This window comes from Quercus robur, chromosome 4 (genome assembly GCF_932294415.1).
Source record: "Quercus robur chromosome 4, dhQueRobu3.1, whole genome shotgun sequence".
In the NCBI taxonomy this organism is placed as follows: Eukaryota; Viridiplantae; Streptophyta; class Magnoliopsida; order Fagales; family Fagaceae; genus Quercus; species Quercus robur.
The window spans coordinates 78,152,612-78,422,106 of NC_065537.1; the positions used below are offsets into that span (position 1 = coordinate 78,152,612).

The 269,495-nt window shown below is 34.0% G+C and overlaps 14 protein-coding genes, 3 long non-coding RNA genes, 1 other non-coding gene and 4 pseudogenes across 18 annotated transcripts; 17 read left to right on the plus strand and 5 right to left on the minus strand.

The window, feature by feature from the left end:
- Positions 1-159: 159 nt before the first annotated feature.
- Positions 160-5,998, plus strand: LOC126723840 (50S ribosomal protein L1, chloroplastic). The gene is made up of 7 exons (XM_050427761.1): positions 160-660; positions 1,891-2,070; positions 2,184-2,238; positions 2,946-3,073; positions 4,205-4,288; positions 5,395-5,520; positions 5,616-5,998. Exons 1-7 carry the CDS (start codon positions 268-270, stop codon positions 5,751-5,753), a joined length of 1,104 nt encoding a protein of 367 aa, XP_050283718.1. The 5' UTR covers positions 160-267; the 3' UTR covers positions 5,754-5,998.
- Positions 5,999-20,824: 14,826 nt separating this feature from the next.
- Positions 20,825-21,068, minus strand: LOC126723842 (putative defensin-like protein 184). Its single transcript, XM_050427763.1, has one exon. The coding sequence runs from the start codon at positions 21,063-21,065 to the stop codon at positions 20,901-20,903; it is 165 nt and encodes a 54-aa protein (XP_050283720.1). The 5' UTR covers positions 21,066-21,068; the 3' UTR covers positions 20,825-20,900.
- Positions 21,069-23,341: 2,273 nt separating this feature from the next.
- On the minus strand, positions 23,342-42,930 carry LOC126723841 (structural maintenance of chromosomes protein 5). The gene is made up of 30 exons (XM_050427762.1): positions 42,645-42,930; positions 40,997-41,174; positions 40,757-40,910; positions 39,212-39,285; positions 37,766-37,915; positions 37,539-37,643; positions 37,313-37,458; positions 36,451-36,562; positions 36,188-36,343; positions 35,631-35,752; positions 35,414-35,558; positions 35,270-35,335; positions 31,694-31,822; positions 31,464-31,562; positions 31,167-31,332; positions 30,926-31,071; positions 30,702-30,765; positions 30,491-30,615; positions 30,246-30,323; positions 28,929-29,001; positions 27,713-27,816; positions 27,437-27,553; positions 27,278-27,355; positions 26,213-26,312; positions 25,956-26,010; positions 24,836-24,884; positions 24,667-24,754; positions 24,510-24,582; positions 23,706-23,809; positions 23,342-23,620 (listed from the first exon to the last, which is right to left on the minus strand). The coding sequence occupies exons 1-30, from the start codon at positions 42,680-42,682 to the stop codon at positions 23,559-23,561; spliced, it is 3,156 nt and encodes a 1,051-aa protein (XP_050283719.1). The 5' UTR covers positions 42,683-42,930; the 3' UTR covers positions 23,342-23,558.
- Positions 42,931-45,049: 2,119 nt separating this feature from the next.
- Positions 45,050-48,767, plus strand: LOC126723843 (RNA polymerase sigma factor sigD, chloroplastic). Its single transcript, XM_050427764.1, has 5 exons — positions 45,050-45,563; positions 45,894-46,124; positions 46,199-46,339; positions 47,361-47,561; positions 48,333-48,767. The coding sequence occupies exons 1-5, from the start codon at positions 45,120-45,122 to the stop codon at positions 48,612-48,614; spliced, it is 1,299 nt and encodes a 432-aa protein (XP_050283721.1). The 5' UTR covers positions 45,050-45,119; the 3' UTR covers positions 48,615-48,767.
- Positions 48,768-62,122: 13,355 nt separating this feature from the next.
- On the plus strand, positions 62,123-64,575 carry LOC126723844 (probable L-type lectin-domain containing receptor kinase S.5). Its single transcript, XM_050427765.1, has one exon. The coding sequence runs from the start codon at positions 62,188-62,190 to the stop codon at positions 64,150-64,152; it is 1,965 nt and encodes a 654-aa protein (XP_050283722.1). The 5' UTR covers positions 62,123-62,187; the 3' UTR covers positions 64,153-64,575.
- An 8,713-nt stretch (positions 64,576-73,288) lies between these two features.
- LOC126724563 (probable L-type lectin-domain containing receptor kinase S.5) lies at positions 73,289-75,360 on the plus strand (annotated as a pseudogene).
- Positions 75,361-97,272: 21,912 nt separating this feature from the next.
- On the plus strand, positions 97,273-106,722 carry LOC126722681 (alpha-glucosidase-like; annotated as a pseudogene).
- Positions 106,723-109,081: 2,359 nt separating this feature from the next.
- LOC126723845 (uncharacterized) lies at positions 109,082-112,766 on the plus strand. Its single transcript, XM_050427766.1, has 5 exons — positions 109,082-109,480; positions 110,358-110,435; positions 111,405-111,504; positions 111,795-111,937; positions 112,424-112,766. The coding sequence occupies exons 1-5, from the start codon at positions 109,145-109,147 to the stop codon at positions 112,631-112,633; spliced, it is 867 nt and encodes a 288-aa protein (XP_050283723.1). The 5' UTR covers positions 109,082-109,144; the 3' UTR covers positions 112,634-112,766.
- Positions 112,767-114,130: 1,364 nt separating this feature from the next.
- Positions 114,131-114,202, minus strand: TRNAG-UCC (transfer RNA glycine (anticodon UCC)). Its single transcript has one exon. It is a non-coding gene; the product is annotated as a tRNA-Gly (tRNA).
- Positions 114,203-118,100: 3,898 nt separating this feature from the next.
- LOC126723846 (receptor-like protein EIX2) lies at positions 118,101-121,379 on the plus strand. The gene has a single exon (XM_050427767.1). The coding sequence runs from the start codon at positions 118,155-118,157 to the stop codon at positions 121,284-121,286; it is 3,132 nt and encodes a 1,043-aa protein (XP_050283724.1). The 5' UTR covers positions 118,101-118,154; the 3' UTR covers positions 121,287-121,379.
- A 5,859-nt stretch (positions 121,380-127,238) lies between these two features.
- On the plus strand, positions 127,239-128,775 carry LOC126723848 (F-box protein At2g17690-like). The gene has a single exon (XM_050427768.1). It carries the CDS (start codon positions 127,250-127,252, stop codon positions 128,606-128,608), a length of 1,359 nt encoding a protein of 452 aa, XP_050283725.1. The 5' UTR covers positions 127,239-127,249; the 3' UTR covers positions 128,609-128,775.
- A 3,642-nt stretch (positions 128,776-132,417) lies between these two features.
- Positions 132,418-133,758, plus strand: LOC126722682 (putative F-box protein At5g55150). Its single transcript, XM_050425838.1, has one exon. The coding sequence runs from the start codon at positions 132,418-132,420 to the stop codon at positions 133,756-133,758; it is 1,341 nt and encodes a 446-aa protein (XP_050281795.1).
- Positions 133,759-142,292: 8,534 nt separating this feature from the next.
- LOC126723856 (uncharacterized) lies at positions 142,293-146,374 on the plus strand. The gene is made up of 2 exons (XR_007654497.1): positions 142,293-143,917; positions 145,434-146,374. It is a non-coding gene; the product is annotated as an uncharacterized LOC126723856 (long non-coding RNA).
- A 2,014-nt stretch (positions 146,375-148,388) lies between these two features.
- On the plus strand, positions 148,389-152,594 carry LOC126723854 (uncharacterized). The gene is made up of 2 exons (XR_007654495.1): positions 148,389-148,885; positions 151,638-152,594. It is a non-coding gene; the product is annotated as an uncharacterized LOC126723854 (long non-coding RNA).
- A 4,111-nt stretch (positions 152,595-156,705) lies between these two features.
- LOC126722683 (putative F-box protein At5g55150) lies at positions 156,706-157,558 on the minus strand. The gene is made up of 3 exons (XM_050425839.1): positions 157,295-157,558; positions 157,022-157,200; positions 156,706-156,913 (listed from the first exon to the last, which is right to left on the minus strand). The coding sequence occupies exons 1-3, from the start codon at positions 157,556-157,558 to the stop codon at positions 156,706-156,708; spliced, it is 651 nt and encodes a 216-aa protein (XP_050281796.1).
- Positions 157,559-161,251: 3,693 nt separating this feature from the next.
- LOC126723853 (phenylacetaldehyde reductase-like) lies at positions 161,252-234,000 on the plus strand (annotated as a pseudogene).
- On the plus strand, positions 172,562-178,441 carry LOC126723850 (phenylacetaldehyde reductase-like). Its single transcript, XM_050427770.1, has 6 exons — positions 172,562-172,896; positions 175,145-175,314; positions 176,039-176,230; positions 176,776-176,938; positions 177,701-177,887; positions 178,128-178,441. Exons 1-6 carry the CDS (start codon positions 172,779-172,781, stop codon positions 178,270-178,272), a joined length of 975 nt encoding a protein of 324 aa, XP_050283727.1. The 5' UTR covers positions 172,562-172,778; the 3' UTR covers positions 178,273-178,441.
- LOC126724663 (small nucleolar RNA Z102/R77) lies at positions 179,921-180,007 on the plus strand (annotated as a pseudogene).
- Positions 200,978-206,597, plus strand: LOC126723849 (phenylacetaldehyde reductase-like). Its single transcript, XM_050427769.1, has 6 exons — positions 200,978-201,236; positions 203,280-203,449; positions 204,184-204,375; positions 204,916-205,078; positions 205,842-206,028; positions 206,263-206,597. The coding sequence occupies exons 1-6, from the start codon at positions 201,119-201,121 to the stop codon at positions 206,405-206,407; spliced, it is 975 nt and encodes a 324-aa protein (XP_050283726.1). The 5' UTR covers positions 200,978-201,118; the 3' UTR covers positions 206,408-206,597.
- On the minus strand, positions 203,752-231,383 carry LOC126723855 (uncharacterized). Its single transcript, XR_007654496.1, has 2 exons — positions 231,248-231,383; positions 203,752-203,850 (listed from the first exon to the last, which is right to left on the minus strand). It is a non-coding gene; the product is annotated as an uncharacterized LOC126723855 (long non-coding RNA).
- A 4,627-nt stretch (positions 234,001-238,627) lies between the features above and the next one.
- Positions 238,628-243,347, plus strand: LOC126723851 (phenylacetaldehyde reductase-like). The gene is made up of 6 exons (XM_050427772.1): positions 238,628-238,825; positions 239,985-240,154; positions 240,928-241,119; positions 241,649-241,811; positions 242,567-242,753; positions 242,994-243,347. The coding sequence occupies exons 1-6, from the start codon at positions 238,708-238,710 to the stop codon at positions 243,136-243,138; spliced, it is 975 nt and encodes a 324-aa protein (XP_050283729.1). The 5' UTR covers positions 238,628-238,707; the 3' UTR covers positions 243,139-243,347.
- Positions 243,348-250,653: 7,306 nt separating this feature from the next.
- LOC126723852 (phenylacetaldehyde reductase-like) lies at positions 250,654-256,974 on the plus strand. The gene is made up of 6 exons (XM_050427773.1): positions 250,654-250,896; positions 252,054-252,223; positions 252,990-253,181; positions 253,706-253,868; positions 254,609-254,795; positions 256,631-256,974. Exons 1-6 carry the CDS (start codon positions 250,779-250,781, stop codon positions 256,773-256,775), a joined length of 975 nt encoding a protein of 324 aa, XP_050283730.1. The 5' UTR covers positions 250,654-250,778; the 3' UTR covers positions 256,776-256,974.
- The last annotated feature ends 12,521 nt before the right edge of the window (positions 256,975-269,495 follow it).

The window sequence follows — 269,495 nt, forward strand, 5'->3', positions numbered from 1 at the left end:
TTTACTGAGAATGTAACGGGCGTTACAAGCCGTTTGAGGATAAGGACTGATTGGTACTATTTCTCCAAACGGTCTAGAATCCACAAAGGAAAAGCTCTGCTACACACGCTGACACTACACAAGTGAACACCTCTTATCTTTCTCTCTCTCTCCATTTTTTTTTATATGGATAGATAGATAAGCACAGGCTTCTTTCATTCCCAGAACACAACAAACAGAACAGAGAGAGAGAGAGAGAGACAGAGAGCTCTCCAAAACCAAAACACCATGGCTACTACGTGTTCTACTGCGCCCTCATCTCTGATGCTAACACATGTTGCCTCATCAGTACACCCACAAGACCTCACTCCTTCCCTTCTCTCCTTCAAGCCCAAATCACTCTGCACCGCTTTTTGTGTCCACCCTCTGGTGTTGAGGCCTAGAGAGAGACGAACAAGTAGGTGGGTCAATGTGAATTTGAACAAGGAAGGTAAAACTGGTGGATTTTACCATCGTGTTGTGGTTGCTGCTGCTGCTGTGGCTGCAGAGGTGGCAGAGGTGGCTGAGGATGTGGAGGGGAAAGAAGGAGTGGAAGGGGTTGATGGGTCTTCTGCTGTTGGTACTGTTACTGTCACAAAGCCAAAGAAAGGGAAGGCTGCATTGCTTTTGAAGAGAGACAGGGTATGTGTAACAAAATAAAGTTGTGAGCTATTTGTGGTTTTGTTGGGTTTTGTGTGTGTGTGTGTGTGTGTGTGTGTTTTGATTGGTGGGTTTTGCTTGGTTTAGGTTTTTGTTACTGCAATGGGATTTTAATTTCAGAAATTATTGCCTCTTTATACAGACAGAGTATGCCTTATGTTTTATCTTTTTATTTTTGGAGAAGTGTTAGGTCTAATGATTTTGTTGTTGTTGTCATGAATTATGTGTTATTTGGTATTTTGATTGATGGGCTTTGCTTGATTAGACTCTGGCTTAACTTTTCTGAATAGAGGCATAGTTTTTTTATATTTTTTGTTACCATGTTGTTTGCTAGCTGATTTAGTTTTTAAAGTTATGAATTGATTGAGTGATTAGGGGGTGTATGAACGTCCTGAGGAAATTGGTGCTTATGTACAATAATCACTTGCAATTATGATATGTTGAAACATGGCAGCCATTAGTAGGATTTGTCATCAAAACGTGGCCATGATTGATGTGTGTTCCTATCAACCATCATTGTTGCCTATGAAATATGAAGAGAGACGAGGTTCCATAAGCTCATCCACTTCCCTTCTTATTCTTCATTTCATTTGTTTCCCATAAATTGTGTCTGTATTGAGTGATTTCATTGTTGAGTTTTTTTGTGTGGTTATATTAACTATTATTTAGCTTTTCAATTTAAATAGGTTTCCAGAGTTAAATGTTCAATTCATATATATTATACTTTCATGAGTCATATTACTCAATTTTGACAGTGATACTCTCGTTTGGGTTTTTTTAACTAATTTTTCCCTGCATAATATATATATATATATATATATATATTTGCACCTTCTGGTAAGTAAGTTTTGGTCCGACGGGGAAGGGAGATTGGAACTATTTTCCTCCACTTCATGAAGTGTGGTCCTCAATTGATTGTGTTTTCCCTTTGGAGTTTTTTCCCTGCTTCCTTTCAATCTACTTTGCTCATATAAGTTGTTACATTGTAAATTACGCTTCATTAGATCCAGCTTTGGTCTTAAATTCTAGTTGTTTTCTCTCTTTTTGGATTAGAAAACTCCACTTGCAAGGAAATCCCCTGATTGTTTCTACTAATACATAGTTTGATTGACGTGATCATATTTGTTGTTAGATGTAGTCTCCCAATGTCATATGCCTTTCCTACTTACCAGATTTTCCAAGAACTTAAACTTGTTTTGTTGTTAATGTCAGAGGAGGTCTAAGAGATTCTTGGAAATTCAAAAATTAAGGGAAAACAAAAAAGAATATGACCTGAAGACAGCAATATCTTTGCTAAAACAAATGGCCAGTACAAAGTTCGTGGAATCAGTTGAAGCTCATTTTCGCCTAAACATTGATCCAAAATATAATGACCAACAGCTGAGGGCAACTGTGAGTTTTCTGGCCTTATGTTGATTATGGGAAAGTAGGTTACTGGTCACATTAACTTGTGTTTTGGCACTTCATTTTCTCCTTTTCTTTCTTCTTTTTAAACTTTATTTTAGGTAAGCCTGCCCAAGGGAACTGGACAAACTGTTAAAGTTGCTGTACTTACTCAAGGTTGTTACTTTTCTCAATTTCCATTCTTATACCTATTTCTGCTGTATTGATGTTAAGTAGTTTATCGTTGTGATTTTCTCATTAGTACAATCTTTTTCTGATAAGTGAAAAAAAGGTTTTCCTGTTGTGGGGATATGTGTGAAAGGAAATGAATTGATTTGGGCACCACTAAGATAAACTTAGAGTTTTTGGGTTGCTAACTTTTGAAGTATTGAACATAGTAGTAGTGGACAATTACCTTGCAAAAAATTTCTGTCTTCGTGGCTGTCAACAGGTCATATCATGCCTCATATTGTGATTTACATTTTTCAAAGTCTACCAACTTAGGTTCTTCTCTCTCTCTCTCTCTCTCTTTTATTTTTTTGTGGAAAATTCTTGTTTCCTATACTTTTTACCATTCAGTTTTTCTTTCTTATCTATACATATCTTTTTTCTTCTAGGAGACAAATAGTGTGTTACTAGTCATTGGGAAATTAGTTTATAGAAAGAGATATTGGTTTAAGTCTGTTGAATATAATGAGAGAATTCGTTACTGGACAAGTAGCATGTTGAGAGAAATTCCTAATAGAGTTTTTTCCCTTTTAATAAACTAATAAAACTTTAGATTGTGCCAATTCTTGTTGCGGTATGGCTATTGATACCTATTGTTGTTGCTATTTCCTTTTTGTGTTATCTGGCTCTTCTTAAAGTACACTTAATATCTACAGGTGAGAAGTTCGATGAAGCAAAAAATGCGGGAGCTGATTTGGTTGGGGGAGAGGACCTGATAGAACAAATAAAAGGAGGATTTATGGAATTTGACAAATTAATTGCTTCTCCGGATATGATGCCTAAGGTGTAGCTCTGATTACATTGTTCTAGTTAGTTATGTTAACTGCTGTTTTACATTTGAAATATTCAGAAAACAAAATTTTCTTAATAATTTCGTTTTCAAAGTAATTAAGAGGAAATTTGTTTATCTTATTTAAATGAAAATCAGTAAATAGCCTGGTAATAATTTCACTTGTAAGTATTTATGGGGATTAGATGAGCATCATGATCCTTTTGATATGTGTATGCTTCTGTAACTTTTTGTAATTTAAGTTTTGTAACTCCCCCTAACTCTCTAACCTCTCTATGAGCCCCACCTTCCTCCCCCCCCCCCCCCCCCCCCAGGGCTTCTTTTGGTGGGTTCCTGTTACATTATACTGTCTCTTTTTCCAAAACTTTGCTATCGCAATTGTTAAAAAAGTCATATTCAATGCACAAAGCTCCCACATGTGCGGGGTTTGGGAAAGTTGAGTTGTAGACAGTCTTACCCCCATTTTTTTGGAAGATGCTTATTCCCGAACTTAAACTCTCAACCTAGCACTTTTGTTGGAAGGCACTTGCTATTGCATGAGGACTTGACCTCTTTTGCTATCACAGTTGTAACACCAATTTTTTTAATTACCTATTCTACAATAAAATGGGAATTCTATGGTTTTCTTCTCCAATACTAAATTGCCCCTGGCACATTACCACGTAGCAACTTTATAATTTCTTGTCCGGTGGTTATGGCATCCTTTGTGATGCCTCATGTCTGTGGTTCGAACCCCACTTCCTTATCCCCCACTATCTACCTATCTCAAAAATTTCTTGTCCTGTTCTTTTTTTGGTAAGTGTCTTGTTGTTAAGGCTAGGTAATGAATGCTTGTTAGGGTGGTAGATTATATGGTCATAGTAAGTACTAAGGTGTGCATTACTAATTATTAGCAATATAAAAAAAGAAAAAAAAATGTTAAACACCACCACCACCACCTTTCCCTTTTCTCTTTCTTTAGTTCAGTCAACTAGGTTCTTGCTTAATTCTTTATGATGATTGAATCTGAATTCTTTGTGAATTTGTTTTGGTATTATGTATGCATTTAATTTGAAATTCCTATTCTGGCTAGAGAACATAATGACACAGCAGATTTCACTTACATTGCCTTGCTGTTTATATCAGGTTGCAAGCCTAGGAAAGATTCTGGGACCCCGAGGGCTGATGCCAAATCCGAAAGCCGGTACTGTTACACCTAATATACCTCAGGTATGGTCTAAATATTTTTGCTTTCATTTTCTTTTGGGAAATTATAACCAGAGTCCTTGTTTGGTTGCTATTTACAAGAGGGTGCTCCTAATATTGGTTTTAGATAGATAGACAACATCGCTCTTTCCATCTAGTGACCTTATATGGCTAGCCATGATGATTAAAATTTGAAACCTCAATTTAGTAAATTAATCAGGTGGACTTTTGTGAGTGCTAGACCTTATATATATATATATATATATATATATATAAATTTAAAGAAATCCTTTTGATCATGCTTAATGAGCATAACTAATATTCCAAAAGAAAATAATTGAAGGGTGCAAATGTGCTGTTATGGATGATGATATTGATGGTCCGTGATGAAAGTTGTTGGTTGATCATGTCAATTTTGGTAGTTGTGGATGTGAGGCTGATGATAAAGGATTTGAATGGAGGCCATGGTTGATTGAAGATGGTTAAGTTTTCCAACTAAATGCTTGGTGCTAATAAAAATGGCTAACGTTCTGTGTTTTTGTTTATGAATTCCCAATGGCAAAAGGGTGCCCCTTTTGCCCCTTTTGAGTTTAAATGGTTCCCCAAATATGGGATGGTATTATCCCTGTATTCCAAAGTGCTTTTGCTATCATAAACCAAGCGACTATTTCTACTTACTGAACTTGCAACCAACATATGTTGAAAGTATAGAAACTTAGATAGGGAATTGAAATGTAATTTTCACATTTCTGTTTGCATTTGCATTTATTTTTTGATTTCGGACCTTTAACTGGTATTTAACAATTTTCTATAATGTCCTCATTAATGTATGTTTACATGCATATGGATGCAAGTCTCTGACAAAGTGAGAATAATGGAAAGGAAATTAGAATCATCTGCAATTTGCAAGACATAATAAAGTATGTGCGTGAATGGCATGATAAGAACAATGTATTTGTGCCAAAATGGAGAGTAAAAAGAAAAAAACAACCAAGTTGATCAAAATCTTTGACATTACAAATATTTTCTTGCTTGTGAAAAAGCAGCATCGCAAATGATATGGGTTGTTTTTTAGCTTACAATTATAAATTTAACTAAATGAAGGTAGTTCATTCTATTATCTATTTCAGGCTATATCAGAATTCAAGCAGGGGAAAGTTGAATACAGAGCAGACAAAACTGGGATTGTTCACTTACCTTTTGGAAAAGCTGACTTTCCTGAAGAAGACCTTACTGTTAACTTGCTTGCTGCAGTAGTATGTTCTTCCTCTTCTTCCCTGTACTCCATTGGTGTATGAAATGCATTTACTTATCATACACATCTCATTTATTTGTTTCCCTTATCTGACAGAAATCAGTAGAATCCAACAAGCCATCAGGTGCGAAAGGTGTATACTGGAAAAGTGCACATATTTGCTCATCAATGGGGCCTTCTATTCGGTTAAATATAAGGGAGATGCTTGATTATAAGCCTCCATCAATGGTTTAAAGAACACTATACTTTGTAAATGTTGTCTTCATTATTTAATCAGCCCCCTAGGTGACTGTCAGATCTTACCAATGTTTAGTAAAGTTGGTAGGAGAGTAACTAATATGAAAAGAGGGAGACTGATGGCTCGGAACTGTCACATTAATGTTCTCACACAATAGTCTTCTTCTACACTGACCTGGAAAGCCCTTGTATGGTCGTTGTGATCAATATTATCAAATTTACTGTCTTATTTTGTTTTGCAATCTGGAATTTTTATCAGCGTCGAACATCTACGAAAATTGTGTTTCTTATTTGGGGACTTCGGCATAGATTAGGAAGAACTTCAACCCAGAACAGCACAATTCACATGTTCTTCATGCTCTTAATTATCGCTCGGTTATGTTCCCTTCTCTTGCCAATCGGTGCCCACTGTGTTTGATTCAAAGAATCAAAGGACTTACTAGCTCAAGCTTCACATATTCTGAGTTTGAATGAAAGGATTGGTTAGCTATAGCTAAAGTATCCCAACATTACCTTGTCCAACATCAGAGTCAAACTTGGATTGGGTTGAATGTAGCTTGCCCAAGTCGCATCTTAAGGGAAGTGATATAATTTCTAGTATCATTGATTTGTTTTCTATAGCATTTGATCTTCTATTAGTTGAAGTTGTGATTTTACTGTGAAATGGGTAGTCGTACTCCTTTCAAGACTCCCACTAATTGGTGGTATATATAAGACTTGCCCACAAAAAAGGAAGGTGTACCCCACATGCTTGTGGAGCGCGCACACTATGTGAGGGGGAAGAATATGTATCTCCAATGCATGAGATAGATAATTATTGAGTTTGTGGACTAGCTGAGGAAAGTGAATGAATGGTAACTTGCTTTTGCGTTTAAAATAAAGAAGCATAATATAGGACACTTGTTGCACTCTGGAGAAAGAAAGTTATCATAATAAAATGTGTTAAATTGTTGATTTACATGTACATAAAATTGCATTTAACAGAATAATGCACATTATTCCAAACAATTTTTTTGAGCATGACATTCCCAATAGTCATTTTTCCCTCTTTCTTCTCAATATTCCCAAATGCATTTCACAAATCCAAAAAAAGCCAGTTTTTTCTTCTTCTTTTTTGGCGGGTTCCATATCCAAAACTCCACAGCTTTTCTCCATTCTTTTCTACAATCCTTTCAACAAATAATTTAAGTTCATTCAGTCTTTGTTTCTCACTAGTTTTAATAAGTGTTAGTCCTAATCTCTTCTTAAAATAATAAGACTTTTAAAATAATAAGATAATTTTCTAACAAAGTATAGTCAATACAATATTTAAATTTTCTAATTTAAACTATCTACATTTGTTATTTGAAAGTGTTTTAAATTTTGCAGGTTTTTTTTTCAAGGAAACATAATGTATTTTACAATAAATTAATTTATAAAGCGATTATTTTGTAAATAATGTTAATGTGGGGGATGAAATTTGTTTCTAGTATTTTTTATAAATGATTCATATTCTATATGTCTTGTATGACTTAAAGAGAAAGCAGATATAAGTAAATTTATCACTTATATAAGAAAACAAATACAAGACTTTAATAATACAGAAAAATGTAATTTTATCAAGAACCTACCAACATTAGGTTGAGATTGTAACATAATTATTAATGAAGCAACTCCTCTTTTTACAAAATCCTCTCCTCCCAAAGTATCACCAAAGTAGACTAAATGGACTAAACGGACTAAAGTGGACCAAAATAGACTACAGTAGACCAAAATGGACTAAGTTGACCAAATGTTATACTGATGTGACTCAACATGCGCGTAGTAATAATAAATAATACATTTTAGTTATTATATAAATAGAATAAATTTGTGGCAGGTTTCATTAGTCATTAACTCATGGATTTTCCCCCCTTTAAACCCTCTTTTTCCATCTCCATTAGTGGAATTTTACTCTAAAAATGTATAGAAAGTAATCCAAAAAGAAAAATAATTAAATTCTAAAAAGACTGGAGCTAAGAGCCTTAAAACTTAACTATTTGGCATTTTTTGGTGTTTTCAATGGAGACATTCAGGATTCAAATCCCTCAACTTTCCAACTATCGATTTATAAATAAAAAGATGAAAATGGTAAGTAAAAAGATAAAAAACAAAAAGGGGAAAAAAAAACATAATGGATGATCATTGTGTAAATAAAGACTATAACAAAAGGAATTGTTAATAGAAAATTGTAGAACATTTTGTTAAAAATTTCTTTTGGAGGGATTAAGCTATTTATTTTTGTTTTCTCTTGAGAGGAAACTGCCAATTTTTTTTCTAATCTTATTGGAGAGTAACTCAAATTGTTTTTTTTTGGGGGGGGCGGTAGGGGGGCATGGATCTCCATTGTTAATTCGAGACGGAATCTTATACACCAGACGCATACGAAACTTTCACGTTAATTTTACTGTTAATAGTTTTCACAAAAAATGTGTATTTCTCATTTGTTTTTGGTGGTTTTATGACCAAGCTGTGAAATACCAAAAAATGTTATCACAAAAGAATCACGTTGTTGAGTTTTTTTTTTTTTTTAATTAATTTTTAGATTTGTTGAAACTTTGATTGGTGGAGTACATTGTGAGACTTTTATTGTGTTTTTCTCACCAAAAAAAAGACTTCCAAGATATCTTTTTGCTAATGGATTTTTTGAAAGCACAGCTTTTGATCTCTCTCTCTCCACGACCTTTATATTTCATATAAATCACTGTTATCTTGAAGAAGAAGAAAAAGAAGAGAACTCATCTAAATCATTCTTAACCTTTGACATAAAACATCCATAACCATAACCATAGAGTTAAATTTATTTTAACACCAATATTTTCAGTACATGTCCCATAATCAACATGGGTATGCACAAAAGCACTTCTTAGGAACGTAAGGTGAAGTGCTTGTATCACACAATCCGTCACCCTTGTATTTCTTTTTACAGTCCTTCCGGCATCGGTCGTCACCCTGACAAGGCCAAGTTATGTCGCAATGGTTGGCACCCTCAACCTTGAATTGTTTTGCTTCTGTCATGAGAACCATTTCCTCACCTACAAAGTCACAAATAAACATTGAATTTATCATAAAGCAGCTCGATTAAGTTATGGCTTTGGTTTTTCACTACCAAAAAAAAAAAAAAAAAAAAAAAAAAAAAAACCCTAATATAGCATATTAGTAATAATTTAAAAAAAAATTAATATGACAGATATGCACTTGATTGATTTTATCAATATTAAGATTTCTTTTTTTTTTCTCTCTTTTGGGTGTGTGAGAATGGGGAGAAATGTAGGGCTTGGAATCATTTAAAAAGGGGAAATAAATCATAAAAGTTTAAATTTTAAAGTATTTACCACAGCTAATCACTAGGAGAAGAAGAACATAGCAAAAGGTAGAGAGTTTTGCCATCTCTGAGTTGAGGTACGAGGATTATGCAATTCCATACTCTTTTATAGGGCATTTGGGAACCGTACAATCCTTATTTCCACCAAGAAAACCATAATTCATGTTATGATGCAATTGTGAAGCAATAGTCCTTTCATTTATTGTTATTAATTATGAATTTATAGTCTATCCTTATATTATAATGAAAAATTAATCACAAAGTAACTGTCCTTCCTTATATTAGTTAGGTAATAATCTATTAATTAATGTAGGGCTTTACTTCCAAAAAAAAAAATAAATGAGCAATACTAGGGACACACCCCAACTCACACCCAAATTCACACCCGGTTTAGGTTTTAGCTCCTAACTGGATTTTAACACTTTCACATGAATCACATAAGTAAGGTGTAGATTTGGGTGTGGATTGGAGTGTATCCCCTAGCATTACTCTAAATAAAAAATTTTAAAAAGCCAAAAATACATGAGTGGTATTGATCCCTTAAAGGTCAAAATGAGTGGTATTGATCCTTATTAATTGTTTAATCTGCCCCTTAAGTGACTCTATCGTATGTTGCCAATGTATAGTAAAATGGTAGGAGAGTAACTAATATGAAAAGAGAGAGACTATGATGGTTTTGCCTTGGTTGAAAAATTTTCACATAAAAAAAAAGGTGTATCCCACATGGTTGCGGAGCACACACACTATGAGAGGGGAAGAATGTATATCTCCAATGTATGAGATAGTTTTTGGGTCTTTTTTTGGAGGGGGTAGTTTAGAGGGGGACTTCACAAGATATATGCGTCACCCCTTTATGTGCATACTCAATGGAGAATTATTATTAATTTTTAAATTAACGGAATGTTTAGCACTCTTCGAATACCTGACTATTCTGTAGGTGTGCATAATTTGTAGGACTTTATTTATGTGCAGGCTCACTCATAAATTCAGGTTGTTTGTGTCTTAGCTGTGGAAGGTTAATGAATAGTAACTTGTTTTTGCATTTAAATTAAAGAAGCATATGATAGGACACCCGTTGCACCGCGGAGAAAGAAATTTATCATACTGACTAGAGCGTATAAAATGTGTTAAATTGTTGATTTACATGTACATAACATAGCATTTAACAAAATAATGCACATTATTCTAAAGAATTTTTGAGCATAACATTTTCGGTAGTCATTTTTTCCTTCCTTAATATTCCCAAATGCATTTCACAAATAGAACAAAAAAGCCAGATTTTTCAGTTTTTCTGACGGGACTCATCTTCTATGTCTTGTATAACCTAGAGAGAAAGTAGATATAAGTAAATCTATCACCTATATTAGAAAACAAATACATTAATAAAATATAAGAAAAATGTAATTTTATCAAAAACCTACTAACATTAGGTTAAGATTGTAACATAATTATCAATGAAACCACTCCTCTTTTTACCAAAACCTCTCCTCCCAAAGTATCACCAAAGTGGACTAGATGGACTGAAGTGGACCAAGATAGACCAAAGGAGACCAAAATGGACCAAGTTGACCAAATGCTACACTAACGTGACTGAACATGAGCGTAGCAACCAAAAAATTCTACACTTTAGATTTATATAAGTAGAATAAATTCGTGGTCACTAGTCATTAACTCGTGGATTTTTTCCTCCTTAAACCCTCTTTTTTCATCTCCATAGTTAATTTCGAGACAGTATCTCATACGTCGGATGTATACAAAACATTCACGTTAATTACAGTGTTAACAATTATCACAAAAAATGTGCATTTCACTTCTTTTTTTTTTTGGGGTGGTTTTATGACTAAGCTGTGGAATACCAAAAAACGTGTTATCACAAAAGAATCACATTGTTGGTTTTTTGTTTTTGTTTTTTTTTTTTTTTTGGGTTTTTTAAAGATGTGTGGCAAACTTTGATTGATGGAGTACATTGTGAGGCTTTTATTGTGGTTTTCTCATGGAAAAAAAACAAAAGGACTTCCAAGATATCTTTTTGCTAATGGATTTTTTGAAAGCACATCTTTTGTTCTTTCTTACTTTTTTGGGGCAAACTAGATTCAGTGGAACAGAGCAGAAAACAAGATTTTTATTTCAATTCTCCCATCCCATAAAAACCAAATAATCACGACAAGATGCTTGGTAGATAGGAAGAGTCAAAATCCACGAGCTGCGGATATATCATATAAATCATTCTTATCTTGAGGAGGAAGAAGAAGATAACTCATATAAATCATTCTTAAACTTTGACATAAATAATCCATAACCATAACCATAGAGTTCAATTTATTTTAATACCAATTTTTTCAGTACATTTTCCATCATCAACATGGGTACACACAAAAGCACTGCTTAGGAACAGAAGGTGCAGTGACTAAGTCACACATTCCCGTACCCTTGAATTGGTTTTGACAATCAGCCAGGCATCGGCCTTCACCCTTACAATTCCAAGTTTTGTGGCATCGTTTTGCTTCTATCATGGGAACCAATTCCTCACCTACAAAGTCACAATAGACATTGAATGAATCACAAAGCAGCTTGATTAAGTTATGACTTTGGTTTTTCAATAAATATACTAATATAGCATATTAGTAATGATTTAAAAGAAAATTAATATGACACAAATCTGCACTTGATTGATTTTATCAATATTAAGATTTTTTTTCCCCTTTTGGGTGTGTGAGAATTGGTATAAATATAAGGCTTGAAATAACTGGAAAAGGAGAAATAAATAATAAAAGTTCAAATTTTGAAGTATTTACCACAGCTGATCACGAGGAGAAGAAGAACATAGCAAAAGGTAGAGAGTTTTGCCATCTCCGAGTTGAAGTAGGAGGATTATGCAATTCTACACTCTTCCATAGGGCATTTGGGAACTGTACCATTCTTATTTCCACCAAAACCATATTTCATGGTATGACTCAATTATGAAGCAATAGTCCTTCCATTTATTGTTATTAATTAATTATGAATTGATAGTCTACCCTTGTATTATAACGGAACTTTAATTATGAAGTAATAGTCCTTCCTTATATTAATTGTGAAGTAATAGTCTATTAATTAAGAGAGATGTTTTGTTTACAACATTTTCACAACAAATCACAGGTGATTAGTTGTTATTGGTTCAAATTTGAATCTAACACTAAGATTACTTTTTTACCCCAACAATAACAACCAATAACAAACTGTCATTTAGGATTTGTTGTAAAAATATTGTGAAAATGTTGTGGACATATCATTCCTCATTAATTAATGCAAGGCTTTACTTTCAAAAAATAAATAAGTAATGCTAGGGATACAATCCAACCCACACTTAAATTCACACCCTTATATTATAATGGAACATTAATTATGAAGTAATAGTCCTTCCTTATATTAATTGTGAAGCAATAGTCTATTAATTAATGCAAGGCTTTACTTCCAAAAAATAAATAAGTAATGCTAGCGACACAATCCAACCCACACTTAAATTCGCACCTTGCTTATATGTCAACTCCTTATTGGATTTTAATCGTTTCACATGGATCCACCGCTTGTACTTGAAAATGCTGAAATCTAATCAAGAGTTGACACATAAGTAAAGTGTAGATTTGGGTGTGATTTAGAGTGTATCCCTAGCATTACTCTAAATGGGGGGGGGGGGGGGGGGGGTAGCCAAGAATAAGTGAGTGATATTTATCTCTTTAGTTTCAAAATGAGTGTTTTGATCTTTATTAATTGTGAATATAGTTGGCAAAATTTGACACGACTCGTGAATCTAACACGACACGACATAAAATTAGCAGTTTATGGGTTGAGGCTTAATGAGTTTGTGTCATATTTGGGTTGACACGACTAACCTGTTTAAGAAACATGTCGGATTCATGTCCAACACATGGAACCCGTTTGACCCAATTGACTCTTTTAATTAAATGACATTTTGCCAATATACCCTTCAAACTCTAGATATATAAACTCATTAGTTGTTGTGGTCTATATTCTTTGACATATTGTGATTGAATATTTGAGATATTGAGATATACTTTTATTTTGAATGATTATTTGTGATACAGTTACTTGTTAGTTCTAAGTTTTATATTTTAAAAAAATTATTTGTTTGGTTTTTCATAGTTTAGATCAATTTGGTTAATACTAAAATTTATATATATATATATATATATATATATATATATATATATTCTTCTGCTTTGATAAAATATGATAAATGGGTCAACACAACTAACTCATTTAATAAACAAGTCATGATAAAATTGATGAACTTTAACCCATTTGATAAAAGTGTTAGATTATAGTCAAATACTCGTAAGTAAACATGACACAAACCTAACATGCACACACAAATTATCACCCCTAATTATGAAGTGATGGTCCTTTCTTATATTATTATTAATTATGAAGTAATAGTCTTTCTTTATATTGTTATTAATTAATGTAGGGCTTTACTCCCCCCCACCCCCATCCCCCCACCCCCCCCCCCCCCCAAAAAAAAAAAAAAAAAAAAAAAAAAAACACCAAGAAGTAAGTGTAACTTATTAATCTCTTTAAGTTTCAAACATTAGTGCTATTGATCCTTCTGTTTTTCCTTTTTCTTTTTTTGGGGTGGTTTTATGACAACAAAAATCTTCAAATGTATTTCTCTCTTTTTTCTTTTCTTTTTTTGGGTATATTATAACCAGTGATACACAAGACTACCATTTATTTTATATCTAATATAATTTTTAACGTAAGTAAAGCAAAGCCTCTTCTAAAACTCTACCATTTGTTATTCTTGGATCACTCACTACTACAACGTAATGTGACAAACAATTATTGGTGCATGTCCATATATTTGACATGTCTCAATAATTTATTCAAGATCCTCTGAAAATTAATACCTTTGTGGGGAAACTTATGCATGACAGATTGCCCACCCTTCTTAGCCTAAATAATAGAGGAATCACTACCCAGAGCTTGTGTCCTTTCTACAATGCAGAGGATGAGTCTACCACACACCTATTTCTGTTATGCCCCTTCACAAGAGCTTGCTGGCATGGTTCAGCTTTAGCCATTCACTCATCTGATTTCAACAACACAACAGTCCAGCAATGGCTGGCTTCTCTTCTCAACAGACAAAAAAATGAGAAGCAAACTCTATGGTATACCTGCAGGCTAGTTTTACAACTCTGTGGACAATTTGGAACCATAGGAATCGGGTGGCCCATGAAGGAATATTTGCTAATCCTATGGTTGTGATTCTAACAGCACAATCTCTGTCTTGCAGGTACAAAGAATCATTCAATGAGCAGCCAAACTAAAACAGCAGCCCAGGAAGACCAAAGGCAACACAGCAACCAGCAGCAAGTCAATGACAGTTAATCATAAAGATTGCAGGAGCAAGATGAAAAAAGCCAAAAAGATGTTCTTTTGCCTATGAATCAGTTAATATGCAGGGAGTTAGTATTTTCTTTGGAGTAGCTAGTAGTGCAGCCAGGTCAACATATGGGGCAATGTTTGAAGCTATGGTGGAAGCTGGCATCAGAGCAAGAAACCATGGATTCCAACAAATTTTGTTTTTAGGTGATAGCAGAAGAGTAGTCCAAGCCTTTAGGAAGAAAAAGACACCAGATTGACTAGATAATACTAGATTGGCTGATCTAAATTTTCTAACTCAAACAGGTCTTATCTGCAATATGTTTTTAGTTTCCCATTTCATTGTTAAACCTGTATGGTCTGTAGCTAAAAGGGAAACCCGAGTGCCTATGAACCTTTGCTGGTACAACCCAGCCTTTTTGTAACTTTTGTTTCTAACTCCCTTTGAATGGTATCAAAAAAAAAAAAAAAATTATTCAAGAAGTCAAAAAACAATAATATTGTACATGAGTTCAAATTTGATATGGATTGGGTTTTAGTAAAACTATATTTTACACCCACCAATAATAGAATGCCACATAAAATGTTTCAAACTTAAGTAATAGATTGGTTTACACCAAATTCTATACCTCTAGTTTTGGGGATATATACACACACAATATTAATAATAGAGTTCCCTGTTTGGGTTTCAACTTTTTACATACTAAAATACTCTTACACAAATTCTTAAATTCTCTAAAATACCACTATCTTTTAGTTAAATAATTTTAAATTAAAAAACACAAATTGGTTAAGAGAGTAATTTACTGTTTCTAAATTTTAGGCTGTTTCCTTTATCTTCTCCATTCGGCCTAAAATTTAAGACACTATCTCTATCTCATTTTTAAACATTATTCCTCGTTACTTTATCTCTTTCTTAAAAAAAAAAAAAAAAAAAAAAATACATACGTTTATTTATTATCACTATTAAACAATAAAACACTATACCAAAAAAACATATAAATAAAAAATAGCATTATTGAACTCACAAAGGATGAGTCTAGTATATATATAATTAGATTGATTAATAACTGTTAAAGGAAAGGAAAAAGATCACATTTACAATGGCAAAAAGGAGATATAATTACATGCCAAAAAAAAAAAGGATCATTTTATACACAACCATCTGGTATGGTACAAAAAACTGTTCCTTCGGATGGATACAATAGCTGCCCTAAATTTTCTTTAAACAAAAAATCCTTATGTGAGGGCATTTGAACTTGAGATTGTTATTTCAGCATTGAGTTCTTCCAACCGAACTTGTGACAAATCCCCAGCAATCGTACTGCTCCACACTGAATTAACAATACACAAAATTGTGCCAGTCAGTTGCTTATAAGCAAAATAAATAAATAGAGATTATCTGGTGATAACATTACCTTTTGAGGGCTGATCAATCCAAGGCCCATTCATTATATTCAGAAAGCTACATATCTCAGTGTACTCCAAATCAGGTAGCAACTTTGGGGTCAGTAGAAACTAATACTTCAGCCATCTTTGCATTTTTGAAAGAAAGTTTTGACCCTAATGGGGGTAGAAAGCAAAAAATTGAACTGGACTAGCTAGTACCTCCATGAGGCATGTTCCTCACCCAATTGTGCTACACCTGAGGTGAGATAAAGAAAAATAATATTAAAAGCTCTGGGTGTTTATGTGCTGTTTCAAACAAAAGTAATAGCCAACTACTACTACCAACACCAAACACCTAAACTACCATTTGAACATGATGAGACAGACATGCAATTGATGTCCACAAGCTTGCCAAATTAAATGAAGATAGAAATAATCAGGTTAAACAAGTGTTCTTACTGTGGTGTGTCCAGTTGGCTGGCAGCTCTCACTAGTTTCTGGAACATGTTTTATTCATTTATAGGGTTCATCCTTGCTGAATTTGGAGGCCAAAATAAATTCTATGAGCTGTATTAATGTAGTAAGAATTTGTAGAACACTTGATACAGTGACTAATCCTGATTTATCTCATCAACAACCCTAAATGGGCAGTTTGTAAGATCTTGGAGAGAAACAAGATAAAAAATGGTTGATACCGACCGTTCCTGGAAGAAGGAAATTTTACTCATCACCACTCACCAGTGGTCTATTTTTCATGCCACGGATTGTCCTTGATACTGTTAAGTATTATTAGTTGATATTTTAATTTAAATGATAAAAGGATTGATATGCAATTTACATTAAATAGTGATGGAGAATTTGAAGATTTGGATATTCAAAGAGTTCATGTTGTTGCTACTCTTAATTGGAAATATTACTATCAATTAACTTCTTTTTTTCATTAATTTCTTCAAGTTTTTTTGAATAGCTTCATGTGTTAAAATTGGTATTCGATGATAATTTAATAGGAAATTTTATTAAATAGTTGCACCATAGCTGTTGAGATTTGCATTAGCATAGTATGATAATTTAATTATCATGTGATCATTAACTAGGCACACAGTTCTATATATAATTTTTTATTCTAAAACTTAAAGTATTATTTGCGCATATCGTGCAAGCAATTTGCTAGTGTAATGAGTTGTTGGAGTTTGTTTCTATTGCTCTTTACAAACAATTCATCTTTTATTCGTCTTTAATAACCTAAAAAACGAGTAAATATAAGGAAATATATCACTTATATTATAAAACAAATACAAGACTTTAATAACATAAGAAAAATGTAATTTTATCAAGAACCTACGTAACAACATTATGTTAAGAATGTAGCATAATTATCAATGAAGCAACTCATCTTTCTACACAAACCTAAAAAATTATCACTAAAGGAGACCAAATGAACCAAAGTGGATTGAAATGGACCAACTGCTTCACTGATGTTGCTCAACAGAAGCATAATAACAATAACTACACTTTGTATATTATATAAATAGATTCATGGCGGTGTTTCCCTAGTCATTAACTCATAGATATTTTCCCCCTCAAACCCTCTTATGCCATCTCCATGGTTAATTTCAATGTTAACGGTTATCACAAAAAACGTGTATTTCACACTCTTTTTTTGGTTTTTTTTTTTTTTTTTTTTTTTTTTTTTGACTAAGCTATGAAATACCCAAAAACGTATTATCACAAAAGAATCACATTGTTGGTTATTTATTTTTTAAAGATTTTTTTTTTTTTTGAGAAAGACACGTACCATACTTTTATTAAGGTAAGCCTAATAAATCGGCTTGCACTACATCATGAAAATGTGAAGGAATATCCTCCATCCAAACTAACAAATCCGGAATGCCAGCGGCATGTCTAGCCAGATTATGAGCTAAACTATTACAATCCCTCTTAACATGAGAGTAATGTAATTCTTCAAAATGTCTAGATAAATGTTTGGCCTCCTCAATGATCAATCCCATTGGAGTTAGCAGCCTTCCTTCCCCCATTAATCCTTTGATAACAGACAGAGAATCACCCTCAAGTACTACCCTTTTCACCCCCACATCCAAAGCAAAAACCAGAGCCCATGCCGCAGCCTTTGCTTCAACATCCTCACTGCCTAGCTCCTGGTGCACCGGTTTTGAGCATGAGGCAATAACAGAGCCCTGGTGATCTCTTATAACGACTCCAATGCCAGACTTCTTATCTTGTTTGAAGACGGCGCCATCGAAATTTATTTTGAAAAGCTCCGATGGTGGAGGTCTCCAAAGAGGTCTGGTATTTCGGTTCTGCTGCACTGGAGTAGTCACAGGGAGTTGCCGAGCTTGATATTCGGCTAGCCAAGACTTTGAAATCTGAGGGATTTGGTGAAGTGAGTCTGCCGGTTGGTTGAGACGAACCCGGTTCCGCTGGTTCCAGATTGTCCAAACCGTTACAGCAAAGACCTCTGTTTGATGGTTGTTTGCAATTAACCATGACAGCAGCTCCTTGAAGGTCATGAACTGAACATCACACCTGAAATTCCAAAGCTCCAAGTCAGACCACACCGTGTCTAGTTCTGGGCAGGACCACAAAGCATGCAATGAATCTTCATCATGGCCGTGACATCTAACACAGTCTGAGTCCGTTGCAATAGTTCGACGGAATAAAGCCTTCTTTGTCGGCATAGCTTCACGGCATGCACGCCAAAGTAGTGTTTTCACCTTGGGGGGAACTCGGAGTGACCATATTCCATTCCACAGTTTCTTCTCTTCATTTACGGATTCTTGTGGTGCAGCAGGCAGCTCCTCCTCCATTTTTAAGAATTTATAACCGGTCTTGCAACTATAGTGACCATTGCTTGAGTGAGGCCAATATAGGATATCTTCGGAAGCTCCACTACTCAAGGGGATGGTCTTGATTAGCTCTGCCTCCTCTGCACTGAACAGCCCGTGTAGCATCTCTTCATCCCACCTCCTCGTACTTGGGTCTATAAGAATATCAACTCTAGAGTTTTCAAAATCTGTCAAGGGAGAAGAAAGTACCTGTGGTGGATGTTTTCTTGGCAGCCAATGATCTTGCCAAATTCGAATTTTTTTTCCATCACCGACTCTCCATCTAGCTCCCCTTCGAATGACATCCCTCCCTACAAGTATGCTCCTCCAAGCATAAGACCCCATCCTTGATTCCTTGGCCTCCATAATGGTTGAATTTGGAAAAAACCGCGCCTTGAACACTTTGTAGAAAAGGGAGTTATGATTATGCAAGAGCCTCCACGCTTGCTTTGCTAATAGAGAGTCATTGAATTTGGCTAAGTCTCTAAAGCCCATGCCACCCACTCCTTTGGCTTTAGTCAACTCATCCCACTTGACCCAATGTATCTTCCTTCGATCTCCACGTTGTCCCCACCAAAATTTTTTAATCATGGTCTCAATTTCATTGCATAGACCGATTGGAATTTTGAAACATCCCATGGTGTATGTGGGGATGGCTTGGATAACGGATTTTATCAATACCTCCCTACCGGCTTGTGAAAGTAACTTCCCCTCCCATCCTTGAAGCTTTCTCCACACACGTTCCTTAATGTAATTGAAACTTGCTTTTTTCCTTTTCCCCACAAAGGATGGTAGACCCAAGTACTTCTCATATTGCATAATTTCTGGTACACCCCATGCCTCTTTAATTTGCTCCTTTAGAACTTCATTGGTTGATTTGCTAAAAAACAATGCTGTCTTGCTTCTATTTAGTTTTTGGCCAGAAGCAACTTCATAGGCATTTAAAATTTCCAATACTTTGCCACACTCCTCCATTGTTGCCCTGCAAAAAAGAAGACTATCATCTGCAAAAAGCAAATGTGTTAGTTTTGGGCCTCTTCTACAGATTGAGAAACCATGAATATCCCCATTCCCTTCTGCTTTTTTGAGCAACCCATTCAACCCTTCAGTGCATAGCAAAAAGAGGAAAGGGGAAATGGGGTCGCCTTGCCTAATGCCCCTTGTAGGGTGAATCATTCCACAAGGTTCTCCATTCACCAACACCGAGTATGTAACAGTTTTAACACACAACATAATCAGATTTATCCAGCCTTCATTGAAACCCATCCGCCTCATTATACCCTCCAAAAAAGGCCATTCCACCCTATCATAGGCCTTACTCATGTCAAGTTTAACTGCCATATACCCATGCGATCCAGAATTATAACGTTGTAAACAATGCAAAGTCTCAAACGCCACCATTATATTATCAGAAATAAGTCTATCTTTGGTAAAGGCAGATTGGTGTTCTGTGATAATTGAAGGTAAGACTTTTTTTAAACGGTTGGCTAAAACTTTAGAAAAAATTTTATACAACACGTTACACAAACTAATAGGGCGAAATTGGTGGGCATATTCTGGGGAGTGTGTTTTGGGTATCAACGTGATAAAAGTATGGTTAATAGATTGGGGCAAGGTACCTGAATTTAGCCACATGAGGATGGAGGCAGTAACATCATGATTAACGGTTCCCCAAAAGTGTTGGTAGAAAAGAGGTGGCATTCCGTCTGGACCAGGGGCTTTGAGGGGAGCCATTTTTTAAAGATGTGTGGCAAACTTTGATTGTCGGAGTGCATTATGAGAATTTTATTGTAGTTTCTCATGAAAATGAAAAAAGAAAGGACTTCCAAGATTTCTTTTTGCTAATGGATTTTTCTGAAAGCACTTCCTTTGTTCTTCTCTATCTCTCTCTTCGTTTTTTTTTTTTTTTTTTTTTTTTTTTTTTTTTTTTTTTGGGTGAACTAGATTTAAAGGAACAAAAAGCAGGAAACAAGATTTTTATTTCAACTCTCTCATCCCATAAACACCAAATAATCATGAGGGTGATCCCAAAGGATTAACTGGGTGCTTCATGCTTGGTAGCTAGAAAGAGTCAAAATCCACAACTTGAAGAAGAAGAAGAAGAAGAAGAAGAAGAAGAAGAAGAAGATAACTCATCCAAATCATTCTTAAACTTTAACACCAATTTTTTTAGTACATGTTGCATAATCAACATGGGTATACACAAAAACACTGCTTCGGAACCAAAGGTGCGGTGTATGCGTCACATATTCCCTTACCCTTGAATTGGTTTTGACAGTCTGCCCGGCATCGGTCATCACCCTTACAAGTCCAAACTTTGTTGCAATCTTTTGCTTCTATCACGGGAACCATTCCTCACCTATAAAGTCACAATAAACATTGAATGAATCACAAAGCAGCTTGATTAAGTTATGACTTTGGTCTTTCACTCAAAAAATAAATATACTAATATAGCATATTAGTAATGATTTTAAAAAAAAAAAATTAATATGACAAATATGCACCTGGTTGATTTTATCAATATTTTTTTTTTTCCCTTTTGGGTTTGTGAGAAAGGGGAGAAATGTAGGGCTTGGAATCACTTAAAAATGAGAAATAAATCGTAAAAGTTTAAATTTGAAGTATTTACCACAAATGATCACTAGGAGAAAAAGAACATAGCAAAAGGTAGAGAGCTTTGCCATCTCTGAGTTGAAGTAGAGGATTATGCAATTATTTTTTTATTTTATTTTTTGTGAATAAGGGTTATGCAATTCTATACTTTTTTATAGGGCATTTGGGAACCGTACCATCCTTATTTCCACCAAAACCATATTTCTTGGTATACTGCCAAAAAAAAAAAAAAAAACCTTATGATTATGAAGCAATAGTCCTTCCATTTTTTGTTATTAATTATGAATTGATAATCTATCCATATATAATAATGGAAAATTAATTATGAAGTAACAGTTCTTCCTTATATTAATTATGAAATAATAGTCTATTGATTAATGCATGGCTTTACTTCCAAAAAATAAATGAGTAATCTTAAGGACACACCCCAACCCACACTCAAATTCACACCTTCCTTATGTGTCAACTCCTGATTGAATTATGACACTTTTATATGGATCTACCACATGTACTTGAAAATGTTGAAATCTAATTAAAATTTGACACAGGTGTAGATTTGGGTGTGAGCTGAAGTGTGTCCTTAACATTACTCTAAATAAATTTTTTTTTTTTTAATTTTAAAGCCAAGAATGAGCGAGTGATATTGATCCCTTAATTTTCAAATTGAGTGTTGTTGATCCTTATTAAGTATGAAGTGATGGTCCTTCCATATATTATTATTAATAATTATGAAGTAATAATCATTCCTTATATTAATTATGATGTATGTCTTTCTTTATAGAGAAATACTATGTCCACAACATTTTCACAACAAATCCTAAGTAGCAGGTTATTATGGATTGTAATTGGTTGCGTAAACAAATAATTTCAATGATAAATTCAAATTAGAATCAATAATAACTAACCACTTATGATTTGTTGTGAAAACATTGTGGCTTTCCAAATAAATAAAAAACCAAGAAGTGAGTTTTATTAATCTCTTAAGTTTCAAACAAGAGTTCTATTGATCATTAGTTTTTTTTTTTTTTTTTTTTTTTTTTTTTTTTTTTTTTGAGGTAATTTTATGACTAAAACAGTCTTCAGTGTATTTCACATTTCTTCTCTTTCTTTCCTTTTTTTTTTTTTTTTGTGGGTATATTATAACCAGCGATATACAAGACTACCATTTCTTACATATCTAATCTAATTTCTAACATAAGTAAAACAGAGCATCTTCTAAAACTCTACCATTTGTGATTCTTGGTCACTGTATTGTGACAACAATTATTGGCGCATGTCCATATATTTGCCATGTCTCAATAATTTATTCAAGAAGCCCAGAAAGTTGTGATTGAGATGACTTAAAATTCTACTCAGGCAAGATATATATATATATATATATATATATATATATATATATATATATATATATATATATATGTTTAGAGAAAAATTGCAGTATCATTAAGTTACAATAATTAATTCTTTTAAAAATGGTTACCTAAATAAGTTGTATTTTTTCCTTAAAATTGTGCTAGGTGTTTGGAGTAACTCAAAGACCTCAACTACCAAAAGATATAGCAGAAGTATAATTTTTTATTTTGGTGAGAGAATCCCAAAATAGAGTTTTTTTTTTTTTTTTTTTCCTTGAGAAATAAACACAGAAGGTTCTAACTCGATACACCACAAACTCTACTCAGAATTATGATAACTTTGAAGGAATAGTAAAATAAGTTATACCACACACAACCCATTCAAAGGCCCTTTTGAGATCAAAACTCCGTAGATGTTTTTAGGAGAATTTTTTTTTTCCACAAAAGCAAATAAACTTGCATATTTCTATGAAGTACAAAAGAATATTATATTGTAAATGAGTTCAAATTTGATACGGATTGGGTTTTAGTAAAACTATATTTTTACATCCACCAATAGTAGAATGCCACAAAATGCTTCGAACTTATGTAATAGATTGGTTCACACCCAATTCTATTCCTCCAGTTTTGGGGATCCATCTTTTGTGTATATATATATATATATATATATAATTAGATTGATTATTAACTATTAAAGGAAAGGATCATCTATACAATGGCAAAGGAGATATAATTACATGCCAAAACTATTATACATAACCATCTGATATGGTGCAAAAAATGGGCTACTTCAGATGAATACAATAGCTGCCCTAAATTTTCTTTAAACAAAAAATCCTAAAGTGAGGGCATTTGAACTAGAGAGTTTGATATTGTTATTTCAGCATTGAGTTTTTCCAACCAAACCTGTGACAGATCCCCAGCAATCTCCACTGCTCCACACTGAATAAACAGTACACAAAAGTCATGCCAGTCAGTTGCTTATAAGCAAAACAAATAGATAGAGATTATCTGGTGTTACCATTACCTTTTGAGGGCTGATCAATCCAAGGCCCATTCATTATATTCAGAATGCTACATGCCTCACTGTACTCCAAATCAGGTAGCAACTTTGGAGTCAGTAGAAAACACCTGCATATTGATGAAACTAATACTTCAGCCATCTTTGCATTTTTGGAAAGAAAGTTTAAGAGACCTATAACTTGTTTTTGTCAACTACAAGAAATGAAAAAACAATTTTGTTGCATTAAACAGTAATGGTTCAGTACATAAATATTTTATTTAAGCTCTCAATCTTATAATCCTCATGCTTTACGTTCAAAGAGAAGAATTGTCATTTCACCATAATCCAAGTGTAATTGTTTCTTTTGTAGGACAAAATGACGAGTGTTCCTCCAAGCAAATTTCAGCAGCCACTGCAGATTGCATGTGGGACACAGTAGGCTCATTAGCCCCACAAATTTGACATAGAGAAAAATAAAGTTTTTTTTTTAATATGCGGGTTTTGTCCCTAAGTGGGTAGAAAGCAAAGATTTGAACTAGACTAGTGCCTCATGGAGGCATGGTCCTGACCCAATTGTGCTACCCTTGAGGAGAGATAAATAATATTAAAGCTCTGGGTGTTTATGTGCTTTTTCAACAAAAGCAATAGCCAACTACTACTACCAACACCAGACACCTAAACCAAATTCCTTAACCATTTGTAGTTACAACCTCCTAAAAGCCTTTAATATAACCACCATTTGAACATGATCAGACAGACATGCAACTGATCACAAGCTTGCCAAATTATATGTAGACAGCAATTATCAGGTTAAACAAGTGTTCTTACTGTGGTGTGTTCAGTTGGCTGGCAGCTCTCACTAGTTGCTGGAACATCTTTCGTTCATTTATAGGGTCCATCCCTGCAGAATTTGGAGGCCAAAATAAATTCTATGAGCTGTATTAATGTAGTAAGAATTTGTAAAACACTTGATACGGTGACTAACCCTGATTTATCTCATCCACAACCCTAAATGGGCAGTTTGTAAGATCTTGGAGAGAAACAAGATAAAGAATGGTTGATACCGACCGTTCCTAGAAAAAGGAAATTTTAGGACACATCAAAAACAACTGTCACAAAAGCAATCAAGACATAAATACAAAAAGATTCGATACCCCTCCAGACTGATGATGAGCACTGAGAACTTGGAGCTGTCCTGCTTGCCTTAAATGCAAAAGGTTAAACCAAATGAAAGCGTGAGCCTAAGTGGTTCGATATGATTCAAAAGCAAATTTAAAGAGCACAAAACAAAGAAATTATAAATGAAAAGAATGTATATCGACATTATAAAGAATAAATTTATTTATTTTTTGATAAGTAATTTAATGAATAAATTTATCTCTAAATCACAATGGACCATAATATTTAAATCCTTGATATTCATATCACCAAAGGACCTTTAAGGACCCTGTTCAAACACCATTGGCAATCATAGAATACGGTCTTGACTCTTGAGGCTTTATCCACATTCATAGCTTTGAAAGCTCTACTTACATCATCTTCATCAAACAGTCTCAACCCAGATTTTCAGATGCCAAACATCTTGGGATGATGAATGATACTTCCTTAGTACTGTTTGTAAATCTTTTGACACATTTCTATCAGTATTATAGCATCATGCTAACTGTGTCTTTCTAACTGGATTGGTAATAGCACATCCAAAATGTTATAAAGAGATCTGATCCGCTGTTTTCCATGCTATTTAGTTGGTAAGCAGGAAGTAAAAATGTCAAGAGAGCTAATCCAAAATTTTTGACATATTGCAAGTCAACAATTTCAAAGTTTAGATGCTCGGCCTTCAAGGTAAAGTTGTAATTAAAGGCAGTAACTACTGAATATCTAAAATGCAAACTGGCTGACTACATGAGATAATATTCAGCTCATAATTATCTCTCTTTACTGCAATTGTTTTAAGTATATATTTTGATTAAACTAATTCTAGCTTAACAATCCAGATCCCTTGTTCAAAAGGCAGGTTTCTATTATAGAGAAGTTTAGCAATAACACCCAAATGAAACTGCCAGAACTCACACGTTAAAAAATAATATATACTTTTTATTCGTTTTGGCCCCCAAGGAGAGGGATAATGGGAGCTTCATAGTGACCTCCACTTCACAAGGTATGGTCCCCAACTAATGTGCTACCCCTTGGGGTGTACTTAAAGAAACAAAATGCCCAGTAGCATATGAAATGTGCTTTACTAAAAATATAAAACAAATCCAAAGCTGCAGTTACCTGAACTTGACTTTTATAAGTATTCCAAATTGATCAAAGTCCTTGTCATGCTCATCTGAGAAAAAGAAACATTAAATAAAATAATTGAGAAAGAATACTATAATGGATGGAGGGAGAGGGAGGGGGAAGTAGAAGAGAGTTGGCTGGCAATTGCCAATTTCTGGCCAACTCTACTCTACTTCCCTTTACTCCCCCTCCCTCTCCTTTCATCCAAACTGGCCATAAGGTACATTCTCTATAAGCAAAGCAATGAATACCCAATGAAACTTCTCCTGCGACAGCCATCTCTTGAAAGTTACGACTGAAAGTCTCATTTATCCGAGCAACAAGATTTCTCAATGTTGGAAGCCAATTTTCCTGCACCAATTTAAAATTAGGACATTGCATAGGAAAAATTAGACCACATAAATACATATCAATATCAAAACACATAAATTGAGGCAGCTGAGCAAATATGTGACATACAAGAAGGTAACAAGAGGAGATGGGGAAAAAACTAAAAGCATACAAGATTAATAATATGATATGATAGGATCAGATTATTCTTTTTATTCTTTTTGGCAAGAAAATTATTCAGTTTATTCATTCCCTAAAATTTTGACACAAAAGTGAGGAGCAATATTAGCTTGAGTTTGGGAACATGCTAGCTTCCCATCTAATAATTTCTAGCCATTCATGAGATTCATGTATACAATGAAAACAATATAAAAACCATACGATTATATCAATCAATTTAAAAGGAAACCAAACACCTGGATCTTCTTTTTTTTCAAAAACTAAACAACAGGACTTGTTTAGGTTTTAATTGAAACCAAAAGTTAACCAGATGAATTACCAAATAATTTAGCCAGCCAGATGCTATGATGATTAATATCAACATTTCAGAAAGAGATGCCAAATAATTTTACCCTGATTTTAGTCATCTAGGTAATATTCAATTGACTACTGTTACATGGAAATTCTAGATGAACTAAAACAATTTCAAAAGGAGGAATGATAGAAGAATAGATTGATTTTATGATTTGTGAATTCACTGGTAGGGAAGGTGAGAGAACAAGAAAGAGGGGGTGAGTTGTGCAATAGGTAATCTTTTTTAGCAACATGTGGCAATCCATGCACATTGCCTTCCCTGTCCTCTAATGATTAAAGTTATAGTCTTTAGCTTCAGTATTAAATTATGCAGAGAATATATGTTTTATTGGCTTATCCCATTTACATTGACTTTGATCACAAGATGATGACTATTGAGAAGGGATTGAAGGAGAGAAATAGTAACTTCACAGAAACCTGGCTATGTAATGAGGCAACTAAACTTCACTCACCTTCAAGTTATCTATTTCAGCTAAACACCTCCTCAGCTCCTTGTTATCTGCTTCAAGTTTTTTTGCAAGATCTTCTATCTGTGACATGGTTTTAATTACAGTTAAAATGAAATATCATAGAAACTAGTACAAATTATACTAAAGATGGCAGAACACTACCTGATTTTTACGGTGTTCATATTCTTCCAAAATATTGTTGTTTAAAAAAAGCATAGAATTAGCCTGTGATATATTATCTTGAATGGCAGCCTCCAATTCCTCAATAGTAGTAGGCATCTACATGTCAACACACAAGAAATTAGAATGTTTCTTGAATAAAGAGCCATGAAAATATGAAGCACTGAGAAAACAATGCATTCTTAAAGTGAAACTAGTCATGAGACTGGCATATTAAACAATGTTTGACCTGTTTCAACTTTAAGCCATAATACAAACCTCAAGAAATTCCTTTTCAAGTTCTGGAGTGATCGTAGCTATCGATTCTGCTTGCCTCTTGGCAGCTGACAGCTGCTGTCTAAAATTCTCTACCTCCTTCTTACCTTAACAAGAAGTAAAATGGTATATAGTCAGTTTCACAAGAAATATAGTTCACATAATTTGATATCATGGCTTCCAAAATATACAACTTGCAATCCTTTGAGGACAATATAATACGCGGGAATTCTTATTGAGAAGACATCATGGAAAAAATATTGTTAGTCTCAATCAGTTTCTTACACTCTTGATAGCTACTGCCAAGATGATAAATGATACCAGCTCACCAATACCTCACTAAGACATCAAAATTCCATCACTCAGAAGAATGAATCAAAACTTTGGTGGAACTTAATTGTAATATATATATTGGCAAGTTAATAGGCAAATTTTATTAAATTGGAAGCAAACTTTCAGCATAAAATATTATACAAAAGGTTGTGGACTAATCATGCCAAACTTCTTAAACTAATACTAAAAAGCCATTTGGCACACAATTTTACCTATAATTAATTTCTAGATTTGGCCCTATCTCATAAACAGGATAATATATTAAAAGACATAGGCTTCTCTTAATCACTTAAATACACATTATATATAAAAGTATTTCCAAGAACATTTTCGGTTTCTTGAGCCACTTTAATGATACTAGCTCTAGTGACAAAATCTTCACAAAGATCCCTAACTGGAATCACACAAGAAATTTTTTAACCAAGCCACAAACATATTAAACTATCTATGAAGCAATTATGATAATATGATCTCCTTCCAAAACTAGCATAACCATAATATTAACCGACCTTCAAAAATCGCAAGAGTAAGCTTTCTTTAAAGGAAAAAAAGCTCCTGAAAAGAAAGGACTACAAAGCAAAATTACTTTCAAGATCTGTTTATTTCTCAATATGTTGTCACCTGCTCACTCGGTGTATGTAAGCAATGCCAGTAAGGCCAGTTTAAAATTATACCTTTTATAAGAAAAACGAATAAAAAAATCATAATTTTTTTTATAAGTAATAAAATATGGCAAGGCCCTAGTTCATGGGAAGTATACCCAAGCTACACAACTAAACAATTTTTCAATAAAGGGTCACAATGAAAGTCCATGAATAGATGAAAAGATTTTTGAAAATTTTCTAGCCAAAGAAAAAAACAAAATTACATTTTAGTAGCAACTTACAATATTCGAAGTGCAGTGATCCTTGCATAGCAAACTTTTCATGCTGCTTAAGATCAACTTCCAAATCTCTAATCTAAAAGTCAGAAAACCAATACATACATATCAGGAAAGTGATCAGAAACTGAAGATATATTTAGTGGGGTCAGGTATGCCATGTCTTCAACAAAATAACAGAAAAAAATTGTGCATATAACATACAGAGATCCTACAGACAAAAGAAAACTTCATCAGGAGACTTGCAGGATGCTATGTGAATTGGTTACAAACATAAAAATGGAAGGCAAAGAGCATACATAATGGAGGGGGAATGGGAATTATTGTCATTGTATATGTTAGTTAAAACAGAAAGAAAAAGAAGAAATAATATTTTAACAGAATTATTAAATTTATAAATTTCTACGCGATTTTCATTTTTAAAAAATTCAAATCTCCAAGACAAATTCAAGAATTTAAGGACACCCTTTTTTAATAAGGGATTTTTGGTCCCAAGTGCAGGAAGATGGGAGATTCAAACTAGTGGCCTCCGCTTCATGAGATAGGGCCTTCTTGAAAGGACTCCACCTGATTTTAAAGTATGCCACATATAGAAAAGGAAGACAAAGAGCATACGTAATGGAGGCTGAAGGAAGGTCCACTTGTCTTGTTTAAAAATATACTCATTGAGAAAATTGATCATGTGAACAAAACTCCATGTTGAGGAGTAAAACACAATTGCAAAAAAAATTATTTTGTTACTGTTTCAAAAAATAAGCTAACTAAATCTGTCCATAATATATTTAAGAATAAGGGTATTTTTTTTATTCTTATAACTAATAGTATGAAGAAAAAGGTTTTTAAAAACACTATTAATTATCAAGTGTTAAAATTGTTAATTATACAATATAGAACAAAGTTGGCTCCTCAAACAGTTATAAGAATAACAAAATGATCTGTTCACTGAGATAAGGACATAATAAACAGAAACAATATAGATTTCAATTTTTTATCGTTAACTTTAAATATAAGAGGGTCAACTGTGTGAGCAAAAGTCTAGTAAAATAACAAATCATGGGATTCTGGAGGAAGACAGAAAACAACCATGTTAAATAAAGTTTTGGAGAGGTTCTTCAGTTGTTACAGAAATAAGACAAAAAAATAAAAAATAAAAAATGATTCACAAATACAAACATAATCTTTTTCAGCCTATAGAAATTAATTTTACACCCTCATACTAACAGATTTTTCGATTCATTAATAGTATAAGATGGGTATCTAATACATTTCAATAAAGCTTGTATGAACTTCTAGATCAGCTTGACAATTAATCAGAAAAAGTACCTTGGCGTCAAATTCAATGGATGCCATATGCACTTCTGCAAAACTCTGCTTGAAAGAAACAGCCTCAACAAGTAACTCCTGTAAAACAGGGGCAAAAAAGAATGAAGCAATTGAAATTTCAAAATATGTATCTCTATACTAGAGATAGCTTATTTCTTAATTCTGACATAAACCAGCAAATAAAGTCACAGCACAGCATAATAACTAAAAGGGGACAAAAAACCTGAGCCTGAAAGTGACTTCACCTTAACTTCCATTGCACAATGGAATCGCTGAATGTTATATTTTGCAGCTTGATCGATAAGCTTCGCCATAAGAGTATCCAAATCATCTTCCTTGTCCAAAGATTCTAATTTTCTTCTCCTTTGATCTAAGATCACCAAAGAATATATTTTTCTAGAGTAAATGTAAAGATTGAATGTGGCACTTTTCTATGTAGTAATATTTTATACTTACCAATTAGGCTTTCAATTTCACGCCGTTTTTTCTTCTCATGCTGTAAAATCTTGATAATATCCTCCTACAATTTATATCCAGAATGAAGTCCAAATGCAAATTTGTATTTTGATCAACTCCAATAAGTTATGAATCAAGAATTATATTTGGCAACACAAACATACAGCAGTCACAACAGTCAGGCATCAGTAAAAACTTTGGAAACTTGTATGTTTTCAGCATACCCGCTGTTTATGAAATTTCGCAGCTTCTTCCTCCAAGTATCTTAGATCATTCTTAAATGACCCAAGGCTTTCCTCAATCACAGAAACTGATTCTTCGAGCTCCATTTTCTTAGACCTCATAACTTCTATTTCCCCGACATCTAAACCTGGAAGCAGAGTACAGATGAGTATTGGCAGCATATGCAATTGTAAAGATTTAGATTAAACACTAATCAAGACTAAGGGTTTTCTAGAAACATACTACACAGAAGAAGACTTGAGCGACCCACAGCATCTACACTAGCTGAAAAATGGTTACCATATCTAGATTTAGACCATCTAAAATGATTTTCTGGAGTCCAACAGTCCAGAATATCCCACTTGAGAACCTCATCAGCCTTTTGATCGGTTTCCTTGGACCCTATGTACTGAGCAAAGTTGAAAAATAGATAAGCTCTGGATATCAAACATGATCATAAACCACATTTTCAAACTCCCCAACTTCATGAGGCTCAGTCAAATACATCACAAATTGAACAAGGAAGCTAAGGGAGCTTACTGAACGATCTAAACCAAATTGACTAGTCAAAACCTCCTTAACAGCATTAGGAGCATTAAAAACTTGGTCAAGCCGAGAATAAATACCAATCGAATGCATCTGCTTGTTATCAAAAAAACAAAATGATGATAAGATGGTTACTTATCAAAAAATAATAATAAAAAAAAAAATGATGATAAGATGGTTGGACTATTCAACTGCAGAACATATTTGGGGCCCAAGTCACATACCTCCTTAGTTAGTTGAAAGGGCAAGGGTGCACGACCTTCATCCCCCGTATAATTTAGGACCGGGACATCAAATGACTTCAAATTTTTTACTAAAAAGTCCCGATCCCTAGGATCTTGAGTGATGAAAGACTGCAAATCAAGCAAAAAAAAAAGAAAAAAGACTAGAAGTTTAGTGTCAAAAAAGAACTTTCCTCACCACCCAACAAAAATCATGTTCACATAACATGATTTTATTAAAAAAAAAAAAAAAAAACTTTATGCTTCATAAACGACATAGCATTCCTTAAAAGGAAAATTAAAAAGTACAAATAATTACACAAGCTTGGTTAATTCAACCCATACAAATATGGGGAAAGAGAGAATATACCATAAGTAAATAGAAAAAAAACAATAGGGTCTAGCTGAAATACTCATGCCTTGATTCCAAAAATAGGTAAGAATTATTCATATACCAAGCTAATGTAAAGGATCATAGTTTTAAGCACTCTAGGTCTCAATCCTACGTGCATCCATCCAAAAACATTGCAGAAAGACTAAGAGTAAAGCACCTGGGATGTGCAGGGGTCTTTCTGTTTTCTCTTGCATAATGTTCATATTAAGTATAATTTTGTTTCTAATAAACTGCCATTGATCTCAAAAGCTTAAGTGATAGGAAGAGGTGAATTTAAACATTTAATATTTATTCAAACACTCCCCATCACATGTGGGCCTAGAAATCCCCTGGAGGCCGAAGGTGGAATATTAATTTTTAAATGGGAGGTAAAGTGGTGACAAGTGATAACATCCAAACTTAGGACCACCAGCTATAATACCAAGACAAATTACCACTTATTACAAAACCTTATACTATTAAGAAATGATGAATTAATCATTTAACCATTATTCTAATGATTCATATAAGGGTCAAATATAGGAGAGAAACTGATACATAAATGTTCATATAATCCATTTGTCTGGGACATACTAGCATTTTTTTAATTTAATAAGTGACATACTATGACTAGCATTGTCCTGCATTTAACTAATTTAATGGTCCTTCACTTTGATGTCTTATTCAAGTTTATCAAAATCTTTTTTTTGATAAGTAATAAAAATTCATTGATATCAAAAAGAGAGAGACACCCAAGTACACCGGGGGTATACAGGGGAGAACAAATCAAAAACGAACATTACAAAAATCAAGAAAATCCAAAATAGAAGAAAAATGATGGTTTCTCCACACAAAGAACCAATCAAGTAAGGTTCTAAAGAAAAGAAGCTTGAGATCAGGCATGGAACACTCCTTGTCTTCAAAACACCTACTATTTCTCTCCTTCCAAATATACCACATCAAATAGTGAGGAACAACCATCCAAATATCTCCATTACGATGGCGGCCAAAACGACCTTGCCAGCAAGCCAAAAGCCCAACAATAGAGAATGACATAACCCAGCAAACTCCAAATAACCCAAAAACCATATCCCACAACTCCGAAGCAACCGGGCAATGAAGGAAAAGATGGTCAATAGTTTCACTATTACACTTGCACATAAAACACCAATCCAAAATGCAAACCTTTCTTTTCCTTAAGTTATCAATTGTCAGGCATTTCCCCAAGGCTACAGTCCATACAAAGAAAGCCACTCTAGAGGGAATCTTCTGCTTCCAAATGCTTTTCCAAGGGAAAAAGTGCTCACTATGGCCAACTAGAAGATGGTAATAAGCACTGACCGTGAAACCCTTACTCTTACAAGGCAGCCAACATCTCTTATCTTCCCCGTTCCCCCTTACAGGAGTGCAATAAATGGAAATGATGAAGCTTTTGAAAGCTTCCAATTCACGATTATGCACCTCCCTACAAAACTAAAAATCCCAATGGAGGACTCCGTTGGTGAACCTCATTAGATCCGCCACACTTGCCTCTTTGTTACAACAAATCCTAAATAAATCAGGATAGTGGTCTACGAGAGGGGAAGATCCACAACAACGATCTAGCCAAAACTGCACTTTTGATCCATCTCCAATTTCATACAGAATAAACCGAGATAAAGAGTGCCACCCCCTTCTAATATTTTTCCACAAACTAACTCAATAAGGACCAGAGAAAGAGCTAGAACACCAACCACCCCAATCACCACCGTACTTCACCTCTATCACTTGACGCCATAGAGCATCCCTCTCTTGCCCAAATCTCCATAACCACTTCCCAAATAAAGCTACATTGAAGGTTCTCATGTTCCTAATCCCCAACCCACCTGAAGAAAGCGGAGTACCCACAGTAGACCACTTAACCAAATGAAATTTGGGCTCGTCTCCTAGGCCACCCCATAAAAAGTCCTACTGAAGTCTAGCAATTCGGTTGGCCACAGAAACGGGAATAGGGAATAAAGAAAGAAAATAAGTAGGGAGATTAGAGAGAGTGCTTTTAATTAAAGTGACTACCTCCCTTGGATAAATATGATTTTTTCCAACTTGCTAATTTTCTTTCCATCTTCTCTAGAATAGGATTCCAAATAGACTTGTCCTTAAATTTTGCCCCAAAAGGAAGACCCAAATATTTCATTGGGAGAGACCCTTGCTTGCAGCCTAAGACAGCCACCAAAAGATCCATGTTATGAACTGCCCCCACAGCCACTAGTTCAAACTTATCCAAATTTACCTTCAGACCAGACACAGCCTCAAACCAAATGAGCACCATACGAAGAATCAGAATTTGATCAATATTAGCATCACGAAAAATCAGAGTATCATCAGCGAAAAGGAGATGGGAAACCATCAAAGATCTTCCAGAAGAAGCACCTACACTAAAACCTGACAAACAACCTTCATGGACAGCCTTATTCAACATTCTACCGATGGCTTCCATAACCAACACAAATAACAAGGGGGACAAAGGATCACCTTGCCGCAACCCCCTAGAACTTCCAAAAAACCCATGGGGAGTACCATTAATAAGGATAGAAAAACGAACGGTAGATAAACAAAAAGAAATCCATTGCCTCCACTTATTAGAAAAACCACAACGCTCAAGCAAGTTAGAAAGAAATCCCCAGTTCACATGATCAAAGGCTTTTTCAATATCCAATTTACATAACAACCCTGGCTGACTAGACTTCAATCTACTATCAAGACATTCGTTAGCAATAAGAACGGAATCAAAAATCTGCCTATTTAGAATAAAGGCGTTCTGGGGAGCTGAGATGATCTCTCCTAAAACCATGTGAAGACGAGTAACCAAAACTTTAGCAAGAATTTTATAAACCCCCCCAACAAGGCTGATAGGCCGGAAGTCCTTTACCTCCACTACTGTAGCTTTTTTTGGAATGAGAGCAAAAGTTTATCAAAATCTTATGGGACCTTATTCAAATCATAGCCTAACAAAATCTTTCTACCACCTTTGTCCCAATTTCCTTTTAAGTAACTGAGATCTCTAAAATAAAAACAAATAAAACCAACAAGAAGCTCAGGTACCTAATATGATCCTCATCCAAGTCTCAGCAAGTGCTGAACCCAAATGAAAAAAAAAAAAGTACAGAACTTTACTTTTTTTTTTTTTTTTTTTTTTTTAATTTTTGATATAGATGAAGGAAAAATACCTTCCAGATGTAATAGGGGACATGACCTTCTAAATAGTTTGCATGAACCCGATCAGAGACATTAACCTAAACACAAAATTATTAAAAAGTAAGTGAAAGAAGAATTAATTCATAAAGCAACAACCCGAATTATAAAATACATACCTCAAGCAAAACAGGACCATACACTTCTTTATTGAACTCATTGCGATGTTCTTGCACCCAATGATAAGCCTCAAATATCCTCTCAGTTCCAGATTTCACTAATGCCTGAAGACATTTATTGTGTGTATTCTCCATATCCTTCAACCTGTAAAAATCATCAGAAAGATATAAAAAAGGTAAAAAGCATATGAAACATTTAAATCTCATTCAAATTTACCTGTCCAGGCAATTCCTGAGGCTCATTTTCTTTTGACCTAGAAGTCTTTCCTTCTCTGACTTTTGATTCCTCTTATTATTAGCTGAAACTTCTAGTTCCAGGATTTGAGCCTTTAAATTTTCCTGGTGTAGAAATGTTTTCAGTAATAACAGTGAAGGTATCAACCAAATCAAAAGAATAGCAACCAAACAGTAATTATTGACTTTCATAAAAGTGATCAGGTAAATTATCATCAACAGAAAACACACAAGTTCAAACTAATCATTGTTTTCCAATTTACTTATAGGAAAACCATTACATAAAATTTTAGTAGATTATACTTGCACCAATACAACTGTTTCTTTTTCTTTCTTTTTTTTGATAGGTACACCAATACATTTGATGATAGCAAAATAAGAGAAACCATAACCTTTTCAAGATACTTCAAGACAGTTAACCACAAAATCAGTTCCATATATTGTAAGTGGTTGAAGTCTCCAGTGACCATATGTCAATAAACTCACATCATAACCCACACCACCAGAAAAAATCAATAATTGGCTAGAAAAGTTACTTACAAGTACATCTTTTGGAGCTTCATACGGAGGCAGATTTTCAAGTTCTGCTTCAGCAGCAGCAAGACCTTCTTTAGCTTTACTGATTTTTTGTTTACGATATTCTTCTTGCTTGCTCAATTCTTCCATTTCTTTATATTTTCCTCGTACTTGCACCCCCTGTAGAAAATGTAAATGAACATTGAAGGCAACAGAAGAAATACAATTGTCTGACAAAATATTAAAGAGACCAAACAACTAAAAGAAAGATAGCAAGCTGTAAGTACCAAATGGCTTTCATTTGACATAATTTCTGTAAGTCTTTTTGAATTTTCATTTATGAGACGGCCAGCTTTTTTACATTTAGCATCCAAGACTGCCTTCTCTTGCTTTTGTTTCCTGCAAACAATTGATTGATTAATGAGTAAACTAACACTTTAGAAGATGAAACATGATATATTGCAACAGTGATTGATCTCAAAAAGAAGAAAGGAAAAAATGCAAGCAGTAACATGCAACCCACACAATCAGTCACTCACTTTTCACAACAATTATATAGGTTTTCCTATGTCCATAGTATGGTATACCTTTGATAAAACCCTTCCTATATCACCCCACAAAACCATAAATGAAAAAGAATTGTTGAAGTTTAGCCAAGCTTAAACCCAGATAGCCAATGCATGGACCCCCAAGACCTCACATAGATCATAAGATTGGCCACATTGTGGAGATGTCCATTCAGTATAATATGAAATAATTGCAAAATGTCTCGGCAAACTTGGCATGTTAATTATCAAAAATCTACCTGGAGAAAATTCCATGAGTAGCTGTCTCTGGTACAAAGATAGCATATCTAAAGTCAACAGATAAAGAAATAAAGATGTGCCATAACCAGCACAGAGACATGCTACTGTGTCAGCATGTCACTGGCCACATGATAAAACATTGTCATAAGCATATTATGAAGTCAATATTTAATCAAACTCAGAGATAATGAATTCACATTAAGCACTACACAAGCTTCAAGTGCATTGAGTTTACTATTGTAAACGCGTTGTACTTTTTTCTTATCAATAAAACTTTTATTATCTATCAAAAAATTTATATTAAGCACTACATATCTGGTGAACCAAAGATAAGTCATCATACTCAATGGGTTCCTTAAGGTCATTTAAGGTTTTTGCAGCTTCATCCAACTTCTTCTTTGCATCCTTTTCCTGCTCCTTAGCTTCCATATATTCAGCCTTCTTCATGTCATACTTCAGCCAAGGTAATTTCTTTTTCATGGATTCAACCTGCAGCATGACAGAAAAATCAACATTTGAAATGTTATCAAGCATAGAAATGATCATGAACAAAACCTACAAAAGCTAACCTTTGTTAAAAGTTCTTCTCTTTGACGAACACGCTCAACATCTTTCTCTAATTCAGCATTCAATGCCCTCCATTGATTCAAAGTCTCTCCATTTCTCTCAACAGACTAAATCAGTAGAAATTGTTAATAATAATAACACCATAATATAAAGTGTTAAGTGTACGGTTCTGATCATTTTAAATCTTTAACACTATATTAAGGAAGAAGGTGAGCCTTTAGAAACTCACTAGCTGAATGTTCTTCAGCTCACGGCTTTTTTCTATGAGTGCACGATGTTGGATAGGAAGTTGAGGATCACCAACAGCCTTTTCAGTTTCTTCTAGAAGTTGCACAGGAGTTAATTTGGCAAACTCACAGACCCTGTCTTGTGGTAAAAACTACATCACCCACCCCCCACCCCCAAAAAAAAAAAAGAAGAGAGAAGAAAAAGTAAATTTAGTTGGCATGCCTCCTGCTGTGAAATCATAATCAGCTACATAACATATAAATAGTGTCACTGTAATATTATGAATATTAATTAACACTCATGTGATAGGTAAAGGAGATGGGAAGGGGAGGGGGCAAGCAGCAGCAGAAGAGGAGAAAAGAATCTATAGATGGAAAAAAAAAAGTAGATACAAGATCAAAGTGATCATATAAACTTACTAGAGACATGATTAAGACGTATTTATCAATATCCATAGTCATCCAAATCTAATTAGAGAAGAAGGGGGACATGTCCTCTGCAAATCAAGTATTTAAAAATCATGAAATACACAATTTCAGAATACAAGAGGCCTATGCATGGCTTAAGGCCCAAACATCCAAATGGACCAATCCAAGTAGCATCTTGAATGCTACACAAAGGATATGTTCACAAGAAAAGTTTACTCGTTTTTTTTCATTTGGGAAAGCATCTAATGGAAAGGGGGATGAAAAAAAATAGGAGTTTTACAATAAACCAGAAATTCATAATAAGAAAAAAAATAACAAAAAACACGTAGCTAAAACATATATCTAATAAAAGAAACAAAATATATTTGTTTCATATATGGTCACACAATCGTACCACTGTGCTGCAAAAGAGAAAGCACCAGCTTGAGGAGAAAAAGGAACTTCAACAGGATCCCAAATTGAAGAAAAGAAACTACTACCAGCAGATCACAAGGGTCATGATGGCACTCAATCAGAAAGACTGGTATATGAGGTTAAGGACGATGCATAGGTATTACCATATTAGATAAACATTTCTGAAGTGTTTCATACCAAATGCAAACAGACATGCAAAAGTGTGCTTTCAGGCAATGAGCTCAATTTCAATTACAGACTTCATGATAAGAAATTGAACATATATAAATATATATACACATGTAAAAAGAAGCAGAATTGCATTTATTAAATATATGTTTTAGGAGGACGTTTGAGGACATGGATAGTTCGGATGACCAGCTATTGGCCTGTTTCAGTGGCACTTTGTTTGACTGGTCTAGGGTGTGGGGACTCACCTCTAGTGATTCTCTCCCTATGTTCCTTAGCTCCCTCCTATGTACTTAGTATCTTTCATTTTCTTTATCTTTACACTCTTTCTTTTCCCTTTGTATTTTTCTCTCTGCCTTATGTTTTTTTGCATAAGGTAGTGTTTTTGAATATAATCTTTATTACCTATCAAAAAAAAAAAGATCCTTCAAACTTACTTGAGTCAAATTGTTGACTTGAATGTTGAACCTTTGAATGACTTGAAGTATATCTTTTTTAGGCACAGCCTTTCCTGAAACCAACAAACGATGGATAAGAAATGGCTAGACTGTTATGCTTTCTTTGTTCTTATTATAAAAGCTAAACCACTCTCCTTTATAAATGAATCATTAAAGAGAGAGAGAGACACTTGGCAAAAAGATAAAACTCAGGCTAGGTCATATATTTCTTGCACTTAACAGCTAAAATTTTCAAATTTTCAATCTAATGCAGGAGAAATGCAATTAAAAAGGGGTTTTCAGTATTTTTAATTATTTTTGTTTATGCCAAGTACGTACAGCTAGGATGAGATTAATTTAATGGCTAATATAGGTTGCTTGTAAGTTTTATGGGATTTTGTTTTATTATGGTGAAAACATTACAATGACTTGATATTAAATAAAATGCCCCCTCCCCTTTGGTTTTTAGCTCTTTTGGGGCGCTTATTACTTAAAATGGCACGTAAAGTGAGGTTTCCTCAATATCTTCATCTAAGAAAGGCTTCAAAGGAAAGTTTTAAGTATGCTTTCACATTACAAAAAAACCCTCATGAAATCAAAATCTAACAAAAAAAAGTAATATCTGGCAAAACTTGAACATACACATTTATAGCAGGTAATAGGGATGTCATTAATGAGAAACAACCCCTAATACTTACCGTTTGAATGCAAAAAAATATTTTAAAAAAAAATTTCCAGCAACTAAAATTGATTGAAAATATTAAGCACGCAAAAGAAAAAGATATAGTTCATTGGACAACCAGTCACTACATGCTGATAACATCCAGGTAATGAAATGTTCAACTGGTCATTCAGAAGATCCTTCTTTATGAGTGAGTGTGGATAAATTAAATTCCTGGTATCAGGAAAACCAAAATGACTCTTCATCTGGTAGTTAGGATTGGCTTTCAGCCAGGTGGCCCATGGAACCTGCCTAGTTCAAAATTTTGGGCTTGGGCCAAAAGTTTTGGCCTATAGAGTCTGATTTTAATATGTTATCCTCAACATGTATTAACTTTAAATGTGATCTGAACGTGGGATGTTTAATATGAATGCCTTGTATTTTAGCCATTTTAGCTCCAATGTTTTGTACTAACTCTGTCCCAAATTGTTGGTTCTCTATTCCATTTTGGGATGTCCCAACAAGTAGTCCTCTTTAAAAAGTTAATAAATAAATTTCCTAACTTACGCTTTAATTTATTTAAAAATAATGTCATTCTCTCACTTGAGTTTAAATCAACTAGGGTAGTTTTGAAATTTTGTACCTTTTTCACTAAAAGAGAAGGCATTGAATGATGTTCCCTTAAAAAATTGAATTTTCTAAACATGACATACAATATGGGATGGAGGTAGGAATTAAAAATAGGGGGAAATTAACAAATGAAGTAGAAATGATCTACACAAGCCAAGGCAGCTCTAGGCCAAGACCCAACCGCGGCTCTCTAGGATTGTCCAAAGCCCAGGCACACCAGGTTCAGTCAATACTTAAAGTACTAAATATCTTACCATTAAACAACCACTCAGACTTGTTACGTGTATCAATTTTACGTGTAATGTTAATCTGTTCATCTTTAGTGTCCCCTCTCAATGAAATTTTAATATGACCAGATTCCTCTCCACGCTTCACATATGCTCCAACACTCGTCGCCCTCCCAAGCAGCTGCATGAAACAAATTCCCCCATCATTATATAGTATGAAGAAACATAAGGTAGGGTATTCAAATAAGGCATCAGCCTTTAACTAACCTGAGGCTCACCACCTAGACCAAGTGCAATGGCACACACAAGAGAGCTCTTCCCAGATCCATTTGGCCCAATTACAAGGTTCAGGCGCGATCCCGGTTTGCATTTCAGGTGATTGAAGGTCATGAAATTTTGGAGCTCAATCTCTATTATATTTCCAGGCATATAATCATCTTCCCCTCTGAGAAAGAAAAGTTTAAAAAACATTGATCCTCCAATACAACTCTAACAAAGTAGAATAAATAATTGGACACAAAAATTTGGAAAACAGGTTCGTGTAAGCTTAATAGTAGTATTAATCTCAAATGAGAGGATTTGTTTGTTTCTACACGTCTCATTTAATGAAAAGGTTTAATACTTTTCGTTAGAATTGGAACCCAAAAGTTTAACACTATATGTATAAGAGCAGCAAGCATAACAGTGCACAAAGAAGCCTCCTTTTTAGCAAAAAAGAGTTATGAGAGAACCAAAAATGTGATAACAAGGATTTGACCAATAAAAGCTAAAATTAATTTGCTTTAAAATACTCCGAAAAACTTTTATTTAAAAAAAAAAAAAAAAAAAACTCTTCCATTTGAATGCTTATTGAAAATGAGTAAAAAACTTCTAATTCAGAGTAAGAATTCATCAATTCTATTTCATTTTCACTTCCCCTACATTTTCTCAGCAACCAGACAGTCCTTTAGCTAATAACCAACAAGAAAATTTCAAAAATTTAAAAAAACACAAAACCCTAACGCTGTGCAGTGTTACACCAAGGACAATGTCACCATCACAGAGCATCAAAAACCTCGAATTCAGAGTAAGAATCCATCAATTCTATATCTTTTTCACTTTCCCTACATTTTCTCAGCAACCAAACAGTCCTAAAACTAGAAACCAACAAGAAAATTTTCAAATATTTAAATAAATAAAAACAAACAAACAAAAACCCTAACGCTGTACAGTGTTACACCGAGCACAATGTCACCATCACAGAGCATCAAAAACCTTGAATTCAGAGAAAGAATTCATCAATTCTATTTCTTTTTCACTTCCCCTACATTTTCTCAGCAAGAAAACAGTCCTTTAATTAGAAACCAACAAAGAAAATTTCAAAAATTTAAAAAAAAAAAAAAAATCCTAACGCTGTACAGTGTTACACCAAGGACAACGTCACCATCACAAAGCATCAAAAACCTCGAATTCAGAGTAAGATTTCATCAATTTTCTACTTCTTTTTCACTTCCCCTACATTTTCTCAGCAAGCAAACAGTCCTTTAATTAAAAACCAACAAAGAAAATTTCAAAAATTTTAAAAAACAGAAAAATCCTAACGCTGTACAGTGTTACACCAAGGACAACGTCACCATCACAGAGCATCAAAAACCTCAAACTCAGAGTAAGAATTCATCGATTCTATATCTTTTTCACTTCCCCTACATTTTCTCAGCAACCAAACAGTCCTATAACTAAAAACCAACAAAGAAAATTTCAAAAATTCAAAAAAAAAAACCTAAAGCTGTACAGTGTTCACACCAAGTACAATGTCACCGTCACATAACATCAAAAAAACAAACACACCACAGACTAAATCGTGGACTTCAAAACGCTTACAAGAACTCAAACAGAGACATAAATATAGCTGAGAGAGTGAGAGAAGTGTACGGACCTTTCGATTCTTGCTCGCTTGGCGCGAGGCTCGGCCATTGAGGAAGATTGATCAGAATGTGTGTTGTGTTGGAAAATCGGAGACTTTGTGAAACCCTAGGCGGTTGATTTGGGGATTAAGGACAAATGGGAGTGAAAATTAGGGTTTGAGAGAGGAAGAAAGAGAGAGAGAGAAGCACTAGGTTCGAGAAGGTGAGAATTGGCGCCAAACGAGAAAACACATAATATATATTCAGGGGTTGTTGGAACCGGGTCCAGACTCGTCAAGACTTGAGAAGATTGACTTTCTAAAAGAATAAAATATCATAAGTGTTTTATATATATATATATATACTAGCCTCGATGCACGAGGCTCTTTCTTTTGGGTGTACTCTTTTAATTTTCTATTTATCACTATTTGAAATTTAAGCGTATATTTAATCGTATTATACATTTGAGGTGAAAAAAAAAAAAAAAAAGACAAAAACAAATTAAATGAATGAGAATAGGGAGCGAGGGAAATCGAAATTAAAAAGAAAGAGGGTCTTGATAAAACACAAAAAATAAAAGTTGAAAAGATGAGTGTGTGTGCATTTGACATGGACTTATAAAGCTAACTTTTTTTATTGTTTAATTTATTTTTACTACTATTCAGCTTATTTTTTGTATTATTTATGAGTTTCATTATACTTTTTGATACTATTCATTGGTCATACTGTATTATTTTTGTCAAAAAATCTACATTACTTTTGGCAAAGAAATTTATATTTTAATACTAAATAAATTGTTTTCAAATAAACACTAATTGAAGGAATATAGGAGAATTGAAGCATTTTTGAATATTGAGTTTGAAAACTAATAGAAGAGTTGTCCTATTTTGTAGGCTTTATTTTAGGTGAAAGCTAAAATTTAGGAGTTTTTAAATTAGCAATTTTACATATATAACCCTATTATTTAAACTTTATGAACTAATATTCTTAGGCATCCGTTAAATTTTCTTTTTTTGATAGAGTTGTAACTTATGGCATTCACTTCTAATGATTGTGCTATTTATCATCACACTAAGACATAAATTGGTTTTTTATGTAGGTGATAATTGAATCTCATATTTCTTATTCTGGACCATAGGGATTTTACTAGTTGAGCATACAAGAACCCACTATCCATTAACTTTTCTTGTATATCATTATGGGTAAAATAAAGTAAACTCCTTAGGTATAGACTAATGTCAGCTAATGTCTTGAACTAGGTTTGAGCTAATGTCAGTTTAGATATAAAACATTTCAAAACTTACCAATATGGTCCCTAATCACATTAACAATGCAAAAAAATGAGTAACGGTTTAGTTTTAATATCTTTAACGTAGTTAACATTAGTCAAAACTTTAAAGGTGTTAACTATAATTTATCCTTACATTATTTATTACTTATTTTTACAAATTTTTTTTAATAAAATATTTTTAATGAATAACAAAAGTGGTGAAAATTGCATGTAAAAGAAGGTGGTGTCAATAATAATATGCAAAAGTGATGCATCATAACTGACCATTTTAAATTCACTAAAAAATAGTCATGTATTCTACGAGTTCTAGACATTCTTATTAGGGAAAAAAAATACCAACTTCACAAGCAATATTAAGAAAATTACCTTTTTTTTTTTTCTTACCACAAGTGTGATGGGGTTATCCTGTTCCCATGAAGAGAAATACAAAATACTACTCTCCTTCACCCATAAGACTCTTAGCCAAAATAAAAATAAAATCTTTAGTATTTGAGAAATAAAAATAATATAACTTTTTTAATAAGAAAAATGGTGCATCTAAGTAAAGTTACCTTATAAAGTATCGGGCCCTCTTTATAATTATTTTATAAAATTGAGCATTATTGTTTTGGCTTGATTGTTCCGAGCAATTATCACGAAACATAAGATTATTATAAAAAATAAAAATAAAACACACATACATACATATATACATATATATATATATATATATATATAACTTGGACTAAGAGAGGAACCGGAAAGGAGATAAAAAGTGTTCCAAGAAGTTATTAGAATTTTATAAATAACTGGAGGTTTTAAATGTGTCTATATTCTATGCTTTTCTTAAAGAAAAATGTGAATGTTTTACATTTTTCAAAAGTGGCAATAAAATATTGTCATTGAATTACACATATGAATTGATATCAAGTGAGTTCTGTTTCTAAATGCAATATATATTTTTATATTTTAAACTACTTTAAATCCTAGAACTAAATGAACAACACCTACATGGCTACATAGCCAACTTAAGCCAATGAGTCGTATTATCAATGACATCCACACAAAGAGTGCCATCACTCCCTTTTATCTTATCTGCAACAATGAAACAAACAGCACATTTGTCCTGCATGGCAAGGAAAGAAATATCTCCCAAAAACATCTACAAACTCTAATGTGCTAATTTAAAGCCTAAGCTTCTACTCACTCACTCACTCACTCACTCAATCTATTCTTTATGGCCATCACCACCATATGCTCATCTCCAACTCACTCTCCAACTCTCCCAACCATTTCTTCACTCAAAACCCACCACCCTCTCCAACCCCAGTTGCATGTTTCTACATCTTCTACTAAATTTGGCTCTAACATAGTCTCCAACGATGCATTAGTCATTGCTGCAGCTGCAGAGGCAGTTGTACTGGCCCATGCAGCAGCTCAGGCTGCTAGAGATGCTGTGTTGGCTGCAGCTGAGATTGGTGAGGTGTGGAGTGACAGAGAGAGTGATAATGTATTGGTGAGGGATGGGAGTGGTGGCTTAGGAGTGAGGAGGAAGAGGAGGAGGAGAAGGAGAAAAGGGATGGAGGAAAAAATTGGAGAGAGTTGGAGAATTTCATCCGGGTCTGTTAAGTCTGGGAATTTGAGTCCAAGGGAGGAGGCAGAGCTTTGCTTATGCCTCAAGGTAGGTTTGCTAGTAAAATTGTAGAATGGCTGCTATTTACTTATGGTATTATTGAAGTGACTTTAGTATGTCTTGTGGGGTCTGAACTTTGAATTAGAATTAGAATTTGTTAATAACTTCCTTTACATAATTTGTTTACAACCTCCAGAATTTTAACTCTAATTGCTTCACTAGTATATTCCAATGGTTATGTTGTGAAATTTTCAAATGTTAAGGTAGTTTGTTCTAATAATAACAATCAATTAATCAATAAAAGTTTGAAATTTGAGAATGAAATTCAGTATTATCTCCATCAAAAGGGGAAAAAAATAAGTGTTTGCAAATTGACAGGAGGGAGCAAGGCTGGAAGGGATGAGAATAGGAGTCAGGGAAGCTCGAGGCTGTGAGCCAACCTCAAAACAGTTGGCCAAGGCCGTAGGGATGAAAAGGAGGAGTGTAGATAAGATTTTGTGTGATGGAAGAGAGTCAAGAGAGAAGATTGCTCGGAGCTACCGTAGACTGGTGGTTTCCATTGCCAAAGGTTATCAAGGCAGAGGACTAAGCTTCCAAGACCTCATTCAGGTTACTTATATTTTTCTCTTAAATGTTGGTTCCTACAGTGTGCTGATGTACAATGTGTTCTGCTGTGTTTACAGGAAGGGAGCATAGGCCTTCTTCGGGGGGTGGAGAAATTTGAGCCTGAAAGAGGACATAAGTTGGCAACATATGTTTACTGGTGGATTAAGCAGGCTATTATTAGAGCCATAGCAACTGACACTAGATTAGTGAGATTACCGGTGAGAAACTGCATATATTAACAGTATATTTACTTTCAATGCAACTTTTTAGTTCAGCCAATCTAACTGCTGACCATTCTCTTCTGCTCAAAATGACTTAAATATTTTGGGATTCTTCTTTGAGAATCTCTACTTGCTGCATGATAGTTCTTATAACTTTTTAGAGGGTTACTATGCTTGTTAGTTTTAATATGTGCACATTAGCCTGAATTGGACTCTAAGAACGAATGTTTTCCACCTTTATTGTTTAACATATCAATAGAGTGAGGTGTTTTAAATCCTAATGGTATGTCTGACTGGCAGAAGTATTTCAAGTAAATTCTTTGCATATGTAAAAATGGCTAATGAACTAAATTTTGGCCTTTATGATTCTTCCCTTGTATTGCTTCCTTATTTTTCTTTTTAATCAGGATGCTACTAACTCTAGGATGGTGTTAACATAGAACCCTGCCTAATTTATTAATTTTTATTGTTGTTCTATTTTTGTGGTTGTTGTAGATTGTATTTTTAAGAGTTAGTGTGGGTTTGGATTCAGTGTTTCCGCTGAATCCCGCATCACGTTTTCCTTTTTTTTTTTTTTGCTTTCACTCGTTTAAGGGAGAGACAAAATTCACAAATGTCACTGTTCACGCACTGTTCTGTCACTGTAGCAGCACTGTTCATACATTAAAAAATATTAAAAATGGTCTCACGGCACTATTCACACATTTAAAAATTATTTTACTACATTGTTTTCAGTTTTTAGTTTTCAGTTTCAGTAACAATAAGTTCAATCCAAATGGACCCTTAATCTCAGATATGTTGCCAATATTTGTGACAGTTAGTAATAGTATTGATGTTCATGTTGAGATGTTCTATTCCATTAGATTGTTTAGAATTTGTCAGAAAATTATTAAAAGTAAGACTTGATTGCAAGAAAATGGTGATTTCCTTTCTCTTCAAAATCTTTGCTTCACCCTATATGAGTTTTTGGGAGGTAAACTGTTAGTTAGTGAATGTATGGTTAGCTTGTTGTGTGTAGGGAAATGTGAGCAGGATGGTGGCGAAAATTGCAGAAGCAAGCAACATCTTGACTAAAAGATTAGGGCGGCAACCATCCTATGATGAAATTGCTGAAATGCTCAATGTGAATATTTTGACAGTGAAACTTGTTTCTGAGAGGAGCAGACCCCCAGGGTCATTGGATCGAGCAGTAACTGATCAAGGTCGCATGACTCTCCAGGTTCTTTTCTTGAACTTTATTCCCGACTTTAATGAATGATCAAGTTCTTTGATCAGAACGAAGTTTATTGTTCTTCAATAATGAATGTATATACTGTCCCGCAGTATTAATATTCAAACTCAAGCCAGTCCCCTTGTCATGTCAGTTATGGTTATGAGTCCTGCATTTCCTATATTTCTCACCTTTGAAGAACGTTCTTAAAAATCCAAATCTCCAGTTGGATTCTAATCCTACAAAGCATTGAATTTTTTTGCCACCTCATATCAAGGTTGCAGGATTAGATGAGATTGAAAGACTGGACGTGACAACAAGAGGCTATACGGCGCTTTTAAATCACAAGAATTCAAATATCTTCTTGATAGTTGAGACTAGAATTAGTTTCATACCTAGGTATCTCAAACAAGGTTCAGAATTAATATGATTGACTCAAAGACAGCCTGATGAGTTGATAATCCAACTTGGATAAACTTGTACAACAATAAAATATTACTGTTGTTCAAAAATAATTAGATCGGTGAACTTTTTTTTTCCATGAATAAATAGATTGAGAAACTTGAGAGTTGAGATGAGGAAATTCACAGTTAATGAAACTTTAATGTAAGAAGCCTAAACTGTTACCTGTAAACTAATTTATAGCGAGGTTAATTGCAGGCGCCTTAGATTTCTTCAATGTCTTGTGTTTATGCAATAAGAGCTTATTTAAAATATGAAATATCACTTAGGACATACCCATTGACTAAATCTAATACATAAGTTCAAAATCTGTTGCAGGAGATCATATCAGGACCGGATGAAACAGTGCCAGAAAAGATGGTCAAGAAACAGCTAATGAAGCAAGAGGTGGATAAACTTCTCAAGACACTTAACAAAAGAGAAGAACATATATTGAGATTACGCTTTGGACTCAATGGAGAGCCACCTAGGTCCTGTGAAGAGATAGGAAGACTATTAAAGCTGTCGAGGGAGAGGGTTCGCCAGATCTATGTTATTGCATTATCAAATTTACGACAGAGAAGTATGAAAGACAATCTAGTAGAATTTTATTTTGTATAGAAGTTCTTGATTTGATTAATAGAATTAGAAGATAGGAAACAAATTGAATATGTCAACTAAAATTTGTACATTTTACCATATCATATATTTTTTTTGAGCTGTCATAGACCATGACATAGGAATTTTACATTCCTATGCTCAATGCTTTGGTTATTCCCATTTCCATTAGAGATGAAGTGAGTAGAGATGATTTGTGCTAAGTACAATATGATGGTAAAGGAAGCACTCTATCATGCTTGTCATGTGCTTTGTTCCTTGTCATGCACCCAAACATTATATGTATGAGCTAGACACGTGACAACAATGCGCACCCAAAAAAAAAAACACCTTACAAGTGTGCAAGGCCCCGGTAAAGTTCAATAATTATTCTTTAAAAAGGATCTAGTAGCAAGTATAAATTATATGTGGCGATTTATAAAACTATTATGTAAATTATTTAAATAAGTCATAAAACTCGTTAAAAAATCATATAACTAAAACTGTATATGAATGGTTTTTTCAATCGTCATATAATGGGTTGAAGAAAAATGGATGCAAACCAATTTGTAGCTAAAGTTTTTCCCATCACAGCAGTACAAGTGTACAACTACAAACCACCATGGTTGCTACTTTTCCTTCGCTGAGCAGATAACAGCTGCTCAAGTACTAACCCTCCACCTTGTGAAGTTTCTTTGAATAATCCCATATTTTTCAATTTTCTCTCATGTACACAAATTCAAAACTGCCTCACCATCCTAAAACTCTTCCAACTACGGGTGCATGGGAATTTCTTCAGCCAGAAAGATTGAGGAGGTGTTTGGTTTGTGTTTTCAAACAACCATTTTCAGTTTTTAAATAATATTACACGTATTTGCACATATTTTTTCATTTACACGTATTTCTACAAATATTTTCAAATAACAATTTTCAATTTTTAAATACATATACCAAACAGACCCTTAATGATTTGTAATTGAGAGTTTGAATAATTTGTAATTGGCCAAATTCCAAAGGGAAAGAGAAGAATATGATCAAATTCCAATTGAATGATCTATTTCCAGGAAGGTTAACCATTAAAAGCATAATTGACTTTTGTTAGTGGCTGATCCATGTGTATACAATATACGTAATATTTTAGTGCTAGAAGTAGAACACAGGAAAAGATAACATATTTATTATATTTTGTTTATCTAGTTTTTTTTTTTTTAAAATGAATAAGCCATTTTCTTGAAAGTATAAAATCCACTTATGAATTAAAAGATTTTTAATAGTTATTGTGGGGCTAGTGAATTCGCGGCCCAGTCCCACTCTACATGGGGGCCCAGGGCCTAGGGCCCAAGCCGAGGAGAGTCATTGCCCAGGACGACCTCTTGCTCGGCACCTCATGAAATGCCTGAAGAAAGGGAGAAACTGAGTTCAGGGGCAGGGTAAGGGAAAAAGCTGCCAACGTCATAATACCAAGCCCTGTATCTGACAAGTCCATACTTTAAACCATACCCTTTAACTTTCCCAACGACCCCAAACCATACTGGGTATGGGTTGACAGGACAGGTCTGCACCCCAGAAAAGTGAAACTTACACGTGGACTCTAAAGGGGAAAACAGACATGAGTATAAAAGGGGGGAGAAAGGGAAGGATAGAAGAGGGGGGGGAGAGCGTCCGAGGACTGGGATCCTACAATCCGCACCAATGGAGGGTCTAGCTAGTCAAGCCAGACCCGCCCGTACAAGAATTTCCATAGACGCCACGATCAAACCGTCCACATGTGCCCAAGGTCATGCCTTTCAAGCCCACTCTCTACAAATTATATTGTTGGGGCCCTTTGCATATGAGCCCAACGTTAATCTTGGGCCGTTAAACAAATCGTGTCCCTACAGTTATATAGATATCAAATATTAATATACTACAATTTATGTTCTTATTTAATTATCCCTAATTTTTATTACTTATATGCAAACTTTAATGCTGAGGTTTTTTTTTTTTTTTTTTTTTTTTTAAGTAAAAAAATTTGCTAGGTAAATATGCTAGAGAACAAATTATTACCTAAAGAATTTAAAGTCCTCTTTTTTGGTAGCTATATATAAAGTAACAATAATGTTTTTTCTCCTTTTATTAAAACTTTAGTTTCCTTATTTTTATTTTTCTTCTCCTACATTCGTTTTTTCTTTCATCTGTTTTAAACTTAAAAAGATATTGATAAAATAGAAAAGATTGCCTCTTTATTATTTTTGGAATGAATTTTGACATAAAAATAATTAATAGTGTATTAATAATTAATTATAATTATGATATACAATAAATATAACAAGAAGAAATACAATAAAGAATTCATCAAAAAGAAAAAATTTAACCCAAAAAAAAAAAATCAATATATAAACCACAGGGGATGATTTCTTTCCCCCCCCTCCTCCCGCCCCGCTCCGCCTTTGCCCTTGATTCCCATAACGGGGGAGTTCAAACCTCTCTTTCCTAAACTCTAAACACTTTGTTTATGGGAGGTGTCAATTAAACTATAAATTTTTTTGACAAGATAGTAATAATTGATAATAACTATTAATTGACCTTAAAAAATTAATTAAAAACTATTTTGTTCAATTGGGGGAAGATGCAATCATGTACAAGAAAAATCTAGAGAGGGGGAAGGGGGAAGAAAGAAGAAGCATAGGGAAAAGATGTGACACAATGAAAGAAGCTAATAAGATAATTTTTGCATCGTAATCATTGTAATAAACTAGTGTGTAGTCCCATGTATATGCACAAATACAATTAAAAATAATCGCAATTATACGATTTAAATTATATTTTTTTTAGCAGACTTTTAAATTATACATGGTATTAATGGCTGTAATTCAGCTAGTGGTGAGTTAATCCAAGGGTCCCCCTGTGGGGCTCTTGTCCCACATCGTTTCGTTTCAATTGTGTGTGTGAGTTTAAAAGCCTTGCTTAAGCCTTCAAGAGTTAGACGTTTTTGAAGGTTTAAGTATTGTAAATCTTTATAACCAAAAAAAAAAAAAAAATTATACATGGTATTACTTTACACTTTGTTTAAACCGTACATTTCTAAAATATGAAATGATTTTTCATTATATATATATATATATATATATATATATATGATTTAGAATTTAATTGGTTTTAGACTATTCAATTTTTGCACCCAATAATTCACTTGTCACAAAAATTAAAAATTTAGATGGACACATGGCGAAAAATTGTACTCCAATTGAAATCCAATATAGAATCTAATTAGATTTGGACTCATTGATTTTTACACTCAATAATTCACTTGGTATAAAATTAAAAATTACATGAGACACGTGGCATAAAATTGAGAATCCAATGAAAATTTAATTGGATTTTTTCTAAGCATTGACTATATATATATACAGACACACAAGCACTTTTCCTTAGGTCGTTACATTAACATACAAACAAATAATCGACAATTTGATTTTTAAGAAATTTTAGAAAACAATCAATCAAGCAAATATTTATAATTCATATGCCTAACAAACATGAGAAAGTACACAATTCAGTACACTCTTAGCATGTATACAAGTCAGCAAAATTTATTTAAGGAACAATTTTTAGTACCTTTAGAATCTTGATATACCACCTTCTCAAAAAAAGAATCTTGATAGACCATTGCAATCACAAAAGTGTATTTTGCAATGTTCTTAATTACTTCATCTGTCACACAAGTAATTCCATTTTTGAAAGTTCCTTTGACTCTATCTCAAGCAACCATTCACATGTTAAATTATTAGCTGTTAACTTTTAATAGAATAGAAAATGACACAATAGCATTCATCAAGGAAAAAGAAAATGACATAATAACTAGCTAGGGATAATGGAGAGTGAGAGAGAGGGAGAGAGAACAGCCTAGAAAACTCTTTAACTCTTTTGAAACTCTTAACTCAATAAATCTGATTTTATATATTAATATTGGGCATTGTTTTAGTGAAGATTATCAAACAGACTAATTAAAAGGGACTTCTTCCTACATATAATATTATATCTTAGCTTATGAAATCTGATTCTAGAAGCATTTTTTTTCCCCTGATACGACTCAAGAATTGGACACAAACAGAAAGGTCTATTAATCGGAAAATATAGAATAGACAGGTTAATATACATAGATAAAACCTATCTTAAAGTCCACATATTATTATAAGACTAGTATTATGCCCGTACAATACATACCTGTAAGCACAAGATTTGCGTGGAACCGCAGTTGGATTGGGCTCGCACGTAAATAGGCCCATACAATATCATTTGTAGAGAGTGGGATCGAAAGACTAAGTCATGTTTACCCAGCTGTAGATTTCTTAAGATATTTACGCATGATTTCAGTATATTTGCCTCTGAAACCCTTCCTCCTTTCTTCTGGGACTGGCCGACCCCCTTCTTTAGGTTGCAAGTTTTCCTTTTATATTAGCATGCATTCAATTTCCTTCGTCCACGTGTAGGGTCGAACTTTCCTTGCCTGACACTTGTCCCATCAGTTTAAGACCTTAGCTGTTTAGGAGTGGTTGAGTAGGCTAAAGAGACACAACTCTGTGAGAGACAAAGCTCCGTTTAGGGCAGGTAGTTTGGGCAGACTGTTCTAGATATTTTACCTTTCTTACAAGATTATCCCTATGCCGCTTTTGCCCCTTTCCTTAGTGTAGCTCTGGGCTAGCCGAGGGCTGTACCTTCCTCGGCGGTTTCTATGGCCCATTGGGGCTTTGTGTTGATTGGGCTGGGACTACTATCCTCCTCGGCCTGGGCCTTGAGTATTCCTGTGAATGGGTGGATCTGGCCCATCTGTTGTCGGGCCCCACAATAGCCCCTCAAAACCCTGCTATCCAACTCCTCGATTGGAAAGGTGGGTTTTGATAATACTGAGACTTTATTGCGGTTCATTAAGTTCGGCCCTTAATCAACGTCGGCGACTTTTCACCTCCCCGAGGAATGCGCCGGTCTACGAGATATTTCCCTTGACTTACGCGCGTTGCGTTTATTCCGCTTGGTTAGCCGTTGTGCGCTTTTAATGTCTTCCTTTTACGAGGCCTCTTAACTTTATGCGGTTACGGATAGCTTGGAGAAACGAAACGGTTTTGCATTTACTAGCAGATTTCTTAGAGGATCGGAGCGTGTCACGTACCCTCGTCTTTTTCCCCCTATATAAAGAGAGAAGACAAGAAGGTGATTCTCTTATATGCGAATCCCTTAGACTTTTCTCAGAATCCGCCTCTTCCCTCTGGTTATTCTTCATTCGATAACACGTCCCCCATAGTGATCAACCATGAATGAATCTTTCCTTTCCCAAAAATACCATACCTTAATGAAACTTGAGATGGCTCGGTCGGGGCAAGGGTGGTGGAGACTCAAGGTTTGTCTCCCCATTCTTTTAGCCAAAATCCGAAGTAGGGGCTCGTCACCTCCTATTTCCGGTGTGACTGAGTCAAAAACCTCCCTTGTCATCTCCATCTGCTCTTTCATGAGCATACCTAATAAGGCTCCCCTTTTCCCTCTTTTGCTCCTCTTACTTTCTTTTCATTGCTTCCCTCTTCTTCTCCTCCTTCCCGCTCATGTCCTCCATCTTCTTTTTCCCTTGCTTTCTTCAGCAACAAGAGCTTGTTGAAGTGCTTCCATGTCTTCCAATTCTTCTTCCTTCTCCTTCATTATTTTTGTATAAGGATCTTCTCCTGACGTGAACAGTACTGAGGCATAGATTTCAGAGAGACTTGGAAGGCGTGTTCAGATGACACCTGATGGTTTATCTATTTGTATTACGAATGTTGTTACTGTTTTAGCAGTTCATTTTTTGTATAGGCTTGTGTAAGCCCTTCCTTGTACGTTGTAATAATAATTTTTCATATCAATAAAAGTTACTATTACTCTATTTCGTACGTGTTATTTATATATTCTAACAAATGCGAAAGCGCTGCTCGGCATGATAATATAGCATTTGAATCAATAATAACTAAGGCCAAAGTAATTGTCGATAAAAAGATGCCACGATAACTTTAACGAAATTAGTATTCAATATAACGGTCCGACCAGTAAGGAATGAGACTTATCTTAAAATTAGCAGTGATGGGTGTCAAATGCCCGATTAGGTGTGAGAAGCATTTATCCGAGGACGTGTTACCCACCGGATGAATGACCTCTTTAGGTTGACGATCATCACGTTGTTCTGCCATCTCCATGACACGCGAGCTTTAACCTTTTCCAGTATTTAAGCCGAGGAGTTTCTTCATTTGGGCAGTTGATTTCCCAAGCAACCTGGGTCCGAGGACCATGCAGTTGATTTCCCAAGCAACCTGAGTCCGAGGACTTTGCAAAACCTGGGTTCTGTCCAGGACTTATGCGTTTTATCCTATGTACTTGATTTTTCCTTTTAGTTCGAGTCCGAGGACCATGCGAGCCTTGGGTTCTGTCCAAGACCAATGTTTGCATTAGTACGTGGTTTTCCCTTTTAGCTTGAGTCCGGGGACCATGCAAGCTTTGGGTTCTGTCCGAGACCAATGTTTGCATTAGTACGTGGTTTTCCCTTTTAGCTTGAGTCCGGGGACCATGCAAGCTTTAGGTTCTGTCCAAGACTAATGTCTGCACTGGTATTTGGTTTCCCCTATCTTTGAGCATTTCCCGAGGTGCCCAACAGTGATTGTCCTCGGCCATGGCCGCTGCTCGGCGTCGGCCAAAGTGCCTGGGCCCTTAAACAAAGCGGCCCCGGGGCCACGATTCCACCTAGCCCATGAATTAAGAGATATTTCTTCAACTTCTGGCCACGTGGTATCCTTTGATGTCACGATGACCGAAGTGCGCCTTTACGAGGTTCTTTAATCCTGTGGTTGCAGTTGACGTTGGAAGTTGAGCCAAGACTGTTTTGTCTATAGCGTTTCTCGGGACGCCACATGAGTTGACTGCCATCACCTTGTCTTTTCCAATAAATGGGAAGCAGAGAAAGTTGCTTTATATACGCACAAATCCTTCAGATTTCCTCCCACATCAGAGCTTCCCTATCCAGAGTTCTCCCTTCTTGACATAACATGTTGAAAGTGAGGGTTGGGAAGAAAGAAACGTTTCTGCCACAGAAGCATCGTGTTTTCATGAGGCTTATAGTAGTAAGGTATGGGCACAGGAAGCACAAGTTTAGGAGAGTTTCCCATCTCCACCGAGGGAGAACGGCGTCTCTCCCTCTTTTAGCCAAAATCCGAAGCAGGCTCTGCTCATGCCAACACTTTGGTATAGCAGAAGAAGGGTTTTCCTCCATCAGCGCCTCTGCTTTGCGGCAGGTGTATATTTAGAGAAAGCCCCATCACCTTCAACTCCCTGCACCTTTTCTTCAACGGTGTCAGGTTCAAGTTGGGTCTCTTTGGCTGCCTGAGTTATGGGCACGTAAGGGTGCGGGGGAAGAATAAAGTCTCAGAGCTGTAGCCAACCTTTCCTCCGACATACCTCCTCGGCTTTCTCCAGCTTTCTTGTATTTTCTTTTCTTGCTTATGTAGTAAGCTTTGACGTGGGCTGATTCCAACTTTTCATTTGTACACTGTACTGTTTCTTCATCGTAATAAAAATGGGAATTGATCTACATGTTTTAAACGTTGATCTAATGGGCAACATGACTTTGTGAACGAATGTGCCCTATGTACGTGTTGCTTTGAGAATATTTGTGATAAAGCTACTTTGAAGCATAATTTAATCGAATCTTATCTGTCAGTACTATCAAGCATCATACCGATAACTTGTAATGAATCAAACTTAAGAAACTTACTGGGATATCAGTTGGACATTCTGTGATAGGCGCGTGAATGTCGTCCAATGCTGATGATTTATAAATAATCCATCCAAGCAGCTGACTAGGGGTTAGGGAGCTCCAATGGCACTTTTGTGTAGTTGGTTTCCCCAGAGGCTTGGGTCCGAGGACCATGCAAGGCCTTGGTTCTGTCCAAAACTTGAATGTTTCTTTTAAGTAGTTGGTTTCCCCAGAGGCTTGGGTCCGAGGACCATGCAAGGCCTTGGTTCTGTCCAAAACTTGTATGTTTCTTTTAAGTAGTTGGTTTCCCCAGAGGCTTGGGTCCGAGGACCATGCAAGGCCTTGGTTCTGTCCAAAACTTGAATGTTTCTTTTAAGTAGTTGGTTTCCCCAGAGGCTTGGGTCCGAGGACCATGCAAGGCCTTGGTTCTGTCCAAAACTTGTATGTTTCTTTTAAGTAGTTGGTTTCCCCAGAGGCTTGGGTCCGAGGACCATGCAAGGCCTTGGTTCTGTCCAAAACTTGAATGTTTCTTTTAAGTAGTTGGTTTCCCCAGAGGCTTGGGTCCGAGGACCATGCAAGGCCTTGGTTCTGTCCAAAACTTGTATGTTTCTTTTAAGTAGTTGGTTTCCCCAGAGGCTTGGGTCCGAGGACCATGCAAGGCCTTGGTTCTGTCCAAAACTTGTATGTTTCTTTTAAGTAGTTGGTTTCCCCAGAGGCTTGGGTCCGAGGACCATGCAAGGCCTTGGTTCTGTCCAAAACTTGTATGTTTCTTTTAAGTAGTTGGTTTCCCCAGAGGCTTGGGTCCGAGGACCATGCAAGGCCTTGGTTCTGTCCAAAACTTGTATGTTTCTTTTAAGTAGTTGGTTTCCCCAGAGGCTTGGGTCCGAGGACCATGCAAGGCCTTGGTTCTGTCCAAAACTTGAATGTTTCTTTTAAGTAGTTGGTTTCCCCAGAGGCTTGGGTCCGAGGACCATGCAAGGCCTTGGTTCTGTCCAAAACTTGTATGTTTCTTTTAAGTAGTTGGTTTCCCCAGAGGCTTGGGTCCGAGGACCATGCAAGGCCTTGGTTCTGTCCAAAACTTGAATGTTTCTTTTATTTGGCTGCCCATGTCGATGACACCGTGGAACGTAGCCCCTAGTGGGAGCCTGTGTGGGCATAGCGACAATGTGTCGCCGGTGATACAGGCACCCTCGTAGCCCCTTGTTCGTCAGAAGCTCAACCTCGCCACCGCTTGAGCTAACATGCAAGCCTCCCCACAGACGGCGCCAATTGTAAGCACAAGATTTGCGTGGAACCGCAGTTGGATTGGGCTCGCACGTAAATAGGCCCATACAATATCATTTGTAGAGAGTGGGATCGAAAGGCTAAGTCATGTTTACCCAGCTGTAGATTTCTTAAGATATTTACGCATGATTTCAGTATATTTGCCTCTGAAACCCTTCCTCCTTTCTTCTGGGACTGGCCGACCCCCTTCTTTAGGTTGCAAGTTTTCCTTTTATATTAGCATGCATTCAATTTCCTTCGTCCACGTGTAGGGTCGAACTTTCCTTGCCTGACACTTGTCCCATCAGTTTAAGACCTTAGCTGTTTAGGAGTGGTTGAGTAGGCTAAAGAGACACAACTCTGTGAGAGACAAAGCTCCGTTTAGGGCAGGTAGTTTGGGCAGACTGTTCTAGATATTTTACCTTTCTTACAAGATTATCCCTATGCCGCTTTTGCCCCTTTCCTTAGTGTAGCTCTGGGCTAGCCGAGGGCTGTACCTTCCTCGGCGGTTTCTATGGCCCATTGGGGCTTTGTGTTGATTGGGCTGGGACTACTATCCTCCTCGGCCTGGGCCTTGAGTATTCCTGTGAATGGGTGGATCTGGCCCATCTGTTGTCGGGCCCCACAATACCTTAATAAAAAAATTATATAAATAAAAAAATATTTTTTTAATATAATATAATTTAATAACAAATAAAATAGTAAATTTAAAAAATTATGGCAAGTTTTAAATTCTAGAAGCTCTTAGAAGTAAAATTGTAATTTTTTTTATATATATAGGGCACTTAAAAATCTTTCCATTATACTTGCTAACATGTAGAGTAGTAGAAGTGCTAACCATATATAAATTTCTTACATATATAACCAAAAAAAAAAATCCATAAGTTACAAAAATAAAGTATCTAGACTACAACGTAAATGTAAAAGTTTACCTATAAATTACTAGTCATGGCCATTTTAATGTTGCCATAAGTGAGGGAATAATCAGCACAATCAATTAAGAACACCAAATCAAAAAATAATATCAATGATTAAGATGAATTGCATTATCTAAATTTTTTAATTAAAAATCATAGAATTTAAGTAATAATTGAACTAAGTTAATAGGAAAATCAAAATACAATAAAATAAAATAAAAAAGATAGCTCTTCTCACATAAATCTCCTAATTTCATATTGTAGATGAGTTCCATCCCAAATAGATTCAGTGATAAAATTTCCTATATATATGACCAAACTAAATATTCCATAAATTACAAAAAAAAAAAAAAAAAGAGAGTATCTAGACCTTCTAGGGTACCACACTCAAAATAATTTCAAAAATAGATAAATTAAGGTACATAAAGAGAAAACAAATATTATATTGCAATGTAAATGTAAAAGTTTACATTTGAATTACTCGTGTCAAGCCATTTTGTTATTGACATTCGTGTCTAGCCATTTTGATATTGCCACTATTGAGGAAATAATCTGCCCAATCAATTATGAACACTAAATTAAAAAAATATATTAATAATTAAGATGAATTGTATTATCTAAAATACTTTAAAAAATCATAGAATTTAAGCAATAATTGAATTACGTCAATAGAAAAATAGAAAAGCAATGAATAAAAAATAAAAAGAAGATAGCTACTATGAATAGAGATGAATAAATTAGAGTAAACAAATACATAGTAGAAGAAGAGATGAATAGTGGATAAAAAAACCGTATGGTACTATGAAATATTTGATATATATATATATATATATATATGCACTCCACATAGAAGAAGTTGACATAAACAAAAAGTCTAATGTTAATTTAATTTGTAAAGGTGTGAAGTTAAAATCTAAATCTTGGAAGTCTCAAAAAAAGAAACCATTAAATATGTACCGTAACAAAAGCTAAGAAAATCTTAAGAGCCATATTCGAGCACGTCAATAATCAATGGATTCAACGCCTCAGAGAGAGAGAGAGAGAGAGAGAACCCCCACAATCCAAATTTGTGAGTTTTGTAGAGCCTAGACTTTCACATAAACTTCATTCTATTAAATTATAAACAAACATTACCGTAGCTTTTAGATTAAGGAAGATAGAAATTTACCTTGTAAATAAGGAAAAAATTGAAGAGAAGGACTGCCACATGCTGTGTATATAGAATGAAAGTGTATAATTTATACTTCCTTCTCGCAATTTAATTTATAAGCTAGATCTAAATGACTACATTTCCTTCTAGCAAAAAAAAAAAAAAAAAAAAGACTACATTCCCTTGTAGCAATGGAATTGATTTACGTATCATGATATCAAAATCCAATAACTGATCTACTTCAAATAGTGCTATATTCACATGTACTTTTAAGAGAAGTGGAGTTCCAGTTAAGCTCTATTATATAAAATCTCATTAGGAAGATGATATTTGATTAGAAGAAAGATAAGAACAAAAAAAAATTATAACTATTTTTTTTTTAAATCTATAATTTTTTTTTTGTAATTTAGTGAAGCCACTTAGCACAACAACAGCTTCTAAGCGCAACTTTTATATATATATATATATATATATATATATATATATATATATATATATATAAACACCGGTTGTTTTAACCTATACAATATGCTACCATATTGGCAATTTTGGCTAACATTCTAATTAAATAGTTTGTCTATCAATTTTTTTTTAGAAGAATTGATAAGTCACAAGACACATAAAAAAGAAGAAGTTATAATAACATCTATAATCTAAATGAATTATTATTAACTATTAAAATAGATATAAAAAATACAACTTAAAATAGAAATAAAAGTAATATAATTATATAACTTCAAGTAAGTTATATAATATAATATAATATTATCCAAGAATCTTGCCATTCTACTCGTGATCACTTCTTAGTATTTCCAAATATTGAATATTATAAAATATTTAAAGGGAGCCGTAATAGGAGGGTCCCACTCTTGTTTAGAAGATTTGGGTCAGACTTGCCATTTGACCAAAGAGTTTTCAATACATAAAAGTCCATATGATCGTATAGGACTCCCATCTTCTTGGTATATTAGTCATATTTACTGAGGATACGTGTTACTATTAAACTGCTCTTTTTTCAAGTTTTATTTTTATAATTATTTTTATTCATTTTTAGGTACACTTTTTTACAAACTGTCTCAATTTTAAAATTTTTTAAAAATAAGCTGTACCAAACGGAAAAATATACCCTATTTCAGGTATATATAATATATATCTTATTTCTCACAGTAAGTATGACTCACTTGCTATAAGTGAAAACATAAATATACCTGTAACAAGGTATGCCTTCATACTAAACAAGCTTGTTACTTTGGAGACATTGCTATCAACAACTCAATATAGTATCTAGTTGATTCTTCTAGAGGATTACAATACATGATTACTATCATGTTCTTAATTTTTTTTATTAAGATGTAATTGCAACAGACAGGATAAAGTGACACATTGACAGTTAAATAGTAAAAGTTCATATACTAAAAGCAAAGAACTAAACTCATTCAGTCTAGAATTTTGGAAAACCTGAACTATAATATATTCAGATTAGAGCCTAAGGAGATATTGTGGTTGTAGTAAACAACAAAGTGGTAGGAAACATTACAACCAATTAGGTCTCTTAGTTTGTGATTAAATCTGGGTCTCACTGCTTATAATTTATAACCATGCTTATACAGATGTCACAGCTGATCACACGCCAAAACATATATGTAGCAAAGGAAAATGTTAAATTTATTACCAATTTTACTATAAAATATTACAAACTAGTGTGACTATGAATATGATTGATGTCACAATAACAATAAAATAAATAATTTTCTTAATTACTTTCTCAAATATACTATTAATTTTTTTTAGAAAGTACTACGAATTGATGTAATAATGAATGTAATTGGTTTTATATCAACAATATAATAAACAAATTTCTTAGTTACTTTTTCGTTGTGTGTTTTAAGTTTAAAAGCCAATACATCTAAGACTAATGTAGTAAACTTTTTGATAGTTTTGTAATGTGTTTATAATTTGACATACCAAATTGTAAAACTTATGTAATTTGTAGTATTCCTAACATTGCTCATCTTTGAGAGTGAAACCTAAAAAGAAAAAAAAAATTATCCTCCAAAAAAAAAAAAAAAAACCACCAAGATGGCAAGATGTTACCACTTGGTCCACTTCATATTCGAACACTTCTATGATTCCATGTTATTTGACAAGTCATGATTTTCTAGCGTTGAACATTTAAAAAAGAAAAAAACAAATTGTAGAAAGTACAGGGTAATTTCTCTGTTTTAGAACTCAAATAAACTTAATACTTTTCCGTATACGCTATACAATATTGTCTTAAATTCCGAAACTTTGCCTTCGTTGAACATTTAAAAAAGAAAAAAACAAATTGTAGAAAGTACGGGGTAATTTCTCTGTTTTAGAACTCAAATAAACTCAATACTTTTCCGTATACGCTATACAATATTGTCTTAAATACCGAAACTTTGCCTTCATTTTTCTGAATCGGTGTTCTTAACCTTGCCAGAAAAAAATTGAAATCCTGATACCTATTAAAACCATTTTGTGTTTTCCATAGGGAGAATGTGCTTTTCACAGGTAATTAGGTCCCTTTTGTTAGCAGCCCTCTTGGGTGGAGCTCTTACTCAAGTAGGGTGCTTAGATTTTAATTTTTCACCCTTCAAAAATGAAGATATAGGTGTACTCACTCTGAGAGGTTCAGAAATTGAGGACGCAATCCGAGTTACACCAGATATTGGGTCGGAAAGTATTCAGAATCGTGCCGGACGTGTCTTTTACAAGAAGCCATTCAGATTGTGGAGCAAGAGAAAAAACATCACAGCATCTTTCAATACCACCGTTGGTCTTACAATCACTCCAAGGCCGACGTCTCCAGGAGGTGAAGGCATGGCCTTTATATTAGCTGCAGATGATACTCTTCCAGAGAACAGCCATGGAAAATGGCTTGGGATTGTAAATAATATCACCAATGGAACCTCTCAAGCTAATATAGTGGCAGTTGAATTTGACACAAGAAAGAGCTACCAAGAAGATATAGATGATAACCATGTTGGCTTGGATGTGAATAGCATCAACTCGATCGAACAAGTACCTTTAACCGGGTATGGGATCAATCTTTCTAGAACTGATAAGGTAACAATAATGGTAAGGATTCAGTATGATGGCAAAGAGATGAAAATGAATGTCTCTGCTAACACTAGCGAAACTGTGTACGTGCAAGTAATGTCTCGAAATCTTGTGCTCTCTAGCCATCTTCCAGAGAAGGTTTTTGTGGGAATCTCAGCTTCAACAGGCGTTGAAACTCAAGCAAACTGTTTAAGATCGTGGGAATTCCATGGTTCAGAAATTGCTGGTGAAGAGATGTTGTGGGTATGGATCACAGTTCCAGCAGTACTTATTGTATTTTGCATGATTGTGTTTTACTTGTATTGGCAGAGAAAACACAGAGAGCCGCCAGAGGATGCATATCCAAGGATAGAAGATCAGATTCAAGGGTCCTCTATGGCTCCACAAAAATTCAAATTGAAAGAGCTGAGAAAGGCAACTCGCAACTTCAACCCCAGAAACAAGCTTGGAAAAGGTGGCTTTGGAACAGTCTATAAGGGATTCTTAGCAAATAAGGAGGTAGCTGTCAAGAGAGTCTCAAAAGATTCAAGTCAAGGCAAACAAGAATTCATAGCAGAAGTCACAACAATTGGTAGCCTCCATCACAGGAATCTTGTGAGACTGATCGGCTGGTGTTATGAAAGGCATGAGCTTCTTCTTGTGTACGAGTTCATGCCAAATTGTAGCCTAGACAGGTTCATATATGGCAATGAGGAACTAGGCATGGAGGAACCAACACTCGGATGGGAAAGAAGGCACACCATAATTTATGGGGTGGCTCAGGCATTGGATTATCTTCATAATGGGTGTGAAAAGAGGGTGCTTCATCGAGACATAAAAGCCAGCAATATAATGTTAGACTCGGAGTTCAATGCAAAGTTGGGAGACTTTGGACTAGCTCGTACCCTTCAACAAAGCGAAAATACTCACCACACAACAAAAGTCATTGCAGGAACACCAGGTTATATGGCTCCAGAAACTTTTCTTACTGGTAGGGCAACTGTTGAAACAGATGTCTATGCATTTGGTGTTCTTGTATTGGAAGTTGTCAGTGGAAGGAGGCCTGGAAATCAGAATGAGCAAAGTGACTACAACAACAACATTGTGCATTGGCTATGGGATCTTCACAGGAAGGAAAGGATACTTGATGCCATTGATTCGAGATTGACCAAGGAATTTGACGAGGAAGGAATGCTGAGCATGCTTGTTTTGGCATTGGCTTGTTGCCATCCAAATCCACACCAGAGACCCTCCATGAGAACAGTTTTACAGGTACTTACAGGGGAAGTGCCTCCACCACTGGTGCCCACAGAAAGACCTGCTTTTGTGTGGCCAGCCATGCCTCCTTCATTCAAGGAGGATGCTGAAAAATTTTCCAGTGGAAGCCAACTTAGCCCATTCACAAAACTGACTGGGAGATGAATCATGCCAAGAGCTAGAATTGGAATGTTAAGGTATTATTTTGTTTAAAAAATGTCTTTGATTTTCTGTTAGTTTATGATGGAGATGTTACCTCTCAAGGTTTATCTTTGTTCAGTATGGAGATGCTATCTCTTAGGAATTTTCTTATCAAATAGGTGTTGTTATCTTTATCTTTGTAAGGTGTTTGGATTCCTACCTTTGGAAGAAACTGATTTATTCTGAATAAAATTATCATCTTAGTCTTTTGCAGTAATTCGATTTCTTTGAGGTCCGGTCCCCTTAAGAAAGAGACCAGAAACTTGCATGCATTACATGCACATTTCATGGAACAATGTCCACCCAGCGTATGATCTTGTTTTAATCAGCAGAGGTTGACATGTTTATACAACATTAGTTTCAGTTTGTTGAAAATTGTGACTGGAATAAAACACATGATAATGTTCACAAATATGTTAGAAGTTTAAAAACTGTACATGTAAGCATAAATTCTTACCATTTTATACTCTTAAGTTCCATTCCACTTTAATTTTGCAGGCATATTATTCAATTTTTATATCTAGAAGTTGGGTATCAATCTTGTCATTATTATTGAGTGATCCAATTAAAATGTTGAATTTTCCAATACATCTCAAATGTCTTGAAGAGTAGGATATATAGTAGAAAAAAGAATATAAAGATAAATAAACTAATTTAATTGTCAAAGTAACAAATGCATGATTAGATCTCAAAAATTAGTTCATTAGCAACATATCACAAAGATCAACCTACTCGAGGCCTACATTGAGAGAGAGAGAGAGACCAACTGGGAATGAAAAAAACAACGATTAAAGATGCAAGTAACAAAGAAAAATAACCCAACATAAAAGCAGCAGTTTGTAATATAGACAAATGTTTGCTCTTTAAATGGAAAAAAATAGATTGGTCAAAGACAACTTTGAAGAGAACTAGAGAGGTATATGGAAGATGGAGATTCTAGGCTTTTGCCTTTATTTTTTATAAATCTAGCAATATGTCCCTGTTTTGAAACTATTTAGGACCATGTCCCTATTTTGAAACTTGATTTTCTCAAAATCGAGTTTCAATGTAAAACTCGATTAGTTTAAAATCGAGTTATGCCAAATGAAACTTTAAAAAAAAAAAAATAAATTTTGTGGAACTTGAGTTCATGGAGCTTGAGTTCCATTCAAGGAACTCGGGTTACGTGAACTCGAGTTCCTTTAATGGAACTTGAACTCCATGAACTTGAGTTCCATAATTTTTATTTATTTTTATTTTTTTTAAGTTTGATCGCTTATACTTGATTTTCTACAAATCGAGTTGAAAAAAATATATTGCTAGATTTTTAAAAAAATAAGGACAAAATCCTAGATTTCTCTATGGAAGATAGCAAACAAATGAAGGTGAAGATGGCACTGGTCTAAGCTCTGTCTTGGCCAAGCTCCTACAGTACCTTTATATGAAGATTGAAAATAAGTACATTACACACAGACATAACATGCAGTTGAAAAAAATACATGTGGCCGATCCTAATTAGTTTGTTGAGGATCCAAGCCGACCCAAAAGAATTTGGTAGAAAGGCTTTATTATTATAGTTGTTATTGTTGTACTAAACCTGCAATAAGAACCTTGTAGTTGTACAAAGTGAGATTTTTTAATAAAAACAGAACATTCAGGAATTTTAACAAACAAGTTATGTGCATGTTACTAAATGTTTTTACCATTGAAGCAATCCTTGTAATGTGAACAATCAGAAATTGTAGTCCCAGTTGAGAATAAATATTCAAACATCTCAAGAGAGAGAGAGAGGTTACCAAACAACGTCGTTTTGGACGCTCTCCAAAAAAAGCAAATTAAATGTTGTTTTTTGATGACTTATTTGTGGCTTGTTTGGTTAGTCATTTAAAAAATCTGTTTTTTTTCACTCAAAACAAAATGTAGTCGGGCTCATTAGAGTGGAAAAAAAAATGTTAAGGTGAATTGTTTTCTAAAAACCAAACTTAAAAATGGCTATTAAATTTACTGTGTAAACATAATTCAAAATTGAATACATCATCTTTTTTTACCTGATTGAATACATGTTTTAGGTGTTTTTAAAATTGATTTTAGTTTTTTTAACAAACAACTTAAATTAAAATACATTTAGGAAACCATTTTAAAATTTATCTTTCCCAAAATCAGGTTTTTGGAAACTTATTTCAATATCAGCCCATTGGATATCTTTTTCTTTAAGTTGGGGAACCCAATTCATCTCTTTCATTTTTCAGAGGGTCTTTTGTACGAAAATTGATGGGCCGGCCCTCCCTGTTATTTCCACCCTCTAGGGCTTGGCCTCCCCCTCTGAATAATATTGTGAATTATCAACATAAAAAAGGTTTTTACTCTTTAAAGAAAACACATTTTAAATATGACGAACTAAATAGTTGTTTGTGATTTGGAGGAAGATTATGTCCATTAATGTTAATGTTATATTTTTTTGAGTTCAATAGTGTATGTAAAATCATTTCACTTTAAATTTTAATTGACATGATACTCGACTTTTAGATTTGTAATATTTAATTTGAATCATCAAAAAAATCATTTCAAATGAAGATTATCCAAATAAGGGAACAAGGTTTAAAAGAAGTGTAATAAAAAAATGGCTAAAAATATTAGCTAGACTATTTCAAGACAATGGCATATCTCTACAGATTATGAAAGAGGTTCAAAATCTGTTGCAGAAGATCATATCAGGATCGGATGAAACAATGCCTGAAAAGATGGTCAAGAAACAGCTAATGATGCAAGAGTTAGAGAAACTTCTAAAGACACTTAACAAAAGAGAAGAACATATATTGAGATTACGCTTTGGACCCAATGGAGAGCCACCTCGGTCCTGTGAAGAGACAGGAAGACTGTTAAAGCTGTTGAGGGAGAGGGTTAGCCAAGTCTATGTCATTGCATTATCAAATTTACGACAGAGAAGTGTGAAAGTCAATCTAGTAGAATTTTATGCTGTATAGATGTTCTTGATTTGATTAATAGAATTAGAAAATAGGAAACAAAATGAATATGGCAACTAAGATTTGTAAATTTTACCATATCAATTTTTTTTTTTGAGCTGTCATAAATCAAGAAATAGGAATTTGCATATTCCTTTGCTCAATGCTTTGGATTTCTCAAAAAAAAAAAAAAAAAATAAAAAGCTCAGTGCTTTGGTCGTTTCCCATTTTGATTAGGGAAACTTATTACATACATCGGGAGCATTGCTCCTTCCTCTCACATGAGGGGTGAGCCTTATGGTGGGACCCACATGTAGGGTCTATCTCTCATGTGAGACAAGGGAGCAATGCTCTCGGAGTATATAATAATTTTCCTTCCATTAGAGATGAAGTGAGTAGATATGATTTGTGCTAAGTACGATATGATGGTCAAGCCGGGCACTCTATTATGCTTGTCATGTGCTTTGCTCCTTGTCATGCACCCAAACCTCATAGATACATGAAAACAATGCGCACCAAAAAAAAAAAAAAAAAAAAAAATCACCATACAAGCGTGCAAGACCCCAATAAAGTTAAATTTAGTAAAAATTATAAACTATATTGAATATTCTCTTAAAAAAAAAAAACAAAAACTTACTGTTCGTCATTAGCTAATCTCCAATAAATCAATAATTAAAAGAAAGTTCATAGAAAATTAAAAATTGACAAAAAGGTTCACAAATTTCAAATCTTCAAACCGTCACTAAACAGTAGTGTCAAATTCTAATACACTTCTCACATTCTCCCCCTCAGTGATAGCCCAAATCTGAAATATAAAAATGAGGTTGAGCACTTGAGCTTGACAGCCCAACAAGGCAACAAGTAATCAAAATTCGCAAAAGTTGGATCAAGTATATATACAAGTAAAATGAATAACTATGTATAGGATAAAACTCATAGACTTAAAAATGATTTACACATCTGGTCAAATTTTCATATACTTAACAATTTTTAATTAGGACTATGGTCACAATGTATCCTCAAAACTTGGCCAAGAAACAGATATCGGTCCATGAAAAATGCTGAAAGTCCACAAATATATGTCACTTCATGCCTCCCCAAATATTTACCAACATAAAAGTCCCCTACCTTCAAATCCACCTCATTGTTTCACAAATCCAATCTTTATGTCTTCATATTTCTTCCTTTACGTAACATTGAATTGCTTGTCAAAGATTTGTATTTAGATTGTGACAATTATATATATATATATATATATATATATATATATATATATATATATATGAATGATTGACTTGGTATTTTGTTTTTATAAGGCAGTAGTTGAAACCAGGGGCATAGCTAGGATTTTTTAATTAAGGGGGGCTGAATTATAGTATTTTTATAATATTATGAACACTTATATATCCATAAACTGGCTAGTTCAGCGTAAACACACAAAAAAATCCAACAAAAAGAGAGAGAATATTTTGCATCAAAATTATGTCTACTGTGAGTCTTTCCTAGAATAAAATTAATTTATTATCATCAAATAATAAATTCTAATTTTTGTTATGAGTGTCTTAAATTCGTCCATTATCATCAAATCATTAAAGAAGAACATTTTGCATTAAAATATTTTTGATTGATATAGGTGTCTTAAATTCTGAATGACTAATATCAATTTTCTTAAAGAATACGTCAATTGCTTTTGGTTTGCTCATATTTCTTTTAGCTTTAATATGACTCAAGAATTAACCTAAAAATAACTTTTGTTTTTTACAAAAAAAATTGAATTATATAGATGTTACTCACATTCAAGAAAAAGAAATTCTCACTATTATTTTAAATAACATCCACCTCATGATTCATATATATATATATATATATATATATATTAATGAATTATCCACCCAACACAACCCCACATGCTCACACTTGCAAGTTCACTCTACCATTTTAGGAGCGAAGAGATTTAAAAAAAAGAAAAAGAAAAAAGAAAAAAGAACAAATTTTTTTACTAACGGTTAAGGTTTATAGCTTTGTTTGGTTGTGTTGAGATGAGCTCTTTTTTTTTTTTTTTTTTTTTTTTTGGGGTTAATAACAACTATACAATGGGGCTGGCAGCAATACTGAGGTGAAAAAGCAAAAGACAGTAGCTTGAGAATGAAAATGAAGAGAAAAATGTATGGGCTGACATTTATACTATTTAAAGAGAGTGAGTCACTATCCATTGGATTAAATACAAATCTTTGGACAATTGGAGGGCCTAATTATTATTTTATTTGTGAAGAAGCCTTACCTGTTAGACAAAGTTTATATCTTCTGACTAAATGGAGGGGCGGACCTGTATCTTTTTGCTATGTATGTTATGGAGAGGATTTAAAAATTTGGGGGGGGGGGGGGGGGGGGGTGGGGGTGTGTGGGGATGGCCCCCAACGAGCAAGGTGGCTCCGCCCATGGTTGAAACTAGTCAGTTCTCATCATCACTCTAAGTCTAATAAAAAGAAAACATAAATCACACTAATGGCAAGAATTAAGCACCTGAACACCCAAGAATAAAAGTCAAATTACAAATAAAATAAATAAATAACCTTAAAAAATAGAAGAAACTTCCTAAGGCTTATAGTGTAGCCAGGCAGTGAACAACTTCCGGTTCTCACAGATTTTCTTTCATTTATTATCATTGTCAATTAGATTTAATAGAAAAAGAAGAAAAAAAGAAAAGAAAAGATTTTTCAGGGTTCTTATCTCAAAAATCTCGAGGATTTTCAAGTCTCCTCTCCTAAAGTATGTAAATTACTAGCCCCAATGCCAAAACATACTAAGTTGCCCCTTCAATTTTTTGTTTTTTAAACCACGTATCACATGGTCACATTAATGTGCCATGTTCATTGTAGAAAGTAGAAACTATCCAGTGCATGTAGATTATTTGAATTTTGATTTGAAAAAATTTCCATCAATCATAAACCGGACTATGTTCAAATGTTACGGAAAAAAAAAGCAACCATGACTTTTAATACTCACTTGGAAATTAATCAACATTCTTAATGAAATTTGATTAATGGAGAGGTGCCAATTCAGATACAAGGCCTTTGGCTTTCTTCTCCTACATTTGTTTTCCTTTGATTGGTTTTTTTTTTTTTTTTTTTTTTTTTTTTTTTGAAGGCCCTTTGATTGGGTTTTAAATGTTAAAAGATATTGATAAAATAAAAAAGATTGCCTTTACTACTACTATTATTATTATTTTAGAGAGTTTCAACTTATGGGATCCGGTCCTGATATTAGCTCTTTATTGTCAATTATTTTGTAATGGATTTTGACATAAAAATAATTAATAGTGTATTAATTATAATTATGATATAAAATAAATATAACAAGAAGAAATGCAATAAAAAATACACCTAAAAGGAAAATTTAACCCCCCTCCAAAAAAAAAAAAAATCAAATATATAAAGAGTGGGGGGAGGTTGCAAGTCAACTATTGCCTTATGAATTCTTTGGCGGGCTAGGTCAATTACCCCCCAACTCTGCTTTTGCCATTGACTCCCGTAGTGGGGGAGTTTAAACCCCTCTCTCCTAAATTCCAAATACTTTTTACATTGGTGGTATTAATTGAACTATAAAGTTCTTAACAAGATTAATGGTTGGTAATGCCTATCAATTGATTTAAAAAATATTTTGTTTAATTGGGGGAAGATGCAATAGGGTACTATATTGATAATTTTGGCTAACATTTTAATTAAATAGTTTGTCTATCGAATATCGATTGATAAGTCACATGACACATAAAAAAAAATTTATAATAACATCTATAATCTAATTATTTGTTTTAAAACAGATCTAAAATACAACTTAAAATAGAGATTAAAAAAAACATTATTATCATTATTTAAAAAATATAGGAGGAACTTTGCTCGTTACAGAAGATTCATGTAACCCACTCTTGTTGAGAAGATTTGGGTCAGACTTACCATTTGACCAATGATTTTTAAATATATAGAAGTCCATATGATTATATCATACAAGAGCCTATCTTCTTGTGTGGTGTATTAGTCATATTATCTCTGTTACTGCATGTCGGCCTTAGTGGATAGGGTGTTATTATGGTCATGTCTAGGTGAAAGATCTCAACTCAGGTTACTTTGCTTCCCATTTTTCGTTCATTAAAAAAATAGTCATATTATTGTAATAGTTACTTAAGGCGACCTGTTATAAAACTGCACTTTCAAAAAAAAAAAATTTGAGAAAGATACAAATGCTGCTAACCTTCCAGCTTAAACCCTTTTACCTCTAGACCCCCAAATATTTTATGCATGTGGAAATGCCAATTAAGCTAGAAGACTCTTAGTAACTCAATTTTTTTTTAGGTACAAAATTTTCAAATTATCTCATTTTCAAAAATTCTAAAAATAAGTGGTACCAAACAAGTTTGTAACTCTGGTGACATTGCTTTCAACAATTCAATATAGTATCTTGTTGATTCTGCTAGAGGAGAGAGCTATGACCAAATTACTATGCACGATTAATTTCATGTTCTTAATTGTTTTTTAAGATGTAATTGCAACAGACAGAATAAAGTGTCAGGTTGATACTTAAATAGTAAAAGTTCATGTACTAAAAACACAGAAATAAACTCATTCTGTCTAGAATTTTGGAAAACCTGAACTATATTCTATTCAAAATAGAGCTTAGGAGATAATGTGATTGTAGTAAGCAACAAAGTAGTTGGAAACATTACCGCCAATTAGGTCTCTTAGTTTGTGATTAAATCTGGGTCTCACTGCTTGTAAGTTACAACCATGCCTATAAAGATCTCACACCTGAAAATACCTCAAAGTATATCTGTAGCAAAGGAAATTTTTTAAATTTATTACCAATTTTAGTATAAAAGATTTACAAATTAGTGTGACTATGAATTAATTGATGTCACAATAGCAATAAAATAAATAATTTTCTTAATTAATTTTTTAAGGATTGAGTTCAAGTTACACTTGGTGTAACTCTTAAGAAATATTATATCACTCAATATTTTTTAATTGAATGCAAATTTTGACAAATCCATCATTAAATTACATTATCTTCATATATTCTCTATATTTGCACATTTTCAATGTGATCAAAGATTAATAACCATGTCATTAATCAATTATTTAAATTTAAATTTTTGTAGTTTAAAATAATGCATAAAAGATGAGTTTATGGATCGAATAGTAAATACTCTCTCCATCTTAATTTGTTTGTCATGTTTGAAAAATCAAACTTTTTAAGGGAACACATTTATTGTCTTGTCTGCCTCATTAAAATATATAAGTTTACAAAATTACCCTTAAATTAATTTATCAGCTTTAAAAAAAAAAATTATTCTTAATGAGGCAACTAAAAAGGTGCCCAATTAGATTGATTTTGTTAGTTTTCTTTTCAAATAGTTTTGAAAATAAAGTAGGGGTATAATAGGAATATTAGTAAATTAATGATTTTTATTTTTAGAAATAGGACAATATTTTGGAACATCCCAAAATGGAATAAATGACAAACAAACTGGAACGGATGGAGTAACATCCAATTGACATGAAAATTGGTAAGAATGTTAAAAACATATAAAACATGTAATTTGATGGTAAGATTTTCAAAATATTAATTCTATAACAAGTTATTAAGTAGTGTAACATTGCGCAAAGTTACACTAGGTATAATTTGAACCGAACCGATTATTTATTTGCACTATAGATTTATTATAAATAAGTTTTACAAATTGGCATGACAATGATGGGTGTCATATCAATAGCATGATAAGTAAGTTTAAAATTTTATACATCAGTTTGTAGACCCATATAGTAAATTTTTCAATAGTTGAAACTTCACTATTTGACAAATCAAATTGTAAAATTTACGTAATTTGTAGTATTTCTAATGTCGTTCATCTTTGAGAGTGAAACATAAAGATTAAAAAAAGACCACCAAGATGGCAAGATGTCACGACTTCATATATGACTACTTCCATTCCATGATTCCATGCTACTCAAAAAAGTCATGATTTTCAAAATTTTCTAGCGTTGAACAACATTTAAAACAAATTGTAGAAAGTACAGGGTAATTGCTCTGTTTTAGAACTGTAACACCTTATATCTTCAGTAAACACTACACAATATTGTCTTAAACAAATTCTGAAACCTCGCCTTCATTTTTCTGAATCAGTGTTCTTAACCTTTACAGAAAAATTGAAATCCTGACACCTATTAAAACCATTTTTGTGTTTTCCATAGGGAGAATGTGCTTTTCACAGGTAGTTTGGTCCCTTTTGTTAGCAGTCCTCTTGGGTGGAGCTCTTACTCAAGTAGGATGCTTAGATTTTAATTTTTCAACCTTCAAAAAAGAAGATGACCATAATCTAATTATCACTGAGGGCACTACAATTTTATTGAATGCAATCCAAGTTACACCAGATGTTGCTAATGATCCTATCACAAATTATTCTGGACGTATCTTTTACAACAAGCCATTCAGATTGTGGAGCAAGAGCAAAAAGATCACAGCATCTTTCAATACCACCTTTGATCTTAAAATCACTCCAGATTTGTCTCCAAAGTAGTCTCCAGTAGGCGAAGGCATGGCATTTATATTAGCTGCAGATACCACTCTTCCACAGAAAAGCGAAGGACAATGGCTTGGGATTGTAAATGCAAGCACCAATGGATCCCATCAAGCAAAAATAGTGGCAGTAGAATTTGACACTAGAAAGAGCTACGAAGAAGATATCGATGATAACCATGTTGGCTTGGATGTAAATAGCATCCACTCAATCGAACAAGTATCTTTAACCAAGTATGGGATCAATCTTTCTAAACCATATTTGAATAGTTCAATAAAGGCAAGGGTTCAGTATGATGGCAAAGTGATGAATGTCTCTGCTAAGACTAATAAAACAAGTGAGTATAAGCTGATTTTTTCTCTGCCTCTTGAGCTCTCTAGCTATCTTCCAGAGAAGGTTTATGTGGGATTCTCAGCTTCAACCGGCAATGCCATTCAAACAAACTGCTTAAGATCGTGGGAATTCCATGGTTCAAAAATTGCTGATGAAGAGATGTTGTGGGTATGGATCACAGTTCCAGCAGTGCTTATTGTATTTAGCATGTTTGTATTTTACTTGTATTGGCAGAGGAAACACAGAGAGCAACCAGAGGATGCATATCCAAGGATAGAAGACCAAATTCAAGGGTCCTCTATGGCTCCACAAAAATTCAAATTGAAAGAGTTGAGAAAGGCAACTCGTAACTTCAACCCCAAAAACAAGCTTGGAAAAGGTGGCTTTGGAACAGTCTATAAGGGATTCTTAGCAAATAAGGAGGTAGCTGTCAAGAGAGTCTCAAAGGATTCAAGTCAAGGAAAACAAGAATTCATAGCAGAAGTCACAACAATTGGTAGCCTCCACCACAGGAATCTTGTGAGACTGATTGGCTGGTGTTATGAAAGGCGTGAGCTTCTTCTTGTGTACGAGTTCATGCCAAATTGTAGCCTAGACAGGTTCATATATGGCAATGAGGAACTAGGCATGGAGGAACCTACACTCGGATGGGAAAGAAGGCACACCATAATTTATGGGGTGGCTCAGGCATTGGATTATCGTCATGATGGGTGTGAAAAGAGGGTGCTTTATCGAGACATAAAAGCCAGCAACATCATGCTGGACTTAGAGTTCAATGCAAAGTTGGGAGACTTTGGACTAGCTCGTACCCTTCAACAAAGCGAAAATACTCACCACACAACAAAAGTCATTGCAGGAACACCGGGTTATATGGCTCCAGAAACTTTTCTTACTGGTAGGGCAACTGTTGAAACAGATGTCTATGCATTTGGTGTTCTTGTATTGGAAGTTGTCAGTGGAAGGAAGCCTGGAAATCAGAATGAGCAAAGTGACTACAACAACAACATTGTGCATTGGGTATGGGATCTTCACAGGCAGGAAAGGATACTTGATGCCATTGATTCGAGATTGACCAAGGAATTTGATGAGGAAGGAATGCTGAGCATGCTTGTTTTGGCATTGGCTTGTTGCCATCCAAATCCACACCAGAGACCCTCCATGAGAACAGTTTTACAGGTACTTACAGGGGAAGTACCTCCACCACTGGTGCCCACTGAAAGACCTGCCTTTGTGTGGCCAGCCATGCCTCCTTCATTCAATGAGTATGCTGAAAACTTTTCCAGTGGAAGCCAACTTAGTCCATTCACAAAACTGACTGGGAGATGATTCTTGCCAAGAGCTAGAATTGAAATTTATGTGCATTATTTTTTGAGAAAAATGTCAATGATTATCTACTAGTTAGTTTATTTATGGAGATGTTACCTCTCAAGGTTTATCTTAGGATTATCTTTGTTCAGTCTGGAGATGCTATCTCTTTGGATTTTTCTTCTCAAATAGGAGTTATTTTTATTGAAAATCTCAATCTCATAATTTTGAATTTATATTTCAAATTATTAATACTAACAAAGTTGTGGAATACACTAAATGCCTAGCACAAAAGAGAGCCAAAATTAAAGAAATTGTGCATGGATAGTACAAAGCAATATAATTAAACATAGGAGAATTGAAAAGCAAAGCAGAAGACAAGTGTTTTTATATATCTATAATTCTTTATATTATAACAAATATATATCTACAGAAGAGTACTGATTAAATCCCATTATATCATATTATATAATAAAAATTGTGCTTACAAGTTATGGTTGCCCCAAGTGTTTTCACAAATTGCAATTTTTTAAATAAAAACAAATAGCTTATTTGTTCTTATCAACAACTGCTTTATCACTTCATGCGAGTTAGACTTCCAAAATTGGGAGAAGAAAACAAGCAACGTGCATGCCAAACCATGGATGAGATAAGCTTGTTTAACTTGGATTAGTACTATCAAGTAACAAGTACTAGTATTTTAATAAAATTAGGCATATGTTTGAATTAACTTTATAAAAATAAAAATTTAAAAAGCGTATATTTTTTTTTTTGTTTGTTTGTTTGTTTTTGCTCATTATTCGCCCCAAAAACGCTATTTGACACCAATATTCACAGTTTCATACAAACGGACATACGTAGCCAATAAACCAAGTTCATGCACCCTATCAGTTGAATAGAGAGCAAGCAAAATCCAACACTTTAGGTTTATTCTTTGTATAAAAATCCATCATATTATTATAAAATTGAAAAATTAAAATATCTTTTTTCCTAAAATACTGTGGAGATGTATGCTTTCAATTTATTTCTACTGCTTATAAATTTGGATACCTTATGATTTGTTAATTTAGGGCTTTTTGTATGGTGATTGTTATAAGTTTGTTTATATATATAAAATTGAGTTAGCCTATTATATGTTGATACTAATTTGATGCTTAGATATTAATTCAGATAGATATCTTAGTATGCTCTTGGGAGAACTTGAAGGAAAATATAGTGCAAGGATTGTGTCAAATGAAATTATTGTCATTTATTTGGGGTAGTTGAAACGAGAACTTGATATATATATATATATATATATATATATATATAATCTCTCGAAATTTGTTATTTATAATTCATAGGTTATAATTTAGATCCTGACCTCCACTACCCACAATCTCCTGTGACAAGAGGACCATTGAAAGAAGACATTTTACCTTCCTTCAATATGGTTTGGACTTTGTGGACTTGGTACATTTGCAACTAAAAGAACAATGTATATTTATTATTATACTGTTAGTTTGATTTATTAACCTCACATAATATTAAAAATTTTTAATGAGAAATTGGAAGAAAAAAAAGGGCATTTTTTTTATCTTATGTTTTATGTCCTAAATCATATTATCTATTTTATACTCTTATTATTATTTTTTTTTGCATGATTTTGCATGGAGTTGATGTGTGTGCATGTGTTTTTTCTCGGGTTGGTTGAGCGAATTGTGAGGTTATGCTATTTTAAATGGACTGTTGTGAATGCTTTTACTATCTCAAGTGTTAAAATGCCACTTAGAGCATCAGCATCAAATAATGCTATCCTATTCTATTTTACCATCTCAAAAAGCTACTTTATTACTTATATTATACTATTTTACAATACCTCCCACATCCCAAAACTCTATTTTTATTATAATATTATTTTTTAATCTTTCTTTATTATTTTTTTCTAACCGTAATTTTGGTTTTCCTAGGCTTTTCCAAACCCATCACCACACACACACACACACAAACTCAAACCATCAAACAGAGCCACACACACACACAATTCATCAACCCAGAAAACTTCAATTTAATTATAATATTGAAATGCTTTGTTTAATATATATATATATATATATATATATATATATATATATATATTATATAAAAGCTGAAGTGTAACATTTATCATTACTACATTTTAGTTGAACTACATCAGTAGATACGTCATTATCATTTTTTCTTTTCAATTTTTCTTATATATATTTTTAAACATTTTCTCATTTAAGGTGACTTAAAAACTCCATTATTTAAAAATTAAAATATCTTTTAACCATTATTTTTGTTATTAATTTTCCAAAACTCTCCCTCTGTTTTACCTTTTCATCTCCCTACTACTTTTTACCTTAATATCATTCTTTCTCTACCCTTTTATCTTTCTTTATATTGACTCTTCTTATTCTCAACATCTTATTATAAATTTGATATTTATTTTTTCATTCTATACATAGTTTTCTCACATAAAAAATGTTACTTCTCTCTCTTTCTCAATTTTTTTTTTCAATTTTTTTGTTTGATTTTTTATTTATTTATTGCATCCATACTTTAGATTGATGAATTTTTGCGTTAATTAGAATTCTACTTTACTAATCCCAAAATTGAAGCATTGAAAAAAACTGTCTTGAACTTATACTAAATGCAGTTAATACAAATTTTGTAACATTTTCTAATTTTTTTTATAGCCAACCCACACAACTACGCTCATCTATATATAAATAATATACTAAATGTCTACTAAACCAATCAAATGTTTGAATAATTACTAACTTTACTATCTTTTTTCTTAAATCACTAACTTTATAACAAAAAGTTATTAAAACATGATAATAATAATAATACACACACACACACACACACACATATATATATATATATATATATGACTATATATCTACTAGACTCATCACACGTGCAATAATGCTATTTTTTATTTTATTTTTAGTTTAGTGTTATAATACTTAAAAGTGATATATATTTAACCAAGTGTATTGTTTTTAAGAATGAGGTAAGGTAGTATGGAATAATATTTAAAAATGAGATAGAGAATCGTAAAAAGCTGAATCCCAATGGGACATTTGAATTTATTGATTGAGATAAGAAATGTGATGATAAGTAAAAAAAAAAAAAAAATGAGATTTGAACAAAAGAAAAATGATATACATTAGTGTGGATGGATGGGGATTTGTGATAATGGTATAGAATTTGGATAACAAAAATTTTATAATGTTTGAAAGAATTTAAAAAAAAAAAAAACCATAGAAATTTTGTGATAAGAATGAGTAGTTTTTACTTCTTACATGAGGTAGATTATTTTTTTGGAAGAAGTAATTTTGTATTTTTTTATAAAGATAATTGAAGTATCTGAATTCAAATAGATAAGAATCAGATATTTAAATACAAATAGGTGATGAAAATAACGTTTTTTATTTTTTTTCTTTTGTACGTGAGATAGTATTACTATTTTAACATTTTTTGCTCTTTGTAGGAAAATAATTAAACTAAAAAGTATATTATTTCAATATTTTGTATGTACGCTAAAAATTGAAAACAAAATCAGAGAATCCTAGCATTGATAAATAAGACGTACGGTCAAAGCTTGGACCTGATTTTGTTTTATTTTTTAAATAATTCTATATGTTTACTCTGGTTACTTCGTGAAGCCCAACAGTGATATTGAGAGTTTGGGTCTCTACGGGCCTGCCCAACCTTATGGGTTAAAGTTGGAGTAAATATTTTTAAGTAGATCAAATCAAGTTGGACTTGTGCAACATTGGGCCTAATATAGCTTGCACCAAAGGGAACAGCCCAGGCTCAAAGCTTCGTGTAAGAAGTTTATGATCTGATTAGATGTTTTAGAGAGAGAGAAGGTGGAGTTGTTTTTGTTTATGGGGCTCTCCAAAAGAAGGGCCCTTGGATGTGTCACTGTGCACTTCTTGTGACACATCCAAGGGCCCTTTGTTTACAAGTTTTGGGCAAAAATGGCCCATTACCATCAATTTTGGAAATAATTTGTCCAGAAACACTGTTTCTGAAGTATATAGCAATGTACCACTTTTTCTGATACTCGAGCTTGGTGAGCTCGAGTACCATCTTTTCATTGGTCAAACATCTTCTCAAAAAAAAAAAACGCCGCTATAGGGCCCGAAAACGTCACTATAGGGCTTAAAAACACCACTATAGGGCCCTTTGAACCTGTAAATTTTGCAGGAAAACGCCGCTATAGGGCCCAAAAACGTCACTATAGGGATTAAAAACGCCGCTATAGGGCCCCTTGAACCTGTTATGGGGACTTATAAAAAATTTTTGCAGGAAAACGCCGCTATAGGGCCCGAAAATGTCACTATAGGGCTTAAAAACGCCACTATAGGGCTCCTTGAATATGGGGCGACAGTGGATTAAAAAAACATGGTACTCGAGCTCGCCAAGCTCGAGTACCAGAAAAAGTGGTACATTGCTATATAGTTTAGAAACAGTGTTTTTGGGCAAATTATTTCCAAAATTGATGGTAATGGGCCATTTTTGCCCAAGTTTTGTAACCTGTGACACAACTTATAGATCCACTTGGATGGAATAATGGACCAGCAAGTAAATAACACTTTTATCAGAGTGTTTGCATAAGTGCTTGTATAATTGAAAAATTAATATATTTTAGTGAACCAAAGTTAAAATTTACCTACATTAAGTTATGTAAAATTGGTTAAAAATACACAGTTACTATAGTAATCGTATAAATTTAAACTGATACTATTTATTTTACATTTAAATTTTTTTTTTCTCTATGTATCCTAACTCCGATGAAGGAAAAGAGTGAATAATAGTTGTTGTGTGTGAAAAAAAAACTATTAAAAAAATAAAGAAAATTTGATATTTTAATAAATTGCAGTGTAAAATAGATAATATGATATGTGATATTTTGAAAAGTGAATATATAAAATAGATAAAGTAAGTTCAAAATAGACAGAAATGTTTACATGAGCTTATTTAAATGTTTTTATTATTAATAACATATAAGGTTGTTTTGGATTCAAAAAAAAAAATATTTTAAAGAATATATTCTTAAAACCACCGTATACCCTTAGTGTGATAATTACTTCACAAATATAAGTACTTGTGGGATGTGGGGGGTAAAGGGCAGGATTCAAGTTTTCTGGAGAGAACTTCACACACATATACATTTAAATTAGGTTAGAATAAAATTTCAATCTTATATATATATATATATATATATATATATATATATATATATAAAGAATATCTTCCTTAAAAAAAAAAAAAAATTTTGTTTAATAATGATGAACTCTGGGATATCAGTGGACTGAAAATGCCGGGCCTTGGTAAACTTGCGATTGAATCCTGAGAAAACAAGTAAAAACTCAGAGGAGACCGGTGGTGGCCGGCCAAGAACCCTCCGATGGTGAAGTTAGTCTCTGACTGAAGAAATGTAAACTTAGTTTCTCAAGAACAGAATAGAATGCCTTACTCTTTCATTGGCGTGTGCTTATATAGTATACGGGAAGCGGTTACTTGCTTGGTAACCGCTCCTACAGTTGAGGAATCCAACAGGCTCGGAAATAACTGATTCAGAAGTTCGTACTTCGCAACGGTTGGGTTTGGCTGGTGACGGTTTGTTCTTCCACTCGGCGGAGACAGTAATCCTCCATTGTCTTTTATGGACGAAGAGATGCTGCCAAGCTCGTCCGTCCTCTACAGACGGACGAATGCTAAGAAGCCCGTCCGTCCTTGAGGACGGACGGATGATAGTAAGTTCGTTTGTCCGTCTGTGTTGAGCACAGACGGACGAGTAACTGATGAATAACCTCGTCTGTCCTTTGGACGACGCATATGGACAGGAGAGAGACTTAGCGGATTTTCGTTGCACATCAGTTGCCCCCTTGTTCATATGGGTCGTCTAAGGAGACGAACAACCAGGCGTTGTACCTAGAAAGCCCATACATCAAGATGCCACGTGTCACACTCTCATTGGTGACGAGTTTCGTCGATCCATTTTTCGAGACAAATGCCACGTGTCACTCCCCTATTGGTTGTGTCGTTTTGTATGCCCAGGTCAATTCCCTATAAATAGGGGAATTCCTCCGTTGCCCCCTACATTTCTAAAATTTTCGTTCTTTGACATTCCTCGTCTAGAGCCTCGTCTAGGATATTCCTCACGTCCGTAGCCTCCATTCGTCTTAGAGCCAGGTATTCCCTTTTCTCTCGTCTTTTAGGTTTCCTTTTTAAATCTTTTCTAAAATAAAATGTCGTCTAGCGACAGTCTAGAAAAGGTTATAGACGAGTATCAATCCATATCCAGTACTAGTTCTAGTCATTCTAGTAGTAGTGATGTAGGGAATTCTACGGACGAGGAATATGTTTCCGGTGTCCCTGGGTTTCCCTTAGAGGCTATTCAACAAGAAATTAGGAAAGCCTCAGGATCCCAGGCAGGTACCTCGTCCAGGGTTTCCTCGTCCGTCCCTCCGTCTGTCCCTTTGGACGAGGAGGAAGTAACTGTTTTTAGCTGTGCAATAGACATACCTTCTAAGACGGACGAGCAAAGGTTAGATAATATGAGGACATGGTTCCAGATCCCAGACGAGCTTAACCCTAGGTTACCCGTCCGTGGAGAATGGTGTTGTGATCCTCGTTTTGGGATAGGCGTCTATGAGGCCTATCTTCTGGGGGGTTTAAGGTTTCCTTTAAATGCTTTCATTAGGGAATTACTTGTTAGGTTAGGTTTGGGGGTATGTCAATTTAATCCTAACGCATGGAGATTGGTCATCTCTATGCAAGTCCTATGGAGAGAGGTGTTTGGGGGGGACCGTCCTCTTACAGTGGACGAGTTCCTCTACTGTTATAAACCCTCTGAAATTCATCAATCCCTTGGCTTTTACCAGTTTACTGCCAGGGGTAAAGATTGTAGAATGATTAGGTCCCTACCTTCGTCTGGCAGAAAGTGGAAGACGGAGTTTTTCTTCGTCTCCGGAAACTGGGCTGGAAACCCTTCAGACGTTGGACGGGACACTTTTGGTCGTTATACTGGGGACCTAGGGAACCTTCGTCCTCAGGGTAAGTTTAAGTTTTTTTTTATTTTTTTTTTATTTTTTTTTTATTTTTTTATTTTAAGTTATTATTATTTTTTGTATCCTAACTTATTCCTTTACAGCTGTTGGGCGTCCTTCCCTTAGCAAGTTTCACCGTGATCGCGTCCACAGAGCTCGTCTATACGCAGATAGGAGTTTCCACTCCCTAGTGACTCTTAGACGGCTTGCTAAGTGGGGACTTGGTCCTGATCCTTCTGACGAAGCACTAGCGCACGAAATAACCGTAAGGAGAAGTAAGCTTCTAACTCAGGACGTCTTTAACCTTTTTTTTTTTATGTTCGTTCTAAAAACTCTTTTTTAGGAATGGCGACAATGAAGGGTAACAAGGCAAAAGATGTAGCTGGTGAGGGAGATCGTCCTGAGGCTGGGGACGTCCGTCCTGAAGCTGTACCCCAAACTCGTCCGTCTGCTGGGGACAAAAGAAAGTCCTTACCGAAGAATTTGGACTTAGGGAGCCTTCCCAGCAGGCGGGACAAAAGAGTGAAGCATTCATCGTCTAAGGTGGCCAAGCCTATTTTGCCTCAGCCCAACCTCTCCGTCCAAACAATTGATGTGGACGTATCTCCACCTGTGGAGATGACCTCGTCCAAGACCCCTCCTAGGACGACTGCACCTACCTCGTCTCAGCTCCCGTCGAGAGTGTCTTCGAACATAGTTGAAAACGAAGATTTGGCTTGGCAACGTTTTCAAGAAGCTGTGAAGGACGAGGACATACAGGCATGTTATGACATGTCTTTAAAAGACTTTGAACATTCTGGTGTTCATGATCTTTTTAAGGTAAATTTCCTTTCGTCTTGACTTTATCGTTTCTCCATCTTTTGGGTGTCTTAACCAAACATATTCCTTTTGCAGGCCATGTCCAAGTTCATCGCAGCGTCTAGGCAAGCCACAGAGTTGGACAAGACGAGGATTTTGCTAGAGACGACCATAAAAAACGTGAGGGAGGAGAGCAAGAAATGGGCTGGGGTTGCTGCTGAGGCTAAGGAGAAGGAAGTGGAGCAGTTAAACTTGATCGCAGAGTTGAAGGCCGCTGTGGTGGAGAAAGATTCCCGTCTTGACCACCTTCAAGCGAAGAATGACGAGCTGAGTACTTCCCTCTCCAAGGCTAAGGACGATGCCATTGCGGAGTTCAAAGCGTCCAAGGATTTCACAGATTTGTTGGACCGCAACTATGCAGCGGGTTTTGAAGACTTTAGGATGGACGCTGTTGAAAACTTCCCTGAGGTGGACTTCAACTCTATCAAACTTAACCTGAATGCTGCTACCAGCTCTCTTCTCCAAACCAGCTCTGAGGACGTCAATATTGAAGACGATGCCTCTACCCAGCCACCCACTGCTCCTGCTTAAGAACATGTTTTTTTTTTTTTTTTTTTTCTCTGATCCTTTGTTTTTGGATCTTTTGATGTAATTCAAGTACACTAAACTCGTCCAAAGTTTTTAGGACGAGGTATTGAAACCCTTTTTTTTTTTTGTTACAAGGGTGTTTGGACGTTGTTTGTCCGCCCTTCAAACACTTGGTGAATTTTATTTCTTTTATGTATGGACGAGATTTTTCAAGTTTATGCATGCATTCATACTTTTCTCGTCCTTGTTCAGTGTGTTTAAACCATCTATTAAAGTTTGAAGGGTTATTTCTCGTCCTTAGACTGAAATTTCTTTCATGTACCCTGACCGTCCAGACTTTGGGACCTTGCTCGTCCATAGGCCTTACTATCTCGGGCCTGGATGCGTATTATGCCTCGTCCTTTGCCTAATTGTTTTAAGGCTTGGACGCCCATTTTGTCTTGTACAGATGAGTGTCAAGTTGGGTTTTCCCTCGTCCTTTGTCTAAGACGTGGGTATCTCATCTTTGTTCTGCCCTCATGGACGAACATTTTGGGCTTATTTCAGGGACTACCTCGTCCTTTGATTAGGATGGGGTGCCTTGATCTTGCTTTTCCTTAGGAAAGCTTTAGACGTTACATCTCCGCGTCCAGAGAATTTATTCGTCTCATTGACAATTAAAAAATATTTTGTTCTCAGCCACCCTGTAGGTTAGCTTTGAACGAGAATGCCATGGAAATCTGAAATGAACACAACATTTTGTACATTACATAAATATCGTTTACAGATAAGGCATACACACGCTAATGCCTTTTATTTAGTAAGCACTCCATAATTTCGTCCATAATCATGATAGATAACCACAACACAAATAACAAAGTGATAGTATCAAACACAGCATAAAACATAAGTAGAATATAAATAGGGTAGCAAGCTTCAAGCTCGTCCACAATGAACCTCATTTCGGCCCGCTTCTACTGGTAGTACCTCCTCAGGTGCTCCACGTTCCAAGGATGTTCTAGCTTTCTCCCGTCCAGGGCCTCCAGGTAATAGGATCCTTGTCTTTTGAAGTTGATGACTCTATAGGGTCCTTCCCAATTGGGGCCCAATTTCCCATGAGCTGAGTTCTTGGTTGCTAAAGAGACCTTCCTCAGGACAAGATCTCCTATCTTGAAACGTCTTGGTTTCACCCTTGCATCATATTGCCTAGCCATGAGGTTCTTGTACTTCGCTGCCCTGTGCTCTGCTTCTGTCCTTACTTCATCTATAAGATCGAGGTTCAAGCGGAGTTGCTCCTCGTTATCCTTCTCCTCATATGACATCACCCTATGGTTGGCCATGTGCACTTCCGCAGGTATAACTGCTTCACTTCCATAGGCTAGTTTAAAAGGGGTCTCCCCTGTAGGGGTCCTCACTGTCGTCCTGTATGCCCATAGGACACCGGGCAACTCATCTGGCCATACTCCCTTTGCATCAAACACAGCATAAAACATAAGTAGAATATAAATAGGGTAGCAAGCTTCAAGCTCGTCCACAGTGAACCTCATTTCGGCCCGCTTCTACTGGTAGTACCTCCTCAGGTGCTCCACGTTCCAAGGATGTTCTAGCTTTCTCCCGTCCAGGGCCTCCAGGTAATAGGATCCTTGTCTTTTGAAGTTGATGACTCTATAGGGTCCTTCCCAATTGGGGCCCAATTTCCCATGAGCTGAGTTCTTGGTTGCTAAAGAGACCTTCCTCAGGACAAGATCTCCTATCTTCAAACGTCTTGGTTTCACCCTTGCATCATATTGCCTAGCCATGAGGTTCTTGTACTTCGCTGCCCTGTGCTCTGCTTCTGTCCTTACTTCGTCTATAAGATCGAGGTTCAAGCGGAGTTGCTCCTCGTTATCCTTCTCCTCATATGACATCACCCTATGGTTGGCCATGTGCACTTCCGCAGGTATAACTGCTTCACTTCCATAGGCTAGTTTAAAAGGGGTCTCCCCTGTAGGGGTCCTCACTGTCGTCCTGTATGCCCATAGGACACCGGGCAACTCATCTGGCCATACTCCCTTTGCCCCCTCAAGACGAGTCTTGATGATCTTCAGCAAGGATCGGTTTGTAACCTCAGCCTGACCGTTTGCCTGTGGATGTGCGGGGGAGGAATAATGATTTTGGATTCCAAAGTGTAGACAGAAGTCCCTGAAAAGGGTGTTGTCAAACTGTCGCCCGTTATCGGAAACTAGTACCCTGGGCACTCCAAACCTGCACACTATATTCTTCCAGACGAAGTTCTTTACATTCTGCTGTGTAATGTGTGCCAATGGTTCTGCCTCCACCCACTTAGTGAAATAGTCAATCCCTACCACCAAGAATTTCATCTGTCTAGTTCCAAGTGGAAATGGACCCAGGATATCTAGGCCCCATTGAGCAAAGGGCCACGGGGCCATCATTGGGGTGAGGTATTCTGATGGTTGTCTGGGGACATTACTGAATCGCTGGCACTTGTCGCATGCCTTGACATAGGCTTTTGCATCCACTTGAACAGTTGGCCAATAGTACCCTGCACGGACGACTTTTTGGATAAGCGACCTGGCTCCTGAATGGTTTCCACAGGCTCCTTCATGAACTTCCCTCAGCACATAGTTCGCCTCTTCTGGGGCCAGACACCTAAGATAAGGTTGAGAAAAGCCCCTCCTATAGAGAACTTCGTCCATGAGGGCATATCTTGTTGCTTTTATCCTTAGTTTTTTAGCTTCGTCCCTTGCTTCCGGAAGTCTCCCGTCCTTCAGATACGAGACGATTGGGGCCATCCAATTTTCTTCATTCCCTATTTGCTGTACTTCCGGGAGATCTACACTCGGGACATACTGAATTTCATCATACTCTTCGATCGTTCCAGTTGCTGAGGCTTCCTTCGCTAAGGTGTCTGCTTCTGCATTCTCTTCCCTCGGGATTTGAATGAAGTTAGCTTTCCTGAATTTTTCCACAAGCTGTAATACCCTCTCCAAGTACTTTTTCATTCGTTCTTCTTTCGCCTCATATGTCCCGTTTATTTGGCCCATTACCAGCGAAGAGTCTCCCAGGACGAGGGCCGACTCCGCTTCTACAAACTTAGCCAATTCTAGCCCTTTAAGCAGAGCTTCATACTCCACCTCATTGTTAGTTGGTCGATATTGCAGACGGACTCTATGCTTCAACTTGTCTCCTTCAGGGGATTGCAAAACCACCCCTATTCCTCCTGCACACTGTGTGGACGAGCCATCTACATGGACCACCCAATTTTTATCCTCCTGCACTTCATCGTTGCATCTTGGAGTGAACTCTGCAATAAAGTCTGCCAGGCTCTGAGCCTTAATAGCATGTCTTGGTTGGTATCGGATATCAAACTCGCTAAGTTCGACCGCCCATTGGATTAGACGTCCTGCAGCTTCCAACTTGTTCATAGCTTTCTTAAGTGGGTGATCTGTCATAACATTGATTACATGGGCTTGGAAGTAGTGTCTTAACTTCCTGGAAGCCGTGATGAGCGCGAAGGCCAGCTTTTCTATTGGCGGATATCGTCCTTCCGCCCCCCGCAGTGCCCTACTGGTGTAATACACTGGCTTTTGCACTTTTGCTTCCTCCCTTATCAGCGCTGAGCTCACAGCATGCGGGGTCACCGCCAGGTACAAAAACAGTTCCTCTCCTACCACGGACGGACTTAGCAGCGGGGGCATGACAAGATACGTCTTCAAATCTTGGAAGGCTCTTTGACACTCGTCCGTCCATTCGAAAGCTTTCTTTAGAACCTTGAAAAATGGTAAACACATGTCAGTAGCTTTAGAGACAAACCTGTTGAGGGCGGCAACTCGCCCGGTGAGAGATTGAACTTCTTTAATATTCTGCGGAGGCTTCATTTCTTGGATTGCCTTGATCTTTTCTGGATTGGCCTCGATCCCCCTGTGTGAGACCATGAATCCAAGGAATTTTCCCGAAGCCACTCCGAAAGCACATTTACTGGGGTTCAACTTCATACTGTATCGCCTGAGTGTGTTGAAGGTTTCTTGCAAGTCGTCTAAATGCTTACCCTCTTCAAGACTTTTCACTAACATGTCATCCACATACACTTCGACATTTCGCCCAATCTGAGGACGGAACATGTGATTGACCAGTCGCTGATACGTTGCTCCCGCGTTCTTCAATCCGAAGGGCATTACTTCGTAACAGAACAAGCCCTGACTAGTAACAAATGAGGTCTTCTCCTGGTCAACCTTGTCCATCCGTATCTGGTTGTATCCTGAGAAAGCGTCCATAAAACTAAGCAGTTTATGGCCCGCGGTGGAGTCCACCAGCTGATCGATTCGTGGTAATGGATAGCTATCTTTGGGGCAAGCTTTATTCAGATCAGTAAAATCCACACACATCCTCCACTTGCCGTTCGCCTTTTTGACCATTACTACGTTGGCCAACCAATCCGGATAATACACCTCTCGGATAAACTTTGTTGCCATCAATTTTTGAACCTCGTCTTTAATAGCATTTTCTCTCTCAGGAGCAAACACCCTTTTCTTTTGTCGTATTGGCTTCGAGGATGGACATACGTTCAGGCGATGGGTGATGACATTAGGATCTATTCCAGGCATATCCTCATGACTCCATGCGAACACATCTACGTTCTTCCTCAAAAACTGGACAAGGTTTTCTTTAACTCCTCTTTCTAGATCTGCCCCCACCCTGGTACATCTCTCAGGGTTCCTTTCGTCTAAGGGAACATCTTCCAGCACTTCAATAGGTTCTACCACGACCCTTTTTTCTTCAATAGTCATTGTCTGTACTTGCTCGTCCGTGGCCAACATAGCCAAGTAACACTCTCTCGCTGCCAGTTGATCTCCTTGCACTTGTCCTACTCCATAGTCTGTCGGGAACTTGACTGATAGGTGGTAGGTGGACGTAACTGCTCTCCAACTATTCAAAGTTGGCCTCCCAATTATGGCATTATAAGAGGACGAGCAGTCTACTACCAGGAAACTTACGTCCTTGGTGACTTGTTGTGGATATGCCCCTACTACCACTGGTAATGTAACCGTACCCACGGGCTGCACCCTCGTCCCACCAAAACCTACTAACGGAGAATTCACCGGACGAAGACGGTCTCGTCCTAACTTCATCTGCTGAAAAGCTGGAAGATACAGGATATCTGCCGAACTTCCATTATCAACGAGTACCCTTCTGGTTGTGTAGTCAGCGATGAGCAAGGTTATGACAATAGCATCGTCATGAGGATGGTGGATTCTTTCAGCTTCTTCTTCGGTAAATGTGATTGCCTGTTCGTCCATATCCCTAGGTGGTCGTCCAGAGAGTTGGACGCTCTGCACCACCTTCAGGTATGTTTTCCTGGACCTGGACGATTGAACTGTTGAGCTTCCTCCGACGATAACCCTGATTTCTCCGAGAGGTGGCCGTGACGACTCTTCAGCTTTTCCCTTGAGTTTGTCGTCCTTATGGTCTCGTCCTAGGAAACTTCTTAGCTTCCCCTGCCTTATAAGATTCTCAATCTGCTGCTTTAGATCAAAACACTCGTCCGTATCATGCCCATGGTCTCTACGGAAGCGACAATACTTGTTTCTATTGCGCTTATTCGGATCTCCCTTCATTTTTTCTGGCCACTTCAAGGAAGGATCATCCTTGATTTGCATTAGGACTTGATCAAGTGGCATGTTCAATGGCGTATACTGCTGACTTCGTGCTGAGGGGCCTGCCTTCCTGTCACGATCCTTTTTGTCTTCCGTTCGTCCTTTCTTGAGACGAGGACCCTGCTCTGAGTGACGAGTGGGGTTAGCATCCATTTTCTCAATTCTCTTCCTCTTCTTGGCTATGATAGCATCCTCCGCATTCATAAAATTCTGGGCTGAGTGGACGAGTTCGGCCATGGTCTGAGGCTCTTGCTCATATAGCTTGTGGATGAACAAATCAGAGTGAACCCCATTGTGGAAAGCCGCCAGGAGCAGCTTGTCATCCATCTCGTCCACTGCTAAAGCTTCCCTATTGAACCGCGTAATGAACGACCACAAACTTTCATTCTCCCCTTGTTCTATGGTCAGCAAACTGGACGAGGAACGCTTGTGCCTCTGTCCTCCGATGAAGTTGTTAACAAACAACTTACTTAATTCTTCGAAGGACGTTACTGTGCTGGGAGGTATTTTGCTGAACCATACTCGTGCGGGTCCTTTAAGGGTAGTAGGGAAAGCTCTGCACATTATTTCATCCGGAACCCCTTGAAGATGCATAGTAGTTTTGAAGGTGGCAATGTGGTCAAATGGATCTCGTGTCCCATCGTACGAATCTAAGGAAGGCATCTTGAACTTCGGTGGCAAAGGGTGAGCATTGATGGGAGGCACAAATGGGGAGTCAGTCCTGTGAACCAAGTCCTCTACGGGGTTGGTCCTCTTCATATTTTCCTTCATTTCATCCATAGTTCTTCTCATTTGGTCCATCTCCCTCTCCAAGTGAGGCACCCTTCTTGAAGGGGTACCCCTTGACTGGCTCTCAAACTCGGCATTCCTCTCATCTTGGCTCTGGACCTGTCTTCCAACGTTCTCATCCCGATGCTGCCTCCTCATGTTAAGTTCTCTAACCAACTCTTGGTTCTGGCGGGTCAATTCTGCCATAGTAGCAGCCATGGATTGCACGTGTTGGACAGAAGGCGGTTGTACGGTAGGCACCGATTGACGGTCGCCTCTACTTTCTTGAAGGCCGGGGCTGGTAGCCCTTGACCTTGTCCGGACCATTTCAGCCCTTATGTCCAAGAAAGAAATCGCAGAATCCAACAATGGAAATCAAACGTTACTCTTTCCCACAGACGGCGCCAACTGATGAACTCTGGGATATCAGTGGACTGAAAATGCCGGGCCTTGGTAAACTTGCGATTGAATCCTGAGAAAACAAGTAAAAACTCAGAGGAGACCGGTGGTGGCCGGCCAAGAACCCTCCGATGGTGAAGTTAGTCTCTGACTGAAGAAATGTAAACTTAGTTTCTCAAGAACAGAATAGAATGCCTTACTCTTTCATTGGCGTGTGCTTATATAGTATACGGGAAGCGGTTACTTGCTTGGTAACCGCTCCTATAGTTGAGGAATCCAACAGGCTCGGAAATAACTGATTCAGAAGTTCGTACTTCGCAACGGTTGGGTTTGGCTGGTGACGGTTTGTTCTTCCACTCGGCGGAGACAGTAATCCTCCATTGTCTTTTATGGACGAAGAGATGCTGCCAAGCTCGTCCGTCCTCTACAGACGGACGAATGCTAAGAAGCCCGTCCGTCCTTGAGGACGGACGGATGATAGTAAGTTCGTTTGTCCGTCTGTGTTGAGCACAGACGGACGAGTAACTGATGAATAACCTCGTCTGTCCTTTGGACGACGCATATGGACAGGAGAGAGACTTAGCGGATTTTCGTTGCACATCAAATAATGTAAAAGTTTTCTTGATCCTAGACTCACCAATTCAAGTGAACCTCATCCAAAAAGGCTTGGGCATTGCGTCACCCCCAAGATGTTACATAACTTATATAAAATCCATATTTCTCAATGCTCAAACGAGTCAAACCTAGCTTTCTCTATTCTTCTCTACAATTATAGAAGAGTTTGCTTGCTTTTTGTTTGATCAGCCAAGTGGGTATCATAATTCATAAGGACCATTTTCTCATTCATGGTGAGGAGTATTTGTGGGGTTCATAAGTTTATATATATCTCATTCATCTCAAAGTTGGCCAATTCGGGCCTTGTCATGGTCGAGCACATTGAGGAAACATCTCACACAACCAAGCCGAAGCCCAAGAGCGAGGAGGAGGACGTTTTACATTGAAATCTTTTTACGAGACCAACCCCTGCAAAAACGGGTCTGTGCTATTGTTCTACATGAAAACTAGTGTGAACAAATTTTTTTCATGAATTTGTCTCTAACATTTGTCATAGTTTGCAAGGATGTCATCTAATTATAGGACAGAAGTATATTCAGACTTATGTTAGGAGTGTAGGACTATGTAGGATTTGACACACATATATATATATATATATATATATATATATATATTTTTTTTTTGTGTGTGTGTATACAAACATTATAGACATTTGTAATTATTCTTATGCAACAATATGTAATGCTTGGAAAAGTCGTTTATTAAAATACTTTATTTTAATTTTTTTATTAAGAAAATTAAAATATACTATAGTACAAAGCTAATAGAGGACGCTAATAATTAAGTGCAGGGCCGGCTGAATGGTGGAGCAAGAAATGCGGCCGCCTAAGGCCCCAAGTAAAAAAAAGGTCTCCAAATTTTAATCAATAGGGTTATTTATAATCAATAAATAAAATATTTTTTTTCTTACCAGATGAAAATCAAATAAAAAAATAGAGAAAAATACAACGTCCACAATGTTTTTCACAACACTTTTACAACTAATGCTAAGTAGCAGGTTGTTACAGCCTATTGTTGATGGCAAAAAAATAATTATAGTGATATTTTCAAATAGAAAACAAAAAGCAGTTTAAAATCTAGGATTTATTGTAAAAAATATTGTGAATGTTGCACTTCTAAAAAAAAAAAGAATAATAATAAGAGTTTAGTTAGCAAACTTTTACTAGGTTTCATCTAAGTCTACTACTAACACCACTGTTTTACTTGCCACTGTCAATCTACCACATCAACAAATATGAAAAATTTTGTCAAATTTTTTCTATCTATAAAATTTCTAAAAAAAGAAAAAATTCTACGTAGTTCATGTTAATTAGTAGTAATTTTGCATCTAAAACAAGATGATCAATTTTCGCCTTAGGCCCCTAAATGCATCAAGCCGCCCCTGATTAAGTGATTAGTTATAAGTGGTAAAAAAATAAAAGTCAGTCTATATAAAATGATTGTGTACCACTTACAGTCAACTACTTCGACAAGTTGGGACAAAAATTGCAATTAAAAACTTCACAAATTGAATTTTCGTGAATGGAAAAAAGAGAAGAAGACAGTGAATTTGTTTCTAAAAAAAACAACTAATATAGAAATATAAAATATAACTATAGATTCCAATGTCATTATATTAACATCCAACACTTGATGTACGTACCTATAATTTCATGTGCGAAGTAAACATGTAAAATGTGAAATGTACAATAAAGAGTATGTAAAATCAATGCCCTTAGTATTTAGAAGTGAGATTCCAAGTAAATCGTTTTTGCTTTCTATAAACACTGTTGTCAATTGCATATTTGGAAGCCCTTGCTAGATTGTTTTATCATATATCTTGAAGTATGGCTTCGAATTCTTATAAAAACAACTTAATCAACAAACAGAGAAGTAATGTGACCATTAAGTAATGAGCCTTCCAATCTCCTATCCTTAAACTAAATATAATATCAAAGTTCCTCAAAACATGTTAGCCAAACTTTATGGTTGCATAACAAATGGTTTTCTACACCAAGGGAGAAATCATCTTATGTATCATTCGCTAAAGAACTAGGAAAATAGAGCACGTAATAAGGCAAAAAAAAATCCACAATCACAAATCCACAATTCTTTTAATAATATATGTAGATAAGTATGGTGATTCGGGATTGATGGAGTACTTTGACTTTTGCATTTACTTAATTTGTATCTTTAAATTGTAGTTCTTAAATATAATGTTTTATACTATCTTATAATGCGTATATTGCAAGATAGGGTAATAGACAAATTATTTTTTAAAGAAAAAATCAACCTATTGCAACAAGGTTGTTTGTTGTAAGAAGCTGACATTTTTCACAAAACCTTTGAAGCAATAAGCTATTGCCACAAAGTTATTTGTTGTAATAAAGAAGTTATTGCATCAACTTGTTTGTTGCAATATTTAGGATTTATTGCATCAAGATTTTTTTGTTGTATAAACCTATTGCCTCGAAGTTTATTGCAATGGCTTGCAACAACTTTTTCGTCGTTGCAATAATACCTTATTGCAACGACTTTGTAGTTATTGCAACGATTTTTTCCGTTGTAATAGACCTTTTTTCTTGTAGTGGTAATACCATTAGAATATATGTACACGCCAGATACATGTTAATATCATCAAATATCGTCAAAGTATATGCTAATGATACTTTTTTTTTTTTGGATAAATACTAATGATACTTAATATGTACCAATACCTAATACATGTAATACCATCAGAATATATGTACAAATACCTCGTACTAATATCTAATATATGGTAATACCTTGTGGTAATACCAGTAGATATGGTAAAGTAAAACTAAGTAATGTACTAAAATCTGCAACTATAAAATGGTATATAAATGGTCTCCCAAAACATGATGGTATATGGACTCGTGGATATCAAAACCTGCAAAAGAAAAATGAGACAAAAAATAATAGTTAGATGATACTGGATGATAAACATAATGAATATACAAGCATAGATTACCGTTCCCAACATACTTTAATGATGATTTGAATGATGAACCGCAATAATGTTTTTACAAACCTTAACATGTTGAATCTTGTTTTCCTATTATCACTATATAAAATATGCTTATGCCATGTTTGGAACAATTTAGCATGCTCATGTGTTAGCACGAAATGGCAAACTTAGGTACTAATCAGACTCAACAATGTGTTTAGATTTTTTTTTTTTTTTTTTTTTTTTTTGAGAACCATGTGGAAATTGAGTTGGTAAAATAAAAAATTCATAAGACAATACTTTATTAGTTTACTAAATGGTATTTTATTTTGGATTTGATAGTGACTTTAAAAAGTAGAGCCTATAGTTTCAAAAGTAACAAATTAAATAAAATAAACATTGGAATTAAAAAAAAAAAAGTATAGCCTATATTTTCAAAAGTAACAAATTAAATAAATATTTGAGTTAGTGCAATGGTGCTCTTAAAAAAACATGTTTTACACCCTATAAGTTAAGAGGTATAACAAATTGAACCATTTATCTTATAACTATAAATTAAACATTGGAATTTAAAAAGAAACAAAGTATAGCCTATAGTTTCAAAAATAACAAATTAAATATATATATATATATATATATATATTTTGTGTTAGTGCAATGGTGCTCTTAAAAAAATGTTTTGCACCCTATAAGTTAAGAGGTATGAAAAATCGAACCATTTAATTTCATAACTAATAAATTAAACATTGGAATTAAAAAGAAAAAAGAAAAAAAAAGTATAGCCTATAGTTTCAAAAGTAACATGAGTTATAGAATTGTGCTCATAAAAAAAATATGTTTTGCACCATATAAGTTAAGAGGTATAACAAATTGAACCATGTAATTTCATAACTAATAAATTAAACATAAAAAATTTAAAAGAAACAAAGTATAGCCTATAGTTTCAAAAGTAACATAGTTAAAAAATTTAAAAGAAACAAAGTATAGCCTATAGTTTCAAAAGTAACATAGTTAAATAATGGTGCTCATAAAAAAAAAAAAGTTTTGAGCTCTCTGTCGTCGCTTTCGACTTCGAGCTCTTCATTGACACTTTTGACTTTGACGTCTCCGCCATTGTCTTCTTCTTCTTTGCACCATGCGTAGTCGCCTTGTGGAACTTCAAATCACAACGACACCAATACACCGTCTCGCACCATCGGCATTGCTTGGAGTCCTTGCAATGAAACCGACAGTTGTGGGACTCCATTTCCGAATCCTTGTTGAATTTCATCTCACTGCACCGGTAACATATGAGTAAATTGCCGTGGTGTGAATGGCCACTACGCTTCGTCGCCTTCAACCGCTTCGTTGCCTTCGACCGCTTTGTTGGTGGCGCCATGAGCAACTGAGTGAGAGCACAAAGTGAGTATGAGAGTAGTGGGTTGAGTTAGGTCTAAATTTGAAAATTGCAACGATTAAATAATCGGTGTTTCTCAATATATAATATGGCGGGAACTCGGTTCCTTCTAGATGATGACACATGTCGGCATATTTATGGATCTAGTTTTACATCAAGTCTATTGGCAACAAGGAATTAAGGCCATAATTTAATCAACAAACAATAAAAATCTCTTTTGCACTTTGAGGGTTAAAAACTCAAGATTCTTTGGAAAGAAAAAGGCATAATTTCTATATACTGAGAATGTGTGAGAATTATCTTGTTTTTATTTGGAATACTTGTCACTACTTTTATTAGGTCTAATTGCTGTTAAGATACTTCAATTTAAAAAAAAAAAAAAATTTATTATCAAATTGATCCCGTTACTTTTCTTGTGTGTAAAACGCGTTAATTTTATTAGTTTAATTTTAATGAGTGGATCATTGTTGCGTTCAAGTTTTCCTCCATTTTAAATGTTCTTACTTATCATCTCTATAATTTCTAAAAGTTGGAACATAATATTTATGGTTGATTACGCTCCCGCTAAGTCACATCAGAGTAGTATTTTGATCTAATTTGGTCCAATTAGTCCATTTGGTCCACATTGATCACTTTGACCCATTTTAGTCTATTTGGTCTATTCGGTCCAATCTGGTCCATTGGGTCAACTTGAACAAATATGGTAAAATATATACTAGTTTTGAGCCATAGCTACCCAATATATGCTTCTTACTCTAAACTCTTCATACTCTGTACCTAGCCAAACTCTCCAATCTCCATGCTATGTGCCCATGGGAGTTTTGTCAATTTTTGTGTAATTACAACCCAAACCCTCATCATCAATGAGAGCACTAAACTGAATGTTCTCACCCCAAGTAGGCCAGTGGTTTTGAAGTGATCCCCATTGCCCATGGAAAGAAACTGAGAAACGGCACTGTTTTCCCATACTTCTTGTACACAATTTGTTTTACACGGTTCAAAAATAATTGGGACCGTGACTTGATGAGGTCATGATTTTAGTTTTTTTTTTTTTTTTTTTTTGGATTGTGTAAAACTGTGTAAAACAGTTTGGTGTGTAATAAACACAGTTTGTCATAAAATGTGTCCTTTATTTGAATATTACAGATAAATATTTATATGAATTTTTTTTTCCTTTACTAAAAACGCATGTGTTAAAGGTTTTTATTTTTATTTTATTATTAAAAGTCTACGTTTTATTGTTATCTTTATACCAAAGTGGAATAAGATGTGAAAATTAATTATAGGATATTTTTTCATATAGAGTTTTTGAAAGAATATATAACTTATTGTCGAGGGAGTGTTCTAGATTTATCTTCATCAATAACTTAAATATATAGCAAATTAGTGTGAATTAGTGTTTTTTTTACTATTGTCATATGGCAAAAAGTAAAACCATGCATTTAAGTTTTAACAACAATTACATAGAATGAATGTATTACTTCATTTTCCTTTTTGAACAAAATATATTATTAATTTCCTTAGATTAGCAATACATTACCATTTTTCTATAAAAGAAAACACTTATGGAGCTATAAATATACACTGTAGTAAAGAACCATGCTCCAAAATCATCATCAAACAAAAGTAGAAATATGAAGGTACAACATGAATAGACCAAAAGCATCTCATCCTCATTATGAGTTTCAACTTTTTTTCTAATTACTTTGTTTTTTTATTTGTCACTTTGCACCATCAAATGCACAACACCAAAATCAAACAGTTGGTTTTGGCTATGACATTAGATCAGTTAAAATTGATCATTCTGGTAAGTCATTGACTGCTTCTCTAAGCCTCATTCACAGCTCCTCCATCTATATATGGACCTGATATTCAAAATCCCACCCTCACTGCCAGGTAAAGTTTATTTTAAACTGATTCTTCTACTAATAAGATTGCATTTTTGTCGTATGTAAACTTTTCAGGATAAATGGCGGTGAATAAAATGATATTGTAATACTTTAGTTTTGTCACAATAATACAATATACATTTCCAACATTACTGTGTTTCAACTTTTTTGTTTTTAATTAAAAAAAAAATCTTTATTTAGTGGAGGTTTCTTGTCCAGTGGCATTACTAATTAAATATCTTATATTCTAAAGTTAAAAAAATTGTATTTTTTTGAATTTATAAGATCTCCAAGTGCTGATTTTGATTATAATAGTTTTTTTTTTTTTTTAAACGCCCTATAATATAGATAATTTTTTTTTTTAAGTGTTACGTTAATAATTCTTAAAAATATAAGATATATGAGAATTTTTTTTTTTTTTTTTTTAATTTTGGATAGGAGATATATGAGAATTAATATATCATAAGGTTATGAATTCTCACATTCTACGAGAAATGTAATATTTGTGGTATTAACATTTGAATTCTATCAAAATCAAACAAATAGACATAAGTTGTTATGAATTCTCGAAAATTAACATTTGATCCCAAATTCATGCATATCAAAAGATACCCTAATCGGACTTTTTTATTGTTTGTGTACTAGCTAAGTTTTTCTTACGTTTAAGATCTTCCATAATTATTAGGAACAAGTCCTTTTCCAAAAAAAAAAAAAAAAAAAAAAAAAAAAAAAAAAAGAACAAGTCTATCGTGTAATTTCTAAAATCTTAATAATTCATTTTGAATTGAATGAATTGGATTTTACCATGATATTTTTTTTTTGAGATCCAAACAATAAAAATTTCATTAATGGCAATCAAACACGTACAAAAAATGGGCCCAGGGAGGTGCCCACATATGGGTTGGCTACAGTATATTATAGGAAATTACACATGCAAGCACAGTGAAGCAACGTAGAAAACTAGTTTTGTCCCTGTGTGTCCATGAGCCGCTGGTATTCTTCAAGCAGTCCACTCGCCATGTTTGCAATCACCTTTGGGTTAGTTTGGTAGTGTTGGAAGTAAAATTTGTTTCTCACCGTCCATATCGCCCATGCTGTGACAGCCCATTTCTCCAACTCCTGTTGACTGAGCTTTCTCTGCATTTGCCGAAATAAAATGAAGAAGTCGCTGGCCACGTTGTTGCACTTCTGAGTTCGGCCACTGAACAAAGCCCGCACATTTTGAGCGAATGGGCATTCCCATAGGATATGGTGCACAGTCTCAGTTTGTTGAAGGCAAAGTTCGCACCGTCACCGTGTATCCACATTCACTCGGCGTTGATGCAGCTTGTCCCTAGTTGGAAGGCAGTTCGAACAAGCTTTCCAGGGGAACATCCTGACCTTCGGCGGCACTTTCAAATCCCAGACTTTGTTCCAGGTTGGCCCATCATCCCAAGCAGCAGAGTGCTCCGCCCAAGTTTGCGTACTGGTGCGAAGAGTGACTCGGTATGCAGTTTTAACCAAGAATTTTTAGGCCGCATTTTCAGTCCATACTAGCGTGTATTGGGACTGCAAATGGTCGAGTGGTATTGTTAGGATCTCCTCCCTCGTCCTCTGGCTAAATATGGCTTCAAGCTTCCCTCGGTCCCACTGTTTGGTGTCTTCGTCTATGAGTTCGCAAACTCTCATGTCCAACGCTGCCTTTGTCAGTGGTATTGGCTTGTGTGTGAACCATTTATGAGTGTACACCCCAATTGTTTTGCCATTTCCCATCCGCCACCTTGAGCCTCTAAAGATTATGTCCCTTGCTACCAAAAGGCTTCTCCAAACAAAAGAAGGATTGCTCCCTACATCAGCCATCATGAAGGAGCTGTTTGGAAAATATTGAGCCTTGTATACCTTGTAAAATAGCGAGTTGGTGTCATGGATTAGTCTCCATGCTTGCTTGGAAAGCATTGCCAAATTAAAGGAATGGAGGTCACGAAAGCCCATTCCCCCCTTCTTTTTTTGTGTGCAAAGTTTTTTCCAATTTATCCAGTGGATCTTCCTTTCTTCTTTTGTTTGCCCCCACCAATACTTTGCCAACAAAGAGTTGATGTTATCACATGTGGATTTGGGCAATTTGAAAATGCTCATAGCATATGTGGGGATTGCTTGCGCCACCATTTTAATTAGAACCTCACGGCAAGCCTTTGAAATGAACTTCTCTTTCCACCCCATCACCCGTTTTGTAATATTCTCTTGTAGGTCTTTAAAAGTGGTCACTTTTGATTTTCCACTAGCCATAGGCAAAGCCAAGGTACTTGTCAGTTTGTGTCATTATTTTTCCTCCCAACATTTGCTGGATCAATGTTCTAACTTCCAGCTTTGTATTCTTAATAAAAAACAAGGCTGTCTTTTGGTGATTGATGGCTTGACCCGAGGCCGATTCATATTGGCCCAAAATATGTAATAGCTATTGCCATTCACCTACTGTGGCTTTACAGAAAAGGAGGCTGTCATCGGTGAATAGGAGATGGGATAAGCATACCCCATGTTGACTTGACAAGATTCCATGTAACACCCGAGTTTCAACAACTTTCCTTAACAATGCCGAGAGGCCTTCAGCACATAGAAGGAATAGGTATGGAGATAATGGGTTTCCTTGCCTAATACCCCTAGATTGAGTAATGAAGCCCCTTGATTCACCATTAATTAGGACGGAATGAGAGGCTGTTGTGGCAGTCTCCATGGCTACTTGCACCCATCTTTGGTCAAATCCTAGTTTGCACATAATATTCTGCAAAAAATTCCAATCCACTCAGTCATAGGCTTTGCTAATGTCAAGCTTGACCGCCATGTGCCCTTTCTTCTATTTCTCATTCTGTGTAGTAGCTCATATGCAACTGTTATGTTATTAGTAATAAGCTGGTTTGGCACAAATGCACTCTAAGATTCAGAAACAACGTTAGGCAAAATATATTTTAATCGATTTGCAATAACCTTGGAAATTATCCGCGAGACAACAATGGGTCTATAGTCCGCTAAGTGTGTGGGGTCCTTTTTTGGGATTAGGACAATGTGTGTATGGTTCATTTTCTTCAACATATGACCCGAGTGCAAAACTGATAAGACAGCTTCAGTGACATCATGACCTACAATATGCCAATATTTCTGAAAGAAGAAGAGCGACATACCATCTGGCCCCCGGCACTTTTGAAGGGTGCATTTGGAAAAGGGTAGTTCGGACTTCATTAGGAGTGTACCACTGGGTGAGTCTGTCATTCATTTGTGGGGTGACACGTCTTTCAACTGATTGTAAAACACCTTTAATATTGTCTTTTGGGGTTGCTACAAATAGGTCCTAGAAGTATGATTCAACCATCTTGGTAATACCATCCTCCGTAATGCACCACCTACCCTCGCTATCGAATACACCAGGGATATGGTTTTTGCGTCGACGTTGGTTGGCTCGATTATGGAAATACTTCGTGTTCTTGTCTCCGGTAGGTAGCCATATTGATCGAGACCTTTGTCGCTAGAATAGCTCATCTTGGTGAATTAGGTTGCTAATGTCGGCTTTGATTTCTTTGATCAAGCTGATACAGTTGGCATTATTTGCAAGCAAAGCTCCTCCAATAATTTTTGTTTTGCCTGCAATTGCATGTTAGAGGACCCAAAGACCTCACGGCCCCAATCAACTAGAGCAAACTTGCATTTTTTTATTTTTTCGAAAAGCCTCGCCATTGGGTTGCCAGGGGTCACCTCAGCCTCCTAAGCCATTTGGATGACATTCACACAGTCAGGGTGAGTGGCCCATCTCTCTTTAAAACGTTGTGGTTTTTTTTTTTTTTTTTTTTTTTTTTCTTTCTGGCCTGCCTCTGGGATTGTATGGTGATGAGTATTGGTATATGATTAGAATACGCTACTTGTAGGTGAGTGACATGGCTATGAGGGAACTTATCTCTCCATTCCATCGTGGCACATGCCCTATCCAATCTTTCCTGCACATAATCATCCCTCTCACGACCATTATTCCAAGTAAAGAGATTACCTTAGAAGCCCAGGTCCACCAATCTGCAATGTAGAAGCGCCGTTTGAAAGTGCTGCATTGGGGCCAGTGGCTTTGGTAGTCGACCTTGCTTCTCTTATGATTGCAGGATCTTGTTAAAATCCCCAAAGCAAAGCCAGGGTGCTAAGTGTCTAGAGTGGAGATGTTTCAAGAGTTTCCGTGAATCTTGTTTTCATTGCTCCTCAGGCCATCCGTAAAAACTTGTAAATCTCCATGGGTTTGCCGGGTCATCCATAATAAGTGCATCAATATGATTCAAGGTAAAAGTTTGGACATGCAACTCAATTTCCTCCATCCATAATAATGCCAACCCTCCACTTCGACGAATACTAGGTATCGTAAACATATATCGATATGGTAAACCAGCTTGAATCTGTTTCATCTCTGATACGGACTGTTTTGTTTCTATAAGAAACAAGATTTTGGGAGCTTTTTCCGTCGCAAGGTGAGAGAGCACATCCACTGCACGTTGGTTCCGAAACCCCCAACAGTTCTAACTCATGATTTTCATTGTTCTCGGCAGGGCTGTCCAGCAGCCTCCACCGTTTTGATAGTGATATTTTCTGGGTTACACTCCATGGCTTTACTTCTCTTCTCATTTTGTTTCAGTTCTTCTTCCAGAGGTAGGTGGTCCTCAGGTTGGTTTCTTTTCAAGTTGCGGCTTGTAGCTCCTCTAGGGTCTGTGTGGGTTTGGGTTGTTGTGTGGCGTATTATTTTATTCCCAGAAGTTTTATTCCTGAGGTACGTGGCTTGTGTTTCTTGCCCATGCTGGGTAGTCTCTCATGTGGCTGATTTAAGTGAGTTGAAAGTGGGTCACGTGCCATTTGTTCATCATACTTGACTGGCACATTGATGAGGCTTGGGTCCAACATATCGGATGTAATAACTCCCGACCCATTAATCTCCATTCCCATGATTTCAGGTTGCTTAGTTGTCTGCAAAACTGGTCTGTGGGATTCATTAATGCTTTTAATGCCATTGACGCCAGCAGTCTCCACGTGGGTTGTGGTTGTGCTCCAAGGACCGTTGTTCAGTACCCATGTCAGTTGGCTCTCTAGTTTGAATCTAAACTGAAACAGCCACTCTCCCACGTCCACAATCCGCAAATCATTCCCTAGTTTCCACACCGACCATAATAGTGCCTTTGCCGCTCTCTGGTTGTATGGACAAGTAGTAAGGAAACGGCCTAATAGGGTGAGGGAACAGTCTTCAATGGTTTACTCTCTACTGGTTGACCGAATGTGCACTACTTCGCCTTCTTCCTCCGTGAGTTGAATGTTTTGTAATCGCTCAATGAAATCTTGGTCCATGTTATGTTTTTGCAAGTCCACTGTTTTTACACATTGGAAAGGAAAGCTCCTACGTAGAGGAGAAGTGGATATCCTGTTTTAATGTATATAGAACAGGAGAAAGGAAAGCTCAACTAAGAGTGAGAGAGAGAGTTTTTCTTTACCATGATATTAACATCAAATAAAAAAGTTGACTTTTTTATATAAAAAGAGTTGATCATTACTATTTTGCTATCTGTTTAAATTATTGATGTTGTGGTGCTATTTAATATTTTCAAAATGAGTGAATAGAATTTTTGAGGATCCTATTATTCATAACTAGAAAGAAAGCCTTAACCAATTTCCACTGATCACTTGCTCTACTTCTATGCAGCTTTCAAACAAAAGATAGATTGAGAATCAGAATCACAGATTCTGACCGACAAAGATGGGAGATCCCACAAGACATCATTCCCTTGCCAAACCAAACTCAGCATTCACCTTTAGACCTTCTAAACCCACCACCCCAAAGCCTCAATATCTCTGACCCCAACTCTGACCTCATCTTCAACCTCCACAACATCACCCCTTTTGGCTTCACTATGGCCCGCCTGCTCCTCCGGCGATGTCCTCTTCGACACCTCACCCGACGTGTCCAACTCCAGCACTTTCTTGGTCTTCAAGGATCAATATCTTCAACTCTCTTCCTCACTTCCACTAAACAGGTCCTCCTTATATGGCTTGGGAGAACACACAAAGAGCACTTTCAAGTTGATTCCTAATCAGACTTTTACGTTGTGGAATGCTGACATTCCTAGCTCGAGAACCGATACCAACCTCTATGGTTCCCATCCCTTTTACATTGATGTCAGGTCGCCTACAGCGGATGGAAAGGTGAAAGCTGGAACTAGTCATGGAGTTTTACTGCCAAACAGCAATGGCATGGATGTAACATATGGTGGTGATTGAATTACATACAATGTCATTGGTGGGGTTCTTGATTTGTACATTTTTGCTGGGCCATTGCCTGAAACTATTGTCCAGCACTATAGAGAGCTCATTGGCCGCCCTGCACCAATGCCATATTGGTCATTTGGTAAGTTATTCAATTAAGACTTTCTTTTGTATCATTGTTCGTCACTAAGGTATCCTTTGAAAGTCTATGGACATAATTTTTGTGCCACAACTTTGATGTAATCGATTGTGAGTGGTAAAAGAAAAAACATGAACCCATGTACAAGTGATTGTCTACTACTCACAATTGACCACATCATAATTGTGACAAAAATTATAACATAAAGTTGTGATAGTAGAACTATTACAGTTATTGAGGTATTTCTTATTTTTAAGTATACTTTAGATATCCTTAGGCTCTTTGTTGTAATTTTTCATGTGCATGCTTTATTGACGTGGCCTTAATTTTGGCTTTGGTTTCCTTTCCTAACAATTTGTTTGTGAGCTTAGACTTGAAGATTTTCTCTTTGGTGTGTCATTCTTATTACTAATATATAATTATCTTGATTTTAGTTCTTAATTCAAGCTTACTTATGTTATGTTATGTAAAGGTTTTCATCAATATCGATATGGCTACAAGAATGTTTCTGAACTTGGAGTGGTTGCTGGGTATGCGAATGCTAGTATACCTCTAGAAGTAAGGTGGACGGACATAGATTACATGGATGAGTAAAAGCTTTTCACACTTGATCCTGTCAACTTTCCAGTTGACCAATTGAAAATTTTTCTTGACACACTTCACCAAAATGGTTAAAAATATGTTCTCATTGTTGATTCTGGTATGTGGTAGTAATTAAACACAATCTTTATTTTCATCAGCAAGAACTTCTACACCTTTGTCCTTCTAGCTTCTTTGGTTGTTGTCACTTATTAAAATATTATTTGCGGTACCATTTTAATTAACTGTATTTTGAAAGTACCTAATAATTACTCATCGTTCATAAGTATTTAGGTAGATCTTACTCATATGTATGGAGCATACGAGAGAGGTTTAGAAACTGATATCTATCTAAGATGTGATGGTTCACCCTACGAAGGAAAAGTTTGGCCCGGGCCAGTTTACTTCCCTGATTTTCTAAATCCATTGACTAAATATTTTTGGGGTGGTGAGATCATATGATTCCGAGATGTTGTTCCTGTTGATGGTAATTGGCTGGACATGAATGAGATAGCTAATTTTGATGCTGCTCCTGCCACACCAAATTCTACTCTTGATGACCCTATGGCAGCAAGCGGCCCATCATTAGCAAAACTATTCCTCCAGCGGCCCTACACTATGGCAACATTGCAGAGTATAATGTCCATAACTTGTTTGGACTGTTAGAAGCCAAAGCAACTTTTGTTAGTTCTGGAAGGTACACAGCACACTGAACTGGAAACAATGCTGCTAATTGGAATGATATGGCATACTCAATTCTTTCCATTTTAAATTCTGGAATTTTTGGAATTCTAATGGTTGGAGCGGATATATGTGGCATTCTTGGCAATACAAATGAAGAACTCTGTCAACGTTGGATTCAGGTAACATTTTTAGGCACTTTAAATAATGAAAAATCTCATAAATATTGAACCATTTTGTTTTGGTTTACATAGCATTTGCAATCAACACCTATCTTACAAGTTTTAATTTTTTGCTATACAAAAAGACTATATCTTTCTACATCTAATACCATTTGTCAAATGAAGAAGCAAACTTTGAAACTTGCAATTGCTATATATTGAATATACAAGACAACATCATTCACAATGGTAACAATATAGGAGATTATAAAAACTAGTTCTTTAAAGTGTGAAATTTGTTAGTATTATGGCTGTGAATATTCAATATAATTTGCCTTTTTTTTTCCTTTTATCAAAGCTTATTGAGGAAAAAATATGTCTAAGTGCAACTAGGAGCCTTTTACCCCTTTTCAAGGGATCATTCCAACAAACACTCAAATCCTCAGGAGCTCTATCTTTGGGAATGAGTTGCTGCATTAGCCAGAAAGGCACTTGGACTCTGCTACTATCTGCTCCCTTAGTTGTACACTTTGATGTATGAGGCACACACAAAGGGGACCCCAATTGCATGGCCTCTTTTCTTCTCATTCACTGAGGATGTCAACACTTTGAAGTTCACTCACAATTCCTACTTGGGAAAGGTGTGTTGGTGTTACCTGTATTGAACCAAGCAGCAGTTTTTGTTGAAGCATATTTTCCTGCAGGGAACTGGTTTGACCTCTTTAACTCCTCAAATTTAGTGAGTGTGGATTCAAGAAAGAACATCACACTTGATGCACCACTAGATCATATAAACATTCATGTTCGGGAAGGCAACATTTTGGCCTTACAAGGAGAGGCCAATACAACCCAAGAAGCAAGGAAGACTGAATTCCAACTCTTGGTGGTAGTTAACAATAGTGGAAATAGCACTGGAGAAGTATTCTTGGATAATGGAGTTGATGTGGAGATGAGGAATGAAGGAGGCAATTGGACCCTAGTGAGGTCTAATGGAAGGGTAGTTGGGAATAATGTATTAGTTAGCTCACAGGTTGTGAATGGAGAATTTGCTCTAAGCCAAAAATGGGTCATTACCAATGTGACTTTCATAGGCTTCAGCAACTTTTTCATTAAAAATGAGTCTTATGGCACTATTTACACATTTAAAAATTATTTTGCTATAATATTTTCAATTTTCAGTTTTCAGTTTCAATAAAATAAGTTCTATCCAAACAGACTCTTTGTTTCAATGAAAGTACTCCCACTTAAATAAAATGCCTAATAAAAGATGGGCTTCTCAATGGAAACAAAAATTTTTGACATGTTAAATCTAAGATATTGCACAATCTACACAAAACATATATACCACTAAAAAAGCAAAAATTACTAGTTCAATGACTACTCCCAATGTATTGATCTAATGATAATCTTTGTTTAAATTTTTACTTAAGCAAGTGGTCACCATGTAGTTAAGAACTTGAGATGATGATTCTACATGCATCATTTTTGGTCGATTGATTTGGCTCGTTTGCTATTAATGCTTATCTAAAGAAAAGAAAATCCCTTTTCAATCCTCTTCCAAATAAAATCGTGCACACTATGTTTACACGTATCAATATTTATGTGGAGAAATCATTCAATCCACTAGTACGACAGTTTTAATAGAATCCAATGATCATGAAATTATTCGGCCTACTAGAGGAGTCTTCCCATCCAAAGATATCATGTCATTTGTTTTAATTAATTGAACCATAATCTTGGTCACTGCATCCCAAAAGAATAATTGTAACTCACATGATTCCTAACAGGAAAATATAGGATTCAATTTTGAGTTTTTGGATTTGGACTTAAAACAAATTTGACAAAGGTAAGAACCTATTGTTCTTCTTTTGATACGATTTGCCGGTGCCAAATGTGGTGGTGACAGAATGGGTAGTGCCATGGAAATGACTATCTTGATATTGGTTATGACATACAAGGGGGAGATGGAGGAAAGAAAGGCCAATGATAACATCAATAATTCTAGTACTACAACGCTTTATCACACCCTTATATACCATCATCTTATATAGCTAATGGTTAGTGGTGGAGAAAAAATGGTGATTTGTGTGAAAGTGAAAAATGGTGTGGTAGCTATTATAGTTCTAAAATACTCAAGATATCATTCATATATTTAGCTCTGATTTTTTTGGGATTCTCTACCAATCCGATCGAATGGTAAGATGGTGGGGGTGACGAAGTCCTATCCTGGACTCCTAGTGAACCTTTTTCTTCTTCTTCTTCTTCTTTTTGTTGGATGGAGTGATAAAGATTTTTTTTTTTTTTGAAAAACAAACACACACAGGGAAGAAGGAAATGGATTCTAACACAAAGGCACACTACAACCCCATTTAAAAGCCATGATAACTTTTAAGGGAAGGTGAGACAAATTATACTATACATAACACACTTTTTTAAGCATATGGGACAATTACCCTTTTTTTTTTTTAAAACAAACACACACACACAAGGGAGAGGGAGAGGGAGAGGGAAAGAGTTCTAATACAAAGGCATACCACAACTCCACTCAAAAGCCATCGTAACTTTTAAGGGAGTATGTGGCAAGTTATACTACATCTTTCCTTAACTATATCTAGATTTAAAAACATAATTTTGACCATGATAATAGCTTTGTCAATTTCTACTATATGAAACTCTTCTTTGACAGTAGGTTCTTTAACTAATTCAATTAATAAAGTATTTTTTTTAATATAAGATATAATTTCTATTCTATCATAATTTAAGTATATATATGTGTGAAACTTCTTCCTAGAGACTTGAACCCGCCCTTTTCCCCCACACTCCACAAATATTTATACTTGTGAAGTGACCACTGCACCAAGGGTATGCGGTGAGTAGTAAAGTATTTTATTTTCAAATAAGAGATTTATGATTCAAACTATGTATACATAAAATAAATTTTAATTAGTGTTTTAGTATAATAATGAAGAAAAATTTTATTAAAAAAATTATTTTAAGCAAATTTTCGATCTCAGTTTTGAAAAGCATAAAATTTTACTAATTAATGTTGGAAACCTAACAAATCAATAAATTAAGCATTCCACGCTCAAATATAACTTCTTCCTTTTTTTTTTTCTTTTTCTTTTTTTAATCGTTCTCAAAAATAAAAATAAAAAATGTAACTTTTTAAGGCCACAAAAGGTGAGAAATTATGAACCAATAACTATTGCTCTTTTATCATCAATCATGACAACGATGTTGCTGGGTCTCTGTTAGTAAAGCTCACCAAGCTTCCCTCCAAGAGCACGCACATCACATGCCAATTTCGAAAGCAACCACACAGAAATATTGTCAGATTCCGATCATTGTCTCGTTAAAACCCAGAAAGAAGAAAAATTAAGAAAGAAAAAATTGCAGCACAAACATGTGTTCCAATATGTGTGGATCATCTTCTCCTACTCACGCACCCCACCGCGCGTGTCATCCCACTTTCCTTGTCAAATTACTGGGCAAAATTTGCCGAATATCATGTTTTAAAACTTAAGAAAGTCAATTAATTAGATGAACTATTTTAGAACTTGAGTTTGGGCTGGAACTCGAATTTGACAAATTTGAGTTGAGTTCTAATATAGAATGATGCATACAGTTTGAAACTCGAGTTTTTCAAGTTCAAGTTCCAGCCCAATTTAAGTTTAACAAACTCAAGATCCGAAGACAGTTTACACTAATTAACTTTCGCAACATGCTATTTACCAAAAGAAATTTCTAGATACTATTTCAAATTTTGCCCAAATTACCGTTATTACCCGCCATCTATCGGTAAAAAAGAAAGAAAAAATACACAGCTTATTCCCAACCACGTCTTTTCCACTTCAAAATATCTCTCTCTCTCTCTCTCTCTCCCTACTATGGCTCTCTTCACTTCCATCTCCACTCCACAACTCTCCGTCTCCGTCTCGATCCGCCGCGGCGGCCGCCCTTTAAACAACCGCGGCCGCCTTTTGTATCCCTGTGCTTCTTTGAGCTCCTCACCATCATCATCATCATCACCATCTTCTGAGTCAAAACCATCATCACCAACAAAAGAGAGTACCATACTTTCATCTACCACTGGTTCTTCATCAAAACCGTTTGTTGTTGAGCCCTCTAGACCCCCAGACTCGAACCTCAACTACGCCCTTGCAAACCCAAATGGCAGCCCGATCTTCCGGTTTGTGAAGGGTGCTGAGTCCAACATTGAGAGGGTATATTGCTAATTCACCACTCCTTTTATTTTACTTGTTTTTTTTTTTTCAGTTGAATGCCAATAAATAAATAAATAAATAAAAAATAAAAAAGAAAGAAAAATTGATCTTAAGGGTAATTGTTTGTAGGAAAAGTTTGTGAATTCATGAAGCCAGTATAAGGTATATAGAAACTAGTAGCCATTTATAAAATTATTGGAATTGGGAAGTGACTGATTTGAATAAGATGTGTGAAAAAAAGCTGTTTATAGTGTTGGGTTTTTGCAGGTTAGTTGCTTGACTGATTGCTGCTGATAAATGATGTAATGAATGTAGTTTTACTGTCTAAAAATAAACAAAAGTTTTGGCAAAGCCGGGGAACAAACTTGATCAGTCACTGTCAGCGTCTCAGCACACCCTTCTTGAATAACTGAGATTATAATGTTATTGTAATTTTAGTTGTATTGGTACATGTTATTGGTATATCTACCTGTGATAAGTTCTTTGAAGATATGTCCTTATGCTAGTGAATGACTTAAGTTCCCTAATCAGAAGTCATTTTAATGCTAGTTGCTGCTCGCTCATATGGTCCTTCACTATGTCAATATAAGTTATCCGATGATATATTAGAATTACTCTACCAAAGATTGAGGTTTGATGTATAATTTTCATATATGGCTTCAGATTATGTGATCAATGAAAGGAAATTTTTTTTCATCAATTTAAATATGCAGAATTGCACACTATAAAAAATCTTTCCCCCTCTTCTTTTGCCTTTGTTGAGTTTTGAGGAAGTATCTATGTCAAACTAGTAGTGAACTTCTTCTATATCTTTTCAGATGTTTTATGCATATTCTAATCTTCTAAAAGCATTTCTTGCTTGTTAACTTCTGAGCAGACAATTTTTGACTTCCGCTTCTTGGCACTTTTGGCTGTTGGAGGCTCATTGGCCGGTTCACTCTTGTGCTTTCTGAATGTACTTTCCTTAACCCTATTCTTCTAAATAAATTACATGACAAACATTATGTTTTGTCAGCAATTTGTGTAAATTTATTTGCTCTTGAGCTTATGATATACGATGGTGATGGTGATGGAGGTTCTGGAATTATTTTGGTAGTAAATCAAATTTAGTTGAAAATATTTCTGTAGATTCTACACTTTTGTATGTCTCTTAAACAAGCCACATAGTCTTAATTGGAAGTTCTTGATGACCAAACATAATGACAAATCAGATATCTTATGCCTTCGAAGTAACCAACAGAAGAATAAGCAACTCTATCGATTTATAGACATGAGTAATCAAAACATACGAATGATGCCACTGTGATTCAGCATTCTTGGAATTTGTTGTAGACAACTCTGATTCTTCACTGCTGTTTCATTAACAAACAACATTTCGTCTTTCGTTTCCTCAATTTAATGATTCAAAATTGTGGTAAGTGTAGTAGCAGAAGCAAAGGCAATAAGATTTTTCTATAATGGCCCCTCAAACTAGTTGGGTAAGTGTAGGACACTATTCACCAAAAATCATTGGGAAGTTAACCATTCACCAAAAAATTGTTGGGAATTTTACTTTGTGCATAGAGTTATTATAATTCAAATTCTCTGCTAACAATTCCTTGAATAATCCTAAAAACCTGAATTTGTTGCACACCACAACGATTCATTTCCAAGGCATGATAGTAGCTATGAGCTGTGTAATATTTTAGGGTTTTCTTATAATTTATAGCAGGGCTTGCATACCCGAAACTTGTCTAATTATGTAAGGATATCCATTTAAGTCATACATAGATCTTATCAGAAGAGATTTTTTATTTTATGTTTTAATGGAGTTCCATATTTAATGAATCGCTGAAATTTAGATGCTGTGATGCTAATTGTATCTTAACATTGGATGTAATTATGTATTTTGTTGTATATATCTGATTACTTTAAATGTTTTTAGGGTTGCGTTTATATTGTAGAGGCATATAAAGTTTACTGGTCAAGCTGCGTCAAAGGGATTCATTCAGGACAGATGGTTCTACGACTAGTTGAAGCTATAGGTTAGATTCGCAGGAATTCCCTTCAGCATAATTTTTGTATTATTACTTTATATTATTGGAAGTATATTCTCCAATTATTTAGTTTGTTTATTGAAGAGTGTGTTTCAACATCATTTGTAACATGAATTATACATGATGTTGTCTTGTTTCTAAAAGTTATGTTGTTCTTTCTGCTGAAGAACTCTTTCCACCCACTTACATTTTGGCACAAGCATTGGTTACTCATCCATTCTTAACAATGTAGCTTTCTTTTGGAAACAAAATGATGTGAGAAAATGCAACTGATGCAGATGTTTATCTTGCTGGGACTGTCATGTTAATATTCGGTATGGGCTTGTATGGACTATTTATCAGTAATGTGCCCTCTGATGTGCCTGCTCCTCTTGATCGTTCCCTTAAAAGCTCTTCTTTGTTTGGAATGTTTGCTCTCAAGGTAATCCTAATTCCCTTTAAACAAAAGCTACTCTATTTGCAATTCTCTTAAGATATTTTCAGCACTTGAATGCATCAGACTCAATGAGATTGGTAACCAGGTGATGTAAAAGTGCTCTTTCCATCCTATTCATCAATACCCATGCTTCTTAACTTTTAATTTCCTGGTTAGAATATTAAATCTGACTAGACTCAATTGCATTATGCTTCATCACATGAGGCAGAACAAATAGATAATTTCATTGTGATTAGAACCCATGGAGGATGATATGCTTAGTTTTCTTAACTGATCACTTTCCAAAACATTTACAATAGAATGTAGAACTTGTGTTTATATACTTACTGACATGCTTTTCTGATCTCCTCCCATTAGAACATATAAGCTTTACCTAGATGGCCTCTCCCCCCCCCCCCCCCCCCCCCCACATTTTTATAATTGTTCTCTTCTTCTAATTTGAGCTCTTAAATGATTCTTATCAATTTGTAGGAGAGGCCTAAATGGATGAAAATTAGCTCACTTGATGAATTAAAGACAAAAGTGGGACACGTTATTGTCATGATTCTTTTAGTTAAGATGTTTGAGAGGAGCAAGATGGTTACAATCTCCACCGGTATGGATCTATTAAGTTATTCTGTATGTATTTTCTTATCATCTGCTTCTTTGTACATCCTTCATAATCTGCACAGACCAGAGTAGGGATTTGAGATATTTAATAGGAAAAAAAAATGTAATATTAGTTTATGCCTTGGAGCAGATGTTCTTGTTCCAAAAGAATGCTTATGGAGTTTTTGGAAGCTTCTTCCTGATAATTCTTACAAGAGTTGTATGACTCCTCCGTTTTATATAGCACTTGGGAAGTATATAATCACATTGTGGATGGTTTTGCAAAAGAACATAGCTGCCATCTTATGAAATACAATACATAGCTAAAATTATTTCAACAGAAATGAATACGAATTTCATACAACCAACTTAGCAGATGGGCCTCTTTTCTTTATTGACCTTAAATTGGTCGGATATATAGGATGAAGTGATTCCTGGAATGCAAATGATTTATCAGAGTACAAATAGACTCAACTCTGGGATTCTTTCTATATATATATATATATATATATATATATATATTTTATTATATATAAGTGCAAATTTTATTCAACCAAACTACAGCAAAGAGTACAAGCTTCACAGCAGATATAAATAGAATGCAACATTGAAACTACACCAACATAACTAGCAGTAATCTAACAACAAGAAAAGAAACCAACAAAGCTAGCTACCTTGGCTCGTATTGACGAAGATAGAACTGGGTATGCTAAGATTGCTATATTGTCTCCAAGTTTATGTAGAGGCCTTCAAATCTTGCAAGATGAGATTCTATTTCTGATCACTTCCTTTGAATGTTGAAGCATAGACTTCTTCACATTTATGCTAGCAGAGTGACACCGATTCCTTTTCAAATCATATGATGAGAAAGGAGCTCATATACATGTGCATGGCAGTTTTCAACATAATACGATGATAGTGTACCAGCTAAATGGATCTAGTTTAAACTTCAATGATTCAATTCCTTTGATGAAAAATTCATATCAATTTAGAGGGCTACAAAATCTGGGAATCCCTCCTTTGGTACTGCTGCCACTAAGCCAAATAGCTAGCAGGATTTCTAATCTCATGTCCAGGTTGCTAGCAACAAGAATCCTTCAAGCACACATGAAGAAAAGTAGGCATTTTCGCTGCTGCAGACTTGCAGTTGTAGCATTGGAAGTGATTATAAAGTAGTAGTAGCACTAGGGACATACAGACAACCACTTTCCAGCTATTGACTTATGGAAAAATTAGCACAATTAACAATTGGCTTATAGTGATTAAAAAAAAAAAAGGCTTATTGGGTAAGGTATTGTGCATTGCACTAGTACAATTTTACTTTCCAGATATTGACTTTCGGAAAAATTAGCACTATTAACAATTGGTTTGTCGTGATTTAAAAAAACAGGCTTATTGGGAAAAGTATTGTGCATTGAACTAGTACAATTTTACTTTTCGAGATATTGACTTATGGAAAAATTAGCACAATTAACAATTGGTTTATGGTGATTATAAGAAAAAGGGTTATTGGGTAAAGTATTGTGCATTGCACATTTGCACTAGTAGAATTACAAAGAGACATAATGAAATTTGGCAAAACAATACCTTTGCGTTTGCCGGGAGTCGAACCCGGGTCTATTGCTTGGAAGGCAATTATCCTAACCGTTGGACTACAAACGCTTGTTGACAGTGAAGCCATAAATTATAAATATCATTATGTTTCTGGTTCTAAATAATAGCTTTATCTTTTTTTTTTTTTTTTACCATTTCTGAGATCATTATTTCCCTTTTTTATTACCACTTCTGAGATCATTATTTTCATTTTTTTTTTTATACCATTTATGAGCTCAAGCTCAATATTGCTCCAATTGCAACCAACCTGTGCATGACACATCAAAATCAAACTTACCATTATAAAGATCTATATGGAATTAATTTGTGTAATGATATGAACATTTTTTTAAGGGACAAACATTAACATTTTCTTGTCAGAGTTATACGCATCTCTGGCTTATATTATATTTATGGTGCGTCTTAAAAAAAGTATAGATGCATCTATACTTTTTTTAAGATGCACCATATGGAACTTTTGTGGGTGAGGCTTACAATTAAGCTTCTACATATAAGTTAGATATATCAATGGAAAAATATAATATAAAAAAAATTTATAAAATAAGAATTTGGCTTCTCACCATAAGTCAAAGTAGAGATGACAATAAAGTGGGATGGAATAGGGTTATTGGATCAGGGATATTACTTGTCTTGTCTACTCTAAAAGGCAATATTGGGGCAAGTTGGGTTTGGGACAAGGTTAAAAGCATTTTGTAATTTTTAATAAGGTGATTTCAACATTAATTAGGCTACAATGAGAGAGAGATGTTTTGAAAATGTTTATCTTTTTTTTTTTGTGTAAACTTTTTCTTTGTTTTGAAAATAGTAAACTTTTATTAATACCAGCACTATTGATGAAATGTTATTTTATTAGTGTTGGACTTGGTAATTGTTTGGTTTAGCTTATTTTTATTTTAGAGTATAATATACACAGTAATGCCTCACTTTTTTCCTAAGGAGTAAGGAACAACTATACTTTTATTCGATTTATTTTTAAATAAAATAAACCAGTAAACATAAAAATAAGTTATTTTAAATGCACACCTATATTCTCAAATCCCTCTCACAACATTTAGCATTTTTTGACATTCTTATGCCAATCATCCCTAAAACTTATAGGGATATGCCATTGTATTAAAATAGTCTAGTTAATTTTTCCAACCATTTTTTATTACACTTCTTCAAAACCTTATTCTCTTGTTAGGAAAATTTTCATTTAAAATCAAATGATCTATTTGATAATTCAGATTAAATATTATAAATTCAAAAGTCGAGTATCACGCCAATTAAAATTTTAAATTTAATTAATTTTATGTACACCATTGAACCCATAAAATATAATATTAATCTTAAAATGAACATGATCTTTCTCCAAATCATAAAAGACTATTTAGTTCATCATTTCTAAAACGTATTTTCATTAAGGGTAAAAACATTTTTCTTTTTCTTTTTTTATAGTTCAGATAATATTATTAAAAGGGGAGGCCTAATCCCCAAAGAGGACAAAAACATAAGGAGAAAACCGGCCCATCAACTTTACTACAAAAGACCCACTAGAAAATGAAATAGATGGGTTGGGTTAAGTTAAAGAAAAAGATGCTCCTTATCAAAAAAAAAAAAAAAACGCTCAATAGGCTGATATTGAAATAAGTTTTCAAAACATAATCTTGTATAGATTTTAAATGTGAAAGATGAAATTTAAATAGTTTGCAAATGTATTTCTTTTTATAGTGTTTGTTAAAAAAAGAAAGATAAAATCAATTTTAAAAACACCAAAAAACATTTTATTTTAAATAATAATAAAAAAAGATGTATTCAATTTTGAATTATGTTTACACAGTAAATTTGAATAACCATTTTTAAGTTTGGTTTTCAGAAAACAATTCACCTAACATTTGTTTTCCCCTTCAAGAGCCCGACTACAATTTGTTTTCAAATGAGAAAAACAGATTTTTAAAATGACTAACCAAACAAGCCGTAAATGACTCATCAAAAAGCAACGTTATTTTGCTGCTTTTTTTTTTTTTTTTTTTTTTTTTTTTTTTTTTTTTTTTTTTTTTTTTTTGTGGGACGTCCAAAACGACGTGTTTTGGTAACCCCTCTCTCTCAACTGGGACTACAATTCCTGATTGTTCACATTACAAGGACAGCTTCAATGGTAAAAATGGTAACTACAAAAACATTTAGTAACATGCACATAACCTGTGTTGTTAAAACTCCTGAGTGTTCTGTTTTTATTAAAAAATCTCACTTTGTACAATGTTCTTATTGCAAGTTTAGTACAACAATAACAACAATAATAATATAGCCTTTCTCTCAAATTTTTTTGGGGTCGGTTATGGATTCTCAACAAACTAATTAGAATCGGCCACATGTAATTTTTTCAACTGCATGTTTAATACTTCATATTGGCCATGGTTAATACTTCATATTGTTGGGTTCTTTCTCCATTGGGTTGTTTCAGTTTATTGACTTATTCTATATTTTCTTTGTGTTTGTGTGTAATGTACTTCTTGTTAAGTTGTTATAGAATTGATTTCAATTTTCAATCTTTATTTAAATAAAAATAGGAGCTTGGCCAAGACACAGCTTACACCAGTGCTATGTTCACCTTCATTTGTTTGCTATCTTCCATATACTTCTCCTCATAGTTGCGTCTTTGACCAATCTTCTTTTTCTTTTCTTTTCTTTTCTTTTTTATTTTTTTTTATTTTTTATTTTATTTAAAGAGCAAGCTTTTGTTTATATTAGAAACTGCAGCTTCTATGTTTGTTTGTTTGTTTGTTTTTTTTTTTTTATTATTTTTTACTTGTGTCTTTAAATATGTTTTTTGAGAAATGATATGTCCACAATATTTTCACAATATTTTTACAATGAATCTTAAGTGACAGGTTGTTACTGGATGTTATTGTTAGAGCAAAAAAGTAATCTTAGTGTTAATTTCAAATTTGAACCAATAACAACTAACCATCTATGATTTGTTGTAAAAATGTTATGGATGTAGCATCTCTTTTGTTTTTTTCATTCCCAGACTCCCAATTGCTCTCTCTCATTGTATGCTTTGAGTAGGTTGATCTTTATGATATGTTGCTAATGAACTAATTTTTAATATCTAATCATGCATTTGCTACTTTACTTTGACAATTAAATTAGATTATTTTTCTTTATATTCTTTTTTCTATATATTGATCTTAATCTTCAAGACATTTGAGATGTATTGGCAAATTCAACATTTTGATTGGATGGCTCAATAATAATGACAAAATTTATAGCCAACTTCAGGATATGAAAATTGAATGATATGCCTGCAAAATTAAAGTGGAATGGAACTTAGAATATAAAAAGGTAAGAATTTATGCTTACATGTAAAGTTTTAAAACTTCTAACATATTTGTGAACATCGATATGTGTTTTATTCCAATCACAATCTTCAACAAAGTGAAACTAATGTTGTATAGAAACAAGATCATACCCTGGGTGAATATTGTTCCAAGAAATATACATGTGATGCATGCAAAGTTTCTGGTCTCTTTCTTAAGGGGACCAGACCTTAAAGAAATCGATTTCGTGTAAATGACTAAGATGATAATTTTATACAAAATAAATCAGTTGCTTACAAAGGTAGGATCTTGCTAGCTTCAACACAGAATGAGATTATAACATTGCTTCATGTGAAACCAAACTGATTCCTCACCCATTATTTTACTATAATTTGGAATGTGCTTGCCATCTTTTCAATTTGTCTTGTAAACCACCGTTGACTTTTGTAGCCGTTGATTTCATTGCTTTTATATTCCTTAAACTCTGTCTAATCTTATCCATGAAGGTCACAATTCAACTCCACTAAAAGAGCAGGAATTTGTTAAACTTCGAGGAAATGAAGACTTTATATATATATATATATATATATGGTTTGTTAAACTTCGAGGAATTTATGCAACTTTATATATATATATATATATATATATATATTGGAATTCATGGTTCATAGCTTTCATTCTATAGCTGCATAATAGAACTAATGGAAAAAGTTGCAGTTTTTAGATTGTTAATACCTTATCTCTGTTTGATAGCAAGATGGTTAGTTTCTAATGGCGTTGCACAGTCAGTGAAATGTCTGACATCTGATCAAGAAGCTCTTATCAACTTCAAAAATGGTCTTCAAGATCCTAAGAAACATCTTTCATCATGGCAAGGAAGCAACTGCTGTCAATGGAGTGGAATAAGCTGTAAAAATAGTACAGGAGCTGTTGTTGCAGTTGATCTTCATAACCCACATCCATCTGGTTATGATTCCTCTGGCAGGTATGGATTCTGGAACTTGAGTGGTGAGGTTAGACCTTCATTGATGAAACTCAAGTCTTTGAGATATTTAGATTTGAGCTTCAACACCTTCAATGGCATCCCAATTCCTATATTCTTTGGATATTTGGAGAATTTGCAATATCTTAACCTATCAAATGCTGGGTTTAGTGGCAAAATACCTCCGAATTTGGGAAATCTCTCTAGCTTGGAGTATCTTGATCTCAAGTTTTCAACTTTAACAGTTGATAATCTTGAATGGATGGCTGGTCTTACCTCTCTGAAGCATCTTATGATGAATGGAGTTGACCTTTCAATGGTAGGATCAGACTGGGTACGGACATTACAGAAGCTACCAGTTTTGATGGAGTTGCATCTATCTTCTTGTGGTCTATCTGGTTATATTCCTTCACTTGCCTTTGTTAATATTACTTCCCTTGCTGTGATAGATCTTAGCTTTAACATGCTTAATTCAAAGATTCCTGATTGGCTTGTAAATATAAGTACTCTTGCATATGTTGACATTAGCTCCAACAAATTGTATGGAAGAATTCCACTTGGTTTCAGTGAGCTACCAAATTTGAAGAGTTTGAATCTTGCATTGAATAGCAATCTTACAGCAAGTTGTTTCCAACTGTTCAATGGAAGGTGGAAAAATATAGAAGTCCTTGATCTAGGTTACAATAAATTGCATGGGAAACTTCCTACTTCCTTTGGAAACTTGACATCTCTCACTTATGTTGGTCTCTCTACCAATAATATTGAGGGTGGCATTCCAAGCTCCATTGGTAAACTATGCAATTTGAAATTTTTTGATTTATCTTTTAATAACCTAACAGAATCTTTGCCAGAAATCCTAGAAGGAACAGAAAACTGTCTATTTAGAAGTCCTCTGCATGGTCTACAACACTTGACATTGAGCTTCAATTATTTTCATGGTACATTACCAAATTGGTTGGGTCGGCTTGAAAACCTTATTGAACTTGAGCTTGGATATAATTTGATTCAAGGTTCCATCCCTTCTTTTTTGGGGTCATTGCTACATCTTACTCAATTGGGACTAGACGGGAATGAACTCAATGGGACTCTCCCAGATAGCTTAGGACAGCTTTCTGAGTTGTCCATTTTTGATGTTTCCTTCAATCATTTAACAGGAATAGTCACTGAATCACATTTTTCAAAGCTCACTAAGCTGAAGATCTTGCAATTGTCTTCCAATTCATTCACTTTGAATGTTAGTTCCACTTGGGTCCCTCCATTCCAAATCCGAAATCTTGATATGGGTTCATGCCATTTGGGCCCTTCATTTCCAGCTTGGCTTAAATCACAGGAGGAGGTCATGTATCTAGACTTCTCAAATGCTAGCATTTCTGGTTCCATACCTAGTTGGTTTTGGGAAATTTCTTCTAATTTGTCGCTTTTAAATGTTTCCTTCAATCAATTAAGTGGTCAATTACCAAATCCATTAAATGTTGCTCCGTTTGCAGATGTTGATTTGAGCTCCAACCTCTTTGAAGGACCCATTCCTCTTCCAGTTGTTGAGATCGAATTGCTAGATCTCTCCAACAATATGTTCTCTGGTCCTATACCAAGGAATATAGGTGCATCCATGCCTAATTTGATCTTCCTCTCTCTTTCAAGTAATGAAATAATAGGAGACATCCCTGCTAGTGTGGGAGATATAAATTTGATTGAAGTCATTGATCTTTCAAGCAACAACTTAACAGGCAACATCACAGCAAGCATAGGGAATTGTTCTTTATTAAGGGTTCTAGACCTCAGTGGCAACAACTTATATGGGGGAATTCCATACTCCTTGGGTCAACTAAAATTGCTTCAGTCGCTTCACCTGAGTGGCAACAAGCTCTCTGGAGAGCTCCCTCTGTCTTTTCAAAATCTGTCAAGTTTGGAAACTTTGGATCTTGGAAACAACATGATGAAAGGTACCATTCCGCCGTGGATTGGAGATGGTTTTAGATATCTTAGACTTCTCAGCTTGCGTTCAAATTCATTTTCAGGAGAACTTCCCCCTAAACTTTCAAATTTAAGCTCATTGCAAGTCCTAGACTTGGCAGAAAACAAGTTGAGTGGCACAATTCCTGTTAGCTTTGGTGATCTAAATGCTATGGCTCAAGTGCAAATCAGAAACCAGTATCTTTTCTATGGCAAGTACAGGGGCGTCTACTACAAAGAAAGCTTGGTTGTGAATGTGAAAGGCAATGCTCAAAGGTTCAGCAAGACTCTTTCCCTTGTGACTAGCATAGACCTTTCTGGAAATAACTTAGAAGGAGATCTTCCCCAAGAACTAACAAAATTAGCAGGTTTGGTGATTCTGAACTTGTCTAGAAACCATATCAGTGGCCAGATTCCTGATCGCATTTCAAATTTGCGTCAACTTTCATCTCTTGATCTCTCAAATAATAGCCTTTCGGGTCCGATTCCTCCAAGCATGTCTCTGTTATCATTTCTGGGGTTTTTGAACTTGTCAGACAATAACTTCTTGGGTACCATTCCTTACACTGGTCATATGACAACTTTTGAAGCATCATCTTATGCTGGTAACCCGGGTCTTTGTGGTGCTCCACTGGTTGTAAAGTGTCCAAGTGAAGAAACTCCTGTAGGGGGATCTATTGAAAATTACAGTGAGGACAAACTCATTGATACTTGGTTTTACTTGAGCCTTGGGCTTGGATTTGCAGCAGGTATTCTAGTTCCTTATTTCGTTTTAGCAATTAGAACATCTTGGAGGAATGCCTACTTTGCTTTTGTTGATGAAGTTGTTGACAGATTATGCTGCATGAGACTCAGAAGAACAACACATCTTGGAAACAGAAGACGTCATCTGCATTAGTTTTATTGTACTTTTTAAAATATACCAGTATTATGTATGTGTGATGCACGGTTTAATCAATAATTATATGTAAACTAGTCCCTGGATTTTATAAAGAGGTTTTTTTTTTTTTTTTTTTTAGTTTTATCATAATCTTGTCTATAACTTTTTTTACCATTGTTATATATTTATTGGTAGATGATTTGCATAACATAGACATTAAATAAGAGGTAGAATTGTTTATTATAAAATTTTCCAACTTTGTTTCTAATATAATTTCTAAATTACTGAAGAACATCTCATTTATAGTTATGATAGGAAATATAATTTCCCTAATTAGAGTTTGACTAGTTTTAAGTTTAAATTTTGTATTATTATATTTAATTGTTGATTATTGATTTAATTAAGTGAATGTAATGGTTAATGTAAGGACACAAAATCTTTAACGGCCCAACAACGATGTGGGGCTCGCACACGGAAAGTCCCTCACAATAATATTTGTAGAGAGTGGGCTTAAAAGGCCAGCGTTGGATCACAGGGCGACATTTCGGGCCGGACTATAGGTGCACCAATATGAGAAAGAGCTTTGGGCTGGATATTCAGGCCCTTCAATCTTGTATCTAGGAGGATTTGGCTCCTCGGATCATGTCCGAGGATCGATGGTGTTGTCCCCGGTTACCCGTCGGAGGGTTTTTATGTGGTGTCCGGCGTATATTACCCAGGCATTCTCTTTCATCAATTCTTTCTCAAGAAGCCAGATGGAGAGCCCCTCCTTTTGGTCACATAACATTCTCTTTTATACTAGCCTACGTTCGTTGTCCTTCGTCCACGTGTAGGGTCGATCTTTCCAGGACAGATATCTGTCCCATCAGTCTAATCCCAAAATTGCTGGAGATGATCCATAAAGCCTAAGATCCCGGCTCTGTTAGGGGCAGTGTCATGTCAGGGAAGGGTATTAAAGACAACTTCCCCAGGATATTTTCTGATCTTTCTAGCTTACTCGTGTTCCATTCCTATCCCTGAGGTTTTGGACCTGTTGAGGATGAAACCGTCCTCGGCTGTGTCTTCGGGCCACTTTTTATGTTTCCTAGTTTCGAGTTTGGGCCCTGGCCTCCTTCAGTTTAGGACCGGTGGGCTTCCCATAAGCGCGTGGGCCGGACCCATAAACTGTTAGACCCCACAGTTAACTTTATTGTACTATAAAATTTTCAATGTCCTCTATAATCTGTATAGTCATCTCTATTTTATTTCTTACTCCTCTAACCAGTTTTTATTTTGCAAATAATAGTTATTAATTCACGTTTGATTTCATTTTTTTTTTCCTTCATTTATTCTTTATTACTTTGTATGTTCCCTCACTAGTTGTAAATTTTGTAGTTATCAATAAGAAATAAATATCATAGATGACTTAAATAGTTATAGATATAGTTATGTTAGTGGGATGTCAAAGGTTTTTTTTTTTTTTTTTTTTCTGAATTTTCAAGGAAATATGAAAGGCATTTCTCTAGTTTGGTCTCAATCAATTAAGATATCCATAATATCTTAATGGAAGTAATAATAAGCCTTTTTTTAATGTATGAAGTGGTTAGGTTAGTGGTATGTGAAAGTTTTAAAAAAAATTCCAAGGAAATGTAAAAGGCCTTTAAAAAAAGAAAAAAGAAATGGTGACCTTTTGAATTGTAGAAATATAATTGTTTTAATTACATTGTTTATAGATTTCATTCTTAAGTTATAAACATCTAAATTAAAGTAGATGAATATATAAATGCAAAATTATGTGTAAAGTTACAACCGCACAAATTAAATATGTATAGATTTTATTTTTATTATTCATGAATCATTATTTCATTGTTTACTTATAAATATCTAAATTAATTTTTTTTAAATCTAAATAAAAATAGGTGAATATGTAAAGGTAAAATTATATGAAAAGTTAAAAATACTCAAGATGAACGTTTAACCACCGGTAGATATGTGTTTTTTGAAGATTGCTCTAACTGGAACTATATAACCATACAAATATTGTTGCAAGTGGTTCCATCATTTGCAAATTATCAAGTTTGGTGGCCTCACAAAATAGATATTTCATTTTGCAAAAAACTTTATATGAACTCCTCTTTTGTAACAATTTTTTTATTTTTTTTAGTTTTCTTTTTTTCTTTTTGCCAAAACAACTCAAGAATATTAAGACTTAAGTTAACACATATGGTAGTCGTAAAACACGTCAGTGATATGAAAAATAGAATGGTTTAAGTATTTAAAAAGCATTTTAGTAGATTGTAATATAAAACATATTTTTCTCAATATTTTTTGCAACTTTTTCCATAAGATCAATATTGTTGACATCCTTTAAAAATGATACATAATAATTTTTTAGAAGAAGAAGAAGCAGAGATGATGCTAACACATAATATAAAATTATTAAGTCTGTGTGATTTAAATTTGTGGCAAAAAAAAAAAAAAAATTTAATGTATCTATGATAAAAGTTTTTATCTAAATGAAATATAGTAGTCTATATTTTTTTTAGTCTTGATTCAAAAAGTCCATTCTCAATAGCCTTTTAAGTCTACAAATTGCTCAATCTATAAGCCTAAACACATTCAAAGAGTGTTATCTAAATTATAAATTATATGACCCTTTATTACACAAATATTTTGATTCCCCCAATGTATGGTAAAGGAAGGCAAGTTTATGTTTAGCCATTTTCTTGATTTGTACTGCATAATTTAATAGTATAGAGGGTGTGATTGAATTTAAATGTTGAATAAAATAAGATAAGAAGAAAAAAGGGTAAAAATAAAATATATAACAATAAACATCAAATTATCCAAGTCATTCTATGTAATATAATAATATTATATTATTATATACTATATGTATAATGCAGTAGGATAATATTTAATCAAAGAGAATAAAAAAGATAATAACTTAAAACTCAAAATTAAATTGTATCAACCACTAGTTCAAATTTTATACAAATTTCAATTTAATACAGTTTTTGTGGTTTGAGTTTTGACATTTAGTTTTAAGAAAAGTTTAAAATATTTTTATAAAATCAATGAAAAATAGATAATAACAACTGCATAAAAAATGTCATACAAACTTAAGAAAATAATAATGAACTATCTTGTAATAATTTAAAAATATAAAAACTCAGAGAAAGATATTTTAAAATTTCATATATTTGGGTGTGTGTGTGTGTGTTTTTGGTCGATAACGCAATATATTCAAGTTTCTTTTTTATTAATTTTTTATTAATTTAAGTTTCTTAATAACCCCCATTGAAAAGAAAACTGCCATTGCGATTTTAATGATAAAATGTCAAATCAAATTTTACTGAATTTTAAATAAAAAAATCCCTTCTTCAGTTTATTTTTATGTCACGTAATTGTGTTATAAAGAACTTTCAAATTACGTGAGATTTACTTGCAAGTTATTGTTTTCTTCATATCTTAGGCAACTGGATTTTTTTTTTTTTTTTAATGAGATAAAAATCATATTCTAACCTAATATAAGTATAAACATATGCGTGAAACTCCTATTTAGAGACTTAAATCTAGTCCCCCATACACCTCATAAGAACTTGAACTTATGAGTGACTATTACGCCAAGAGTTTGCAGTGCAAATCAAGGCTTCTTAAGTCTTACAAAAGCATTAGTTATATGTTTAAGTTTTTTTTTTTTTTTAGAAACAAACACACATACACAGGAGAGAGAGAAAGGGGTTCTAACACAAAATTATAGGTTTAAGTTGAATATGATTAAAAGTAAAATTCTAGAGGTAACTAAGTTTTAATTGTAAAAATTATGTGGTAGTGTCACAATAGTAATGATGAATTCGGTTAAGACTTGCTACCTAATAGGACCTGGTGTAGGAAATATTGCATAGAATAATTCATTCTTGAGATTTCTTGAATAAAAACAATAAAAGTAATCGGATAAGTTTGATAGAATAATTGAAATATTTTAAAAGCAATTATACCTAATAAAAATAGTGTCGGGTACTCTAAAAAAACAAGATAATTTCTCTTAGACAAAGTTTGATTGCAAACTTAGTTGTAGTATTAGGTTACAATTCCTACTAAAAATTTAACTTTGTTACATAATTTGAAAATCTAATTGTTGAATTGCATGTTTTTTTTTTAAATGTTTTACACACGCATGTAAAATTTTGTGCTAATTAGATTTTGTATATCATTTGATCTATAAACTTATTTTTTATTTATAATTTTTCACTACAAAACTTGAAATTTAAACATCTGATTGATGACATTTCAATTAATTTTTGATCTTATGGAAATTTTGCAAACATGAAAGATATAAAAAAAAAAAAATAGTCCAACCATAAATTTGTCAAAATTGACATTGAATAAAACGATATTGAGTGGAATTGACCTTAGGCTACAACAAATTTTATTGCTAGACTTCATCAATTTTTCTCCCACTCTCAATATATAGAAATTATGGTTTTTTTTTGCAAAGAATCCTAAGTTCCAACCCTCAAAGCAAGAAATAGATTTTTATTGCTTGTCGATCAAATTATGGTCATAGTTACAAAGAACTAGAATTTCCTTGTTACCATTGAAGATAATGAAGATCCTCAAGAACTTGATCGTTAGATATATAGTCAAGGTTCTACCACACACACCCCTACCCATCCAAACCAAGCTACATTGATGTGGGATGGGCTCTTTTTGTCCATCCAACTCCCATGCACATTTGATTTGAACTATAAACCTCATAGTTTTAAAATTAAAATATTAAACTTCAAATTCTTTAAATAATCCTTTGGTTGGGTTGGGCAGGCTCATAAAGAGAATCAAACCCTGAATATCACTATTATGCTTCATGAAGTAATCAAAAGTAAAAGTTTCGTATGCATTAATAAATCATTTTAGAATCTTTTTATGAAAAAAAAAAAAAAAAAAAAAAAAAAAAAAAAAAAGAAAAAAAAAAAGAGACTAATTTTTTTATAGTTTTTTCAATTCTTTATAAAAAATTTTGTAAAATAGTACTTTTAGAGTATGAAAAATAGTATCCACTTCTCTCATATTCATAATAAGGTCCATTTATTATATTCATGATAGGTCCACTATGAATATAAGAGGAGAAGAGAAAACACTATTTCTCGGTGTTCAACAATATTTAATAATTTTCCATTAACCAGACCTAGATTTCCTCTTTTTTTTTTTAAAAAAAAAAAAAAAAAGAAAAGGGCCCGGGCTTGAAAATATAGTAATATAGGCCCAAAACCTGGGCTGATAATTAGTGGACGGAATATGGTAAATTCTAACCAAATTAGGAATTATTATTATTATTATTTTAAAAAAGTTTATCCTAATACTAGTAGAACTTGGACAAACGACCTGTAAGTATAGTTACAGAGCAGATCTAACAAAACAAATATAGAAGAACCGAAGGAAGCCTTTCTCTATTTCTTCAACGCCGACCCGGTATGTGTCTAAATTCAATTCTTTTCTTTTTCCACACTTTGCCATGTCTAAATTCTTTTCTTTTTCTTCAGTATTATTGTTTTTCTGTTACTTTAATTTCTCTAAAAACAAATATGTCACTTCGGTTCTACAACTATAGACACACACACAGCTACTGTCCAATTTTTGAACTCTTTCTGGTTTTTCACAAAAACCATGTTTGCAATTTTTTGTTTTTGTTTTTTGCAGAACATTGTGTATGCAAAAATTCAATCTTTCCCTAAAAAAATACCATGTAAAAATAAAAACTTGATGCTAAATATTGCATTTTACTAGTGTTATGTACAAGTGTTTTGATTTGATAATTAAGAGTAGTCCCTGTTGGAGAATGTTCTAATGGTTACTTTACTTTATTGAAACTAACATTAAAGTAATGACTTTTCTTAATAATTTTTTTCAATTGGAGATGGGTTTTTAATTATATTTGAAGATGCAAACCTTAATCGTAATCTTAATTATATTAATGTATTCCAGATTACCAATCTATTGAGATGTCAAAGTGGGCTGATCTTCCCGGTGATGTCTTCTTCCAAATAATGTGTCGACTATTTTCTGATGATATCATCATCTCCAGTGCTGTGTGCAAGTCATGGCACTCACTCCTTAATTCAGTGGGGAAACTCCCATTACCTCCAAGTTGCCCTTGGCTTATGCTTGCAGAGGAAAATGAACAAAGTGAAAAAAGCAATAACGAAGAAAGTAGGACTCGGACTCGTGGCTTCTTCAACTTACGAAATGCTAAAGTTCACAATTTCGAGCTTCCTGAGGTTGCTGGAAGAAGATGCTTTGGAACATCTTTTGGATGGTTGCTCACTATAGGAACCGATTTACAGATCAACCTCTTGCATCCGATGTCTAAACACCTATTATGTCTTCCACCCCAACCTACCTTTAGCTGGCAGTATGATTCTGATCTCGAGCCGAAAGATATTATTGGAATGTTTCTTAAAAAGGTTGTTTTGTCAAGGAGTCCTTGGAACCCAGCAACTCAAGAATGTGATTGTGATTGTGTAATTATGGTAATCTATGGTGAATATCGGCAATTGGCCTTCACTAGACCAGGAAATAAAGCTTGGATGGATATAAAAAGTTCTCGAAGAAAACGGTATGCTGACATTGCATTCTACAAGGGTAAATTTTATGCCGTAGATTATGATGGTGCACTTGTTGTTTGTCGCATTGATGATAACAAAAAGCCTAGGGCTAAAGCTATTGCCCCTCCTCTAGAAGGAATCACTATGAGTTTCAAATGGAATGTCCAAAAGTATATTGTTGAATCATCGGGAGGCCTTTTGTTGGTTACACGCTATCGAGGAGGTCATATATATTCTGAGCATAATGATTACTATGACCGGAGCTATGATTCTGACTCTGACTCCGACTCTGGACAAAATGAATCCAGTGATGAGGATGATATTGAGAATGAGGACTTTGAGGATGATGTTGAGAATGAGGATGATGTTGAAGATGAGGACCCTATGGATGAATCTGAAGAAGAACGCTACAATGAAGCTAACCCCTATGTGACAATTGGGTTCATAGTTCAAAAATTAGAAAGATGTCATCAAGGGGGAAGTAAATTCAAATACAAATGGGTGAAGGTTGATAGCTTGGGTGATCAAGCATTGTTTTTGGGTGACAATTCATCATTGTCATTGACTGCATCGAGCCTTAATGGAATCAAACCTAATTGTATCTATTTTACAGATGATGATTTACGTGTTTTTAATTGTACCCGTAATGGTGGAGGTTCTGACATGGGCGTGTTTAGCATGGAAGATGCCGAAATTAAGTCCCATTACTCCGGTCAATCCCTTTCCTTCTTTTGTACCCCACTTTGGTACATATGAAGCGTATCAAATAAACTAGTGAATGTGTGCAAAACTTTTTGTCGTAAGATATGTTTGTGTTTCTGTAGTTTGAAGTTTAGAAGTTATGTTACAGTGAAGAGCATAGTTATGTTACAGTGAAGGGCATGCCGTAGTTTATCAATCTTTTATTTTTCTATTTATTGAAATGCACTCTTCATGTTAATTTCTACAATCTATAGGTTCTTTTCACTTTTATATTTTTAATGAATTATTCTCATTGCATTGATATGTTGGACAACAGGGCTAGTCAATTTGGATTCTGTCTATTGATGCAAAAGGCATTAATTATCATTTTAATTATTCAAATAAAAAAATGATTGGGATACTTTATGCTGGGCTTAGTATGTATCATCTTCAAAAAGTTAGGAATCCTTCTCCTACCAGACAGAAGACAACTGGACGGTATATGACAGTGCCACTATGTAAATACTGTCCTTAAGCAATTCAAATTGAGAACACAAAAAATGAAGCCCTTCTCTCAATCTTCAACAACCCAAGTTCTGCCTCCAGCAAGGTCCTCTTACACCGGTAAGTTTGTTATCAGTAAAATTCTTTTCTTTCCCTTAGCTTAATTAATTTCTTAGAAATTAACCAAACATGGTTGTTCCGGCATACATGCACAAAGTGTTCTGTGCAAAACTTTAAAAGTTACTATATTCTTGTTCTTATTGTTTAATATATCGTGTTACATACATTCTGATTGTGAAAAGCATAAATGACGAGCTCTTTTTTTTCTATCAAAATATTGTGCGATATTATTATAGTTTTTTTTTTTTTTTTAGGCCACAAGAAGAGGATATTTTTATGTTTCTTCTAAACTGAATGTGAGCCTAGGCCATCCCCCCAACACCCCCCCCCCCCCCCCCCTTTCTCTCATTATTTCTTTTTTTTTTTCTTTTTTGTTGAGAAAGAAGGCTTCAACTTTAATTAATCAAGGCTGTTAAATCAGCCTGCACAAACTGAAGAATGTTTGGTGCTACATCTTCTATCCAAATGGTTAAATTGGGCATTGTAATTGCCCGCCTAGCCAAACCATGGGCTACAGTATTCCCTGGGCGACGAAACTAATGTTTGTAAAAGCATTTGCTAACTGTTTTACATCATGAATCAGATACCCATGTAAAGCAAGAGAGAGTCCTGGACTAGTGAGGTCCTTGAAGATGATGTCTGAGTCTCCTTTAATGATGGCTTGAGTGATGCCGACCTCTAATGCAAACTCAATGGCTCTTCTCGCTGCCAGAGCTTCAACTTGGGCGACTGTGGCTGGCAGGGGTACTTGCTGTGAAAGGGAAGCCATCACCGCTCCTTCCGAGTTGCGGATAACAACAACAATGCCAGCTTTGCCTTGTTCATTAAAAGTTGCACCATCATAGTTCACCTTAAAACTGTCAAAGTCTGGAGGCTTCCACCTGGTATGCTTCCTGTGCTGCAAGCCTGCAGCTTTGGTGTGACTGCGTGGAGGAGTTGAAATTCCAATTTTCGTTCCTTTGAGACTTGCAGGACCTGGTTCAGTGGACAAGCTGCTTCATTGAACCGGATTTGATTTCTTCAATTCCATAAGGCCCATCCCGTGAAAGCCAGCAGAGAAGGGTCCTTATCCTCTTCCAAAGCATGCTTAAAGATTTCCAGAGCCGTCCTTCGTTGCATCGCTAGAAGCCATTGCCATTGTCGATCCGAGGCCCAAACTCCCTGCACATCTGGACAAAAAAATAAAGCATGTGAACAGTCTTCAGTATGCACATTACACTTCTCACACAGTGCATCTGTGGTGATTCTTCATCTGCCCAGATTGGCTTTTGTTGGAAGCGCTTCTCTGCAAGTGCACCAAACAAAATTTTTTACTTTGTTGGGTACCTCCATTTCAGGTTCATGATCATGTGCTTTTTTATTTAATTCTATAATATAGAATCATGTTGGAAAAGGTATATTGTATTATTGTGACAAAACTAAATTATTACAATATCATTCAATTCATGGCCACTTATCCATAGAAGTTCGCATATGAAAAAAATGCAATCTTATTAGTAGAAGATTCACTTTAATTTTTATTTTTTTAATTTAAAAAAAAGCCTTTACCTGGCATTGAGGGACTGAGGGTGAGATCCATAGATGGAGGAGCTGTGAATGAGGCTTAGAGAAGCAGTCAATGACTTACCAGAATGAACAATTTTTACTTAATCTAATGGCATAGCCAAAACCAACTGTTTGATTTTGGTGTCGTGCATTTGATGGAGCAAAGTGACAATTAAAAAAAACGAAGTAAGAAAAAAAGTTGAATCTCATAACTAGGATGAGATGCTTTTGGTTTACTAATGTTGTACCTTCTCATTTCTACTTTTGTGTGATGATGATTTCATTACCACTATCATTCTCATTAGTTTTCTCTGCTTCATACTTCACCTGAACAGTTTTTAGCCAGTGGACCTCCACAAAGCTCTGGGTTCCCAGCATAAGATGATGCTTGAAATGTTGTCATATGAACAGTGTAAGGGATGGCGCCAAAGAAGTTATTGTTTGACAAATTAAGAAACCCCAAAGAGTCTAAAGCTAACATACTTGGAGGATGGACCAAAAAGATTATTGCTTGAGAGATCAAGAGATGAAAGTTGCTGCAAATTCGAAATACTCTCAGGAATCTGGCCACTGATGTGGTTTCTATTCAAGTTCAGAATGATCAAACCTGCCAATTTCGTTAGTTCTCGTAGAAAATCTCCATGTAAGTTAGTTTTAGAGAGTTTTAACTTGTAGCATCCGCTCCTGATGATAGTTTTTTATCATCAAACTAAAATATCAATTAATTTTTTGTGTGAGCGGAGATTGAACCCCAGATTTCTTATACAACTATAAAAAATTTTATCTATTGAGTAAACTGAAACTCACATATAAGAGGAGAATCATTACCTAATAATTTTCCATTAACCAAACTTAGATTTCTTCTTATTTAAAAATAAAACAAAATCTAAAAAAAAAAAAAAGGCCCGGGCTTGAAAATATAGTAATATAGGCCCAAAACCTGGGCTGATAATTAATGGACGAAATATGGTAAATTCTAACCAAATTAGGAATTATTATTATTATTATTATTTTAAAAAACTTTATCCTAAATACTGTAGAACTTGGATAAACGACACCTATAAGTAGAGTTACAGAGCAGATCTAACAAAACAAATATAGATGAACAGAAGGAAGCCTTTCTCTATTTCTTCAACGCCGAGCCGGTATGTCTAAATTCAATTCTTTTCTTTTTCCACACTTTGCTATGTCTAAATTCTTTTCTTTTTCTTCAGTATTATTGTTTTTCTGTCAGTTTCATTTCTCTAAAAACAAACATTTCTCTTCGGCTCTACAACTATGGACACACACACAGCTACTGTGTGTGTGTCTATAGTTATTTTTGAACTCTTTTTGTGTATGCAAAAATTCAATCTTTCCCTAAAAAAAATACTATGTAAAAATAAAAACTTGATGATAAGGTTCAGCTGTAAAGTGTGGCTCAATTCAAAGCTTCTCTCTTGCAAAAATAAAATCTTTCAGTTGTAGTTTAAATTCTCTCGAAACAGACATGATTTGATAATTAAGAGAAGTCCCTGTTGGAGAATGTTCTAATGGTTACTTTGCTTTAGTGAAACTAACATTAAAGTAATGACTTTTCTTAATAATTTTTTTTCAATTGGAGATGGGTTTTTAATTATATTTGAAGATGCAAACGATTAATGTATTTCTTTTTCAGTTGTAGACATCCTTAACTTTTTTTTTTTCCCTGAATTCCAGATTACCAATCTATTGAGATGTCAAAGTGGGCTGATCTTCCTGGTGATGTCTTCTTCCAAATAATGTGTCGACTATTTTCAGATGATATCATCATCTCCAGTGCTGTGTGCAAGTCATGGCACTCACTCCTTAATTCAGTGGGGAAACTCCCATTACCTCCTAGTTGTCCTTGGCTTATGCTTGCAGAGGAAAGCGAACAAAGTGATAAAATCAATGACGAAGAAAGTAGGACGCGTGACTTCTTCAACTTACGAAATGATAAAGTTCACAATTTCAAGCTGCCTGAGGTTGCTGGAAGACGATGCTTTGGAGCATCTTTTGGATGGTTGCTCACTATAGGAACCGATTTACAGATCAACCTGTTGCATCCGTTCTCTAAATACCTATTATGTCTTCCACCCGTAGCTACCTTTCGCTGTCAGTATGAATTCAAAGTCACGCCTGAACGTCTTCGTAGAATGTTTCTTAAAAAGGTTGTTTTGTCAAGGAGTCCTTGGAACCCAGCAACTCGTGAATGCGATTGTGATTGCGTAGTCATGGTAATCTATGGTGAATATCAGCAATTGGCCTTCACTAGACCAGGATATAAAGCTTGGGTGGATATAACAAATACTCGAAAACGCTATGCTGACATTGCATTCTACAAGGGTAAGTTTTATGCTGTACATTTCGATGGTACACTTGTTGTTTGTCGCATTGATGATAACAAAAAGCTCAAGGCTAAAGTTGTTGCGCCTCCTCCAGAAGAAATCAATTTGAAAATCCAAATTCATATCCAAAAGTATATTGTTGAATCATCAGGAGACCTTTTGTTTGTTACACGCTTTCGGGGAGGTCAATTTTATTCTAGGTTAAATGACTTTTCTTATGAAGAGGACTCCGACTCAGACTCTGATTACAGTGAAAGTGAATCCAGTGATGAAGACTCTGAAGATGATTTTGAGAATGAGGACTCTGAGAATGCAGTTGAGGATGAGGACTCTAAAGATGAATCTGATGAAGAAGGACTTGCTAAAAATGATAACCCTTATGTGACAATTGGGTTCACAGTTCAAAAATTAAAAAGATGTACTCAAGAGGGAAGTATATTTAAATACAAATGGGTGAAGGTTGATAGCTTGGGTGATCAAGCATTGTTTGTGGGTAACAGTTCATCATTGTCATTGACTGCATCGAGCCTCAATGGAATCAAACCTAATTGTATCTATTTTACTGATGACGATTTAACCCATTTTAATTGTACCCGTAATGGTGGAGGGTTTGACATGGGCGTGTACAGAATGGAAGATGCCAGTTTTATGCCACATTACTCGGGCCAATCCCTTTCCTTCTTTTGTTCCCCACTTTGGTACATGTGAAGTGTATCAAATAAGTTAGTGAGTGTGTGCAAAATTGTTTGTTTTTAAGATGTGTGTACGTAGTTTGAAGCTTTGAAGTTATGCTACAATAAAGGACCCACCTTAGTTTCTCAATATTTTATTTTATTTAGTCCATAAAATGCACTCTACATGTTAATTGCTACAATCTATAGGTTCTCTTCATTTTTATGTTTTTAGTGAATTATTTTCATTGCAATGAAATGAAGGATGATAGAGCAAGTCAATTTGAATTTTGCCTATTAGTGCAAAAGGCATTAATTATCATTTTAATTATTTAAGTAAAAAATTGTTTTTATTGGGATAACTTCTGCTGGGCTTAGTATAAATCTTAACAAAATTGTGATTCCTTACAACTAGATGGTATATTGCAGTGCCAGAATATGGATATGCAAGACTATTGGATGCTATATTGCAGGGCCAATATATGGATACAGTCCTTAAGCATCCTAAATTGAGAATATTATGAGTAATAGGGGCAAAACAGTAATATCATGTACTTTATATATAAATAATATTTTATGTGTTAGGGTTGACTTATCAAACCCTAAAACACTTTCACAGTAAACAACATGGTATCAGAGCCACCAAGTTGCTGCTGCCATTAACCCTCTGACCACCACCCACTGATATTGTTGTTGCCGGCAACCATATCCCTACTCGCTAGCTCCGACAACCCTAATAAAGGCTCCGACGATCTCGATTTAGTGGCTGAAGGAGATGTCCAACGCCAGTGACCCTCTCTCCGGTCTCGCGACACCAAATCGATATTGCCTAATCGCGAGAGAGGCAGGGTTTTACTCGCCCTCCTCCACCCTAGCGTCGCCGCCGGAGCTTTTTCAGTTGAGGGTTTCAACCATGGTCTGATTCTCTTCTCTTCTTCAATACGTTCTCTGCGTATCTGTTCAAGCAGCCTTAGGTTGATGTTTAGTGGTGGATTGGGCAATTTTTTTTTTTTTTTGGTGTTGGTATGGATTTGTTGCTGCCTTGTTTTTTTTGGAATAGTTTGGTGTTGATTCGTTGATAGATGAGTTACTGTTGATGTGGCTGATTGGTTGAAGTACATTGGTTGTTGGTTGGAGTCTGTTTTTAATTCAGTTACGCTTTTTCTTTAGTGTTAGTTTGTTCTTCAGATTGCTATTATGGAGTCCAAAGACAGTGCTCAGCCCCCTAATTATTTATTATCTCCTAATATGTTATCAATTACCTCCATTCGTCTAAATGGTAGTAATTATGCTCAGTGGGCACAGGCAGTTGAAGTCTTTCTTCTTGGTAGAAAGAAGTTTGATTACGTGATTAAGGAACCTCCTGTACCTACAGACCTTAAATTTGCTGATTGGAGAGCCGAAGATGCACAAATTAGGAGTTGTTTGTGGAATAGCATGGAGTCTAAGATCAGTTGTAGTTTGGTTTTCTTACCAATTGCTAAACTTGTTTGGGAACAAGCCAAGGAACTTTACTCCGGTGTTAACAATTTGAAGCGGATTTATGATCTTCATCAAAATTATTTCTCCTTGAGTTTGGGTGATATGTCTTTAGAAGACTATTATAACAAGTTTAAGGGTGTATGTGAAGAACTCAATATTTATCAGCCTATCTCCTCTAATGTTAAAATTATAAAGAAACAACGAGATTCTATGCATGTTGCTCGCTTCCTCTCTGGATTGCCTAAAAGTTTGAATCTAGTAAAATCACAAAACTTAGCTAGTCCAGACCTCCCTTCATTGAGTGAAGTTTTTGGTAGCCTTCGACAGGCCACATTATCTGATTCAAGTATTGACCCTTTCTCTTCCTCCCACACTGATGCATTACCTTCTGGTGATAAATCTGCCTTTACCACTTATATGGGGAGTAATAGAGGTGGTCGTGGAGGTCGAGGTCGCGGGGGCCGAGGCCGTGGAGGTCGTGACCAAGGGGGTCATGGGAGTGAACAAGGGGGTCATGGTAAAGGACGTGGTCTTCGTAAGTGCACTTATTGTCATGGTGAGAATCATACTATAGACTTTTGTTGGGAGTTGTATGGTAAACCCTTGGCTAACCAAGCTAGTTTTCAAGTTCAAGAACCACCTTCACAGTCACTTCCACCAACATCTAGAGTAGTCTCTATTCCTGAGGAAGAGTACAATCGCCTCTTGTCTCTGCATTCCAACTTTTTTGGGTCTGATTCTACTGCTACTTTGGCTCAACAAGGTACTTCCATTGGTTGTCTTGCCACTCAGGACCCTTAGGTCATTGACTCAGGTGCTACTAATCATATGACAGGTACCTCAAGTTTACTCTCTGACCTTGAGCAATCTAGTAGTCTTCTCAATGTTACATTGGCAAATGGCTCAGCCACTACAGTTTATGGTTTGGGCACTGCCAATCTTAGTCCTAATCTTTCTTTCTCTTCTGTCTTATATATTCCTGATTTTCCTTTTAACCTTTTGTCAATTAGTAAGCTTACTAAAATTTTGAATTGTGCTGCCATTTTTTTATCCACTCATTGTATCTTTCAAGATCTCAAGACGGGGAAGATTATTGGTGGAGGGCATGAAGCCGGTGGACTTTATTACTTGGATCGATGTAGTTCTTCCCGTTTAGTGGCTTCTCATTTGTCTATCTCGCCTCTTCAGCATCATTGTCGCCTTGGTCATCCATCTCTCAAGAATTTGAAGTCATTAGTTCCGTCGTGTCGTCAAATTGAGTCTTTACAATGTGAAGCATGTCAGTTGAGTAAACACCATAGGGTGCCTTTTGCCCCTAGGCGTGAGAGTCGTGTTAGTAGTCCTTTTCATTTAGTTTATTCTGATATTTGGGGTCCAATAAACACTCCCTCATTGTTGGGATTTAGATATTTTGTCATTTTTGTTGATGATTATTCTAGAGTCACCTATCTTTATCTTATGAAAGAACGGTCTGAATTGTACTCAATTTTCAAATCATTTTATATGGAAATAAAGACTCAGTTTAATGCTTCGCTTCGTATTTTTCGGTCTGATAATGCTCGTGAATATTTTCATACATCGTTGTCTCAATTTTTTGATGATCATGGTATAATTCACCAATCTTCATGCCCCCATACTCCACAACAAAATGGTGTTGCTGAACGCAAAATGCGTCATTTGTTAGAGGTCACTCGTGCCTTAAAGTTTCATATGCATGTTCCTAAATCATATTGGAGTGATGCTATTCTCACTGCCTGTCACCTAATTAATCGTATGCCTTCCACTGTTCTAAGCGGTCAGATCCCTTATACTGTGCTCTCTCCTGATGCACCTTTGTTTCATCTACCTTCTAAGATCTTTGGTTGTGTGTGCTATGTTCATATCTTAGGTCCATGGAGTGACAAACTTGATCCTAGATCCATTAAATGTGTTTTTCTTGGGTATTCTCGTACTCAGAAAGGATACCGATGTTACTCGCCTACTCTTCGGCGTCGTTTCATTAGTGCTGATGTCACATTTGATGAATCTCAGTCCTATTTCTCTCCTTCGGTTACTAGTGACAGTTCTCCTCCTTGTCTTCCTCTCCTACCACCTGTGTCTCCTATTGAATCTCCTCAGAAACCACTCTAGGTATATTGTTGTCGGCAGAAACCTCCAACAGAGACCTCTACCCCGCCTAGTGATCCAACTCCTGATCCTGCCTCTCTTCCAATTACTTTGTGCAAAGGTAAGCGTTCTTGTACCTCTCACCCTATCTCTCAGTTTGTCTCTTATGGTCACTTGTCTCCATCTCTTTATGCCTTTACCACATCCTTGAATTCTACTATTGTCCCTAAGTCTGTCCAGGAGGCTATGTCCATCTCGGGTTTGAAATCTACTATAGAGGCAGAAATGTCTGCCCTGTCTGAAAATGCTACTTGGTCTTTAGTTACTCGTCCTCCAGGGAAAACTATTGTTGGTTGTCGTTGGGTGTATACTGTGAAGTATTTGCCTGATGGTTCTATTGAGCGTTTGAAGGCTCTCTTGGTTGCCAAAGGTTATACCCAGACATACGGTGTTGACTATGCCGAGACATTCTCACCTGTTGCTGAAATTTCTTTTGTTCGGATTTTGATCTCCTTGGCTGCTAATTTGGGTTGGCCATTATTTCAGTTAGATGTTAAAAATGCATTCTTGAATGGCGATTTGAAGGAAGAGGTGTATAAGGAGCAACCACCCGGGTTTGTTGCTCAGGGAAAGTCTGGAAAAGTGTGTAGGTTGCATAAGGCCATCTATGGTCTTAAACAATCTCCCAGAGCTTGGTTTGGTAAATTCAGTGAAGTAGTGTTAAAGTTTGGATTGCGACGTTGCCATTCTGATCACTCTATGTTTTCTCAGACCTCTGATAAAGGAAAGATTTTGTTGATAGTATATGTTGATGATATTATAATAACTGGAGATGACAAGCAGGGTATTGATGATTTGAAAAGATACCTTCAAAACTCCTTTCGAACTAAGGATCTGGGCAAACTTCGTTATTTCATGGGTATTGAGGTAGCACGATCTAAAGAAGGCATCAGTTTATCACAGAGGAAGTATGTGTTGGATATTTTGGAAGAAACTAGCTTGTTAGGGTCTAAACCAGTGAAGACTCCTATGGATCCTAATGTCAAATTGTATGAAGATCAGGGGGAGCTGTTATCTAATCCTGACAGATATCGTCATTTGGTTGGTAAACTAAATTATCTCACAATTACTCGCCCAGATATATCATTTGCAGTTAGTGTTTTGAGCCAGTTTATGAAAGATCCTCGCCTTCCACATTGGGAGGCAGTTATTCGAATTATGAGGTATCTTAAAGCACATCCAAGCCGTGGTCTTTTGTATAAAGCTAATGGTCACCTACGGGTAGAAGCCTACACTGATGCTGATTAGGCTGGATCACCATCAGATAGAAAATCCACTACTGGGTATTGCACTTTTCTGGGAGGAAATCTGATTACTTGGAGAAGTAAGAAACAAACTGTTGTTGCCAGGTCTAGTGCAGAGGCTGAGTATAGAGCCATGGCACACACATCATGTGAGCTTATGTGGATTAAGCATTTACTTGAGGAATTAAGATTTGTTGTGAAGCTGCCTATGACTATGCATTGTTATAATCAAGTAGCAATTTACATTGCCTCCAATCCTGTGTTCCATGAGCAAACCAAGCATATTGAAGTAGATTGTCATATTACTCGGGAGAAAGTAGAAGATGGTGTAATTGCTACTCCATATGTTTCTACAAGAGTCCAGATTGCTGATATGTTTACCAAAGCTTTATGTAAGACTTGTTTGGGTTTATTATGTAACAAGCTAGGATTGTATGATATATACTCTCTAGCTTGAGGGGGAATGTTATGAGTAATAGGGGCAAAACAGTAATATCATGTACTTTATATATAAATAATATTTTATGTGTTAGGGTTGACTTATCAAACCCTAAAACACTTTCACAGTAAACAACAGAGAACAAAAGAAATGCAGCCCATCTCTTCCTTTTCAACAACCCGAGTTCTGCCTTCAACAAAGTCCTCTTATATGTGGTTAAGTTTCTGTCACGAGCAAAACTAGCAAAATTTTATTCTTTCCCTTAGCTTAATTAATTTCTTATAAATTAACCAACCATTGGTGGTTCTTGTTAGTGGATACATACATACACAAAAAATTGCTCTGATATTTTGTGTCCCTAGAACAATATTAGCTTTGATGCAAACTTTATTGATCTTTTTTTTGTTTTCATCTATACTTTGAACGTTACTAAACTCCTGTTCTTATTTATTTTAATTTATCGAGAACATATAGAGGGCGTTTGGATTCAGATGAATCCTCCGTCCACGTTTCCAGTGTCACGTTTTCTCCTTTTTTTTTTTTTTTTTGGCCCGCATTTGTTGACTTTGGGGAGACAAATTTTACTGTTATGAACAGTAAATACACTGTGCTGACACTGTTTACGCATTAAAAAATATTAAAAATGGGTCCCACGGTACTATTTACACATTTAAAAATTATTTTGCTACAGTGTTTTCAGTTTTCAGTTTCAGCAACAATAAGCTCAATCCAAACGGACCCATATTCTTTTTTGTGAAAAGCATATATGAATAGTATTCTTTTTAGTTTACTATAGAGTGTGATATTGTAATATATATATATATATATTTTTTTTTTTAAATAGTCAATTTTGGCCACAAGAAGAGGGGAAGGGGAGGTCATTTTTATTCTAGGATAAATAAGTACTATGAAGAGTACTCCAACCGCAAGGAAAATGAATCCAATGAAGTTGATTTTGAGGGTGAAGTCTCTAAAGATAATTTTGAGGATGAGGACTCTGAAGATGATGTTGAGTGTGAGGAGACTAAAGATCAATATGATAAAAAAGGAGTCAATGATAATGATAACCCTATGTGACATTTAGGTTCACAGTTCTAAAATTAGAATGACGTACTCAAGAGGGAAGTGAGTTTAAATACAAATGGTTTAAAGGTTGATAGTTTGGGTGATCAAGCATTGTTTGTGGGTGACAGTTCATCATTTTCATTGACTGCATAGAGCATCAATTGGATTATATCTAGTTATATCTATTTTACACAAGGCATTTTTTACCTTTTTGATTGGAGGGTTTGACATGGGCAGTGACTCTATCCAATAAGCTAGTGAATGTGTGCAAAATTGTTTTTCTTAGGATGTGCTTATGTAGTTGTGGAGCTATGAAGTTATGATTTAGTTAAGGACCTGCCTCAATTTCTAAATCTATCATTTTACACTTTTATTGAATCCAAAATTTTGTTTGTATATAATTATTTTTCGGCCTTGTACAGCATAAAAAACTAATTAAGATGTCTACGTGGGCTGATCTTCCACATGATGTCCCCTCTGAAATAATGTGTCGAAAATCCTTCCTTGATCATATATCATCATCAAAAAAAGATAAGTCATTGTTGGAGCTGTCTGTAAGTCATGAGTATCAAGTGTTTATTCATTGGAAAACCTTCATTACCTCATAGCTATCCTTGGCTTATGCTTGGAGAAGAAAATGAACAAAGCAATAGAGCCAATAATAGAGAAAGTCAGACACGTTGCTTTTGCAACTTATTAGATACTAAATTTTATGTTTTCAACTTGCCTTAGGTTGTTGGAAGTAAATGCTTTGCAACATCTTTTAGACGGTTGATTGGTATACAAATTGATTACAGATTAATCTCTTTCGTTGGTTATCTAAACACCTAAGAAGTCTTTCACCTCAACCTACCTTTTGTCATGAATACAATTACAAACTTGAACTTGAAGTTGTCTGTGATATCTTTGTTCGGATGGTTGTTCTGTCAAGGAGTTGATGACAGTCTTCCGCCTAAACATAACTTTTGCTGGCAATATGATTACTCATGAATATGACCATGATTGCGTAATCTTTGCAATCCGTGGTGATTGTAGAATATTGTCCTTCACTAGACCAGGAAAAGATATAAAGTTGAATTGATATTAAAATTTGTCCTCAATGTAATGATGACATTTTGTTCTATAAGGGAAAATTTAATGCTTTAGACCAGGAGATTTTTTTCTATATTTATTTTTCTCAAATACAAGGAGGTTATGGTTATTCAATAAGAGATAGCTTTGTAAAGGACTCTGACCATGAAGAAAATGAATCCTATGATGAAGACATTGAAGATGATTTTGAGGATGAGGAAACTAAAGATGAATTTGATAAAGAAGGCATCAAGGATAACTCCTATGTGACATTTAGGTTCACAGTTCTAAAATTGGAACGGTGTACTCTAGGGGGAAGCAAATTTAAATACAAGTGGGTGAAGGTTGACAGCTTGAGTGATCAAGCATTGTTTGTAGGTGACAATTCATTAGTTTTTTTGTCTTTGTAAAGCTTCAATGGATGCAAAGCTAACCGTATCAATTTTACAGACGAGTAATTCAAATGTAATTAAGCTTCCTTCAATGGTGGAGGGTACAACATTGTCCAAGCCCTTTCTTACTTTTCTATCCCACACTGGTCCTGTTAATTGACATCTACACAATGCATATGTTTGTTTAAATTAAAAAAGCTAGTGAATGTGTGTAAAAAAACCTGCCTTAGTTTATGTTAACCCATCTATTGAATAATTGAAGTTTATGTGTTTTCATGATATGATGCCGCCCATAAATTTTACACTGATAAGATGAAACGGAGCATGTCAACCCAACTTTGGTTTGTTGAAGTATAGAGCATTACTCCTTAGTCCGTTCTTTTGTAGTTTGTCATGATGCTGCCTTTCTTTGATTGAAGTCCTAACTAATTCATTATCTATGTTTTTTTTTCTTTATATCAATTAGAGACCTTGCTGATAATTGATCGCCCACGTTGGTTAGAATGATTTATTTGAAAGCAATGCAAACTTAGTTCAATGGTATTGAAAATGGCAAAATGCCTAAGCATAGGAGCTGACTTTTGGAGTATTTTGCTTTAATTGATGTGTAATACACAGCAAAAAGGCAATAATTCATGCTCCACAGGCAGAATTACCTATTCTGTTCTATCTGTGAGATATACTTTTCTGAAAAATTAGAAAATGTAAAAAAATAATAATAATAATAATTTAAAAAAACCTTCAGAATTCAGATGCCTTTTCTTGTGGTGTCCTTAACCAAAGTCAGCCCATATTGGGCATCAGAATTTATATCCATATTAGGTTGCAATTCAGGTTCAATTTCATGTACATTGCTTGTGGATCGAAGGCTTGATTCCATCAACTGTGATACTCTTCTTTTGGCTGCGGTTTACTGGTTTCTCTAATAAAAAGGCCTCAATTTTGGATGGCCAAGTGACACTAGTAGATCTCCTGAAATGGCTTTAGACCTTGCAACACTTTGGTATTTTATTTATCAGTTCTTTAGTTTCTACAAACTTGTCATTACATTGATTAGAATGGGCTGAATATAACAGGCGAGACAATAACTTTTTCTTGTTGTCATCATAGCTTTCCATTTGTGAATTGTAGAGGCCGCACTCATATGTATTGGTCGTAATGTTATATTTGTGATTCTAGGACTTTGAGAGTGCATATTCCACATATGACATATCAAATGCATGAGAAAGGCTTTCAATATTATACATAGAGCACCAAATAATTTTATTGTGAAAAAACAACGGTTGATTAGTGGCTAGTAACATTATCGCTTTTCCAAATAAGTGAATCACTGAAGCATTTTTTCCCCTTTCCACGTACGTTAGAATTTGTTTAGTGTTTACGAAGAAATCACTTTATCTTAAGTTCATATATGAAAAGGAAATAAGCCTCATTTGAGGACATGCTTCATCTTGATTCACCATTGTAAGTATTGAAGAAAAGACAAAATGTGTATACGTAGATTACTTGGAAGTGTCCTTGTTGGACTTTCATTATTCACCAGTTCTGTTTGTATATGCCATAGATGATCCAAAGAAACAGACCACTTGCTCTTATTGGAGCTAAGGAGAGACTTTGGTTATTTAAAGCAAATTTATTGGATGAAAAAAAAAAAAAAAAAAAAAAGAATCTTTTGTAGTTTATGGATGTGTAGGCATATTTTATACAGCATGCCCTGTTTCTCTTGCAGTCAGTGACCCACGATTCATCCTATTACATTTTTGTCACGTTTAGGCAAAGTCATCCAATCTATATATTGCTCCAATTTTTCTACAAATATGGTGAATTTACTCTCTTAATTATTTTTGTTTGGTTGGTACTCCTTGTTGCATTTATCAATTTACAACTTAGAAGAACTCATGCATGATTACTTAATTTGGCAATCTGTAATTCTACCTTTGTGGATGTGCTCGGCAAAAAATTAAAAGGTACTTATGTTGATTATATTGAAGCGATAGAGTTTGGGTATAGAAAGTGAATACCCAAATTGAGAAACTAAACTTGATTTTGGAGAAGAGGATTGCCAAGCCTTAATCCAAAGTAGTTCTAAAAAAATGCAAAGAAAAGATTTTATTGCTAAATTTCATTCAACTTTTTCCCATGTTTCAGGCAAATTTGATCTATCCAGCAGTCAAGGGAACACTTAAAACATTTTTGGATCATGTCAAACTTTCCCTCTATGAAGAGACTGATTGTAATATCTTCAATCTCTGCAATCATGTGCAATGGAAAATATGTTATCCTTGATGCGTTGTGGATAAGACTTGGTTTTCTGATCCAGTTGCTTGTGAGGAATTGGTATGTATATGTTCTACTCCCTGAATCCTTATTCTCTTCTTTTGTGATTATTTTGTATAGTAATCTTATATGCCGTTGACATTCAGATACTGCTTAATAGAAATCTAAGTTAATGATGATTTTACATTAATAAGCTTGAGAGAATATTCTCTTTTTACTTTATTTTTAATTTATTACTTATTTCTGATATAGCATTACAGAATAGCAGCACATGGTTTTTTGCCATCATTTTTCCTATGTCCAAATTGTTTTTGTATTTGCCTTGCTTTCTCATGAATATATTCATGTTCAAAAATTCTGGAGGTCTTTGTAGTCTGTCTTGCAACATACTGTACTAAAAATAAGACCTTTTTTTAATTTAATTATTCTAACTTAGTTTCCACCCTTTCTTCTACACTAGAAGAAAATTTTATTTTAATGTTTCTTTGGAGTGTTATGATTTAAGGGCATTATGGATCATTTAGTATTCTATCACATGATGCAATATGCACATTGATAAAAATTATAATTTAGCCACTTAAATAGGATTCCTTCATTTATATTGCACAATTATGTCATGTTAAAGATAAGAATTTTTTATTTTTTTTTTTAAAGAAAAGAAAGGGGTGCAACCAAAAAAAAAAAAAAAAAGGGTCCTTTTAGGATCTTCACTGTTTTAGATACATCTGAAATAGGACTACATGATACAGTTTAGTTAATGTAGTGAAGTTGGATAGCTCCACATACTCATGGTAATATTAAATAACTTTTAAAATAGTGTATAACAGATATTGCGCACATTGTTTTTAGTCCTGCAACTAATCTAGGAAGGATCTCTCTCATTTAAGGTTTTTGTTTTTGGGTTCCAGCTTTGGTATATGCTCTCAAAAACCTTAGCTGAGGAGAAAGAGAACGGGATTCACTGATAACAGTGAATCCCTGTCTCATTTTTTTTTTTTGTTTGTGCTTAACTTAATCTCAGAAAGAAAACAATAACTGTGGAATAAGTTCTTTTGGACTTCGACTTCCATTTATACTAAGGTAATCAACTTATTAAAAACACTGCCCTAATATGAATATAATTTTTTTTTTTTTTTTTTGAATGACTACATGGTTTAATAGTACCATATCAGGTGTCCCTGGGTAAGCCAAAAAGCCATCCATTAATCTAATCGTTTTTAAACAAAAAAAAAAAAGAGTTAGACCAGTGTGAACTCTGAAGTCATCTTATGTACACTACTTGTCTATCAATAGGAATTAGTTCAAAATATGATCAAACATGCATTGAGTGTGCCATGTTATCATAAATGGATTAACATAGTTGCCCTGTTCATTTCAAGAAGTTTCCTTCATATCACATGTATTTTGGGCCAATGAACATATGTTTCTTAGCCACCTATGGAAGTATTATACTACCGTTATGCTGTCACATTTAAGTTTTATAATTTAATGCAGGTCATGCATGCATTAACGAGAACATAGTGAGTGAATCTGTTTTGGTTTTCAAAGAGATCTCATTTATTTATTTTTTTTATAGGAAAGCTGAATATTACTGAAATTGGAGAACAACAAGGTACATGAAGAGATTACAATATTAGAGGCAGTCCAGGTGAATGAGATGCTTCACCATTGGAGGGGAGAAACCTTTCCAATCCTGGCTGATCTCATTACATCTACCAAAGCGAGCAAGTTCATGTGTGACCCTGTCGTTGTCCCTTTTCAAGTGTCTAATCTTCCAGCTGCTGAAACAACCTGTGAGGCTCAAAATTCCTTGGGCAAGATGGCCAATTTCTTCGCTGTTTTCTTTTGCCACAATACTCTGAACCACAGGGAGGGAATCTGTCTCAGTGATGACTTGTTGAAGCTCTAGTTCCTTAGCTAGCAAAATCTCAACTAAACCCCTTCAGGGGGTCTTTTCCAGCTTATTTCACAAGCGGATGGTTCATGGAGGAAATAGTTGGAGGCCTCTTTATAGTCTTGAAGCAGGTTTGACGCAAAGTTCCAATTCTGGGATGGAGTTTGGCCCTCGGCTTCATGCACCATTTGATTTCGGCTATACCAAATTGACCATGCTGTCACTACCATAATTTCCAGATCCTTGGTTGTCCCTTCAGCTAGGATGTGTAGTGAGACATCCGAGAAGTCATGGCTACTGTCACTCATTGCAACTGGACATTCCTTCCATCTCTCCCACACTTCGTTAGCAAACTTACACTTAAAAATAGCGTGGGGTATGGATTCCGTCTCTGATTCGCACAAAGGGCAGGCACTATCAGTATTAATTCCTCAAAGAGATCTCATTTAGATTTGCATATGTTTAAGAAGAGGAATTGATATTATTGGTTTTGGGGATTATGATATATAATTGTATTCTTTTTAAAGGTGCCTTACCTGAACTCCGGTTTCACCATGTGTAAAAGACGTTATTAACTCTGCATTACATATTTACATGCTTATTTGTGCATGTGTTTCTCAACATATGACCTGCATTTTTACCCGTCCTTATGAGACCTGCATGTTTATTTGATTTAGGATTAGAAGAATTGGTGTAGTGAAGATTCAAGGTCAGTGTAAGAGCATTTTTGTTATCAAAATTGATTATTATGAGTTTGAAGCATAAAGAAATTTACATACTCCAAAAATCCTTATTTTATAACACCCATCTTTATTAACTTGTTTCTTTTCACATACATCTGATGTATGATTACAATTAACCATTCCATGAGTTTTGCTTCCTTCCTTATCTTGCCGGATTAGTAGCAAGTGGGAGCATGCTTTGTTTATCATCACAAGGAGGTTAAGGAGAGCTAGTCCTGGTGTATTATTATTATTATTCTACATCACAATTTTTTTTTTTCCTTTTTTGGATAATTATAAACATGGGCAAAATTTGAACCTGGATATCTCCATTTAAAACATTGGGATGAAGCAATATAAAGACTAATTTTTAATAAATTATAAGTTGTGGGGCCAGAGAATTTGTGATCCCGGCCCACTTTACATTAGGGCCCAAGACCCGTGCCGAGGAGAGACTTTGCCGAGGACATGCAACGAAAGTCTAAATGGCCTAGAGATGTAGCCGAGGACGATCCTGTCCTCGGCATCCCAAAACTTAGAAGGAAAGAACGGCATGCCATCAAAGGCAGCCCCTAGAGCGCTCCCAGAAGAAAGGACGAGTACAGTAGGACGCGCATGGGGGTACAATGTAGGAGCGGTTCAAGGACAAGCTGTCACCTCCGCATTGAATGCGCCAACAAACGTCCTGGCCGCATTAATGGGAAAAGAACCCCTGAACAGTGTGACTTCGGTTACTACAACTAACAGAAGGTGGGGGAAGGCGACTGATGGGACAAGCACTCAAGTAGTTACTTGCCTGATCAACAAATGGAAGGTCAGGATCAACTAAGAAGGGCTATATAATGTAAGAATTCATCCATGGAAAAAGGAGGTGAAAAGCATTATGTATCGTCTCTAGGACCATTGTAACCTAGCGTAAAAGGAATAATAAGAACATTAAGCTCCTCAGACGAGGTCCAAGGACCGGAGCCACCCAGGCCGTGCCGAGGAGAAAGTCTTTTTGGATAAGTTCAGTTCACCTCTATGCGATCATCATGAACACCATGACTAACGACTGTCCATTCACCAAGGCCTAGCCTTTTAGCTCACTCTCTATAAATTTATTATTTGGGCCTTTAACGTTCAAACCCAGTATCAATTTGGGATGGCTACAAATTGAGTCCTTACATATATTTTTCTTTGAAAAATATTTTAAGAGTTTAGTATCCAAATTAATGAATTGACCCCCTAAATAAAACTAGTCGTTGAAGAAACTTTAAAAAAAAAAAAATTTAGTATCTCATAAAAGAAAAAAAAATTACAAATAGATTATGCAAATTTTCTAAAAGCTCCACTCAAATTATTTAAGGAAAAGTGATACTAGTAAATATTTTAGAACTCTCTAAAATGCACAATTATTTACGGAAAAGTATTATTAATTTACTTCCACAACATTTTTATGACACTATCACCCTAAATCTTAGGTTTAAAGCTATTATTAATTTAAATTCACTTCATAAATTATTTTATGTTATTTTAATTAAAATTTAGGCTAAAATGCAAAACTAACTTTTTAACTTTCTTCAAATTTCATTTCAGTCCTCTAATTTTGCTTTTGTTTATTTCAGTCCTTTAAGTTTCAGATTTATTCAATTAAATTCTTTCTGTTAACTTTTGTTAATTTTTTTTTTTAAATCTGAAAAATATTTTTCAATCATTAATTGAATTTTTTTAATTTAAAAAATTTGAAGAAAAATTTATAAAATTGAAAAATTAATCACAATATATAACAAAAGTTGATGAAAAAATATTAATTAAATAAACTTGAAAGTTTGAAAACTAAAATAAACAAAAATAAAGTTAGAGAAGTGAAATAAAATGTTAAGAAACTTGGAGAGTTAGTTTTGAAATTTACTCTAAAATTGATTGGGAAAATGTTTTGAAAATAACATCCTACACACGCCACTCTTACTTAACCGCACTTTGCTGAAATTATCAAAATTTTAGTTCTCTCACTCTCACTCACTCGTCGTTCGCAGTTCGCACAAACAAAGCTCTGTTCCGCTCCGCTCTGCTGCTGGATCGGGCGGCGGTGACAACTTCGCCGTCCGGTCCGGTGGAGGTGGAGCTGCTGTTCTTCTTCTTCGCATGATCTGTCTTCTTGTGTTGTTTCAGATCTCGCTTCCTCTGGTAAACGGTACCGCAGAGGTTGCAGATCTTCTGGACACACATAATCGGCTCTATCACGGTGACGAGATGTGCAACTTTTGCGGTACCGTTTACCAGAGGAAGCGAGATCTGAAGCTACACAAAAAGACAGATCGCAAGAAGAAAAAGAACAGCAGTTCTATCGGACCGGACGGCGAAGTTGTCACCGCCGCCTCTGGCTCCCCCTCCACTCCTGGACCGGACGGCGTTTGAAGTTACGGAGAGGTAATTTTTGCACATGTCATTACATATTGAAATGCTGCTTTTGTGTTTTTTCCTTTTGAGTTTCATTGGATGCCATGGAAATAAAGTCACTAACCTTTTTGTTTGGATACAAATTTGGGTAGGCAAGCAGTTTTAGGATATCCTATATTTTTAGGTTTACAGAGAGGTAATTTATAAAAATTTATAAGGTTAATTTTAGATAATTAATCCTAGGAAGTGTACTAAAAATTTGAATAAATATCTCTGGGAATCAATATTGAATTCTTGACAACCTTTGTCTCTTGCAAAAGTCAAATTACAATGGTAATGCTGAAGATAAGGAGGAGGTTTATGCACCGTAGTTGAATGTCTTAGAGGTATTGAATCTGGTTGAGGTTCAAGTGGAGGAACTAATGGTGGAGTAGGCTCAAAAAATATTCTTCTAGCAGTATCAACCCTCTTGTTCATTACAGCTTGCGAATTTGATGGCTATGTCATAGTGAATGGCACCAGTGACTCTGTCTAGAGCCTCCATTTTGGACACAACAGACGGATGAGTGAAGCTAGAACTAGGTGAAGCACAGAACAAGGGATGGTCAATTGCAAAGAGTTTTGACAAGGTTGTGCACAAGGTCGGTGAGGTAGCCCCTTGGATGTTGTCAGGTTAGGACTAGGAGGTATGCAGATTTGGTGGCACCAAAAGGGTCCACAAATGGATGGTTTGGATGAATTTTGGAGATGGGGTTTAGTGTCACAAAAACTATAGGAGCCATGTAAGGATAATTTTCATGAAGCCAAATGGTGATTGCTATTGGAGGCGAGGAATAGGACACAAAAAAATAGCCATTTGCATTTAGGAGGTTCACTGTGGTGCCATCATTGTGAATGAAGGTATCAATTGCAGGGTTGAGAGTGGGATAATCTTGAAGAAGTGAAGTCAGGTGCTTTTGGATGATCCATTTTTGTTCAGGGTCTGAATATGACAGAGCAAGTGAGGTGGTGCAAGAAAGTGCAGAATCAATGAATTGGATTGAAGATGCTGTTACCATTTTGAGAGAGAGAGACAGAGAGAACTTTGGATGGCCAAAGATGAAATTTGGTATATAAGATTTCGTGCCAAAATGTTAGCTTAAATCTTTTGTGATTTCATATGTTATTTCTTAATCGCAACACAGAGAAAAAGACCAATTCCTGTTCTTATCTAAATTTATCACAATATAAGAAGACCGTAAGGTTGGAGTCAATTATGAAAAGTTATCAACAGGTATTTAGTTGCTTGGAAGCCAAGTACCTTGTTCACCTGAGGAGGTTTCCTGCTTCCTCTCCCATTCAAAGTCATTGTGACCGTGTTAAAATTTCAATATTTTTAGAAATTTCTTTCTGCTTCTTTTTAATTTTCAATACTATTTTTTAATAATTCATGAAAATGATTTATTACAATAGTAAAGGGCTGTGCAGAATGGAGAATATTCTAAGCATGTATGTAGGTTGAAATTTGGCAATTCCTTCCTTACTAGCATTTTGTAGACTAAAAAAACTATATGACTTAGCATAGTGTTTTCATCTAGACTTGACTTGGGACGTAACATCACTGTAGCCTTGCCTGCTCTGGTTTTTGAGTAGTTCTGACATAGTCCAACCAAAATGGTGCACTAATTAAAACTATGGCTTGGAAGCATATCAATGAATATGACATATAGAACATATGAATACTTTGGTGGATTGAGATCCACATAATAAGGTCAGCCTTGTTTGTTAGAGTTTTCATAGAGAATAATAATATCATAGTATTCTTAAACAGTTAAGTTTTGAAGATGTCATAGTATTTTTGTTCACTTGAACCCTGCAGTCAACATAAAAAGATCAGAACGCTTGCATGCTAGTTCATTTATGTAAGGAATAGTGACAAGATATTTGTATATTGGTGTAAAATGTTTTGTTTTGGCTTTTTTTTTTTTTTTGAGAATCTGGTGTAAAATGTTTTTTTTTTTTTTTTTTTTTTTGTTGGTAAACAACAATGAAAATAGATCAGATACAAATATGTCTATTAGAAGCATGCTCAACTTTATCAAAGGACAGCAAATCCTCCACCACAGGCGATGGGCTATCAAAATTAACGTAGTCAAAAAATTGGGTGGCTCCTAACTTAGCCAGTTCATCACCACACTGGTTTGCCTCCCTCAAGATGTGTTGGACTGTCGATTAGTGGAATTTCCTCAATAGGATCTTGCAGTCATTGAGCAAAGACTCCATCATAAGGTTATTCGTAGAATTATTGGTAAGCAATTAAACAATAAGCTCAGCATCTAGTTTCACACATACGGAGTTAATCCTAAGTTGGGTTGCTAGAATGAGCCCATCCTTTAGAACCCATAATTCTGCCATGGCACCAGATGTTATGCCTAAACATCTTGCAAATCCTGCAACCCATTCTTCATTCTTATTACATTTCAGCCCACCTCCTCCTGCCAGGCCCGGGTGTAAAATGTTTAGTACCATATAGACAGGACCTATATATAGAGAAGTCAGAATAACTAGTAGTAAAGTAGAAATTTGGATCTATATCTAGTTAAGGTAGAGGCATAGCATAGACATCCAAAAACTTTAAGGTGGGAATAGGAAGGTGGATCACCTAACAGCTTTGTGGATTTAGTCTACAATTTTTTGTGTAACTTTCATTTCTATGCATTGCATTTTTATATTTATTTTTTGATTTATTTTTATTTTTAGGAATTTTAATATAATTATTTTTTTGTCTCTTTTTCTTTTGCAGGCGTTGACACCATCATTCCATATACCAGCAGTCCATTTATATACCATTGTATATTTCAGTACACCATATGTACTGGTATTAACATATATTAGCGTACGTATATTCTGATGGTAGGTACATACATTAGGTATCATTACCATTTACTTAGGCAATATGTCCTTGGCATATGACCATGCTTAGATATCATTACCATTTTTACTTAGGCGATATGTCCTTGGCATACGACCATACTTAGATATCATTACCATTTACTTAGGCGATATGTCCTTGGCATATGACCGTACTTAGGTATCATTTCCACTTACGCTCATGTCCTTGGCATGATCATACTTAGGTATCATTTCCATTTACTGATTTACTTGGCTGATATTACCTTGGCATGACCATACTTATGTACATATATGATTCAGAGTATTTTACATTTGTCATTGTGGATCCCCCTCCCCCTTTTTACATGCTTTCTTTTCTGCCATTGAGGAATTTAGCCTTATTGAAAACAAATGGAGAATTCTTCATGTTTGTGAAGATAAGTAATTGGTTTATCCAGTTGAAAACGAAATCTAATACTCATACATTTTGATCAGTGGATAGTGATTTGAAATAGTTGTTTGTTTCAATAGATAAGTGTCAAAGGGAAATGGTGTGTCATTTCCCTTAAAAGAATAGACTTAAGAGTGGGTTGGAAAGGAGACTGAAATTAATTGAAGCTGCATGGGAGAGAGAAGAGCAATGCAGTGGGCGCAGTGAAAAAGAAAAAGGGTGCAGTGAGAGTATATGAGAGCAAAGAAAATAGGGGAAATTTCTATAGCTGTGAGACGTGTACAAGTGAAGATATATTTGAGTTTTTCTTTTGTATTTGGTGTGGATCTTTAGTTGGATATAAACTTGAGAGGATGTTGTGGGAATTTGATCCATGGTTTTCTCTTCAAGGAGAAAGGATTTCCGCTTAAATTTCTATGTTCTTAATATCTTATCTTATGTGTGATTGAAATTTTGGCTTGGTAACTATTGGTACCTAACGTTATATACTCAAATTGGATGATTTAAAAAGTGAATGGTTTTAATAGAAACTCTTTTTAATGATTAATTTGAAACTACAATAAACTATAGAGATATTGTTAAATTTACCCAAATTTTTTTAACTAAAGTAATAACTTCTAATAAGGAGAGAATATAGACTTGCTGCAATGACTATCTAACCCTTATTATGTGATATAATATATGATGTGTGGAAACTAGTCTATCTTCTTTTCTTTTCTTTTTTTTTTTTTCTTTTTTTTTGGCTGAATAAAAATGGGTAGGGGGGCGACCAACGTGGCAATCCTACCTGGGCGTGATCATAATAGCATCTTACCCGCCAAGGTTCGGGCCCTGTTAGGATGTAGGGGGGTCGGTGAGTCATAACTTCCCCAGCCCCACGAGGGGCACTAGTGATCCTAGGCTGCCAAGGAAGACAACCCCATGCAAGTCCATATTCGGACTCGAACATGGGACCTCACCCTTGGCGCAGTTCTTTGTGCATCACTTAACACCACTAGACCACACCACCTAGTCTATCTAATTAAGCTTGACCATCAAATAGGGATATATATGATCAGATCATAATTTTCTTACATGAGGTTTGGGCCAATCCTCTTGGTGCAACTGTATTAGGCCCAAAGTTGCACAAGTCCAACTTGATTAGATCTGCTTTAAAATGCTTTCTCAAATCCAAAAGTTGGGCAGCCCCATAGAGAGAACCTCATTGAATATCACTGGGCTGTATGAACCACTACCTTTATTAGAGCACTTAAATTAATACATGTATAATAGAAAAATGACTACACTCAGTTAACTAAGCTCAAAATTCACCCATATATGTAAAAATTATGGTTTTAAAAATTAGACCAGGGCAAAATTGTTTTTGCCTTCGGTTCTTGGTTCAACTTGGTTCTTGATCGGTTTTGGAGTTTTTTCCAGACTGGGTTAGTGGCCGGTTTTTGGTTCAACCAATCAAACTGATCGGTACAGTTTGGTTTTTAAAACCATGGTAAAAATACATAGTTGCTATAGTGACCATATAAATTTACATTAGCATTATTTATTTTGTTATTTAGTTTTTTATTCTTTCTTTACATATCTTGAGAATGGAGAAAGAGAGTAGATGGTAGTTTTTGTGTGTGTAAAAAGAAAAATAATTAAAATTTTTTGATATTTTAATGAAATGTAATGTAAAATATATAATTTGATGTGAGATCTTTTGAAAAGTTAAAATATAAAATAGAAAAAGTAGGTTTTATACTAAATAGAAATGAATTTTTGGATGAACTAATGCAAATGCTCTTACTTTTACCTCCTAAGTGAAAAAATAAATAAATAAATAAATAAACCTTAAAATTTTGAAGTAATATGGTAAAAGGAGTGTACCATGGGCCATGGCAATTTGAAGGGTCCTAGTTGAAGAGTTCCATTAAGTAAACTTTGACAGTTTTTTCTTATATAAATATAGACTAATATTAGGCCGAAACCTTGCTTAATAATCCGACTCAAATTAGGAATCCTTGTTTTTCATTTAGATATCCTTGATCCCAAGTACTCGAACACCACGACACGGCCTATAAAAATGCCGTTGTAGATGGCAGCAAATCTATTTCTCTTCTAAGTTTTAGAAGTTGTGTTTCCAACTCCTTGAACACTTTACATTGGGTATGTCAAAACGTGCAAAGAGACTCTTTTTTATTTATTTATTTTTATTTTTTTTTTGTTTATTTAGTGTAATAATTATTAGAAATGAGATAGAAATAGTGTCTTAATTCTTAAAATTTCTTTGTGTAATTTAGGAAACAATAGATTTTGTTGTTTAAACAACAATATAGTATTTTCACAACATTTATTCACCCACACGTATTTTCACAATACTTAAATAACATTACTAAAAATTTCTTACCAAATTGGCTATTAGTTTTTTAATTAATCTTGTTTGTTTTTGGAATTTCTTCTTAAACCCTTTTTCTACAGTTCACTGATCTAATTTCTCCTCATCGCATCAAATAGAGGTTGTGTAGGTAGAGAACATTAAAATTTCAGTAAGAGGTTGCAACTTTAAACTATGGTTGATCGTGGTATAGGTTGTGGGGTAGAGGAAGAGGAACCTATGACCGGGTTTTGATATCACTTGTCGGACTATGTGCCTTACCGATCCATCCAACGACCAATTGGTGAAGGATAAGGGGGCACAAATCTTTTATAGCATTCGATCGCAGACCAAGCTCATTGATATTGGAGCGGATTGTGAAATCCCTTTCATTTGAGATATTTTATATAATTTAAGATTTGTTGTAAGCTACTAAAGCTCTTTAGCGATGAGAACTGGTGAGACTCCATATAAATAAAATCTCTTCCATGATACCAGGCCCATAGAACATGAGGCAAGAAGCTAATTGAAGGATCAATTTGGTGTGAGCAGTTGGGTTGAAGGATGAGAAATTTGAAAGAGTTTGTTCTATAGATTGGGATTCTCTACCAAATTATGATGTCTACTTTGATGATGATATAGGAGTGATTACTTCAATACATATTAAAGAAAACATTCAACAGAATAATATGCAAGTCCCAAGAGTGTTCTTTTGGATATGGAAGGCTTGCAGAGGCACGTTGATTTGAATAATCCACTAGTGCTTGGTGAAATTTGCGAGAGAAAAATTTTATTGGAGATGGACACTTTCACTTGGATAGATGTGAATTTTTGTTATAAGTAATAAAACTTCATTGAAAAGGTGAATAAATCATACAGAGGAACCAAAGCACACAGGCAATGATTAAGGAAACAGCATCTAAACCTATGGTGCATGGAAAGTACAACCAGCAGAGAACCACATCTCAAGAAGCAGAAATAATTATTCAAATTTCCCCTTCCCCTCTTCTTGTAGCCAAAATTTACAATGAAAAAAAAAAATCTATTACAATAATATACAATATTTTGAAAATGAATAATAAAGAAAAAATGCTATGCATAAATGCTTTTCAAAAAGAATATCTGCCGACAATAAATTAAAATACATAAGAACAAGAATATGGTAAAGTTCAAAGTACAAATGAAAACACTAAAAATACCAATAGAGTTGCATAGAACTCTAATACTGTTTTTTATATATAATAAAACTTCACTGAATGAAAATAATCAGTTACAAAGAGCAAAAGCACACAGGAAGTGTGCTGAGGTAAACATAAAAACAAACAAAATATTGTACCAAAGACACAAAACACCAAAAGCAAGTTTTTGTGTATGAACATATCCACTAACCAGAACAACCATGTTTAGTTAATTTCTAAGAAAATAATTAAGCTGAGGAAAAGAAAAGAATTTTGCTGGTGACGGAAACTTACCTGTGTGTAAGAGTACTTTGTTGGAGGCAGAACTTGGGTCGTTGAAGAGTGAGAGAGGATAATTTTTTGTTCTCAATTTATTTTGCACAAGGACTGTATTAATATACAGGCACTGCAGTATACCATCCTGATCCAGTAGTCTTGTGTTCTGGTCGGACAATCCAAATTTTGTTCAAATTTATACTAAACCCAGCAAAAAGTAATCCAATAAAAAACCATTTTTTATTTGAATAATTAGAATGATAACTAATGCCTTTCGCATCAATATTAGAAAGAACTCAAATTGAACTACCCTATTCTCCATCTATTGGTGCAATGAAAATAATTCATTAAAAACATAAGAACGAAGAGAACCAATTAGATTGTAGCAATTAAAATTGTTAAATTACCAATTGTCCCAAAAACTTAAGCTATTGGTAAATTTAATCATCTCACCACATACTTCTAACACTCCCCCTCACGTGTGGGCTGAAACTTAACTAACCAATTGTTTCAAAAGATTAAGTTATTGAAATATGATAAATTTAATCATTTAACCACATATTTCTAACAAAAATGAAGAGTGCAATTCAATAAAATAGATAAAATAAAGATTGAGAAACTGAGGCTGGGCCTTTATTGTAGCATAAATTGTCTTCAAACTACACAAGCACATCTAAAGTCAAATAGTTTTGCACACGAATACTAGCTTATTTGATGCACTTCAGATATACCAAAGTGGGGAACAAAAGAAGGAAAGGGATTGGCCGGAGTAAAGTGGCTTATCTGTGGCATTTTCCATGCTAAACACGCCCATGTCAAACCCTCCACCATTATGTGTACAATGAAAAAGGGGTAAATCATCATCTGTAACATAGATACAATTAGGTTTGATTCCATTGAGGCTCAATGCAGTCAATGACAATGATGAACTGTCACACACAAACAATGCTTGATCACCCAAGCTATCAACCTTCACCCATTTGTATTTAAATTTACTTCCCTATTGAGTACATCTTTTTAATCTTTTAACTTTGAACCCAATTGTCACATAGAGGTTTTCATTTTCATTGAAGCCTTTGTCATCAGATTCATCCATACGGTCCTCATCTTCAACATCAACTTCAGAGTCTTCATCACTGGATTCATTTTCACTGTAGTCGGACTCAGAGGACTCATTTACCTTTGAATAAAAATGACCTCCTCGAAAGCGTCTAATCTACAAAAGGTCTCCTGATGATTGAACAACATACTTTTGGATATGCGTTTGGATGTATATACGTACTGATTCTTTCTAGAGAAGGCACAAAAACTTTAGGCCTTGGCTTTTTGTTATCATCAATGTGACAAACAGCCAGTCCACCATGATGATCTACAGCATAAAATTTACCGCTGTAAGATGCAATGTCAGCAAAGCTCCTTTGAGAACTTTCTATATCCATCCAAGCTTTATATCCTGGTCTAGTGAAGGCCAGTTGCTGATGTTCACCATAGATTACAATGAGAATGCAATCACAATTGCAGTTGCAGCCATAGTTCCAAGGACTCTTTGACAAAACAGCCTTCTTAAGAAACATTCCACCAAGCCCTTTAGGCTCGAGTTCAAAGTCATACTAACAGCGAAAGGTAGCTTGGGATGGAAGACATAATATATGTTTAGACAACGTATGCAAGAGGTTAATTTGCAAATCAGTTCCTATAGTGAGCAACCATCCAAAAGATGTTCCAAAGCATCTTCTTCCAGAAACCTGCGGCAGCTTCAAATCATAAACTTTAGTATCTCATAATTTGAAGAAGCTACGTGTCTCATTTTGCTCGTTAGTGCTGTTATCGCTTTGTTCGTTCCGCTCAGCAAGCATAAGCCAAGGACAACTAGGAGGTAATGGGAGTTTCTCCGGTGAATTTAGGAGTGAGTTTTGCATACAGCACCTGAAATGATGATATTATCATAAAATAGTCGATTCACTATTCAAAAGAAGACACACATGGAATATCAGCCCACTTTGACATATCAATATGTTGGTTATCCTAATATACTGCAGAACAAAAGTTAAGAATTGACATGATACTTATGTAATCCGAAATAACTTCAAAACATAAGAAGTTAAAGGATAATGGTTTTAAAGAATAATATTACACGTGTAATGTTCTTAATATGAATCGAACTTGAATGTATATGAAGACGGATTTCCAAGTATCAAAGTATACTAGTACAAGAAATTCAATTATTATTAGACTACAATCTGTACAAGTTCATGTAATCATAATTGTATTAAGATCACAATTAAGAAAGGTCATTATTTTGATGTTAGTTTCGACAAATCAAAAGTAACAGTTAAATTAGAACATTCTGGTTGGAGGGACTGCTCTCAATTATCAAAGCAAGACACTTTTTTTTTTAATAGTAGGAAGCTAGATGGTAGGACCATTCAAACAACAAAGTCATTCAAAGAATAGAACTTGTACAAGTTCATGTAATCATAATTGAATTACAATCACAATTAAGAAAGGTCATTACTTAAACAGTTAGATAAGAAGTAACATTCTGGACTGCTCTCAATTATCAAAGCAAGACACTTTTTTATTTTATTTTTTGTATTTTAATAGTAGGAATTCTTAACTCCTAGGCTCCTATATAGCAAAATCTAGATGACAGGACTATTCAAACAACAAAATCATGCAAAGAATAGAACTTGCATAGAACTCTGATAAAATAATTCAAATAATATTGTTCCCACTAATTAAAATCAAGAATGTTTGGTTTCTATGAAATAAAACATGTTTGTATGCTAGTGACAGAGACATATCCATGTTAAAGTGGAAGAGGACCTGGAGAAAGGAAACTTGTGTTTTATATTTTATAGATGTCGAGTGTTCAAATTCTGGTCTGACTTGGAATATAGAAATATAGAAGGAAAACCGAAAAACAAGAATTCCTAATTTGGGTCGGATTTTTTTCATTGTCAAGGGTATGGGCCTATGTATTAGGCTATTTCTTTCAATAAAATGGAACTGTCAAAGCCGAGCCTTTAAATTTTTATTTTTTATTTTTATGAAAGAAATCTATTGAAGAAGATCTAATTAATGTTGAACTTATACAATGTTGGGCCTAATCCACCTGCATTAAGGGGAATGACCCCGAACTCAAAGCTTAATGTTAGATTTTTCATATATTTCATATTATATATATATATATATATATATAGAGAGAGAGAGAGAGAGAGAGAGAGAGCTAAATAAAATATTATACACATGCGTAATGCACATACACAAATATAGACATTAATATTTTGATACTAGAATAGATCATAATTTACAAATATATTATATATAAAATTAACAATTTTCACATATTTATATTCGCAATATAATTTTTTAGGTGAACTTATTGTCTTTTAAACTCCAACGAGTATAAAAAAGTTGTTTAGTTTGATATTAAATATGTACAAAAATTATTTTTTTATTAGAGTTTGACATTGTTGCAAATTGAAATTTTAAAATATAAAATTTCATTAGAAAAATAGGATTTGTTATTAGGTAAGTCAATTAATTTTTTATTTCATTAGGAAGATATGATTTGAGTGTGTCCCAACAATGCTTGGTACTTTAAATTTTAAATAAATTCAATAATCTCTCTTGAGATTTTGGGAAATGAATTAATGAAAAGAAGTTTGCTGGGCCTTAGGAGAAGTTTTCTCAATTTTTTTTTTAAAAAAATAATTTTCTCACACTTGCTTTATTCTAGGACAGTAGGACTGTATTTATAAAAGGATTCCTAACTTGTTATAAAAAATAAAAAATTAAAAAAGGATCCTAACTTTGTTAGGATTTTAACAAGGTGGCTAAATGAGTGTGGCGGCTCAATAGTGATACTGGGCCCAGATTTGTAATACGTAATTGTCACTTCTATATTATCATTTGGGCTGCCTAATGTTGTGGACTTGGGTTGGACCAACAGTCTCAAAACAGATCTCATTGAGTTGGACTTGTGCAACGTTTGGGCCTACTCCAACTGCACCAAGGGGGGATGGTCATGGCCTAGGCTCAAAGTTTTTGTTCAAAACAATAGAAGGTACTCATTTGACAAAGTTTCTGGTTTCATGCAAATTCATAATTTTTGAAGTATTTATTTGTTTCGTTAAACATTATATAATTATAGTTTATCCAACAAAAAAAAAGGCTTTGTTATTTTAAAATTTAAAATAATGACTTATACCTTATCATGTTTATTAATTTAATAAATCATAGCTATTAATGAATATAATGCAGAAGTAAGTCATGAAAAGAAATGTCTAAAAAGATTTTAGGGGATTGTATAAATTTAGGTATTGATTCTCACATCCCTTAGTGTACACCGTTATTATACATCACTCATTTCATTTTTTTTTAAATTTATTTTATAAAGTTTCAACCTATGGCTTTCTGATGATTGTGCTATTTATCATCAAATTAAGACACCAATCAGTTTTTGGTGTAAGTAGGAATTGAACCCCAGATCTCTTATTTAACCATAAAAAATTATACCAATTGAGTTAATTAGAACCACCTCATTTCACGTTTTAAATGTGAACATCAATTAAAAAAAAAAAATGACATGACACATGAAATTGTAAATATTATATATCACATTTATTTACATTTATAAAAAAATTATAATAAAAAAATACATTAGTTAATAGTATTTTAACTCAATTGTTATTTTTTTTTTTTTTATTCCTTGCAAACTAGACTTATCTCTATCTTAGGGTGGTGTGATCTAAGTCCTCTATAATTAAGCTTAAATAGTAGGTACTAGGTCCTTATAATAATAATAATATTAAAAAAAAAAAAAAAAAAAAACTAGGTAGCATGTGCTATTTACGCCAATGTCTCCTAAGATATGGTAGATAGTAAAAATATCTTCAATAGGCTCTCTAAACATAAAATGTTCTCTATTATAGATAGTAAACCCACAAAATGACTTTCCAACAAACTTTCTATACTTGAATTTTTTTTTTTGCTCATGAACCGTAGCTCATCAGACTATGAGCTACTATTCATTCTTCAATTTTTTTTTTCTATTATAATAATAAGATATTGAATAAAAAAATATTAAAAGATGTATAATTGTTAAAAAAAATAAATAATGAATGAAAAAATAATATTTAAATAAAATAAAGAATGAGATAGATAATATATTAAAAAATATATTTAAAAAAAGTAAATAAATAAAAGGTAAATATTACTGTTTATTCACGGGTACAAAAATTTGCCTACTATGCTATGCTCTAAACGACAGCCTCTGAATCAGATCACTAAGTTCACATACATAACTAGTAACTACCACCCTACGCTACACACAAACACACACGGGAAGAGAGAGATGATGAGTGGAACAGAGAAGGTGGTGTGTGTAACCGGAGCCTCCGGTTACATAGCTTCATGGTTGGTCAAGCTCTTGCTCCAACGTGGATACACTGTCAAAGCCACTGTTCGTGACCCAAGTCAGTATACACACTCTCTCTCTCTCTCTCTCTCTCTCTCACAAATTTGGTTTCTTTCAGTTTTCAGTTGCATCATACACTGTTTTGGCATGCTTTAAATTCTGGGTTTGGTTCAACTTTTACATTGATGGAATAATCACCAAGTTTTAATCCATCTTTGGATGTGTCAAAATGTTGTCTTTTTTAGCTAAATAAAATATTGTCCCTTTTATTAAGCTAATAGATACCAATTTCATAAGTAATCTATACAATTTACTTATTTCCTTCCTTTGAGTTTAAATTCATGGGATAGTTTTGAAAATTGGTAACTTTTATTTTGAAAACAGTACTTTAAATGATAGTTTCTTGAAAATTGGGGTTTGGGGACGGGGAGAGTATCAGGGATATTATTTTCCGTTTGTATATATAAAAAAAAAAAGGGTTTCTGAAAAGTTCAGTGTCAAGGATTAACCAAGGGATTGGTCTCGTGGTTTTCAGGCCATCCATGAGGTTCTGATTCAATTTTTGTTCTAAATAAGTATTTTATGATGTTAAAGTAAGACAAAAATATTGGTTTGACTGCAATAAAAAAGTAGTTTCTTGAAACCAAAATGCAAAAAGATTTGAAGTACAATAGTACATGTAGGAAGGACAAGCTTGAAAAGAAAAACTTTTACTAAATCCCATTAGAAGCACTAAGTTTTCACTTTATCACTTGGGCAAGGTTAGTATAACGTATCTTTGAATGTTTTGGCAATCATCATTCAGAATTTCAAGCATCAGTTACCATAGTTTCAAACACATAATTACCTGTCATTACTTACTTTTTTACTTGACCCTATCATTACTTTCACTTTATAACAAAATGTTAAGAATCTAATATAGTTGCTTTCTAGAAGAAGGAAAAATGCCTAAGCAAAAGAGCCAACTTTTAGAGTTTTTTTCTTTGATGGATGTTTGATACCCAAGTAAAAAGCAATACTCTGTGCACTACAGGAAGAAATTCCTATTATGTTATATCTGTGAGTACATACTTAAAAAAATACCAAAGAAACCCTTCAGATGCCTTCTTTTGGTGGTGTTCTAAAGGACCTAAACCAAAGTCAGCCCCTACAGGAACATCACAATTACATCTATCTGAGGACGCAATTTAGGTTCAACTTCATGTACATTGCAACAATACCATTGTTTGTGGATTGGAGGCCTAATACCAGCCAACACTGGTAGATGTCATCAAATGGCTTGAGAACTTGCAAGTTGCAACACTTAAAAATATTTTATTTGCCATTTCTTTAGTTTTTACAAGCTAGTCATATAAGAATGCACTGAAAGATAACATCCAAGACAGTAGTTGTTTATCATCACCATCTAGCTGTCTAATTGTGAATTTTTGGGGCTAGCATTCATGTCATGCTCAAGTATTGGCCGTAATGGTAAATCTGTAATTCCAGGACTTAGAGTGTGCATATTCCACTTGTTAAATGCATGAAAAAGGTTTCTGTGTTATACATAGACCAACAAATAAGTGTCTGGTGAAAAAATAATAATGCTTGATTAGTGACAAGTCGCAGTATTTCTTTTCCTAATAAGTAAATCAGTAAGGCATTTTTTGTATGGTTCTTTTCATGTATGTTTCAATATGTTTACTAAGAAATCATTTTTCCACGAGTTTCACATAAAGGGATATAAAGATAGTGTGAACTCTCATTCTAAGGGTATGCTTCATCTTGATTAACCATTTTGGATGTTGAAGGAAAAAAAATCAATGTGTGTATATATGTATATTACTTAAAAGTGTCGTTGTTGAACTTTCATAATTCACTAGTTATGTTTGTATATTCCATAGATGATCCAAAGAAAACAGACCACTTACTTGCACTTGATGGAGCAAAGGAGAGACTTAAGTTGTTCAAGGCAAATTTACTGGAAGAAGGATCATTTGATTCTGTAGTTGATGACTGTGTAGGTGTATTTCATACAGCGTCACCTGTTTTTCTTGCAGCCAGTGACCCACAGGTTCATCTTATAGCATTTTTTTTCCTTGAGGCAAACTCAATCAGTTAATATATAGTTCCAATTTTGCTGTAAATATGGTGATATTCACATTCTTGCTTCTTTTTGTCCGGTTGCTGCTCCATGTTGCTTTAGTCAATTTACAACAACTTAGAGTAACATGCATGATTACTTGATTTAGTAATCTGTGATTCTTACTTTGTGCACGTGCTTTGGCCAACATTTCAAAGGTTGTGATGTTGATTTTATTGAAGCAAATAGAGTTTGGGGGTAAAAAGTGAAAGCCAAATTGAGCAACTGGAGTTGACTTTGGAGAGAAGAATTGCCAAGCCTTAATACTGAGTAGTGTGCTAAATAAAAAAGCTCCAAAAAAGAAAAGTTATATGGTATGGTTTCCTCTCCTGGTGTTGATAGATAGTGTGTAGAGGCAAAGGTCACAACGGTTTCATTCTTACAAAATTCTCATTCCAAGGTGTTGGCAACCAAAACTGTTTGAAAGGTTTAATGGGATTAGTTTTGATTGCTTAATTTTCCACTTTTTCCTATGTTTCAGGCAGAGTTGATTGATCCAGCAGTGAAGGGAACACTTAATGTTCTTAAATCATGTTCAAAATTTTCTTCTATCAAGAGAGTTATTGTAACGTCTTCAATTGCTGCAATCATGTGCAGCAGAAAACCTCTTACCCCTGATGTGATTTTGGATGAAACTTGGTTTTCTGATCCAGTTACTTGTGAGGAATCAAAGGTGTGCATAGGTTCTACTCCCTGAATTCTTAGTATCCCTTGTTATATTTATCCTGTATAGAAACTCTAATATTTTAATTTAAACACTTAATTGGATGTTTGTTCATATGTATGAATACTACTAACTGACAAAAATCATTTTTGTAGTCCTTTGTTCATATTGCAGATATGGTAGAATTCTTTTAGGATCTTCACTGTTTTAGATACATTTTAAAAAGATCTACTTGATACAATTAGTCATTGCAGTGAAGTTGGATAGATTCACATTCTCATGATAATATTAAACAACTTTTTAAATAGAATATAATAGATAATGCATTGTTTTTGGCCCTGAACTTAACCCTGGAAGAATCTCTCTCATTTAAAGTTCTTTATTTTTTTTTTTTTTTGGTTTCAGCTTTGGTATATGCTCTCAAAAACCTTGGCTGAGGAGGCTGCTTGGAAATTTGCTAAAGAGAATGGGATTGACATGATAACAATGAATCCAGGGCTTGTTATTGGTCCTCTCTTACAGTCAACTACTACATTCAGTGTGGACACAATTCTGAATCTCATAAATGGTACTCTTTGCAACCCATAAGGATATTGTGTATTTTCTATTCTACTACATGACTTTTAAATGTTCAAGTATCTGTTTTGCTCGATCTCAGAAAGAAAACAAAAAGTGCAGAATTAGTTCTTTTGGTGTTTGAACTGCCTTATCTAATAAGGTAGCATATGTTCTAAGCATAATAAGTATTGATGTAGGGCTATAAATTGTAAGTGCTGGAAAATTTTCTCTAATACTAGGAACCTTGGATCTAATATTCTAACTTTCTGGTTTGGTTGTTTGAATGAACAATAACTGTATCAGTAGTCGAGCTAGGTAAATGTTCGTAAGTTCCTGATTTTTTTGATAGGTATAAGTTCCTGATATTTTGCTATGATAAAATGTTTATTTCTTGGGATACCTTATGCTACCATTTTTTCCCCTATTCATTACTGAAATCTAGTTCTAATAATATGGAATGTAAATCAATTATAAAGAAAAGAAATAAGGTGAAATAACACCTGATTTTTTGAGAATGCACCTGAATTCAACTATTTTGACCTGCAAAGTGCCCCGCCTGAAATACATAGATCAGGATTATCCTATATAACTATATTCCGTGGATAGAAATAACTTGTCTCAAAATACAGTGTTCAACAATGTGCTTTTTAGCAGATATTTAAATTGTATAATCTGAGATTAACCAACTTAACTTCTGCATATTAGCAGATGCACCTACTTTTCTCCCCCCTGCACCTCCTTTCTTTTTAGCTTCAATCATTCCGCATAATTCTTCAATAATTTCCTGTATTGTTTTCTGGGTGCAGGATCGTACTCTTCTTATGATGGAAATTATAGATTTGTTGATATTAGAGACGTGGCAAATGCACATATTCGAGCATTTGAGACTCCATCTGCTAGTGGCCGATATTGTTTAGTTGGAAGAGTTACACCCCATTCTGAGACTCTCAAGATATTGCGTGAAATTTTCCCTGCTTTGTTCCCAACCCAAAAGTGAGTTATGTTACTTACATGGTATGGAATGTTCCTATTTGGTGCCGTAGACAGAGGCAACTAGGTTCAGTTTGCATGTTTTACTGTTCCCTGTGAGGTTATGTTGCTTGTTGTTGATTTACTGGTTCTCTTTATATCTGATGAGCTGTTCCCATCAAGCAACAGATTAGATAGAAGCCATGCCCAACCATTTTTCTAGATCTTTTTTGATTTCCCTCCAACATTCTTTAGCTGTCAAATACCACGGTAACATTGAAGTTTTTTTTTTTTTTTTTTTTTAGTTTATATGATTCTGACTCATTACAGGGAAAAGTAGCATGGGTACTTTGATCGTGGTAGCCGCATGTTATTAGGAATAGTTAGAACTTAGAACTTCTTCATTAATTTGTTAGAAGAGAATCGTGCCAGGGACTTTAAGTATAAAACTGGATATTACAACATGTCTCATAGATTAGGCACTATATTTACAAAGTTTCTGTTGATGCTGGAGAATGAAAACTACAGGAGTTGGCCATATTTCCATTGAGGTTTAGAATGGTTGAAGCAAAAATCTGTGAAATAACTTTAAGCTGTCTGAGGAAAGCTGAAGAAAGACAACACAGTTTGGGATTGTACAGAGAAAACTAGTGATGAATATTGACCCAAGGGCAGAGGAAGGCCACAATGAGTAGATTAGCCCATGGTTCAACTACTATTTACCATGGATAGTGCTGTGTGGTGAAAAGGTATTCTTGTAACTGAGCCTACCTAAGATATGACATGAGGCTCTAATTAGATTCATCAATTTGGTAATGTCACTAGGATTATGATATGATTTCCAGGAGCTATGAGGTCAGTGAGAGCACAATATTTGCTTCTTTGAATGGTTTCTGTAACTTGTGATGTAACATAGATTCTAAGACGTTTTGACCCAGAAACAGAAACCTGAAGTAGTTCCCCCCTCTTGGGATTCAATTGGTTTGCAGCTGCCAGCTTTGTTGTCTAAAGCCTGAAATTTATTTCAAGGCACTGCAAACCTGTCATTCAATGATACATGGTCTGTAAGAGTATCATTCTGGTCAAAGGAATATTTTTCTTCTGTAATATAATCCATCAATATGTTTCTGAATAGAATGCTTGAGATTGTCGGATGTCTTGTTAATTTGTGTATGTAACTGTGTTGCAGAAAAAGTGAATTGACACATGTTATCATAAAATCGTTTGTACACTTGCATTTTTGGGAGTATATGCAAGGACATGCATATAAAATGATGTTTTTCAGTAATGTCTAACGTTCTTTTTTTTTAAGTAGTAATGTCTAATGTTCTCAAAGGGGTTATGACTATGATTCAACTGTCCGTATAGAAAAAAAGGATAATTTTTTTTTGCTTACAAATTTTCCTCTCTCTCTTGATGATGATGATGATGTCCTCCATTATCCACTTCAGACCTGCATCAAATTTTTTGATACATCACAAAGTTTGAAGAATAGTAAATTGTGTCTTTTTCATGGCAGACCTGAAGATGACAAGCCTTCTGTGCCGACATTCAAGGTATCCCAGGAGAAGGCAAGAAGCTTGGGTATTAACTTCATTCCTTTGGAGGTAAGTCTCAAGGACATGATTGAAAGCTTAAAGGAGAAGGGCTTACTCAGTTTCTGAATTATGTGTTGTCTTAAAGAAAGTGAAAGCAAGAAGCTTGGGTATTAACTTCATTCCTTTGGAGGTTCTCGAAGGACATGATTGAAAGCTTAAAGGAGAAGGGCTTACTCATTTTCTGAATTATGTGTTGTCTTAAAGAAAGTGATATAAGTATATGCAAATAAATGTTATCTTAACTCTTAACACTCAGTTTCCTGGTCTTGAACTTTATTTTCCCATATTGAATGTTCCATGATTTTAATATTTATATATTATTTTGGAAACTATGTTAGCTGGCACAATATGTAAATCAACTTCTCCTGAAGTTAGAATTCAAGTCTTTTGTACAGATTGAACATTTGAACTAAACATTTTTTTTAGTTCCCTAGTCTAGAATCTAGATATATGAAGATGTCTCAATAACTAGCTTATTAGGTTAGTGAACAATCTGCAATTCACACTTTTGACTTCTGGGAATGTACATTCTTACATAAGTGATAGATTAATTTGCAAAAACATTTTGAAGGCAATGTTCCCATATGGATAGTATATGCAATTGAACCGGATACTAAGAAAGTCCATTTTAAGAGAGATGATCATATGGCTTGATATGTTTGTGGGTCTCACAAGTAGAAAATCATTACCAAATACCCCTTACGTACTCACAAATCAAATGCTATAACCTTGAAAATATTGCCAAGGAGGGATTGCTTTCTATATTCTTGGTTTTTAGATATAGTTTAAATAAAATAAATAAATAAATAAAAAGCTGTTTCAAATTTTCAATGCTTCATTATGCTTTTTCTCTTTACCATTCTTCCCGCAGGTCCTTATTTCTGCCTATGCACTTTAAGAAGATACACAGCCCTTACGAATCTTTGTGATGGCAAACACAAAGTGCTAGAACTTAGCTAATGACAAGCATATATTGCCCAACTTTTTTGTAGCTTAAATCTACAAGTCCCCTCAATATTTTTTTAGTGGATGTGAATTTTAATAAATCTATTGTTGGATTATATTTTTTTCTTATATATTTTATGTTTACAAAATTTCTAGAAAATTAAAGATCAATAACTATGTAATTAATAAAATATTTAAATTTTAGGTTTTTGTAGTTTAAAATTATGTGTAAAAAATAAATTTATAGAATGAATAGTAAATAATATCCGATTGACATGAAATTTGACATATATATTAAGATTTAAGAACATATAGAAAATGCAATTCAATAGTGTAGATTTTCAAATTAGGTAATTATGTTAATTTTTTTAGTAAAAAATTTATATTCAAACATTGTCTTATTATTTTGACCGACATGAGGTTCACAATCAATCCAAATCATAAACTTAATATAATCTGAGTCCACCACAATGTCAGATTCGCATAAAAGAAAATAGGTCCAAATTTTCAATGTCATGTCATAAAATAGACTTACAGGCCAACACCAGTTTTCATTTATTTTATTTTATTATTCTTTATCCTTGCAGATACCTATCTTTCATCTCTCGTCAATTTTGGAAATGTCCTTATCAATTGCAACAATGGTACCCAAAGGTAAATTAGTCCAAAATGGTTTTAAAAGGGAAGAACATAAAAAGGACAGAGTTTGGTTATAAGCTTAGCTACACTTTCTACTAAAAAATAAATAAATAAATATGACTATATGTAAGGACTCAATTCGTAACGACCCCAAAATGATATTGGGTTCGTACGTTAAAAGGCTCAAACAATAAAATTTGTAGAGCGTGGGCTTGAAAGGCTAGGCCTTGGTCACCGGACGATGGTTGGTCGTGATGTTCATACGGAAATAAATTAAGTTCGCTCGAGAAGTCTCTCTCCTCGGTACGGCCTGGGAGGCTCTGGTTCTTAGCCTTTTTTTCCCAGCCCTCTTTCTGGATTGCTTACTTCTCCTTTTATATTAGCCTGTACCCCTCATCCAACGTCCACGTGTAGGTTCGACTTTCTAGGACTGATACTTGTCCCATCAGCCCATACCCAAAGTGGTTGGGGGTGGTTGTAAAAGCTGAAGAGCATGGTCCTGTCAGGTGCAGAGTGCTTTATTGCAGTATTGACAACCTTTTACTTGGGCCGCTCCTGCACTGTGCTCGCCCTTTCTTTTAGGGGCACTATGGGATGCCAAGCACAAGATCGTCCTCGGCCATATCCTTAGGCCATTCTGGACTTCCATTGTGCGTCCTCGGCAATATCTCTCTTCGGCCCAGGCCTTGGGCCTTAATATAAAATGGGCTGAGGTCATAAATTCTCTGACCCCACACTATATATTCTGAAAATTTAACGGTTGAATTAACTGTTCTTAATGTTTTTAACACACATATCAAATTTTGTGTCAATCGGATGTTATTTACTATTTGATCCATTAGCATATTTTTTATGCATAATTTTAAATTACAAAAAATTTAAAATTTAAAAATTTGATTGATGACATAACTATTGATTTTTAATTTCTTAAAAATTTTTGCAAACATGAAAAATATAAAAAGAAAATATAATCTAATAGTCATCTAAAAATATATATATAAATAAGTAGAGTTGTAGTTTTATGCTACAACCGAGTTTGTAACCAAATTTTGTCCTAAAAAGAATTCTTGAGTTCCTCTTATTTGGTAATTCCAGCCATCTTCCAACAAATCTTGAGTCCATCTTCCAACAGCTCAATCGATTGAAGGAATCACACAACGGTAATACTGTGCAGCTAAAAGGCTACAATTGAGCTAACATAGTAAGAATATATTGTGCAACACTCTCTATTTCTATGCGCAAGGTCATCTTTTAAGCGCCCTATAATCCTTGATAGTGTCTTAATTGGCAATACAGTAATTGAGGTATTGAAAGTGATCCTAAACTGATCTACTAGAAATAACTAGTGATGTGAGAAGGGTGAAAAATTGAGAGAGAGAATTTTTTTTTTTTTTTTTTTGAGAAGAAGAAAGAAATTTTTTGATTTGGAAGGAAAATGACAAAATAATTTATTAGAGAGCTATAGTAAATTTCACTACCATGTTTCAAATACATATACATCTATCACCCCAAATGCATACTATCTTTTTTCCTCACTCTGGGAGTTATTGTAGTTAATTTTAATTTTAAGAGGGTCTTATAAAATAAGACTTAAAAGTTATAATAGAGGCTAATTGGAATAAGGTTTTGGTTTATAACTTTGTAAAAAAAAAAAAAAAAAAAAAAAAGAGCTAGGCCAACAATATTTTTACAATAAATGATAGGTAATAAGTTATTAGTTTTAATTTAAACTTATCAAAACTATTTTTTTATTTATCAATAATAACCTATAATAACTTGTTATTCAATATTTATTGTGTGAAAATATCGTAAAATGCATTATTTAAAAAAAAAATGTGGTGAAAGTATTTCTAAAAACAAATGCACAGGGAGGGGAGATAGATGCTATTGGATATTCTCCTAATTAGCTTTTATCAATTTGGAGTAGCTTTTTTGAATTGAATATAACATTTTAACTATTTTTTTCAATAAAATTTAAAAAGAAAAAAAAAATTATAGGCGCTACAGTTCAGTAAAACTGATCAAAGTAATTTACAAAAACAATACAGTTAAAATATAGATTTTACTAATATACACCTTTAAGACATATATTAATAAATTATTTTAGTAAATTTTTTATAAAATATAATAAATTGATCAACTTTTTTTGATAAATTTTTTAATTTCTTATAAAAAGTTTCTAATGAATTAATGTCGGCATACAGGAGCCTTAGAGCATTAGCATTGGAAAATGCTAATGGCATATCTAAGACCAATTTGGCATTTTAAGTTTTAAAATCCTTTGCATCAGACAATGCTAAACTCAACTATTGCAAATTTTTTTGCAATAGTGCTACAGTACAATTCTAAAGTTAGAATTGTACTGTAGCAAGTATTCTAAAAAAAAAAAAACTTTTTTATTCCCTTTTTTCCCCCAAAATCTCTCTCCTCTATCTCATTATTCAGTTATCTTCTCTCTCTTCCTTCTCTCTTTCTCCAGCTGCTCTCTCCTCTCTTCAAACCCAAACTCCATTCTCCTCCCAACATACATCACACATCACAGTGGCTCAGTTTTTCCGGTGGGTTACAATCCAGCGATTCTGTGGTTGCTTTTTTTTTTTTTTTTTTTTTTTTTTTTGGCGTGGCTGATGGCGTTGGTCACTATGGTGGTTGTGGTTTTTTTTTTTTTTTTTTTTTTTTTTTTTGTGACCGGTGCCTAAAGGGGTTGTGGGTCGTGTTTGGGTCATGGTTGGGTCCGATGTTTGGGTCGTGGTTGGGTTGTGGTTGAAGTGGGTTGGGTCCGGTGTTTGGGTCATGGTTGGATCGGTGGGCTGAGATTGGTTGATGGTGGGTTTGAAATAGTGGATCTGTTGATTGGTGGGTGGATCGGTTGGGTTGATCATCGGTAGCTCTGATGGTGGCTTCGATGATGATTTTTTTTAATGGGTTTGCTCCAGTGGGTTTCAAATCGGTGGCATGGGCTGATGGGTTTTTGGTGCCGTGGCTGTGGTTGTGGTTGTTGATGAGTTGAAGTGCTGATGGGTTGAGGTGTCGTGGCTGTGTTTGTTGATGGGTTGAGGTGCTGATGGGTTGAGGTGTCGTGGCTGTGGTTGTTGATGGGTTGATCGGTGGCTTGAGTTGATCAATGGCTTGGGTTTTTGGTGCCGTGACTGTGGTTGTTGATGGCTTGTGTGTTGCTAGAGGTTGAGGGAGAAGGAGAGGAAAAAAAAAAAGATGGTTGGAAAGCCTAGGAAATATGAGTATGAAAAAAAATGATAGTTATAAAGAGCTATTAAAAAATAATATTTTAATAGAAATAGAGTTTTGGGATGTGGAAGTATTGTAAAATAAGATGGTATAATGATAAAGTGAGTTTTTAGAATGATAAAATAGTGGAAAATGCTAATGCCCTTACAGTATAAGTGTTAACACTTATTTCTAGGTATTATAAAAAAAAATAACACTCATTTCTATGGGGCCAATGTCAGATATCTTTTCCTTGTAGTTGGACTTTCTAGGCACAAGTAACTTCAATCATTTTGCTAAAAAAAAAAAAAAAAAAACTTCAATCATTTACTACAGAGTACAGCCACTCATGTTTCCGAATAATAACAAAAAAAGGCTGCTCACCTTAGGTATTTTAAATGCATGCATCTTCACACTCAAGAATGAACTATACAAGTTTGAGACTTATTCTTGTATGGGTCGGTAGATGCATGCATTAGAAAACTTTGTATTTTCTCCATCGTTCGGTCCTGACTCGGACAAACACTATACCTGCTATCACTCCTCACCATAAAAGCACCAACACACACTGACACACACAACCGAGTCAATAGCTTCACACTAAAACACACAGATTCACAGAGAGAGATAGAGAGAGAGAGTCACAGAGAGGATGAGTGGAGAGGAGAAGGTGGTGTGTGTGACTGGAGCTTCGGGTTACATAGCATCATGGCTTGTCAAGCACCTGCTCCAACGTGGGTACACTGTAAAAGCTACAGTTCGTGATACAGGTCAGTGCCTCTCTCTCTCTCCAATTTTTATCAACCTGTTACTATGAACTGAAACTGCATGCACTTTTTTAATTTTTCTTTTTGGCTAAATTGTAAATGACACATTCTAAGTTTGAATGAAATTTATATAAATTGATAAGGGTATTTTTACTTGAGTTTTTAAGTTTCCTGATTAATATTGTTAAAAAATATATAGATTTTTTATGTGATAATTTTTTTTTTCAAAAAATGTTTTTTCATTTTAATTGCATATTTAACCTCAATTTTTTAAATGGAATTGGATGGAAGGACTGAATTAAATAAATTTGAAACTTAAATAATTCAATCGAAAGAAAATAAAATTATAGGACTTAAATGAATTTTAATCAAATCTAAGGATACAATTTGCATTTTAGCCTTTTTATTTATTTATTTATTTTATCTACCAATATATGGACTGTTATATTATTTAAATGGGGTGTCAGAATTGTACAATTTTTTTGTTCTAGGCTTACAAAATCTAATTTTGAGATCGAAATGAACAAAATTTGAAATGAGATAATCCTTTTTCCTAGTATCTGTAAACTATGCGCATACCTATCAATATGGTTATCTATGTTGTAATTTACCTTAGCTAAAATGGGACATTGAATATAGTTTGGTTCTTAGCGTTAACCCAACCAGGCCTGGCCTGACTCATCTTAGACATGACATTGATATATGTAATACAATTTAAGAAAAACCGAATTTACTTATACTTCATTTGATTGGGGTAAGTTTTATACACAACAAGCCTATCATGCTTTATTCAATTATAGGATTGCTTCCTTGGAATGGGAGCTACTCATGCACACCCATATAGGTTGTGGTAAATGACCCCACCCACTTCATTTTGGGGCCAACAGTGAGTAATAAATTGTCTACATAGATCCACTGTGAAAAATGATACATGGAAGTATTTAATATTTTGAAAATTTTGTAACTTGCTTATCATGTGACCATAGTGAATCTGTGCACATGAAGTGCACACAAGTGGTGGTGCATCAACTATTCACAATTGTGTGTTGGATAAACTAATTGTCATACTAAATGATATCATATAGGATGAGACAGTCTATGGATATGAACTTTTGTTACAACTATGATGTAGTTGATCATGAATGGTGGAAAGTAGAAGAAATGGTATAGGATCTAATAGTAGATTTTTTACATGGTTTGGTCACAAACTCACAATTAGGGTTGTCTAAGGACTTGCCAGACTCGACCCACTCGCTGCCGACCGAACCCAACCCACCGCCGACCAAACCGACTGCTCTGGTGGTCGACAACGGATTTCATTCTCCAAAAACCGAGATCAGTGGGTCAGATATTGGATATCCTCCTCTCAAATCCAAGAAACTCGATCCGATCGACCCATCTATTTTTCCAGTGAGAAAGTGTAGATCTGACGTATGTTGGGATTTTTTCAGGAAGACCTAGCTAAGATCTTGTCGAAAACGGCCGAGATCTCACTGGATCTGGCGAGATCTGGCCGGATTTTAGCCATTTTTCAAATTTTTGTTGTCGGTTTTCTACTGTTTTTCATCTTTTCTTGGCCGGATTCTCATCGTTTTCTATTTAATCAACCCTAACCGATCCACCCGACATTCATGGAAGCTCCGACCTGTCTGATCTTATCAACCACTTTGGTCGGCGGCAAGTTGAAATTTTGATCACCCGATCTAGTCGGGTCAATTCCAGGTTAGGCACAAACCTGACCCGGACCGACCCGTGGATAGGCCTGCTCACAATCATATTGCATTGTAGGCACACTTATTCTTCACATTTTTTTTTCTTTTTTATAATTGTGAATGAGATATATTATTAACAAGTAACAAAGTACAAAACCACACAGCTTAGCTCTAATCACTAACCAAAGGACTAACTTAAATCTTTCCAGAAACACATACAAATATCATTGAGAGAGGACTACCCCACTCCACCAACAGCAAACACACTCAAGTTCTGTAACATAAGAAAACAGAACATCTTCAAAACAAACCACTGATAAATTCCCTGCTCAAGCGCTCTTATCAGTTATCAAGAACTTTTGTAGAAATACCGCACCCCAAGCATAAGCCTCTGTTTAAGGCAGAGTTTTGAAATTCCCTATAGCAAGCACATAGTGCTTTTAACTTCACATTTTTCTTTCTTACCTTTATTTTTCATGCAGTCGTTGCTACTAATAATTTAGCCTTGCAATTGGAATTTATGCATATGTATTCCACAGATGATCCGAAGAAAACAGAGCATTTACTTTCACTTGATGGGGCTAAAGAAAGACTTCAGTTATTCAAAGCAGATTTACTAGAAGAAGGATCTTTTGATTCTGCTGTTGATGGATGCCAAGGTGTTTTTCACACAGCATCCCCCGTTAGTCTCACTGCCAGTGACCCACAGGTTCATCCTGTATTGTTATTTATTGCCTTTGTGTAATGTATAATCAATATACTGTGATCATTTTTCTATCAATATGGTGAATAATTTAAGGATCTCAAACCAGCTTAACTGTTTTAGCAACATCTGATTCTTACATGTTCAATACGTTAAAACAATATAGTGAAACGGGGAAAATTGAGTAACAAAAATAAGTACTTAAACTTAACATTTTAGAGAAGCATTCTCAAGCCTTAATCCAGAAGTAGAGAGGACATTGAAGAAAATTGTTTTTAGTGTAGGTTTCTCTAATGCAGTGACTTTGGAGGGTATTCTTCATTTTTTCTTCCTGATCATAAAGATTGTCAAAGACTTCTATTTGCTAAAGGACACCTCCACTCCTAAGAAGGATACCTAAGTCAATGCCTTCCGTAAAAATTATTAATTTTTTTTTCTAATTGCAGCTCAAAGAAACCGGATGTTTCATGCTTTCAACATTGTCATCTGCAATTACATTTGTTTCCCCACAGTGTTGCAACTGGAAATTTTTGAAAGTACTGTTTTTAGTTTTAATTGTTAGATTGTTCCTAGAAATTATTCACACAGACATTAGAGAAATTCTACCAAGTGATACAATAACGATATTGTTACATGATAAACTTGTCTAATGAAATGTTTTCAGTTTATCTAATATTTTTCATAAATTTATTCTTATGGCACCTACTTTCACATTTTTTTTATATTTCAGTCACAATTAATTGATCCGGCAGTGAAGGGCACACTTAACGTTCTTCGATCATGTGCAAAAGTTCATTCTATCAAGAGAGTGGTTGTAACATCTTCTATGACTGCAGTTATGTTCAACAAAAAACCACTGACTCCCGCTGTGGTTATTGACGAGACGTGGTTTTCGGATCCAGTTGCTTGTGAGGAGTTGAAGGTGTGTGTATTTCCTTTTAAGTGTATCTTTAATAGGACTATTATATAGCATCAATCTTAAAATAATTTTAATGAAAGATCTATGATAATGTTTTGATGATGATTTACTAAAAAATAGAAATGTAAGAGCTATAATATTTTGACTTTATATATCTAGTACTATAAGTATAGTTGTTTTCTGAGAAACATTAGAGAATATCATCAAAAGGTTTGTTAACTTGCATTCTCAGTAAGAAATCCATGTCAGCATCTAGGCTCTTTTTACTTTCTTGTAATCATACATTTCTCAATATATATATATATATATATATATACATATTCATTTTTAATGTAATTATAGTACCTAGTAATTATTTCATGTTCTAGAATCAGATATATGTTGAACTTATAGATTTCGATGTTTCCAAATGTAAACGTAAATTTTATAGATTTCCAGGAAGCTCTTAATCAAATCATAGACATATTACATATATATTTTTTTAGTCCTACATTTCAATCCTTTTTGACCAAGAAATGTTCCCATTTAATAGTTTGGGGTTTTTTCAGCAATGGTATATGATTGCAAAGACCTTGGCTGAGGAGGCTGCTTGGACATTTGCTAAAGAGAATGGCATAGACTTGGTAACAATAAATCCAGGCTTTGTAATTGGCCCACTCATTCAGCCAACTCTTACTTTTAGTCTTGAGGGGTTTTTGAAGATCATACATGGTACTTTTTGGCAACCAATGAGGACTACGTGTATTGTGTTTCTTTCTACATAAATTATAAATATTCAAGTATGATTAGCTTATCATATGACAAATTAAAGTCACAACTGGTTTAGTGGATGAAGCATGGTAAGTGTATATAGGCCTATTCCAGTAAATTGTGAGCACTACAACTTTTTAGAATACTATGAGTCTATGAGCATTGATCTAACATTAGAACTTACTAGGTATTTTTTGAGTGATAAGTGACCGTTTTATGAGACTTACTCCTTCTCCGGAAATTCCTTGTCCTCTTTCTCACACAAGGCTTTACTTAATTCTAGTCCTCTTAACATGGAATGTAAAAATTTCTCTTTTACTTACAGTTCATTTGAAAACAAGGAGGTTTTAAACTTGACATTGATTTGCAAGTGCCAAGCTCACTAATGCCACTTGAAATGTATAGGTTGTGGTTCAACCTATGTTCCATGGATAAAAAAAGCTTCTATCTCAACATACACAGCTTGAGAATATGCTTTATAACTTATATATATCTTGTACAATTTGAGGACGATAATCAACATCTATTGAATGCAGGGTATACTTGCTATATAAGGTGAACTGTTTCAACAATGATCTCCAAGCATATTCTTTTGATAAAATGGTCAACTGATCAAAATGAAAATTGTGTTTAACTGTATTGGCCTATTGAAATTTACTCTCTCTAGCTACATCATTCCATATAATGCTATTGATTAACTTGTTCATTCCTTCCTTTGTGCAGGAACTCAAACATTCCCTGATGGAATATACAGACTTGTTGATGTTAGAGATGTTGCAAATGCACATATTCAGGCATTTGAGAATCCTGTTGCTAATGGGAGATATTGTATAGTTGGAGGAGTTACACACTATTCCGAAGTTTTCAAGATATTGCGCAAATTTTACCCTAGTTTGCGGCTTCCTGAAAAGTGAGTTATTTATTTCCATGATACTGAATGTCCCTTTATTGGTGCCATTTTGTAATTGACAAGTATGACTCAAGTGGAATACATGATTCATTTAACTAAATGATTAGTTCAATTAATAATTTTCTTTTGTCAAATTTTTTTTTTTTTTTTTTAAAGTATTTGCTTTTGTCACCCATAGTAATTGTTCTTGCGCATCACAAAAGTTGAAGAAGAGTCAATTTTATCTTTCATTTTTGGCAGAAGTGAAGATGACAAGCCTTTGCAGCCATTATACAAGATATCCCAAGACAAGGCCAGAAGTTTGGGTATTAACTTCACTCCTTTGGAAGTGAGTGTTAGGGACACTGTTGAAAGCTTTAAGGAGAACGGCATCATCACTATTTGAATTATCTTACTAAAAGGGAAGTGATGCTAATAAGTACAAATAAATTGTGTATTGCTCATCTTGACCGGTGTTTGTTGGGCTTGAATGCTCCCATTGCATTAAGATTTATAAACTGTAATGCTTTTGGAAATATTTTAGCTGCACAACTTATAAATCAAGTTTCACTCAATCAGAAATGAGACACTGAATTTGAAGCTCAAGTTTTCTAGAGACATTGAGCTAAAAAATTGAAGTACTCTAGTCCAGTAATTTGGGAAGTGTCTTGAATATATGAAAACTGTGAATCCCACTGGAGCCAGGTGGCTTCCAAATTGCTCACCATCCCAATATGATAAAATTTTGACTTCAAAACTTAAAAGGTTTGAATGTAATTTGCAAAAGTTATCATACAAAATTCCCAATCCTCCAGTAACTTTTTTATTATATAACTGAATTTTCTACCACCAATTTCCGCCAAAGAATGATTATGACTTAGTACACTTGCAGATCATATAATACAGTTTCTCTACAAAAATGCACACATTCATTAATAAAACTATAAATGTACTGTGATGCAGAGCTGCTGTTTGAAGAGCATAAAGGTTGAAAATGGCAGCTAGGTTCTTTAAATAAATTGAAATATGTTCACATCTAGCCATTAGTAATAATCAATTGGTTCTTTGTGGTATTATAATTGATTTTTAAGTTTTGTTTTGAAGATTGCATTCAACTGTCTAGTATGGTGTGGAGTATATGAGAATATAACTTTGAAACTTGTGTCTTGGGAATGTCTTAAGCTGCTTTATTAGTTGTGTTAGAATTAATCTAGTATTTATTGCGTGTTCGTTACAAGTCAGATTCTGTAATCATCAATATATTACTAAAAGCTGAAGCGTGGCATTTATAGCTGCTGAGCTCCTGTTGCACCACCTCATCACCACGTCATTCGCCACATAATTAATATTTATTCCTATTTTTTTTACAAATATATATATATATATATATATATATATATATATATATATATATAAATAGATTATTGACTTTACATATAGGGATGGCAATTTTGCCCCGCCCCACTTGACCCGCCCCTCCCCCGCTTCGCCCCATGCGGGTTTTCCCCGCCCCGCAAAGGTGGTGGGGCGGGGATGGGGCGAGATTTTAGACCCGCACCATGGGGCGGGGCAGGGATGGGTTTACACTTTTTAGACCCACCCCACCCCGCCCCGTCCCATCCCCGCCCCACCCCGCATTAATAAGGACTAAATTGTAAATTTTTCATACTCTAAAACCCTACTATTTAAACAAAAATATCATTAGCTTATTTGATTCTACCTAACGTGGTTCTACTTCTTTTTTCTCTCTAGCAAAGTTGGAAATAAGGTACCAATTTTAACGTTTTTTTTGTCTTTATTAGAAACAAATTTATATACTATTGAATTACTGGTTTCATTCATGATTCATACATCTTTCTCAACTTAGTTTTCATCATGAACATAATATAATTTTTTTTTAATGAGGTATGGGTCTGAGGCTCTAAATATTTGTGTCTATGTCATTGTTTTTGTAATTTTGTGTGGCCATTTGGCTACTTAACAACACTGCTTCTTTATGCTTGTCAAAATCCATATCTATTTTACAAGCTGGGTTTTGTTTTTTAATTTTTGGAGAACGAGATGATGAGGAATATGTTTCCCTATTGGTTTGATTGCAGATATGATGGCATCAATCATTTACTAGCTCTAGCTGATCGTTCTCATTCTCCACACAAAAATTATATACAATTTAATTTAGTTTTCTGTATTTTTATTAAAAAACATAAGGTACAGGTTTGAGACTTTGTCCCATTCTCTATGAAATAGTCACAAAATGGAAGGAATTAAATAATGCACACTACTTAGTATAAAGGAGATTTGTTTTAGTGTTTTTTAGGCCAATGAAATATAAACATTTAGATAATATTATTTAATTTTTGCTAAAAATTAGTTTGATTTTATAGGATAAATTTATTTATAATTTCAAGTATATTTTTATTATTGAAACATGTCATTTTATTTGAAAAAATGGTAATAGTTGTAGGGAAAATTAACAAGAAATAAAGTTTTACGGTGTAGGGCGGGGCTTCGTGGGTCTTCGCGGGGCCTTAAGGGGCGGGGATGGGGCAAGAAATTTTCCCCGTCATGCGGGGCGGGGCGGGGATGGGTCAAGAAAAATCCATGCGGGGCGGGGGCGAAGATCTCATCCTTCGGCCCCGCCCCGCCCCATTGCCATCCCTATTTACATATCCATCTTTGTCGATTTTAACATCTATATATATTTCTTTTTTATTTCCAATTTTCCTATAATTTTTTTTTTACATTCACTTATTTTTTAAAATATTTACATTTTCTTCAACCTTTCTTCTTCCCTCACCTTTTCATCTCCCCACTCCCCTCTACTTTAATATTACTATTCATCGTTCTCTTCATCTTCCTTTATTTGTCTCTTCTTATCCCTTCCCTCTTACTATAAATTTGTCACTCTTTTCCATTCTTTGCATAGTTTTCTCTCACAAAAAGGTTCTCTCTCTCTCTCTCTCTCTCTCTCTCTCTCTCTATGTTTTGGTGGATCTTTATCTCTCTCATTGTTTTGGTGGATTTTTATTTTTTATTGCATCTCCGCTTTAGGTTGATAAAATTTTGTATTTTTAAGAACTCTAATTTATGTTGATACGATTTAGTTTTATGTTTTAAGTTATTATTATTATTATTATTTTGCTCTTTGATTGTTAAATTTTATCCGATTACATTATAAAAAATTAAAGATAGTAACATTTATAACTGCTGAGCTCCTGTTGCGCCACCTCATCACCACGTCATTCGCCACATAATTAATATTTATTCCTATTTTTTTTACAAATATATATATATATATATATATATATACAATCCATGATAGGTTGACCGAGGAAACAATCTCAATTACTTCACCCTTTGGGCATCCTTCACCTATGAATCCTACTGCTCAGCTGTGCTTTCTTCAGCATAAACTATGTTCAATTATGTACACCAGAAGGCAGCAAGTTTACAATTAAACAAAGCAAACAGTATTACATAAAAAGCAATCAAGTTTGATATATATATATATATATATATATATATATATATAGACACACACATTTACCCATTTGGTTTTGAACCCACAAAGCAAACAACATAACATGAAAGTCATCAAGTTTATGATAACTAATTATTTAGGATCATGTTACACCTCATGTACTTATTTTTTTAAATATTTACATTTTCTTCAATCTTTCTTCTTCCCTCACCTTTTCATCTCCCCACTCCCCTCGACTTTAATATTGCTATTCATCCTTCTCTTCATCTTCCTTTATTTGTCTCTTCTTATCCCTTCCCTCTTACTATAAATTTGTCACTCTTTTCCATTCTTTGCATAGTTTTCTCTCACAAAAAGGTTCTCTCTCTCTCTCTCTCAATGTTTTGGTGGATCTTTATCTCTCTCAATGTTTTGGTGGATTTTTATTTTTTATTGCATCTCCGCTTTAGGTTGATAAAATTTTGTATTTTTAAGAACTCTAATTTATGTTGATACGATTTAGTTTTGTGTTTTAAGTTATTATTATTATTATTATTATTTTGCTCTTTGATTGTTAAATTTTATCCGATTACATTATAAAAAATTAAAGATAGTAGATAAAAATAAAATAGTATTCCATTACATAGCATAATTTGGATAATTTAGTGTTTATTGTTATGTCTTTTAATTTTTCTTATTTTTTTCTTCTCTTCCATTTTACTTAATATTGAAATTCAACCACATCCTCCTTATCATTAAATTATTTATATTTTCTCTCTTTTTGTTTTAAAAAATAAAAAATGTAATATTTTACTTAAATTCAAATAAAAGAAAATTGTGCTCATCAAATTGTACTCATTTTTTTTTTAACATTTACACTTTCTTCAACCTTTCTCATTCTCTTTACCTTTTCATCTCCCCAAAAATTCTACCTTGATATCACTCTTCCTCTTTCCTTTTATCTTCCTTTATTTTGTTTTTTTATATTATCATCCTCTTAATATAAATTTATCATTCACTCTTCTATTCTTTACATAATTTTATCTCACAGAAAAGTGGTTATTTCCCACTCTTTCTCCCTCAATTTTTTGGTAGATTTTTATTTTTATTTTTCTTGCATCTCTATTTTAGCCTGGTAAAGTTTTGTAATCTTTAGAGCTCTATTTTGGTTTATGGGATTTAGCTTTGTGTTTTAAGTTTTTTTATTTATTTTTTATGTCTTTGATTGTTAAATATTATCATATTTCATTATAAATAATTAAAAATAGTAGATAAGAATGTACTATTATTATATTACATAGAATTATTTGGATAAGTTAGTGTTTATTGTTATGTATTTTATTTTTATTTTTTTCTCATATCATTTTATTTAACATTTAAATTCAACCACATCCCCCATATATATCATTAAATTATTTATATTTCCACTCCTTTTTTATTTTTAAAAATTTTAAATATAATATTTTGCCTAAATTAAATAAATAAAATTGTCCACATTAAGTGGAGTAATGATAGGGAAACACTCATTCTCACACCCAATGCATCAAAGGAAGAATGAAATACAAAACAAATCAAGTTAGAAACACTAATTTAAAAAAAAAAAAAAAAAAAAACTAATAATGCATATTTAATGTCATAGAACCATCATCAAATTTTGGAAAACGATAGATTGCTAGTGGAGAGAGAGAGAGAGAGAGAGAGAGAGAGAGAGAGAGAGAGAGAGAGAGAGAGAGAGAGATGGTATAGAAAAAAAAAAACCAATACAAAGTAATAAAGAGTAGATAAAGAAAAAAAAAAACCAAACGTCAATTAGTAATCGTTGATTGGAAAACAAAGAGGTTGTTAGGAGAAGTAAAAAATAAAATAAAGATTACTGTGTGGAGAACATTAAAAACTTTAAAGTGTAGTAACATAAACCGTTTAATTCACTTAAAAAATTAAATCAACAATCAATAATTAAATACAATCATAGTACTAAATTTAAATTTAAAACTAATCAAATTCTAACTATGGAAACCATATTAATCATAACTAAAAAAGAGATGTTCTCTGATAGTAGTAGAAATTGAATAAGAAATAAAGTTAGAAAATTTAAAAATCCATTTTTTGACATTTCATTTAACCTTATTTATAATATATATATATATATATATATATATATATATATATATATATATATATATAATTTTCATGCACTATTACTTTCGAAAATCTAATGAACAATGCTACCTCTCATTTATCGTCTTTGTTATGCAAATCATCAGTTAGTAAATATATGATAATGGTAAGAAGCGTTACAAATGAGATCACTAAAAAAAATATAAAATTAATTAGCCACTATCATTATGAAGTAGTAGTCTATAATTTTACGCATCCAAAAAAGTGGAATATATAGAGTTTTTTTAAAGGTATGTGTAAAGATTCACTATGTGTGTGTGTGTGTGTGTAAAGGTAAAAAAAAAGAAAAAAAGAAGAAGGTATATTTAAGGTTTTTGTTAACTTAAAAACTAATGAAAATCAAATGGTTAATAACTAGAATTATAGTATTAATAAAATATTTAATGAGACCATCCTAAAAAAATTACCGCGCGCAACGCGTGGGTATACGACTAGTTCCTTATAAATTTCAAGGAAATTATGATGAAAGCAAGCCATCTTCGACAAAAATTATCAATATCCCAATATTGCTCCATTTTTTGCCTTTGAATTTATTTGTTTTATGACAAACTAACAATTTTGCTACCCTATCTGGATGCATCATCTAATACCAGAGCTCGTGGGATTTATTAAGATGATTTCTGTGGTTTTGGAGTTTAACAGGACCAAAACAAAAACAAAAACAAAAACAAAAACAAAAGACAAAACCAAAACAAAAAAACAAAAAAAAAAAAGTAAAAAAAAAACTTAATGGATTAAAATGACAATCCACTAAACTTATAGGTGTAAATTGTACTTTAACCAAAATAAAAACAAGGGCAATCCCGCCAACCCGTCACATGACATAAAATAATGGGAGGTATTATCTAAATATATTTCTAGCACTAATTAAGCCCCATAGAGTGGAGTTGATGGACCTACTTGTTTGTCCAATACAACAACCTTTAAGAATTTTTTTAGTACAAGAACAACATGGCATATCATTAGATAAATGGAACCCAAATCACTTGTCTCCATTTATGTGAAAACCAATAGATGACCAAAAAAGTGGTGCTTTACAGCACCATAAGTTTCCAGTATATCTACAACTCTTCAATACAAAAAGGAGGGAGAAGGAATAATTCTCAACCTAAAAGTTTGAGAAATTTAATCAAAACAAAGAAAAGTTGTCAGTTTTTATATCCTTACTCCAAAGACACATCACAAGGACATAAACAAGGATGTAGGTATGACACAATGACACGAGTAATTTTTGAAAAATTATAACATGAAACCGCAAGTATGACACTAGTATAACATGGATATGACACGGTTAAGGCACCCTAAATGAAGTGTCCATACATCTAGATTGAGAGTGCCTTCTCCATAGAAATTGCAAGTTTGTCCCCCCGCCAAAAAAAAAAAAAAAAAAAAACAAACAAACAAACAAACAAACAAACAAACGAACAAACATTGGCAAATCCTCACACTTCAGCCTCTAAACTACAAAACAATTCAAAACAAAACTCTTCACACAAGCTTCTCAACTACCAAACAATGCACTTTCAGTGTCAAAGATTCAAATTTGACAAGTTGAATAAGAAAAAGTTCCATTTTTAAAAGTTCAATTCTCTTTTCCACACTTTCTCAGCAACCAAACAGACCACCACCAATAAAAACCAAGACTCAAATGCAAAAACTTACATTGTTGAGAAGCTTTATTGACCATTTGTTGAAGCTCTTGAAGCCTAGTGTTTTGATGAAGTCCAGTGTCAAAAGACACGTCACCTTATTGGTAGTCATTTCTCTTTGCTCATCTCCCACCTCCATTGCTAAACTTCAAATTCAAAGTATTTTGTTTGTGTGTGGAATTGCAGGGTCTTTTTTTCCAATTTAACACCATTTTGCTAACAGTTTCGTTAGTTAGCATGTTTTAGAAACTATTTAGGAAACTAACAACTCAAGTCTAGTAAACTCGAGTTATTTTTGCAGATCTCAAACGATTTTTACAGATCTTAGAGAAGAAGAAAGAAGAAGAAAGAAGAAAGAAGAGAAGAAGATCTGAAGAAAGGAGACCCACGGAAAAGAAGGAAAGGATATCGAGGGAGAAGAAGAAGAAGAAAGAAAGAAGACACACGGAGAAGAAGGAAGAAGGAAGAAGGAGGAAGAAATAAAGTAGAGAGACCCACGAAGAAGAAGAAGAAGAAGAAGAAGAAGAAGTAGAAGAGGAAGTAGAAGAAGAATAGCGAACCTAGCACAGGAACTCGAGTTTGAGACTCTTGATTTTCTTCACTGAAGGTTTTTGGGTTTCAGAGTGAAAGAAAGAGATTTTTTTTGCAATTAATACCAAAATCCAATTGAAAGAGAGAGAAAATAGTTTTGACATGGAAGCACCTATATCTCCTGGGATAGGACTGGAAAACGTATCGTCGGAGAGATTTAGGAATTCAATCTCACCAACTAGAAAAGGAATAAGTCTTTCAAAGAGGTTGGAACTTAAATCAATGAATGCATTGAGACCTACATTTAATGGACTTGGTAGTTGGTCATGTAGTTGATTGAAAGAAACATTTTGCAATTAATACCAAAATCCAATTGAAAGAGAGAGAAAATAGTTTTGACATGGAAGCACCTATATCTCCTGGGATAGGACTGGAAAACGTATCATCGGAGAGATTTAGGAATTCAATCTCACCAACTAGAAAAGGAATAAGTCTTTCAAAGAGGTTGGAACTTAAATCAATGAATGCATTGAGACCTACATTTAATGGACTTGGTAGTTGGTCATGTAGTTGATTGAAAGAAACATTTAGCAGTGCTAAATTAGAAATAGTTTCCCAAAACCAACTGGGGATGGAACCTGAAATGCTAGCATATGAGAAGTCTAGATGCTTGAGCTTCTTCTGTGATTTAAGCCAAGCTGGAATTGAAGTACCCAAATGACAATTACCCATATATATATATAAAGATCCTGGACAAACTGCTTACGGGCTTGGAACAAATCTTCCCCCATAAAAAGGCGCCTTTTGGGGTTTAAGGGGAAACCCCCATGATTCGCCTTCCCTCCTCTTCCTTCATCTTTCAATGGGAACTATTCACCATCTCCTCGGCCCTAAACATAGCTTGGATGGCCTGAAAAGGAAGAGAAGTACAATTTAAAAAAAAAAAAAAAAAAAGTAGAAAGTAGAGAAGAAAAAAGACTTACCATGGCTAGGTCCCTCTTCAAGCCGAGGAAGACCTTATGTTGCCTCATGGACCTGAGGTCAATCATGTCTTTGGGCAACAACAGGGATTGCTCCACAGCGTCAGTCACATACTCAACCATTCAAACCATGAGGAAAAACAGAAAAACATCATTAGCAAAAAAACAAAATGAATCAAAGGAAAACTCATATACAAATATTCAACCTAAACCCAAGACCCCACCTGGTGTCCTCTCTTTCGTCGAGCAAGGGAGGCCATCGTGCCACTCCCTTAATACGATCAGGAAGTCCTTATTTAGGCCTTTGTTGGAATCGGGAAGGCACTAGATGAGCCTAACCTTAGGGTACCTAGATTTTAGGTAATACCCCTGCACCTTTAGGTGATGGAGGTTGTAAATCCAGTTGACATCGTGGTGAGTCAGCCCTAAGCTCATTTTTTCATTAAAGGCGTCTACACTTCTATATATTCTAAACATGTTTGGGGCACATTGGGTGAGAGATAACCTATGAGCCCTAAGGTAGTCCCTGGTAATGGTGCCTATGAGAATCCTCATCCCACCCTTTATAAAGGCAATTATTGGGATTACCACTTCCCCTTCTTGCCTTTTTTCAAGCCAGTCTCCCTCCTTACAATACCTAATAAATACTCTTGGCGAGATCCTATACAGAGCTCTAAAGCTGTTTATACCCTTCTCGAAGTCTACCAAATTGGCAAACCTATCCATTCCTAAGAGGGATTTGGTGGTGCTAAGAAGATAAAAAGAGGGAAGAAGAGTTGAGGAGAAAAAGACAGAGAAAAGAGAAGTAGATGGAAAAATAAGTGAAAAGGTTTATGAAGACTTACACGAAGAAGACAACTCTCCTCGGATTGACTTATAGTAGGTGTGAAAGGATGAGTGAGTTAGGTAAGTTTGCAGCAATGCAGGTTCAATGTATGAGCTCTAAAGTGAAATGAATGCTAAAGTGAGATGAACGATTGATTTGAGCAGTATTTATATCAAAAGAGAGTTACGAGTGGGAAAATTCCTGCCCTGATTCCAGCAAAATTCTCAATTGTTAGATCCGCATCACACTGTAGAACGTGGAGAACATGGAGCCGTAAAAATTTAATGAGGGCACGTCTCGTATGCCGAAGCGCCAGGAGCGAGCCTTAGGTAGTTAAAAAGGCATCTACGCAATCAAGAGTGATGTATGATGAGTAGAATGGATGTGGCGATATCAAAATCCTCCTTTTTGCCCGAGGAGCAAAAGATGGGAATTTCGAAGGGCTATTGTAGGGATATTAGGACCAGTAGAATGTATCGGGCCAGGGGCCCAGTCCGAGGACACCTCATAAGTCTGAGGATGGATAGACATGTGATAGAGGTTAGCACTAATAAATAAAGGAAGGGATTTAGGCGTTATGTTCCAGGGAAGTGATCCGAGGATAAATGCTTCCTCGACTAGGCAAAGCCGAGGTCAGAATATGCGGTTTGACATCAAGAGCAACATTCCAAACGATTCCACTGATAAGAATAAGTATTTAGAAGGAACAAGACAAAGGAAGGCCATGAAATATCTAAAGGGAAAGTTACTATCACCGCATTAAATGCTCTGCAGCTAACTCTCTGGCCGTATTAATAAAGAAGTGATACCTGAGTAGTATCTTTCAGCCTTACAACTATTTCTCAAAGACTTTAAGAAGGTGCTGATGGAACAAGAATCAACACCAGCAATCTAGTCTACACGTGAAGGGTAAAGATGAAGGGAGAAAATAGTATAAAATAGAAAGGAGACCCTGAGGGGAGGGGATCGAGAAATTAAGAAAGAAACACTGTAGCAATCAAAAATTGAAACTTGTAATCAAGCTTGAGAGAAATATATAAGAACTGAATTCCTCAGACTGTGCCGAAGACGATTTTCTTTAGATTAAACCAGTCTATCTTCATTTTCTTGTCATCAAAATCTACTTTACTTGTTGTCTGATTCATTAAATCCAAGTTTTCCAACCCACTCTTTACAAATTCATTGTATTGGGCTTTTTTGGCCTAAGTTCATTTATCATTTGGGTTAGGGACTCAAATTGCATCCTTACAAATATCATTTTTAAATTTTTTTTATTACTTCTTTTTCTTCACGCACAATAATTATATCAACCTTCTTCCTTTATCTTTGAGATATGTATAGAAAGAAAAAAAAAATTAAGGTTAATTTTTAAAGTTTAATATATATATATATATATATATATATATATATATGTATATATATTTTAACTACGGGTTTCAAGGGAGAACTTGAGTCTTCTATGGAGAAAACTCAAATAACCATTCCATGAGTTTTGCTTCCTTCCTTATCTTACTTGCCAGATTAGTAGCAAGTGTGAGCATGCTTTGTTTATTATCAAAAGGAGGTTAAGGAGAGCTAGTCCTGGTCTATTATTATTATTCTACATCACAAAAATCTTTCTTTTTTTTTTTTTTTTCTTTTTTGGATAATTATAAACATTGGCAAATTTTGAACCTAGATGTCTCCATTTAAAACACTGGGATGGAGCAATATAAAGACTAATTTTTAATAAATTATATATTTTTCTTTGTCAAATATTTTTAAGAGTTTAGTCTCCAAATTAATGAATTGACCCCCTAAAGAAAAACTAGTCGTTCAAGAAACTTTAAAAAAAAAAAAAGTATCTCATAAAAGAAAAAAGAAAAAAAAAAGATTGCAAATAGATTATGCAAATTTTATAAAAGCTCCACTCAAATTATTTAAGGAAAAGCGATATTAGTAAATATTTTAGAACTCTCTGAAATGCACAATTATTTAAGGAAAAGTATTATTGATTTACTTCCACAACATTTTTATAACACTATCACCCTAAATCTTAGGTTTAAATTTATTATTAGTTCTAATTTAAATTCACTTCATAAATTATTTTATGTTATTTTAATTAAAATTTAGGCTAAAATGCAAAAGTAACTCTCTAGCTTTCTTCATATTTCATTTTAATCCTCTAACTTTGCTTTCGTTCATTTCAGTCCTCTAAGTTCAAAAATTTGCTTTCATTCATTGGAAAATATTTTTCAATCATTAATTGAATTTTTTCTAATTTAAAAAATTTGAAGAAAATTTTATGAAATTGAAAAATTAACCACAACATATAACAAAGTTGATAAAAATAAAAATAAAAAAACCTTAATTGAATAAACTTGAAAGTTAGAGAACTGAAATAAACAAAAGTAAAATTAGAGAACTGAAATGAAATCTTAAGAAACCTAGAGGGTTAGTTTTACAATTTACCATAAAATTTACTAGGAAAATGTTTCGAAAATATAGTATAAACATCGTACACGTGCCACTCTTACTTAACCGCACTTGCTGAACTTTTTCAAAATTTTAGTTCTCTCACTCTCACTTGTGACTCTCACTCGTCGTTCGTAGTTCGCACAACTCACAATTCACAAAGCTCCGTTCCGTTCCACTCTGATGGCCTCGAACAACCGATCCAAAGAGATGAAGAGGTTGAAAAACTCCCACAGTCGTATCCAACATTGCTGCTACCGTTGCAGACAGAGTTTCGCGACAGAGTTTAAAATGGACGCACATAATCGGCTCGTTCACCGCAATGATAAGAAGATCTGCAACCTCTATAGTATCGTTTACCAATGGGTTTCAGTTGAGTAATTGAAGATTAATAAGTTTTATGTAAAATAATTAATTCAAATTAAATATTTATATTGTATTCTTCATATTTTTTAGCTTATTCATGTGTGATGAGATCATTTTATATTATTTTGAAACTTTTAATCTTTTAAACATTTGAATTTATATTTCAAATAAATAACTTCATTTATTACTCAAAATACTAATAACAACCTTATGGAACACAATAAACTCCTAGTCATAGCATAAATATCAATTAACTTACCCACAGATAACAAAGCAACAAGGCAATAATATATTTACCATTTAAGAGCATTATAGCTCAACTAATTGACACCTCCTGGTGTGTTTATGAAATCGAGAGTTAAATTCTCTTGTTCTCATTGTAATTATCAAATTAAAGAATTAAAAAAAAATCATTTCAGAACTATTATTCCAATCAATCCAAAAAAAAACCAATTTTTGTTTCAATTGACAGCTCATGTGATTTTGCATTTTTTTTTTTTTTTTGGTTTCAAAGATAAACAAATTAATACTATAAAGTAAGGGAAAAAATAATAGGTTAATGAAAAAATATTTGAATGCTTTTTAAAAAAAAATTTCTTTCACATGTACATATCAAAAAAGATTATGAAAATTTGAGTATATTAAACACATAATCCAAAAGTGCAAGTGGAAATTCATTTTTTTTTTTTTTTTGAGAAACATTTGGAAATTGATTTGGTAAAATAAAAAATTCATAAGAAAATACTTTATTAGTTTACTAAATGGGTATTTTATTTTGGATTTGATAGTGACTTTAAAAAGTAGAGCTTTCAGAAGTAACAAATTAAATAAATATTTGAGTTAGTGCAATGGTGCTCTTAAAAAAACATGTTTTACACCCTATAATTTAAGAGGTATAACAAATTGAACAATTTAATTTCATAACTATAAATTAAACATTGGAATTTAAAAAGAAACAAAGTATAGCCTATAGTTTCAAAAAAAATAACAAATTAATTATTATTATTATTATTATTTTTTTTTTTTTGTGTTAGTGCAATGGCACTCTTAAAAAATATGTTTTGCACCCTATAAGTTAAGATGTATGAAAAATCGAACCATGTAATTTCATAACTAACAAATTAAACATTGGAATTTAAAAAGAAACAAAGTATAGCTTATAGTTTCAAAAATAACAAATTAAATATTTGAGTTAGTGCAATGGTGCTCTTAAAAAATATGTTTTGCACCCTATAAGTTAAGAGGTATGAAAAATCGAACCATGTAATTTCAAAACTAATAAATTAAACATTGGAATTTATAAATAAATAAATAAAAAAGAAAAGAAAAGAAAAAAGAAAGTATAGCCTATAGTTTCTGTAAGGACTCAATTTGTAACGACCCAAAATGATATTGGGTTCGCACGTAAAAAGGCCCAAACAATATCATTTGTAGAGCGTGGGTTTGAAAGGCTAGGCCTTGATCACCAGACGGTGGTTAGTCGTGGTGTTCATACAGAATTAAACCGTGTTCGTTCGAGGAGTCTTTCTCCTTGAGGCGGTCTGGGAGGCTCTAGTTCTTGGCCCTTTTTTCCCAGCCCCCTCTCCGGATTGCTTGCTTCCCTTTTATATTAGCCTATATCCCTTATCCTACGTGTAGGTTTAACTTTTCAGGACTGATACTTGTCCCATCAGCCCATACCCAAAGTGGTTGGGGATGGTTGTAAAAGCTGAAGAGCATGGTTCTGTCAGGTGCAGAGTATTCAATGGCAGTAATGGTAGCTTTCCCTTTGTCCTTTGTCGCCATATTGTCCAAGGGTCCTTTGTCTATCAACGCAGATATTTTAGGTTTCTCCCAAAACTGTTTCTATACCGTTCTTACCCTTTCTCTCAGGAGGACCTCGGGGATGCCGAGGACAGAGTCATCCTCGGCTACGTCTCAAGATTATTTGGACTTTTATTATATGTCCTCGGCTATATCCCACCTCGGCTCGGGCCTTGGGCCTTAATACAAAATGGGTCGGGGCCATAAATTCTCCGACCCCACAATTTCAAAAGTAACATGAGTTATAGAATTGTGCTCATAAAAAAATATGTTTTGCACCATATAAGTTAAGAGGTATAACAAATTGAAACATGTAATTTCATAACTAATAAATTAAACATTGGAATTTTAAAAGAAACAAAGTATAGCATATAGTTTCAAAAGTAACATAGTTAAATAATGGTGCTCATAAAAAAAAAAAAAATGTTTTATGTACACCCTGTAAGTTAAGAGATATAACAAATTGAACCATGTAATTTCATAACTAATAAATTAAACATTGAAATTTAAAAAGAAACAAAGTATAGTATACAGTCTCTTCATGCTGGAATAAATTGTTTAATCATACTGAATAATGTTTACGTGCTTTTTCTTTTTTTGGGTTAAGTGATCAGAAAAGAAACGATTTTATTCACTGCCATCCACTTTTTTTTTTTTTGGGAAATCCACGTCATCGTCGGAAGACGAAGAAATAGAGCCAGTAGAGGACTCCAAATTGGAAATTTAGCTAGTAGAGGAGGCATTGGACTTCGAGCTCTCTATCTTCGTCTTCTTCTTTGTATCATGCTCATGGGCCTTGTGGAATTTCAAATCCCGACGACGCCAGTACACATTCTTGCAAAGTCAGTATTGCTTAGAATCCTTGCAATGAAAGCAATGGATGTTTAGTTTAGTTAGATTTGCTACTACAACTTTGTTTATAAGGGGTGTCAAGTGTTCAGAGTTTTGGTCGGAGTCGAACTAAAGTATTTTTGGATGAATAAGGATTCCTAATTTAGGTCAGATTATTTAACATGGACCGGATCTATATATTCAAAGCCTAGTAGGTTTTACTTTTGTCTCAAGTTTAGTGGATCGAACAACCTAGTGATAATATTCAAGGTCTCCAACATAATGTTACTTTGAATATGCCATGACCCATGCTTGTGCTAGGGCTGTCCACGGTTCGAGTCTAATTGGGTTTGGGCTCAATCTACATCTGACCCAAACTGATCAGGTAGAGCTACCATCAACCCACCGCTAACCGGAAGGATGATAGGATCGGGCCGGTTGAAGCTTCAACAAAAGTCGGCCAAATTAGTCAGGGTTGAAAATTTGAAAAATGGTGAGAATCCACCAATGACAAGATGAAAAACAGCTGAAATCTGATGAGAACTAGCGAGACTCCATATAAATAAAATCTCTTCCATGATACCAGGCTTATAGAACAGGCTTATAGAACATGAGGCAAGAGGCTAATTGAAGGATCAATTTGGTATGTGCAATTGGGTTGAAGGATGAGAAACTGGAAAGAGTTTGTTCTATAGATTGTGATTCTCCACCAAATTATGATGTCTACTTTGATGATGATGATATAGGAGTGAGTACTTCAATACATATTAAAGAAACCATTCAACATAATAATATGCAAGTCACAAGAGTGTCCTTTTGGATATGGAAGGCTTGCATAGGCACGTTGATTTGAATAATCCACTAGTGCTTGGTGAAATTTGCAAGAGAAAAAAATTTATTGGAGATGGACACTTTCACTTGGATAGATGTGAATTTTTGTTATAAGTAATAAAACTTCATTGAAAAGGTGAATAAATCATACAAAGGAACCAAAGCACACAGGCAGTGACTAAGGAAACAACATCTAAAACTATGGTGCATGGAAAGTACAACCAGCAGAGAACCACATCTCAAGAAGCAGAAATAATTATTCAAATTTCTTCTTCCCCTCTTCTTGTAGCCAAAATTTACAATGAAAAAAAAAATTCTATTACAATAATATACAATATTTTGAAAATGAATAATAAAGAAAAAATTCTATGCATAAATGCTTTTCAAAAAAGAAGGTCTGCCGACAATAAATTAAAATACATAAGAACAAGAATATAGTAAAGTACAAAGTACAAATGAAAACACTAAAAAAACCAATAGAGTTGCATAGAACTCTAATACTGTTTTTTATATATAATAAAACTTCATTGAATGAAAATGATCAATTACAAAGAGCAAAAGCACACAGGAAGTGTGTTGAGGTAAACATGAAAACAAACAAAATATTGTGCCAAAGACACAAAACACCAAAGCAAGTTTTGGTGTATGAACATATCCACTAACCAGAACAACCATGTTTAGTTAATTTCTAAGAAAACAATTAAGCTGAGGAAAGGAAAAGAATTTTGCTGGTGACAGAAACTTACCCGTGTGTAAGAGTACTTTGTTGGAGGCACAACTTGGGTCGTTGAAGAGTGAGAGAAAGGATAATTTTTCTGTTCTCAATTTATTTTGCTGAAGGACTATTAATATACAGGCACTGCAGTATACCATCCTGATCCAGTAGTCTTGTGTTCTGGTAGGACAATCCAAATTTTGTTCAAATTTATACTAAACCGAGCAATAAGTAATCCAATAAAAAACCATTTTTTAATTGAATAATTAAAATGAAAACTAATGCCTTTTGCATCAATGTTAGACAGAACTCAAAAAAGAATTACCCTATTCTCAATCTATTGGTGCAATGAAAATATTCATTAAAAACATAAGAATGAAGAGAACCTATAGATCGTAGCAATTAAAATGAAGAGTGCAATTCAATAAAATAGAAAAAATAAAGATTGAGAAACTGAGGCTGGGCCTTTATTGTAGCATAACTTCGCTTCAAACTACACAAGCACATCTTAAGACAAATAGTTTTGCATACATTCACTAGCTTATTTAATATACCAAAGTGGGGAACAAAAGAAGGAAAGAGATTGGCCAGAGTAAAGTGGCTTAATTATGGCATTTTCCATGCTAAACACGCCCATGTCAAACCCTCCACCATTATATGTACAATGAAAAACGAGTAAATCATCATCTATAACATAGATACAATTAGGTTTGATTCCATTGAGGCTCAATGCAGTCAATGACAATGATGAACTGTCACCCACAAACAATGCTTGATCACCCAAGCTATCAACCTTTACCCATTTGTATTTAAATTTACTTCCCTATTGAGTACATCTTTTTAATCTTTTAACTTTGAACGCAATTGTCACATAGAGGTTTTCATTTTCATTGAAGCCTTTGTCATCAGATTCATCCGTAGGGTCCTCATCTTCAACATTAACTTCAGAGTCTTCATCACTGGATTCATTTTCACTGTAGTCGGACTCAGAGGACTCATTTACCTTTGAATAAAAATGACCTCCTCGAAAGCGTCTAATCAACAAAAGGTCTCCTGATGATTCAACAACTTACTTTTAGATATTCGTTTGAATGTATATACGTACTGACTCTTTCTAGAGAAGGCACAAAAACTTTAGCCCTTGGCTTTTTGTTATCATCAATGTGACAAACAGCAAGTCCACCATGATGACCTACAGCATAAAATTTACCTTTGTAAGATGCAATGTCAGCAAAGCTCCTTTGAGAACTTTCTATATCCGTCCAAGCTTTATTTCCTGGTCTAGTGAATGCCAATTGCTGATGTTCACCATAGATTACCATGAGAATGCAATCACAATTGCACTTGCAGCCATAGTTCCAAGGACTCTTTGAAAAAACAGCCTTCTTAAGAAACATTCCACAAAGCTCTTTATGCGTGAGCTCGAAGTCATACTAACAGCAAAAGGTAGCTTGGGATGGAAGACATAATATATGTTTAGACAACGGATGCAAGAAGTTAATTTGCAAATCAGTTCCTATAGTGAGCAACCATCCAAAAGATGTTCCAAAGCATCTTCTTCCAGCAACCTGTGGCAGCTTGAAATCATAAGCTATAGTATCTCGTAATTTGAAGAAGCTGCATCTCTCATTTTGCTCGTTATTGCTGTTATCGCTATGTTCATTCCGCTCAGCAAGCATAAGCCATAAGCCAAGGACAACTAGGAGGTAATGGGAATTCCTCCGGTGAATTTAGGAGCGAGTGCCATGACTTGCATACAGCACCTGAAATGATGATATCATCATGAAATAGTCGATTCTATTCGAAAGAAGACATCACATGGAATATCAGCCCACTTTGACATCTCAATATATTGGTTTACTTGGAATACTGCAAAACAATTATAAACAAAACAAAAGTTAAGAATTGACATGATACTTATGTAATCCGAAATAACTTCAAAACATAAAAAGTCAAGGATAATGGTTTTAAAGAATAATATTAGACATGTAATGTTCTTAATATGAATCGAACATAAATGTATATGAAGACGGATTTCCAAGTATCGAAGTATACTAGTGCAAGAAATTCAATTATTATTAGACTACAATCTGTACAAGTTCACGTAATCATAATTGTATTAAGATCACAATTAAGAAAGGTCATTACTTTTATGTTAGTTTCGCCAAATCAAAAGTAACAGTTAGATTAGAACATTCTGGTTGGAGGGACTGCTCTCAATTATCAAAGCAAGACACTTTTTTTTAATAGTAGTAAACTAGATTGTAGGACCATTCAAACAACAAAATCTTTCAAAGAATAGAACTTGTACAAGTTCATGTAATCATAATTGAATTAAGATCATAATTAAGAAAGGTCATTACTTTAAACAGTTAGATTAGAAGTAAATAGAAGTAACATTCTGGACTGCTGTCAATTATCAAAGCAAGACACTTTTTTTTTTTTTTTTTTTTTTTTTATTTTAATAGTAGAAATTCTTAACTCCTAGGCTCCTATATAGCAGAATCTAGATGACAGGACTATTCAAACAACAAAATCATTCAAAGAATAGAGCTTGCATAGAACTCTAATAAAATAATTCAAATAATATTGTTCCCACTAACCAAAACCAAGAACTTTTGGTTTCTATGAAATAAAACATGTTTGTGTTTTATATTTTATAGATGTCAAGTGTTCAAATTCTGGTTGGACTTGGAATATAGAAATATAAAAGAAAAATCCAAAAACAGGAATTCCTAATTTGGGTCGGATTTTTTTCATTGTCAAGGGAATGGGCCTATGTATCAGGCCATTCTTTCAATATAATGGAACTTTCAAAGCCGAGCCTTTAAATTTTTATTTTTTATTTTTATGAAAGAAATCTATTGAAGAAAATCTAATTAAGTTGGACTTATAAAATGTTGGGCCTAATCCAGCTGCATCAAGGGGAATGGCCCAAACTCAAAGCTTCATGTAAGAAAATTCTAATTTTTTCATATATTTCATATGAGAGAGAGAGAGAGAGAGGATTTTTTGTTTGGGGGGCAAAATTTTGGTACTAATATCACGAGTCAAGATAAACTATCATACACATGCATAAATGCACATACACAAATATAAACATTAATATGTTGATACTAGAATAAGTCATAATTTACAAATATATCATATATAAAATTAACAACTTTCACATATGTATATTTGCAATATAAATTTTTAGGTGAACTTATCGTCTTTTAAACTTAACGAGTATAAAAAAGTTGTTTAGTTTGATATTAAACATGTATAAAAATTAATTTTTTATTAGGGTTTCACATTGTTGCAAATTGAAATTTGAAAATTTAAAATTTATTGGAAAAATAGGATTTGTTATTAGGTAAGTCAATTAATTGTTTACTTCATTAGGAAAATATGATTTGAGTGTGTCCTAACAATGCTTGGTACTTTAACTTTTAAATAACTTCAATAATAATCTCTCTTGAGATTTTGGGAAATGAATGAAAAGAAGTTTGCTGGGCCTTAGGAGAAGTTTTCTCAAATTTCTTTTTAAAAAATTATTTTCTCACACTTGTTTTATTCTTGGACAGTAGACTGTATTTATAAAAGGATTCCTAACTTGTTATTAAAAAAAAAAAAAAATTTCCTAACTTTGTTAGGATTTTAACAAGTTGGCTAAATGAGTGTGGCGGCTCAATAGTGATACGGGGCCATATTTGTAATAGGCAATTGACACTTCTAATTTGCATTTGGGCTGCCCAATGTTGTGGACTTGGGTTGGACCAACAGTCTCAAAGCAGATCTCATTGAGTTGGATTTGTGCAAGGTTTGGGCCTACTTCAACTGCACCAAGGGGGGATGGTCATGGCTTAGGCTCAAAGTTTCTGTTCAAAACAATAGAAGGTACTCATTTGACAAAGTTTCTGGGTTCATGTAAATTCTTAATTTTGAAGTATTTATTTATTTCGTTAAACATTATATAATTATAGTTTATCCAACAAAAATACTTATACCTTATCATGTTTATTAATTTAATAAATCATATGTATTAATGAATATAATGCAGAAGTAAGTAACTATTAATTTTTTATCTACCAATGACAACTTGACACCTTAATAAGTCATGAAAAGAAATGTCTAAAAAGATTTTAGGGAATTGTATAAATTTAGGTATTGATTCTCACATCCACCATTAATATACATCACTCATTTCACTTCTTTTTTCTTTTTTTCTTTTCTTTTTTCTTTTTTTTCTTTTTAAGTTTCAACCTATGGCTTTCTAATGATTGTTCTATTTATCATCGTATCAAGACACCAATTGATTTTTGGCGTCACTCATTTTACTTTTTTTTTTTTATGAAGTTTCAAACTATGACTTTCTGATGATTGTTCTATTTATCATTGTATTAAGACACCAATCGATGGTTAGTGTAGACAGAGATTGAATCTCATATTTCTTATTTAAACATCAAAGATTATACCAGTTAAGTTAATTGGAACAAGGTTTTGGTTTATAACATCGTAAAAAAAAAAGTTTTAAAACGACAATATTTTTACAATAAATCATAGACGTTAAGTTATTAGTTTTAATTTGAACTTATGAAAACTACTTTTTTATTCATTAATAATAACCTGTAACAACCTATCACTTAATATTTATTGAATGAAAATGTCAAGAAATGTATTATTTCGAAGAAAGTGTTGTGAAATATAGTATTTCTAAAAACAAATGCAGAGGGAGGGGAGATAGATGCTATTGGGTATTCTCGTAATTAGCTTTTATCAATTTGGAGTAGCTTTTATCAATTGCATATAACTTTTAACTGTTTTTTTTTTTCAATAAAATTTAAAAAGAAAAAAAATTACAGTCCAATAAAATTGATCAAAATAAATTTATCATAGTTAAGAGCATCTCCAATAAGTTCTCTAAAACCAATTTTGGAGAACAAACACACAAAAAACTCACTCCAATAGCTTCTCTAAAAGCAAAACTTTTCCAAATTTTTTTTGAAGTTGCTACAATAGTTGTCTTGATCTAGAGAATACTGTAACAATTCCAAATGAATTTTTCTATTTAAAAAAAAATCATACAACTCAATAAAAAACAATTCTTTCTCTCTCCTCTCACCACGGCTAGAAACATTCACAACGGCGTTTACTGTGCCAAGCCGCGCCTTCCGCTCCAAATTGATAAAAGAAAGAGAGAGCTAGAGAAAGAAAGAGAGAGAAAGGTTATGGAATCAAGGAGAAAAGGAAAAAAGAAGTAGAAAAAAAAAAGGGAGGATAGAGATAGGAGTGGGTATACGTACGTGGTGGAGAAAAACAAAAGAAAAAAAAAAAAAAAGGAAAAAAACATATGGATGAAAGAAAGGAAAAATAATATAAAGAATAAGAAATGACAATTGAGAAATCCTACCACAATATTTTTACAATCAATTTTAAGTAATAGATTGTTATTAGCTAATATTGGTAAGTAAAAAAAAAATTTCAATTGTGGGTTTCAAATTAGAACTAGTAACAACTTTCCGCATAAGATTTTGTTATGATTCTTGTGAAAGTATTGTAAAAAATATTGTTAACATAACATTTTTTATTGAAAAATATAATTGTTGAGAATAAATAGAGGAAGAATAAAAAATAAATAAATAAATGAAGAAATAATATTTAAATGAGATAAAGAAAAGATAAAGAATTTATTGAAAAGTGTATTTAAAAAAATAGATGGATTATAAATATCACTGTTTAATGTTCAAAAATAACTCTTTTTTTTTTTTTTTTTTGAGAAAGAAAATAACCAAAATTTAGACATACAAAAATTTTAAAATTTAAACATGCCTGCAGATGCTCTTAGAATATGAGTTTTACTAAAACAATATAACACTCCATTTTAGGGCCCATTTTTTAGAGGAGTTTAAGTAATATTGTTTGTAATTTTTTGAAATACATGTGAGTAAAAATGTGTATAAAAATATGTGCAATATTATTTAAAAACTGAAAATTGGTTGTTTAACGACTCTAACAAACGGACTAACAACTCTGCCAAACAGAGTAACAACTAACAACTCTGCCAAACACTATAGCGACTAAAAAAAAAAAAAAAACACCCATTTCTATGGGGTCATTGTCAAATACCTTTTCATTGCAGTGGGATTTTCTAGGTAGTAGGAGTTTCAATAATATTATTTGTAATTTTTTGAAAAATCTGTGAATAAAAATGTGTGAAATATTATTTAAAAACTGAAAATCGATTGTTTAACGACTCTGCCAAACGGACTAACAACTAACAACTCTGCCAAACGGACTACCAACTCTGCCAAACACTATAGCGACTAAAAAAAAAAAAAACACCCATTTCTATGGGGTCATTGTCAAATACCTTTTCATTGCAGTGGGACTTTCTAGGTAGTAGGTACAAGTAACTTCAATCATTTTGCTCAAAAAAAGAAAAAAAAGAAATGAAGTTAACTTCAAACGTTAACCAAAGCCACTCATGTTTCTCAACAACAACGAAAAAAGGCCACTCATCACTCGGTCATGACTCGGACAAACACTATACCTGCTATCACTCCTCCCTATAAAAGCACCAAACACACACACGCGACCAAGTCAATAGCTACACACTAAAACATACAGACAGAGAGAGAGAGAGAGGATGAGTGGAGAGGAGAAGGTGGTGTGTGTGACTGGAGCTTCGGGTTACATAGCATCATGGCTTGTCAAGCACCTGCTCCAACGTGGGTACACTGTAAAAGCTACAGTTCGCGATACAAGTCAGTGCCTCTCTCTCTCTCCAGTTTGTATCAGCCTGTAAATGGCACGATCTAAGTTTGAATAAAATTTATTTAAATCTTTTAATCTTACTTGAATTTTTAAGTTTTCTGATTAATTTTGTTAAAAAATTTCCATTAAAAAATATTTTCCGAAAAAAATCTGTAATAATAAAAATATTTATATAGATTTTTTATGTGATAATTTTTTTTTTTCATTTTAATTGTATATTTAACCTCAAAATTTTTTTTTTTTTTATAAATGTAATTGGATGAAAGGTCTGAATTAAATAAATTTGAAATTTAAAAAACTTAATTGAAAGAAAGCAAAGTTAGAGGAATTAAATGAATTTCAATCAAATTTAAGGATGAAATTTTCATTTTAACCTTTTTATATACTCCATCCGTTCCATTTTGTTTGTCCTTTATTTCATTTTAAAATGCTCCAAAATATTGTCCTGTTTCTAAAAATAAAAGTCATTAATTTACTAATGTTCCTATTATACCCCTATTAATTTACTAATTTAATTTTTTGATAAATTTATTTAAGGGTAGTTTTGAAAACTTATACATTTTTAAAAGGTAGACAAGACAATAAATGATGTTCCCTTAAAAATTTTGACTTTTCAAATAGGACAAACAAAGTGGGACGGAGGGAGTATTTATTTTATCTATCAGTGTATGGACTATTATATTATTTCAAAATTTTAAATGGGCATTTTTTTTGTTCTAGATTTACAAAATCTAATTTTGAGACCAGGAAATGAACAAAATTTGAAATGAGATAATTCTTTTTCCTAGTATGTGTAAACTATGCGCATACCTATCAATATAGTTATCTGTGTCGTAATTGACTTTAGCTAAAGTGGGAAATTGAATATGGTTTGGTTCTTAGTATTAACCCAACCAGGCATGGCCTGACTCATCTTAGACATGACATTGATATATGAAATACAATTATTTAAAAAAAAAAAAAAAAAAAAAAAAAAAAACGAATTGACTTATACTTCATTTGATTTGGATAAGTTTTATACACAACAAGCGGATCATGCTTTATTCAATTATAGGACTGCTTCCTTGGAATGGGAGCTACTCATGCATATAGGTTGTGGTAAATGACCCCACCCACTTCATTTTGGGGCCAAAAGTGAGTAACAAATTGTCTGCATAGATCCACTCTGAAAAATGATACACTGGAAGTCTTTAAATTTTTGAAAAGTTGTAACTTGCTTATCATGTGACCATAGTGAATCTGTGCACATGAATTGCACACAATTGGTGGTATATCAACTATTGTGTGTTGAATAAACGAATGGTCATCCTAAATGATAGCTTCGGCACAATTCATCTTGTATAGGATGAGACAATCTATGGACACGAAACTTTCATCACTGATATAGTAAATCATGAGTGGTAGAAAAAAATGGTAGATTCATGTAAAAGAAATTATTCATCACTCACACCCAATCACATCAAAGATGTGATAAAAAATATGGCAAAAAAGTTATGAACATAGAAGAAATGGTATAGGATCTAATAGTAGATTTTTTACATGGTTTGGTCACAAACTCAGAATCATATTGCATTGTAGGCACACTTATTCTTTATATTTTAATTTTTTTTAATAATTATGAATGAGATATATTATTAACAAGTAACAAAGTACAAAACCACAAAGCTTAGCTCTAATCACTAACCAAAGGACTAACTTAAATCTTTCCAGAAACACATACAAATATCAGTGAGAGAGTACTACCTCACTCCAACAACAGCAAACACACTCAAGTTCTGTAACATAAGAAAACAGAACATCTTCAAAACAAACCACTGATCAATTCCCTGCTCAAGCACTCTTATCAAGAACTTTTGTACAAATACCCCACCCCAAGCATAAGTCTCTGTTTAAGGCAGAGTTTTGAAATTCCCCATAGCAAGCACGTAGTGCTTTTAACTTCACATTTTTCTTTCGTACCTTTATTTTTCATGCAGTCCTTGCTTCTAATAATTTAGCCTTCCAATTGGAATTTATGCATATATATTCCACAGATGATCCAAAGAAAACAGAGCATTTACTTTCACTTGATGGGGCTAAAGAAAGACTTCAGTTTTTCAAAGCAGATTTACTAGAAGAAGGATCTTTTGATTCTGCTGTTGATGGATGCCAAGGTGTTTTTCACACAGCATCCCCCGTTATTCTCACTGCCAGTGACCCACAGGTTCATCCTGTATTGTTACTTATTGCCTTTGTGTAATGTATAATCAATACACTGTGATCATTTTTCTGTCAATATGGTGAGTAATTTAAGGATCTCATACCAGCTAAACTGTTTTAGCAACATCTGATTCTTATATGTTCAATACGTTAAAACAATATAGTGAAACGGGGAAAATTGAGCAACAAAAATAAGCACTTAACATTTTAGGGAAGCATTCTCAAGTCTTAATCCAGAAGTAGAGAGGACATTCAAGAAAATTGTTTTTAGTGTAGGTTTCTCTAATGCAGGGACTTTGGAGGGGATTCTTCTCTTTTTTTTTTTTTTTTTTTCGGCTGATCATAAATATTGTCAAAGAACTACTTCTATTTGCTAAAGGACTCCTCCACTCCTAAGAAGGATACCTAAGTCAATGCCTTCCTAAAAAATTATCAATTTGTATTCTAACTGCAGCTCAAAGAAACAGGATGTTTCATGCTTTCAACATTGTTGTCTGCAATTGCATTTGTTTCCCCCACATTGTTGCAACTGGAAAATTTTGAAAATACTGTTTTTAGATTTAATTGCTAGATTGTTTCTAGAAATTATTCACAAAGACATTAGAGAAATTCTACAAAGTGACACAATAACAATATTGTTACATGATAAACTTGTCAAATGAAACGTATTCAGTTTATCCAATATTTTTCATAAATTTATTCTTATGGGACCTACTTTCACCTTTTTTTATATTTCAGTCAGAATTAGTTGATCCAGCAGTGAAGGGCACACTTAACGTTCTTCGATCATGTGCAAAAGTTCATTCTATCAAGAGGGTGATTGTAACATCTTCTATTGCTGCAGTTATGGTCAACAAAAAACCACTGACCCCTGATGTGGTTATTGACGAGACGTGGTTTTCGGATCCAGTTGCTTGTGAGGAGTTGAAGGTGTGTGTATTTCCTTATAAGTGTATCTTTAATAGGACTATTATATAGCATTAATCTTAAAATAGTTTTAATGAAAGATCTATGATAATGTTTTGATGATGATTTACTAGAAAGTAGAAATGTAAGAGCTATAATATTTTGACTTTATATATCTAGTCCTATAAGTATAGCTGTTTTCTGAGGAACATTAGATAATATCATCACAAGGTTTGTTAACTTGCTTTCTCAGTAAGAAATCCATGTCAGCATCTAGGCTCTTTTTACTATTTCTTGTAATCATACTTTTCTCAAGATATATATATCTATATATATATATATTTAATGTAATTATAGTACCTAGTAATTATTTCATGTTCTAGAATCAGATATATGTTGAATTTATAGATTTCGATGTTTCCAAACGTAAACGTAAATTTTGTAGATTTTCATGCTGATCTTAATCAAATCATAAACATATTGCATTTTTTTTTTTTTTGGTCCCACATTTCATTCCTTTTTGACCAAGAAACGTTCCCATTTAATAGTTTGGGGTTTTTTCAGCAATGGTATATGATTGCAAAGACCTTGGCTGAGGAGGCTGCTTGGACATTTGCTAAAGAGAATGGTATAGACTTGGTAACAATAAATCCAGGCTTTGTAATTGGTCCACTCATTCAGCCAACTCTTACTTCTAGTCTTGAGGGGTTTCTGAAGATCATACATGGTACTCTTTTGTAACCAATGAGGACTACGTGTATTGTGTTTCTTTCTACATAAATTCTAAATATTCAAGTATGATTAGCATATCATATGACAAATTAAAGTCATAACTGGTTTAGTGGATGAAGTATGATAGGTGTATATAGGCCTATTCCAGTAAATTGTGAGTGCTACAACTTTTTAGAATACTATTGAGTCTATGAGCATTGATCTAACATTAGAACTTACTAGGTATTTTGAGTGATAAGTGACCGTTTTATGAGACTGACTCCTTCTCCAGAAATTACTTGTCCTCTTTCTCACACAAGGCTTTACTTAATTCTAGTTCTCTTAACATGGAATGTAAAAATTTCTCTTTTACTTAGAGTTCATTTGAAAACAAGGAGGTTTTAAATTTGACCTTGATTTGCAAGTGCCAAGCCCACTAATGCCACCTAAAATGTATAGGTTGTGGTTCAACCTATGTTCCATGGATAAAAAAAGCTTCTATCTCAACGTACACAGCTTGAGAATATGCTTTATAACTTATATATATCTTGTACAATCTGAGGACGATAATCAGCATCTGCTGAATGCAGGGTATACTTGCTATATAAGGTGAACTGTTTCAACAATGATCTCCAAGCATATTTTTTTGATAAAATGGTCAACTGATCAAATGAAAATTGTGTGTTTAACCATATTTGGCCTATTGAAATTTACTCTCTCTAGCTACATCATTCCATATAATGCTATTGATTAACTTGTTCACTCCTTCGTTTGTGTAGGAACTCAAATATTCCCTAATGGAATATACATGCTTGTTGATATTAGAGATGTTGCAAATGCACATATTCAGGCATTTGAGAATCCTGCTGCTAGTGGGAGATATTGTATAGTTGGAGGAGTTACACACTATTCGGAAGTTTTCAAGATATTGCGCAAATTTTACCCTAGTTTGCAGCTTCCTGAAAAGTGAGTTATTTATTTGCCTGATATTGAATGTCCCTTATTGGTGCCATTTTGTAACTGACAAGTATGACTCAAGTGAAATACATGCTTCATTTAACTAAATGATTAGTTCAATTAATAATTTTCTTTCGTCAAATAAATTCTTCTTTTAAGAATTTGCTTTTGTCACCCATAGTAATTGTTCTTACACATCACAAAAGTTGAAGAAGAGTCAATTTTATCTTTCATTTTTGGCAGAAGTGAAGATGACAAGCCTTTGCAGCCATTATACAAGATATCCCAAGACAAGGCCAAAAGTTTGGGTATTAACTTCATTCCTTGGGAAGTGAGTGTTAGGGACACTGTTGAAAGCTTTAAGGAGAACGGCATCATCACTATTTGAATTATGTTATTAAAAGGGAAGTGATGCTAATAAGTACAAATAAATTGTGTATTGCTCATCTTGACCGGTGTTTGTTGGGCTTGAATGCTCCCATTGTATTAAGATTTATAAACTGTAATGCTTTTGGAAATATTTAGCTACACAACTTATAAATCAAGTTTCACTCAATCAAAAATGAGACATTGGATTTGATCTTTGCGGTTTGGATTTGATCTTCGTTGTTTGGGTTTAGTCTTCGTGGTTTGATCTTTCTGGAGCCTTTGTTGTTTCTTCTTCATTGTGACCCACAAAGAGACCGTGAAGAGGACCTAACATGTTAGTAGAGAGGACTCTCAAAAAAAAAAAAAAAAAAAAAAGTTATCAGATGGGAGTTTTTTGTCCAAACATTTTCTCTCTATTTTGAAGAGAACTTTTTGGTGGGCTTAGGGAGAAGATACTCGGACCCCACCATTTATTCTCCTTTCTCCCCACCCAACCAAACATATTTCAAAAAAGTTTTTTTTTTTTTTTTCTCTCAAAAGTATTTTATTTACTCTATTTCACCTCCAAACAAACACATCTAAGAGACTTGAGATGTTAGTATCTTAAATAGTTTAAAAACTTTGCTAACCAACGAAATTAATAGCAAAATTATGTTATTTTGCAAAAAAAAATTGAAAGAAAGGGGTTTTAGGGGGGTAATTATACTTTACCACTTTAACCTATACACTGGATTATACTTTGCACCTTAAACTATTCAAATGCACACTTTACACCCTTAATTATGACCTTTGTTACACTTTGCACCCCAACATTAGTTTTACTGTTAAGTTAAACAAAAATGAATAGCACGTTACTTGCATATGATTTTTACTCATGTTAAAGACCAAAACACCATTTTCAAAAACAATTAAAAACAAAAGGTTTTTTTCCCGACTCGTTATCTCTCTCGCGTGTGTCAAATTCAGCTCTCACTTTCCCCAAATCAAAACTCTGTAAGTCTGTAATCCTAAATCCCCCAATCAAAAATATCTTTGGCTTTGCCACTGCGACACCACTGCTCTCCACCACCTCAACGAAAGCCCTAAACTGTAGCTTTTTCAATCACTCTCTCACTTTTCACAAAAGAAACTGTAAATTCCAAATTGAAACCCAAAAAGATCCACCAATTTTTATCCCAAATTGAAACCCTAACTCAGTCTCTGTGTCTTTTGGGCAAGAAGAAGTGTTTTCTCAAGTCTCACTCATTGCATGTGTGTTGTGGGCATTGGTTGATGTATGATGTTATTTATAATGGTTGAGATTTTTGATGGGTCTGGCTGGGCATATTATTGACGAAAGGTGGGTTGGGACTAGTAGGTAGAGCTTTACTTTACTGTTTTGTAGCTTTTTGAAATTGTTAATTATGACTGGGTTTTTGTTTTTACGGAGGAAACAATGATTGTTTGTGAAATATTGTATAGAATAGCATTTTTTGTTTGAATTGTTGTATTGAATGTTGTGTCTTCAATTTGTCCCCAAATTCTTGGGCTAGAGGTGCGAGAACTGCTGAAATTCTTGGGCTGGAGGAGCAAGAATTGCTAAAAATTCTTGGGTAGAAGGCTTAAGAACTCCAAACTATTGCTGCAAGTTCTACTGCTGTAAGAACTTCAACGGCTGCAACAACATATGGTGGTGGTGATAACAGTTAACGTGTGGTGGTGCTAACTTTGGAAAAAGCCATTCAAAGGTGCAGTCCGATAAGAAGAAAAAACAAAACACCAAAAAATTGTATCTTTACCTGTACACACGCAAGAGAGACAAAGGTCTGAAAAAAAAATAAAAAAAAAGTTTTTAATTGATTGTGAAAGGGTATTTTGGTCTTTAAACATTGTGTCACTTAAGCAAAAATAATGTGTAAGTCATATACTATTAATTTTTGTTTAACTTAACAGTAAAACTAATATCAGGGTGCAAAGTGTAATAAGGTTCATAGTTTAAGGTGCAAAGCATGCATTTGAATAGTTTAGGGTACAAAGTGTAATCTAATATATAATTTAGGGTGGTAAAGTGTAATTTTTCCAGTTTTAAGAGTTTGTCATTTAGAGTTTGATTAGTTTGTCATTTTTTTTTTCTTTTTTCAGATTTGCTTGTCGTTTTTGGTCGTTGTTCACATATCTATGGAATAGAATGAAAATTATTATAAAGTTGTAACTTAAAAAAAAAAAAATTATTTGAAAAACCAGAACCAAATAATTAATTAAAGGTGGATAATGATTGGTATCTAAGAATTTTCTACAATAAAATATGTTTAGTTTTGTACAAATTTATTTTAGAGAATAAAAGTATATACTATAAAGAAGTGATAAGTGAGCAATTCAAAGTATTTTAGAACTTAACAATAAGTAATTTTTTTAATACTTTTATTTTAGAGAGTTTTAACATATAACGTCCACTCTTTATGATTACTTTATAACAGAAGTTGGAATGAGTTTAAGATCTATATTTTTTAATAAAGTCGGATTTATAATAAGTACTCTTAAGTCGTATCCTAAACATGTCTTTGTCTATTCTAAGATAAGTGCATCGAAATGGAGCAGAACAAATATTGAATAGACCAAGCTAGACAAAATGGACTGAAGTGGACAAAAATAGATTGACTGATTTTTGTGATGTAGAATAATAATAATAGACCAGGACTAGCTCTCCTTAGCCTCCTTGTGATAATAAACAAAGCATGCTCCCACTTGCTACTAATCTGGCAAGTAAGTTAAGGAAGGAAGCAAAACTCATGGAATGGTTAATTGAGTTTTCTCCATGGAAGACTCAAGTTCCCACTTGAAACTCGTAGTTAAAAAAAAAAACAAAAAAACAAAAAAACATATTAAACCTTAAAAAGTAACCTTAAAATTTTTTTATTCTTTCTATACATATCTCAAGGATAAAGGAAGAAGGTTGATGATAATTGTTGTGTGTGGAGAAAAAGAAATAATAAAAAATTTTAAAAAATGATATTTGTAGAGACACCTTTTTGGTAACCAAGTCCAAGATGTGTGGGATTTTGACCAAATGAGCCCAGCACAATAAATTTGTAGAGAGTGGGTCAAAGAACTAGGCCCTAATGGGTTGGACAACAGTTAGTACTGAATTAAATAACAATCAAACACAAATAAGAGGTTCTGATGTAAGGGGACTTTTAGTCCAAGGAGGTCACCCTTCTATGGATTGATCACAGTTGAATACAAAGATAATTTAGGTTACTACCGTATTCTCCCCCCCCCCCCCACTTATGAAGGGTCTCTCCCATTATATAACTCTCTTTGAATTATCTTGGTCTTACATTTGTCGATTATCTAAGCCCCTACTTGAGTATCCGTCCCACCAGACACTCTCTCTGGCCTCCTGTGAGTTGTGGTAGTCAAGGCAGCACTGTTAAGAGGTTTTCTCCACATAAATGCGGCCAGATAAATAGCTGCAGTGCATTTAATGCGATGGTAGCAACTTTCCCTTAGATATTTTTGGGTTTCCTGCTTTCTCATATGTTTATGAGACATGTCCTTGTCATTGGAGCTTCATGGAGTGTCACTCTAATTAATGGAGTACATACTTGAACTACATTCATCATATCAAAGGAGGAGCAAGGAGCTTCTCCTCGGACCACCTTCCATTCGTTCCTTACTCGTAAGACTTTAAATTGGAATTCCTAATACCTATTTGTTCCTCCTCGGATCACCCAACGTCTTCAGACAAAACCCAATGCCCAATGTATGATTCTGGACCCTTAACTCTACAATATTAATGAAACGTAGTGTAAAATATATAATCTAATGTAATGTGTTTTGTAAAATGAATATGCTCTTGAAATGATACTTTTCTTATAAAAAAAAATATAATATATAGAAGGATAAATTATTTTCATGAAAGTAAAATTTTGACTAAATTTTTGTACTAAACTAGTATGTAGAGAGTCTTGGAGTTTTCTTTACATAAAAATGGCACTTGTAAGAAATTTGATCGTCACCACCATATATATAGCCAGGCATGTTGGCTGCATATATAGGCTAAAGAATCCCACCTAAAAATTCATGATTAATGGGAATGATAATTTGAAATAATTTTTTACTCTATCTTAATCTAAATGTACATGTATGTGAAGCTCCTACTTGGACATTTGATTCTTGAACCCTGATCATTGCCTCTCACACCCTATAAGTACTTATATTTGTAAAATGACTATTACAGCAAGGGTACCTTTTTTTTTTAAAGAGTTTCAATCTATGGAGTCCGTTTTTGATGATAGCTCTTTTATTATCAGATCAAGACATAAATCAGTTTTTTATGTAGGCAGAGATTGAACCCCAGATCTCTTATACAACCATCAAAGATTTTACCAATTGAGCTGACTGAAACCTACACCAAGGGTACGCATTAATAATTGCATATGTATGAATTATACCTAGTAAAGTTAAAGTTGAATTATAATTGAATAGTAAACTTCGTCAAATTTAATCTTTGAAACTTCTTCATGTTATATCATACACTTTTATTGGCCACTAACGTTTATAAAGTCTGCCACCTCATAAGGGAAAGTCATGCATGAATACTAATGCTATTAATGATAAAGTAACTGATTTCTAAAAGAAAGCCGAAATGTTTTTTTTTTCTTTGAGAACCAAATACATGCAAATGAGAGGGAAATTGATTCTAACGCAAAAACATATCATAACTACACTCAAAACTTTTAGAGAGTCTTCTATGGATAAAATATTGTAATTTTTGCACTAAGTTAGAATTTACCAATTTTAGTAAAAGAAAAACTGATTAATTCACTCAAATGAGCAATTAATCAATATTTAAAATGAAATAATGTAATTTTTATAAAAATATTTCAATATGTAACACAAATCATCTAACATGAAGCTAAACCACCCTCATCAACCTTTTCACAACTAAAATTTTAATCTTTGAAACTTCGTCAAGTGAATTACACTTAGAGCAAATGTTTTAATTTTTTTTTCCCAACTCAATGCATTAATTATTTTAATGTACTAAAATTTTGTCAAATGATATATCAAAAAAAGGAAAAAAACGAAAAAATGAAAACTGCCTTCTCTAGAAGCCCACTGTCTAGTCTGAAATACTTGGCATTGCCATCTAATCAATTGTGTGGTACATTACCAAATTGGTTGGGTCAGCTTGAAAATCTGGTTGATCTTGATCTAGCCTGTAACCTTCTTAATGGGATTCTGAGTTGGTCAATTTCGATGTTTCTTCTAAAAAATTGACAGGAATTCTCACAGAATCACATTTTTCAAAGCTAACTAAGCTGAAATATTTACACTTGGGTCCCTCCATTCCAACTCCAGGATCTTTGTATGGGTGATTGTCATTTGGGTACTTCAATTCCAGCTTGGCTTAAATCACAGAAGAAGCTCAAGCCTCTAGACTTCTCATATGCTTGCATTTCAGGTTCCATCCCCAGCTGGTTTTGGGAAACTATTTCTAATTTAGCACTGCTAAATGTTTCTTTCAATCAACTACTACATGGCCAGCTACCAAGTCCATTAATGGCCTATTTGGATGGAGGGTGGAAGGAGGGGAGTAGAGTAGAGTTGACTAAAAATAAGTTAATTTTGTACTAAATCTACTTTACTCTACTCTACTCACACTCCCTCCCCGTCAATCCAAACGGATCATAAATGTAGCTCTCAATGCATTCATTGATTTGAGTTCCAACCTCTTTGAAGGACTTATTCCTTTTCTAGTTGGTGAGATTGAATTCCTAAATCTCTCCAACGATACATTTTCTAGTCCTATCCTAGGGGATATAGGTGCTTCCATGTCAAGATTATGGTTTCTCTCTCTTTCAATTGGATTTTGGTATTAATTGTAAAAATTGTTTGAGATTTGCAAAAATCGAGTGCCTTAGACTCAATTTTCCACAGTTTAGTTTCCTAAATAGTTTCTAAAACATGCTAACTAATGAAATTGTTAGCAAAATGGTGTTAAATTGCAAAAAAAGACCGGGAAGAGAGAAATAATGAATGGAACAGAGAATGTGGTGAGTGTAACTAGAGCCTCCGGTTACATAGCTTCATGGTTGGTCAAGCTCTTGCTCCAACGTGGATACACTGTCAAAGCCACCGTTCGTGACCCAATTCAGTATACACACTCTCTCTCTCTCTTTCTCTCTCAAATTTGGTTTCTTTCAGTTCCAGTTGCATCCAACACTGTTTTGGCATGCTTTGAATTATGGGTTTGGTTCAACTTTTTCAATTTGACACATCTATCTTTGGATGTGTCAAAATGTTGTCTTTTTTAGCTAAATAAAATATTGTCCTTTTTATTAAGCTAGTAGTACCAATTTCATAAGTAATCTATACAATTTACTTATTTCCTTCCTTTGAGTTTAAATTCATGGGATAGTTTTGAAAATTGGTAACTTTTATTTTTGAAAACAGTACTTTAAATGATAGTTTCTTGAAAATTGGGGTTTGGGGACGGAGAGAGTATCAGGGATATTATTTTCCATTTGTATATATAAAAAAAAGGGTTTCAGAAAAGTTCAGTGTCAAGGGTTAACCAAGGGATTGGTCTAGTGGTTTTCAGGCCATCCATGAGGTTCTGATTCAATTTTTGTTCTAAAGAAGTATTTTTTATGATGTTAAAGTAAGACAAAAATATTGGTTTGACTACATTAAAAAAGTAGTTTCTTGAAACCAAATTGCAAAAAGATTTGAAGTAGGAAGGAAAAGCTTGAAAAGAAAAACTTTTACTAAATCCCATTAAAAGCACCAAGTTTTCACTTTCTCACTTGGGCAGGGTTATTATAACGTATCTTTGAATGTTTTGGCAATCATCATTCAGAATTTCAAGCAACAGTTACCATTGTTTCAAACACATGATTACCTGTCATTACTTACTTTTTTACTTGACCCTATCATTACTTTCACTTTATAAGAAATTAAATGTTAAGAATCTAATATAGTTGCTTTCTAGAAAAAGTAAAAATGCCTAAGCAAAAGAGCCAACTTTTAGAGTTTTTTTTCCTTTGATGGATGTTTGATACCCAAGTAAAAAGCAATACTTTGTGCACCACAGGAAGAAATTCCTGTTATGTTATATCTGTGAGTACATACTTAGAAAAAAAAAAAAAAAAAAAAAAAAAAAAAAAAAAAAAACCCTTCAGATTTCTTCTTTTAGTGGTGTCCTAAAGGACCTAAACCAAAGTCAGCCCCTACAGGTACATCACAATTACATCTATCTCAGGAGGCAATTTAGGTTCAACTTCATGTAGATTGCAACAATACCATTGTTTGTGGATTGAAGGCCTAATACCAGCCAACACTGGTTGATGTCATGAAATGGATTGAGACCTTGCAAGTTGCAACACTTAAAATATTTTATTTGTCATTTCTCTAGTTTTTACAAGCTTGTCATATAAGAATGCACTGAAAGATAACATGCCAGACAATAGTTGTTTCCCATCACCATATAGCTGTCATGCTCAAGTATTGGCCGTAATGGTAAATCTGCAATTCCAGGACTTAGAGTGTGCATATTCCACTTGTTAAATGCATGAAAAAGCCTTGTGTGTTATAAATAGACCAACAAATAAGTGTCTGGTGAAAAATAATTATGCTTGATTAGTGATAAGTAGCAGTATTGCTTTTCCTAATAAGTAAATCAGTCAGGCATTTTTTTATAGTTCTTTTCATGTATGGTACAATATGTTTACTAAGAAATCATTTTTCCACGAGTTCGCATAAAAGGATAAAGATAGTGTAAACTCTCATTCTAAGGGTATTATTCATCTTGATTAACCACTTTGGATGTTGAAGGAAAAAAAATCAATGTTTGTATATGTATATTACTTGAAAGTGTCGTTGTTGAACTTTCATAATTCACTAGTTATGTTTGTATATTCCATAGATGATCCAAAGAAAACATACCACTTACTTGCACTTGATGGAGCAAAGGAGAGACTTAAGTTGTTCAAGGCAAATTTACTGGAAGAAGGATCATTTGATTCTGTAGTTGATGAATGTGTAGGTGTATTTCATACAGCGTCACCTGTTTTTCTTGCAGCCAGTGACCCACAGGTTCATCTTATAGCGTTTTTTTTTTCCTTGAAGTAAACTCAATCAGTTAATATATTGTTCCAATTTTGCTGTAAATATGGTGATATTCACATTCTTGCTTCTTTTTGTCCGGTTGATGCTCCATGTTGCTTGAATCAATTTACAACAACTTAGAGTAACATGCATGATTACTTGATTTAGTAATCTGTGATTCTTACTTTGTGCACGTGCCTTGGCCAACATTTCAAAGGTTGTGATGTTGATTTTATTGAAGCAAATAGAGTTTGGGGGTAAAAAGTGAAAGCCAAATTGAGCAACTAGAGTTGACTTTGGAGAGAAGAATTGCCAAGCCTTAATACTGAGTAGTGTGCTAAATAAAAAAGCTCCAAAAACGACAAGTTATATGGTATGGTTTACTCTCCTAGTGTTGATAGATAGTGTGTAGAGGCAAAGGTCACAATGGTTTCATACTTACAAAATTCTCATTCCAAGGTGGTGGCAACCAAAACTGTTTGAAAAGTTAAATGGGATTAGTTTTGATTGCTTAATTTTCCACTTTTTCCCATGTTTCAGGCAGAGTTGATTGATCCAGCAGTGAAGGGAACGCTTAATGTTCTTAAATCATGTTCAAAATTTTCTTCTATCAAGAGAGTTATTGTAACGTCTTCAATTGTTGCAATCATGTGCAGCAGAAAACCTCTTACCCCTGATGTGATTTTGGATGAAACTTGGTTTTCTGATCCAGTTACTTGTGAGGAATCAAAGGTGTGCATAGTTCTACTCCCTGAATTCTTAGTATCCCTTGCTATATTTATCCTGTATAGAAACTCTTATATTTAAATTTAAACACTTTAATTGGATGTTTGTTCATATGTATGAATACTACTAACTGACAAAAATCATTCTTGTAGTCCTTCGTTTACATTGCGGATATGGTAGAATTCTTATAGGATCTTGACTGTTTTAGATACATTTTAAAAAGATCTACATGATACAGTTAGTCATTGCAGTGAAGTTGGATAGATTCACATTCTCATGATAATATTAAACAACTTTTTAAATAGAATATAATAGATAATGCATTGTTTTTGGTCCTGAACTTAACCCTGGAAGAATCTCTCTCATTTAAAGTTTTTTTTTATTTTTATTTTTTTTTGGTTTCAGCTTTGGTATATGCTCTCAAAAACCTTCGCTGAGGAGGCTGCTTGGAAATTTGCTAAAGAGAATGGGATTGACATGATAACAATGAATCCAGGGCCTGTTATTGGTCCTCTCTTACAGTCAACTACTACATTCAGTGTGGACACAATTCTGAATCTCATAAATGGTACTCTTTGCAACCCATAAGGATATTGTGTATTTTCTATTCTACTACATGACTTTTAAATGTTCAAGTATCTGTTTTGCTCAATCTCAGAAAGACAACAAAAAGTACAGAATTAGTTCTTTTGGTGTTTGAACTGCCTTATCTAATAAGGTAGCATATGTTCTAAGCATAATAAGTATTGATAGAGGGCTATAAATTGTAAGTGCTGGAAAATTTTCTCTAATACTAGGAACCTTGGATCTAATATTCTAACTTTCTGGTTTGGTTGTTTGAATGAACAATAACTGTATCAATAGTCGAGCTAGGTAAATGTTCGTATGTTCCTGATATTTTGTTATGATAAAAGGTTTATTTCTTGGGATACCTTATGCTACCATTTTTTCCCCTATTCATTACTGAAATCTAGTTCTAATAATATGGAATGTAAATCAATTATAAAGAAAAAAAAAAAGGTGAAATCACACCTGATTTTTTGAGAATGCACCTGAATTCAACCATTTTGACCTGCAAAGTGCCCCGCCTGAAATACATAGATCAGGATTATCCTATATTCCGTGGATAGAAATAACTTGTCTCAAATACAGTGCTCAACAATGTGCTTTTTAGCAGATATTTAAATTGTATAATCTTTGTTGATATTAGAGACGTGGCAAATGCACATATTCAAGCATTTGAGACTCCATCTGCTAGTGGCCGATATTGTTTAGTTGGAAGAGTTACACCCCATTCTGAGACTCAAGATATTGGGTGAACTTTTCCCTGCTTTGTTCCCAACCTAAAAGTGAGTTATGTTACTTACATGGTATGGAATGTTCCTCTTTGGTGCCATAGACAGAGGCAACTAGGTTCAGTTTGCATGTTTTACTGTTCCCTGCGAGGTTATGTTGCTTGTTTTTGATTTACTGGTTCTCTTTATATCTGACAAGCTGTTCTCATCAAGCAACAGATTAGAAAGAAGCCATGCCCAACCATTTTTCTAGATCTTTTTCGATTTCCCTCCAACATTCTTTAGCTGTCAAATACCCCGGTAACATTGAAGTTTTTTTTTAGTTTATATGATAATAATTCTGACTCATTACAGGAAAAAGTAGCATGGGTACTTTGATCGTGGTAGACGCATGTTATTAGGAATAGTTAGAACTTCTTCATTAATTTGTTAGAAGAGAATCGTGCCAGGGACTTTAAGTATAAAACTGGATATTACAACATGTCTCATAGATTAGGCACTATATTTACATAGTTTCTGTTGATGCTGGAGAATGAAAACTACAGGAGTTGGCCATATTTCCATTGAGGTTTAGAATGGTTGAAGCAAAAATCTGTGAAATAACTTTAAGCTGTCTGAGGAAAGCTGAAGAAAGACAACACAGTTTGGGATTGTACATAGAAAACTAGTGATGAATATTGACCCAAGGGCAGAGGAAGGCAACAATGAGTAGATTAGCCCATGGTTGAACTACTATTTACCATGGATAGTGCTGTGTGGTGAAAAGGTATTCTTGTAACTGAGCCTACCTAAGATATGACATGAGGCTCTAATTAGATTCATCAATTTGGTAATGTCACTAGGATTATGATATGATTTCCAGGAGCTATGAGGTCAGTGAGAGCACAATATTTGCTTCTTTGAATGGTTTCTGTAACTTGTGATGTAACGTAGATTCTAAGACGTTTTGACCCCTGAAACAGAAACCTGAAGTAGTTCCCCCCTCTTGGGATTCAATTGGTTTGCAGCTGCCAGCTTTGATGTCTAAAGCCTGAAATTTATTTCAAGGCACTGCAAACCTGTCATTCAATGGTACATTGTCTGTAAGAGTAGCATTCTGGTCAAAGGAATATTTTTCTTCTGTGATATAATCCGTCAATATGTTTTTGAATAGAATGCTTGAGATTGTCGGATATCTTTTTAATTTGTGTATTTTGCAACTGTGTTGCAGAAAAAGTGAAGACACAAGTTATCATAAAATCGTTTGTACACTTGCAATTTTTGGGAGTGTATGCAAGGACATGCATATAGAACGATGTTTTTCAGTAATGTCTAATGTTCTTTTTTTGTAAGTAGTAATGTTTAATGTTCTCAAAGGGGTTACGATTATGATTCAACTGTCCGTATAGAAAGAAACAAAAAAAGGATAAATTTTTTTTGTTTACAAATTTGCCTCTCTTGATGATGACAATGTGTTCCATTATCCACTTCATGCATCAAATTTTTCTATACATCACAAAGTTTGAAGAATAGTAAATTGTGTCTTTTTCATGGCTGACCTGAAGATGACAAGCCACCTGTGCCGATATTCAAGGTATCCCAGGAGAAAGCAAGAAGCTTGGGTATTAACTTCATTCCTTTGGAGGTAAGTCTCAAAGACATGATTTAAAGCTTAAAGGAGAAGGGCTTACTCAGTTTCTGAATTATGCGTTGTCTTAAAGAAAGTGATATAAGCATATGCAAATAAATGTTAACTCTTAACACTCAGTTTCCTTGTCTTGGACTTTAATTTCTCATATTGAATGTTCCATAATTTTAATATTTATATATTATTTTGGAAACTATGTTAGCTGGCACAATATGTAAATCAACTTCTCTTGAAGTTAGAATTCAAGTCTTTTGTACAGATTGAACATTTGAACTAAACATTTTTTTTAGTTCCCTAGTCCAGAATCTAGATATTTGAAGACATCTCAATAACTAGCTTATTAGGTTAATGAACAATCTGCCAATTCACACTTCTGACTTCTGGGAATGTACATTTTTACGTAAGTGGGAGATTAATTTGCAAAAACATTTGGATAGTATATGCAATTGAACCAGATACTAAGAAAATCCATTTTAAGAGATGATCATATGGCTTGGTATGTTTGTGGATCTCACAAGTAGAAAATCATTACCAAATACCCCTTACATACTCACAAATCAAATGCTATAACCTTGAAAATGTTGCCAAGGAGGGATTGCTTTCTATATTCTTGGTTTTTACATACAGTTTTTAAAAAAAAGCTGTTTCAAATTTTCAATGCTTCATTATGCTTTTTCTCTTTACCATTCTTTCCCGCAGTTCCTTATTACTCATTATGCACTTTAAGAAGATACACAGCCCTTATGAATCTTTGTGATGGCAAACAGAGTGCTAGAACTTAGCTAATGACAAGCATATTCTGATGGTTGCTATTTGGACAAAGTTTGGCTGCAGACTTGTTTGTAGCTCAACGATGTATTTGAATACCGCCTATTTTGCTGAAAACTGAAAACTAAAAATACTGTAACAAAATAATTTTTTAATGTGTGAATAGTGTCGTGACTCATTTTTAATGAAAGTTTTATTGAAAAAAAGAAGTTTGTGGGTCCCATGAACAATGCATGGGACCCACTGGAAAAGCAGAATAGTTGTTGAAACGCGCTTCTAAAAAAAAAAAGCCAAAACGTAAATGCTGAAGCAAATCATCAGTATCCAAACGGGTACTAAGTCTACAAGTCCACTTAATATTTTTTTTTTTTATTGGATGCGAATTTTGACTAATCCACTGTTGGATTACATTTTCTTCTTATATATTTCAGGCTTACAAAATTTCTAGAAAATTAAAGATCAATAGTTATATCATCATTAAATATTAAATTTCAAGTTTTTATAGTTTAATATTATGCGTAAAAAAATAAGTTTATAGATCGAATAGTAAATAACATCCGATTGGCATGAAATTTGATACGTGAGTTAAAAGAACATAAACTAATTCAATGGTTAGATTTTTAAACTATATAATCATGTTAATTTTTTTTCTAGTGCAAAATTTATAACCAAACTTTGTCTTATTATTTTGACTGTCATGAGGTTCACAATCAATCCAAATCATAAACTTAATGTAATCTGAGTCCACCACAATTTCAGATTCGCATAAAAGAAAATAGGTCCAAATTTTCAATGTCATGTCAATAAAACACACTTACCGGCCAGCACCAGTTTTCATTTATTTTATTTTATTTAATTAGTCTTTTTTTTTGGTTAAATATTTAATTAGTCTTTATCCATGCAGATACCTATCTTTCATCTCTGTCAATTTTGGAAATGTCCTTATCAATTGCAACTCTGGTACCCAACATAAGATTTTAACAGGTTGGTACATAAGTCCAAAATAGTTTTAAAAGGGAAGAACATAAAAAGAAAGGACAATGTTTGGTTATAAGCTTGGCTACAATTCCTACTAAAAAAAAATTAATATGATTATATATTTTGAAAATCTAACAGTTGGATTAAATGATTTTAATTTTCTTAACATACATGTCAAATTTCGTGTCAATCGGATTTATTTTCTGTAAGGACATGATTTGGAAACGACCCAAAATGATATTGGGCTCGCACGTAAAAAGGCCCAAACAATATCATTTGTAGAGCGTGGATTTGAAAGGCTAGGCCTTGGTCACCGGACGGTGGGTTTTTCATGGTGTTCATACATGGTTAAGTCGTTTTCGCCCTAGGAGTCTTTTCCTTGGAGGCGGGCTGGGAGGCTCTGGATTCTGGCCATTTTTCCCAGCCTCCTCCTTGGCTTGCTTTCTTTCTCTTTTATATTAGCCTATATCCCTTATCCAGCGTCCACATGTGGGTTCTACTTTCCAGGACTGATACTTGTCCCATCAGCCCTTACCCAGAGTGGTTGGGGGTGGTTGTGAAAACTGAGGCGTATGGTCCTGCCAAGTGCAGAGTGTTGAATGGCAGTAATGGCAGCTTTTCTTTTGTCCTTAGCCGTTTATTCTATCCAGAGTCTTCCTCTTTATTGACCTAGATATTTTAGATTCTTTTTCCAAACTGTTCCTGTACCGTTTTTGCCCTTTCTTTTAGTGAGACCTCGGACACGCCGAGGACTGAATCGTCCTCGGCTGTATCCCAAGATCATTTTGTACTTGTATTACCGAGCCTGGGCTATAACCTTCCTCGGCTCGGGCCTTGGACCCCAACGAATAAAATGGGCCAGGGCCTCAAATCATTGGGCCCCACAATAGCCCCTCAAAATCCTGCTGTCCGAACTTTTGGTTGGAGAGGAGGATTTTGGTAATGCCAAGCCTTTATTACAGCTCGCTTTAACTCTGTCTTTCATTAATGCTGGTGTCTCTTTATCTACCCAGGGAACATACCAGGCTGCGAGACATTCCTCTGATTTCACTCGTAATGCGTTCCTGCCATTTAATTACCCAAAACGCGCCTTTAATGATTTTCCTTTATGAGACCCTTTAAATTCGACGGTTATTGACGGCGCAGGGAAGTGGAAAGGGTATATTCTCGTTTGCCGTTTTTCTTGGAAACATGAATAGATTGAATGCCTCCCATTTTGCTCTTCGTATAAGAAGGAAAGTAAGAGGTTATCTCTCTTACACAGAGCCCTTTCAACCCTTCTGAAGTCTGAAAATTCTTGGCCTCCCCCAGAGTTTCCCTTACCCGCTTGCTTACACCTTGAATTGTGATAAGTCTAAAAATAGGAATGGGAATGAAGGGACCATACCCTTCCCAGAAATGCTACGTTCTTGCGAAGCTCAAAATGCCTCGGTCAGGACAGGGACGGGAGAGACTCAAGACGTTTCGCATCCTCCTTTCAGTCAAAATCCGAAGCAGGGGCTCGTCACGTCAAACTTTTGGTGCGGCTGAGCTGGGATCACCCATTATCAGTACCAGCCGCTCTCTTATGAGCATAACTAACATGGCACCAACATATTAGGAGTTAGGACTGACGTAGGGACAAAGTATCCCTGCTTCTTCCTCTCTTCCTTCACTGGTGCCTCCTTTTGCCTCTCTTTCTTCTTCTTTCCACCGCCAGATCCATCCTAGCGTTTTTCCTTCTTCCTCTTCTTCTCCTCCTTCTTTCTCTTCATCTCCTCCATCTTCTTCTGAAGAAGGTCCTCCTCCCAATATGGGCGCTACTGGGGCAGAGTTTGGAAGGACTCCGGAGGCCAGTTTAAGAAGACATTTGACCGTTTATTTGTTATATTGTTGTTGTTTTCCTTTTACTATTCTTGTAATCCACTTTCTGTATAGGCTTTGTTTAAGCCCTTCTTTGTACGTTGTAATATCTCTTTATATCAATAAAAGTTGTTATTGCTTTATTTTACACACTTTATCTCTTCATTTCTGAAATGGTTATGCCGTGAATAGATATACTATCTTGTGAATTCTTTTTATTTTTACACTTTGACCGATGTCTAAGACCGAAATCCCAACTAATAAAAAGATCTTACTCTGTGTTTATAGACACTATCCGACTTAATACTACTGAATCGAATTAGTGACACTTAGGGTTGAAACCCCTATTAAGAAGAAAAGGAAAGCAACATTATGTGAACTTATTAAGGCGGCCTGGCACAATACCGCCGACCTTAGAGCACAATACTTAGGGCCGAAAACCCTTATCAAAGAAAAAAGGCGCTATTATGAACTTACGAGCGCCGTTCGGCACAATAATACAGACTTGAACTAAGGAAAATTAGGATCAACATTCTTGCTAAGGAAAAGATGTTATTGCGACTTTAATAGAATTGTTTGGCACAACAATGCCGACCTGCGAAAACAATAATTACCCCAAAATAGCAGAGACGACAACTGAATGCTCGGTGCGGTGTAGGAAGTAATCATCCGAAGACCTACAACCCCCAAAATGAACAGCCCCTCTAGGTTGCCGAATGGTAGGGCGTTTCACCATCTTCTTAACAACTTTAACAGCTTTAACCTTTTATGGTATTTGAGCCGAGGATTGAGTAACTTAAAATTTTTGTTAAGTAACCGACCTTACAAAATTCAGTTTTTCTTCCAAAACTCAGTTTTCTCATCCAAGTAGTTGGTTTCCCCATAGATTTGAGTCCGAGGACCATGCAATGCCTTGATTCTGTCCAAAACTCAGTTTTCTCATCCAAGTAGTTGGTTTCCCCATAGGCTTGAGTCTGAGGACCATGCAATGCCTTGGTTCTGTCCAAAACTCAGTTTTCTCATCCAAGTAGTTGGTTTCCTCATAGGCTTGAGTCCGAGGACCATGCAATGCCTTAGTTCTGTCCAAAACTCAGTTTTCTCATCCATGCGATTGACGCTACCAAACGCAGCCCCTAATCAAGAACCATAGCCCCTAGCGGAACTTTACACTAGAACTCTATAACCAACTGTTTAGAAATGACAAGGGAACTCTCTCGACCTACCCCCTATGCCAACACACAAGCCTTCCCACAGACGGCGCCAATTGTAAGGACACGATTTGGAAACGACCCAAAACGATATTGGGCTCGCACGTAAAAAGGCCCAAACAATATCATTTGTAGAGTGTGGGTTTGAAAGGCTAGGCCTTAGTCACCGGACGGTGGGTTTTTCGTGGTGTTCATACATGGTTAAGTCGTTTTCGCCCTAGGAGTGTTTCCCCTAAAGGCGAGCTGGGAGGCTCTGGATTCTGGCCATTTTTCCCAGCCTCCTCCTTGGCTTGCTTTCTTTCTCTTTTATATTAGCCTATATCCCTTATCCAGCGTCCACGTGTGGGTTCTACTTTCCAGGACTGATACTTGTCCCATCAGCCCCTACCCAGAGTGGTTGGGGGTGGTTGTAAAAACTGAGGCGTATGGTCCTGCCAAGTGCAAAGTGTTGAATGGCAGTAATGGCAGCTTTTCTTTTGTCCTTAGCCGTTTATTCTATCCAGAGTCTTCCTCTTTATTGACCTAGATATTTTAGATTCTTTTTTCAAACTGTTCCTGTACCGTTTTTGCCCTTTCTTTTAGTGAGACCTCAGACACGCCGAGGACTGAATCGTCCTCGGCTGTATCCCAATACCATTTTGTACTTGTATTACCGAGCCTGGGCTATAACCTTCCTCGGCTCGGGCCTTGGACCCCAACGAATAAAATGGGCCAGGGCCTCAAATCATTGGGCCCCACATTTACTATTTTGACCCATAAGTATATTTTTTATGCAGAATTTTAAACCACAAAAATATGAAATTTAAACATTTGATTCATGACATAGCTATTGATCTTTGATTTTCTAAAAAGTTTGCAAGCTTGAAGAATATAAGAACAAAATGTAATCTAATGGTCATCCAATAAAAAAAAAATATTAAGTGGAGTTCTAGTTTTAGGCTACAATCAAGTTTGTAGCCAAATTTTGTCCTAAAAAGAATTCTTGGGTCCCTCTTATTTGGTAATTCCAGCCACCTCCAACAATTATTGAGTCCATCTTCCTAACAGCTCAATCGATTGAAGTAATCACACCATGGTAATACTGGGCAGCTAAAAGGCTACAATTGAGCTAACATAGTAAGAATAAATTATGCAACACTCTTTATTTCTATGCACAAGGTCATCTTTTAAGCATAGTTCTCAGAACCGGACTGGGCCGGGAGGTCGGATCATAAAAATTGAAAACCGAGATGAAAACCGGTTTTTTAAGCATAAAGAGCTGGGCATATGTGGGAATTCTATGAACCCCTAAAACCGGGGTTGGACCGTATAAACCGGTGGCAAGAACCGTGCGGTCCAACCCCTTAGCAATTTTTTTTTTTTATTTTATAAAAAAAACTTAACACAATTTTATTCTACTTAATTAAATTATCCATCTCTTACAAGGAACAAAAAAATTATAATAAAATCCTTCAAAGATATTCAACTTTACTTCAAAAATTAATCATAAATTTTAATGTTTTCTTGGTTATTATTTTATTTTATTAACTTTCTTATTTAATTATTAAATATATGCTTGAAAATCATTAAATTTCCCTCATATATATAGATATATTAGTCAATTTTGCTATTTTTATAAATTTAATATCTATATTTAGGCTTTAATTAATTATTAAATTAATTATGACGTCATCACGGTTCGACCCCGATTCGACCTCAAAAATCTTGAACCTCTCCCTTTTACGGTTCAATGAATGGTTCAGGTCTGAAAACCTTGCTTTTAAGCACCCTATAATCCTTGATAGTGTCTTAATTGGCAATACAGTAATTGAGGTATTGAAAGTGATCCTGAATTGATCTACCAGAAAGAACTAGTTATGTGAGAAGGGTGAAAAATTGAAAGAGAGTTTTTTTTTTTTTTTTGGAACAAGAGAGAAATTGTTTGATTTGGAAGAAAATTGATAAAATAATTTATCAAAGAGTTATAGTGAATTTCACTACCATGTAGTAGATACATATACATTTAACACCCCAAATGCATACTATCTTTTTTCCTCACTCTGGGAGCATTCACATCTGGAATCTTTGAACTATTCCATTTTACCATCTCAAAAACTACTTTATCAATTATACCATACTATTTTACAATACACCCAACATCCAATTTCTTATTTATCTCATCTATTTATTAAAACATTAATTTCACCAACTCTTTCTCTCTCTTCCTCTTCATAAAAAAATAATTAAAAATACCCACCCAATATCACTAGGAAAAAACAATATAAAAATGTATACAAGTTGCTACAGTGCCATCATAAAAATAAGATAGCACTGTAGCACAATTGCAAATTTTTTTGCAATTGCAAGACCGGGTAATGAGAAGTTTTGAAGCACTGATGCTAAGTATTGCAACATATGGCATATACAATTCTCAATGTGAATGCTATTGTAGTTAATTTTACTTTTAAGAGGGTCTTATAAAATGACTTAAAAGTTATAATAGAGGCTAATTGGAACAAGGTTTTGGTTTATAACATTGTTAAAAAAAAAGTGTTAAACCGACAATATTTTTACAATAAATCATAGACGTTAAGTTATTGGTTTTAATTTGAAGTTATCAAAACTACTTTTTTATTCATTAATAATAACCTGTAACAGTCTATCACTTAATATTTATTGAATGACAATGTCGGGAAACATATTATTTCAAAGAAAGTGTTGTGAAATATAGTATTTCTAAAAATAAATGCAAAGGGAGGGGAGATAGATGCTATTGGATATTCTCCTAATTAGCTTTTATCAATTTGGAGTAGCTTTTATGAATTGAATATAACTTTTAACTGTTTTTTTTTTTTCAATAAAATTTAAAAAGGAAAAAATTACAGGCACTACAGTCTAGTAAAATTGATCAAAATAAATTTATCATAGTTAAGAGCATCTCCAATACGTTCTCTAAAACCAATTTTGAAGAACAAACACACCAAAAACTCACTCCAATAGCTTCTCTAAAAGCAAAACTTTTCCAAATTTTTTTTGAAGTTGCTGCAATAGTTGTCTTGATCTAGAGAATATTGTAGCAACTCCAAATGAATTTTTATACTTAAAAATATCATACAACTCAATAAAAAAAACAATTCTTTTTCTCTCCTCTCACCACAGTTACAAACATTCACAACGGTGTTTATTGTGCCAAACCACACCTTTCGCTCCAAATTGATAAAAGACAGAGAGAGAGCTGGAGAAAGAAAGAGAGAGAGAGAGATTCTGGAATCAAGGAGAAAGAGAAAAAGAAGTAGGAAAAAAAAGGGGAGGAAAGAGATAGGAGTGGGTATACATGTGTGGTGGAGAAAAACCAGAGAAAAAGAAAAGAAAAAAAAGAAAGAAACGTATGGATGAAAGAAATGAAAAATAATATAAAGAATAAGCAATGACAATTGAGAAATCCTATCACAATTATAGAGTTAAGGGCCCAAATTATATATTGGGTCTTGGGCCTTAGCCGAGAGCATGAGCAGTCCAAGGAGAAACAAATGGTAATGAATGATTCAGGTTCAGAATTTAATGAGCAAGATACGAATGGGAAGTCGGTCCAAGGAGGAGTAACTCCTCGGATACGATTAGTACAACTCAACTATGTATTCCAACAATTAGGGTGACCTTCCAAGAATCTCCATTGATAGGGATGTGCATCATGAACATACGAAAAGGAGGGGAACCCAAAAATATATAAGGGAAAGCTGCTATCACCGCATTGAATACACTGCAACTACTTTTCTGGCCGCATTTATGTGGAGAAGACCCCTGAACAGTGCTGTCTTGACTACCACAACTCACAGAAAGCTAAAGAATGTGTCTGATGAGACAGATACTCAAATAAGGGTTTAAATGACCAACAAGTGGAGGATCAAGATGATCCAAAGGGAATATATAATGTAAGGGACCTTCCATGAGGAAGGGATCGAAAAAATAAATAAAGAATATTATAGCAATCAAAATTATACTTGCATCCAACTGTTATTGATTTGTATGACAAAATATCTCCTCAGACAGTGAATTCATTTAGCATTATTCTCTTTGTTCTTGCTTGATCATCTTTTAAATCCATACCAGTCGTTGTCAAATTCATTAGGGCCTAGTTCTCTGACCCACTCTCTACAAATCTATCATACTATGCTCATTGGGCCAAGATCCCATATATCTTAGGCTTGGGCTGCAAACTGTGACTCTACAACAATATTTTCAGAATAAATCTTAAGTAATAGATTGTTGTTAGTTAATATTGATGAGTAAAAAAATAATTTCAATGGTGAATTCAAATTAGAACTAGTAACAACTTTCCATATAAAATTTTGTTATAATTCTTGTGAAAGTATTGTAAAAATAATTGTAAACATAACACTTTTTATTGAAAAATATAATTATTGAGAATAAATAGAAGAAGGATAAATAAAGATTAGAAAAGAATAATAATAAATAGTATTTAAATAATATGAAAATATTTTTTGAAAGGTGTATTTAAAAAAATAGATTAATTGTAAATATCAAAAATTTAGACATAAAAAAATTTAAAATTTAGACAGGCCTGCATTTGCTCTTTAGAATATGGATTTTACTAAAACAATTTAGAGCATTCACAGTAATGGTGCTATATAGGTATAATGCTAAAATTTAGTTCTATAAACATAAAAACCTTGTTGCACCAGTGGAGCTAAATCTAAAAAATTTAGCTCCACTGCTACAGTGCACATCTATTTTTAGATGTGCACTGTTCATGAAAGCAAAAAAAAAAAAATATATATATATATTTTATTCATCCCACCGATTAAAAAATTATTTCTTTCTCTCTCTCACTCCGTGCCTCTGTCTCTCTCCCAAATCACTCAGCTCTCATTCACTCTTCCAAATCACTCTCAATCCATGCCTCTCTTTCTCTCCCAAATCACTCCTCTCCCAAATCACCCATCATCAAGCTCTCATCCTCTCGACCCAGCCGTCCCAAGGCCCCAAATCACTCACCGTCGCTCCTCTCTCACCGTCACGCTCTCTCTCTCGTCTCTCACTCCTCTGTTGACTGGGTTTGATTGTGAGATCGGATTGACGGGGTTTGATTGTTTCATGGTTGTGCTCCAGTGGGTTTTTGTGGTTTGTGGTGGGGCAACGACCGTTATGGATTCGTGGTGGTCATAGTGTGGGTTTGTGGAGGTGGGGCTGGGATTATGGAGGTGTGGTTGTGGGTTTGGGATTGTGGAGGTGGGCTGTGCTGTGGGTTTGCTTCAGACGAAAGAGAAAGAGAAGAATAAATAGAGAAATGAATAATAAAAAAATTTAGATATATTATTTTGGGTAGTGGGATATATTATTTTATTATAGTGGTTATATTATTTTATTGTGATATTTATATTATTTTATTGTGTTGAAAGCTAAAATAGATTTACTGGTACAGCATGTATGTAGGTAAAATAAATAAAGTAACTTTAATAGAACTAAATTGCTAAAAATTTAGCTTCACTACTATGAATGCTCTAACACTAATTTCTAGGTATTATAAAAAAAATAAATAAATAACACCCATTTCTATGGGGTCAGTGTCTGACACCTTTTCATTGTAGTAGGACATCCTAGGAACAAGTAACTTCAATCATTTTGCTCAAAAAAAGAAAAAAGAAAAAAAAGTAACTTCAATCATTATCCAAAGCCACTCATGTTTCTCTAAAACAGCAAAATAAGGCCACTCATCACTCGGTCCTGACTCGGACAAACACTATACCTGCCATCACTCCTCACCATAAAACCACCAACACACTGACACACACACAACCGAGTCAATAGCTTCACACTAAACACACAGAGAGAGAGAGAGAGAGAGAGAGAGAGAGAAAGAGTCACAGAGAGGATGAGTGGAGAGGAGAAGGTGGTGTGTGTGACTGGAGCTTCGGGTTACATAGCATCGTGGCTTGTCAAGCACCTGCTCCAACGTGGGTACACTGTAAAAGCTACAGTTCGTGATACAAGTCAGTGCCTCTCTCTCTCTCTCTCCAATTTGTATCAACCAGTTACTATGAGCTGAAACTGCATACACTTTTTTAATTTAAGTTTTTTAACTCTTTACTTTTCATTCTTCAAGTTTTATACCTTTATTCAATTAGGTCTTTCATTCAGTTTCTCAAAAAAAAAAAAAAAAAAAAAAAGGTCTTTCATTCAATTTCGTTAAAAAATTGTCATTAAAAAATATTTAAAAAAACTGTAAAAATATTTATATAATTTTTTTTTCAAATTTTTTTTTTCATTAATTGCATATTTAACCTTAATTTTTTAAATGGAATTGGATCAAAGGTCTGAAATAAATAAATTTGAAACTTAAGAGAATTCAATTGAAAGCAAACAAAATTAGAGGACTTAAATGAATTTTAATCAAATTTAAGGATGCAATTTGCATTTTAACCTTTTTATTTATTTATTTTATCTACCAATGTATGGACTGTTATATTCTTTTCAATGGGGTGTCAGAATTGTACAATTTTTTTGTTTAGATTTACAAAATTTGAAATGAGATAATCCTTTTTCCTAGTATCTGTAAACTATGCGCATTTCTATCATTATGGTTATCTATGTTGTAATTGACTTTAGCTAAAAAAGGAAATTGAATATAGTTTGGTTCTTAGCATTAACCCAACCAGGCCTGGCCTGACTCATCTTAGACATGACATTGATATATGTAATACAATTTAAGAAAAACCAAATTGACTTATACTTCATTTGATTGGGGTAAGTTTTATACACAACAAGCCGATCATGCTTTATTCAATTATAGGATTGCTTCCTTGGAATGGGAGCTACTCATGCACACCCATATAGGTTGTGGTAAATGACCCCAGCCACTTCATTTTGGGGCCAAAAGTGAGTAACAAATTGTCTGCATAGACCCACTGTGAAAAATGATACACTGGAAGTCTTTAATTTTTTGAAAATTTGTAACTTGCTTATCATGTGACCATAGTGAATCTGTGCACATGAAGTGCACACAAGTGGTGGTGCATCAACTATTCACTATTGTGTGTTGGATAAACTTATCGTCATACTAAATGATAGTCTTGGCACGATTCATCTTATATAGGATGAGACAGTATATGGACATGAACTTTTCTGACAATTTTGATGTAGTCGATTATGAGTGGCAGAAAAAAGGTTGTGAATCCATGTAAAAGTGATTGTCTATCACTCATAGTTGATCGCATCAAAGATGTGGTAAAATCTATGGCACAAAAATTGTGAACATAGAAGAACTAGTATGCGATCTAATAGTAGATTTTACTTGGTTTGGTCACAAACTCACAATCATATTGCATTGTAGGCACACTTATTCTTTACATTTATTTTTTTTTTTTAATAATATGAATGAGATATATTATTAATAAGTAACAAAGTACAAAACCACACAGCTTAGCTCTAATCACTAACCAAAGGACTAACTTAAATCTTTCCAGAAACACATACAAATATCAGTGAGAGAGTACTACCTCACTCCACCAACAGCAAACACACTCAAGTTCTGTAACATAAGAAAACAGAACATCTTCAAAACAAACCACTGATCAATTCCCTGCTCAAGCTCTCTTATCAAGAACTTTTGTAGAAATACCCCACCCCAAGCATATGCCTCTGTTTAAGGCAGAGTTTTGAAATTCCCCATAGCAAGCACATAGTGCTTTTAACTTCACATTTTTCTTTCTTACCTTTATTTTTCATGCAGTCCTTGCTACTAATAATTTAGCCTTCCAATTGGAATTTATGCATATATATTCCACAGATGATCCAAAGAAAACAGAGCATTTACTTTCACTTGATGGGGCTAAAGAAAGACTTCAGTTATTCAAAGCAGATTTACTAGAAGAAGGATCTTTTGATTCTGCTGTTGGTGGATGCCAAGGTGTTTTTCACACAGCATCCCCCGTTACTCTCTCTGCCAGTGACCCACAGGTTCATCCTGTATTGTTATTTATTGCCTTTGTGTAATGTATAATCAATATACTGTGATCATTTCTCTGTCAATATGGTGAATAATTTAAGGATCTCATACCAGCTGAACTGTTTTAGCAACATCTGATTCTTAAATGTTCAATACGTTAAAACAATATAGTGAAACGGGGAAAATTGAGCAACAAAAATAAGCACTTAAACTTAACATTTTAGGGAAGCATTCTCAAGTCTTAATCCAGAAGTAGAGAGGACATTAAAGAAAATTGTTTTTAGTGTAGGTTTCTCTAATGCAGGGACTTTGGAGGGGATTCTTCTTTTTTTTTTTTGCTGATCATAAAGATTGTCAAAGACACTCCTAAGAAGGATACCTAAGTCAATGCCTTCCGAAAAAATTATCAATTTGTATTCTAACTGCAGCTCAAAGAAACAGGATGTTTCATGCTTTCAACATTGTTGTCTGCAATTACATTTGTTTCCCCACATTGTTGCAACTGGAAAATTTTGAAAGTACTGTTTTTAGATTTAATTGCTAGATTGTTTCTAGAAATTATTCACAAAGACATTAGAGAAATTCTACAAAGTGACACAATAACAATATTGTTACATGATAAACTTGTCAAATGAACTGTATTCAGTTTATCCAATATTTTTCATAAATTTATTCTTATGGGAGCTACTTTCACATTTTTTTATATTTCAGTCAGAATTAATTGATCCAGCAGTGAAGGGCACACTTAACGTTCTTCGATCATGTGCAAAAGTTCATTCTATCAAGAGAGTGATTGTAACATCTTCTATGGCTGCAGTTATGTTCAACAAAAAACCACTGACCCCTGATGTGGTTATTGACGAGACGTGGTTTTCGGATCCAGTTGCTTGTGAGGAGTTGAAGGTGTGTGTATTTCCTTTTAAGTGTATCTTTAATAGGACTATTATATAGCATTAATCTTAAAATAGTTTTAATGAAAGATCTATGATAATGTTTTGATGATGATTTACTAGAAAGTAGAAATGTAAGAGCTATAATATTTTGACTTTATATATCTAGTCCTATAAGTATAGCTGTTTTCTGAGAAACATTAGAGAATATCATCACAAGGTTTGTTAACTTGCTTTCTCTGTAAGAAATCCATGTCAGCATCTAGGCTCCTTTTACTATTTCTTGTAATCATACTTTTCTCAATATATATATATATAAATATATATTTTTTTTAATGTAATTATAGTACCTAGTAATTATTTCACGTTCTAGAATCGGATATATGTTGAATTTATAGATTTCAATGTTTCCAAATGTAAACATAAATTTTATAGATTTCCATGCTGCTCTTAATCAAATCATAGACATATTACATATATTTTTTTTAGTCCTACATTTCATTCCTTTTTGACCAAGAAATGTTCCCATTTAATAGTTTGGGGTTTTTTCAGCAATGGTATATGATTGCAAAGACCTTGGCTGAGGAGGCTGCTTGGACATTTGCTAAAGAGAATGGTATAGACTTGGTAACAATAAATCCAGGCTTTGTAATTGGTCCACTCATTCAGCCAACTCTTACTTTTAGTCTTGAGGGGTTTCTGAAGATCATACATGGTACTCTTTTGCAACCAATGAGGACTACGTGTATTGTGTTTCTTTCTACATAAATTCTAAATATTCAAGTATGATTAGCATATCATATGACAAATTAAAGTCATAACTGGTTTAGTGGATGAAGTAAGTATGATAGGTGTATATAGGCCTATTCCAGTAAATTGTGAGTGCTGCAACTTTTTAGAATACTATGAGTATATGAGCATTGAGCTAACATTAGAACTTACTAGGTATTTTTTGAGTGGTAAGTGACCGTTTTACGAGACTCACTCCTTCTCCGGAAATTACTTGTCCTCTTTCTCACACGAGGCTTTACTTAATTCTAGTCCTCTTAACATGGAATGTAAAAATTTCTCTTTTACCTAGAGTTCATTTGAAAACAAGGAGGTTTTAAACTTGACCTTGATCTGCAAGTGCCAAGCCCACTAATGCCACCTGAAATGTATAGGTTGTGGTTCAACCTATGTTCCATGGATAAAAAAAGCTTCTATCTCAACATACGCAGCTTGAGAATATGCTTTATAACTTATATATATCTTGTACAATTTGAGGACGGTAATCAGCATCTTCTAAATACAGGGTATACTGGCTATATAAGGTGAACTGTTTCAACAATGATCTCCAAGCATATTCTTTTGATAAAATGGTCAACTGATCAAAATGAAAATTGTGTGTTTAACCATATTTGGCCTATTGAAATATACTCTCTCTAGCTACATCGTTCCATATAATGCTATTGATTAACTTGTTCACTCCTTCCTTTGTGCAGGAACTCAAATATTCCCTGATGGAATATACAGACTTGTTGATGTTAGAGATGTTGCAAATGCACATATTCAGGCATTTGAGAATCCCGCTGCTAGTGGGAGATATTGTCTAGTTGGAGGAGTTACACACTATTTCGAAGTTTTCAAGATATTGCGCAAATTTTACCCTAGTTTGCGGCTTCCTGAAAAGTGAGTTATTTATTTGCATGATATTGAATGTCCCTTATTGGTGCCATTTTGTAACTGAATGACTCAAGTGGAATACATGCTTCATTTAACTAAATGATTAGTTCAATTAATAATTTTCTTTTGTCAAATAAATTTTTCTTTTAAAAAATTGCTTTTGTCACCCATAGTAATTGTTCTTACACATCACAAAGGTTGAAGAAGAGTCAATTTTATCTTTCATTTTTGGCAGAAGTGAAGATGACAAGCCTTTGCAGCCATTATACAAGATATCCCAAGACAAGGCCATAAGTTTGGGTATTAACTTCATTCCTTTGGAAGTGAGTGTTAGGGACACTGTTGAAAGCTTTAAGGAGAATGGCATCATCACCATTTGAATTATGTTATTAAAATGGAAGTGATGCTGATAAGTACAAATAAATTGTGTATTGCTCATCTTGACTGGTGTTTGTTGGGCTTAAATGCTCCCATTGTATTAAGATTTATAAACGGTAATGCTTTTGGAAATATTTTAGCTACACAACTTATAAATCAAGTTTAACTCAATCAGAAATGAGACATTGAATTTGATCTTTGTTGTTTGGGTTTGGTCTTCGTGGTTTGATCTTTCTGGAGCCTTTGTTGTTTCTTCTTCAATGTGATCTATGTGGGTTTGTTGTTTCTTCTTCGTGGGTTTGATCTTTGTTTCTTTGTGGGTTTGATCTTCGTGGTTTGTGATTTTTGTTTGGGTTTGTTATTTCTTCTTCGCGGGTTTGATCTTCGTGGTTTGTGATTTTTGTTTAGGTTGGTTGTTTCTTCTTCGTGGGTTTGATCTTCGTTTCTTGATAGGTTTGATCTTCGTGGTTCGTTGGGTTTGAGCTTTGTTTCTTTGTGGGTTTGATCTTCGTGGTTTCTATTTGGGTTGTTCTTCATGGTCTTTAGGGAACTTTGTCCATGTCGATAATTTTTCCACCTTAGCTTTGCTGGCACATGGAACTCGAGTCCTAGGGACTTGAGTTGCTACAGCGAACTTGGTTGGAGGGGTGGAATGGTGAGAGGATAAAAAATAGAGAGAGGATAGAAAGAGAATAGTTTTTAGTTTTCCCTCATGGTGTTTGGTTTGAGAGTAGAAAAGTGGAGAGATAGAAAATATAGTTTGTATAAATTTACCTTCATGCATCTAAAAATAAAATAAAAATAACAATGCATCTAAAAATAAAAAATAACAAGTAAGAAAAAAAATACAGATGAACAAAAAATAAAAGCACCAAAAGTGTGCAGAGAAGGACAAAAAAAAGCTAAAGAAGGAAATTTATTAAAAAAAAAAAAAGAAAGGAAAACGACCCAAAAAAAAAACCTAAAGGAGATTAAAAAAAGAAAAAGGACAAAAAAAACTAAAGAAGGAAATTTACAAAAAAGAAAAAGAAAAGAAACAGCTGACACGTAAAAAAATATATATATATGGCGGAAGTGCGGAACGGAAGAGAAAGCAAGCCCCAAAAAAAAAAATTTTGTGAACAGTACCTAGCACGTTAGCTGGGGGAGTTTTTTGTCCAAAAATTTTCTTTTCATTTTAGAGAAAAAAAATTTTGTGGGTTTAGGGAGAAAACTAAAGAAGAAGAAAAAAAATTATATATACTAGTATTATGCCCGTGCGATGCACGGCTTAGTACAAAAACTTATATATAAATTATTATTATTTTTGATAATATAATCAAATTTAATAACAAATAAAATGGTAAAAATATTTTTAAAATTAAGTACATGTAAAATGTATATTATGTAAGTATTTTTTTTTTTTTGCAAAAAAAGATATTATAAAATATTTTAAAAAAATTATGGCAAGTTTTAAATTTTTAAAAGATCTTAGTATTAAAATTGTAATTTGATTATGTGTGTGTGTGTGTGGCACTTAAAAATCTTTCCATTCTAATTATAGATAAATTTCTTGCATATATGGCCAAAAAAAAATCCATAAACTACCAAAAAAAAAAATCCATAAATTACAAAAAATGTAAGTATTTAGACTACAATATAAATGTAAAATTTTATCTATAAATTACCAATCATAACCACTTTAATGTTTCCATAAGGGAGGAGATAATCTGTATAATCAATTAAGAACACCAAATAAAAAAAATAGTATCAATAATTAAGATAAATTGCATTATCTAATTTTTTTTTTTTAAAATCATATAATTTAAGCAATAATTGAACTACTTTAATAGAAAAATAGAAACTAAAAAAAAAAATGAAGATAGCTCTTCTCACATAAATCTCATAATTTCATATTGTAGATGAGCTCCATTCCAAATAGATTTAGTGATAATATTTTGACTGAAACAAATATTCCATAAATTACAAAAAAAAAAAAAAAAAAAAAAAAGTATCTAGACCTTCTAGAGTATCACAATCAAAATAATTTAAAAAATAGATAAATGAAAGTACATAAAGAAAAAGAAAAATTTTATTGCAATGTAAATGTGTAAAAGTTTACATATAAATTACCCGTGTCTAACTATTCTGATGTTGTCATTTGTATCTAGCCATATTGATATTGCTATAAGTGAGGAAATAATTTGCACAATCAATTAAGAACACTAAATCAAAAAAATACATCAATAATTAAGATGAATTGCATTATGTAAAATATTTTTAAAAAAGCATAGAATTTAAGCAATAATTGAACTACATTAATAGAAAAATGTAAAAAGTAAAAAGTAAAAAGAAGATAACTATTCTCATTGAAGAAGCCAAATCCTTCATTTAGTAGTTCTTCACTTAATTAATTTTGGTTTTTTATGTATTGATTTTAGCATTCTTAAATAGTAGAGTGGAGTAGGTTTAGTAGAGTTTTAGTTCAACTCAATTTCTCTTGGATTCAAACTTAATTGGTAGAGCTATTTTCTTTTTACGTGTATTATTATATGTTTTTTTTATTGGCTGTTTTCTTTTTAAGTGTAGCTATATCGATTTTTTTTTTTTTAAATCATAAAAACGTGCTCTATGTTGCTGTTTGTTTTTTTTTTTTTTTTTTTTTTTTTTTTAATTAAGATTTGTTTTTCAACTTTTTTTTTTTTGATAAGATTTTTTTTTTCAACTCAAACGTGTGCTATGTTGCAGGTTTTTTTTCAAGTAAATTTTTATTTTTATTTTTATAAAGGATTAGATAAAGAATTTAGATTGAAATCAAATAAAGATAAAATTTTGATTGTAATTAAATTATGATTTTTATCAACTTAGATTTTACCCTTTTTTTAATTAAGAATTTTTTTATAAAGGATTAGATGAAGAATTTGGATTGTAATCAAATTAAGATAGAATTTGGATTGTAATCAAATTATGATAGAATTTGGATTGTAATCAAATTATGGATTTTATCAACTTAGAAATTATAGGAGAAGTTAAAATCATATAAATGTGTACTATGTTATTGGTTTTTGTTTTTATAAAAAATAAGATTCTTTTTACGTGTAGTATTATTATTATTATATGTTTTTTTTTTTTTTTTTGCTATTTTCTTTTTAAGTGTAGTTATATCTGTTTTTTTTTTTTTTTTTTTTTAATATCATAGAAACATGTACTATGTTGTTGGTTTTTTTTGTTTTTTAATTAAGATTATTTTTTCAACTTTAACATGTACTATGTACGTATTTTGTTTTTTTGTTACATGTGATAATATAATTTAAATTAAAAAAAAGGATTAGATGAAGAGTCTATTGATTTTAGACTTTGTTGATAACATTTTAGATAAACACAACTGCTATAATTGTAAATCAAATATTACTTTATTTCATTACTTGATTTGTCATATTTATCCAAAAAATATGTATATATTTATTCTTAAAATCTAAAAATTTATTAAAATTTCTGCAATTTGGTGAAGCCACTTGGCGCAACCACGACGTCTAAGCCCAACTTTTATTATATATAATATGATGTATATATATATATAAAGAAACAGTTGACACGTAAAAAAAAAAAGACAAAATGTGTAAAAAACATACGACGAAACGAAAAAAAAAAAAAAAAAAAGACTGTGAACAGTACCTAACATGTTAGTAGAGGGGACTCTCTTAAAAGAAAATATAAAAAGTTAGCAAATGGCAGTTTTTTGTCCAAACATTTTATTTCCATCTTGAAGAGAACTTTTTAGTGGGACTTGGAAAAAAACACCTGGCTCTATTATTTATTATCTTTTCTCCCCATCCAACCAAACACATTTCAAAAAAGTTTTCTTTCCTATTTTCTCTCAAAAGTATTTTATTTACTCTATTTCATCTCCAAAGAAACATACCCTAAGAGACTTGAGATGTTAGTTTCATAAATAGTTTGGAAACTTTGCTAACTAATGAAATTAATAGCAAAATGATGTTATTTTGCCAAAAAAAAAAAAAAAAAAAAAGAAAGAAGGGGGATTTTAGGAGTTTGTCGTTTAGAGTTTGATTAGCTTGTCCTTTTTTTTTTCTTTTTTTTTCTGATTTGCCTGTCGTTTTTGGTCGTTGTTCACATATCTATGGAATGGAATGGAAATTATTATAAAGTTGTAACTTAAAAAAAATTATTTGAAAAACCAGAACCAAATAATTAATTAAAGGTGTATAATGATTGGTTTCTAAGAATTTTCTACAATAAAATATATTTAGTTTTGTACAAATTTATTTTAGAGAATAAAAGTATATACTATAAAGAAGTGATAAGTGAGCAATTCAAAGTATTTTAGAACTTAACAATAAGTAATGTTTTTTTTAATACTTTTATTTTAAAGAGTTTTAACATATGATTTATGCTCTTTATGATTACTTTATAATAGAAATTAGAACGAGTTTAAGATTTATATTTTTTAATAAAGTCAAATTTATAATAAGTACTCTTAAATTTTATCCTAAACGTGACTTTTTCTATTCTAAGATAAGTGCACCGCAATGGAGTGGAACAAATATTAAATAGACAGAACTAGACAAAATCGACTGAACTAGACAAAAATAGATTGACTGAATTAGACTGAATTAGTTTATTTCTATTAGTATTTTTATTTAAAATGAAATAACATTTTTGTTATAAAATTTTTTTGTAGGCTATGAAATTATATATATATATATAATTATTACATGTATCCCGCCGTACTCGTATTGTAGATTTTTTAAAAAATTGACATGTCGCCATTCCGTACCCGTACCCGCATCAGGTGCTTCCTAGCTCCTCACTAGAAAATCACCAACTCACACAAAACAAAGTCAAAGCTTCTCACTAGTCACTTCACACACAACTTCTGAGAGAGAGAGAGAGAGAGAGAGAGAGGATGAGTAGAGAGGAGAAGGTGGTGTGCGTGACTGGAGCTTCGGGATACATAGCAGCATGGCTTGTGAAGCTCCTACTCCAACGTGGGTATACTGTAAAAGCTACAGTTCGTGACACAAGTCAGTGTTTTCTCTCTTCCTCTCTCTCTCTCCAATTTATATCAACCTGTTACTATGTACTGAAAATATAGGCCCTGTATTGTGTATCCATTTCAAAATTCTTTCTTTCAGATTTCATTTTTTGGATCTAATCATGATTTTATTTTTATTTTTTGGATTGAATTTGTAAAGTTTAATCTTTACCATGAAATGGACGAAATGGTCAATGCATATACCTATCAATATGGTTATTTTGTAGTTGACTTTAGGAGAAATGGAAAATGGCATATAGTTTGGTTTGGCCTGACTCATCCCCGACATGAAATTGATGTATGGAATACTATTTTAGAAAAAACCGAATTGGCTTATACTTCATTTGATTTGGATAGGTTTCACACCCATATAGATTGTGGTAAATGACCCCACCCACTTCATTTTGTTGACCAAAAGTGAGTAAAATTTTTTCTACAAAAATCCACTGTGCAAAATGATACGCTGGAAGTCTTTATTACCTCAGACAATTTGCCACAACTCAGATGTAAGATCCACAATAAGTGGTTGAGAAAAAGTAGTAGATCCATGTGAAAATGGTTGTCTATCACTCACAATCGACCATGTCCAAGTTGTGGTAAGTTATGTCACAAATAGAAGAATTGAAATAGGATCTAATAGTAGATTTACAAACTCTGAATAATATTGCATATGTAGTGCATTGTTATTCTTTATTTTTTTTAAATTTTTTTATTAATGACATATATTATTAACAAGTAACAAAGTACAAAACCACGCAGCTAAAGAGCTCTAATCACCCCTTCATAGCCTAAGGACAAAGGCTAACTTAAATCTTTCTGAAAACACACACAAATATGAGTGAGACAGTACTACCCCACTCCACCAACAGCAAAAACGCTCAAGTTCTGCAACATAAGAAAATAGAACTTCAAAAAAAAAAACCACTGATCAACTCCCTGCTTAAGCTTTTTTATTAAAAACATTTGTAGAAATACCCCATCCCATCCCAAGCATAAGCTTCTGTTTAAGGCAGAGTTTTGAAATTCTCTATGGAAGGCACATAGTGCTTTTAACTTCCCATTTTTTTCTCACCTTTAGTTTTCATGCAGTACTGTTTGCTACTAACAATTTAGCCTTCCAATTGAATTTATGCATATATATTCCACAGATGATCCCAAGAAAATAGAGCATTTATTTTCACTTGATGGAGCTAAAGAAAGACTTCAGTTATTCAAAGCAGATTTACTAGAAGAAGGATCTTTTGATTCTGCAGTTGATGGATGCCAAGGTGTTTTTCACACTGCATCCCCTGTTATTCTCACGGCCAGTGACCCACAGGTTCATCCTGTATTATTATTTATTGCCTTTGTGTAATATATAATCAATATATTGTGATCATTTTTCTGTCAATATGGTGAATGCATACTTTGTTTTAAATGATTTATAACAACTTTTAAGGATCTCATACCAGCGTGCCGATTTAAGCAACATTTGATTCTTGCTTTGAGCAAGTGTCTTGGCCAATTCAATCCTCTTACATGTTCAATACGTTAATTTAACATAGTGAAATGCAGAAAATTGGGTAACAAAAACTTAGAACATTTTAGAGAAGCATTCTCAAGCCTTAATCCAGAAGTAGAGAGGACATTGAAGAGAATTGTTTTCAGTGTAGAGTTCTCAAGCGCGGGTTCAGCTTTTTCATTTATTTTTTTTGTCAATGAACTACATCTTCTAGAGGACAAATCCAATCATAAGAAGGATACATAAGTCAATGCCTCCCAAAAAACAATCAATTTTTATTCTCATTGTAGCTCAAAGAAACTTGATGTTTCATGCATTCAACATTATCATCTGCAATTGCATTTGTTTTCCCACATTTTTGCAACAGGAAGTTGTTGAAAGTATTGCTCTTAGGTTTAAAGTAATGTAAGTTAAGGCTAGATTGTTTCTAGAAATCATTTACAAAGACATCAAAGAAATTCTACTATGTGGTACATGATAAACTTATTGAATGAAATGTATTCAGTTTGTCCAATACTATTATACTTTTGATAGCTTAGTTTCATAAATTTATTCTTATGGAACCTACTTTCACATTTCTTATATTTCAGTCACAGTTAATTGATCCAGCAGTGAAGGGCACACTTAACGTTCTTCGATCATGTGCAAAAGCTCCTTCTATCAAGAGAGTGATTGTAACATCTTCCATGGCTTCAGTTATGTACAACAAAAAACCCCTGACTCCTGATGTGGTTATTGATGAGACTTGGTTTTCAGATCCAGTTGCTTGTGAGGAGTTGAAGGTTTGCGTATTGCAGTAGTTATTATATCCTTTTAACTGTATCTTTAGTAGGACTATTATATAGCATTAATCTTTAAAATACCTTTAATGAAAGATCCAAGGTAATGTTTTGATGATGATGTTACTAGAAAGTAGAAACATAGAGCTATAATATTTTGACTTTATATATCTAGTTCTATAAGTATATTTGTTTTCTGAGAAGCATTGGAGAGAGTATCATCACAAGGTTTGTTAAGTTGCTTTCTCAGTTAGCTTATCCATGTTAGTGTCTAGGCTCTTTTTACTATTTCTTGTAATCATATTTTTCTCAATATTTTTTAATGTAATTAAAGTACTTAGTAATTATTTTTGTGTTCTAGAATCAGATATATGTTGAATCTATAGGTTTCGACGTTTCCAAACCTAAATTATATAGACTCCAATGCTGCTCATAATCAAATCATAGACATTGCACTTTTTGTTTTTAGTCCTACATTTCATTCGCTTCTGACAAAGAAAGGTTCCCATTTAATAGTTTTGGGTTTTCTCAGCAATGGTATATGCTTGCAAAGACGTTGGCTGAGGAGGCTGCTTGGAAATCTGCTAAAGAAAATGGCATTGACTTGGTAACAATAAATCCAGGTTTTGTAATTGGTCCACTCATACAGCCAACTCTTACTTCTAGTATTGAGGCGTTTCTGCAGATCATACATGGTACTCTATTGCAACCAATGAGGACTGCGTGTATTGTGTTTCATTTTACATAAATTCTAAATATTCAATTTTGATTAACATTTCATATGACAAGTTTAATTCATAACTGGTTTAGTGGATGAAGCATGATAGGAGTATATAGGCCTATTCCAATAAATTGTGAGCACTACCACTCTTTAGAATACTATGAGCATGGATCTAGCCTTAGAATTTACTTGGTATTTTTTGTGATAAGTGACAGTTTTATGAGACTTACTCCTTTGGAAATTCCTTGTTCTCTCGCACACGAGGCTTTACTTAATTCTAGTCCTCTTAACATGGAATGTAAAAATTTCTCTATTATTTAGAGTTCATTGGAAGACAACGAAGTTTTAAACTTGACCTTGATCTGCAAGTGCCAACCCCCTAATGCCACCTGAAATGTATAGGTTGTGGTTCAACCTGTATTCCATGGATAAGAAATCTTCCATCTCAACATACACAGTTTGGGAATATGCTTTATAACTTATATTTATCTTGTACAATTTGCGGACGATAAGCAGCATCTGCTGAAAGCAGGGTATACCTGCTATATAAGGTGTACTATTTCAACAATGATCTCGAAGCTTTTTTTTTTTTTCTCTTGGATAAAATGGTCAACTAATGAAAATGAAAATTGTGTATTTCACTATATTGGCCTATTGAAGTTTACTCTCTCTTGCTACATCATCCATATAATGATATTGATTAACTTGTTCTCTCTTTCTTGTGCGTAGGAACCCAAGTTTTCTCTAATGGAATTTATAGACTTGTTGATGTTAGAGATGTTTCAAATGCACATATTCAGGCATTTGAGATTCCTGCTGCTAATGGGAGATATTGTTTAGTTGGAGGAGTTACACACTATTCCGAACTTTTTAATATATTGCACAAATTTTACTCCAGTTTGCGCCTACCTGAAAAGTGAGTTATTTATTTGCATGATACTAAATGTCCCTTATTGCCATTGGTGCCATTTTGTAACTGACAAAGTGTGACTCACTTGGAATAAATGCTTCATTTAACTGAATGATCAGTTTAATTTTGAATTTTCTTTTGATAATAATAATAATAATAATAATTTGGTTTTATCACCCATAGCAATTGTTTTGACACATAAAAACAAGTTAAAGAGGAGTCAATTGTATTTTTTATTTTTGGCAGAAATGAAGATGACAAGCCTTTGCAACCATTATACAAGATATCCCAAGACAAGGCCAAAAGTTTGGGTATTAGCTTTATTCCTATGGAAGTGAGTGTTAGGGACACTGTTGAAAGCTTCAAGGAGAATGGCATCCTCACTGTCTGAGATATGTTACTAAAAGGGAAGTGATTCAAATAAGTACAAATAATTTGTGTATTGCCCATCCTACTAATGTTTGTTGGGCTTGAAGGTTCCCATTATGTTAAGATATATAAATTGTAATGCTTTTGGAAATATTTTAGCTGCAAAACTTCTAAATCAAGTTTTACTCAATTAGAAATGAGATATTGAATTTAAAATCCAAGTTTTCTAGAGTTATTGAGCTAAAAACTCAAGTCCTCTGGGAAATGTCTTGAATATATGGAAAGTGTCAGTCCAACTAGTGCTTGGTGGTTTCCAAATTGCTCACTTCTCTGGTATGGTAAGATTTTTCACTTCAAAATTTCAAAGGGTTGGATGTGATTTGCAAAAGTTCTCATACATTCCCAATCCTCTATTAACTTTTTTTTTTTTTTTTAATTTATATATTTATAATTGAATCTTCTACCACCAATTTTTGCCAACAAATGGCCAAAATGGCCAAATACCACTTTTTTGGAAAATATTTTATAATCTACCACTGTTTGGTAAATATTTAGCAATGTACCACTTTTTTTAAACTCGATTTTGTGAACTCGAGTTACATCAAAAAATTTCAAATTTTTTTCATGGTACTCGAGAACTCGAGTATCATGGAAAACTCGATTTTCACAAAATTGAGTTTTAAAAAAAGTGGTAGATTGCTAAATATTTCGCAAACAGTGATAAATCCATACATGTTTTCTCAAATGGTGGTATGTGGCCATTTTGGCCCCACCCAAAGAATGGTTATGACTCAGTACACTTTTTGATCATATGATACAATTTCTCTACAAAAATGCACACATTCGTGTCTAAAACTATAAATATATTGCGATGCAAAGCTGCGGTTTAAAGAGCATAAATTGGTTCTTTCTGGTATTAGAATTGATTTCGAAGTTCTGTTTTGAAAATGGTATCCAACTGTCTAGTAAGGTGTGGAGTATATGAGAATATGACTTTGAAACTTGTGTCCTAGGAACTGTCTAGCATTTATTGTGGGTCTATTACAAGTCAGATTATGTAATTTTTTATAAGCATTAAGAAAAAGATGATGAAAGCAAGCGTCCTTTGACAAAAATTATCAATATCCCAGAATTGCTCCATTTTTTGCCTTGGAATTTATTTGTTCTATGACAACCTAACAATTTTGCTACCTTAACTGGATGCATCATCTAATATCAGAGCTCGTGGGATTTATTGAGATGATTTATGTGGATATGGAGTTAAGGGGACTAAAAAAAAAAAAGTAGAATGCCTCACATGACATAAAATAGAAGAAGAAAATGATGGGAGGTATTATCTATCTAAATATTTCCAATACTGAATAACCCCATAGATTGATGGATCTACTTGTTTGTCCAATACAACAACCTTCAAGAATTAAAATTAAAAAAAAAAAAAAGACAAATGCCTCACATGACATAAAATAAAAGAATGAAAATGATGGGAGGTATTATCTAAATATATATCAAGCAATGATTAAGCCCCATAGGTTGGAGTTGATGGACCTATTTGTTTGTCCAATACAACAACCTTTACCTTTAAGAATTAAAAAAAAGAAAAAAGAAAAAAAAAAAGATAAATGCCTCACATGACATAAAATAAAAGAAGAAAATGATGGGAGGTATTATCTAAATATATTTCTAGCAATGATTAAGCCCCATAGATTGGAGTTGATGGACCTACTTTTTTGTCCAATAAAACAACCTTTAAGAATTTTTTCAGTACAAGAATTGTGTCAGTCCTTGAATATTAGTGAGTTTATTGTATGATTGAGAAGGCCTAAGGAGTACCTAAAGGAATTTTATGTGTAGATTTTAAATATAGGTCCTCAAAAACTATTCTTCTTCATTGCTCTTATTACTGTTTCTTATGTACTGTAACACTAGAACAACATGGCATATCATTTGTCTCCATTTATATGAAAACCAATAGATGACCAAAAAAGCGGTGCTTTACAGCACCATAAGTTTCCAGTACATCTACTGTTGAAGGAAATGATGATCCAGGTGCTAAGTCCACAGACCTGAGTCTTGCTTCACAGATGTGAAGAGAAGAGAGATCGGCTCTTCAACGCATCATTTCATTAAAGCAATGCGCACCGTTTCACTTAATGTTATTAAGCAATGCGCACCGTTTCACTTAAGCGTTGTTACCACAGAAAACCAAACGATGTCGTCTAGCAGAGAGAGGTTCAAAAGACAGTCAGGGTATGTGGGAATGACAGTTATGCATTACTGGTGTTCTTCCTAAAATCACGGAGCTAGATCTGCATAATTTGGATCATAATCTATTCTGTTAGAGTAGAGATTTGTACTATATATATAGAGAACAATCACACTGTTGTAATTAAGCAATCAATTCAGCTCTTTCATCAATATAGATTTTCCTTTCAATCTCTCTCTCTCCCTTCTCTTGCTTCTACATTTTCTCTCTCTGATTCTTATTTTCTCATCGTTTCTCACTGATTTTCTTGGTTCAAAATCTTGTTTCATTACAAAGATCACAAAGATATAATTTCTTCACAACTCTCCAATACAAAAAAGAGGGAGAAGGGATAATTCTCAACCTAAAAGTTTGAGAAATTTAATCAAAACAAATAGGCTTTTATACTCTTCATCTTCAAATATCATATGCTTGGAGGTTGGAGCAGCTTGTAATTCAAACACCAAATCTATGGAAACAAGAATGAGTGCTTGAAATACTGCAATACTGTTGCAAAGGTGCTTTCCTCAATAACCACCCTTGTTCCTAGTTCTTCAGTTAATGATTCTAGTGCAGTGCATATCAATCAATGTATAATTGTGTCTGATTTATTGCCAATAGCTCCACACTAATAGAAGTTTCTGAATGACTGTGATTTGATATTTCAATCATGTATTTTCCCTCGATTAATCTGACCCATCCATAATTTCAATACTATCTTTACCACCCGAGGCTAACCATTCGGGCTCTATTCGACAACATAAACCTTTCCAAATCTATATATATCTAAAAGCTGAAGCGTAGAGTTTAATGTTGTCGTGCTCCTGTTGAGCCACATCAGTGCCACACCAACACCACATCATCAATCTATTTTTAATATTTTCTCTCTCTTATTTTTTTTTCTCCTTATTAATTTGCCATTTTACAATTACACATTTTCCAACATTTACTTATTTTAACCTTTTTGTCTTCTCACTACTCTACACCTTGACCTTAAATTTTCCATCCCTTCATCTTCCTTTTATTTTGACTCCTTTTCTCCCCATTTTTTGACTATAAAAAATTGTTATTTCTCTTCCATTCAATCCATATTTTGCTCATACAAAAAGGTGAATACTCTCTCTCTCTCTCTCTCTCTCTCTATATATATATATATATTCTTTATTTTGGTGGATGTTTGATTCTTTAGATTGATAAATTTTTATGTTTTACTTTACTTTAGATTGATATGATTCGATTATATTTTAATTTATTATCTTTTTAATTTTATTATCTTTTTTTGTTACATGTTATCCTTTGAAATTATAGAATGATTTACTATTATTCTTTTACATAACATGACTTGGATAATTTGGCATTTAGAACCATACATTTTTCTTTTAAATATTTTTCTACTCATCTTATTTTATATAATTTTATTATTTGTCTCACATTCTCTTCCAAAAAAGGTGATTGTTCTCTCTCTCTCTCTCTCTCTCAATTATTAATTCTTTCTTGCAATTGTAAGTTTAGATTAATGAATTTTTTTTGTCTCTACTTTTGGATGATACACTTTGGTGGTGTGTTTTTTGAGTTATTTATGTACTCTCTATCTTATAGTTTTGGTTTGAGTTAATTTTTAGATATTTAAGAAGTGAGATGATTATGTATTTGAATGTCTCTATAGATTATTTGAGTAATATCAATTGTAAATTTGTAATGAGGTTTGATTATCATGATAATTTTCTTAATAAAATGAGAAATTCAAATAATTAATTTTGGAACTTAAAAATTTTAGTTGTAGAAAAAAAAAAAACCATAACACACTATACAAAAGTTTGAATAAAATAGATCACTTAAAAAAAATAGTATTTCTATCATTCATCTCAAAAAATATAATAGACTAATATCAATCGAATGCACCTAAGTTTTTAAATAATAAAAAAACTCAAAATAATAGAATGATATATTTGTAGAGATGAAGAGATGAAAAATAATTTTAGAAATAATATCTCCAGTACGTTTTATAGAATAAATCATATATTATAAAATGTTACAAAATAGTTGTATATTCTCACGCATCGCGTGGGTCCGCGAGTAGTGATATAATAAATCCCAACTCAGGTATCAAAATGACCAAAGAACAAAACAAATAAATATATAAAATGTTATTATATATATATATATATATATATATATATATATATATATATATATATATATATATATTGCATACCTCATTTGCATGGCCTGGAAGGTACTGTTTCAACTTTTATGTTCGAATATCCCAAGAATGGATGAGTGCCACAATTTCGTTAGTTAGAAACGTTTCCAAACTATTTAGGAAAATAATATCTTGAGCTTTTTAGAATCGAGTTTATTGTAGCAACTCGAGTTTTAGAAACTCGAGTTCCAAGTGCTAATAGAGTTGAGGTGGAAAATTATCCACGTGGAACTCGAGTCTTTCCTAAACCCAAAGACAAACAACAAAACTTCAACAAATCCAAAGACCAGAGATGAAAATGAAGGAACAATTTCAACAAACCCAAAGACCAAAGAAGAAAACAAAGGAACATCAACAAACCTAAAGACCCAGAGAAGAAAATGAAGCCTTCGCCATCGCTGCTGGAGCCTTTGCCACTTGGGTTCAGTCGCCTTCACCGTCGTGGTTTGATCTTCATTGTTTGGAAACAATCTTTGTTGTTTGGGTTTAATCTTCCTTGTTTGATATTCACGGTTTGGGTTTAATCTTTGTTGTTTGGGTTTGATCTTCATGGTTTGATCTTCCTAGAGCCTTTGTTGTTTCTTCTTCATTGTGATCTTCGTGGGTTTGTTGTTTCTTCTTTATGGGTTTGATCTTCATTTCTTTGTGGGTTTGATCTTCATGGTTCACGGATTTTGTTTGGGTTTGTTGTTTCTTCTTCGTGGGTTTGATCTTCGTGGTTTGTTGGGTTTGATCTTTGTTTTTTTGTGGGTTTGATCTTCGTGGTTTGTGGTTTCTGTTTGGGTTGTTCTTTGTGGTCTTTAGGGAGCTAAGACTCGAGTTCCACATGGATAATTTTTCCACCTCAGCTCTGCCAGCACATGGAACTCCAGTCCTAAGGACTAGAGCTGCTACAGTAAACTCGAGTCTAAAAGACTCGAGATGCTAGTTTCCTAAATAGTTTGAAAATGTTGCTAACTAACAAAATTATTAGCAAAATGATATTATTTTGCAAAAAAATCCTGAAAGAAAGAGGTTTCAGGGGTTTGTCGTTTAGAGTTTGATTTGCTTGTCATTTTTTTTTTTCCTAATTTGCTTGTCGTTTTTGGTCAATGTTCACATTATCTATGGAATGGAAGGAAAATTATTATAAAGTTGTAACTTTAAAAAAAAATTATTTGAAAAATCATAATCAAATAATTAATTAAAGGTGGATAATAATTGGTTTCTAAGAATTTTGGACAAAAAATATATTTAGTTTTGTACAAATTTTAATTAGAGAATAAAAGTATATACTATATATATGAAATGATAAGTGAGCAATTCAAAGTATTTTAGAACTTAACAATAAGTGCTGGGGTTCAAGTCTCCAGGAGGAAGTTTCACACACATATACACTTAGATTAGGCTAGAGTCGAAATTCTATCTTGTATAAAAAAAAATTAAAAAAAATTAAAAAAAAACTTAACAATAAGTAATTTTTTTTTAAATACTTTTATTTTAGAGAGTTTTAACATACGACGTCCGCTCTTTATGATTACTTTTTATCATCAGACCAATAAGTAATGTTAAACTAACTAGAACCCACAACAAGAAGTAGTGTTATATTTTCTCATTTTAAGCAAAATAAAATAAATAAATAGATGTGCTTAAAATGAGTTTGGATTCATTAAATATATATGGAACAAGTTTGAGATTAAAGTACTAAACTTTAATACAAGTTGGAACGAGTTTAAGATCTATATTTTTTAATAAATTCGGATTTATAATAAGTATTCTTAAGTCTCATCCTAAACATGTCTTTTTCTATTCTAAAATAAGTGCACTGAAATGGAGCTGAACAATTACTGAATAGACTGAGCTAGACGAAATGGACAGAACTAGACAAAAATAGACTGATTGAATTAGACCGAATTAGTTTATTTCTATTATTATTTTTATTTAAAAATGAAATAATATTTTTGTTATAAAAATTTTTTGTAAGCTATGAAATATATATATATATATATATCCCGCCATACTCGTGTCGTGAATTTTTTTTTAAATTGCCATGTCGCCATTCTGTATCTGCCCCTGTACCTAGGGATGGCCATGGGTAGGGTATGGATCAGGTATACCCATACCCAACCCGAAAAATTTACCCATGGATACCCGATTATCAATACCCGATAATATCCATACCCGAATATTACCTGAACATATTATCCATGGATATCCATACCCTACCTGAAACCCATTTAATTTTTTTTATTCAAAACATTATAACATAAAAACTAACCAATCTTAAAAATGAAAAAACTAATCAATAAAAAAAATGAAAAAAAAATGTGATAAATGAAACCAAGAAAATTTCATTTATATATCATAATAGAGTCACACTATATCTAAACCTTCATAACACATTCATATATCAAAACATAAAGATTGCAAATAAGAGAAGAAAGCATAAGAAGTTTATAACTTTACAGAAATGTAATGTTAACATCTGTTAACATTACATGCATCCTTGAAATTTCTATAGATCCTTTTATTTCATTTGGAAGATAGATTTTTTTTTTTTTAAAGGCTACTAACAGAAAAATTAAGGCTGAAGCAGCATCACCATTAAGTTCCAATTATTTCAATAATAACATCATGTGAAGTCAACAGTTTTCTGGGTTTAGACCATCATAGTGGTTGAAAATATCAAGAAGCTAAACAGCATGGTGAAACATGCAGTTCTAAGCAACCCGAACAGAAATGAAATGCCACCGACTTGTCAAGTCACATAAGAACAGAAATGTACTACAGAATAGTCTACAGAAATATCAAAATGAATCTGCACAAATTCAAATTTCCTTAATGAAGAGAACAAAGTAAATGTTGACTTAATATCCCCAAGAGTACCTGATATATGACACCACTTGGAAGCCGTTTACTTATTACTTCGCTGCACCAATAAAGGGAATTCATAAATTTAAGTACTTTTTTTTTTTTTTTACTGGTTGGGTATGGATATTATCCATACCCTATCCGAAAAATTTGGATAAAATCCATACCCTACCCGGTTGAGCTCTACCCATTAAGAACCGGGTATTACCCGAAATATTTGGATTGGGTAAGATTGGATATCCATTACCCAATGGGTATGGCCATCCCTAACTGTACCCGCACCAGTTGCTTCCTAGCTCCTCACTAGAAAATCACCAACAACTCACACAAAACAAAGTCAAAGATTCTCACTTCACACACAACGAGGATGAGTAGAGAGGAGAAGGTGTTATGCGTGACTGGAGCTTCGGGTTACATAGCTTCATGGCTTGTGAAGCTCCTACTCCAACGTGGGTATACTGTAAAAGCTACAGTTCGTGACACAAGTCAGTGTTCTCTCTCTTTCTCCAATTTATATCAACCTCTTACTATGTACTGAAAATATAGGCCCTGTATTGTGTATCCATTTCAAAATTCATTCTTTCAGATTTTATTTTTTAGATTTAATCATGATTTTATTTTTTTGGATTGAATTTGTAAAGTTTAATCTCTACCATGAAATGGACGAAATGGTCAATGCATATACCTATCAATATGGTTATTTTGTAGTTGACTTTAGGAGAAATGGAAAATGGTATGTAGTTTGGTTTGGCCTGACTCATCCCCGACATGAAAAATGATAAACTGGAAGTCTTTATTACCTCGGACATGTACTGTTTCAAAAACCTATAAATTGCTTATCATGTGACCATGGTGACTCTGTGCACAGGAAGCTCACAAAAAGGTAGCACACAAACTGGGTAAACATGTTTTTACCCCAAAAAATTGTGTTGAATAGTCAAATTGTCATCCCAAATGATAGGATATAGACAGTTTATGGACATAATTTTTGTCACAACTCAGATGCGAGATCGATTGTAAGTGGTTGAGAAAAACTAGTAGATTCATGTGAAAGTAGTTATCTATCACTCACAATCGACCATGTCCAAGCTGTGGTAAATTATGTCACAAATAGAAGAATTGAAATAGGATCTAATAGTAGATTTACAAACTCTGAATAATATTGGACATGTAGTGCATTGTTATTCTTTTTTTTTTTTTTTTTTTTTTAATTTTATTAATAACATATATTATTAACAAGCAACAAAGTACAAAACCACACAGCTAAAGAGCTCTAATCACCCCTTCATAGCCTCAGGACAAAGGCTAACTTCAATCTTTCTGAAAACACAAATATCAGTGAGACAGTACTACCCCACTCCACCAACAGCAAAAACACTCAAAGTTCTGCAACATAAGAAAATAGAACTTCTTCAAAACAAACCACTGATCAACTCCCTGCTTAAGCTTTTTTATCAAAAACTTTTGTAGAAATACCCCATCCCAAGCATAAGCTTCTGTTGAAGGCAGAGTTTTGAAATTCCCTGTGGCAGGCACATAGTGCTTTTAACTTCCCATTTTTTTCTCACCTTTATTATTCATGCAGTGTTTGGTACTAATAATTTAGCCTCCCAATTGAAATTTATGCGTATATATTCCACAGATGATCCCAAGAAAACAGAGCATTTACTTTCACTTGATGGAGCTAAAGAAAGACTTCAGTTATTCAAAGCAGATTTACTAGAAGAAGGATCTTTTGATTCTGCAGTTGATGGATGCCAAGGTGTTTTTCACACAGCATCCCCTGTTATTTTCACGGCCAGTGACCCACAGGTTCATCCCGTATTATTATTTATTGCCTTTGTGTAATATATAATCAATCTAGTGTGATCATTTTTCTGTCAATATGGTGAATGCACACTTTGTTTTAAATGATTTATAACAACTTTAAGGATCTCATACCAGCTTGCCAGTTTAAGCAACATTTGATTCTTGCTTTGAGCATGTGTCTTGGCCAATTCAATCCTCTTACATGTTCAAAACGTTAATTCAACATGGTGAAATGCGGAAAATTGGGTAACAAAAACTTAAAACATTTTAGAGAAGCATTCTCAAGCCTTAATCCAGAAGTAGAGAGGACAATGAAGAGAATTGTTTTCAGTGTAGAGTTCTGAAGCGCGAATTCAGCCTTTTCTTTTTCTTTTTCTTTTTTGTCAATGAACTACATCTTCCCAGTCATAAGAAGTATACATAAGTCAATGCCTTCCCAAAAAACAATCAATTTTTATTCACATTGTAGCTCAAAGAAACTGGATGTTTTATGCATTCAACATTATCATCTGCAATTGCATTTGTTTTCCCACATTTTTGCAATAGGAAATTGTTGAAAGTACTGCTGTTAGGTTTGAAGTAATGTAAGTTAAGGCTAGATTGTTTCTAGAAATCATTCACAAAGACACTGAAAAAATTCTATTATGTGGTACATGATAAACTTATCCAATGAAATGTATTCATTTTGTCCAATACTATTATACTTTTGATAGCTTGGTTTCATAAATTTATTCTTATGGAACCTACTTTCACATTTCTTATATTTCAGTCACAGTTAATTGATCCAGCAGTGAAGGGCACACTTAACGTTCTTCGATCATGTGCAAAAGTTCCTTCTATCAAGAGAGTGATTGTAACATCTTCCATGGCTTCAGTTATGTTCAACAAAAAACCCTTGACTCCTGATGTGGTTATTGATGAGACTTGGTTTTCGGATCCAGTTGCTTGTGAGGAGTTGCAGGTGTGTGTATTGCAGTAGTTATTATATCCTTTTAACTGTATCTTTAATAGGACTATCATATAGCATTAACCTTAAAATATCTTTAATGAAAGATCTAAGGTAATGTTTTGATGATGATGTTACTAGAAAGTAGAAACATAGAGCGATAATATTTTGACTTTATATATCTAGTTCTATAAGTATAGTTGTTTTTGAGAAACATTAGAGAGACTATCATCACAAGGTTTGTTAACTTCCTTTCTCAGTGAGCACCATGTCAGTGTCTAGGTTCTTTTTACTATTTCTTGTAATCATATTTTTCTCAATATTTTTTAATATATTTAAAGTATCTAGTAATTATTTTTATGCTCTAGAATCAGATATATGTTGAATTTATAGGTTTTGATGTTCCCAAACCTAAATTGTATAGATTCCAATGCCGCTCTAAATAAAATCAGAGACATATTACACTTTTTTTTTAGTCCTACATTTCATTCGTTTCTGACCAAGAAAGGTTCCCATTTAATAGTTTTGGGTTTTCTCAGCAATGGTATGTGCTTGCAAAGACCTTGGCTGAGGAGGCTGCTTGGACATTTGCTAAAGAGAATGGCATTGACTTGCTAACAATAAATCCAGGCTTTGTAATTGGACCGCTCATACGGCCAACACTTACTTCTAGTATTGAGACGTTTCTGAAGATTATTAATGGTACTCTATTGCAACCAATGAGGACTACGTGTATTGTGTTTCATTCTACATAAATTCTAAATATTCAAGTCTGATTAGCATTTCATATGAAAAGTTAAAGTCATAACTGGTTTAGTAGATGAAGCATGATAGGTGTATATAGGCCTATTCCAGTAAATTGTGAGCACTACCACTCTTTAGAATACTATGAGCATGGATCTAATCTTAGAATTTACTAGGTATTTTTTGTGATAAGTGATAATTTTATGAGACTTACTCCTTTGGAAATTCCTTGTTCTCTTGCACAGAGGCTTTACTTAATTCTAGTCCTCTTAACATGGAATGTAAAAATTTCTCTGTTATTTAGAGTTCATTGGAAAACAAGGAGGCTTTAAACTTGACCTTGATCTGCAAGTGCCAACCCCACTAATGCCACCTGAAATGTATAGGTTGGGGTTCAACCTATATTCCATGGATAAGAAATCTTCCATCTCAACCTACATAGCTTTGGGAATATGCTTTATAACTTATATTTATCTTATACAATTTGAGGACAATAATTAGCATCTGCTGAAAGCAAGTTATACCTGCTATATAAGGTGAACTATTTCAACAATGATCTCCAAGCATATTTATTCTGATAAAGTGGTCAACTGATCAAAATGAAATTTAACTATATTGGCCTATTGAAATTTACTCTCTCTAGCTACATCATCCATATAATGCTATTGATCAACTTGTTCTCTCTTTCCTGTGTGTAGGAACCCAAGTTTTCTTTAATGGAATATATAGACTTGTTGATGTTAGAGATGTTGTAAATGCACATATTCAGGCATTTGAGATTCCTACTGCTAATGGGAGATATTGTTTGGTTGGAGGAGTTACACACCATTCTAAATTTTTTGATATATTGCACAAATTTTACCCTAGTTTGCGCCTACCTAAAAAGTGAGTTATTTATATGCATGATACTAAATGTCCCTTATTGCCATTTTTGCCACTAGCAAAGTATGACTCACTTGGAGTAAATGCTTCGTTTAACTGAATGATCAATTTAATTAAGAATTTTCTTTTAATAATAATAATAATAATCTATATATATATATATATATATATATCTAAAAGCTGAAGTGTAGCATTTATTATTACTACGCTCTCGTTGACCCACATCAACGGCCATATTATCTACCTATTTCCCATTTCTCTCTACTACTTCCAACCATAACTTCGCTTTTACTTTTTCATCTCTCCACTACTCTTAACCTTAATGTCACTCTTCATATATCTCTTCCTCTTCCTTTTATTTTGACCATTCTTATCCTCATTCTATTACTATAAATATGACATTTTCTCTCTCATTCTATACATATTTTCTCATATGAAAAAGGTTATTACTCTCTCTCTCTCTCTCTCTCTCTCTCTCATGCTTTATTTGTGTGAATTTTTTATTTTTTGTATCTCTACTTTAGATAGATGTATTTGTGAATTCTTTAGAATTTTATTTTGGGCTGCAATTTGGTTTTGTGTTATTAATTTATTATCTTTTTTTTTCTTTTCTATGATTGTTAAATGTTATTCTATTGCATATAAATATAGTTTACAAGAATATAATGTTATTCTATTATATATCATGGCTTGGATAATTTGGTGTTTGACTCATGACTATATTTTTTATTTTGATGCTTCTTTTTCTCAATTTATTTTCTATTTCTCTCTCGAAAAGGTGATTACTCTCTCTCTCTCTCTCTCTCTCTCTCTCTCTCTCTATATATATATATATATTATTTATCCTTTTTTGATGAATCTTTTTTTTTTTTATATATATATATAATACTATTTTGGATTAATACGATTTGGTAGTGTGTTTGATTTTTTAAGTTTTCTGTCACAAGTCTTCTCTCTCCCTCTTTTAGCTTTTGTTTGATTTTTTTTTTCTTTGGACATGATACTTAGTTATTTTGGAAGTGAGGTTTTGAATTTATATCAAAATACAATGTTGGCTATGTATTTGATTGTGTCTATCAACTATTAAAATTAAATTGCCCAAGATGAATATGTATAGACAATATTTTAATTTTAACTTTTCATTGAGTTATTATTTAGTTATAACATCAAAATTAAAGTAAATGAATGTGTAAAGTTAAAACTGTCTAAGATGAATTTGTAAAACCAATATATTTATAATATGGTATAGTCTCTTAGAAATGTCTAAGAAATATACAGTTTCAATCTTATGTATCTATATTAGTAAACAAAACTCAATCAATAGTTCGAAACTACTCCTATGATAAGAAAAATTATAAATATAATAATCTCTTTTTAAGAGAATGAAAATTTTGAATAATATATTTGAAACTCAAACAGTTTAGTTGTACAGGGAAAACAAATTAGGAAAATATAATGCACGATAACATAATTTATCAAAATATGGACCACCTAAAAAATGAATAATATCAATCAAATAAATCCAAATAATAAAATGATGATATATTTTTTGAGATAGATAAATGAAAAATAATTTTAGAAATTGTTTAAGGTTTTGGGAGAACAAATTATTTTTCCACAAAATTTATAGAAAACATTATATATTATACCATAACTAAAATAAAGTTATCTATTCTCACGCATTGCGTGAGTCTGCGACTAGTAATAATAATAATTGCAATAATAATTTGCTTTTATCAACCATAGCAATTGTTTTGACACATAAAACAAGTTGAAGAGGGGTCAATTGTATTTTCCATTTTTGAAGAAGAGTCAACTGTATTTGTTATTTTTTGCAGAGGTGAAGATGACAAGCCTTTGCAACCATTATACAAGATATCCCAAGGCAGGGCCAAGAGTTTGGGTATTAGCTTCATTCCTATGGAAGTGAGTGTTAGGGACACTGTTGAAAGCTTCAAGGAGAATGGCATCCTCACTGTCTGAATATGTTATTAAAAGGGAAGTGATTCAAATAAGTACAAATAATTTGTGTATTGCCCATACTGACTAATGTTTGTTGGGCTTGAAGGTTCCCATCATGTCAAGATATATAAATTGTAATGCTTTTGGAAATATTTTAGCTGCAGAACTTCTAAATCAAGTTTTACTCAATCAGAAATGAGATATTGAATTTAAAGTCCAAGTTTTCTAGAGATATTGAGCTAAAAACTCAAGTCCTTTGGGAAATGTCTTGAATATATGGAAAGTGTCAGTCCGGCTAGTGCTTGGTGGTTTCCAAATTGCTTACTTCCCTGGTATGGTAAGACTTTTGACTTCAAAACTTCAATGGGTTGGATGTGATTTGCAAAAGTTCTCATACATTCCCAATCCTCTAGTAACTTTTGTATATAATATAATTGAATCTTCTACCACCAATTTCTGCCAAAGAATGGTTATGACTTAGTACACTAGTTGATCCTATAATACAATTTCTCTACAAAAATGCACACATTCGTGTATAAAACTATAAATATATAGTGATGCAGAGCTGCAGTTTGAAGAGCATAAATTGGTTCTTTGTGGTATTAGAATTGATTTCGAATTTCTGTTTTGAAAATGGTACCCAACTGACTAGTAAGGTGTGGAGCATAGGAGAATATGACTTTGAAACTTGTGTCCTGGGAACTATCTAGCATTTATTGTGGGTCTATTACAAATCAGATTATGTAATTTCTTATAAGCATTAAGAAAAATATGATGAAAGCAAGCCACCTTTGACAGAAATTATCAATATCCCAGAATTGCTCCATTTTTTGCCTTTAAATTTATTTGTTCTATGACAGCCTAACAATTTTGCTACCTTAACTGGATGCATCATCTAATATCAGAGCTCTGGGATTTATTAAGATGATCTCTGTGGATATGGAGTTAAGGGGACTAAAATGAAAAAAACAAAAAACAAAATGGACTAAACTTATAGGTGTGAATTGTACTTTAACCAAAATATAAAAAAATAAGGGCGAATGCCTCACATGACATAAAATAAAAGAAGAAAATGATGGGGGGTATTATCTAAATATATTTCTAGCAATGATTAAGCCCCATAGATTGGAGTTGATGGACCTACTTGTTTGTCCAATAGAAAAACTGTGTCTGTAACGCCCCAAAATCATAAGCAATAAAAGTCTATTTAATCTAAATAATCCATAAAAAATATTAAATAAAAGCAACCAGCAACCTAAAATCTTATCACAAATGTCAGAGCTCTAATCCACCAAAGATAAGACAACCTCAAAATAATTCTCCAGTACAATATTTAATGCCATAAAAATAATAATAAAATCTTCAGTTCCACAAAATAATTCGTAACTGTCGTCTTCCAAGAATTTCTACTTCAATAATCTCTCTAATGTATCTGTAAGGGGAAATAAAGGGGGTGAAGATAACTCAATAAGTGGAATTCACTAACATTGGGGTGTGTGAACAAATCTTTCAAATACATAATTCTTACAACAAATTCATAACTTGTAACTCATCAATATTTTATCATCGAATATTTCATATAAAAAAATATATACTTATATTGTGAACCATCATATAAACAATTTCCTAGGCTTTTCTCATGGTTAACGTTTACACCCCGTTGACAGAGTTGTGCTGTCCCCTTTTTGGGACTGGAACCTCCTTTTCATCCCCTTTCTTAAGGATGGCTCATTTGGAACCTAAAGGTGCACTCCCTTGCTAAGGAGTTTCCTTTTTGGATTTCTCAATAGTATACTCCCTTGCTAAGGAGTTATTAATGTGCACTGTCCCCTTTTCTGGGACCGTCCCTTACTAAGGACTAGCTGCAGTATGATTGTCCCTTACTAAGGACTAAATACAATACTGAGATTTTAATCACGACTTGCCATAGGTTTTCAAAACATATTCAATATGCTCACAAAAATAATTCATTCATAATTCAAAAAATAAAATAAAGATATATCCACACACACAAGTTTAAATAAATTTAGGTTGTCCCACAAGTTTTTCATAAAACAAATAGTCAATGTGCACATCAAACATTTATAAAATATCAATTTATATATAGAATATCAACATATTTATCTGTTTTCACACTTAAATAGTTTCATCCTGGACAATATTGATATATCCAAATTTCTCCATTTATTCACCTAACTATCCAATTTACTTTCAGCTTTGATCAGATTTTTTTTTTTTTTTTTTTGAACTTAAAAGTATTGCTGCCTAATCGGATTTTCCCATTGATATAATCATGGATATTCAAGAACTTCAGAATGGCCGAATAAGGGAAATCTCATCAATCTAAAATTTACATCCTTTCTTGTCATGTAGCTATATCCATCATTCCTAGTCTAATATAATAATAACCATAGGACATCCTTTCCCATAATATAAGGATAAGTGGAGATTGTTGAGATCAGAACATATGCCTAGAAGTCCTTTTTCCTTTAATATATTGATAAGTTAGGTTTTATGAAGTCATGCCTATTGTCCTACTAGCTACTAAGTAATTTCAAGCACAACTCCTTCCCTGAAAGTGGGACAATTTCTAGCCATATTCAGTTTTTTTTTTTTTTTTTTTCCATTAACATGATGACAACGTTGATTTCCCAAGTCCACACCTAACCCCTATGTTTTGTGCGGCACAAACACTGATATACATAGAAATTCTCCATCCTAGGTGTGTGATATATCAATAGCCCTTAAGCTAGATAGACACTTGCTAGGTATTACGTAAATACAAGAATCCAAATAAAGAGGAGAGCTGACCTGATTCTCCTACACAGCCGCAGAGAAGAGTAAAACAAAAAGATTGTTTGGTGCCGCTTAAAGAGAGGTCTCCTATTTTTATATATATACCTATTTACACGTATAACTCAGATAAAAGGCTAGAGTTTTCTTTTCTTTTCTTTTTTTTATAAAGCTTATGCAAGACCCATATATTTACTTATGCCACCTCACTTGGATTTCATATTATTTTTAATATCTTAGATCCAAATCAATTAAATCCATTTAATTGTGTGCCTCCTTTTTAATTTATATATAAGAATTAAATAAGTAATAAAATTATGGGGTGTTACAGTGTCAGTCCTTGAAGATTAGTGGGTTTGTCGTATGATTGAGAAGGGCATAAGGAGTACCTAAGGGAATTTTTTCATTGCTCTTATTACTGTTTCTTATTTACTGTAACACTAAAACATGGCATCTCATTAGATAATTGGAACCCAAATCAGTTGTCACCATTTATGTGAAAACCAATAGATGAGCAAAAAGTGTTGCTTTTACAGCACCATAAATTTTCAGTATATCTACAACTCTCCAATACAAAAAGGAGGGAGAAGGGATAATTCTCAATCTAAAAGTTTGAGAATTTTAATTAAAACAGAGAAAAGTTGTCAGTTTTTATATCCTTACTCCTGAGACACATAACAAGACAGCCAGACAAGCAAATATGCTTTCATACTCTTCATCCTCAAACACGATATGCTTCGAGCAGCTTGAAATTTAAACACCAAATCTGTGGAAACAAGAATGAGTACTTGAAATACTGCAATGCCGATGCAAAGGAGCTTTCCTCAATAACCACCCTTGTTCCTAGTTCTTCAATTAATGATTCCAGCGCACTGCATATCAATCAACGTATAATTGTGTCTGATTTATAGCCAATAGCTCCACACTTATAGAAGTTTCTGAAAGATAGTGTGATTTGACATTCCAATCATATATTTTCCCTCAATTAATCTAACCCATCCATAATTTCAATACCCTTATCTTTACCGCCCGAGGCTACTTCTCACCATCTTCTGGGCCCCAATCGACATCATAAACCTTACCAAATGATATAATAAATCCCACCTCAGTTATCAAAATGCCCAAAGAACAAAACAAAATAATAATATATAAAACGTCTTTATTTTTTATATATAGCATACCTCATCTGCATGGCCTGGAAGGTACGGTTTCAACTTTTGTGTTCGGATATCCCAAACCTAAATGATTGTAACAAATTTACAACAAAAGGTTATGGATATATCCATTCTTGGCAACACTAGTAAGGCATCAAGATGTAGATACTCTAATGTGAAGGGTTTACACACGTATAATTCCTAGTCAAACTTTTATGAATCATGGATAACAACTCCATCGGCACTAAAGTCATCACCTAGCACATGGTTAAGGGACAAGGTCAAAGCAGAGAATTTTGCAGGCATGTTTTAGATTAAAGTATGGGGACGACCTGAGGGAGGAGGGGAACTCCTTTATTTATCTGGAAAGAAGAGAAAATTCATGGTAATGAACTCAATCACAAGCTATAGAAGGAAATCAATTAGAGCGGTGCATGGGATTTGTAAAATATTGTTTCCATTTTGTGCGTAAGATCTTTTAACTGTGAAGAAATTGCATTATGTACATTTTTATACCATCATTTTTGACAACTATTTATTTTCCTGACTATTCTACTCTTCTTCACTTGGATCTGTAAGTAATACGAGCACTCGGTGGTCTTTAATCCACAACCTTACCCTACACCTTGTTCTTACAAGGGAAGGAGATACCTTTGGAACTAGAGCTCAGCAGCCTTGATTAGATCCATTCTTGTTTCTACAACACCTAATATAAGAATTTTGTGTTTCCAGCACCAACTGAAACCGAAGGCTAAACAATAGTACCAGAAGAAAACGTTAGCCGTACAACAACATTTTGTGGAGTCCTTGCTGTCACTCAAAAGAAGCCTACTGTCTGTGGACCAGCTGTACAACAACATGCAACATAAACGTTAGCTGTAACATAAGTGAATGGAGATACATAAGCCACAGAAATATTTGAAACCTGATCTGATAAACAGGCCCAATATGGCCCCGAAATGTAGCAACAAATTTCCATGTAAACGAGCCACTCGCCACCAATTCCCTATCAGGTGGAAAATAAACATGATTTACAAGCTGTTAGAAAGCAACAAAGTACAGACTTCAAATTTTAAATTTGAAGAATAAAATATATGCAATCAAATACGTTAAAGTACTACATATTGATAAGAAGAGAGAGTATCTATATCAGCTTCTCCAGCAAATACTAGGGTACCATTCACACCTCACGGGGAAAAATGAACCCAAGGATTCAAAATTAGCAGTCAATCAAGAAATAGAAGAGAGATAAAAAGATAGAAAAAAAGGTCATTTATGGTTGCTGCCCCCAAAAACAGTCAATGAGTGGGAGAGATATTATTGGACCTGGCAATAGGTAAACTAATGTCACAAAATAGAATAAAGAATTAGAATTGGGTTTGAATTTTAAGGCAAATACAGTGGTATATTTTGGTTTCTGGCAATACAGAGATAAGTTTCTTATTCATTAGGAAACCAAAACAGCAGTCACAGGGACTACCCAAGATAATAATTGAGGGACCTCAACCATCACAAACTGGCAACAAAACTCCCCATTCTTCTAGATTATAATTTGTGCAAAATAAATGAAATATTAAATTGTCACCTTAACTTTCTCATTGCAATCGAAAGCTTCATAATAGACTCGTTCAAATGCTTACCATTATTCATTAAATAGATTGATAAGCACTTAATGGAACCAGAATTTTTTTTTTTTTTTTTTTTTGAGAGAGTTTTAATCTATGACGTCCGCTCCTGATAATAGCTCTTTATTATCAGACCAAGACACCAATCAGTTTTTGGTGTAGGCGGGGATTGAACCCCAGATCTCTTATACAACTATCAGAGACTTTACCAGTTGAGCTAACTGGAACCCACGATGGAACCAGAATTGAATGAAAGAAATCTCACCAATCTATGTTGCTCCAATGAGCAACACCTGAAATAACTATTTTTCATTCACCAACAATCATTTAGTCTAAATTCAAAAACTTCATTGCAATTTGAATCAACAACTGTGGAAAAAGATAGCTAACATAATCAAAAGAGACAAAAGAGAAAGTACCTTTAATACAAAGGCTTTGAAAGCCTTTTCAGAATTTGGGGTTGCAATTGCTAATAGAGCAAAACCCAGGCTCTGCTCATTAAATAAATAATGATTTTTTTTTAAATAAATTATTCAAATTCTTTATTCTCTTAAAAGAGATTATTATGATAATCAAAACTCATAACAAATTTATATTGAATATGTATAATTTATCTTAAAATTTTATTGTAGATAATTTGTTTTCCCTAAAAATTAAACAATTTGAAAAAGTAATTTCCATTACTCTATTTTTACAAATACATAAGTTTATCATTTTTTATGTTTTTTATTGATATTATTCTTTTATGAAATTGTCCATATTCTTCTAACTATTGTTATTATGCATTACATTTTCCAAATCTTTTTTGGTATAATTAAAATTTTCAAGCTTCAAAGTTATTATTCAAATTCTCATTCTCTTAAAGAGGTTATTATGATAAGCAGAGCCTATCAATTGATATTACTTAAATAACTAATAGTACTCTCAACCCAAACTTGTATTTTGCCATGCTTAAATAGGTACACCAAATTGGACTGATGTGATCTGAAATGGACCAAATTGACCGAATGGACCAAATTGGACCGAATAGACCTAAATGGACTGATGGACGAAATTGGACCGAATAGACCTAACTGGACCGTATGAACCAATTGGACCGAATAAACCTGTGGACCGTATGGACCAAATTGTACCGAATTGGCCAAATTGCACAGAATAGACCTAGGTGGACCGAATAATGCAAATTGATTATTCTAATATTTTTTTTTTTGAAGATGATTATTCTAATTTGATGCAAGCAAATGTACTTCTATTTCATTTCAATTAAGTGATCTTAAGTATGAACATTTCATAAATAAAATAGTCAATTGGGCTAAAAAGTAGTCAATTTTTTATTTTCAGAAAAGTAAGCCACTGCATTTTCATCTATCACAATCAGGTAAAAGTAAAAACTGGTGTGAAAAGTAACAAATCCTTGATTTTACCCAAAATAATACAAACGTACAAGTAGTTTTCTGAACAAGAAGAAGTTAAAAGCAAACAACTAGACCAACACAAATAGCTAGCCCACTTAAGGGCAACAAGTTGCCACAGTGAAGCCTTTTTCAATCACATGATACTGTGTGTGGTGATAAACAAGATTAGGAAATCCATTCAAGGACTGGACACACACGGTCAAATTAAACCAGCAGCACCATGCATGACTGTTATAGGGATTTTTTTTTTTTCTAAATAACCTGATTTTTTTTTTCTAAATAACCTTAAATATCAAACCATTTATTTAGTTGTCACGTTTCAAAATAATGTGGAAAACTAGCATCTCGAGTGTTTAAAACTCGAGTTCCAAGATAAAACTCGAGTTCCAAGATAAAACTCGAGTTTTTAAGACTCGAGTTCCACCATTTTATTTCCCTTCTTCTTCCTTGCGTCTGTTTGTGTTCTGTGTTCTTCTTCATCGTTGGTGTTCTTCTCCAGCCAGATCACCCAGCGTCGCGGTGTTCTTCTTCATCGCTCCACCCAGTGTTCTTCTCCAGCCAAATCGCCTACCTAGCGTCTCTTCGTTCTTTCTTCAGATCTTCTGTGGGTTCTTCTCTTCGTCTTTAGATCTTCTATGGGTTTCAATTTCTTTAGAATCTCAGATCTTCATCGTGTTCCTCAAATTCATCTTCTTCTTCTATGGAACTCGAGTCTTTAAGACTCGAGTTTCATGTGGCAAAAATGTCTCCATGTCAGCAATCGATCTTGAGGCTTGGAGGCTCAATTTCTTCATTGAACTCGATTTTCAAAGACTTGAGATGCTAGTTTGCAGTATCCTTCCTCACCCATTTCAACTTATTATATTCTTTCCCTCACTAATGGTATCATGCAAATTCCCTCTGGAATAAAAATAATAAAGTTGGAAACTTTTAAAAAAAAAAATAATATTTGGAAAACCAAAATCAAATAATTAAAGGTGGATAATAATTGGTTTTTAACTTTCAAGGAATTTTGGACAAAAAAATATTATTTAGTTTTGTACAAAAAGAAAATTAGTATTTTTTACTTTTTAGAGAATAAAAGTATATAGGAAGTAATAATTGAGCAATTCAACAATAGTATTTTAGAACTTAACAATAAGTAATTTTTTTTCCTTTAAAAAGAAGCAATTCAACAATAGTATTTTAAAACATGTGCTTCTTATAATATATATATATATATATATATATATTTTTTTTTTTTTATCATTAGACCAATAAGTAATGTGAAGCTAACTGGAAGCCACAAATATGTTATGTTGTTTCCTTTTAAGTACGGTAAAATAAAATAAATAAATAGATGGGTATAAAATGTTTTTGGATTAACTAAATAGGACAAGTTTGAGATATATATTTTTATATAAATTAGGATTAATAATAAGTGCTCTCAACTTGAACATTTCTTTTTTCATTCTTAGAACGAATGGTCCAAAATTGATCGAAATGAATCGAACCGAACTGAATGGACCGAATGAGACAATATTGATTGAAGTGAACCAAATTAAATCGAAATAGATCAACTAGGACTGAATTATACCTAATTAGTTTACTTCTATTATTATTTTTATTTAGAAATTAAATTGCACTTAAAAAAAGTAAATTTTAAAAAAATTACATTACAAATAAACAGAGAATGAGAATGATACTGTTAGTCTGTTCTCAGCAGAGAAAATGGGTAACTAGCATTAAAAAACTAACTATTCAGTTAGTTGGCCCGGTTCGGAAACTATTTGACTTATTAACAACTCGAGCCTTAGAGGCTCGATTTAGGGCCTCTAAATCGAGCCTTTAAGGCTTGGTTTACGTTATTTGATGTGGCAAAATTCCACGTGGAGTACACGTGGAAATCGAGTCTCAACTCGAGCCTTAGAGGCTCGATTTAGGGCCTCTAAATCGAGCCTTTAAGGCTTGGTTTACGTTGTTTGATGTGGCAAAATTCCACATGGAGTACACGTGGAAATCGAGTCTCAGAGACTCGATTTCCACGTGTACTCCACGTGGAATTTTGCCACGTATAAGGCCTCTAAGATCGAGTGTATGAGACTCGGTTTACTAAAAGTAAAACCGAGTCTCAGAGACTCGATTTTTAAAGCCTCACACTGCAACCTCGTCACGTCTTGGTCATGTCCATGTTTTTGTCTATTTTGGGTGTGCAGAGAATATCTGACCAGCACCTGTTTTGGGTATGCATTGGTCATATCCATGTTTTGTTTTTGGGTAAGCATTGGTCATGGGCGTGCAGAGAATATCTGACCAACACCTGTTTTGGGTATGCATTGGTCATATCCATGTTTTGTTTTTGGGTAAGCATTGGTCATGTCCATCTTTATGTCTGTTTTGGATATGCAGAGTTTATTTGAGTAGCAATAAAGAAAACTCTCACACGTCTGTTTTGGGTATGCAGAGAATATTTGAATAGCAATAAAAAACTCTCACACAACCTTACACAACTCTTAGAGAATATTTTGATTGCCTCACACAACTCTCACACCTTCAGCAACTTGTATCACAGAACCTCAACAACTCTCAACTCTCACAGAACCTCTCTCAACAACTCTCATAGAACATCATACAACTCTCATAAACTCTCATACATCAATAGCAAAACATTGCTCCTCTCACTCTCATACAATCTCAGCAGTACATTTGCTCATCCTCATGTCAGGTAAGGGTCTCCTCCTCACTCTCTAGTTGGTTGTTTAGTGTATATAGCTGCTTTAGAAAGTGTTGCTTGCATTGAATTTGTCATGCCATTTCTTGATAAAATATTTGTTTGTATTAAATATTTATATTTGTTTCCTGATAAGATATTTGTTTGTATTAAATATGTATATTTGTTTCCTTATGTATATTAGTTTTTTTTTTTTTTTGAGTAACCGGCCTGGAAGCCCAGGTAGGGCTCCTTATGTATATTAGTTGGTTGTTTAAATATGTATATATATTTATTTTTATATATTTATATTTATATATTTATACAACTATATGTTTAAATATTTAAATATTTATATATATTTATATATATATATATTTATATTTATATATTTAAACAACTATATATTTAAATATTTAAATATTTATATTTATATATTTATATATTTATACAACTATATATTTATATTTATATATTTATACAACTATATATTTAAATATTTATATATTTATATAAATATATAAATAATAGACACATAAGGAAACAAAAAAGAAACAGGTTTAAAGAATTGTGCAACCTCCAACTTTTATGAAATTCCAACCATGAGAAAGACATTATTGAATACAGTAAAAGCTATGAAAATAATTGGGTCACTGGTCCAATTGCACCTAATTAAGCAGTTGGCATTTATCCATATTCTGGATGACATAAAACTGATGACATATTAGCAGATCCGAAACAAATTTACTGTCATGACGGATTTTTTATTTTATTTTTTTATGATTCAGAGTCAAAATTTGAGTTTGTATATCACATCTAGTATATTTCACTGTATATTAATGCCTTGATTTTGAAATTAGATGATATGTCTAATTTGATTGATCATGATCATATTCACATTAGTGTTTTTTTTTTTTTGTCTGATGAACCGTGCTCTATGTTATTTCATTAATAGTAGTGTAATAGGGTATGCCATTAATTTCCGTAGCACTGGAATGATGATGTCACATAATTGCACTCATTCATTTGCACATCCTAATGACTTTTGTTGTTTGGTTTGATATTTTTATTTATATTTTTGTTAGAGCTGAGTTTAAAATTTGTAATGGGGGTGAGTTTTGTTTTTAGTTTTTTTATTTGTTTGAGTACAAAATTATAATGATTGAGTGCGTTTGTATGTGATGTGGGGTGAGTATATGCAATTGTTACACTTTTAGATCCCTTGTAATTTTTGTACTTTGAGTAGATAGAAAAGGTTTTGTAATTGATGTTAAATGAAAGAGATAAAATATGTCACTAACATAAATTTCCTTGGCTCTCTAATAGGTTCACAATCTTTGAAGAATATTGATATAAATGTATACTTCGGTGGACCCCTTCACAATCCTGAAGGAATTGACGGATTCCCATTTAGAGGGGAGGGTATCGAATGCTACTACATGATGTTACGTCGTAAGTTGAAGACGTTGAATGATTTGAAGAGGAAAATAATGGACGAATTGAAATTGAATCCTGCTTGGTATGACATCAAGATTATTTATCATTACCCACAAGAAGTCCTTCATGAACGGATAAATTACGGGTATATGGCGATCAAAGAAGATAAACATGTAAAGATGATGTTTAATAGGATCCAGAAAATGCCCCAAGTAAATGCTGCTGAGTTGTATGTAAGTTTGGAGGCGCTTGCAGGCAACACTACTGAGGTGGTGCAACAAACAACTACGGCTTTACAATTTATAGCCCTAGATGATGGATGGACTACAATGGGAGGGTATACAATGGGAGGGTATACGATGGGAGGTTATACGCTCCCATCTCAAGATCATGTTGCCAATACTAGTGAAATCCTCTATCCTCAAGAGACACATTTAGAGGAGGAAGACGAAGACGAAGACGAAGATCATGTTGCGAATGATGATGAAAATGTTGAGGTTGTGGATGAGTACGAAGAGAGGATTGAGCAAGGCGACTTTGAGAACGATGTGGATGACCATGAAGTTGTTCCCAATTTTGAAGAGGAAAATATGGAGTACCATGATGAAGGTGATGCAAATGATGATATTGGTGTCCAGCATAATAGAAATACGACCACTGGCTACAGACCTCCTGCTGAGTCATTCTACTCAAATACTTGGGAAGATATGGTTAATCCTTCACGTCTTCAGATACCATTTGTCTCTACTTGGGAAGATGGGATGCATTTTTGTAAAGGGTTGACTTTTGCAAATAAAGAGGCGGTGAAACATGCATTGATAATATACGCAGCAAATGATAATAGAAATTTTATAATCCGGAGGTCAACCAAAACGAAATTGTGCGCCGCATGTGTTGACGACAACTGCAAGTGGTATGTTGGGGCATTCATGAAGGCTAAATTCAATGGTTTGTGGATGGTCACGTCTTATGTGGGTCCACACACTTGTATACCCTTTGGCCTAAAAAGAGATGGTAAAATGATGGATTTGCATTTTGTTGCATCAGAAATTGTGGGAAAATTGCAAAAAAAATCACACTGCACGTATTGATGAGCTATGGGAGATCATACGTACTAAGTATAATCATGAGCTTTCTTACTATAAAGTATGAGACGCAAAACAAAAGGCAATTGCTAAGATATTTGGGGATTGGGAGGAGTCTTACCAAAAGTTGCGAAAGTTGTTGTTGGCATACTTGGATGAGGACTCAGCTACCCAATACAACTATCACACCGTACCTAGGCCATACAAATGTACTGCATTACTACGCTATGTATATTGGGCATTCGCTCCATGCATTGCTGCATTCCAATATTGCAGGCCAGTGATTAGTATTGATGAGACTCATCTGTATGGTAAATACAAGGGGGTATTGATGATTGCAATGGCAATCGATGCTAACCAAAAGGTTTTGCCTCTCACCTTTGCTGTTGTGGACAAGGAGTCAGGGGCTAGTTGGGGGTGGTTTTTAGAGTGTCTCAGGACTTCCATAGAGCATGTCATACCTAACGATGGCATTTGTATTATTTATGACCGACATAAAGGTATCAAATGCGCCATTCGAGAGTGGCCTAAACGTGAGGATGG

Excerpts from the sequence above, each read along its gene's own strand:
- LOC126723840 (XM_050427761.1), top strand. The coding sequence starts at position 268 with ATGGCTACTACGTGTTCTACTGCGCCCTCATCTCTGATGCTAACACAT. Across the intron at positions 2,239-2,945 it reads AGTTGCTGTACTTACTCAAG|GTGAGAAGTTCGATGAAGCA; the intron begins GTTGTTACTTTT and ends TAATATCTACAG. Across the intron at positions 5,521-5,615 it reads TTAACTTGCTTGCTGCAGTA|AAATCAGTAGAATCCAACAA; the intron begins GTATGTTCTTCC and ends CTTATCTGACAG.
- LOC126723852 (XM_050427773.1), top strand. The coding sequence starts at position 250,779 with ATGAGTAGAGAGGAGAAGGTGTTATGCGTGACTGGAGCTTCGGGTTAC. Across the intron at positions 250,897-252,053 it reads AGCTACAGTTCGTGACACAA|ATGATCCCAAGAAAACAGAG; the intron begins GTCAGTGTTCTC and ends TATATTCCACAG. Across the intron at positions 253,869-254,608 it reads GTTTCTGAAGATTATTAATG|GAACCCAAGTTTTCTTTAAT; the intron begins GTACTCTATTGC and ends TCCTGTGTGTAG.
- LOC126722682 (XM_050425838.1), top strand. The coding sequence starts at position 132,418 with ATGTCAAAGTGGGCTGATCTTCCTGGTGATGTCTTCTTCCAAATAATG.
- LOC126722683 (XM_050425839.1), bottom strand. The coding sequence starts at position 157,558 with ATGTTTCTTAAGAAGGCTGTTTTGTCAAAGAGTCCTTGGAACTATGGC. Across the intron at positions 157,201-157,294 it reads ACAAAAAGCCAAGGCCTAAA|ATTAGACGCTTTCGAGGAGG; the intron begins GTTTTTGTGCCT and ends GACCTTTTGTAG. Across the intron at positions 156,914-157,021 it reads AACCTCTATGTGACAATTGG|TTCATCATTGTCATTGACTG; the intron begins GTTCAAAGTTAA and ends TGTGTGTGACAG.
- LOC126723843 (XM_050427764.1), top strand. The coding sequence starts at position 45,120 with ATGGCCATCACCACCATATGCTCATCTCCAACTCACTCTCCAACTCTC. Across the intron at positions 46,340-47,360 it reads CTAGATTAGTGAGATTACCG|GGAAATGTGAGCAGGATGGT; the intron begins GTGAGAAACTGC and ends TGTTGTGTGTAG. Across the intron at positions 47,562-48,332 it reads AAGGTCGCATGACTCTCCAG|GAGATCATATCAGGACCGGA; the intron begins GTTCTTTTCTTG and ends AATCTGTTGCAG.
- LOC126723845 (XM_050427766.1), top strand. The coding sequence starts at position 109,145 with ATGGCTCTCTTCACTTCCATCTCCACTCCACAACTCTCCGTCTCCGTC. Across the intron at positions 109,481-110,357 it reads CTGAGTCCAACATTGAGAGG|ACAATTTTTGACTTCCGCTT; the intron begins GTATATTGCTAA and ends ACTTCTGAGCAG. Across the intron at positions 111,938-112,423 it reads TTGGAATGTTTGCTCTCAAG|GAGAGGCCTAAATGGATGAA; the intron begins GTAATCCTAATT and ends ATCAATTTGTAG.
- LOC126723849 (XM_050427769.1), top strand. The coding sequence starts at position 201,119 with ATGAGTGGAGAGGAGAAGGTGGTGTGTGTGACTGGAGCTTCGGGTTAC. Across the intron at positions 204,376-204,915 it reads TTGCTTGTGAGGAGTTGAAG|CAATGGTATATGATTGCAAA; the intron begins GTGTGTGTATTT and ends GGGTTTTTTCAG. Across the intron at positions 205,079-205,841 it reads GTTTCTGAAGATCATACATG|GAACTCAAATATTCCCTAAT; the intron begins GTACTCTTTTGT and ends TCGTTTGTGTAG.
- LOC126723851 (XM_050427772.1), top strand. The coding sequence starts at position 238,708 with ATGAGTAGAGAGGAGAAGGTGGTGTGCGTGACTGGAGCTTCGGGATAC. Across the intron at positions 240,155-240,927 it reads TCACGGCCAGTGACCCACAG|TCACAGTTAATTGATCCAGC; the intron begins GTTCATCCTGTA and ends CTTATATTTCAG. Across the intron at positions 241,120-241,648 it reads TTGCTTGTGAGGAGTTGAAG|CAATGGTATATGCTTGCAAA; the intron begins GTTTGCGTATTG and ends GGGTTTTCTCAG.
- LOC126723848 (XM_050427768.1), top strand. The coding sequence starts at position 127,250 with ATGTCAAAGTGGGCTGATCTTCCCGGTGATGTCTTCTTCCAAATAATG.
- LOC126723846 (XM_050427767.1), top strand. The coding sequence starts at position 118,155 with ATGGAAAAAGTTGCAGTTTTTAGATTGTTAATACCTTATCTCTGTTTG.
- LOC126723844 (XM_050427765.1), top strand. The coding sequence starts at position 62,188 with ATGTGCTTTTCACAGGTAATTAGGTCCCTTTTGTTAGCAGCCCTCTTG.
- LOC126723841 (XM_050427762.1), bottom strand. The coding sequence starts at position 42,682 with ATGGCCGAGCCTCGCGCCAAGCGAGCAAGAATCGAAAG. Across the intron at positions 27,356-27,436 it reads ATGAACACCGTAAAAATCAG|ATAGAAGATCTTGCAAAAAA; the intron begins GTAGTGTTCTGC and ends ACCATGTCACAG. Across the intron at positions 23,810-24,509 it reads AGCCAACTGAACACACCACA|GTGTTTTCTACTGACTCCAA; the intron begins GTAAGAACACTT and ends ATCAATATGCAG.
- LOC126723850 (XM_050427770.1), top strand. The coding sequence starts at position 172,779 with ATGAGTGGAGAGGAGAAGGTGGTGTGTGTGACTGGAGCTTCGGGTTAC. Across the intron at positions 176,231-176,775 it reads TTGCTTGTGAGGAGTTGAAG|CAATGGTATATGATTGCAAA; the intron begins GTGTGTGTATTT and ends GGGTTTTTTCAG. Across the intron at positions 176,939-177,700 it reads GTTTTTGAAGATCATACATG|GAACTCAAACATTCCCTGAT; the intron begins GTACTTTTTGGC and ends TCCTTTGTGCAG.
- LOC126723842 (XM_050427763.1), bottom strand. The coding sequence starts at position 21,065 with ATGGTTCCCGTGATAGAAGCAAAAGATTGCAACAAAGTTTGGACTTGT.